Source organism: Cydia splendana, chromosome 18, assembly GCF_910591565.1.
Source record: "Cydia splendana chromosome 18, ilCydSple1.2, whole genome shotgun sequence".
In the NCBI taxonomy this organism is placed as follows: domain Eukaryota; kingdom Metazoa; phylum Arthropoda; class Insecta; order Lepidoptera; family Tortricidae; genus Cydia; species Cydia splendana.
In genome coordinates, this window is record NC_085977.1 from 2,460,746 (window position 1) to 2,749,103 (window position 288,358).

At 37.5% G+C, this 288,358-nt stretch overlaps 2 protein-coding genes and 1 long non-coding RNA gene across 7 annotated transcripts; 1 reads left to right on the plus strand and 2 right to left on the minus strand.

Annotated features, from left to right (window-relative positions):
- Positions 1-1,404: 1,404 nt before the first annotated feature.
- Positions 1,405-191,202, plus strand: LOC134799323 (sodium/calcium exchanger 3). 5 transcript variants are annotated; one of them, XM_063771711.1, is made up of 8 exons: positions 1,405-3,121; positions 133,617-133,708; positions 137,016-137,075; positions 181,543-181,685; positions 186,081-186,180; positions 187,736-187,834; positions 189,509-189,667; positions 190,993-191,202. In XM_063771711.1, exons 1-8 carry the CDS (start codon positions 1,464-1,466, stop codon positions 191,166-191,168), a joined length of 2,487 nt encoding a protein of 828 aa, XP_063627781.1. In that variant the 5' UTR covers positions 1,405-1,463; the 3' UTR covers positions 191,169-191,202. The 5 variants fall into 5 exon arrangements, with proteins under 5 accessions (XP_063627781.1, XP_063627782.1, XP_063627783.1 ...); XM_063771712.1 differs by having other exon boundaries at positions 181,570-181,685; XM_063771713.1 differs by lacking the exon at positions 137,016-137,075.
- Positions 156,021-162,176, minus strand: LOC134799189 (uncharacterized). Its single transcript, XR_010145350.1, has 3 exons — positions 161,869-162,176; positions 161,672-161,695; positions 156,021-156,491 (listed from the first exon to the last, which is right to left on the minus strand). It is a non-coding gene; the product is annotated as an uncharacterized LOC134799189 (long non-coding RNA).
- A 3,927-nt stretch (positions 191,203-195,129) lies between the features above and the next one.
- LOC134799640 (uncharacterized) lies at positions 195,130-196,915 on the minus strand. Its single transcript, XM_063772078.1, has one exon. The coding sequence runs from the start codon at positions 196,894-196,896 to the stop codon at positions 195,130-195,132; it is 1,767 nt and encodes a 588-aa protein (XP_063628148.1). The 5' UTR covers positions 196,897-196,915.
- Between the last annotated feature and the right edge of the window lie 91,443 nt (positions 196,916-288,358).

Sequence of the window (288,358 nt, forward strand, 5' to 3'; positions counted from 1 at the left end):
TGTCTCAGCGGAAAACGTCATATTATCACAACTACATTACTGCCCGTATAGGCCATGTGCATGAACTATAGGGGGCAGCATGGGAGCCGTCAGATTTTTGGCGCGAGGCGTAATGTGTCGTTTATGCTTCCGATGTAGGTACCCCACAAGATGGCAGAACCTACAATGCACAAGGAAACGTACCGACGAGAACGGAAGATGGTAGCACTTGCTTTGGCAATGTACATATGTGCACATATGTTTCCGATTCGGGCCACAAGATGGCGGACCCTCAAACGCGCATGGTCCCTATTTGGCAAAGCCTCTAATATCATATTCTGGAATGTGACCCCAGGACCCATAATTTGTTTAACGTAATGTAATATCACGTATTATGGGATTGCTTCCTGCGTTTATTTATAAACGTCGGACAATGATAATGAGTTAATCACATAGATAATTAATCACTTAGCTATATAATTAAATTAATAAGATACAGCGGTTTATGTACCTACCAGTTGGTATGTAATATATATAAGCGAGACTATTCGGATTCGCCGGGCATCCATCTTCATCCATTTTGTATACAATCACAAAAGCGACGGGCGTTAATTACTTGACTGTTTATTTTCATTATAACTCACGATACTTTAATTATAAATCAGTTTATAGTCTACTGACATACCTGTTCTCATATTAAAACATATTTATTTAAAACCGGAGGGTCTATCGCGATTTAAGTAAAATAATTCGCGATATGTGTTCAAAACGCGAAAGTTTTAAATGTTTTAAGTGTTATATACCTCTGCTCTTAGACAAAAAAGTATGATATTGGTTTGTCACGATAATAAGTGCAATTTTCAACCTTTTCTTTTTGAAAAGAATAACCTAAGACGGTGGATAGATCTATAATCCTAAATTTGACATGTCTCTAACTCGGGAATAATGAAAATGTCTCTGTGAAATATTAAGCTGCATCAATCAGCGAATTCATTAAAGCTGTCAGTCAGCTAAATTATTATCTCCGGGCGCTCCGCAACCGACGAGTCAACTTAAAAGATTAGAACCCCCTTTATTGATACACGTCCTTCCATAAGACAACATAAATAACATAATCTTCCAAACTTCTTAATATTCGCACCCCATCAACCGCAAACGACAATATAACCGCCTACCCCGCAACTTAGCCAAACTTCTGATAACAAGAAGCGAATTTAAACTAAGTTTGATAACTTACCGCGAGCTAATAACCTTTTTACTGAAAACTTTCTAAGCCGCCGCCAAATGAAATTCACAACGCTGTGTACATACTTATATCGAAACGTGTACAAAGCCTAAGTGTTCGCATGTGAGTTTTAGTTACCGCAAGAAGTGGAGGCTTCCACGGTGATGGGCGCGGGGCGGGGCGGCGTCGCGACGCTCAGTCGGGCGCCGGCTACGAGCAGCGCCGGTCGCCGCGCATGGGTGGCGTCAGGTAACGCGGCATGCGGCCCGCGCTCGCCGCGCTCGCGGCCTGCTGCGTGGTGGCACGCGCCGAGCCGCCAGCGCGCCCCGCGCCGCGCAACGCCACCACTCCGCACCGCCTCCAGTGCTCCGACGGGCTCGTCTTGCCCGTTTGGCACCCGCTCGAAGATGTCCCGACCCTCGACATCGCGCTCCGAGGCATCGTCTACTTCTTGGCGCTCATGTACCTCTTCATCGGCGTGTCCATCGTCTCGGACCGTTTCATGGCCGCCATTGAAGTCATCACGTCGCGCGAGAAGGAGGTGCGCGTGCGGCGGAACGGCAGCGACCAGATCGTTGTCGTTCGTGTGTGGAATGAGACTGTTGCCAACTTGACTTTAATGGCTTTAGGGTCTAGTGCACCTGAGATTTTGTTGTCCGTTATAGAAATAGCTGGAAAGAACTTCGAGGCGGGCGATTTGGGGCCGGGGACTATCGTGGGCTCCGCCGCTTATAATTTGTTCGTTATCATGGCGATATGTGTGGGTGTGATTCCTGACGGTGAGGTGCGGAAGATCAAGCATCTCCGAGTGTTTCTTGTGACCGCCACTTGGTCCATATTCGCGTATGTGTGGCTCTACCTCATTCTTGCTGTTATATCACCGAACGAAGTCGAAGTATGGGAGGGCGCTGTCACCTTCCTCTTCTTTCCAACGACAGTTATGACGGCTTACATAGCAGATCGCCGGCTGCTAGTATACAAGTATTTGAAGAAAGGATATCGTGTCAACGAGCGAGGAGTGATCGTGGAAGGTGAAGGCGATGGCTCCGTAGAAATGGCATTAAAGCCGGGCGATGATTTTGCATCCGATGATGACGAAGGTCGGGAAGTGGAGAAATCTCGTCGAGATTATGTTGCAGTTCTCCGAGAATTGAGGAGACAACACCCGGAAGAGGATTTAGAGACCGTAGAAAGGATGGCATTAGAGACTTTGATGTCGAAAGGTCCCAAGTCTCGGGCCTTTTATCGTGTGGCCGCAACGCGGAAGATGACTGGTGGAGGTGACTTCTCGCGGAAAATATCGGAAAGGGCTCAAAGTGATCTTAGTGAGGTTAAGGCTGAGTTGCAGCGACGAGGATCAGGTTCTCCGTCGATTGAACCTCGCGGTCCGAATGTTCGTTTTGAGCCTGACCACTATACGGTCATGGAGAATTGTGGCTCGTTTGAGGTTCGTGTGGTTCGGGCGGGAGACTTGAGCGGAGAAGTGACTGTACAGTATACCACTGAAGACGGGACAGCCGAAGCCGGGTCAGACTACGTAGCCGCTCAGGGAACTCTAGTCTTCAAACCCGGAGAGACGGAGAAAACATTCACGGTCCAAGTAATCGATGATGACGTGTTCGAAGAAGATGAGCACTTTTACGTACGTCTGAGCTCGGCTAAAGGTGCTTGTTTGGCTTCGCCATCGTCAGCCACTGTAGTGATATTGGACGATGACCATTCCGGTGTGTTCTCGTTCCCTCAAAGGGACTTTGAGTTGACAGAGTCGGTTGGGACGTATGATCTTCGAGTGGGACGGACTGCGGGAGCTAGAGGCAAGGTGCGCATCCCGTACTGGACGGAGGATGGGACTGCCAAGAGCGGTGCTCAGTACGAGCCTGCTGAAGGACACATCATCTTTGAAAACAACGAAACTGAGTGAGTACCTAGCCTATTTTGATTATAACACTAAACTCTCGCGTTTTTGTACACCTATTTAGTGATTAGAACGGGTCTAACGCGATATAATTTCATTATCCGAAGATTCAGCTGGGTTACACCAGCTTTGGTCACGGATGACTGACATTCGAGCAAAATTTAATGAAGACATGGATAAACAGTAACGAACTACCCAAAAATAGTTTATAACAATTTTCGAGGGCGGAGATTTTTTATTAGTCAGCTCAACAATTTGAAACATGTGTTTTTAATGAGAATATCTTCAATAGTGTTATCTTGCATATTTAGCCGTTATGTTTTTCATCTACTGATTAATGTAACCTAACCCAACCTAACACTGTTTAAAGCCATTAATAGTAAGTTAATCTGCTACAACCGTTCGAATTCGCTATTTCGTTAAATTCGGTTAGCGAAGGATTACGCAAATGGGATTTTGCTGATGCCCATTGTCCCGCGTTATGTCATCCATGTTAGTGCTATTTGCTAACCACATAGTGGGCGGTGTTCCTGAGGGGCTACCGATAATCGCAAATTGCGGGGATCGTTCTCTTTTACTCCAATGAAGGCGTGATTAGAGTGACAGAGAAAGATGCCCGCAATTTGCGAACTTCGATTTTCGCGGTTATAGCCATGAATGGCGACGTTATCTAATTTAGCTGATTCGACGTTTTGTCGAAACATTGACATATATTTGGGATAGTGAATATAGTGTTTTTTTTTTATTAATATATTTGGGTATTAGTCCATTTTATTTATTACTTTATTACCATATTATTTTATTACCATTATCGATAATAGATAATGTTTTAAAACCAAATTTTAATAACAAAGAACAAGTTCTGCTGAACTTATTTAATATCTTGTTACATTGAGAATTAATTTTTGTAACTTGAATGTCGATGATATTTTGATAAACATAATTTCTGATTCATTCGTTCAAAAGGTGTATGTAACTTAACAAAGTATCGACTATTAAAATAAAAAGGAAACATAATCAAGCATCAATAAACAAAAATATTCTGTTTATTAATTCACGATGACAATTCATTCAGTTCATTCCAATTTGGTTAAACTATAACGTAATTATGTATGTTTCAAATGTATATGGATTTTTTTATTAAGTACTCTAATTTATTATTTATTTATTCTAACTTATTCCTCTAATTATGTTTAATTAATTAATAAAATAAATAAATAGTAAAATTGGTACAGTCGAAAGTTTTAAATTATGACCCATTTGGACCTTGTCACAGTGATAATAAGTAGTTGTTGGTATTAGGTATAAGTATGAGGTCTCTATAGCGACTTTCATATTGATTGTCACTGTGACAAGGTACGAAATGGGTCATAAATTAATACCATGGTATAATAATATACTCCGCCTGGTACTCTATTCCGAGATTCGCGTATGACCTAACTGACACGGGCCTACGTCATCATGCTGTTTACAGGTTCTCAAACTTTAAAATGTGGGAGAATTTTTACCAACGGTGAAAATTATTTTAACGGCATTCATTTTAAGTTATTCATGTAGAAACATAGTAAAATAAAACAAATCTAATGTATTAAATTAAACTTTATTTATCTGTACAAGACAAACGTTTGAAAAACTAATTCACAGTTACACATTAATTACCAAGCTTACGACGTGAAAAGTTTGGAAAACACTGCGACTGCTGACACTGAGCGAGAAGGAAATAACAATTAACACGCGTTCGACAAGGATGACGGTCAGGGCATGAAGTTATCTAGATCGGAATTGTCAAATGTGACAGCGCTATCCTGTGTTGCCAGTAATGTAAACAGAATTACCCGTACGTCTGAAATTTCTTTCGTGAATCGGAAGATATTGCTAACGAATAATTAAAAATGACGTGTTATTGTAAAATTTAAGATAAAATACATATAAATGAAAATTATAAAATTATAAAGAAATATTTTAACTTATTAACCATAGCTATAATGTACCCATGTAACATGTTATGTTGAAATAAAGTGGCAATGTTATTGTGACGTAGGCCCGTGTCACTCTGGGAATAGAAGACCATGTTTTATTAGACCATGATTAATACTTTCGACCGTACCCATCTCCTTTCCCTTTAGGCTATATTTAAATAAACCTCATAAGTCAGTAGTAAGTATCAATATCATTTGAATGGTTATTCATACGGTGTAATTCCCCTGTGCGCTATGTTTATTCGTATCCTTTTCAGACCGCACCAATTTTGTACGGAATTCCCTTCCTGCTTACCTGGAGACTTAACGATGATGTATTTAGGGCAGGAAAACAGTCATTTTATAAATTAAGCGTGATACGGACTATTAAACCTTGTTTGGGGCGAATGGTTTCAGCAGAGTGGCTTTTTTTTGTTGGGGACATCACAAATCTAAGCTATTTCAATAAAAGTTCAAGAATACTGTGTACATTTTAAATTATACGAGTCAAATCGGCCTCCGTGATTAAAAAAACCGGCCAAGTGCGAGTTGGACTTGCGTTTCAAGGGTTCCGTACATTAAGTCTGACTCACGCTTGACTGCTCATTTCTAATAGGTTTTCCTGTCATCTATAGGTAAAGAACTATTTTGTGTATTTTTTTCAAAATTTTAGTCCCAGTAGTTTCGGAAATAAAGGGGCGGAATGGTAATTTTTTGGCTATTTTCTTAAATAACTACGAACCTCTGTATTTTAAAATTCTAAAAAAATATATGTACTTGAAATACTCAAGATCAGCTCTTTCATTTGATATATAACACCAGTGTTGGTCGAACGTTAATTGCAATTGACCATTAACCATTATAAATTGAACCGTAAACGGTACCGGACGGTTACAGTTCGCTGCCCCAATATTACAGGGTTCTATGTTACATTTTCATAAATCATTTATTTTTTTTCAAGATAGTTGAAATTCGACTTAATGTCACTATGACAATGTTCAAATTTCAGTTCGATAAAAGTGAAACATAGAACCCTGTAATATTGGGGCAGCGAGTTGACGGTTCACTTACTGGTTAATGGTCAAGAATGGTCAATTGCATTAACGTTTCGGCCAACACTGTATAACACGATATAGTTTGATAAACCTTATTTTTAAACTTTTTCATTTACCCCCCAAAAGTGGCCTCCATGTTTAAAATTCATTTGTTTACGTTACATGTCCATCTTTGGGTCACTAATTTACATAGAGAAAATAGGCTGTGACAGACGGACAGACGCACGAGTGATCCTATAAAGGTTCAATTTTTTCCTTTTGAGGTACGGAACCCTGAAAAAGCGTAACCACTGTTTTCTGTGGATTTATCCGTCGTATCTTTTTATCTAAAGTTAAAATCTAAAGTTTGCAGGCATTTAAGTAGAGTGCGTTTTGAGGTTTTGACCAGAGATGTGCGAGTATGCGTTGGGATGTGTTTTTATGCACCAATAGAATCCCTGCACGCTGAGCGATGATAACAAATGAAGTGATTCAATTGGTTCCTAACCACATCCCTCGCTACGCATCCTCGCACATCTCTGGTCGAAACGCACCCTTGACGGGATTACCGTGTTATGGTTTAGTTTCCAAACTGAATTTTTTGAGTTAACTCTGGAGTTTTGAGTTAACGTCTGTGTGACAGACGTTAACTCAAACAGACAGACACACACACATACACGCACACACGCACGCACGCACGCACGCACACACGCACACACGCATGCACACACACACGCAAACACACACACACACACACACACACACACATATATCGTACGATTAAAGCCAAAATGATCGACTAGCAACAACTTCATTGTCTTCGGATCTTCAACGGATGTACTCATTTAGCAGCAATTGGTGACTCATGTTGAATTTCAACATGTACTTATTGCTGTTGTGCGGCACAGAAATTAGCAAATATGTTCAAGTGAGAGATAAGATGAGGGAGTGAGACGCAATGCACATTGCACGAAGAATATGGACAGGTGGAATACCACCCTAACTAATTGAATTTTTTTTAAACAGAAAAAGCGATAATAAACAAAAGTATGACGTAATATCCGAAGCTTTTGAAAGAGCATATCATGTTTTTTAATTGGCCGACTAATTGGGCACGCAATTCCTTTTCACGCTATTCATTACCTCTCTTTCTGCTTAGTACGTGTAAGAAGGACAGGTTACACTGGTATGTTATGTGATAATCAAAGTTATGTTAGAATGTTATGCAATGATTCAACTCACTAATTAGTTATAAAATATTCCTACATATTTACGTGCTATTTCCCTAAAATTGCCGCTTAAGATCGCTTTATTGCATCGTTAAGAACGGATTATCGCCAACCGCCCTTAAGCCCTTTTCGTCGGAATGACACATAATGATTATCTGTAAATTTCACAAGAAATGTGTCTGGCTAGGGACAGACCAATATAAATTAAAGTGCCTGGGGTCAAAAGGACTGGCTTTGAATATATAGACTTGGTGCATTTTACTTTGCAATGGAAATAGGAGGCTGATTATTAAGCAAAATGGGACTTCATCGCATATAATTAAGTTTTTAAATTGTACCTCCGACGTTTCGAGGACGACGTTGTCCCCATGGTCTCGGAGAAGACTGGCTAAAGTTTAATTGTATACATAGTTTTAGGTTAAGTTATATCTCCCTGCAATGCTCTATCAATGTTATGTACAGTCGCCATCAGATATATCGGAGCGGCCAAGGTGTTCATAATATCTGAACACGCACCGTAACGCCTTGACAATAGAGGCGTGTTCAGATATTTGTGAGCGCCTTGGCCGTTCTGATATATCTGATGGCGACTGTACTCCATAATTGTCATATGTATCAGTATTTATTACCTTGTAAAATGTTTTTAGCGTAAATTATAATATGTATAGGTGTGGGTGTACTTTAATAAATAAACAATGGCTCTAAAGTTGACATCAACATCTTCTAGATTGCTAAAATAAAAAATAATGAATAAAAATCGTGAAAGTTTGAATCGTGATATGGCTCGGTTTTCTTATATGGTGAAGGTTTACCAAAACTCAACAGTATAGTAATTACAAACTTATATTCCACCCTTCAATACCCGAGGAAAGCCGCAGGGCGAAGTTAACCGTGTTTATAAGTTCCTTCGTGCATTTTTAACAAGCCTAGGCGACAGGATCCGTGCCTCGGCGGGAAGTTATCGGGACAGCTAACTTATACCGGGGCCTATTCGACTTGGCATACTGACAAGGTGTGACGTGGGCTTGCAAATATACGTATACATTTACCACCATACAGTCGTAAAAACTGTAGGGAAACCTTTTCCGCCCAGAATGAAAGTTCTTCAAGCTTATTAAATTTTATCAAAATATCGGTGAAAAAAAAAACTGCTACAAAATAAAAACCAACCCATATAAAGTTTTACGATATGACAATGTCATTTTAAACACAGATACATTGAGTAAGATGCGTAAAATCTAAGACAATTTCGTGTTTCGAATTCGAATTTGACAGGTAAACGAGATGTCGCTGTACAGCTCCATACATTTTGCTGTAACCCTGATGGTCAAAAGTTAATGTTTGACAATTCAGTGACCGCAAAACATATCGCCATCTTGTTTGGATGTCAAACTAAGGGGCACGTTTTTTTCTTAGACTTTACCTTTGTATTACAATCAATTCTCTTTGTTTTAAATATACCTACCTACTTACTTGTAAATTCGATGATTCGTAGTAGTTAGTAACCTTACATCTAAAAGAAGCAAGTTTCCGATATAAAACCATCAAAAGAAAGCACCGCTTGTGTGTGACATGGTTGGTGTAGAGTGGAAAAGTGTTATATTTTTTGGAACACCCGCTAACGATGTGATTACTACAGTCAGATTATTATTTGGCGCTTTTCCGAATCGCTGTAGAGGCCATTTTTTTGTGTAATTGGATAGCGTTTAATTCGGGTAAAAGATTTGAAAATAAATACGTAGATTCTGTGGGGGTCGAGGGTACCGTGAACGTCGAAAATCGAAGTTTCTATCTCTGTCTATTTGCTTCTCTATCAGTCAAATAAATATGAACGATAAAGAGTCATCTATACACGGTGGCTAAAAAAACTGCATTCCCGTTGCCAGGGAGGTTTTGGGATTATACTGAGCAACTTTTACTATGGGACCAACCCCGAAATCGTGAAAAAAAATTACCCTCCCATAGAAAATGGACCAGCCAAAATGCATGAAACAGTCAAATCTTTTTTCGCGATTTCGGGGTTGGGCTCATAGTAAAAGTTGCTCAGTATAATCCTAAAACCTCCCTGGCAACGGGAACGTATTTATTTTTAAACGCACGAAGTTCCTAAGATCCAACATATCTCGCTTGAATTAATCAGAAAATAATGAAAACGTGTTCGAAAATTGCGTTCGTAAATTTTTAACGAGGAGCGTGGCGGGGTCCATGTTTCAACTTGAATTTATTGGAGACCCCTAACTTATATCGGATGGTGTAGGGGTATTTCACGTGAGTGTAAACTTGCGTCAGGCGTCAGGCGGTGTTGCAGCATATCCCAACGCCGTTTGCAAACCCTACTATTTTGATACTTGATACCGCTAATCATATTATAATAATAGTTTAATGTAACTGCTAACTGCTACTATAACATAATGAAACAAAAAAAAAACGAGCGTGGGCTTATGAAATGAGCTGTAGGCCTAGTACAGGAGTTGCGCGACAGTCTTTTTCCTACGAGATAGACTACACTCTAATTAATCATCATTTTCATCATTTCAGCCTATATACGTCCCACTGCTGGGCACAGGCCTCCTCTCATGCGCGAGAGGGCTTGGGCTATAGTCCCCACGCTAGCCCAATGCGGATTGGACTCTAATTAATACAGTAAGAAAAAGACGAGTCCTCTATCTCGCTGTGCTAAGCCGGCTGAAAGAGAATTCCCGTCTTTTTCAGAGATGAATTTTGAATGTCATTATTAAATAGATATTGAAGTTATTATGACGTAATAATAACATTTTCACAAATAAGAAAAGTTTACCGATATAAACCATCATAATAGATCATAGCGGGTTTTTAATTTATGTGTAGATAAAGCCCTTAATGGTTCAATAATTAAATACCGTAACTCCACCCAAAGATAATTATCAGGGGCTAAATTTAAATGATATCTCACAAACATATTATAGTTCTATTTTGATTGCGACCTGATAATTAATTATTTATGTACGTTTTTGTTTATACTTTGTATCTTTAGGTATTCAAATAAAAGTAAACAAAATGTACCCTCAAAAGGCTCCTTAAGGCCGTTCCCGTACCCAAATGAAATCTACAATCGAGCCTCCCCTCACGCCACCCATCCCGCCCCTAGATACAATGACGATACAACAGCGCCACGCAAGAAGTAGCGACTTAAATGAACTAACAGGACACTGATTTGTAAAACGTATTACTAAATACTGAAAAAAAGCATGCTGCATCTCATAGATGGCGTTAAAGTTAAATTGGAAAAATAAATGAAACATAGTGCAAATTAAATATTCATTTTAATGAAGTCAACTCTTATTTCAATAATATTTAATTATAAGGGTAAATACAGTTTATATTTAAACAAATTAATGACTGCAAGTTTTCTATAATATCATTATTTATTAGGTATACTGTGCAGGTATATCATCGATATTTATTAAAAAATTAGGGCATACCGATACAAGTGCGAAAAATAGGTAATTCGCACATGTATCATACAACGTTTTACAGTACATAATATGGCCCTTTAAATTTTCGACATAGTTAAGCCAGTTGAGGGTAGATGAAAACATTACAGCATGATCAAATAATGTAGGTTAAAGTCAGGTCGTTCAGCGACTCCGTCCAGGCGGTTTTGTATTTGGTTGGTTAATCAATAAATGTTATTTAAATTTATTTAAATACTTTACTTTTATTGAAATACCTAAAGATACAGACTATAGATGTAGCTGGTCAATACTCGCCCCTACTATTTATTCTTACCCCTATTATTTTTTCAGAAACAGTTTTATCTACTATTGGCTCTCTATTGGGATGGTATTCCTTTGAAATTTCTTAACTTGCCTCATTATGTACCTATAGCAATGTACAAATTGCAAAACATTCCCAAAAAGCGGAAACGTTCTCGAGAATGATCTCAGAACATTCCTGCAACATGGAAATTATTGATCCGCCATCTTGGATTTTTTCCAAAAAAATTTTTTTTCATAGGAATCTAGAGGCCTCTATCTCCCGCCATGCCAAATCTCAGCGCGCACGGACCAACTTGAAAAAATTAAAAAAAGTGGACCATTTTTTTTTATGCAGTTTGTTTTGTCTCGGGGCCCTCTATGACATTTGGTCGAGCACCCCCACCTATCACGCGCCGTTTAAAAGTTGCCATACAAAATAAAAGTGGCCAGTTTTCCGGCAATTGCAGCATTAAAAAAAATATATTCATAGGTATCTAGGGGATCCGAGATTCCGTGACCAAAATTTTAGCGCGCTAGGACAAAAATGAAAAAAAAAAAGTCGATCATATTGAAAAACAAAATAGCGGCGTCTAAAACTGCCAGGGTCCCTCTATGACATTTGGTCGAGCACCCCCACCTAGGTCTGACCGTTTGGCCGGGACGTCATACAATTTTCTGACCGGAAGCGGGAGACCAAAACACGGAATTCTCTGGGGGTAAGGACTACACCTAAACTATCGTGAATATTCATGGTATAAACTACGATAAATAAATAAATTCTCGTTCTCGTGAACATTCTCAGAAGTTACCGAGAAATTCTTATGTGGAAAATTTCGCAACTTTGGAAAGTTCTCGTGAGTGCATTGCTAATTATGTATAATAACATCAAACAGTTGCCTTTGAAAATGTTTAATGGGAAACTAAAAGCATGGCTTATAATACAAAAGGCATTATATTCCATCGAGGAATGCATGTCATCTTTTGACTGAGGTAGGTAATATGTATAATATTATATCCGCCATATATGGCTTCGTATGCGGTAAAGGGTTAATAATACCTCTCTATTTTAGTCTAAGTAAAATTAACCTAGTTCATAAGTACCTATCTGAATAACAATTGTGGACTGTACTGTATTGTCTAAAGAAATAAATTATTTGTTTATTATTATAATATGTACCTATAGGCCTTGACTAGAGTTAAACCAAGAAAAGTCTTCAGCGATTTTGATAGCCCACGTAGTGCAAGTGTTATTTTTTACGTCATGGCCGTTCCCGTACCCAAATGAAATCTACAATCGAGCCTCCCCTCACGCCACCCATCCCGCCCCTAGATACAATGACGATACAACAGCGCCACGCAAGAAGTAGCGACTTAAATGAACTAACAGGACACTGATTTGTAAAACGTATTACTAAATACTGAAAAAAAGCATGCTGCATCTCATAGATGGCGTTAAAGTTAAATTGGAAAAATAAATGAAATATAGTGCAAATTTAATATTCATTTTAATGAAGTCAACTCTTATTTCAATAATATTTAATTATAAGGGTAAATACAGTTTATATTTAAACAAATTAATGACTGCAAGTTTTCTATAATATCATTATTTATTAGGTATACTGTGCAGGTATATCATCGATATTTATTAAATAAAAACCGGGCAAGTGCGAGTCGGACTCGCGCACGAAGGGTTCCGTGCCATAATGCAAAAAAAAACGAAAAAAAAGCAAAAAAAAAACGGTCACCCATCCAAGTACTGACCACTCTCGACGTTGCTTAACTTTGGTCAAAAATCACGTTTGTTGTATGGGAGCCCCATTTAAATCTTTATTTTATTCTGTTTTTAGTATTTGTTGTTATAGCGGCAACAGAAATACATCATCTGTGAAAATTTCAACTGTCTAGCTATCACGGTTCGTGAGATACAGCCTGGTGACAGACGGACGGACGGACGGACGGACGGACGGACGGACAGCGAAGTCTTAGTAATAGGGTCCCGTTTTACCCTTTGGGTACGGAACCCTAAAAATTAGGGCATACCGATACAAGTGCGAAAAATAGGTAATTCGCACATGTATCATACAACGTTTTACAGTACATAATATGGCCCTTTAAATTTTCGACATAGTTACGTAATGTGCTAATTATCGCACTAATGCGGTAAAGTAGCACCATATTGTAATAGTACTTACCTACATTACGTTTACAAGTGCGGCAAATAGGAAATTCGAAACGAGTGGCGATAAATTCGAACACGACCGAAGGGAGTGTTTTGAATCGACACAAGTTGCGAATTACCTATTGGCACATGTATCGTACAACGTTTTACAGTACCTACAGTCCTTACATACTAGGGTTTGCTCCCGGGAAATACCGGTACCGAAAGTACCGGGAATTGCCGGGATTTAGAGCCAAGCAAAGAACCGGGATTTCAGAATTAAATTCCCGGTACTTTCGGGATTTTCGGGACTAATATTTCCGGTACAATATTTGACTGTTTTCTGTTACTTAGCATGAAATATCATGTTTTTTAAAGAAATACATTATATAAATCCATTGCTGACGCTAATACTTTTACGACTGACCATATATTAAAGCAAAACAAAAATAGTCAATGGGTTTGACAATGCCAACAAAATAAAATAGCTTATTTTGAAACTATACGAGTGTTTTTACGATAAATAATTTTATACGAATAATTAGTTAGTTGTATACTAAATACGAGCAAAAACTAGAGAGAATTGTGTAATTAATAAAATATTTCTTTTAATTCGAATACGGTATAAGAAACTCTTATTGATAATCTGAATGACATTTTAAAATGAATTAAAATATTATAGTGACATGTCCTCTCCTTGGTAAATTCTTAATTCTGGCTGCAACAACTTCTTGATCCTTCCTATTGATAATTTTATTACCACTTTTACCTACTCACATGCAATTTTGCACATTTATTCAAGCCCCTTATCTTGTCTAGAATACAAAATTTCGTAAACGTAGCTCTAACAGTTATTCATAAATTAACGTTTTAAAACCGGCATTTTTGTGACTGACTGACTAATAGATCAAAAACCTAACCCACTTCGAGCTGACCTAGAAACTTGAAATTTGGCACCAAGGTAGACTATTAGGAGTTTATAGAGGAAACAATCTAAAAAATGAAAATTATTGATAATTTGATGAAGAAAAACATATATACTTATCGATAATAGGCTAGATGACTAATTTTCATTTATGGTATCAATCGATCAGGTTTGTCTTTAGGATCAAAAGTCTATATGGGATCCATTGCATTAAAGGAATACAAAAGTCAGAAATGATAGTCAAAGTCCGACAGTCGTACTTCACTCGCGAAACGCCCCGAACAAAACGATATGTGACCGTGACGTCAAGGTCACAAAGAGTCCATCTTGAAGTATGAACAAAACAAGAAAATTGCGATTTTGTCGGTGAAATATTGCGTTTATGTATATAGTTTCCATACAATCTTTTATTGGATAAAATGTGAGGAATCGAATCGAATGGTAACTAACTGCGACAATTCTTCGACCGACGGTTTTGTCAGGAAGCTCTTCTTCCACATTGAACGATATTTGTAACTGAAAATAAAATATATTGTATGTGTTAGCATTTACAATTTGTCACATCATGTACAGTCGACGTCAAAGATATGTACCTATTGCAGCATACTCCTTTGAAATAAGGTGAAAAATGTATACATATATTTGACGTCGACTGTACATATAAAGCACCGGTGGTAAAGAACCAACGAGAGAAATAGAAGTAAGACCCTGTATAATGACTACGAATCGTGTGATAAATCAATTTACGATGGAATTCTGGCACACGAAGTTGAAACAATGTTATTCTAGCTAGGTAGTTAGTACAAAAGGTAAAATTGTTCTCTGCTCTACAATCAATAAGCATAATTAGCATGAATCACCTATAGTCCTGTAGCGCTGGCTATATTTTGAGCCCTAACTTAAAGTAATATTAAAGTCAATTATTTTTTCGCTTACGAATAGTGTTTTAAGATGTTAATCTTACATTTTGTTTTGTGTCACAGATATTATTTGCTTTTTAAGTAATTTAACAATTTGTGGTAATTATTTTTATTTTGTATTATTTTGAAGAAAAGAATATTCTAGAGAAAACATGTAACTGTATCGCATTTAGGATAGTTTTTTGAATGTGAAAACATAGTTTGTGTCAATTACGTCCATTGCAATCGGATACTATGCCATACTATTCAAAATGACTCAAAAAATAATTAAAGTAAAAAAAAATTGCTGACATCGCATTTAATCGTGTCAAAATGTACATTACATGTTTTTGTGTCTTATCAAGGCATAGCTTCATAAGATTTTTGATAATTTTGTTCTAACAGGCTATTACCATAACAAAAGAATATTAAAGTTACTAGAGTTCACATCTTATTAATTTAAAAGGCGGGATAAATAAGAAATATGAATTTGTGTCAGTTTCATCCATTGCATAAACAAATAATACAAAAATAATGTTTACGTTCATACGACGCTAGCGGGTGGCTCAAAACGGGCAACGCGGGCCGTGCAGGGGGGGCGGGCGCGGCGGGCGCGGCGCGACCTTGGCGTGGCGGCGGGTAAGGGCCTCTCTCTAAAAACCACACGTTGCGTACCCAGCGCATGTTTACTTCGCCTGTGCGCCAAATGAATATTACTTCTTGAACTTAATTTATATTAATGTTATTAATATTTTTATTTCTATATCTAATATCTAATCAAGTCTACCTTCAATATGTCTTAATTATATGGACTAATAAATTTTAATATAAACATGTATAATTTTTTTTCCCTTATAAATAGCATAAACCAGTCTTTCCATACTTAAGTAGTACTTAGTCTTGTACCTATTCAATGTACACCATCATCATTGTAATTGACGTTGCTTGCCACGCTTTATACATCACAAAATTAGCAATACATTGCATCTTAAAATAATCTTAAAAAGTGTACTAAATATCGAATATAAGTTATTTTTAAAAGTCGCTGATGTGACATTCTCATTCAAAAGGTAGGGACCACTTTGTTGTTTACCATAAAGACGAAATTTTATTGTATCTTTATACAAATAGCCTGTCAGAGAGTCCTTATGGCAAGGATAAAGTGCTACATTTTGACTGCGAACGTCACGAATGTTGGTCAGTATGAGGAGCCTACATTTTATTTTTAAATATACTTACAAGATACTTACTCCCACACTATGAAAAGATTTAATGTAATTATGCCTCCGAATGAAATAAATACACTGTAATGGCTCTTCTACACAATGGGCCAACGCCGGCCACTCCAAGGGACGCATTTATGCGTTAGAGGGAGCAAGTGATATTGCTATCTCATTCTACCGCATGGTTGCGTCCCTTGGAGTGGCCGGCGTTGGCCCATCGTGTAAAGGGGCCATAATGTTCATCTAACAAGCACCTTACCCGCGTAGGTAGCCTTCTCCGCGTACGCCGTTCATGCAAAGTTTTATTTAGCCAAATAGTAAAAAACCGTTGTTGAAAATGACCCAAATTATGAATGTTGTCTTGATGTGGCATTATAATAATGTAGACGTAAACTTAATAACATGAATTTTTTTTTGTGGCAGATACATGATGTTTATAAGAAAAAAAAATATTAAAAATAAAAGCGGTGGATGAATTTGACACACATTTGATGGAATAACATATTATAATATCCTGTGAAGTACAACACTTCACTTACCGACTATAATTTTATTTTAGGCATTTTAGGGTCACTATTAGGTATTTATTAAATGTCATTATACCCGTGGATAATAATGACACAAAATGCGTGTGTACGTCGGAAGCCACTTTGCTTTTACAGGGAAACAAAGAATTTCATCTCGAATATTTTTTTTACCAAATGCTGTTTAAAAAAAGAAATACCTAAATTTCTACCTAAGCAAATACCTAGGATGACACAAAATATTATTATTAGGTTTGGTATGTGGTCTGGAAACTATATGTAAAAAATAAGCAACATTAATAATCTTATAACTTCAAAAGCTATTGCTACCGGACTACTACCTCATGGGTATCTTCTTCCTCTAATATACTAGGAACCCGATAAGTGTCATCCACCTGTGCAATGCGTGGGTTCAAAATGTTTGAGCCGGTCGCCTCACTGTCAAAACCAAAATTAAATAAATGTATGATGTTTTACAGCACATATGGACTTTACCGCACTAGTGCGATAATGCACACACACATTACGTAACTATGTCAAATATTTAAAGGGCTAGTAGTAGTAGTAAACTCTTTATTGTACAAAAAGACATATTAAAAATAACATACAATTAGCAAGAAGTACAAAGGCGAACTTATCCCTTTGAGGGATCTCTTCCAGTTAACCTATAGGGCTATATGTACTGTAAAACTGTCGGTCGAAGAATTGTAGCAGCCAGTCATTTCTTTACAACATCACTCAATTTATAAATTAGTCCATTACTATTTCATAAATTGATCATGGACCCGCGAAACGCAGCACTCCAGAAATGCAGTTATTTCGAAAAGTGAGACAGACTAATTTCAAAATTTTTATGTAGGTACCTATATTATAACAAGTGATGACAATGGAGAAAACTACTTGAAAGTAAATAAACCATTGTGCTGGTTACAGGTACAGTCGGCGTCAAATACTTTGTAGCAACAAAGTAGCCAAATAGTAACATCTAGCAAGTAACATAATAAAATTGCGGTTTATGACGTAAGTATTAAAAAAACTGCTTACTAGATCTCGTTCAAACCAATTTTCGGTGGAAGTTTGCACGGTAATGTACATCATATATATATTTTTTTGTTTTATCATTCTCTTATTTTAGAAGTTAAAGGACACACATTGTACCACTTTGGAGGTGGTCTCTCGCGCAAACTATTGAGTTTAGAAAAAAATGATATCAAAAACCTCAATATATTTTTTGAAGAATCCATAAATACCCCACACGTATGGGATTGATGCAAAAAAAAAAATTGAGTTTCAGTTCTAAGTATGGGGAACCCCCAAAATGTATTGTTTTTTTCTATTTTTGTTGGAAAATCCAAGTTTCAACAGTACCTATAGTTCTTATAGTTTCAGAAAAAAGTGGCTGTATATACGGACGGACAGACAGACAGACATGACGAATCCTTAAGGGTTCCGTTTTTTGCCATTTGGCTACAGAACCCTAAAAATGCTCTATCACAGGTAAATGAGAAATTGAAAATGGAAATAATTGCCCAAGATTATTAGTTTTATTAAAATAAAAAATCGGTCAACACGCTCAAGAAAAGGAAATCATTTACTATTGTGTAGGGTAGGTATAATATAAAATAACTACCAGTTCATTAAAAAAAACGTAAAAGAATAACGAAAGTACGGACAATCGGTAAATCCCGGGATTTTAATTTCCGGGACTTACTCAGGCAACCCTATTACATTCTATCAGTGTACATTTTTAGGGTTCCGTACCCAAAGGGTAAAAACGGGACCCTATTACTAAGACTTCGCTGTCCGTCCGTCCGTCTGTCCGTCTGTCATCAGGCTGTACATGTATCTCATGAACCGTAGTAGCTAGACAGTTTAAAATTTCACAGATGATTGAATTTCTATCGCCGCTATAACAACAAATACTAAAAACAGAATAAAATAAATAGTTATGCAACAAACGTGATTTTTGCCGTTTTTTGCATAATGGTACGGAACCCTGCGTGTGCGAATCCAACTTGCACTTGGCCGGTTTTTTTAAATTAAGTACCTCTTGGAGAATATCAAATAACTGATGAGGGCAATGTATCTCCTACGATATTATTGATTGGCGACATTTTATTTAGTTTTCGGCGAACATTTGCTAAGTAGGTAGTACTAATAGCCATCTAGGAAAATAAGTACAAAATATGTCCAAATAATTGAGAATATCAATTCAATTCATAAAAAGATATAAGCATCTGCACTGATAGGAAAACAGTAGGTATCTAAATCTAACTAAGGTCTTTTCGTACGCCGCCGCTGTGAGTACTTGAGTAGGTAGGTATTTATCGCAACGCACGAAGTTACGCGCGACATAGGTACCTACATACATATGTGACGTTATCTATGAAAAGGGACCTTATTGTCGATGGCGCTTCCGCCATTATTAACGATGCTCTGATATAAATACCACGCCGTGCGACGCAGTGCGTCGTAAGCGCCATAGACAATAAGGTCCCTTTTCATAGATAATGCCACAATTAGAATTAGAACTTACTCGTTACTTTGAATGTCAGTGGTTGATGAAATCGGAGATTCCATTTCCATATTTTGCAGTCTGTAAATAAAGATAAGTTGTAGTAGTGTATTGTGTTACGTAGGTAGGGCTAAAAAGCACAAGTCAAATAATTATACTCACTCGATGTAGTCTAAAGATATAGTATCATGTTCGGCTGTGAACTTATCCAATTTTCTTCTTTTCCTAGAAAGACAAAAAAGTAAAAAGTTTAGACGCATGACAAATCACGAGCTGAGGTTCGAACCCTCGATAGGTGGATGGATTGCTAAAAGAACGCTTTATGCGTCTAATTGTGTGCGTTACATGTATCACTGTGTGCTCGTATTTATAGGAAGGCCCACTACACCGCAACCGCGTAACTACGACTCACGGCACACATAGACGGCAATGTTTTCTGTCTTTGCCGTGCATTAGGCAGCGGCGCTAGTGCCGCGTGGTGTAAACGTCGCGAATCGCAATATCCTTTTAAGCTATTTAGATGATGAATTGATGACAATGTTTAACCGGTAGATGGAGCGATTATTAAATTCTAGAATGTTTTAAGTTATATGGATTACTAATTAGTACGATCAAGTATATATTAAATTAAGTAATAATTACGTATTTCACTGTGTAATAAATATACATTTTTACTTACGTTAGTTCCATTGTTTGTTGGAATCTTCCGAGTTGTCTTTTTCGAGATGTCTTCTTTTTATTCAATTGCTTGTTACCCATTATAACTTAAAGGTTTTGGTGCACACGGTATATCACTAGGACACACAACACAGCACAGTTTTTATAAGTAAATCTTATATTTGTTTTGGGGACACCTAGTACAGGTCCGTCTGGCACGAGCGCTCAGCCATCACTGTCTCATTTCGAAAGACGGACGGAGATAGAGCATGCAGGCCGGAGTCGATATTTTGTTACGATAGAATTAGTTGATGTTTATTTATTTTAAAAATATTGCCTCTAATTATCGTTTTTCTAAAGCTGTCAAATTACTGTTATAGTTATGATTGATTTTTCTCCTTTTTTTGTTTCATAGTGTCACATAGTAAAGAAACGAGTAAAGTTGGAGTAAAAATTCGAATTGGAGGTTACTTTGGGAATAAATTGTATCGAGCGAAGTGTTATGAATCGTGTATCGAAAGCTGTGTTATTAAAGATAATATAATCAAGAATTATATTTATTTTTCCCACGTCTACAAATATCACCGTTTCTTAGAAAAATAGGATAATTATTGGGGTATTTTTACATTTCTGGCTCAGGGAACGGCCTAAATCGATGCAGACTTTTCCTTGGTCTAACTCTATGATTATTTTAACTTAGTTTTAGTTATGATATTTTTACATGGCAGATGCTGGTGAAATATGACTGTGTTATTTATAATACTGTCTGACAATATTTTGTACCATATTTCAAACAAAATAATAATACTACTATACTATGTGTATAACTTAAAGTACTGAAATGAAAACGTTTCACAACAGTTCAATTTATTCTAGCATAAATGCTTTCATAATAAAATTGATTTGATTCTAGCTTTTATTATAAAGCATACTCTGTTAGCGACAGTTCTATTTCTGTCTAAATTGAATTTTGATGGGAATAAATGAATAGAGCCTTTTTGCCAAGCAATATAAAAGTCAGCTCTAAATCATAATTCAAGTTTCGGAACCCAACGAAATACCTTTTATTAAAATATTATAATAGACTTTATTGAGACAAAAAATACAAACTAAACAATAATAAAACTAAACTACATGGAATATAAAACTTAAAATAATCATATAAATAGACTTTATTAAAATAGATATTGGTTTAATTTAGATATCGAGCTTTAGGTACTTATCATATTTCAGGCCGAAGGCTGTGTTATTTCGGCAGTTTCTGGAATCGGCAATGAAAAAATATGGGTATCTGCTCAATTCTATACTAGAATAGGCCCCTTAGATAACATGCCAATCGCTAACGCTACGTAGCGAACGGAACGTAACTGTCACTGTCACACTAATATGGAAGAGTGATAGAGAGACACAAAGCGATTGGATGGCGAAGCGCAAGCGATCGTCACCATGGCTAGGCCGCTAGGTGACGCAGCAAAAAACTGTTATGTCTCCAAAATTATGTTTAGTTTTTCAGATAATATATTAAACTGTAAGGTCTATTTATGAACCTTTGTTGCCATTGTGAACTTGGCATTTTTCCTTGTAATAATTTAATGTATAAATTACAATTTTGCGTTAGCCCCATCTTTAGAAATGTGTGTCTAGCGATTACGTAAACGCTCGTCTATTTTTACCACTACCGCGATTATATCTGGCTACAAAACGCCCAAACTTACCAGTAAGCGCTTACGACACCCATGGATGATCCCGGCTTACCGCCTGACCCGCCTACTGGAGCGGCAGTGATACGTAGGGCTTCGGAAGCCCGACCGAAAATGTGGGTTATACACATGATTGAGACAAGACACTAATGTTGATCTGGGTCGATTTTCATTAAGAAAAAATAATATTTTGCTATTTATATTATAAGTGTTATTGTCGTTGTTTATTAAATACATAAATCTTATATTAAATTGGTATGCGAATCTAAATAAAAAAAACTGTAGACATGATTATTAAGAAACGTAGTACTCCAAATTTCGAAAAAAAAAACATTGAAAATTTACTACCTCGGAGGTGAAACCTGCTCTACTTATCAACTGAGCTACCTTAATTCATATGCAATAGTTAGCTTCATTAACACGGCTTTTTGAAGACAGTATTATTTGTAGGCAAGTGTTGTTAAATCCTAAAAATGCCTACAAGCGCTGTCCAAGAGTAATCAACCAATATGTATGCACGTATGTTAATACGAGCAAACAATTTAAACTCCTGATGGACAAGTTCGTTAGCTACTGTAATCTGTGGTTATTCTGAAAAGTCGCTATACGGTTCATATTAGTCATATTTAGGGTTCCGTACCCAAAGGGTAATAACGGGACCCTATTACTAAGACTCCACCGTCCGTCTGTCCGTCTGTCTGTCACCTGGCTCTATCATCAACCGTGATAGCTAGACAGTTGAAATTTTCACAGATGATGTATTTCAGTTGCCGCTATAACAATAAATACTAAAAAGTACGGAACCCTCGGTGGGCGAGTCCGACTCGCACTCGGCCGGTTTTTACTAATATATATGTAGAGTTAGGTGTATTGGGGATGGGGTGGGAGGGGGTTACCCAAGGACCCAGGACCGCAGTCAATGTAAGAAAAGATTCGAGCCCTACACCCCAGCAAGGGGTAATAGGATGGAAAGAAGAAGATGTTATAGCTTTGAGATTGTTAAGTCGGAGAATACGAGAGAAGGACGCAGCGCCGAAAGATAACCAGTGGCTTGCTTTTTGTCCTAATATTATAAATGCGAAAGTCACTTGGTCTGTATTTATCTGAATTACTTAACATTTCTACATAGATAAGTTGAGTTCCGTTTGAGCTGCGTTTTTTTAACACCCGATAAAATTTATTTTAACCGAGACTTGCATTAATCTCTGTTGCTCTGTTAAAAAAAGTGATAAAATCTTTATAGAGTCGGACCAAGAAAAGTCTGCAGCGGATTTGATAGCCCACGCAGTGCAAGTGTCATTTATGCGTCATAATTTCATAGAAGTTTGACGTTTAAAATAACACGTGCACTGCGTGGGCTATCAAATCCGCTGCAGACTTTTCATGGACTGACTTTAGCGTATTTATATATTTAATTATAATTGCTTACCTACATGTATGTATAGGTCTTCGGGACTAATAATCGTTTCAATACATGTATACGCGTATACCTAACGATATTTTAAATAAGGCTACAAAGCTCCCTATTCATCCAACCATTACTTTTAATCATCAATTTATTTATAACAAAAGCTGTGCGGAACGGAACTGGCTGGGGTAAATCTATAAACGAGGGTAAATTACCCCATTTTAGAGGAAAATTGTAGCGTGCGAAAAGGGTATTTGTTACTAAAAGTTTGAAGTTTAATTAAGGTGCATTGGGGTAACTTCGACAGCGGAATAATTATGAAAATGGAAAATATCTACTAAACTAGAAGTAAGAACCTTGGTCAGTGTTGCAGTAGCAGTTATTTAAAACTTTCGCGTTTTGAACACATATTAACTCACATTTATAGACGGGTCTATCGCCAGGGTTGGGCAAAATACTGGCTTCCACGTATTTCAAATACAAATTACAAAATACATTTTTAAAAATATTTGAAATACCAAATACAAACTACTTTGGTGACTGGTATTTGAAATACAAAATACAAATTACAGTGTTTAAAATAATGTATTTCAAATACAAAATACAAAATACTATTCATTTTTTTTTGTTTAATCATTTAGTTTTTTTAACGAATATCCTTTCCTAAAAACTTATAGGGTCATTGCGCTTGTTTTCGTACAGCTCTAGTTTTCATCCACTTGACGAAATTTGAATATAAACCTACGTTGCTGCAAATAGTAAATTAAAAATGAAATATATTATTTGCTAATCTGTCAAGTGGTCGAAAACTAGAGCATGGACGGAAACTACTGCAATGACTCTATCCCCTGGCTGTTGACGAAAAGTTCCGCGCAGAATAGCTCGCGCACAGACATAGAATACGCGCTCGCGCTTGACAGACAGCTTAAGTGTGCGAAAGGGAAGCCATCACGTATATGAACATCCCATGAGTGCGAAAGAGTCAGACTACCAATGAGAAAACGTAACCACTTTTGAGTTTGACGACGGCCGCGGACGGCGGAAGAGCGTATCACGGTAATTTTCAAATTATAAAATATACACGGATTAGGTTAGGACGAAAAGTATTAAATAAATAAAGTAATTCAGTGAAGATGGTGTCTTGTAGTGTTCCGGATTGCAGTGTCACAGGGCCAAATAATCCAAGCAAATACTCATTTCAGAGGATTTATGATATTCTGAGCGAAATTTTCTTAACGATATTTTGTCAAATTAACAGCGTACAAAGTGTAAGAAGCCGGTTTATACAGTTCATTATAAGTTTTTCTTCCTTTGTGTGCTAATATTTTATCATATTAGTCTATAATTTAAAATATTTTGTGTAAAAACATAACCTGTTACTTTACGCTAGGGCTTGACAAAATGTTCATATGACAGTATCGATAACTTGTTTCTTCAATTATTTCTTCACAAGACATCATAAAGATATTAGCTTTTATAACCGACTTCAAATAATAACGATTGTTATACCTTTTTGAAGGTGCTCATGTTTAGCGGTAAATTGAAACTTCACTTTCCAACACAGTAAGAAATACATTAAGATAAGTCTGCAACGATTTTGATAGCACACGCAGTGCAAGTGTTATTTATACGTCATAATGTCGTAGAATTTTAACGTTTAGAATAACACATTTGAAAAAGTAGTCGATAAAGCAATCAAACATCGACAGATTATTAATATGTTGTAACATGACATCACTATTTTTGATCTCACATAGACAATTTACGCACACACTTGCATTTCATTTTTGGTCACACTTTTGAAGATTGACAGTTGTTCTTTGTCATAGCTCACGCATTGTACCTATTTGCCCTCGTACAAGTCGTACATTATATAAAAAAAAGCGTTCCATTTTAGGATCATAGAATTTAATAAAATGTATTTTGTAGAAATGTATTTTGAAGCTGATACTTCAGTATTTGAAATACAAAATACAAAATACATGTGAGTGCAGTATTTGAAATACCAAATACAAAATACTTTTCCAGGTAGTATTTGAAATACAAATACAAAATACTAAAATGTATTTCAAATACGTATTTCAAATACATGTAATTGAAATACTGCCCAACCCTGTCTATCGCGAATTTATTTTATTACCTTTATTTACCGACGTTTCCCGACGACGACGTTTCGACGTTTTCGTTTCGATCTATAGACCCGTCTGTATGTGAGTATGTATTGTTACTGCTTTTATAGATATTTACCATTTTTAAATTATTCCTCTCTCGTAGTTATCCTAATAAACTTTACTAGCCTCTGTAGGCCTAGCACAGGAGTGGCGCGACAGTATCTCGCCCGCGAGATAGACTACCCAATCTTTTCTAATTGTATTAATTAAAGTGGGACATGGAGTCTATCTCGCGAGTGAGATAGGTACAGTCGCGCCACTCTTGTGCTAGCCCGGCTGCCCGCGACTTAACCCGCATAGAAGTCGTTAAACTGCCCCAAATCCCTTCCCCCATAGTTTTCTTGGAGTAAATTGCAACCCCTCATTGCATCCCTTTAGTTTAGACCAGCGGTCGGCAACCTTTTAGCAGCCAAGGGCCAATAGTAGTTAACGGAGGTGACGCGGGCCGTACTTTGTTAATATTTATGACTTTATGAGACATTGTCGTTTGTCACTATTACATACAAAATAGCCAAGGTACCTCTCGGGCCGCAAGTGATAGTTTCGCGAGCCGCATGCGGCCCGCGGGCCGCAGGTTGCCGACCGCTGGTTTAGACAATACATAGTTAGTTTCGAGGTATAAAGTATCTGTACAATTTCGCACTGTCTTGAAGGGGAAGTAAGAAACAAGCATCGAGTTTAGTCATAAACAAACGTATACATTCATATTCACACAAATCCTCTCAAAAATACAAAAGCAAATCTTCTGATGGGTTCTACAATGAAATCTCTGTACTATTTATAAGTCTTTCCCATCACGCAACAATGGTGGATGGACATTTGGGAGGCGTGCACGGAGCCGAAGCCAACACGTTCATTAAAGTGTCAAAAGGGTGACACTTTAATGAAAGGTAAGGGGCACACCGAGCGGATGCTGCCCTTGCCCGTGTCTTGGGACGCACACGGAGGCAAAACCCGCCAGGGTGTTAGGAGTTGATGGGATCCAAAATGAACTAGGTTATTGGGTGAAAGCGATGGACTAAGTACTGAGCTATGGGATAAAAAACCGGACGCCTGCCTAATAAAACGGTATGCAATTTTGTTTCCGGCAGACGGTGACTCGCCCTCGCAAGATGGCATTTATAATATTATTAGTATGTTTGAGAGAGCTTAATGCTCTTTTATTTGATGTTATTTTTCTATTAAAAAGGGTGCATAAGCTGATTGCGTTCTTGAATACGACGGATCGCTTAATAGCATGACTGGTCACGTTTCGCCTTGGTTTGCACAATGAGTTTTACTTTTGCTTGGAAAAGAGGGAAACTCTTTTATATTCGAGCAAGTTTTTAGTAGTTTCATAAGTTGATAAGAACTTTACATTCGAGTCTGTTAGATCAATTTATAAAAAAAAATCAGTTCCGATGAAAAATTTATGAAAAGATGATTTTTAAGAGGAAGCAACTTTCACATTTTCTGTAATTTTTTTGGTACGCCGTACAACCCAAAATTTAAGTTGAGCCTTGCTTGTATTGTTTTTTAGAATCATCAAAACTACTCCAAGTTGATTGATACCCTTTTTATTAAGACGAAAATTCATTAATTATAGGAAATTTTTGGCGTACTTTAATGAGTTTCATGCTGTCAAGTTTTGTAATTCAGCTCTCTTGTGCACATATGCACATAACCAAAATGGAGGCAATCAGCGCAACGCGTGACCGAAACGCGTTTAATCGCATCGAGCAGACCGCATGGCTGCAATTACTGCAGCTGAGTGCAGCTGCAGTTTCTATATTATAGGGCTGGGTTACCACAGAGCTCGAATGTCACTGACTTTCACTGATCAATGAAGCGAGGAGATAAATCTGAGATAAGTAGTGACCCCACTTTGCCTTTCCCTCTCCCTTTGTTTGACATAAAGTTTTAAGTCATAATGTAATGTTTGTCATATTATCATTAGCCCTAATCCTGAAACCGTTAACTTTTCAGGATTTTCGTAAGGTTATCCTATAGATAGGTAAGGTTAGGTTTGTTTTATGGCAATCCTGAAAAGTTACGCGTTTCTGAAAAACCCAAATTATGACTAACGAAAATGCGGACAAATAATACACTAATGACTTAAAACTTTAAAACAATTGAGACCCAGTAAAAGTAGGGAAAAACGGACAAAATAAATTAAATGTAGTTCATGAGGTCAAATTTCATACATTGAGTAAAGGAGGTAAAAATTGAACTGGATAACCTTGAATTCAGTCATTTATTGATATCCTAATTTTCCTTAGTGAGCTTAAATGTTTTGAGACATGGAGATTTTTGCCTTTGAAGTGAAGGGATAGCATTTATTTTTCGTGTCAATGAGGATTTCACCTTATAGAACTTTCACTGTAGCTATTTTTGTATGATATAGGTACATTTATAAGGTTTAGTAGGGTCAGGAGGGGTAAATATAAGACACGGGTAAAAATAAGACCAAGTTTTTAACACTCAAAAACTTATTCTATTTCATTCCTATTCAATTTAAAAAGAAGCCTTGTGTATAGACTTCTTTTTAAATGGAATAGGAATGAAATAGAATAAGTTTTTGAGTGTTAAAAACTTGGTCTTATTTTTACCCGTGTCTTATATTTTCCCCATACCTAATTTTCGTTCGTAATTTCGGAGAGCTGTCAAGGAATGTGTAATAGCGATGACAAATCGTCCAAATACCCGTCGCCCATCACTCATCGTGATCTGAAAACGATGACTTTCTCTCAATTTCGAACTTAACCAAAGATATTACCTATGTCAAAAATGACAAATGGGTAACGGTGTAACAACAATACTCCTTTTTTAATGATAAGTTTTTGGCAAAAATATCATTTTTCAAATAGCTTTTATCGCTGACTGTACTTTTCTTACGACAGACAACTAATACTCATCGAGACAATTCTAAAAACCCATAACACAAATAGGTTGCGTTGTTTCATCACAGAGTTCCTATGACCACCTCCTGTCTCCATCATCAGATCAGCTCGATGGTACCCATAATATTGCATTGTCATCCGATTTATAGGTACATGCATGCAAAATTTTAGCTCAATCGGAAAAATTTAAATTTGAACCACGGAAGTGGATCAAATTTAACTTGCAAGATTTGATTACACACAGACAGACAATGGTCGGTGAAACTAAATAAAAGCTTGTAAAAAGTAAAGAATGTCTTTTTTTTCAATAGCGAAACGTAAGTAATTTAAACTCCTTGATGCTTACACGAAAATCTAGTATCAACTGAGTTATTTATAGATATAATAGATGTCGTGACCAAATCTAAAAAAAAATAACATTCCATGACGTGGCAATCATTTCATGAAATGACGGGTTAGCCACATCATGAAAAAGTCAAACCTTATTGAAGTGATCAATTCTAAAATGGCATTTCACGAAATGATCAACATCTATGATCTGCAGGCCTATTATGGATGCCTTTTTCCACGTGATAAAATATCTGACACTTTTTAACACCGCGCGATTGAAAGTGACGGATACCGTTTTATCACGCTGTCACGTAGACAAGAACGGCCATCATATCCGTACTAGCCACGATAGACAAGATACTTTTAACGCGTAGTCTGATCCGCTACTTTTGATGCTGACTGTATTTTCTATGTGTTATACTATGTATCTTTAGGTATTTAAATAAAAGTAAACAAACAATTTTTACATTTTCGGGTAGTTATAACATTTATTAGTTAGCCGACCAATTACAAAACCGCCTGGATCAGTCACTGAACGACCTGACTTTAACCTACATTATTTGATCGTGTAATGTTTTCATCTACCCTCAACTGGCTTAACGACCCATTGGAGGGTAGATTTTGTTTACTTTTATTTAAATTGGTACCTAAAGATACAGAGTATAGATTCGTTGGATACATTTTCTATGGGTACATAATTATGAAAGGAATAATTCGGTACACGGCGGGAAGAAGTTGATAACTCGAGATATAGAATTGAAAAAAATTTAACCTCGTGTAATTTTATATCTCTAGTTATCAATTTCTTATCAGTGCCATGTCCGGAATTATACGAATCAAAATCGTTGCCAGATATTTATAATGTATTAATGACGTAAATCAAATGGAATTGAATTGATTGAATTGTTTACGAGATCAGCAGACTGTTTACTGTAAACATGAGTACATAAATTATTCATTATTCCCTTGTGCGGGAAAGCTCGAGTGTTTATTTTAGCAATTAAGATTTTTGACGACGTTTTCGGAGTTTTCGTCATTAATTTTAATGGTCCAAGTCTCGCACATATTTAAATTAAATTTACATATCAATGCCCTTTTATTGAAAAAAAGATTTTTTCGGTATATTGGCTGCGAATAAATTTGGCAGAAATCGTAAAAAAAAAGGTGTATTCAGTTAATATAATCCGTTGTAATAGAGTGACTTTTCGGAATTATTGGTAACATTTTTAGTGCTACATACTTCTATTCGAAATTAACCAAATAGGGAATATTACTGCAATGTTCTGCCGCCAGAGTGCAGCACTACCGACTCTAGTAAATTCATAGACTAACTTATACATACTGCCTTAAAAGTTTTCACAGACAATAAAATATGACATTGATGCATCACGGCGGTTTGTTAACAAGGGCCTACCGGTAAACGCGAAAATCGAAATTTAGTTATCTGCCTCTTTATCGCTCGAATATGCAAGAGTGATAGAGAGATTAGATAACGAAATTTCGATTTTCTTGTTTCGCGGTAGGCCATGTGATTGACGTGACGTGTGATGTGTCAATGTGGTTTGTTTACTGTATGTGCCACAAAGGTGTCACCTACGCAGAGCTTTGCCTAATATTCCCTGAAACACCTTACATGAAAATTGATATAGAGATTATATAGTCCGTCTACGTTAAGTTTGTATATGTAGTAGGTAGAGACAATTTTTTTAATATGTCGTATCGTCATATCCTAGGTATTTAGGTCTATGGCAAGTAATTTATCAATACTTTAGTGCGTGCTATGTATTTTTCTGCGCAGAAACTATAAATAGTTAATTTATTGTAATATATATCTAGTTTCTATAATATTTTCAATAAAATTAGCTGCGCACACTACAAAATACCAGGACTTTAAAGTTAAGTCTTCAGCTAAAGAAGTTCGTTAGAAATTCAAAATTAATTCAATTCCAAGTCAATTGGTCATTGAATATGTATGGCGTTTTAGGCTTTTGGCGGGAAAATATTACTGTTAAAATTGATACCGGCGTTGACGAGCCTTTTATTACAGATTCCCTCGGTTTTAAGGCTTAAGTTTGTTAATACTGATGAAACATTGCTTGGTATGAATTTATTTTAAGACTGTTTTTAGGGGTACAAAACGATCTACTTTGTCAAGAACGTGGCGCGTTGGTTTAAATTTAACTGAAACTATTAGTTAGACCAAGAAAAGTCTGCAACGATTTTGATAGCACACGCAGTGCAAGTGTTATTGACCGAAGCGAAGCGAAGGTCTACGTTTTGACTCGGGCATTTTGCTTTCGTATGTCCGGATGTTCTCCTCTACAGGTCGCAATTCTTAACCGATTCTCGTGAAATTTTGTGACCGAATTTTATGACTAAATAAAAATTTTTTGTCAATCCGGTTTTTCGAAATTTTAAAAAATGGCGGAGTCGTGATACCTGTCGCCTAAACAAATAGTCGTATCGATATCATAAGAGTTTTTTCTTTTTGATATATGTTTATAGATTAAATGGCCAAAAATTCAGAAAATTTGTATCGCTGGTTTCGGCGGTATTTAGATATTTAGTTTTTACTTGAGAATGAGTAGCTAAATTTCGTCAGCTTTAGTAAGAACTATCATGGCGCATTTTGCAAACGTTCGCTTTTTTGTTTGCATAGGGAGGTCCCTGGTTCCATCCCCAGTAATTGTATGCTGCTACATAACTTTTTGTATTTTTTTTATAGTTAAATTTCGTATCAATTGTTGTTATTTATTTTATTTTTTTATTTTGAAAAAATGAAAAAAATCGTATTTTTTTTTTATCAAGCGCGGGCTAAGCGCATTCGTTTATTTTTTGCAAGAGATGATGGCTTTTTGCGCTTTAAAGAAAATTTGATTCTTGAATATACGGCGCCATACCTTTGTCCTATGCTCGTCTAGATGGCGACACCATTTTATACTTAACAATTTTTCATCATCTCATATCAGTAAAAGAACATGGGTCAAAATCATATGGCGTTCTAAAAATAAAAAAAATCATTTATCCATACATATATACATTTATTGATTTTTTTTTTCATTTTCATTTTAATCCTGTATCGAAAGATGGCAGTAAATTTACTGTGACTACAAAATTTAGTATGACAATAACCCTCTACTACATATAGGGACCGTGCGCGTTGGAGGGTCTGCCATCTTGTGGCCTGAATCGGAAACATGTACATTGCCAAAACAAGTTCTACCATCTACCGTTCTTGTAGGTACGTTTCCTTATGCATAGTAGGTTCTGTCATCTTGTGGGCTACATCGGAATCATAAACTACATATTTACGCTTCGCGCCAAAGATCTGACGGCTCCTGTGCTGCCCCCTATAGTTCATGCACGTCCCCTATACACTTTATTCTCTTTAGATTAGATATTTAAATTCTTACTCGAGAATAAGTAACCAAATTTCGTCAGCTCATCTAAATGCTATCATAGCGCAGTTGGAAAGACGCTTACAAGCAAGGATATGGGATAGGTACCGGGTTCGATCCCCAATAAATGCAATTTTTTTTATTTTTTTTTGCACTTAAACATCGTATTGCTGATTGATCAAGCGAGCGCGAAGCGCGAGGTAAGCGTATTGGTTTGAGTTTTTGTATGAACATTTTTTTAGCGGTTTTAGTTCAAGGGCATGGCTGTTCCAGGAGTCAATTTCCACTTACGTTTATAGCATGGGCGGTCACCATCCATAAATCGCAGGGGTTAACATTGCCTAGGGTAGTGGTCGACCTTGGGCTCAGGGAACTAGCTGTAGGTTGCTCGTACGTTGCGCTTTCCCGGGCTCAAAGTCTAACTAACAATAATGTTAGTTAGACTTTGAGCCTTTTAATTTGGATCGCCTCGCTTAAATGGCCCATAATTTCCGCAAATCATTTTTTCTTCGAGGCAATTACTCCGTTCTCATTTTTTCCCAGTGGAATTTCTTCGCTTTATTTAATTTTTCGTGTACATTTTTTCATAAACTAAATTTTCCTTTTCTCAATTTATTCCCTTTTCTTTTTAATCCTAGTAGTTAAAATAACCAGTAGGTTTTTTTTTCATTAACTAAATATTCACTATCTCCATATTTTCTCTTTTTTTTAATGCTAGTGGTAAAAATAACCAGGTTTTTTTCAAATAGGAAGGTTAGGGTTATTTTTTTTGATGACCCTAAAAACGAAACTGCTCCCAGAGATAGGTAGGTTAGGGTTATTTTTTTTTGATGACCCTAAAAACGAAACTGCTCCCAGAGATAGGTAGGTTAGGGTTATTTTTTTTTGATGACCCTAAAAACGAATCTGCTCCCAGAGATAGGTAGGTTAGAGTTATTGGCTGACAGCGTTTGGTTTTTTACTTGTAGTTTTTTAGATTATGTTTTAATTTTAGTGTTTTTGATATTTGTTGTATGTGAAATACCTACAAGTAACAAATATAATTACTACACTATTAACATACAGTAACAAGAAAATATTATCCTAGATATTTAAAAGAACGAAAACTATAAGGAAAAGATTAATTTAAAAATATTAAAAATAGGCGATTGCGGAAGAAAACCATTGGGAAAATATGGGAACGGAGTAATTGCTACCGAGAATGAATGATTTCGGGAAATTATGGGCAACGCAAAATATGAGAACGGAGTAATTGCCTCGAAGAAAAAATGATTTTCGGAAATTATGGGCCACACTCGCGCACGAAGCTTCTTAGTTGCAGTTTACAGGTTAATTCAAAGGTAATGTTGGTTTCCTAACATAAGTAGAGTTAGACCAAGAAAAGTCTGCAGAGATTTTGACACTGGCACAAATAACATTGGAACTGCGTGTGCTGTCAAAATCTCTGCAGACTTTTCTTGGTCTAACTCTATCCACTTTTCTATACAATTAGTATGGCGACGTGTATACTTAAGGGGCATCGACCGTACACTGACATCGGGATGATATTTTTATCATGTTATTTAGTAGTCATCGTGCGTCTCGCTTGCGCCAATACATGTACGGACAAGAACGAGTGAAATGCACGATAACTAAATGACATCAGTTACTTAGATGTCTTTCTGATATCAGTGTAAGTTTGAATTGGCCTGTTAGCCAAAAATTGTTTCGTATGTCCATATGTTCTACTCTACAGGTCGCATATCTAAACCAATTCCCGAATTTTGTAAGCAATTGATAGTTAAGTTTTTATGGTCAAATTAGATTCTCTAAATTCTTCAAAACAACGGAACCATACATTTATTCAGTTTTAAACTCTGCTCGCGAGGTCTACAGCTCACAGAGCCACTAGTTTTAAACGTTTCTTCTATGAAATTATGACGTATAAATAACACTTGCACTGCGTATGCTATCAAAATCGTTGTAGACTTTTCTTGGTCTAAATCTTAATGTTTTTGATATTAGGGAAACGGGACACTAGAGCTTAAAGTTAACTCTTCAAGGGTCCAGATTAAAAATATACGATTCAAGCCTCATGTCCACTTAAATTCGTTAAAATTTTGCATAAGAAAAAAAAAAGAAATTAAAATTGTTATACCTAGAGTGGTAATTTTTGCCGTATAATATAAAGATTAAAGGGTTAAAAAATAAAAACAAAAACACGGTCGGGCTAAACAAAATTGACCCCGCGCCTAAAATGCGGAACCTTATGAATAGGCCTCTAACGAGCGCATGAGGACCGCTAATGATCTTTTTGTCACCCCGGCTGGGATATTTAGTGATTTTTCACTAAATATCACACAAATAGTGATGACTTTGTGATATTATTGCAGCTCGACAGATCACCAAACCCCATTATCAATGTCGGAGTTCATTGAAAATAAGGTTTGGTAAAATAGTATGTGGTGAGTTATGTATGGTTAGGTATTTCCTGATACCTCAAAACTGGCAGCAAAACCGAGATAGACGTCATAGACGCTAAATTTTCATGCCAAGTGCTGAACAAGCACTCTAACGCCGTGACAATAGAGGCGTGTTTAGATATTTGTGAGCGCCTTGGCCGCTCCGATAAATCTGATGGCGACTGAACATTTGATAGTAGTCTGATAGTAGTTAGTAGTGAGCCCCTGTTATATGTAGATTTTCACATTGTAACCGTCAGTTTCACAGTGTTAAAGTAACCGGCCAACGCCTTTGATGTTTGCGTAAATGCCGACACCGCACAAGAACACAGTGTCACAGACTTAGATAACTGCCTAAGACTTACACTTGACTTACTATCAATCAATCAATCAATCAATCAATCAATCAAATTTATTTCAGGCAAAAAATATACCCATACAAAATATTAACATTAAAATTATTAAAATAAAAATATTATCATATAAAAATTAAAATTAAAAATAAACTTAAAAAACATGTCAACAAAAATTACAATAAACAAAGATTACATTAAAAATTCAATTAAAATCTACATATATATTTACATTAAATTATAAACTATACCTCTGGATCCCATATGAAGGTCATTCCAGTGCCTCCAGAGTGTACCAGCAGGATCTCCAGGAATGAGCTGAAGCAGACTGTTGGAACTGTCACGTACTCGGCGCATGAGGGAGGCAGTGCGTTACGGATTATCGCAATGAACGAGTCCACTCTAGCCTCCGCAAACATCCCCTAACTATAAGACGCGCTAGCCCTGTAAGTAGCACCGAGCCACTAACGACGGCGATTTTTTTTTTTTGGTGACCAAACGAAGGCGATGTATGCAGCTATGTACGTCAAGTATAGAGCTTATATGAATATGTATGCATTCTTACTATCAAGTTTGTGAAAAGTTAGTGTGGTCAGTACCCCTAGTGTAAATTTCATTCAATAGCGCGATGTGACGTACGCGTTTGCGTTAAGTGTACTTTTATATGAGATTTTGAGTTTCCACGCGTCCCGCTTGGCGCGCTGTTCAAAATCCCATACAAAAATAGACAACGCAAACGCGAACGCTCGTCACGCTATCGAATGAAATGTATACTGCCGCCCTAGCCAAGGTTACAATCGCTATCGCTTCGACAACGAAAACCATTATGTCTCTCAATCACTCTTCCATATTAGTGTGACAGTGACAGATGCGTTTCGATCGCTACGGAGCGTAAGCGATTGGCATCTTGGCTACGCGGCCTGAGTCTACGCTGAGAGTAAATACCACATCAATATTAAGTATATATTTTGTAAAGTTTGAATGACGTTCATAGCTATTTTATCCAAGAAAAATGTAAGAATGCAATATCAAGCTGAATAAGATCGACAATGCCTTTATAAAAGGCCGGGACAATGCAGGGCTTTTCTCTTATAAAATATGCAATACAACGAAGCATCCTGTATAGTCTGAGAGCTGCCTCCCGCTCCACCAGTTGGTACCTACATTATGTTTATCGATTGAGAAATACAGTAAAAATAGAGTGCTCACTCCATACATCAGTTTTGGTACCAAAACGACTATTATTTTCGTAGTTGACATTTGACATCTAGCATAGAGTAGCGGAATTATGAGTAGCGACTAGATGTCTCTAGTGTGGCGACTCACGAAAATTGTATTGAACAACAATTTACAACTAATATTAGAAGCAGAAAATAGAGTTCCGGTTAATCCGGTTATACCTATAATATTAGCTGAAAATTGTTGACATTAGACGTTGTTGAAATTAGACTTGTACTGATAATTCCGCTACTCGATGCTTGATGTCGACTACGAAAATAATAGTCACTTTGGTACCAAAACTGATGTATAGAGTGAGCACTCTATGGTTTATGTAACGGAATTTAAAAACGCGGTTGAACCTTCTTTTTCAAAACCTAGATAACCACTTAGATATACCGGGTGTTTTATGTAAGACGAGCAAATAATTAAAACATATATTGTCCTCCTCTAACGATATACTTACCTAACTTTTGCTTAACAACTATTAAAAATTATGAAATCTTTTTATTTTCACTTTTTCATACAAATTAAATATTATATTAAATGTACGCTGTCATCGGTGTCTTTGACGTTGTCTGTTACGCTTTATTATACATAATTTGCAATACATTGCGTCTTAGAATAAACTTTAAAGTGTAATAAAAGTCAAAACTTAAGTTATTTACAAAAATCGCTGAACAAATGTTGGTCAGTTTGAAGATTACAGCCTACAGTTTAATTGATTGCTCCTGTTATAGGCAACATCCTGTATATGTTACGGGTAATGTTAGAAGGATAAGTAATCTTAATTTTACCTGGGTATATTATATACCTTGTCTTACCCAAGCGTTTTGGGTAAAGTCCGTAAATTAAATGAACTTTAATTTGTATTCGGCGTTTACCCGTATGTACCTATACATATGTCTACCCAATACTGGCAGGGTAATGTCAGAACCGATGATACAACACCTAACATTTTCGGACTTTACCCAAACAGCTTGGAAAATACTAGTTACTGTTAAGAAAGAAAACACCATACATCATTAAATAAAGGATTTAATACATAAAACACGGAAAACAGGCGTAGCTTCAAGTAAATCACACTCCGACGCAGTAATGGCGGGCGATCCTCGTCTGACAGTTCGGGCCGCGCCAGTCGTAGTGTCACCATTGACACCAACCGTAGGGCTGCGTTCGAGCAAACCACATAATCGGTTATCATTACCTAAATATATTAACCTTCTAATATTACCCGTACCGTTACGGAATTAACCTAACAAAATGTCCGAATAAGGTGAGATTACACAAAATCTTTTTTAACGGCTTTTTAAGAAACCTCTTTCATCCGAAGTTTCTCTCCAAGTCTTCCAACTAATAAAAGTTTTTTTTAGCTGCGCGTTCAAGTCCGTACCCGCGTAAAACTCGAACGTGTCAGCGACCTCTCGGTTCCTTTTCTCGTAACTCTTGCTTTTGCTCCCATTTTACTGCAAAGTGCAATTCATTTCCTGGGGCGGCTATTTATCCACTCGAATATTCAGGAGTGCTATTTGGTGGAAAAAATAGGTTTCAGCTCGATATAGTACTTAGAAAAAACGGGACGTATACTGTTTTGATGTGAAGGTTGGAGTTGTGATGGTAAAAAAACTCATCCAAGAATGGCTTTATTTTCCCGGCCTTATTTGTGGTGTTGGTTTTATTGCGGTTTTTGCCGTTATTTTGCACTACACTTTAAGTAGGCACTAAAAATCGCAAACCAAGAAAAGTCTGCAGCGATTTTGATAGCCCACGCAGTGCAAGTGTTATTTATACGTCATAATTTCATAGAAGTGACGTTTAAAATAATACTGCCTACCAAAATCGCTACAGACTTTTCTTGGTCTAACTCTAGTTCGAAAGAGTCTAAATAAAAATGACTTTATTATAGGTACATATTATTATCATAATGTTATCACCTGTTTGCCATTCTTAGTGCCTACCTAAACGTGAGCATATTAGTATTCTAGACGGCTGTAAATTGTCATATCATTCGCAGTAGATTATATCCAATACTGTCAGTCTGTCTGTTAGAATTACATACGAGTACGTTACATTTTGTTTCATATCACGATTGTGGAATAATATAATATTGTGGAATTGTGTGAACTTACATAACCACGTATTTCTCTAGAATTATTTACTCTTAACAAATAAAACTCCTCAAATTTCTTTTTTCCAAACAATAAACTGATTTCAAGTTAAGTGCCTACAGTCATGTCGTGGAATGTCGAAATCATAGTCTAATAAAACATGGTCTTCCATTCCCAGAGTGACACGGGCCTACGTCACAACAACATGGCCGCTATATATAGCGCTATCGCATATTATCATATAGCGCTGTCGCATGATGACGTAGGCCCGTGTCAGTTAGGTGACCTAGAAAAGACGGGAATGGAGTACCAGGCGGAGTATATTATTATACCATGGTCGAAATAAGTCAGTCTCAACAGTATTTTCTGCTCACAATTAATCAAATCATGGACATAATTGCTATTTAGCACTAGCGCTCTATTGGAAAACGTGGTTTCGATACATTACACTAATTCTCCCTGTTTTATTCACAATCTTGCATGCTAATTACAGATGTAATGCATAATTATTTTCCATCGTATTTTCTTGGAAACGTTCGTATTTGTCATGCTACTTCAGTCAACCTCAATACTTTTTGTACCGAGACTGGCTGAATAAGCAAGACACGTTCGTACGTTTCCGTGAAAATACGATGGAAAATAATTATGCACTACATCTGTATACGGTTTAACTCACGTACTTTTTAGGGTTCCGTACCCAAAGGGTAAAACGGGACCCTCCGTCCGTTCGTCCGTCCGTCCGTCTGTCACCAGGCTATATCTCGTGATCTGTGATCTAGCTATCACAGATCACGAGATATAGCTGAAATGTTCACAGATGATGTATTTCTGTTGCCGCTATAACAACAAATACTAAAAACAGAATAAAATTGTAACGTAGATATTTATAATAATAAAAGACTACATTGTAAGTTAACGTGGTTTATTAGTGAGCGTGCGAATATATATGACAGGAGACCACAGATAAGACACATTCAATAGTCTATACTTTACAAAAATAAAGATTTAAGTGGAGCTCCCATACAACAAACGTGATTTTTGACCGAAGTTAAGCAACGTCGGGCGGGGTCGGTACTTGGATGGGTGACCGTTTTTATAGATAATGGTACGGAACCCTTCGTGTGCGAGTCCGACTCGCACTTGCCCGGTTTTTGTTTAGACATGTGTCGTTCACGAGTCAGTCTGTATATTTAGGTATTTAAATAAAAGTTAACAAACAATGTATATGTTGCAGTCAAAAGTGTGAACTGGTCAAAAGAACTTTTAACCGACAAAAACAGGCAAAACTGCTTTTGACTGAGCATGTTGGTCAAAAGTAGTTTTACCTGAAAATCATACCTATTTCTGGCAGCAGTTTCGTTTTTAGGGCGTAGCAAAAAAAAAACCCTAACCTACCTATCTCTGGGAACAGTTTCGTTTTTAGGGCGTAGCAAAAAAAAAATAACCCTAACCTACCTATTTCTGGGAGTACTTTTGACTGATAGTAACAGTCACAATTACTATTAACCAATGATTTTCAGGTAAAACTACTTTTGACCAACATGCTCAGTCAAAAGCAGTTTTGCCTGTTTTTGTCGGTTTAAAGTTCTTTTGACCAGTTCACACTTTTGACTGCGACATATACATTTTATTCGGATAGTTATAACATTTATTGGTTAACCAACCAAATACAAAACCTGGATCTGTCAATGAACGACTTGACTTTCACCTACATTATTTGATCATGAAATGTTTTCATCTACTCTCAACTGGCTTAAGGAGCCATTTGAGGGTAGATTTTGTATACTTTTATTTAAATACCTAAAGATCCAGAGAGTATAGTAACACATGTCTGATACTACGCTACGACTCTAATTGAGTTAGTATCACACACGTGATACTAGGGCGCTCCGCGGGTTAATAATAGTTCAATGTTTTAGCTTGAAAAATCAGTTTATTTGTTAAGTTAAGAAATCTTTTACAGTTTTAATAAATGGCGATATTTCTTTTAGACAATTAATTAGCACGAACTGGAAGTAACTTCCCTGGTCCCGATAGGCGGCCTTAATGACAATAGAACTCCCAATAAAGAAAGTTTCTCATTAGTGAACGAAGAAAACTACACAGAAAATAATAAACCAGTAGACGAACTTCGTACCAGTAAACAGATAATTGCAGGTACCTTAAAATAAATAAATATTTCAGCCTATATACGAGCACGTCCCACTTATGGGCACAGGCCTCCTCTCATGCGCGAGAGGGTTTGTGCTATAGTTCCCACACTGGCCACTTCACATATACTTACCTTTGAATTTCTCTGCGGATGTATGCAGGAATCGTAATGACTCATAAATGTTGTTTATAAATATGTAGATAACAATTAAGTACCTACATTTTAAATTAACCCTAACGGCTCGATTCGGAAAATGAATTAGATTTCTACTAGACTTCAACAAGTTACGATACGGATAATTTAAAGATATTTGTAAGATAGATATGTCAAATTTGACGTTTCCGCGATTCTGGAGGTCCTCTTGAACGATTTCGACAAGTTATGACTTAGATATCCAAGTCATATCTAGTCGATATCTAATGTAGATCTAGTTGATCTCTAAATCGTCTCAAGATCTTGTGATTATCTCGAAATCCGAATAGGCCTGTAAGTCTCAATTTTATACTCATAATGCAAGTACAGGTGATAGATTTAAACTTTGAAAAGCGTAGTTATATTTTTTGGTCCGATATTTTTCTATTGCGAGTTAAATACATTATGCTTGCGTGAAATTTATTTATAGTTGGTGTTGGCCTGCTCAGGCGGGCTAGCATATGATTGTCGTGACAAAATCTCGCGGCGAGCTAGACTACCCATCCCTCTTTTATTAACATAGTTAGAAAAAGACGGGTAGTCTATCTTGCCGCGAGATACCATCGCGTCAATCATGTGCTAGGCATACAGCTGGTGTTTCTAGGTTAGAATCTTGGTAAGGGTTACTCTTAGGAATTTGTATAGTTCCTATATCATAAACAAGTGATCCCGTAAGTGCTCCGTCAACAAAGTTTTGTACGGAGCACGAAAAATTAAATTCCTGTTGAATAAATTTAGTATTGTTTAAACCACGACCTAACTACTGCATAGATTCTTCTGTGCCATCTTGAAAAAGAGCTTACACGGCGAGCGGGTTGAACAAAGGTAACTAATTGCTAATTACCGTGTGGGTTTGGAAACTGGCACGTGCCAAATTTATAAAAGTAGGCTGGTAAGAGTTTACAAGTTGGCACGTTGAAAAACTACTCTGGATTGTTTATGTGGAAAACCTTTTTTGCCTGAGAAAAAAGTTTGACTCTGGAATACGTATCCTTATCGGGTGCCTAGGCGAATAGCACAGAATAAATAATAGTACTAAGCACAGAAGGTTCGGAAAGATGCTTCGTATCCCCTGGACAGCATTTCGGACTAACGTCTCCATACTGCGAGAACTCAAGATCTCGTCGCGGCTGTCATCCGAATGTCTACGCAGAGTCCTTGAGTACTTCAGCAAGGAAAGACGGTGGCAGCCTCGAAAAGCTTTTTGTGACCGGCAAAGTGGATGGGAAAAGGCCGGGACGTGGACGCAGTCCAATACGCTGGTCTGACCAGATCCGCACCGCTCTTGACTCCACAGTCCACATGGCTCTCCACACCGCCAAGGACAGAACCAGATGGAGAGAATTTGTGAGAGAGAAGGTGATTCAGAAGGGAGGTCACGACCCTCAGCACTGAGGATAACGACGCAAGGAGGAGGACAGAAGGTTCACTCGGTAGCGGCGGCGTAACTATTACGGCGGCGTCATTTTTCAATTATTTTTCTAGATTCCATATATGATATGATATGATTTATTTATCTCACAATATACAAAGTCACTTAAAATTACACATGGTAAATTTTTAGGAATTGATATTGTGATTGTCAGTTTTTTTACATTATGAATAATGGAATACGAAAAATAACACTGACAATCAAAATTTCATTCACAATAAAATTATTAAATTACAATCGTATGTCAGCAGTTTCACAATAAATAAATTAAAAACAATTATTTAAATAATAAATTCACCAGGAATGGGTCATTATTAAGCTATAAGTAAAATATGTTAACAAAATTGAGCACTTATGTCACAGAAATTAAGGTCACCATGAAAAGGTCGTCATTATACTAAAAAATAAAAATAAATTATAACAACAAACCTTACAATTCAGATGTCAACAAAGTACTATTTAAATAAATCTAATTAGTGATTTCATAAAACTCTTTTATAGAATACAGTGGATTATCCAATAAAAAGTTTCTCAAACGACTCTTAAATTTTTTGTCAGAGGGCTCGTCTCTTAAGTCTTGGGGTAGTCGCTCATTGACCGAAGCGAAGCGAAGGTCTACGTTTTGACTCGGGCATTTTGCTTTCGTATGTCCGGATGTTCTCCTCTACAGGTCGCAATTCTTAACCGATTCTCGTGAAATTTTGTGACCGAATTTTATGACTAAATAAATTTTTTTTGTCAATCCGGTTTTTGGAAATTTTTAAAAATGGCGAAGTCGTGATACCTGGCGCCTAAACAAATAGTCGTATCGATATCATAAGAGTTTTTTCTTTTTGAGACATGTTTACAGAGTTAATAGCAAAAAATGCAGAAAAAAATTATCGCTGGTTTAGGCGGTATTTAGATATTTAGTTTTGTATTTCCGGATGTTCTCCTCTACAGGTCGCAATTCTTAACCGATTCTCATGAAATTTTGTGACCAGATTCTATGACTAAATAAAATTTTTTTGTCAATCCGGTTTTTGGAAATTTTTAAAAATGGCGGAGTCGTGATACCTGTCGCCTAAACAAATAGTCGTATCGATATCATAAGAGTTTTTTCTTTTTGATATATGTTTATAGATTAAATGGCCAAAAATTCAGAAAATTTGTATCACTGGTTTCGGCGGTATTTAGATATTTAGTTTTTACTTGAGAATGAGTAGCTAAATTTCGTCAGCTTTAGTAAGAACTATCATGGCGCATTTTGCAAACGTTCGCTTTTTTGTTTGCATAGGGAGGTCCCTGGTTCCATCCCCAGTAATTGTATGCTGCTACATAACTTTTTGTATTTTTTTATACTTAAATTTCGTATCAATTGTTGTTTTTTATTTTATTTTTTTATTTTGAAAAAATGAAAAAAATCGTATTTTTTATTTATCAAGCGCGGGCTAAGCCCATTCGTTTATTTTTTGCAACAGATGATGGCTTTTTGCGCTTTAAAGAAAATTTGATTCTTGAATATACGGCGCCATACCTTTGGCCTATGCTCGTCTAGATGGCGACACCATTTTATATTTAACAATTTTTACTCATATCAGTAAAAGAACATGGGTCAAAATCATATGGCGTTCTAAAAATAATAAAAATCATTTATCCATACATATATACATTTATTGATATTTTTTTTTCATTTTCATTTTAATCCTGTATCGAAAGATGGCAGTAAATTACTGTGACTACAAAATTTAGTATGACAATAACCCTCTACTACATATAGGGACCGTGCGCGTTGGAGGGTCTGCCATCTTGTGGCCTGAATCGGAAACATGTACATTGCCAAAACAAGTTCTACCATCTACCGTTCTTGTAGGTACGTTTCCTTATGCATAGTAGGTTCTGTCATCTTGTGGGCTACATCGGAAGCATAAACGTCACATTTACGCCTCACGCCAAAAATCTGACGGCTCCTATGCTACCCCCTATAGTTCATGCACGCCGACTATAGGGACCGTGCGCGTTGGAGGGCCTGCCATCTTGTGGCCTGAATCGGAAACATATGTGCACATGTACATTGCCAAAGCAAGTGCTACCATCTACCGTTCTCGTAAGTACGTTTCCTTGTGCATAGTAGGTTCTGCCATCTCGTGGGCTACATCGGAATCATAAACTACACATCTACGCTTCGCGCCAAAGATCTGACGGCTCCTGTGCTGCCCCCTATAGTTCATGCACGTCCCCTATACACTTTATTCTCTTTAGATTAGATATTTAAATTCTTACTCGAGAATAAGTAACCAAATATCGTCAGCTCATCTAAATGCTATCATAGCGCAGTTGGAAAGACGCTTACAAGCAAGGATATGGGAATAGGTACCCGGTTCGATCCCCAATAAATGCAATTTTTTTTAATTATTTTTTGCACTTAAACATCGTATTGCTGATTGATCAAGCGAGCGCGAAGCGCGAGGTAAGCGTATTCGTTTGATTTTTTGTTTGAATATTTTTTTAGCGGTTTTAGTTCAAGGGCATGGCTGTTCCAGGAGTCAATTTCCACTTACGTTTATAGCATGGGCGGTCACCATCCATAAATCGCAAGGGTTAACATTGCCTAGGGTAGTGGTCGACCTTGGGCTCAGGGAACTAGCTGTAGGTTGCTCGTACGTTGCGCTTTCCCGGGCTCAAAGTCTAACTAACAATAATGTTAGTTAGACTTTGAGCCTTTTAATTTGGATCGCCTCGCTAAAATGGCCCATAATTTCCGCAAATAATTTTTTCTTCGAGGCAATTACTCCGTTCTCATTTTTTCCCAGTACAGTGGAATTTCTTCGCTTTATTTAATTTTTCGTGTACATTTTTTCATAAACTAAATTTTCCTTTTCTCAATTTATTCCCTTTTCTTTTTAATCCCAGTAGTTAAAATAACCAGTAGGTTTTTTTTTCACTAACTAAATATTCTCTATCTCCACATTTTCTCTTTTTTTTAATGCTAGTGGTAAAAATAACCAGGTTTTTTTCAAATAGGTAGGTTAGGGTTATTTTTTTTTGATGACCCTATAAACTAAACTGCTCCCAGAGATAGGTAGGTTAGGCTTATTTTTTTTTGATGACCCTAAAAACGAAACTGCTTCCAGAGATAGGTAGGTTTGGGTTATTTTTTTTTTTGATGACCCTAAAAACGAATCTGCTCCCAGAGATAGGTATGGTTAGAGTTATTGGCTGACAGCGTTTGGTTTTTTACTTGTAGTTTTTTAGATTATGTTTTAATTTTAGTGTTTTTGATATTTGTTGTATGTGAAATACCTACAAGTAACAAATATAATTACTACACTATTAACATACAGTAACAAGAAAATATTATCCTAGATATTTAAAAGAACGAAAACTATAAGGAAAAGATTAATTTAAAAATATTAAAAATAGGCGATTGCGGAAGAAAACCATTGGGAAAATATGGGAACGGAGTAATTGCTACCGAGAATGAATGATTTCGGGAAATTATGGGCAACGCAAAATATGAGAACGGAGTAATTGCCTCAAAGAAAAAATGATTTTCGGAAATTATGGGCCACACTCGCGCACGAAGCTTCTTAGTTGCAGTTTACAGGTTAATTCAAAGGTAATGTTGGTTTCCTAACATAGGTAGAGTTAGACCAAGAAAAGTCTGCAGAGATTTTGGCACAAATAACATTGGCACTGCGTGTGCTGTCAAAATCTCTGCAGACTTTTCTTGGTCTAACTCTATCCACTTTTCTATACAATTAGTATGGCGACGTGTATACTTAAGGGGCATCGACCGTACACTGACATCGGGATGATATTTTTATCATGTTATTTAGTAGTCATCGTGCGTCTCGCTTGCGCCAATACATGTACGGACAAGAACGAGTGAAATGCACGATAACTAAATGACATCAGTTAGATGTCTTTCTGATATCAGTGTAAGTTTGAATTGGCCTGTTAGCCAAAAATTGTTTCGTATGTCCATATGTTCTACTCTACAGGTCGCATATCTAAACCAATTCCCGAATTTTGTAAGCAATTGATAGTTAAGTTTTTATGGTCAAATTAGATTCTCTAAATTCTTCAAAACAACGGAACCATACATTTATTCAGTTTTAAACTCTGCTCGCGAGGTCTACAGCTCACAGAGCCACTAGTAGTAAGTAGGGCCGAGTAGGGCATAGTGACTAGAGTTAGAAGAAAAGTCTACAGCGATTTTGACAGCACACGCAGTGCAAGTGTTATTTATACGCCATAATTTCATAAAACTTTCACGTTTAAAATAACACTAGTTTGCACTGCGTGGGCTATCAAAATCTTCGAGACTTTTTTTGGTCTAATACTAATCGTTTTGACAGTTCGAAAAAGAAACTGATTTGATTAAGCTAGTCAAGTTAATTGACTATTTATAGGTAAGAAAGATAGTCTATTAAAAATAAGGGCCAATTTTAATCTAATAGTAATCATAGTCTTGACAAAATAATATAACCATGAAACGCCCTCCAGTGTTAAATTAGAATTATCTATTAAGTACTCTCCACACGCATCGTTATTTACGACGCCTATAATTGCTTCACACGATAAATAACGGGGACATTCTGACCGGAGTGGATTCCTAATTGGAAAATTTAATACTATACTCAGACACACTCACTTTTTCAATAGAAAAAGGCGCGAAATTCAAATGTTCGATGGTAGACCAAACATTCGCGTTTACATTTTTTAATTTGCTGCCTTTTTCTACTGTCAAAAGTGAATCTGCCAGAGTATAATTATCTCTTCTTCTTCCTCGCGTTATCCCGGCATTTTGCCACGGCTCATGCCTGGGGTCCGCTTGACAACTAATCCCAAGAATTGACGGAGGCACTAGTTTTTACGAAAGCGACTGCCATTTGACCTTCCAACCCAGAGGGGAAACTACTAGGCCTTACTGGCCAGAGTATAATTATGTAAAAGGTTTTTTAATTTTTAGTAAGCAGATACGTCTGCGAATGATCCTATTAAGCTAGTAGAGTAAATTTAATAGTGGAAAAATTACTGTCTTGGGTGAGACTTGAACTTACGGCCTCTTGATCGATACTCCAGATGGCAGCGCGCTGGAGTATCGTACAAGACAGTTATTTTTCCACTTTAAAAATTATTCTAAGCTTATGTAAAAGGTGCTAATTGTAGCTTCTTTTACATATAAATCTCAATTTTATCGGAGCACTAACTTCATTTTATCAATTCAGGCTATAAAAAAGTAAAACCGCACACAGCAGTCATTTAGTTGCTCCCTAGAGTAAAAGTAACCCACATATGATATGAGGAAGTGTTTATTTCAATTATGTTGATATTAATATCAGTGCCGTGTCTGAATGTGTCCCGGTAGGCTTAATTCATGGTGGCAGTTTAATGAGTTACGCAATTAAGTACATTATGTATATCATTGTTATTAATTCTCTTTATTCATTGTCAATCTTAGGCTAGGGCAGGTATTTACTATTGGAGACGCCTTGTCTGACATTTTTGTACAAAATAGTCTGCCGATTTTTGTGGGGGAGGGGCATGTCAAAAATAAACGTCAGTCCATACAAAAGTTTGCACAATTGTGTAAGGTTTCCGGCAGAGGGGTAAGCTCTTAAAGGCGACTCCAGTTATTAAATGCTCTAAGGTACTATACAAATATAATATATACTTGGTCAAGCAGATCTTGTCAGTAGAAAAAGGCGGCAAATTTGAAAAATGTAGGCGCGAAGGGATATCGTCCCATAGAAAATTTGAATTTCGCGCCTTTTTTTACTGACAAGATTTGCTTGACCGTCTATACTTATAAGTAATAAAATATGGTACAAATACACCAAACATATTTTCTTGTACTGTTTTTGACATTACCTATACCTATTCGCAATATTTAATATTTGCATCTTTTTAATTGATGTTTATTATTTGTTTCTTTTTGCCGATCATATTAATACATGTATTCATGTAAATTGACAAAGATTAACAATTTATTATGTAATGCCATAATGAAATAGGCATATAGTCTAAATCTAAATCTATCATACACGTTTTCCTGAGGGTCTTTATTATTTTCCTGTAGGTAAATAAGTATTCATTTACAATTCGAGTATTTTAACATTCGCATTTAAACTCCTATACACACGGCTACCACGAGTTGGCATTTGAAATTCACGTTAGCGACTGCGTATATTCGATCGCATTCCCTCTCTATCACACCAATACATCAGTGTGAGCGAGATAGACTGCGATCAAGTTTACGCAGTCGTTAACGTAAACGTTAAGTGTAGGGTTTGCACGACGGATCCGAAATGTATGGGAAGATCCGCGGAACCGGATCCAGATCCGGATAATTTCATACATTTCGGATCCGGATTGCAAACCCTAGTTAAGTGTCAACTCGTGGTACAACTACTTGACTTCCGTGCCCTTAATAGGAAGTAGCCTAATAAAACAACGGAAATACGCCACGATCCGACCGTATCCTTAAAACAAACTTTTATTTGCCATTTCAAAACTGTTAAACTTATCTCAAATGTCCCGTAAAAACTGCTGAGTAACTGCATTAATAAAATTGCACACGCATACGATATGTGTTTTCATTTGAAATTCGACTGTGTTGACTGGTAATAAAGGAGATAGTTGCATGTTTAAGTAGCAATTGTCTTAGATGTCTCGGGAATGTGTAAATGGCGAAGTTCCTATTTAGTGATAAATGCATCCCACTATATAAGGTAAATGTACTGGTGCTCGACGCGGTCCCAGTGCATGTCATCTTAAATCTTAAGTCATTGTGAATAGACGTGACAGAAAGGTGTCATCTATTGGGCATTAGCAATATTAGCATGTCGAATACTATAGTACGTTTACCTTACACTGTGCTCAATTTGGTTCGTAGGAGGTAATAATGTGATGATGCCACATGATACTGATGATGGCTCCATATGGAATATTAAACACTTTAGTGAGCTTAATCTTTGCTAGGAATAGGGATGATGACACATGTTGAATTTTATAACAAAATCTAGTAAAATAGATAGCAATTGAGCAATTTATCACATATTGTGGATATTAAAAAAAATATATGGAAATAATACAAAAATACAGCACCTGAAAGTTTCAAAATTTAAGTTTTTTTTTAACTTCCAAAAACGAAATAAGTAAGGATACCATTCGGTTCCTCACATTTTATCCACAAAAAGATTGTATAGCAACTATATACATAAACGCAATATTTCACCGACAAAAACGCAATTTTCTTGTTTTGTTCATACTCTTCATACTTCAAGATGGACTCAGTGACCTTGACGTCACGGTCACTTATCGTTTTGTTAGGGGCGTTTCGCGAGTGAAATACGACTGTTGGACTTTGACTATCATTTCTGACTTTTGTATTGCTTTAATGCAATCCTAAAACAAACCTGATTGATTGATACCATAAATGAAAATTTGTCATCTAGTCTATTGCAGAGCAGTTATTTTAGAATCAGTTTTTAGGGTTCCGTAGTCCGTACCCAAAGGGTAAAAACGGGACCCTAATTTACTAAGACTCCGCTGTCCATCTGTCCGTCCGTCTGTCTGTGACGGCTGTATCTCATGAACTGTGATAGCAGAGCTAGACAGTTGAAATTTTCACAGACGGTGTATTTCTGTTGCCGCTATAACAACAAATACTAAAAACAAAATAAAATAAATATTTAAGTGGGGCTCCCATACAACAAACGTTTTTTTGCCGTTTTTTGCGTTATGGTACGGAACCGTTCGTGCGCGAGTCCGACTCGCATTTGGCCGGTTTTTTAAATATTTACGCAATGAGTTGGGATAGTCATTTTTACAGCTTATAAAACGTTCGCTAAACGAGCGCCCTCTATCAAAATCTGTGAAAAGAGAACTTTACAGAATACGTCTGTGGGTGGGGCTGCCGTGCGAGATTGCCGTTAGATATCTCGCTTTAATGCATTTTGGAGTGATAAGAGTCACGCGAAGGGAATCTAGCCGTGAGTGCCCGAAAAAGTGTGCTTCCGATGCTTCTAGTCTTGGCTATGACTCGACAAAGTGGACAATTAGCTGAGTTGTTGTCAAAATAAACTTTTCATTAGTAGAAGGAAAATAGTGACGAAAAAACCGGCCAAGTGCGAGTCGGACCCGCGCACGAAGGGTTCCATACCATTGCGCAATAAACGGTAGAAAATATCACGTTTGTTGTATGGGAGCCCCACTTAAATATTTATTTTGTTTTGTTTTTGTTAGAGCGGCATCAAAAATACATCATCTTTGAAAATTTCTACTGTCTAGCTATCACGGTTCATGAGTTACAGCCTTTTTTTTTTTTTGACGGAGTGGGAATGCGTTTACGCACGGTGTGTGGGGCTCGCCACTCCTTTCCCCTCTCCTGACAAGAGAGGGGGAGAATTTGGCCCTACCCACTAAACCCACTCCGGCGTTTCACCCTCTCTGCCGTTCGTGAGGGCGCACTGGGATCGATGACATTCCACCACCGCATGAGTTACAGCCTGGTGACAGACAGACAGACGAACGGACGGACGGACAGCGGAGTCTTAGTAATAGGGTTCCGTTTTTACACTTTTGGTACTTAACCCTAAAAAGACGCTCTTTTGCTTGTATAGTTTTTTGTAAATTTTTCGTATCGTATGAAGATACGAAACAGGCCATAAGACAATGTTGTGGACACTTTGTTAAGTTGTTTTAAATTTTCTGATAAAAATACGTACCAGACAGTTCAGTCAGTTTAACAGTCAGCAAACAAATCCAATTTCCGCAAAAATCAATCAATGGCTTACAAGATTACATCTCCAAATTCTAATTTATTATATTTTTTAAGCTCCGTTCCGCTTGCACCCCACTGTACTGAACCTACAAACAATAAATCAAAATTAATACCCTCAAGTCTCCCGGTATTCGCAAGTTTGTTTATTCACGCCAACGATAAAAGGCCGGAAGAAAAGTAAATTTTGAATAAATTCCATCTCCATCTCTGTCGCTCTAAAAGGCAGAAGTGAGACATGGAAATAAAGTCGATGTGTGAATTCGGGTACGTTTGTTAATACAACTTTTACGTAAGTTTCTGAAGACCTACCGCTAACCCCGTTCGACGTGTTGCCTTTCTGTCGCACTTGCAAATTCGTACGTAAGTGTGACAGGGAGGCAACACGTCAAAAGAGGTTCGATGTAGGCCCTCCCCTCTGTGCTATGCGTAGGTATGTCATTTGTCTCGGATTTCACCATTTCTTTGGTTTGTTTTCTGAGCGAGAAACTTTACATGATTAATTATTTCCTTCGTACTCTTTTTTGGTTTATCTAAAATTGTATTGTATTGAAATCTATTTTTCTCTCTTATTCTCCCTTTGTAGAACCCCTTTTTAGGGTTCCGTACCCAAAAGGTAAAACGGGACCCTATTACTAAGACTTCGCTGTCCATCCGTCCGTCCGTCCGTCCGTCTGTCTGTCACCAGGCTGTATCTCACGAACCGTGATAGCTAGACAGTTGAAATTTTCACAGATGATGTATTTCTGATGCCGCTATAACAACAAATACTAAAATAAAGATTTAAATGGGGCTCCCATACAACAAACGTGATTTTTGACCAAAGTTAAGCAACGTCGGGCGTGGTCAGTACTTGGATGGGTGACCGTTTTTTTTTGCATTTTTTTCTGTTTTTTTTTTTCAATGTGCACGGAACCCTTCGTGCGCGAGTCCGACTCGCACTTGCCCGGTTTTTTATCACATTATTTGGTTACTACGATTATTTATACATATAGATCATCACATCTTATTAAAACAAAGTCCCCCGCCGCGTCTGTCTGTTTGTATGTTCGCGATAAACTCAAAAGGGTTTTCATTCGGTTTTCACTTATCAATAGATTGATTCTTGAGGAAGGTTTGGGTGTATAATTTGTTAAGGTGCGAAATTTGCAAATATATTTAGCAGGTTGGCTTTCACTTTTGGTCTTATCCTTTCCTTGCCATGTCTGGCAATGTTGAATTATCGAGAAGATGGAATTGCATTTGTAGTGGTTGTATGCTGATAGTACAAGAAAATAGAAAATTCAAATATATAATGCCTGTAAACAAACAATACTACTACATATGCAATTCCACGCTCTCGATGATTCAACTATACCCGTGCGAAGGCGGGGCGGGTCTCTAGTATTTATTATAAACAAGGTGACATTATCGCTATGAAATCCCTTCCCAATTCATAATTCGCGATTTTTGCAATTGGGGGCATTTATTTATATAATGGGATTAACGAAAAACATTTTTTTTAACAATTAAAGGATTTTTTAGTATCTCTCAAAGACGTCTTGATACAAATTTTTTTTGTATTAAAAGTATTGTATGTCAGGTTAAGACAGGTTAAGATACAATTAAAAGAAAGTATACAATGTACAAAGGCGAACTTATCCCTATAAGGGATCTCTTCCAGTCAACCTTTGAGCAATTGAGAGTAGACAAATGAAAATGACAGACAAACGAACACATGTAAAGAAAAGTAAATTATGGTTCAATTATTACCCAAGTAAATAATTAAAACCTTTAGCCTGACATTCTAATATAAACTCTATTAAAATTTATTATTATTTATTTTTATTCTACTAAAATTACATCTAAAGAAAATCATTTTCTAAAAATCGTAGATAAAATAAATCCTACAGAAAAGGATCCCTTTCTCGCGTCCATGGCGGCCGTTTCCCTATATTTCCCTAGGGATCCGGCGCGAAGAGGAATATAGCTTTACATACAAATCTGCGCTCTTTTGAGGTATTTAGGAGGTCTTGTTATTTAGGAGCCAATATATTTCTGTTTAGGCTGGTGAGCAATTCTTTTTATGGCGCTGTATGTAATAAAATAATGTTGTACTTCAAGTCCAATAAGATATGTTTTTTTTAAATTTAGGTTTCAAGTTTTGTAGGTTAGTTAGGTAAGTATTTAACCCTGTTAATTTTTATTAAAGTTCTAAATATCACTATATTATTTGTAATAGGTGTAATATTATGTCCAAATGCCTTGTAACGGATAAGAAACTAGTCATAAACTAGCCGTTAGGTCGTAAAGTACCTATGTTACAATAATTTTCATTTTCTTAATTTAAAATCCATTTAATTAATATTATGAACAAACATTAAAAGCACTGGGCCCTATCATGACCCTTGGGGGACACCAGATTCTACATGCAATAGGTACATAATATTTTACGTATACTCCTCAATCCGTGGACTAAATCTAAGAAACAATAATAACAAACTTAATATTTGTAGGCGCATTAAGGAAACGTGGTAAGAAACGAACCAAAAACAATGTTTTCACTTCTCATGCTCAAAAAGTGCACCTTTATGTCGTGCGTAGACGACATAAAATCGCATTTTATGCTCTAGATCATAAAAGTAAAATTTTCTTCTAAGACTAAGGTAATCGGTCTCAACAGCCAAACAGTTAAAACATATTGCACAATTTTACTGAGCAATAAAATTGTGTAGATGACAAAACTTGTTATATTATTTTATTTTTGCTACAATTTGTTAGAAATCCGTATTTTCTGTCATTAAATTTAGTAAATCACATAAAATAGGAGTCGATTATCGTTCCAAAATGCTCCGAAATGTTTGACTTGGCAGAAAACCAAGCGTCTGAAACTCTGATCACATGTTGAAAATTAAAAAAAAAAAATTAAAAAGTTAGTTGGCGGGTATTGGTTATGTATTATGTTCTTTCGCTTTACGACAATTTCGTGGAATTTCGTGTAAATTGCCGTGAAAAATATAATTTTATTTTCCTCGCAATCGAAGTGAAAAGCAGAGTGTACAACAAGGGCATAAATGTCCATTTTTACCCTCGTCTACTATTTTGGTCTTCGCTTCGCTCAGACCAAAAAATTGCCTCGAGTAAAAATGGGTCACTTTATGCCCTTGTTGTACAATCTACTATTATTTGTTTATGCGGTTGCGTCCCATTTTGTAATGAAACGTAATCCACACTCAAATTGGAACCTTATATCAATTTAGTTGAAGTACAAGGTTGATTGGCACGTCTCCGTTGCCATTAGTCCGAAAAGTTGGTTTGCCAATAGTTATAATGGAATTACTTAGTTCCATCGTGCTGGAAAAACAAACTGCCGGCCTAGCCAAGGTTACAATCGCTATCGCTTCGACAACGAAAAGCATTATGTCTCTCTATCACTCTTCCATATTAGTGTGACAGTGACAGTTGCGTTTCGATCGCTACGGAGCGTAAGCGATTGGCATCTTGGCTACGCGGCCTGATATTAGATTTTGAACGCTAGCTACTCTTACGAATATGTTACACCGTTATTATCATTTAGTTACTAGTAACGTTAATATATAATAATATGTATTTTTTGCTTAGCCTATTTGAGTGTCCCACTGCTGGGCAAACGCCTCTCCCCTGGTTGTCAATAACTCCCGATTTTGTGCTTCCTCCGGTCAGATGAATGACTTTATCAAGTTATATATTTTTGAACTTTAACTAGGTATTTAAGAAAATACCTAAAAGGCGCCTTTCTATCTATCTGAAAACAAAACTAAATCTAATTAATATTTTTAAAAAGTATCTAACATTTGTACATGACTTTTTTGAAGGTAATAAATACACATCGGTAACTCGTGGCATTTAGGTAGCACTTAAAAGATTAGTGATGAGCACACATCGGTAACTCGTGGCATTTAGGTAGCAGGCACTGACTAGTGATGTGACAATGTTCTTCCGATACGAGTCGAGAAAAAGAAACCACTAAAAAAAGGAAATTATTTAACTAATCTTTTAAGTGCTACCTAAATGCCTCGAGTTACCGATGTGTAGTAATAAACTTATATATGGTTGGATTGATAAATATTATGTATTATAAGTAAATATTTTTTTATAAGCAAAATAAATGTTTATTTTAATTTTCTTTTTTTTTATATTCTTAGGTTTTAGGCAGATAACCCCATACCCTCAGTCCCTCGAAAAAACCTCCACATAGTAAATATACCCCATAATATATTTATTATACATTTCTTTTTTCCGTTCTCTTATCGAGAACTTCATCAAAGCCTTTGTGTGGTTTAAATTAGCTGTCAATATTCTTTATACGTACTTATTTCAGGACAAACAATACAAAGTGTACAATTCTATCCTACCACTCATACAGTCGTATATGTCGTAACAGCCATTGGAAAAACATTCCATCATTAACCGTATTTCAATGCAATAAAGTCTAATTTCAAACTGGTTTTTCAATCTTTACGGTTGTTATTCGTTGTGAGATAGACTTAATGAACATGCTAGGTTTACTGGTTTATTTCGATGCGGTCTAATATCTGATACAGAAGGGAAACTGATGAGATTTAAAATTGCCGCATAAGGGTACAGTCACCTGCAATAATATGTTACTCTTCGAAGGCCGCAAAAATATGTGACACGCTCTTATGACTCTACAAATAAGATCGTGTCAGATGTTTTTGCGGCCTTCGTTGTGTAACATATTATTGCAGGTGAATGTACATACTGTAAATTAATTACTGAATTGATTGCTAGATGTAGCTTTTTAAAATGCAAACTGTTTGATTAAATGCTTTGTTTCCGCTACCCCAAGGTTGTGTTGAAGAGATCGCTCTTTAGCGATAAGACCGCCTGTTGTCTGCCTCTATCTTTAATAGATTGTTTTTCTTTAAGCTGTATCTTTTACTGAGGTGTGCCAATAAAGAGTATTCTATCTATCTATCTATCTATCTATAGCCTCCTAAGACCCAGCCATACAAATGAAAAATGCAAAATTTGCCACATAAATTTGAACCTACAGTGTAGGAAATAGAGTTGATTTTGCGTTGTTCACAAACTGAACGAAACAAAGCAAAAGCAACTCTGTTCTAATCGAATATGATTTAAATTTCATTGAACTGAATAAGTACTTTAGGTAGGACCTTGGGCCTTAGGAGGATAGACAGAGCCAAACGTCCATATTATCTTACTCCTAAACAAACAGAGGCAACAAGGATCGTATTGATTTTGTTCTTATTTAAACTTGAAGTGATATTTTAGCGACGGTATTCTCACTGTGAGTAACCTTTTGGGTGACGTCAAAAAAAGGTATACTAATTAAAACTTTGCTTAAAAAAAAGTGGTTGTCTGTAAAGTCAGGTTTACGTCATAAGAAAACGTGGCCGTAACGTTACCATGGAGATCCGTCCACAACGTTACCATGGAGATATGTCCACAACGTGACACTTTTTCGTGCATGCTACCGGTGTTCATCGATTTATAAGACGTTATCACGTCAAAAATAATAATTTGTTTTACAAACAAATTATAGGGAATACTGAAATAACCAGTTATTTATTTTATCATTGATTTTTGAAACACTCAAGGGTGGAATTAATTCGTTTTAACTAAAAAGGCTACGAAAGCAAAACTAATGAGTAACAACATAAAATACATGGCAACAAAAAATTGGCTTAATTAACTGTATTGTATTAACTTCTCAAACAACATAATTATATGTGCGGGTCTGAAAGCATATTTTCTTACTCCTATATAAACAACAGTGGCTGAGGGGTTACAGTAAGCGACAATTTTTTTCTACCCTTCTTAAATATAAGCTGGTCAAGCAAATCTTGTCAGTAGAAAAAGGCGCGAAATTCAAATTTTCCATGGGACGATAACCCTTCGCGCCTACATATTTAAAATTTGCCGCCTTTTTCTACTGACAAGATTTGCTTGACCAGCTTATATTTAAGAGCTATATGATTTTATAGCTTTATGATTTTATCATAATAAATAATTAATAATTAAAATGTTATTTATTCAGATATCAACCCATTACATTTCAATATTAATAATTATATGCCAAATATTAAAGTTAAATAGACTAAAATTATAGCTATAAATTAAATAGTAGATTGTACAACAAGGGCATAAAGGGACCCATTGTTATCCGAGGCAATTTTTTGGTCTGAGCGAAGCGAAGACCAAAATAGTAGACGAGGGTAAAAATGGACATTTATGCCCTTGTTGTACACTCTGCTTTTCACTTCGATTGCGAGGAAAATAAAACACATTTTTCACAGCAATTTACACCACGATATTGTCGTAAAGCGAAAGAACATAATACGTAACCAATTCCCGCCAACTCACTTTTTATTTTATTTTTTTAACTTTCAACATGGGATCAGAGTTTCAGACGCTTGGTTTTCTGCCAAGTCAAACATTTCGGAGCATTTTTGAACGATAATCGACTCCTATTTTATGTCATTTACTAAATTTAATGACAGAAAATACGGATTTCTAATAAATTGTAGCAAAAATAAAATAATATAACAAGTTTTGTCATCTACACAATTTTATTGCTCAGTAAAATTGTGCAATATGTTTTAACTGTTTGGCTGTTGAGACCGATTACCTTAGTCTTAGAAGAAAATTTTACTTTTATGCTCTAGAGCATAAAATTTGATTTTATGTCGTCTACGCACGACTTAAAGGTGCACTTTTTGAGCATGAGAAGTGAAAAAGAAATAATAAAGTAATAGTAAAAAAAAAGTATAGTTAACAGTTTCTGTTGAATTAATCATCACAATAATGTTCAACTTTACCAACTAATACAATTCATTAAGGCAGGCATAGGCATAGGTACTTCTTTACAACACATTCAGGGCCAAGAACCCGACTGTCGGGTACACTTTTCGTAGCGACTACGCGCTACATACAGCTAAACCGTAGCTACGCGCTACGAGCGTAACCCGTAGCACTTATAGTGGCAATGAATGTGTTAAAAAAAACTACCAAGAACTATTATGTATGCTGTGTTGATTGAAAACATTTTTTTTTGCATTTAAAAGAAGAATAGGTATCTGGGAGACCGAGCTTTGCTCGGAAAACATATAAAAACTCAAAAATGCGCGTTTGCCCAGAGAAAAGACCTAGCTAGATCGATTTTTCGCCCCCGAAAACCCCCATATAGCAATTTTCATTGAAATCGTTAGAGCTGTTTCCGAGATCCCCGAAATATATATAGAAATAAATAAATAAATATACAAGAATTGCTCGTTTAAAGGTTAAAGGTATAAGATAAGTCTCTATATGTAATGCAATTAGTCTGTGACAGACTTAAAATGCAAAATTTAAAGGTTTGCAAAACTAATACGTAGCAAAAACTTTCGGCGCGTTGTTTTTCAGCTACTATGAATGCTGACTGTACCTACGGGTATTTATTTAGTGGCTGGCTTGTGATTTATGACGTCACAAGTGGATTGCGAGGGAAAATGTCTCCAGGGTTTGGCCTGTGTAAACAATGGGGAGCGCTACGTTACGGTAGAAGTATGATAAATTATATTGACCGTGTGATAGGTTTACTGGTATAGTCAGACCAAGACAAGTCTGCAACGATTTTGATGGCACACGTAGTGCAAGTGTTATTTTAAACGTCAAACTTCCATGAAATTATGACTTCTTACATACTCCGCGCGTGCTATCAAAATCGTTGCAGACTTCTTTTGGTCTAATTCTAACAAGTCTAGAGATGCAACGGATAGTTGTTTTACCGGATACCGGGTACCGGATGTTCGACCTGACCAGCGGCCAAATATTCGGCATCCGGCTGCCGAATATTCGGCCGGGGCGATTATACTTAGGTTCATTTCGGTTTTTCAGGTGCACATTGCGCAGGTTTTGAACTGTTTTGTGAATGTTCGCGCGGTCTCATTTCTAGGTTCGAAAAGAGTGCGCGTACAAGTGAGTGGAATGTTTAAATTGTTTTAAAATAATAAACGAGTACGATTATGACCGTGACTGTTTCTTAAATCCAATTTGTTTACTCCAAAATCAACCAAAGTTAAAATCCGGTATCCGACCGGATAGTAAGTCACTATTCGGTATCCGGCCGGATATTAAAATAAGGGCGGGGTAGGCCGGATACGGGATAGTAACCGAATATCCGGTACATCTCTATAACAACACTATAAGTGTAAATAACATTATTTGCGGTATTTGACGTCTGTCACTCACAACAGCAATACTACGTAAAATGTTTTGCACATCGAAATCACAAAGGAAAACAACTGCACTGCGAACGTTTACGTTCTACGTCTTTTTTTTTTTAATTTTAGGGTTGGCCGGACACCACCGTTATGAATCGGTAGTCGTCTAAGTAAATCGATATGAATTTTTCATTTTTCTTTTAATAAAAATAAGGAAAAGGTGGATAATTAACTGCAAATATGGATATATTTATCGTCACTTAACAGACAACAAATTTGACACAGGAATAACATAAATAAACTTTCAAATAGATCCCCAGTTAGTTTCAATTTTGACAATGGGTGCGACCTACTCGGTCGGTGTATTAAATACACCGGCCGACCGGTAGCTTGCGGGAAAACCATATAATTCTAGCTTTATTTAAATCTCAAATAAAATTTCATTATACGTCACAATTCGATACCTCAGTCTACGTGCCATCCAATCGTAATCGCTTGCTGTGACAATCGATTTGCGTTAGTTACATCTCTATATACGTCAGTCATAATGTGTCAAATACCGCAAATAATGTTATTTACACTATATATGTACGAGTATTAACAATTGACAGTCAGCTCTATGGTCCGATATTCCAAAATGGCGCGTTTGGAAAACGATTACGATCCGTCGACGCCGGCTGCATTGATTATGCATTATCTGTCTGCACTTGCCAATGGAAATACGGTTTGCACTGACCAATGGAAATACGATATACAGGCTGGAAGAAACTAGTAAGAGCGGTTTCGTGATTTAGCGGTAAGTTACGCACTAGATCCGATCTCCGTCATCCGATTACTTTCCGTCATTCAACGTGTGCGGTGCGTAACTTACCATAAAAATAGTTCTATGGCTACTACGGACCATATTTGCACGGGTTCGGATCGGATTCGGATCGGACGTAGTGCGAAACCGCTCTAACACTGTGAGCAAGTGCGCCAAATATTATCATTTTCCTGACGTTGTCAAGCGCAAGTGTGGTTAATTATTTGATGCAAAGAGTTGAATCCTCTTGTTAACTGGTAAGTATAATAAATCTGACTTGTAAGTGATGACTTTGAGTTAGAAGTATTTAATAGCGTTCATTTGGATTTGATTTATATTTAACGTTTACTTGCGTTGGTGTGGTGACAAAATTGTGTTCCAAGCAAAGTTTGCTTAACCCTTGTGCCTTGAAACCCTCGCAACGCTTAAGATTCCACTTTGCGAAACGCTCGCTACGCTCTTGGTTCGATTTTCGAATATTTCGCTTGCTCGGGTGTCAATGTTAGCACGAGGAATTAAACAACAACTTTACCCCCTTGTAAAATAAATAACCATTTTGACTTATACTACTCCTAAACTCGCCGAGACAAATGTTTCGCGTATGTTGCAATCCTTTTCTTTGTTCAAATATTGGAAAGAAAAGAAAAGGATAAGAAGTTTGTAAGATTCTGAATCACCAGTGTCAGCTGCAGTTTACTGCAAAGTTTCTTTTTCGCGCTGGGAACACAAAAAGATTTATCGCGCGCCAAAATGGCTGATGGTTGCAAAAACACCATTCTTTACTGAGTTATCTTTTGAAGTGTTCGAATAGTATGTGCCATTTCTGTAATTATATGTTATTATGTTTATGTTTTTATGTTAAAAGAAATTAAAAATTGTTCATTAATATAAAAAGTTCTGTAATTATAAGGTCAATATGGTTAAGTGCGCCTGCGGGATAAGTGTGGCTGGCAACTCGCTTTTAGCTCGTTTTGTATACACTAGCATTTTAATGCCTTTCATTATGTAGCAGTCACATAAACTACTATATTTTAACCTAACCAAAATACTATTAACTAGTTTAGACAAGTCGGCAACATTGTAGTTTAATTTTAGTGACTAATAAATTTAATTCAAGTTAGTCACTACACCTCATAAAACAAAGTCCCGCGCCACGTCTGTCTGTTTGTATGTTTGTTCGCGATAAACTCAAAAACTGCTGAACGGATTTTCAATCGATTTTCACCTATCAATAGAGTGGTTTTTGGAGAAGGTGTATAATTTGTTAACCCGCGCGAAGCCGGGGCGGGTCGCTAGTTCTATTATATAATCATGTGCATGTTCTAACCAAGTTAAATTAAAATAGTTTCGAGAGCGAGTCACGAACTAGCAAATTGAAACTTGAGTATTAATTAACTGGTTTTCATTAAGACCACCTAATAACTGTTATTAGTTCAAAATACTGAATCACAAAGTAAAGTTAAATGTATTTATGAAGGCTTTTCAACGGCTTGCACAAAACGGGTAAAGTACTCCAAATATTTTAGCCACAAATTTATCAGGTGAAAAAGATGGCACTGTGCAGTGTGTAGTGCACTATGTTTTGTTACAAATTTAATAATATTTCTTTCAACACTATAAAGCATGCAAATATCGCCAAAAAACCCATAGCTTTGTTTAATATTTCAGAATCTTAAAAAAAAAACCGGGCAAGTGCGAGTCGGACTCGCGCACGAAGGGTTCCGTACCATAATGAAAAAAAAAACGAAAAAAAAATGCAAAATAAAAAACCCACCAAGACCCACCCATCCAAGTACTGACCACGCCCGACGTTGCTTAACTTTGGTCAAAAATCACGTTTGTTGTATGGGAGCCCCATTTAAATCTTTATTTTATTCTGTTTTTAGTATTTGTTGTTATAGCGGCAACAGAAATACATCATCTGTGAAAATTTCAACTGTGTAGCTATCACGGTTCGTGAGATACAGCCTGGTGACAGACAGATGGACGGACGGACAGCGAAGTCTCCGTTTTACCTTTTGGGTACGGAACCCTAAAAAGATTTTTTTTGCAGTTTTTCACAAACTACCGTAGAGTTTCGTATCTTCGCCTGGGTTTTGACACTTTTCCCAAAAAATCTCTCAAACTTGAAAGCATTTTAATCCGTTAAGGCATAAAAACGTTTTTTAGTACTCTTAACTATCAGTATACACCACTAAAACTTTGAATTTCATCGGTTAAGTTGGTAAAAAATGGCCCCAAAGGCAATAGGCGATGTTTGGGTATTTTTCCCAATCTTCGCCTATGGCATGCCCTGCCGCTAATACCTACTTATCTGTGACTTACACATGTTAAGCCGTATCTCCTTGGAACATGCTAATATACTGTGAACCTTAACTACACCAGACTAGGCATATATTTAAAAAACGGGGTAGTAGGCGAAGTTTGGTAACAGTTTGAAGTTGTTTTCATACATTTTCTATAATGAAGCTAGGGCTGCCAAAAATTAACCAACATGCCAAATAAAGAGGAGTAATGGTTTCTAAGTAAAAAAAAATATTTTTTGTAACAGAATTGTTTAATGGTTGCAAAATTGTTGTTATTATCGTAATTGACAGCAAATCAACCTTATTTACACAAAGTGAGACATAAAAATACCTATTTGGTACCTACTCAACATCGGTAAGAGTAGAAATAAACATTTGCATATAGCGTAAACTAAAATAACCAAACATAAGAAAATATTTCAATTTGGAAACAAGTAATCTCATCCACCAATTAATGTGGTACAAAAAATTTGTCAACCCTAGGGGTAGGCGAAATTTGGCAACAAGATGGACGCAAAGTACCCTCACCAATGTTTTATCCAATTGTGAATTCTAAACGTAAGCTAGCCATTAAATAATAGTTTCATATGAAAAAGAAATAATTATAGGATATAATCATGTAAAAAGTCTAACATTACCGGGTCCGTATCACCGTTTAAAACTGAAGTTAAAACACTGGTAAAGAAAAACGTGTGGCCGGTGTCACGAAAAAACCTCACTAAAGGTCAACTGTGTGAAGTTAGCCGCAGATTGTTCGAAGAATGTTGACACCCGTAAAAAATACTTTGTATTTAGCAGTTTTATGTAAGGCTTACATTAGAAACATTTTGTTAATGGCAACTTATGTCAAACTAGGCGAACATAGGTAGCGCAGGCAAAGATACGAAACTCTACGGTACTTAGGCCACTTAGGGAGCACAATTTAAAAAAAATTATATTAAAGGAAAAAATTGAAAAATTACGCTTAATTATAAAATTTGGAATATCGCTCACAGACGTATCTGCATGTTTAAAAAATTGATTGAGCACAATTTTTTTTGTTTCCAAATCATAGTTTCACACTCCTCCAGGAGTCTTAATAATATAATTAATATACCAAAAATTTACTACGCTTTGCGTTTTTAGGAGTGTTTTTTGTAAGACTTGAGTGGCTTATATACCAATAATAGGATTATTTTATATAAATGTCTGTTCTATCTGACATTTGTTTATGAATAGCCCCGCGTTGACAGATTCTAGTTTAATCACGATCCACGCTCGTCTCAATGGAATGATTAATAGCTAGACCGTAAATGGGACCTAGGCTGTGGGGCTTAATAGGATCTAACGATAAAGCTTCTGTAATGTGAAGTGACAGCTCTAATTTTGCAGCGTGAATTTCATAATGAAAATTGGGCGATTTTACAACGCCTGAATAATCTATTTTCACAATTCGACGTCAAACGTAATGATTTCTTCACTTTACTTCAAACATAATGATTTTAAGTTAATTTTATTCACTTTATTGACCTGCAAAAATGTATCCATGCGTCGATCTTTAAAAAAATTATGCGGACATAACAACATCCTTAAATTTTATCCTTATTTTTATTAAACCATGATCCACAAATTCAGAGCTTAAAAAAATAAAAATTAAGGCCCAACCTGCACTTGACTGCTCGACCTACCGGTTTACATTAGAGATTTCCATACATAATATATATTAACTAGTGTATATAAGGCTATGTCCACATGAACGCGTGACGTGCGTTCGCCACATCATTGCTTTGTGCACACGCCAGAACGATTGCAAAGGCGAACTGAGGTTGATATAATTATTATAATTCACTTGAGAGATCGCGAGGGTGTTTAATATGAACGCGTTCGTATTTGACGTATTTTACGTCACCTGGGGTTATAACCCTTTATTAGATTCGTTCAAAACAATTGTAGGCGTTGATTGAATTTAATTGTCAATATTAACTCGGTTTATCTTTGCAAATCCCGATTGTACAAATTAAAAGGACTGCAATTAGATACCTACTTACTTTTTATGATATAGGAGGTAAACGAGCAGACGAATCACCTGATGGTTAGCGATTACCATCGCCCATGGATCCCCGCAACACTACAGGGCTTGTAAGTGTGTTACCATAAAAAGACACATCAAGATTGTTAAGTAATCCTTTTTCTAATGCTAAAAAAGCGAAGTATAGCTGACATGAACCAAAAAAAAAACGATTTTCATCTGTTTTTATTTAAGATTAAAGTTCCAGCTTGTATCTAATTTAACAGTATAATTGCCGTGTTAAGGATGACTCACGTTAGACAGGGCCGTGCCCGGGCCTAGGCGTCTGACATGTCATTTTCTATGACGGCTGATGGGCTGATCGGTGATCACGTGGTGCTTTCCAATAGAAAACGAAGCTCCGGATGGGCCCCGGCTCGGTCTAGCGTGAGACATCCTTTAAACTCATTAAGGTTAGATACACATGAACGCGTGACGTGCGTCTGCGCGTCAGAGCTTATTGTGCACACGCATGAATAACCGCGAGGATAGAATATGCGAATAAATACCTAATAGTAATAAAATATTTATTATAATTCATATGGCGACGACATTTTCACTTTTTTCATCATCGTTTTTGCGCAGATCACATTGCACATGGGACTAAATGCGATTAATGCAATTCGTTTAATTTAAATAAAAAATAAAAATAACTCTAGTGTAAAATATTTAAACCAGAAAAGCATTGAACTATTATTAACAGACCAAACATCCTCCAGACTTAGCATAGTCGCGCTACCCCCTCTGCCACGCATACGGTAATTTTACTCCATGTTCGAGTCAAAAGTGTCTTTGTGTGACGTCCGTGAACTCGTTCGTCGTTTGAACGGACCAATCACGGCACGGGACTTCGCTCACCTCGTCCCGCGCACCCCCGCATTTTTAGCATCATCGGTTGCATGAAATAATTGCTCTAAACTCGGTCTAGAGGATTCCTAGTCTATGATTATTACTAACGTATAGATCCAGCACAGAGAACCAGTATTTTGCGCTATGAGTTGCTGTCGTTTTGACAACGAACCACGGAAGCGGAGCGTGAATCTCGCGTCCTAAACACGTAAGCGCCATGAATTTTGCGGCGCTTACGACATTTTGGTCGCGTGGTACAGGTTGCGATTGCGACAATTTCATTGTTTAGTATGGCTTCTCTATAGTAATAATAACTCAATGACCTGACATGTGTTATCGTAAACTAAGCATTTTGTGCAAAATGTATCATTATAAAGTATTTTAAAGGATAGCTTCTGTGTTAACTCCTAACCGACCCGCATCATCTGCCCCACTATTTCATTACTTTATCGCCCGCTCGACTCAGTTCTGACGTTAACAGTAATAATATATGGATATAGCCTCTAGCACCCCACGGTCCTAATATAAGTACTAAATATCTACAATGTGGTTTTACTCTTTATAGGACACAGTCTAATTTTAAGACAAAAATGAGTAACTTATAAGAATAGGCACAGGTCTTAGGAGAAGGTTTGTGTCCTTGTTGTATAGTCCCCACGATGGCCCAATGCGGATTGGAAACTACACATACATAATTTTGTAACTATTATTAATGTAAATTAATGTGAAATTATATTTTGTTTCAGGTAAGTGACATTCTTGTGTCAAAACCATTAGAGGCATAGTAAAAGTAGGGGTAAGTTCCGCTTAGTATAAAAACATACACATTTTGTATTCATATATCCTAAAATAAAACTATTGATCATACTACATTCTGACGTTTCGAACCCTTGATCACGAACGCTGTAAAGGGTTCGAAACGTCGGGGTGTAGTATGAATTCAATATACGCGATATAATCCGTTTCAATAGTTTTATTTCATGAGTAACTATCGCGACAATATTATTAAAATATTAAACTGCCGAATCCGACACAAGAACAGCCGATTCAAAGGAGCCACGCCGTTTTGTCCCATAAATAGTGTATATATAGTTTTTAAAAAGTTTATAAAATACATATGTATGGTACGTAGTCTGTAAGGTATTTGTAATATGGGCCTTGTTGTTTGACTCAAATTTTAAATAAATAAATAAGCAGGTACCCTAATTAATATTCTAAAAGCTACAAACTTAACACAAAATAGTTATTGTTATTTATTGATAAATTTAAATTATTCTTAAAACATATTTTGCGTCATAAGCTGATGTTTTTTTGACAACAAACCATAGAAGCGGAGCGTAAATCTCGCGACATAAACGCGTAAGCGCCATGAATTTTACGGCGCATACGACGTTTTAGTCGCGTGGTACACGTTGTGATTGCGACAATTTCATTGTTTGTAATGGCTTCTATATAGTAATAATAACTCAATGTCTAAAAAAAGCATATTATGATCATAATTCTTATGATACCGAAGTATTTCTCCATAAAGGTGTCTGGATAGACTCTTTTAGGTTTTATCAAGGACCAATAAATAATACGGGTTTTATCAATATTCCCGAGGAAATACAAAAAATAGACGAGATGAAGCACACAATTTTCAATTAAAGCGCAAAACGGTACCTTATAGGTAGTGATGCGCTTTTTCCGGACAATATTGCCGAAGTTAAAATTATTGCCACCATTTTAAGGAATGTTGATTGGAGTGGAAATGTCATCCGGTTGATAGGTTATTCTAAGCTAATACCTATCGGTCGCTAAGGTATGGAAATATCACTTTTAATCTTTTATCCTAGCCGCCACCATACAAAATCGAAGTTACACTCTCAATTTAAAACAACATTCTGAAAAGTGTAAAATGAAATTAAACATTATTCGGTATCGTGCTCTGATTAGGGAAAAGTAGAAGAATTTTTCGAGTCCCATCACCATATCGATATTGTATTTTTTCGCGAATTGAACACGCAGGGCTGGCTCGTTACATTTGAATATTTGATACGAGCCCTTGTGAGCTCGCGCGACAACCCTAATTTACATGGAATGGAAAACCTTGGGACTGTATTCAATTTTCAACATTAACGGTTTGAAATTAGATTTTGGAGAACGTGCTCTTTTAACTGCAGATTGCGAAATACTGCACGTAGGTATTTAAAGTAAATCTAGCTACATAGTCACAATTAGCGTAGATAATACAAAATATTCTGACTTGATTATAAAAAAATATGTCATGATTTTTCTGCCCTGTCTGATTTTTTCTTCGAATGCAGTTTTGTTTCTTTAAAAAAATAAAAGAATGTTTCCTTTTAGTAAAATGAGCTAGCTTAAGGTTTTAAGGCATTTTCCCTCCAGGGCCCATTCATATTTTCAACTCTGTATATGTACCAGAGTCGTAATAACTTTCCTGTCGTCCCGTGGCTAATAAAAGATATTATTTAGCATTTTAACCACGCAGTTAAATAAACAAGGATGCCGACGACGTGTTTAAAATCTTCTTCATTACTTATTCAACTCTTGCACTCGCAAATTGCAACCGCGATACGGAACCATCCGCACAATTATATTTTCCCACTTATCATAAAAGCCGTAACAGCCATTGCGACACCCATTCGATTGTAGACCGTATTCTCGGGCATTAAATCTCAAATTCAAACTTTTATTTAAATGGCTGTTGTTCGTGTTGGGACAGAATTATACTGTCCCAAGTTTTATCTAGAGATATAGTCGTTCCGCATTTTCGTAACAAAAAGGAAGGCACTCAAAGAAGATCCCTGAAATTTGGATTTTATGTCTTAATTGAGCAAAAAGAGCACACTTTATTTCGAGTTCAAAATACAGGGTGAACTTTTAATTACGAGCCATACTCTGCGTAGTGACTTTATAGGTCATACTAACGCTGCGTCTTACGTAAGCGAACAACTCGCGAACGCGACGCGGCGCGGCGCGGCGGGCCCAAGGCGTTCGCGTTCGCAACGAGATCGCCCACGTAGGACACTTCTATAGGTATCAAAGGATTGATTCACCCCGCGCCGCATCGCTTCGCTTCGCGTTCGCGTGTTGTTCGCCTACGTAGTAACTTAATACGCTGCGTAAACAACTTCTATTATCGGACCAATGCCGAAATCGCGAAAAATTTTGGCTATTTGAGCTATTTCATACATTCCGGCTGATGTGATGCTGCTGATTTCTAAGCTCTCCTATCCTCTTAAAGGGGCCCACATTTCCCACAGATTATCAGTTCGCCGGACGATATCAGCCTGTCAGTTAAATGCTAAAAGTGACGGTGCCGAACAACTGACAGGCTGAACTTGTAATCTGTGGGCCCCTTAAGACCTTGTAAGTCTTAATGATGCGACGCCAGAATTATTTACACTTATTACATAAGTTTCTTACAAATGAAACAAGTCTGGGAGTAACCGAATCAGTCTGAATATAATCTCAAGCCGGCGTCGCGCAAGTTTCGGTTCCGGCATCCGAGCCGTGTTTAATTTGGGAGACAGCTTTAAGAGCCAACAGGAGTGGTCATTTCTCCATACAAACGTACTCCTCGTTTTCCTCCGTGGTTTTTGAAGCTAGAGCAATGATTTTTTCAACACAGATTAATATTGTCAATATCTGTGTTGGACCGTTTTGCTTTTTTTGATATTTTTGTTTTTTAAGGCGCTAGAGACCTTCAAAAATGGCCAAAATGGCCTAATTGACTATGCCGCAATGAGAGGCGTGGCATTCAAAACTGATATCAATTAGCCAAAAAAGCAAAACGGTCCGACACAGATAATTTCATAATCATTTAGATTTCCAAATTTGGTTACGATTGGTTAAGTTTTGGAGGAGGAAACAGAGGAGTACGAAACCTCGATTTTTGAGATTTTTACGCAGGATTTTTCGCCTTGTCCTTATCGCACTACTTTTAGGTGCCGCTTCCGTTAGCGAGACGTGTATATTTACCTAAAATATTTAAAACTCAGCTCCTGTTTCGTCTTAACGGCTCGGCCACGACATCGAGCGACTTGCGACGGCGGGAGCGATAACCATAGGTTGGAGCGTGACACAGCAATCGGACCTTTCGCTCCAACGCTCCCGCCGTCGCAGGTCGCTCGATGTCGTGGCCGAGCCTAGGGCGGCGCAGTACTAACGATTTTTGCTGTAGCGATTACGATTCTGCTAGTTTACTTGATACTTGTGGGTCATCATCTTCCTCGCGTTGTAATTTTTCCAAAGGTCAATGGTAGCCTGGGGTCCGCTTGACAACTAATCCCAAGAATTGGCGTAGGCACTACCTACTAGTTTTTACGGAAGCGACTGTCATCTGACCTTCCTACCCGGAGGGTAAACTAGGCCTTATTGGGATTAGTCTGGTTCCCTCACGATGTTTTCCTTCACCAAAAAGCGACTGATAAATATCAAATGATATTTCGTACGTAAGTTCCGATAACTCATTGGTACGAGCTTGGTTTGAACCCGCGACCTCCAGATAAGTCGCACGCTCTTACCGCTAGGCCACCAGCGCTCGATACTTGGTGCCAAGGAATTTATTTCTGTACGATTTGGTATCTTGTCCTAGTAGGGTGGATTTCATCACCAAAAATTTCACCATACAAAAAAATATTTTTTTTAAATGTTTAATTTAACACGATTCTAGCTGGGTAAAGTAATAGGGGGTTGTATATTGAGGATATTTATGGTATTTATACAATCATTTGTGGCTTATATTTGAAGTTATCGCTTTCGGAAAATAAAAACGCAAGATGGTGATGACAATCATGGTATGGTAATGACTCTTTTATAGACGGTAATGACACTGCATGTACGGTAATGACGATTTGGGAACTAATTTATATATGTATTAAAAACGTATTAAAAAAACAAAAACTTTTTTTAATTGTAAGGCTTTAGAACTTTAATAAACATTACAAATAACATGTTTTTGAACATAAGACTAGCTACATAAATTATTTATAGAAAATTATAAAAAATACATTTTATTCATATAAATAAATATATAACAAGTATTTTTATTGTATAATTTTAAATAATTTATATTCCGAAATAGGCAATTTATGTATTCATTTATTTTTTTGGGTTTTTTCAATGTTAAATCATATTAACAATATTGTACTCTTATTATCAGTTTAAACCCGCATCTTCTTTTATCTACTGCATAATTTGGTATTTATATCATATTATAAAATTGCTGGCTTACCAGTGAGCTTAATTTTTATGATATATTACTTTTTTTTGATAATTTGATTCATTGCATAAGTTTGTATTTTTGTTGTTTTATAAATTAACTTAAAAAATAGCTATAATGATTTAAATCCATATATATATTGTTTAATAGCTAAACATTAATATATAATCAGTGTTTTATAAGTTGGAAGACCCCTACTTGTAATGCATGTCATAAGTTACAAAATGTTAGGTATTGGGTCCGTTGACTACCCAATGGTATAATTATTAATTGCTGTAATTATATACATCAATTAATATAATATTATCAAAAAACATAAGGCCATTACGATAGTGAGCCAGTACCGTAGCCTATGGTCGCTTAAAACTTAATGTATGTTGCTTGTTTAAATACTTTGTTTTAACACGACTAACATGCAATTATAGACTCTAAGTTGCACGATTTACATTATTAGATAATAAAAAATAAACATTTGTATGTTCTAAGTTCTAAGTGACCTAAATTTTGCCTACTTCAGTCAAAATGTTATTTAAAACTAACCATCCTCTAGTGTGAAAAAAATAATCATATCTTCTTCTACATTTATTCTACATTTATAAGGTAGACATTATATAGTGTTAGAAGACATAGAGAACGTTTTTCAAACATACAGCTTAATTTCATAATGAATTATAGCAATATAACTAGAAAAGTTTCTGAGAACCGTCATCACCATACACATGAAATCATCACCGGTCGTCATTTTTTCCCGGTGATGATGGGTATGGTGTTGACGATTTGAGAGTTCCTTGTTTTTATTTCTAGAATACGAATAATAGTAGTTAATGTCTATGCTACACAATAAACTTCATGTAGTTTGCGATTCATTTCAATAATTATTTCTAATCTATCATTTGTAACTTTTTTAAACCAAAGCATAACGGTGATGATGCTCTGTTGTGACAAACTACGTTTTACAAATTTGTTCGTAATATTTCTCACGATTCAATGATGTGACTTTATAGTGAAACATTTTTGGCATTCTATATTAAAGTGAAAAATAGGGCAAGGACCTTTAGCGGTATTTCGTTGTTCATACACGGAGATAAGCTCACATTGACATTACCATGACGGTGTTGACGAATATTCGTGACAAAATTTTAAATATTTTTAAATGTACTTTCTCGGTGAAGGAATTATTGCATATTTTCCCATGTGTTAAACAACAACATGGAAAAGATATAAGTAAAAGAAAAATCGCAATCGTACGATAGGTATGCTATAATTTTCACTGCAAACAATAAGGTTCAGATTTTTCCGGTAGACGGTGATGATTTTAGACACATAAAACATTTTATATAAAAAAAACTATTAAGTTATTGGAGATGGTAATTGAAGGAACATGAAGATAATAGTTCTTAAAAACATATTAAAAAGTTGCAACTCGCACAACCTACTAGTTTTTTTTATAAAGACCGAACCATAAGTTTTCGCAGGATTTTGAAATCCACCCAGTAACAGTAATATGATATCCCTAGCGGCTTTTATGTTGATTGTCACTGTGACTAGGTACTAACTGGTACGGAAATCAAATCTGAAGGTCGTTAATACTAAGTAGCTCGTGAGACATATTTACGAGTATAATATTGAATTTTTACCACATAGGAACCTACCTTACTACGATCAACGATACAAGTATTATATGAATTATGTACTTACATTTTAATAAACTATTATATTGGTATTGCTCAGAGTATGATAAAGGGTAATGGCCACTTATCCTTGTTACCCTTATCACATTTGAAAAAACTACATTTATTTATTAAAACAATCATCAATAGAAATTGAACCTTCCTAGCTAAAACAAAAGGCATATATCACAATGACAAATTGGGTCGGATCCTTTTTGATAAACCTATTGAATTGGCCTTTACAATCGCTCGTGCGCGGGATCCCTAACGTAAGGTTTAATACACTTAACCCGAGTTCTTGCGAGATCTTGGAGTGGCAAAAACAAAGACAGGGGTTAGTGGGGTCGTTTAGAACTCTGAAGATGGGTCTTATAGGGTTCTGCATTGTTTAAGGCGATAAAAAGTGTACCGTTTACTTTTTTGGAAACACTCTATTGTGTTATTTCTATTCAGAATAATAGGAATATATATTTCAAAAAGGAAAAAAGTGTCCGAAAATACTGTCAGTGTGACGTATTTTAACACACATTTTGTAGGTACGGACCGTCACAAAAGTGACACTCAACATTTGGTTGAAAAACGGGGGACACTTTTTTCTTTATTTTAATCAGTCAAGTAGCTAATAGTCCTTGTGATTCTGAGTCAAAATAGCCCAAGAGTATGTTAGTTTTTCGAAGAAAAGTTAATGATACCTACACTTTTTTCTGAAAACCAAAATTTCTATAGTCTACTATAGAAATATTTTTCATGGAAATTAAGAGGAGCGGTATTCAATCAATCAATCTTTTATTTGCAGATAAAAACATAATACAATACAGACCTTTTTCTTATCAGTATTCTTTATTATTGAAGGAAATACACATCAAGGAAAGAATTTATAATCCTATTACAAAACCGCATTTGGGCATTTTCACTTAAAAGTGTACCATTTACTTTTTTCGAATATGCATCAACTTATGGGTTATTTCTACTTAGAATCACGAGGACTAACGATTTAAAAAGAAAAAAAATAGGTCCCAAAATAATGTCGGTTTTGTAACGCATTTTCACATACATGTATGGACCGTTACAAATCTGACACCTTAAATTTGTGTGAAAAAATGGAGACACTTTTTTTCTTTGTCTCAATTCAATAATACTCGTTCTTTCTGAGTCTAAATATCCCAAAATTGATGGTTTTTCGAAAAGAAGTAAATGGTACCAATTTTTCTGAAAACCCCCATTTACATTTTACAATTCAAAAACATGAAAACTGCAATGTTGGCGCCACAATTAAAATGGCTTTCAGCTGATATTTCAACGCGCTTTATTACCCGCAAAGCCGCAATCGGACCTGCAAATGTTCCCTACTAAACCTAAGTATAAAATGGTTTTAATGTCACACTGGTTTCTTTTCTATACCTGGGCCATTTTTAGGGTTCCGTACCCAAAGGGTAAAAACGGGACCCTATTACTAAGACTCCATTGTCCATCTGTCTGTCACCAGGCTGTATCCCATGAACCGTGATATCTAGACAGTTGAAATTTTCACAGATGATATATTTCTGTTGCCTTTCTGATTCCTCGGTGAGCGAGTCCGACACGCACGTGTCCGGTTTTTTATTTGCTAGGATTTTCGTTTTTCGTCAGATTTTGATAGATAGTGTTCCCTATTCTCTACAATATAAGCACAATTTTACCGTATGCCTGTAAAATTCCTATCAAAAAAAGACAAGTTCATAGAGGCATTTCCACACTTTGTCACCTATAAAATAACACATTTGAAGTTCTTGGTTCAACAATTACAACCATAGGTACAAATTCTTTTATTGGATAAAGGAAAGCATTTGACTTCAGTCTCACCTGATGGTAACTAAGTGCCGATGTGGTCTAGAATGGAACATGCCTACCTACCTAAGCGCCACTTGTGCCATGCCACTACCCGGGGTTAACCGGTTAAACCGATAACCCAGCGTCAAATTGTACTGGTAACCCCATGGTTACCATGTAAGTAACCGAGTGCCCTCGGTTAGTGTGATGGTGCAAGTGGCTCTAAGAGATTAAATATGTCATCTTTAATTCCAAACTCCTTTGCAACGAAGATTTATTGCTCCTCCCAATGGGCTGTAGAAACAATTATATCAAAAAACAATATCGTTTCCACGTTTCATACCTAATAAAAGCATCGGGTCCCCTGAGGGCAGTCAAAGGCGGTTCCGTTAATCAAAAAGTGGAAAAATTGAGCTATCCCGATTTTCCCCTACGTTTCGTGTAGGTATGTGTTTCGTAGACTACCATATTCAGACTACGCTTCATGAAGTTTTGACGAAGGCCTCAAGGTCATGATATAGTTGGTCCTCTTTACCTAATTTACAGAGAGCCGCTCAGTAAGTCATCATCTTCCTCGCGTTGTCCCGACATTTTGCCACGGCTCATGGGAGCCTGGGGTCCGCTTGGCAACTAATCCCAAGAATTGGCGTAGGCACTAGTTTTTATGAAAGCGACTGCCATCTGACCTTAACCTACCTACATAACCTACCTACCAACCTACATAAGTTCCGAAAAACTCATTGGTACGAGCCGCGTTTGAACCCGCGACCTCCGGATTGCAAGTCGCACGCTCTAACCGCTAGGCCACTAGCGCTTCAGAGCCGCTCAGTAAGTAAATTAAAAAGTTAGGGAGTAAAGTAGGAATCCTAAGCATGAAGAATTTTATACACTGAGTTCAGGCTCAATAGGATAAGTCCTATCCCTATTGCACGCCCATAATACACATATATTGGTGTCTCGCCGATGATACCGGCGGTTAAAGGCCAGCGCAAACTGTCGGAGCGCAGCGCAGATCACCGAGGAGGATTTACGCCGCGCAGCGCACACCGGCGAGGTAAAATCCCCAGCGAGCACTTCTGCGCAGGCCGAGGGATGCCGCGGCATGCCGCCGCGTGTACTCTATCACAAGGGATTAGTGACTAGTGTGCACGAGTTCTCCCCCGTCGTTCCGGCGCTACTCCGGCGCACTCGGGAGGCCTCGGCGCATGCCGGGTGATGCCGCGGCATGCCAGCGCCTACCGCCGCGGTTTCCTCTAGCGTGCTCCTCGATGCCGCGGAGTAACAATCCTCCGTGATGCTCCGAGGTCGGTCTCAAAGCATTTAAATGTATACCTGAAGGTAATTGAAATAGGGAACATAATACATTGATAATTTTAAAGTGATCTGCGCTGCGCTCCGCCGGTTTGCGCAGGCCTTAATGCGAGTGGGACAGCAATATAATTATGCGTTTGCGATAGAGATAGGAAATGGCGGGTCAATATACGAAATTATACGTGCGTAGCGTCTTTATTTTACAGTAATAGGTTACAGGTGCATAGCCTTTCAAAATCGCATATGTTACGGTCTGGTCACGACATTGCGCGACTGGTTTCGGCTAAGGCAAAAACCATTGGTGGGAACTAAAGGTCCAATCGCTGTGTCTCGCTCCAACCTATGGTTGTCGCCTTAGCCGAAGCCAGTCGCGCAATGTCGTGGGCAGGCTGTTAGGCTCGGATGCGATGCCTTTGTCGCTTCGGCTGTTCGGATTTCGATTCAACTCGATCTGAACCGCAGTTTAAAATTGACAAACCAATTTACAGATCAATCAGAGTTACGTGCCGCAAAAAATATTCTTGGAAAAAGTGAAATAGAACATTCAAATAACATGTTTTTTTTCTTTTGAACTGCATGATATTGGTTTTGTCTCTTTTTTCTGGATAACGTAAGTGTCATTCAAAATAAACTCGAATATCTTGGTTAAGGTGTAACTTTTTGTAGTTTCATAAATGGTGGATAACACCCAGAAAACACTAAAAATAACAATGGTATTAATACTTAATTTAAAAAGTTTTATACATGTGGACCATAGTAATAGTTGTATTACTGGGTGTGGGTTTACGGTATTGGCATAAGATTGTAAGAACCCCGTGAAAGTCAGGAAACCGATGTAATTTTTTTTAAAGATGGCTTATAAAAATTTGATTTTTATTTAATATCCTTAAAAGAACTGATTTAATGTCCCGATATTAAAAAAGGCTTTACTAAATTCTTATTCCACCTTTGATTTATACAGCGAAAATGACGAAGTAAAATTTTTCAACTTTTATTTGTTCGCGAAGGTTTTGGGAATAGGTAGACTTTACTTAATAAAAGCTAGGTTTTTACTATGAAAGTTTTGTTTTAAGGTAAAATCAAAATACTGTAAAACTACTTATCCAGAGTTATTACTTGTACTGTCTTATCTTGTGGATTTGCTGAAATAAATAAATAACATGAAAACCCGCAGTCCTCATTTATTTGTCTAGATATGAAATATTTATCTCGAAAATGTCCAAAGTGTAGAAAAACGTAGGAAAACACCTCTTCAGCTGACGGAGGCAACAGGCGTTTCGCAAACGAGGCTAAGAGTCCACTCATAGCTTTCATACATCGCTTAACATAAAGGTGTGTCTCCAATAGAGTAATCTGACTTGTATAGATGGAGACACGGCTTTCATGTACTGCTTAATACATAGACATACAGGGTGATTCATGAGACGTGACCAGGACTAATCCTGCACACTCAGTAACTGATAATTGATCGATCACCATCGTATTTAGATGAAACGACCACATTTTTTCCTATTTTTTAACTTTTTGGTGAGGGTAAATTTAATTCTCTTCAATCATGGTCACCCTACAAGACCTAATTAATAAACATAAAACCTCTTTAACCGCGATGACAGCATTTTGATTACGAAGAAAATAAACTGTCACACTTGAGTGAGATACGAGTTTTCAGAAGTAACCAGATCGTGATGACAGTGATGACATTCAATTTGACACAGAATATCGGTAGTTTAGTATTCTAATTGTAGGGTGACCATGGATGTCGTAAATAAATTAATAACTTTTTTTTTCAACACGTCTAGAAAATTAACGTCAACGTCACTAATACTGATACGAAACAATTGCTTATAATTTACGAAATGCGCAGTGTTAGTATTGCTCACGTCTCCTGAATCACCCTGTATAATTTTTTGTTTAGTCATTAGAGAATGGTAGATGCGAACAAAAATAGTAAGGAACCGTTTAAGTGTATATTCTGTACCGTGTTGTAATCAGGAAAAAGTAGGAGAAAAATTTTTTTACGCAAATTTTTTTTTCTGTGGGACAGGTCGTCCAAGCCGGTCAACATATAAAGGCCAAAATAAATTTCGCGCCAAAAAAATGTTTCTTATAACTACTTTTTCATAACGCGATACCAAATCCTTAAACGGATCCCCACTATTTTTGTAACATCTTGTATAGTGTCAGTAGTGTGACTACCTACTTAATTAAAAAACACAAAATGAAAATACATATTTGAAAAAGTAATTTGATTTGTTCTCATGGTTGTGAATGGATGTTTTTGACGCGTAGTTTATTTTGCGTTAAGACGCCCACTGATTAACAGTCCGCCAGACGGTATCGGCCTGTCAGTTGCTCGGGACTGTCAAAATTTTGTTCTAACTGACGGGCCGATACCGTCCGGCGGACTGTTAATCAGTGGGGGCCCCTTTAGCCACGTTACTTTTTATGCTGACCGTACACCAAAATTTTATAAAAAGGCATGCTTACTAAAAAAAACCGGCCAAGTGCGAGTCGGACTCTCGCACGAAGGGTTCCGTACCATTAGGCATAAAACGGCAAAAAATATGGGTGCCCCTTAAATATTTATTTCATTCTGTTTTTAGTATTTGTTGTTATTAGCGGCAACAGAAATACATCATCTCTGATAATTTCAACTGTCTAGCTATCACGGTTCATGAGTTACAGCCTGTTGACAGACAGACAGACGGACGGACGGACGGACAGCGGAGTCTTAGTAATAGCAAAGACATATGTAACTTCGTATAAGACGAATAAAGTCTAAGGAAAAAACGTGCCTCGGAATTCAAGCAAAAGTCATTCTCGAATAGATGGCGCACACACCTTTAGCCTATCCTCGGCTAGATGGCGTGACGACACCGTTTCATATTTAACAATTTTAACACATAGATATCAGTGAATGAACATGGATCAAAATGATATAAAAATAATAAAATCATTTATCCATATATATACATTTTTGATAACTTTATACGTTTTTATTTTGAGTTTTAGTCGTGTGTTGATAGATGGCAGTAAATTTACAGTGACTACAAAATTTACAATGACAGGACCCCTCTATACTATCTATTCTTTTTGGTAATAGAGTCCCGTTTTTACCCTTTGGGTACGGAACCCTAAAAAGCATGCTTTAGAGTTAGACCAAGAAAAGTCTGTAGGTAGAGATTTTGATAGCCCAAGCAGTGCAAGTGTTATATTACGTCATAATTTCATAGAAGTTTGACGTTTAAAATGACATATTCGCTGCGTGTCAAAATCGCTGTAGATTTTTTTCGGTCCGACTCTACTCAATAAATTATGACGTAATCACTAATCCAATATGGCCGCTTTCACCCACGAATCGCTTAACGCCAAACACTCGACGCGAAAGTACAATTATGATATCATATTCCCACCCCGGTCCCCGAGGCCCTTCCAGTAAATTGTTTACTTTATACATCTTCTGTAATCAGGTCCGGATTCCTAAAGCTTACCGAGCATTAGGTATTGGCCAGTGTAAATGTGGCTTTGACGTAGTAACTTTATCTACTCTGTAGTACCTATAGCGCTCTAAACGCCCATCCAGACGGGATGAGCAGATTGCCAATTTGATCAGAATAAAATTGGCGTCAATCTCAACTAGTGTCCACACGTACACAAACGCGCACACTAGCGTCGAAAATTGGCATACTTCAGTCCGCACTTCCTGATTTGATCGGTCAATCGAATCAACTGAAATCGGCGTGCCAATATCATGTCTGAATCCATAAAATAAACAAAAAAGGTCGTATCTGGACACACTGAAACAGGCTACGTTTCCAGTGTTTCCATCAGAAATGTGCGAGTGCGAGGATGCGTAGCGAGGGATGTTTGTTAAGAACCAATAAAATCACTACATTTACCTAACCTCGCTCAGCGCAGCTCTAGTCGGCAATTTTTTATTGGTTCTTTACAAACACATTCCTCGCTACGCATCCTCGCTCATCTCTGGTGAAAACGCCGTAAAATGAGACCAATGCTACCTATCAAACGAGTTGCATGAAAAAACCAAAAACAAATTGTACAGGCAAGTGTAAAAATATGGGTGCACAAATCATCGCAAAAATAATATTTTTGGGACATATTATGTCCCATAGCTCTTATGTCAGCGAATTAAGAACTATGGGACATATTTTTGAGTAAGTTGTCTACACCCATATTTTTACACCTGACTGTACCATCTGTAGTCCTAAAATGTAACTCAATTCTCACATGCGTTATACCGGTCTTTTAAAAATCTGCACACTCTTTTTTAAGAACTAAAAATTTGATTATTGTAGCCGTGAGTAAAAATCTTACCCAAGAAATTGCTTTTTTTTTTAATTTTGCCTTTAAAACACGGATATTTCACTATAAAACAACAACAAATATTTGAAAACCTCACACGAGAGAATACCTATGATTTTTGTCTGGGTCTGAACTACTTAAGCATTGGGAATATATTAGGCCTGCGGCAAATGATGTCATAATTCCCCTCCCTCCCCTTTTACGCAGTGTTATCCTTTATGCAAATAAATATAGGATGAACATTCTGCCGCGCTTAAACGAAGAAAAACGAGGGAAGAGCGGGGTATAATGTTGCTATGAAATTTAATGCCGGTGTCAGTTTAGTTTGCATGATGCATAGGCATCTGGAGAGCAAAAATAATACCTACTCTTGTTTATGAAAGTGTTACCATTTTTCACCTCTGCAAGACAGTGCGGTTAACGACTTTTTTTACAGGATTTATTCTTAGTGAACTGGTTTACTTAGCCGTTTGATACATGATAATGTATCTTCTTTGAAAAGGGCGAAAGAAATCACACTTCACGTCCTTACCTTACTACATAAAGCGAAGTTTAAACTCAAATACATAAGGACCGTTATAGTTAGTTTTTTTAGGATTTGAAAGAACTCCTCAGAATGCATAAAGTTCTAAATCAGCACTTAATGTGTTTTTAGAAGGTACCTATTAAGTTTTTCACCCCACTAGCTCGTAAATGCTCACTTTGTTCTTAAAAAAACTGATAAGAAAATTATATTTTATCCACAAGAGTGTTGTGAGTTGTTTCTTCATGTTTGCTGAATGAATTGACTTTTGAGTGATGTTTTTGATTAATAAATATATAATGGCACTAATTTAGATTTGATTTGTGATATTTTACAATTAGTATTTTCCCCACGTTGGTCTTGGTGGGATGACAAATTTTGTGTTCTACTCGGCAGTAAAGTTTGTTTCCCCTCGTGCTTTGAAACACTCGCAACGCTCATTTTATCAATATTAGTCCAATGAGTAAAACAAAATCTTTGCGCCCTTGGAAAACAAATAACTATTAAACCATGCTTTCATTATTTCAATATAATTAATTAACCGTTTGCATTCACAATCGTGCTTGATTGAATTGCGAATGTTTCACTATTTACTTACCCTCATTTCCATATATTTTGTCTTGTTTTCCGATTTGTTACCGAGTAAATTAATTTAACTTAAATTTTCTGTAGTCCAACGTAGCACACCTATACATTTAACTAGTTTCCAATTATCATAAAATCCAACCACAGTTTGGCCAAATGAGCTAAATTAAATAGTAAGTATTTACATTTTTAATTGAAATCAAGTCTTGATTGCATGCAAATTTGCAAGATACATGTTGGTAATAGCGGCTTAATCTAGGCAAAGACATATGTAACTCCGTATAAGATGAATAAAGTCTAAGAAAAAAAACGTGCCTCGGAACTCGGAAATCAAGAAAAAGTCATTCTCGGATAGATGGCGCACACACCTTTGGCCTATGGTCGGCTAGATGGCGTTGACACCGTTTCATATTTAACAATTTTAACACATAGGTATCAGTGAATGAACATGGGTCAAAATGATACAAAAATAATAAAATCATTTATCCATTTACTTATATATAATTTTTATCGATAGTTTTATACGTTTTCATTTTGAGTTTTAGTCGTGTGTCGATAGATGGCAGTAAATTTACTGTGACTACAAAATTTACTATGACAGGACCCCTCTATACTATCTATTCTCTTTGATCTAGGCAATTGTTTTTGTCAGGTATTTTAAAATACTGCGTTTATTCAAATAAAATAGGTAATAAATAATTCATTTCATTTATTTTTTTAAAAAGGGAACCGCCCCCGCCTTCAAAAAGCCAACATTGAAAGGCACAAAATATTTTTATATACCCCACCCCAATCCTTGTTCAGTCCCTATCCCGTCGTAAAGCAAATTTCTGCCAAAAAGTAATAAATACCAAGTAATAAGAAAATTCATGACCGTCCGACCGGATAGTTACTTAGTTTTTGAAGCTCTTGTGTCGCATAAGGGATTGATTTATGGACACTGATTTAAACTTTCACGATTTTTAAACATTATTAAATTGCACAACGCAACATGATTAAATTTGCAAAGACGGGATTAAGTCCCGTTGTGCAATTTAATAATGATTTATGGACAATTTCTAATAACTGAGCTAGTACGTCAATAATAATATATTACCTATACTGTATTTAAAATAAATTATTTTACACCATGCATGATATTAAGCACCAGATAATTATTAGAAAAACACAGATAGGAGTTATTTTTAAACACAAGTTTTATTTAATAAATCGGATAGAAATATAAAAAGTAGGCGAGTTGACCGTGACATCATGATGTAATGTTTCATAATAAATTCCATATTAGCAAATCGTTTTGACAGTTCTAAAAAAGTAACTGATTTGACCAGTAGGAAAATACCCTATTATATTGCAAAATCACAGTTTTTTGTTTTATAAAATCTAGGTTTCAATAAAACACCATTTTTTATCTCTCATTTATCATTCCCCGTAATAGTTGAATAATTTTGCAGATGACAGCCCCAGTATGAAAAATAACGCTGAAAGCGATTAAGCTGGACCTTGAACCAATTTTTGCTGTGGTCGTTTATTTGACAGCTTTAATGGCTGCTGTGTTTTTAATAAAAAACCGGACAAGTGCGAGTCGGACTTGCCCACCGAGGGTTCCGTATTTTTTAGTACTGTTTGTTATAGCGGCGACAGAAATACATCATCTGTAAAAATTTCAACTGTCTATCACGTTCACGGTTCATGAGATACAGCCTGGTGACAGACAGACAGACGGACAGACGGACAGAGGGTTAGGGTTCCGTTTTTATGTTTGGGTACGGAACTCTAAAATGGCTTTTATTTCAAAGTTTAGCATACATTTTTAATTTAAAGCTGTGCAACAGCTAAACAAATTTAATAGCTTTGTTGCGAAAATGTAGCGTTTTTTGGAACGCAAATTAAGATTTTTGAAACACAAAGGAAAATCTATTTAGTACCTATTTTTTTGTTATAGCGGGTACAGAAATACATCATCTGTAAAAATTTCAACTATCTATCACGTTCACGGTTCATGAGATACAGCCTGGTGACAGACAGACAGACAGACAGACGGACAGAGGAGTCTAAGTAATAGGGTTCCGTTTTTATGTTTGGGTACGGAACTCTAAAATGGCTTTTATTTCAAAGTTTAGCATACATTTTTAATTTAAAGCTGTGCAACAGCTAAACAAATTTAATAGCTTTGTTGCGAAACGTGCGTTAGTTTCTATCGTGCACTTTTTCCATGTAGCATTTTTTGGAACGCAAATTGAGATGTTTGAAACACAAAGGATTTTACAAACGCATTTAGTCTAAAACACACAGGGGTTTGAAGGTACACAGAATTGATGCTTGCGTAAAAGTAAAAAATATTTTGTCGGATATTTTTTAATAACAAAACTTCCGTGAGACACATACCTACATACTAAATATATTAAGAACGGGTCACTCACGTATTTTAAGTCGAAAAGCGCTCGACATGTTTCACTCCGTACCGAGCAGTATCATCAGGAGCTTGCGTTGAATACGTGAGTGGCCCGTAATATGTCAAAGACCTTACCCAATACCAGACGATACAAGACAGTGATTTTTTCCACTTTTAATGTGGTGTAGTTTCTGAAATAAATATATATTGATTGATTAATTTGTTTCTAAGCTTAAAAAACATCGTGGTTTAAAAAAAGGCATAGCAAGTGTCAGACATATCGCATGATCATATACATAAGCGATTACATAACGATTAATGCAAACCCCGGTAATTGAATTACCGTCGAGGTTGTGCGGAAGTGTGTAAGGCTTCGCAGCCTTCGTACTATTTGTGGTGGGATTAGAGGAAGTAGGTAGTGTAATTGCTTTAGAACATGGTGCCGTCTGGTTTTACATTAGTTACTGTTATTTTAAATCAGTTTTTGACGTAATTTTAAACGCTGCTTATAGGGACCGTGCGATCTTGTGGCCTCCAGATCTGCCATCTTGTGGCCTATACTTAGAAAGTAATATACTTAATAAATATGTAGTAATAATAATGATATAAGTTAACGTTAAGTCTATTTATCTGTACTAAATATTATATTTAGTAAATGTATTTAGTTTTAAGGATAATTGCCATACCCTACCAGGGTGCCATGCGACCCTTTTCCATTGTAACATCTATTGTATTATACCATGGTTTGCAATAAACGATACTATACTATACTAAATCGGAAACATAAACTTGACATTGACACTTCACGTTAAAACAGGTGCTGCCCCTTTGTAGGTAGATCTTGTGGCTAAATTAGAAACTTAAGCTTGACATTAATATTTCGCGCAAATAAACAGTGGGCTCTTGTGTTGCCCCCCACTCTAATAGCTGCATCAATCAACTTTGCGTCAAGGTCATGTCAAGATTAAAACCTTAACAAATCATTTAACCAGCATGGGCCTTCTGTGTTTACTTATTATTTATTTTTATCTCAAACAAGTTAAACTGCATAACAATTAAAATACCAAACCACTGACACAGAATAAATAATAGTACTAGGTTCTGAAGGTTAACTCTCTAACAAAACGCGCCTATTGCGACAGATATGACCGCTAGGTGGCGCAAGCGCGATCAGGCGTCCGTTTCGTAGCGGTGCGCGGCAACTACTATGGCTAGACACCAAAATTGGTGTGGACCGCATGTACTTGTACTTGTACGCGATGAAATCGCGGAGTGAGCCACGCCTGCCACTGATAACTTACACGTTTGTATTAGCTTCATAATTCTAATGACTTGGACGCATTCTACCCCAAATGGTGGGAAAATGCCGATGACAGGGTCGAGTGGAGAAAACGAGGGGAGGCCTTTGCCCAGCAGTGGGACATCAAAGTAGGCTTAATAAAAAAAAATCTAATGTGGAAGTAATAGCTTTTAGCTTTTTATTGACCCATTTGAAGTTCCCATCCTGTATACTGGCTTTTACACCCTTTAGTAAAAAGACCGACGCTAATGGCTAACAAGCTCATTAGGTGCGGTGTTATTTCAGAACGTGACATCTGCCCAGTTTTGGGCGGGTAACACAAGGTCGTGTTTAAAATAAACTGGAAACCGGAAGGTGCGTGACTGAACACAAATATGCTCTGAAATAAGTGGGTCGACATATTTTGACTGGACGAGAGCATAGAAAAAAATATAGTCTGTATCTTTAGGTATTTAAATAAAAGTAAACAAAATCTACCCTCAAATGCTCCTTAAGCCAGTTGAGGGTAGATGAAAACATTACACGATCAAATTTTGTAGGTTAAAGTCAGGTCCTTCAGTGACTGATCCAGCCGGTTTTGAATTTGGTTGGTAAACCAATAAATGTTATAACTACCCGAAAATGTACAAATTATTTGTTTACTTTGATTTAAATTACTAAAGATACTGAGCATAAGTAAGGAAAGAGTGGTTACTGTGGCGGTACTGATAAATTCCGCTACTTGGCGCTAGATGTCGACTACGAAATAACTCGCGTTTTGGTAAGAAAACTGATGAATGGCCAGACTCTTTCCTTACTTATATTTCTCTATTCTTCTATATGGCAAGAGTGAAGTTTCCATTTTCAGGTTGGGCAAAGAGGCTCTGGTATGTCTGTTTGGCTGTTCTCCTCTACAGGTCGCATTTTTCAATCGATTGATAATTGTACCTATAGATTGTTTTGTTAATTCGTCAGCGGTGTTTTTTTTTTCAAAATGGCTGAATATGAGAATACAGAGCCACTGGTTTATGAGTATGAGTTAGCGTTACATAAATCAACATTACAACATAATTTTCATGTTGGACACTCATTCTGAGTCGCATAACCCAAAAATTTACATATAGTTTTTTCGAAAACAGTTAATGATACACTTTTATTCTGTAAATTCCCTGTACAAGTCTCGTAAAAGAGTGTTACCAGGTTTATAGTACACTTGTATATTCTAAGAGCAAGAAACTTAACCTAATGTTGATGAACTTTATGAATGAATGAAAAATCTATTTCAGACGCTGGCTCATTAAGTATTAATACTTCATTTCGCATAAGAATTTCAATAGAAGTGCTTCTAACGATATAGAGTGCATTATTCATTCTGTTAATATATTGTTACACTGGCAGTTAGAATTAATAACTTCAAATAAATTAATTTAATTACATACATGGTTCTTCTCGCACCTCGTAAAATTACAGCATCATATTATCATAAATACATGCATATATTTGTAGCATACATGACACAGGGGGAATAAAATTTGATCACAAAGTAGGACAAGGAAAATAGGTCAGAATTACCATCATTGTACCAACTTCCTTACGTATTCCAATTGCTTACGAGAGCGGGAGCGAATCGAGTTTTGAGGGAACCCTCCTAGAGCCACATTCAAATTTAACAAACTGATATGGATTTGATCTTATTTGATATGACCTTTTTAGAGGAACAGGGTTGGTTGAGTAAAGGACTTAGACTAATTTATTCACCAAATCATTTATACCTACAACACAACTGCTAACAAACGTCTAATCTATCGTTCCTTATCTGAATCAGTGGCTTTGATACGAAGAACGCTGTCACTTTATCGGCACGATTCAGATAAGGTCCGGAATAACCTTGAAGATCGCTCACGCTGGTTGGTGCATGGGAAGTGGAAGTTTTGACGACCCGTCTGGCCTAGTGGGCAGTGACCCTGCCTGTGAAGCCGATGGTCCTGGGTTCGAATCCCAGTAAGGGCATTTATTTGTGTGATGACACAGATATTTGTTCCTGAGTCATGGTTGTTTGCTATGTATATATATCGTTGTCTGAGTACCCACAACACAAGCCTTCTTGAGCTTACTGTGGGACTTGGTCAATCTGTGTAAGAATGTATAATATTTATTTATTAAAAAAAAGATGCGTGCTAATCATCAAGATCGTCAAGCTCGTATCAACACCATAACAAATTGTTAGATTAGAATCGACCTGCTGGTGTATTTTACTTGCTAAGTATCTCATTTTGTCATTTTTCTGCGCATCTCGCTTGCAAAAATTGCTAGTTACGAGCAAAGACATATGTAACTTCGTATAAGATGAATAAAGTCTAAGGAAAAAACGTGCCTCGGAAATCAAGAAAAAGTCATTCTCGGATAGATGGCGCACACACCTTTAGCCTATACTCGGCTAGATGGCGTGACGACACCGTATCATATTCAACAATTTTAACACATAGATATCAGTGAATGAACATGGGTCAAAATGATATAAAAATAATACAATCATTTATCCATATATATACATTTTTTTGATAATTTTATACGTTTTCATTTTGAGTTTTAGTCGTGTGTCGATAGATGGCAGTAAATTTACTGTGACTACAAAATTTACTATGACAGGACCCCTCTATACTATCTATTCTCTATGTTACGAGTGAGATGTAGGTACTGTTTTTGAAGGTCGTATTTTCGTAATATAATTTGAGTTTTATCTTGGTCTGACCCTATAACGGCCTGGGGCCTTACCATGGTGTTCCTATTGCGATTCTGTTTAGGACCTAAACTGAATTGCTAAGGGACGAAGTTATGCGACTTATATAGCTCCGTCCTTGAGCAATTCAGTTAAGGTCCTAAACAGAATCGCAATAAGGACATCATGGTAAGGCCCCTAGCCACGACATTGCGCGACTGGCTTCGGCTAAGGCGACAACCATAGGTTGAGACACAGCGATCGGAACTTTCGTTCCCACCTATGGTTTTGGCCTTAGCCGAAATACGAGTATGTGGCCGTAAGTGTTCGCTCGTGGTTGCTAAGCGACTGGAATGAGCCTTGAGGTTAAAGCTGATATATTACTTCATATTAGTCGGCTTCGGATGAAATATTCTCACGTGGAGATGATACATTGATAAAAACTTATAAGATGACACGTATTTTATGAGCCTATTTCCATGTCAGAGGTCACGTATGGAGTATGGATGGAGGTATGTAGAGCGTGATATGCCAACGAAATTTGAGATTTTATGTTTAAGGTACTTAAATATATATATAATATATATAAAGTACTTATGTATTTATGAATTCCTTTTTATACAGAATACACAAATGTAGAAATATGTAATAGAATGCATGGGCATGCCATGTCATAATGAGTGACGTATTGAAAGTTCTAATCGCAGCAGTAATGTAGCAACGAATGTCACACACAATTAATGAGGTAACTAACTTACTTACCTACTGTTTCTAACTATTACAAAGTGATGCTCCATAGTTACTACACACACATACCTAAGTTAACTGAGGTGTGGATGCACTATTAGAAATGTGTATCTAAGCTTAACTTTTAATGTTTAGCTACAAAAAGGCCTTCCTTCCTTCCTTCTTCCTCGCGTTATCCCGGCATTTTGCCACGGCTCATGGGAGCCTGGGGTCCGCTTAACAACTAATCCCAAGAATTGACGAAGGCACTAGTTTTTACGAAAGCGACTGCCATCTGACCTTTCAACCCAGAGGGGAAACTAAGCCTTATTGGGATTAGTCCGGTTTCCTCACGATGTTTTCCTTCACCGAAAAGCAACTGGTAAATATCAATGATATTTCGTACATAAGTTCCGAAAAACTCATTGGTACGAGCCGGGGTTTGAACCCGCGACCTCCGGATTGAAAGTCGCACGCTCTTACCGCTAGGCCACCAGCGCTACAAAAACGGCCGATATTCGCAATTATGACCTATGTTGTATACTTAAGTATGAGTACTCGGAAGGTCGAGGCCACACACAAATAAAACTGATTTCGCACCTTTTGATAATAGCAAACTTAGAAAACTTATTTTATCACGAGTTTCTACGGAAAATAAGCGTAATTTACGAGTTCACCAGAAATTAGTCAATTGAGAAACTGTTATGGAACACAAATTGCGTTATTGCGTGCTTCTGGCAAGCTTTTTTAACGGTAAAAAAGGTATTATGTTTATGAAAAATTGGTGTTTATACTACCATTTTAGATTACCACTTTAGTAAGGCTGTTGACCGGTGTGTCGATCACTAGTACCTATTAATATATATATCAAAGTACATTGATTACACTTTGATTATTTAATAGTAAATTATAACTATACTCTGTATCTTTAGGTATAAATAAAAGTAAACAAAATCTACCGTGAAATGGCTCCTTAAGCCAGTTAGGTACGTGATCAAATAATGTAGGTTAAAGTCAGATCGTTCAGTGGCTGATCCAGGCGGTTTTGTATTTGGTTCGTTAGCCAATAAATGTTATAACTACCCGAAAACTGACAAATTGTGTGTTTACTTTTATTTAAATACCTAAAGATACAGACTAGGAGTTGGAATAGTTTTTACTACTCAGTTTAATTTATTAATAGTCCAAATATAAGGGTAAATTTAAACTAAGCTTGAGCTGTGATTGTGTAAGTATTCCTATGCTATGGTGTATAAAAATATTATTGGAATCAGAATTAAGATGGGAGTCCGCTCGTTTCTCGAAGGTCCTTCAAGGTTGTATCGGTCCGGAATCCGGAAATACCGCAGCCGACAGTTCATTCTACAGTTTATCTGTGCGAGGAAGCATTTTCCAAAAGCGACCTCTATTAATAATTACTATAAATACATTATATAATAATATACTCCGCCTGGTACTCTCTTCCCGTCTTTTCGTGGTCACGTGACTGACACAAGCCTACGTCATCATGCGACAGCGCTATATGATAATATGCGATAGCGCTATATATAGCGGCCATGTTATTGTGACATAGCCTTGTGTCACTCTGGGAAGAGAAGATTTGTTTGGTTAGACTATGCTATTAATATTACTTCCACCGCCCACTCTTTAATGCTAGTATTAATGCTTAGCCGAATAAAGCCCTTATAGTCATAAAGAGGTTATATTAAGGTATTCTCGTTTTTAATGGCCTTTATTATTACATCGCTAAGTGACTGGTGAAACTTTCTTTAATGGCCGTAATGTAATGTAATACAGTCATAAAAAGTTATTATTGATTGCTTTATTTGTATTTGTATGATATACGAGTTGGTGTGGGGTTTGTAATCATATTATTGTAAAACGCCTACGTTTTATCGAAAAACAACAGCTACGTATTTTGTTTCATGGAATAAGTTCATCATTCAAATGGCCTCCTAGCCATTTGAATGATAATGACATAGAGTCCCCAGCATGCTTGGTTCTCCATACAAACGTGTTTACGCTCTCATTTTAAAACTAGCTAGATTACCTACTTTGTAACTTTGTACTTACAATAGGATAAGGTATAGTATATCTAGATCTGTAATTAGTTTATCATCATCATCGGCCTTCGAGTCTATTACAGACTACACAAGCAGTGTCAGGTAGGGAGACAACGTTTTTCGTGGCTGTGTAAGCCAATACGGGAGCGGCAAACACGACCACAGGCCTGGCAGGTGTAATGTGCCCGTGGCGAACATGTGTCGGGCTTAAGGTTTGCACGACGGATCCGAAATGTATGGGAAGATCCGCGGATCCGGATCCAGATCCGGATAATTTCATACATTTCGGATCCGGATTGCAAACCCTAGTCGGGCTGATGACTCTTGGCTCGCTTACTTGCAAGTGTTTAAACCAAGCGTCATCGTAAATTTTACGCCCGTCAAATACTAGTTTGCGCCACTTGACTCTGTCCTCGGCAAGTTCCTCCCATTTGTGAACCGGGATGTTGAAGGCGAGCATTTCTCGCTTGGCGCAATCCTTATGTCGTAACATTGGCCGACCGAGACTTCTCTTGGCCTCTGCTATGGCACCAAGCAAAACACGCCGCGGTAAACGAGAAGGTTGCATTTGATGCACATGCCCCAGCCAACGTAAGCGTCTCTGCTTTAGCAGCGCAAAGAGGCTGGGCAGCTGAGCAATCTCAAGCACCCTCTCGTTTGTGACCCTATCCTTCCAGTGTATGCCCAAAATGTTCCGGATGCAGCGCATGTGAAAAGCGTTAAGGCGACGTTCGTGCTTGGCATACGAGGTCCAGGTCTCAACCCGTACAAGAGTATGCTCAGGGTGCACGTTTGATAAACAACCATCTTGGTTTTCCTGGTCAGATGTTTATTTTGCCATACTCTTGTACACAACTTCCCAAACATCGTAGCCGCTTTCCCGATCCGAACGTCAATTTCTGCATCCGGCGAGAGATTGTTAGTCACCGTCGACCCGAGGTAGCAAAACTTGTCGACTGACTCGAGCGAGGCGCCATCCAACAGGATTGTCGGTGTTTCCGCACACCCTTGAGCCAATACGATAGTTTTCCGGGGATTTATGGACATAGAGAATAGAGCACAGGCACGCGAAAACTTGTCCACAATGGTCTGAAGCTCAAGCTGCGATGTGGCGATGAAGGATGCGTCGTCGGCAAATAGCAAACAGTCAACGAATAAATAGTCTCGTTTTTGCTTAGACTTTAATAGTGATACATTGTATAGTTTTCCGTCAGCCCTCGTATGAAGATGGATACCCTGTTGGTCGTCACCGAACGCAGTTTTCAGCAGTAACGAGAAGAATATACCAAACAGGGTAGGCGCCAGTACGCAGCCTTGCCGAATACCTCGACGCATAGAGAACGGGTCAGACACGGTACCTTCAAATACCACTGCACCTTGCATACCCTCGTGAAACGACTTCACAAGACTCGATAGTTTTGGTGGGCATCCAATGTGTTCTCGTACGGAGTAAAGCCCTTCCCTGCTGACGGTATTGAAGGCCTTATTCAGGTCAACGAACGCAACAACAAGGGGTGTTCTCTGCTCTCTACACTTTTCTTGAATCTGCCGAAGTGTAAAGATTATATCCGTTGTAGAACGCTGGGCACGGAATCCACACTAGCTTTCGAGATATACGCGATTGGCAAGTTGCTGTAGCCTTGAAAGAACTACCCGACCGAATAACTTGCTAACAATACTAAGGAGGGAAATGCCCCGGTAATTGTTGCAATCACCGCGGTCTCCCTTCCCTTTGTACAATGTGATGATGTTAGCATCGCGCATATCCTGTGGGAATTTTCCTTCCTCCCAGAATTTCCACAACAGACTATGCAGAATTGGACCCATACACTCGAGCTTTATGATGTCTGCTTGAGTACCATCACTACCAGGACTCTTTGCGCGTTTCAGCTGCCTCGCAGCCTTATGAAATTCCTCTATAGTAGGTGGCGCCTCTAGTTCGTCCCACGTTGCTAGTTTTGGCGTGTGTGCTAGGACCTCTGAGTCAATATAGCAATTGGGTTCGAATAAAGTTTGGTGTAATGTTCCACCCATCGTCCGAGTTGGCGGCAGCTATCAGTTATGATAGTACCCTCCACTTCTTTAAGAGGGGCTGTCTTTTTAGGCACAGGACCCAGAACCTGCTTGATACCTGAGTAAACACCGCTGAAGTTACCGACGTCAGCGCACTTTTGAATATTTGTGCACACGTTCGTCCAGTACACATTTGCAAAGTATCGTGCATTTCGCTGTAGAGTTGATGTGGCGTCGTGGTCGCGGCTGACTGATGTCCCAGCAAAATGTCAAAACAGAGATTTGTGCAACTACTCGACGAAAAGTGTATGGAAAAGTTTGGGGTAGACATCACATTTTCAAACCACCCACTACACATAATGTTAACATGTGTTGTGTTTGTTAATTGTTGTTATTGTGTGTCGAAACGTCGGTAAATAAAGGTAAGTAATTTAATAAATTTCGCGTTAGACCCGTCTATAAATGTGAGTTAATATAGGCTCTTATATTCCACGAGCATAGACCTTGTATATGGTGACGAATGAAAGAGGAAAGTTGCGTGCAATTTCAGCAGATTCCGTTTTATTTCCAGCTCGCTGGGACGGAAAGGACATGTTAAGTTGTGTTTACACTGGCGTTGCCACACCACGTGTACAAACTTTATGTTACATTCGTTAACTTATTCAATTGTTTACCGTAAATGACACTTAAGGTTTGCCAGAGAGCCATAGAACTCATTATTGGTGTAAAACTGACTGACAGAATCAGAAACTCCATCTTGCGCTTCAAAACCTAAGTTGCCGAAGTATTTTGATTTGTTTATTTTTTGTGTCAAAGACGCTATTTTCTGGCAAACACGAAATACTGTCATCAATTTAGAATCTCCCTTCAAGCTGTTCCCAAATACCTACTCATAAGTAACGTACCTATTTAAAATTATAAACAAAACAAGGATGTAATTTTGTTTTTGTTAAAAAAATACAGGAGGATAAGCCAGTTTTTACACGTTCGTGCTCAATTTATATTGTGATTCACATTAGTTTATTTCTATGTTTATACTATATAAGTACTTATTTACATTTTCTCTTCTTCTTCGTCGTAACCTCATGACTGAGGGTCGTGACCGCCATAAGTTGCGTTTTCTTGGATTGCTCTCCAACCTGGCCGATCTTCTGCCTTCCGCATAGAGCCCTGGAACTTGACGCGTGTGACTGCCTCAATGGCATCAAACCAGCGTGTGGGTATTCTGCCTCTGCCTCTTCTGCCCTCAACCTGGCCACCGATCATCAACTTCTCTAGACTGTCGGGTTCCCGCCGGGCCATTACATTTACATTGCATTTACATTTTACTACCCAGTTGAATACAAATTAATGACGTAAAATTCCACCTACTAAAACACTCAACCCTCTAGTTCATACGAAGCCATATATGGCAGTTATAACATTGAACTCTATTGAGGTCTGTTAAAGTTCGAATTTAAACAAATATTTTTTATGACATGCACACGAGTGTTAAGAACTAAGTTCAGTGTACAAGGGCCTTTACTTTTGCTTACTTGTATTTGTGGCTATTTCGTCTATATGAAAGCTGGGGTAGGACTTTACGTAACATGGAGTCGTTTTATTTGGCATGTTTCCTTCCGTCACCTTGACCTCTGTATGTAATAATATAAGGTGCTACCTTATTATTTGCAGATATTTATACAGCTGATAGTACTCGGTTCCTGGAGTATATTTAAGTATGAAACATAATAGCTTTTACGATGTTTCTTTGGAGAAAACTGAAAAACAAATTTGCTACGTAAAATCACCCTGTTAAGGTGGTTCTCCTTATGCGAATTTCATACAATTTTATTAGTCAATTTTCTCTTAATACGTAGATTTACAGCACTTACAACCTTGATGTTTAGGTAGTGCATAATCGTCTGTCGTCGCCAAGTTAAAAATAATGACCAATTATTCAATATTTTTAATTAAAAACCATTTGAAAAATGCGAAGATTTTAGTTAAGCGCTTGTTTGTGTGAGTGATCTTTACACTATCCATGTAAAACAAGATGGCGAGATTCAGTTTAATAATAACCAACATAGATGTCACTTTAACACAGGTGACCTAACTAAGTAGTGTCTAATTTACTCAATAGATGGTAATAACGTAAGGGTATATAATTCACAAAATATGTTGTAATAGTTTAGCTTACAAACCATTTCCGTTAAAATTTGATCCCTACATTAGTACATGTAACTACCTAATCGGAGGTCAGGCCAGATTTGCTTTCTAAGGGTTTCTAGGAATTTTCGTTAATCAATTATCAGTTCAAAACTGGGATTGGTAGTAAGGTGATAATTTTTCAATGATTTTAAATAAAAATTATATATTCATAAATTATAAATGAATTTTCATTGATTTTACAAATTTATAAGATCATAACATTTATAATAAATTATTATTAAGTCCGCGAGAGTGTGAAGGGTACTTATTCCATAGATAAGCTGTGCGTTTTTCTGCATACGTTTTTTTAAACTACCTACCTACCGCTCTATTTTTTTCCCGTTCACCGTAAATTAGACTATTGTACGCAAGAGTATTGTGGTTGTGGTTTACTCGCTGGATTTATTTATACGGACGCCTAAACTAAAACTCATTAACAGGCTTTTATTAGGTCGACCTGTATGTAACTAACTATGTACTTAATGGAATCTAAGGTAACTAATTTAACCATCTTCCAAGGATTGTAGCGTCATGAAAATTGGCAGCTGTATGTAGTTCTGATGACAATACAATAATATGGTACTGTCGAACTGATCTGATGATGGAGACAGGAGGTGGCCATAGGAACTCTCGACCTGTATGTAACTAACATTTTTATCGACTATCACTATGCGCGTCCCTTTCGCACTTACATACTTGTTAGAACGTGACAGGCATGGTGACAAGGGATAAAAACACGACCGTGCTAAGCCGCCTGATGACAATACAATAATATGGTACTGTCGAACTGATCTGATGATGGAGACAGGAGGTGGCCATAGGAACTCTGTGATGAAACAACGCAACCTAATTGTGTTAGGGGTTTTTAGAATTTATAATGAGTATTAGTTGTCTGTCGTAAGAAAAGTATAGTCAGCGATAAAAGCTTGTACCAAAAATGAAATTTTTGCCATAAACTTATTTTACATTTTCGGTAAGTACCTAATACATGTCAAGTCATTACGGTAATTAGTTTCTACGTAAGCATTTTTTGTCTTCGGTACCTACCTGCTCTGCTATTATTATTATTATTTTAAAAAGTTTAAGAGAACATGTCGACATTCGTACTTTTTTGGAAAGCTGAGGAACTCATTTCTGTATTTTGTACGCAAAGTGTCATACTTTTTTTTAAAGTAATGCCTTAAAATGTTACAAAGTTTGGGGAAAATTACAAAAACATTGTGACTTCAAATCCTTTTTTTTTGAAAATTTTGGAAAGTTTTGGCAATCTTTTTTTATTTCACGTAATCAGTAGTTTATTGGCTATTAGGTGAATGTTTTTTTACGTCCAAATTTGAGTAGTTTTTTCACAATTACCACTTTTTAGTCGAAAGGCGGGTTTTGTAAACAAAAAACTAAAAACTCATATAACTTGAAAACCAATGAGTTTTGACCCCTGGTTGACTGGACTTAAATCATTGCAAATGACCCATAGAATAACCCCTTTCAAGGAATACGGCGAAGACTAAGACTCCGCTGTCCGTTTGATCGTCCGTCCGTCTTCCGTTGTCGTCCGACAGTTGAAATTTTCATACAAATTATGTATTTAATATTATAGGACATTTATAGGACATTTTTACACAAATTGACTAAGCCCCACGGTAAGCTCAAGAAGGCTTGTGTTGTGGGTACCTAGTCAGACAACGATATATATAATATATAAATACTTAAATACGTAGAAAACAACCATGACTCAGGAACAAATATCTGTATCATCATACAAATAAATGCCCTTACCAGGATTCGAACCCGGGACCATCGGCTTCATAGGCAGGGTCACTACCCACTAGGCCAGACCACACCACCATTCCGGGTATTTCTGTTGCCGTTATAACAACAAATACTAAAAACAGAATATAATAAATACTTAAGTGGGTCCCATACAACAAACGTGATTCTTTTTCCGTTTTTTGCTTAAGGCCGGCGCCCCACTTCTGCGCACGCTACATCCACGGCCCACGTTTTAATACAAACCGTGGGCAAGCCCACGAAATTTTGTATATGGTCTAAGATCCCACATATATGGTCGACCTTCACCAATACGTCTGATGGATGAAACTTATATTTTATGAAAGAAAATATGTTCCAGAACATAAATAAATAGGGTTGCCTAAAGAAATATGGTCATGGCTATTTTTAATAAATTTTTGAAAAAACATTTTTTCGTCAAATTTCACCGATTTGTCTGACGATCGAGATAAGTTTCAATGGAAAGTATACAACTTGTACAACATAAATCAACTAGGTTGCCTATCTTTTTCCGATCACTATTATGTGGTTGCCGTGTTTAAAGAGGTGATTTTATATCGATAATTGCACTCATCTGTCTGAAGCTTGAATTATACATCAAAATGATGGTAATTTTATTGCAAATAGAATGGTATAGGGTTGCCTGCAAAAATCCGGTCAAAAATAAGGGTTGCCAGGCTTTTAAATAAAATAAGAAGGAAGGACTTTTAGCGATAACTCATAAACGGCTTAACTAAGCAAGTTTGTTTTAATTTTATTTGAATGAGTTCTTTAGGCACTATTTTCATGATTTTTTTCATATTTTTTGGACCAATGGTTCAAAAGTTAGAAGGAAAAGCCATTTTTTTTCTTTCTAAACGATTGTTTCCGAAATGATTCACTTTATCAAAAAATGTTGTTTATATACCCCTATTTATTTTGAATGGTCTATCCAACGACACCCCACACTATAAGTTTGAAACGATAAAAAAATTGTCACACACATTTTGTTTCTTTCAAAGCGATTATTTCCGAAAATATTCACTTAATCAAAAAATGTTCTTGCAAAACCCCTATTAATTTTGGAAGACCTATCCAACGACACCCCACACCATAGGGTTGAAACGAAAAAAAAAATCCTCACATACATTTTGTTTCTTTCGAAGCGATTATTTCCAAAAATATTCACTTTAGCAAAAAAAAATTTTTGAAGAACCTTATTCATTTTAAAATTCATATCAAATGACATATCACAACATAGGTATCAACCGAAGAAAAATAAAAAAATGTATGTATCCATTTTTTTCGCTTCAATCCCATAGTGTGACATGTCGTTGGATAAATATGCAAACAATATAATATATATAAACAAAAAATATGAAAAAAATCATGAAAATAGTGCCTAAAAAACTCATTCAAATAAAATTAAAACAAACTTGATCAGTTAAGCCGTTTATGAGTTATCGATAAAGTCTTCCCTTCTTATTTTATTTAAAATCCTGGCAACCCTTATTTGTGACCGGATTTTCGCAGGCAACCCTATACCATTGTATTTGCAATAAAATTGCCATCATTTTGATGTATAATTCAAGCGTCAGATAGATGAGTGCAATTATCGATATAAAATCACCTCTTTAAACACGGCAACCACATAATAGTGACCGGAAAAAGATAGGCAACCTAGTTTATTTATGTTGTACAAGTTGTATACTTTCCATTGAAACTTATTTCGTTCGTCAGACAAATCGGTGAAATTTGACGAAAAAAAGTTTTTTTTCAAAAGTTTATTAAAAATAGCCTTGACCATATTTCTTTAGGCAACCCTATTTACGGGTCATCCATTAATTACGTCACACGAATTTCTAGGTTTTTTACCCCTCCCCCCCTCCTTGTCACACTTGGTCACATTTGGCAAACCCCTCCCCCCTGGTGTGACGTCACATCAACGAAATCGGCAAATATTTATTTAATATTTTATCAAAATATTTTTGACAAAAGAAATATTAGTAATTTTATAACCCAAAACTGATTAAGAAATAAAATTAAACGAATAAAAACGATTATCGTTTCTAAGACTTGTTATTTAAATGTATATTGGCGTATAAAATAATTTAAATAAATTTTCGGTTACTGATGAAGTTAAAGTGACGTCACAAAGTTTGTGACTCCTCCCCCTTGTCACAACATGTCACATTTTCTTGACCCACTCCCTCCTCCTAAACGTGTGATGTAATTAATGGATGACCCCTTATTTATGTTCTGGAACATATTTTCTTTCATATTTTCATAGTTTCATCCGTCAGACAGGTTGGTGAAGGTCGACCATATATGTGGGATCTCCTACTAATAGGAACGTGGGTCGTGTACATAGCGTGCGCAGCAGTGGGGCGGCGGCCTAATGGTACGGAACCCTTCGTGCGCGAGTATAAATATGTATAGGAATATATAATATAATCGATAAACGTTTATGGTTTGTCACGATGTGTGACATTCGTATTTAATTCTTTATATTTTTTTGCACCTGGTCCTATCCTGCAAACTGCATCATGCATATCTACTTCAGATTCTTTTTGACTAGGCTAGGCCGATCATCATTGTTTATTGTGTATTGCATTTCCATGTTGCTACATAAAGGTGTTACAATACAATTTCGAGTACAGTGACATGGACCCTGTAAGGGCACAGCAATTCTTATTCTAAAATAACAAATTAATTCTAGGCATGTCAAACAAATTAAAATAGGTAATAACAAACATTAAAATATATAATAATATGTACATACAGTCGACGTCAAAGATATGTTTACATGTTTGCACCTTACTCCCTTGTAATAAACCGAAAAATGTAAACATATCAAAGACGTCGACTGTACATAGAAAAATTCGCCCTTGCCGCCGTGACCTAGCAGAGGACGCTGGTTCGATTCCACCCCGGGGCACTGGAGGCCTTGGTCACTTTTTCTTAAGCCGCGTCTCGATATCGCGCGGCGGCCGCGCAAGCATTGTTCGACCGAGGCAAATCTGTATTTTGGCTCGCGAGCCATTTTTGGCACCATCTTGAATTATAGCGCGGCCAGCCGCGCGCGGCAAGCAATCCGACGATCGACCAGTTTGTACTCAGGAACCATGGACGTACGTCGTCGTGCAGCTGCCGCTTTAATAATTATTTATCATATTGTTCACAAGAAACCAAAACGGAAAGTTCGATGGTGGTAACAACATGGTGGTAACTAGTGGGAATAACCTCCAAGTTACATAATAATATGAATGTAAAATTTCAGCTCAATCGGAAATCGGGAAGTAACAGGCCTATTCGGATTTCGAGATAATCACAAGATCTTGCAACGATTTAGAGATCAACTAGATCTACATTAGATATCGACTAGATGTGACTTGGATATCTAAGTCATAACTTGTCGAAATCGTTCAAGAGGACCTCCAGAATCGCGGAAACGTCAAAGGTCATTGGGCGTTTTTGACCCGCTTTATGAACTTTCCCGTACAGAGACCAAACTAGTTTTAAAATAGAGAATTTAATCTCACTTTTTTAAATATGTAATTTTTTTTATGTATCAACCGGCAGAAAAAAGTTATTCAACAGTATGTGTACGAGATAGTGTTAGGGTCAGTTGCACCAAACTGTTCGTACCGTTAAAGAGTTCGCTAATTTTTGATGTATGGAAAGTTTCATAGTAAGGCGCCGGGGTGCGCCGGCTGACGTTGATCAGTCTGTCAAACGTGGTGTCAAATGTGGTTGGTGCAACTGGCCCTTAGTGTTGTGTGTTGTTATTGGAAGAAATAGTATTCAAAACTATTACTGCTCGTGTATACAAGGCCATCGCACTACCGTCGGAAGGGTTTAGGCGGAGTATGTCACTTTCTTACGAGGTCACTTTCGAGCTAGGTCACTTTCTGAGGACGTCACTGTCTGAGGACGTCACATTCTGGGTTTGTCACTTTCTGTGGTCGTCACATTCTGAGTACGTCACTTTCTGAGAACGCCACTTTCTGAAGACGTCACATTCGGAGTTCGTCACTTTCTGAGTACGTCACTTTTTTAGCATGCACGTGCACCGTGCGCCTGCACGAACAATGGATACCAGAAATTATATTAGCGGTACGGTATAAGGCCACTTTTATGTATGACATACAGAATGTTTTTTCAGTGACCATTGAAGGGAAATACGAATCTATAGACGATAACAGGAAACTGTCGTTGCCGTTTGGATTCAGACGCCCGTTATCCTCTATAGATTCATATTTTCCTTCAATGGCGACTGAAAAAACAACCTGTATATGTCATACATAAAAGCGGCCGTATGCCGTACAGCTGATTGCTGGTATCCATTGTTCGTGTAAGTATACGCTTAAATCTTAGTATAAAAAAGTGACGTACTCAGAAAGTAACGCCCACGAAAAGTGGCGTTCTCAGAAAGTGACGTGCTCAGAATGTGACGACCTCAGAAAGTGACGAACTCAGAATGTGACGTCCTCAGAAAGTGACGTCCTTAGAACGTGACCTAACTCGAAAGTGCCCTCTTAAGAAAGTGACATACTCCGCCTAAACCGTCGGAAGCTGTGCACATGCTGCAAGCGTAGTCTATTTTTTATCATGGGCCAGGCATCAAGAAGTGATTGACGCGCCTGCTGCTGCCTTTTTAGACGAATTAACAATTGATTTTGATCAAGCAGAATAAAAATATTGTTTTTTTAGAACTGGATTTTATTTTTGTTCCTATTGATATTAAACAATATAACAACAGCAACGTAATCTAACAGCAGCTATTCAAAGTATATTTGAAATAATTCCAATAGTTCTGACTTAATTCATTGCAAAAATGCTATAATGATGAGAAATGATTTTTATTTTTTTCTCAATTCTCCCATGTCTTGCAAGAATGCGACTCATACCAGTGGGTAGCAGATACATTTACCTACATACCTAGCCCTATTTCGTTTGTGTACGCTGTGGGTCATATGTCCGAACAAAACGCCCAATGACCTTTGACATATCTACCTTACAAATATCTTTAAATTATCCGTATTGTAACTTGTTGAAGTCTAGTAGAAATCTAATTCATTTTCCGAATCGAGCCGTAAGCCTAAATTTAGCTTTCAAGATTTGACCTAGATACACTAACTAACATACATAGTAACAGGGCAAATTTAATTAATTGTTTTTTTTTATATAAGTTTTAGTGTTTTGTTATAAAGTTGTATAAATGTTATTAAATAAATAAATAAGCTTATTAATTGTAAATAATATAAAAACTTAAGTATAGTAATTTCATTTTAAGTAACTTTAAAACTATTCCAGTCTCAACTAGATTTTCTTAAAATTTAGTATCCTCATTCCTTATTAGTTAATATTATCTATTTTGATCCTTTTTAGCTGATCATCAAACACAAACATCCGCTACCGATATCCTGCCTACGGGAGTGAACTCCTAAATATCACCTGGCCACAACAGAACCAGTGAAAATGAAAAAAATAAGTACCTATTTGTAAATATACTCAAATTTGGTAAAATCATATGTTGTTTTTTTTTTAATTTAATAGTACAATAAGAAAATACTTTTATTTTCTTTAGTTTACTGTGTTGTAATAGTTATGATTACTTAAACATTACCCAGGGCCTAAAATGAATAAAGTATGGAATAATGTTTCGCCCTGAAAAACTCTGAAATATACTTTGTAGCATGTGGTATGTATAATGAATGATTTATTTATTTGAAACAATATACCCTGTATTGTATTAATCCTTGGCAGTGCTTTTAACAATTTGTTCGAAAATGTGCGGCAATAATGACGTTTATTAAAAGTCAGAATCTTATTAGTGTCATAAATAAGAAAGATAATCAGAAAGGTCGAAGAAGGTTACCTCAGGAGCTACTAACACATACAGGCTGCTCCAAAGTAAAAAATCGTAATTAGTTAATTTCTTCGTAACCACTACCACTACACCGGTTGTTATGATACTGTCTACTGGCTCTAAATACCCTAATGCATGTGTACGTTTCCGTTTTGTCCCATGGCCATACATACAATATTGTCCATGGTATCAGTCAGTATGTGCCCTACATATACATATCCAAACCCAAACAGGCGACGCATGACATAATTATTTAAAAACAAGTATTTCGGTCTTAGCGGCCATTCACGCCATTTTTGAGGCAAATCTCAAGAGCTCGCGGAGTGCACTGAATACGCTTAGCCCGCACTTGATCAATCAACATTACGAAGTTTTTAATTTTTTCAAGATAAGTAAATATTTAAAAAAACTATGAAATTTAAGTGTAAAAAAATACCTAGTCAGCATACTATTATACAATAAATAAGTAGGTAGGTACTTATTTGGCGAAGCTAATGACAATTGTCACAAGAAACATGACAATTGTTACGAAGTTTCGACACAGAACTCATTTCCTGTTAAGAATTACCCAAAATTCTTTTAAATCTTGTGACAATTATATAAAATATATATGAATCAAAAAATATATAACCATTATACCATTGCGGTCGAGCGGAGTATCACATTATTATATTATAGTAGACAGTATTCACAGATTCTGCCCCTTTCCAACTTTCTTCCTCTGCTACACGTAAGGTTGGGCAGGGCCGGAACATGGGGCAGAATCTGTTAATACTGTCTACTATTATTATATAATATCGTAATGTGGTACCCCGGTCGACTACAAGGTACTATCGTTATGGTGCGGCACAAACTCATGCGGTATTATGAAGTAGCTACTAAATAGCACGTAAGAATTATAAATTTGTGCATTGACCAATTATTGAAACTTACTTAATATTAGGTCAGGCAACGAAAAGGTATACATACAGGGTGGATTTTCTTCTTGGGTCAGTGAGAGCAGCTACCATATCCCGTGCTGCTACGCGAAAACGCGGTCTTATTAGAAGACCTTCCCTATCACCCCTATCCTCCCTATTCATCCCGGTTGACGGTATCTTCTCTTTTCCGCCTTTTATGTCTATAACTTTTGATTTTTTTTGTGTTCTAATAAACGCTTCGAATACATTTTTCTATACATCATCCGAATCCAGGTATCACACGTATTTTTAGTAGTATCTCTATTTTTCACCATTTTGAACTTGTCGACTAGACTACACTCTGCATGTATAAGTACTTCTAATATCTATTAGTGATATTAAGCTTTTTGTATCACTTTAGTAATTAACTTGAAATACTTATTCTTTGAAGAAGGAAAGTCGGATCAATCGTTAATTAATAAGCAGGCAGAGTAAAACAAATATCGGGCGAGTACTAGGGAATTGAGTTTCTCTCACCGCTGTCCAACGTAGTGTGAACTGAGTGCCTAGCCAAGATATCAATCGTTTGCGCCATAGCGAACGAAACTCTGACGTCTCTCTGTCGCAAATGATTGGCATCTTGGCTGAACCCTCTAGAGATCTAAGAACTGTGAATAATCGGAAAATACGACCATACTGGTTAGCCCAAGCGGTCATCCCATTCGACGCGCTCGGTAAGCGGATGGAATAGTAGCTTTAAAGCTTGCATTAGGTTAGGTAGGTACTTTCCCCTAAACTAAAACATGAATATTTCAGTTCTGCATTGAAATTTAACTTTGTGTCCATGCACATTTTTGGGCTCATTCTACACCGTCAGCATTCCGTACTACCACTTAAAAAAATGTCCCGAGATGTCCGTTCCATTACGTCACGTTTTAGTACTTCACTTGTACGTGTTTGACGCACGGACGTAGAGAGTAAACTGGATAGTGTACACTGGCCAAAAAGTGTGTCCACATGAGAGGTCAAACCTGAGCCCTCCATCTCTTTCTAATTAGGGTGACCATAAGTCATATGAATGTGGGATATTAGCATAAGATGGAATGTATAGTTTGGCCAGGATCTTTTCTCATTCGTGCATAATCAGAGAGAATCATACTGTATTTACCCTATGCTAGTATAATTGCCCCAGAAAAGAGATGGATATAGTTTTTTTCTCTTCTGTAAAACGCTTCACACAACCTTACTTAATTTAGTCGTTATAAAAGCTGTTACAGATGGGATGGGCGTATTGGATCGCGATCAATGCGATCGTGGTTTATTGTGAGGAAGGTGGTCCGCCGTACGTCCATCGTACGTATTGGGTGAAAACCAGCGTAGTGTCTTACAGACACTGCTTATGCTGAGCGGCATCCTATTTGGTGTATGTTTACTGTATTGTTAACTTTATGGTGTACTTACCGTAATGTAGGTATGTTTTTGTACGCCAAATAAATATTTTCTATTTCTATCAAAGACAGCTATAAGAGAGAGCGAGACAAATATCCAGGGTCGGGTAAAACGTTGTAGTTGTACTTGGTAATTCGCAAATCGTATCGATTAAAAACGCTGCCTTCGGTCGTGTTTTAATTTATCACCACTCGTTGCGAATTTAATTCCTACTTTCAACACTTGCAACGCAAATAAATTTATATTATTACTATGCCCACTGGTTATCGATACTAGTCATTTTGTGAAGCCCTAGCGTAGCATAACAATTTATGTTTTTACACGAAATTATCTTGATTATTGACTAAAATGATAAAATATTAGCACACGACGAAATAAAAACTTACATTTAACTGTGTAAACCGGCATTCTACACTATTTATGCTCTTCATAATTCATAATTTAACAAAATACCTATCACTATCAATATCATACTCATGGTGTGTTCATATACGTGATGACTTCCCTTTTGCATACTTTAGCTATTCTTTAAGCGTTAGCGTCATCGTAGATCTGTAATTGAAACAACATTTTCAAATTTGCCGCTTTTGTATACTGACGGAAATGTCGGCCCAACCTATATAGAATCGATTACATATATATAAATAGTTAGAATTAACGTTCCAGTAATTAAATACTATGTATAAAAATATGAGTCTGTAATGTCCAATCTGTAATGTAAGGACTTCGGATTTAATTTTTGGCAATTATGTAGCTCTCATTACGTGAACCGAATAATTAAACATGCCAAAATAAGTATATCTTTATTTATTTATTAGTATACTATTTAGGTAAAGTTATTTTTACATTAAGTAGGAAATAACAATTTTGTAAGACCGATCCAAATCGTACCGACATCATGGTGACCCTAATCGTCATCAAGTTGGGGATACCAATTAATATTCAAAGTTACTACAATTTCTACCATATTAAATTTACTGTTTTTTTTGTTGCGCACATGCTTGGCTTAATCAGTTAATAATATTAACATCATAATAATTAACAAATTACTTAAAAGATATCAGAACTGTAATTAGAATATAGCACTAAAATAGTATAAGAAGGTAATGAATTTAAGTAGTATATTGATATAATTTCTATCACAATGGTATCTTTTTAACATTGGCAACATGTGCGAGTGAGACACAGGGCTCAGGTTTTTCTATCTCATGTGGACCGTTTTCTCTAGTCTGGTACGAACAACATTCTGTCTCGGTGATAAGGTTCAAATTAGTATGGCAAAAAAACTGACAACTCGCTCCAGTTTAAACAATATAACTTCATGGTTTGACGTACCTACTTAGTGGAATCTACAATTTCCATACAAATGTGGCTTTCCATTCAGACAATGCAATGGTCCTTATGTTTCATGTGCAATAAGAACCTTTTTATAAGAATTTCAGTTGGAAAGGACCTTATTGCACTTGAAGTATAAGGACCCATTTGTAATGGAAAGCCACAAATATTTGGAGGATTTTTTTACTATCAGGATTGAATATGCCAGTGATTTTGAGCTGGAAGAACTAGATAAACAAATTATTATAATATATAGGGTCTGTGAGACTCAGGTCTATTTTTTTTTTGGAAAAAGCTCTTTTGGACCATTTGGAAACACTCATCATTCATTGCGGTGTGAAAACAAACATTGTAGAAAGTATGTAATCGTGACCTTTGAAATTTACAATTTGGAATGTAGGTAGCTTAAAATCGGACCAAGCTAACGCCTCGGCCAGGAGCCACGAAACGTACGCTACGTGCATATAATGTGGGTATTGCTTATGTAGGTAGTATAACAAATGTATGGCAGTCGAAGGCAGCGTCGAGCAAAAAAGAATAATAAAGGTCTGCATACGGTCACGAATTTATTGTATGGACCTCTATATACCTCACCGATAATTGCATGTGATTTCCGTTCCATACCGGTATTTGTAGCAAGGTCTGTCGAGGCCTTACAGAATATACCGTCCGTGACCATAGACAATCCGCCCATTCTGGTGCTAAATTCAGTTCGTCTGGATGCGCCTTTACCTTAAATTAATCTTGCAAAAAAATTCATCTCTTACACCGCGCCATCTAGTTTACACTTTTGTCCCTAGTTAGCTAATGAGAGTAATCAGAAAAGCCATCTTCTGTACTAGCGACCTCTAGTCTGTTTTGGCTTAATGGTCACAAGACTGACACTGGGGGATATGGTAGTGTGCGTGAATGCATGAAATTGCAATATTTTGCAGTTTTGTCAGATTTTGATGAAATGAGACACTGTTGAGTGGAATATATTTCGATTTAGACGTAATATTTTTTATTGTTTGCGCCAATATTAACACATCTTAGAAAATTGTTTGGGTTTTGAAAGAAATAGTGATAATCCGCAATTTGTGCACAATCACGCCATCTTTTGGTGGCTAGTCGGCAGGACAGCCCTACATATCCACCTTAATGTGATTATTCAATGTGAACTCATTGAACAGATTCTAGTACCTCTTTTACCTAACACCTGACTGTCTGGCCACTTCATCCTAATAACCTTTTGCAGTTTTCCCGCCGAATTATAATGAAATTTAATTTTTTGTTCGGTAAATTAGAACAAAAATTTTTCAATTCAATATTATTCATTTCTACTTAAAGTTAATTAGAATATTATTATCACGTGTCAACCTCTAGACAACACGACCCGATTTGGTAAACACTTAATGGAATCCGTTTACTGCGAGTATATCAGCCGATTGTGTTAATTATGCACGAGCTACAAAACTATTGGACGCAGAAGGCCCGTTGCACACAAATATCTACTTACTGTACAATTAGGTATATGAAATGTCAAATCGTGGGCATAAGGAGCAACTGTGCCTAGGTACAGTCACCTGCAATAATATGTCACTCTTCGAAGGCCGCAAAAATATGTGACACGCTCTTATGGCTCTACAAATAAGATCGTGTCAGATATTTTTGCGGCCTTCGTTGTGTATTGCCGGTGACTGTACTGGCCTCTAAACTAACCTATCGGGACTACCTATCAAAAATTACTTTTAAAACGATAGTATTGTGCCTTTAACTACTGTGTATCGTGTTAAATATCACAATGTCATATTTAATATGGAACAGCGGTTGCGGTTTGTTAATAGATGTTGCGCATATAGTATTTAATTAATTCATGTCGCTTAAATAAAGCCATTCGTTCTGATTGCATTAAACCACAATAATGTTTTTGTTTCCTATGTGTACTAAATTAGTTAACTCAGTTATGCATTTATTCAGGCAAGACTTCCATTAAATTTATGATGATTTCGGCAATGTTAACAGTGTGCTCGTAGAACATTTTAACTTCATACATCTGGCGCGACTTCAAAAGTAATGTAATGTAATGAAATGAAATATTTATTGTGTGTTGAGTTAAGGTTACATAATAGTTTGCAGTTCTTGTAGCTTAAATCTAATCCTCCAAACCCTGCCATGTTGGTATACACACATTGGGCACACATGACTCATACTTCTAAATTTTAAATTATTCGTATACACATGTTAGGCACAATAAAAAAAAAATCCACAGATCTCGTGCCTCTCACGACCTTCGGGTACATTGAAAATGAATTAAAATAAATCAGCTTTTCACATTTTTATTTTCTTAAAAATTCTTAACAATTAAAATTATATGATACTCGAAAAGAAAAATATAATAGTAAAGAAGTAACTACCCCGCATGCGCTCCTAAATGACACAAGAAAAATAGTAAAGAAATATACGTTGCACTATAAGTGTACAAATTATTTTAGATAGTAGATGGTAGACGCTAAGCTTAAGTGGGTCTGGGCTGGACATGTCTGCCGCATGCACCCAGAAAGGTGGGCCAAAATGGTTACTGAGTGTGACCCACGGAACACAATAGACGGTGCAGGTCGGGGTTTAGGCAGACCGAAAAGGAGATGGCGGGACGACTTGGACGCATTCTACCCCAAATGGTGGGAAAATGCCGATGACAAGGTCGAGTGGAGAAAACGAGGGCAGGCCTTTGCCCAGCAGTGGGACATCAAAGTAGGCTAAAAAAAAAAAAAGTAGATGGTATAGATACAATAAAAAACAAAAAAACAGAGCCACACAGATGAAACAAAACTACCACACGTGGGCTCCTAAATGACACACTTCAACTTAGTTATATTTTTATTCGAAATCGCTTTTTTATTTATTGAAAAATCTTTACAATTAAAATTATACGATACTCAAAAAAAACCGGGCAAGTGCGAGTCGGACTCGCGCACGAAGGGTTCCGTACCATAATGAAAAAAAAAAACGGAAAAAAATGCGAAAAGTGAGAACGTAAATATTAGACATCCTAAACCTGAAAAATTTAGGTAATCTTTCTTCATCACATAGTAGAACACGAGATCAAAGTTATTTACATCTCGTGCGCTTTTGAGTCCCTTACTACGCTCAAGATTCTATAATAGATTCACTCGCTACGCTCGTGAATCTATAGTGAATAGAATCAGGCGTTACTTTGCGGAAATCCATACTAATTAAAACCAAAATATTACTTTGCTAATCCGCGAAAAGATAACGTGCTAGTCAATCAGTGCTAACCCAGTAAGGGATAATTTGAAATTGCATCTTAAGGTGTTATATTCAGAACTTTCATTTAAGTTGCATAATCTCGAATTCGATATTCTGGACCAGAAGGCGAGATACTTTGCTTCTGAACTTGCACACCAGATGTATACTACCCAGCTGAACAAATTGCATAGGTTAACAGAGTCGAGTTCTGGTTCATTTTTAAGGAGAAGGGATGTGCAAGTAACAACTCACCATGTTTTCCATCCTCGAGTCAAGAATTTAACTAATGTGGAGTTCTCAGAAAATGAAATTGGGCTTTTAGATAAAGGTTTGAAGTATAATTTCCAGTCAAAAATTACTCATAGAACATTAGAAAATTTGGCAGTGGATTCTGAGGTTGCAATAGTGCGGGGCCGTGGTGATGTAGATACAAAGACCATGGTGGCTAATGTTATCAAGAGTACTAGTCCAGCACAGAGTGCGTGTGTTGATTCTGATGTTTTGCTGCTAAGATCTATACAACAGAAAGTGCAAGACAGTGATTTGGTGGTTTCAAAGGCAGATAAAGGCAACTGCATTGTGATTATGGAGAAGGGACAGTATAATCAGAAAGTACTAGACCTTATTCAAGGTGACGGATTTACGAGATTGCAAAGAGACCCAACTCCAGGGTTCCAGAAAGATCTTAGACAAGCAGTTAAGAATTCTTCATTTGTTTTTGAAACCGAACATCAGAAGAGTATGGTTGTGCCTATGAATCCACGAGCTCCTATTCTTTATGGACTTCCCAAAATTCATAAGGATAATATCCCAGTTCGTCCAGTGGTCTCATATTTGGGTGCGCCAACTTATAATCTGGCAAAAAGGTTGAATTCCATTATAAGAGACAAGTCCCAGTTCCAGCCGAAATATTGCTTGAAAAATAGCTTGCAGTTAATAGAAAAGATCCAGGACATTAACATACCAGATAATGCTGTTCTTCTTTCATTGGATGTAGACAGTTTGTTTACAAATGTGCCATATGGAGAGACTTTGGAGATTATTAAGGGTCTTTTTGAAAGGCAACGTTTACATCCAGGGGAAGTAGATGAATTGATAGATCTAACAGCGATTTGTATGAAACAAAATTATTTCAGATTTGGGGGACAGTATTATTTGCAAAGTGATGGTTTGGCTATGGGTTCACCACTAAGTCCTTTAATGGCTGATATTTTTATGGACCATTTTGAGAACCAGCATATTGTGGGCAACAATAATATATTATACTATTTTAGATACGTGGATGATTTGATTATTTGTTGGACGGGTAGTATGAGCCTGCTGGATGCATTTATTGCTGAAATTAATGGTAAGCATCCAAAAATTAAGTTTAAAAAGGAACTAGAGCAAGACAACTCATTGAATTTTCTAGATTTAACAATCACTAAAGTAAACAACAGGCATCAGTTCAAAATTTACCGTAAGCCTACACATACCGATACAGTTATCCCGGCTTCTTCCACGCATCCGTGGCAGCATAAGTTGGCTGCTTTTCATTGTTATGTGCATAGAATGTTGACTGTGCCTCTTTCTGATGAACACTATCAGATTGAATTAAATAATATTTATCACTTAGCAGTTTCGAATGGTTACGATAAGTCTGTTGTGGATGGTATCATCAGGAAAAAGCGGAATAGTATGGTCAACACTATGTTGTATGCGGCACGATCCTCTGAACCGATTAAGAAATATAAAGCGAGCATAACTTATGTTGGCAAGTTGTCTGATGCAATTTACAAAATTTTGAAGTCTAACGACATTCCTGTGGCCTTTAAGACAAATAATACTTTGCACTCGAAGCTTTGCAATGGCAAAGATAAGATCGAGAATGGGAAAAAGTCTGGAGTTTATAAGCTTACCTGTGACGATTGCAATAAAGTGTATGTGGGGCAAACGGGCCGTAGTTTCACTACTAGGTATAAAGAGCATGTTGCGTCATATAGACATAACCATCCAGAGAAGTCCAATTTTGCAAAGCACTTATTAGATACAGGTCACACTTTATCTGAGAATCATTCTTTTGATATTTTACATGTTTGCGAAAAGGGATTGCGTTTGGGTGTTCTGGAACAACTGGAAATAATTAGGTACAACAATAGGGGCATGATTCTTAACGAACAATTGAATGTTGCGTCATCGCCGTTATTACGAATTTTTCCATCTCACTCACACTTGCACGGTAGGGGGAGTGGTCAAGGTATAAATATGGCCGACCATTCTAGACAGGTCATTCCGTTGCCGGGCGTCAGACCGTCAACAACTCCTGAGGATGCCTCGTAGAGAGGCGAAACACGTGTCGAGGTTTATTCTTTTGGTGGTGGTTTTTGTTATATTTATTTGCGTATTTATTTTTGCGGTGGGAGGGTGGGAATATTAATTGCATGTAAAAATACGCAATTAAGTATAACGGGTTAGCACTGATTGACTAGCACGTTATCTTTTCGCGGATTAGCAAAGTAATATTTTGGTTTTAATTCGTGAATCTATTATAGGATCTTTTGTTTGCACGGGACTTAAAATAAGCACTCGAAGAAATATCAAACTTTGGTCTCTTGTTGTACAGATAACTATTTCACATTTTTATTGTGAGTGCAAAATTAGTTACGGACCACGGTCCCTAGGACGCCACACGGGTTAAATCGAATATCGGTTTTTTTCATTAATGAAAGAAAAGATAGTTGTATTAGAAAGATATATCTTTCAACTATACAACTACCTATCTTTTCTTTCATTAATCCTGTAAAAATTAAATCTGCAGGAATTGTTTATACTGAGTTTTACAGAGTAAAGTAACGCAAGTCTTACCGTTTGTTTACATTAGGGAATATTTTGTTGTTATAGTCGGGCAAGAATTCTTATCAGTGGGGTTTCAAGTTACAATTATCAATGACTGTTGTTGTATTTCGAGGTAACTTTAAGTGCTTCATTCATTCACACCCATATCCACTTATAACGGTATGGGCGGTGTGAATATGAAACGTAATAACGCGAGTAATTTTTGAATTTGGCTGAATAAGGTTGAATGTTAAGTGACTTTAGATTTGAAATAAATTTTACCGGATTATATCGCGTATAGTATTTAAGTTGACCACGTATTAATTCTGAGCTGTTGCAATTATTATTAAATTTAGCGCGTTACCTAATCTAAGAATTTGTGACTGTCCTTTTTTTGAGCGATCCTTCGAAGTGATTCGACGTAGTGTGATCAAGTGGTTATTGCCTACACGTGTAGGGGCGCTCGGTCTGCGCTTTTTTTCCCATGCCTGCCCGACAACAAAAAAATCAGTGTTCCTGTGTGTTGCACCAACAATGCTGAGTGAAATAAACTTACAATTTAATTACAGAAGCTATACTAGATTCGTAGATAATCTTTGATTTCGAACATCACTACATTTTAATACTTCCATCAATTGCGAACGGGAATGTTCCTTCCTTCTTTTCCAAGACGATGCTTTTCTCGACGTATGTACCTATAAACTAAATTGTTTTAGACACTAGTCCCACTAAACAGATCTCACACAGAATCGAATCACCACTCTCTAACACCACTAATCACTGTTCACCAACACAGTAAACAAATGTTGAAATCACACTTACCTATAACAAACAATGGCAGTAATTATCTGCACTCACGAGCACACTTAGATATTAAACCATCTAAATATTTTTGGAGAGAAATAAAATTTTTGGAAATTATTTAAAAAAATCACCATTTATATTTATTTCAATAACATATCAAGCTTTAACTATACAATAATCAACAAACTTCAATCATACTTGTATAAGTATCCCGCGCCGCGCACGCCTCCAGCGGTATCCTGACATTTCGCTACATAAAGGATAAGCCACAGCCTAGGCCGTAAGAGAGAGAGAGGTCCGCTTTTTTCAAAATATAGCCTAACTCAATACCCCTAGGGCTTTTATTCATTTTTTCGATATCGCTTTTCTTTTTCGATAAATTGTCGATTTAGTGCGAAAAGACACCGAAAAAATGCGTAATTTTTCTACATTTTTGAGATTTCCGAAAAGAGTTTTTGGATTTTTCAAAATATTTTTTCACCATATTGTAGCCCTTGATAAGACGAATCTTTTGAGATCTGGATCATTCACGTAGCCCTAAAACTCACGAGACCAGGGCGATGTCTCACTTTGGCTGAAATTGGATGGCTATACCGATGCGATCGAAAAAACATTTTCAATGTTAAAAAAAAAAGTATGAGAACGCAACTCATGCAAGACGGTCTCGGTCATGTCTACGGCGTAGCGCTACGGGCGTAGCTTACAATTGAATAGTAGCAAATAGTTCGCTGTAGTCACAATACCATGCTAGTCATAGAGCAATTTAACTATATGTTAATGAGTCGAATATAGATAAAAGATCACGTAAATTAAAATACTCAATGAACGCCATAGCTAAAACGATACAATTCATAAAATTGTAAATTATAGGAATGTAGTGAGGTTGACTGCGACCTTAGAGCATTTAATAACCGGAGTCGCCTTTAAGAGCTTACCCCTCTGCCAAAAACCTTGCACAAATATGCAAACTTTTGTATGGACCGACGTTTATCTGTCATAAAATGACAGCCAAGGCATCTCCAGTTCTAAATGCTCTAAGACTGCGACACTCTCCAATTAAAATCTGACTGACGGTTCCGCTCAGGATGCCAGCCCATTTGAGCTGTCACCAAAATCAGCCAGGAACCAATTCATTAAAACAGCTGTTCGGGTCATTCAAATAAAAGTCACTTTATTTCAGCCAAACACACTCAAGCATAGACTATTTCAATACTTGACATTCCATCAAACGCAGCCGTCAAAAATTCAATAGACGGTCTGCGACATACGTATAGTTTTTACTACTTTAACCTTTTCGACGCCGTGTCAAACACAAAATCTGTCACGCGGACGCCACGTCACCGAAGTGTCAAAACTGAAATTGAACTTTATGCATATGCACGTAGGTCTATGTTGCTCTGTGTTCTGTGACCGATTAATCAGTCTTTGGCGTTGAACCTGCGGTGCGGACATATATCCGGTCATTGGCGTCCAAAAGGTTAATATCAAGTCATATGTGGCTATGGGTATTTCATAGGTAAGTATATTTAATATTCGGGCATGCTACGGCACTTCACAGTACAACTATTTTCACGACGCAAATTTCCCTAATACAACTCTCAAAGCAGAGAGAAGCAAAGTAATAACTCGTGTATACATATAAAACACTGGATATATGCTCAAAAGTTCGCTTGTTAGGTCGAAAATTTGTATTTTACAAGCTAATGTAGCCCGACATGTGTTGGTTTACTTTAGCAAAGGCTGTTAAAGTGACAACACTGGGAATTTCTAATCTGGACTTTATTAGACATGTAATAAAGTTGAAGTTAGGATAGCATGTTTCCACTAATTTCGTGTAAAGAACCGCTGCGTCTTTGTTATATTAAAGCTAGTTGTCAGCGGCTGTTGTTTTGTGATTAGTTGATTACTGTGTTGGTTTTAGGTACTAAGTAAGTAACTTGGATGTTACACGGTTAGTTTCACTAGACATATCGACCGGGATATAGAGAATAGAATAGAGAGCGTTTATTCGAGGCAAAATGAAAGACAAAAACAACACGTAACATGACTTAACATCTTCTTCTTGATCGGGACACTCTTGACAGAGCGGTCGTGGTCATCATTGGAAGTCTCCCTTTGTGACACGTTTGACGGCTCGCCTCCACTCCTCCCTGACGGCTGCGCGTTTAGCGCATTCGTGCAAGGGGCCGTCCATTGCTGCCTTTATTTGGTCCGTCCACCTCATGGGCGACCTTCCTCATGACTTAACATATAAGCCATGAAATGGTCCCGACTCAGCATGATGCTAGCCTTGCTGGACTAGCGCTGGTCTTCCGTCGGGACTGTCAGGGCTATTCGGATTTCGAGATAATCACAAGATCTTGAGACGATTTAGAGATCAACTAAATCTACATTAGATATCGACTAGATGTGACTTGGATATCTAAGTCATAACTTGTCGAAATCGTTCAAGAGGATCTCCAGAATCGCGGAAACGTCAAATTTGACATATCTATCTTACAAATATCTTTAAATTATCCGTATCGTAACTTGTTGAAGTCTAGTAGAAATCTAATTCATTTTCCGAATCGAGCCGTGTGATCTTTATATGGACTGTTATTACTAGGAGCTCGAAAAAAATACAAAATGTAATCACGGTCCATATCCCGGTCGATATAAGTCTAAGAACTTACTTTTTAAATATTTAAAAAGAGTTTCATGGACCCTTCGCCAAAAGCCGCTCCAATACAAACGAAGTTTCGCTGTCATTTTAAAATGACAATCTAAAATGGCATAAAGCTTGGCCTGTTATGGATGGTTTTTATCCACGTGACAAAATATCCCTCGCTTTTTAACAGAGCGCGAATGAAAGTGACGGATACGTTTTATCACGCTGTCACGTAGACAAGAACGACCATCATATCCGTAATGGACATTCTAAGTAACATAGGGCTTACTTTACATTGGACATTTCATACTTACCGTTAGTATTGAATTGATGACCAAATTAGCTTGAAACCTAAATAGGCCAACAATTAAAATCCGTGACTTTACAAAGTAAATTTTGTTGCGAGTAATTGTAATATGGAATCTCGGAGTAATTAACAATGGAGCCGCCATTAACAGCCGTTCCCCTCTGTCGAAAATAGGCGGCCAATGGTCAACCACATGTCAACCATATGTATGGACTGACGTTTATCTGACATGACGTACCTATACATTTGATGTGCCCCTCCCCGGCAAAAAACGGCAGACTATTTTGTACCGAAAATTTTAGACATGGCGTCTCCGTTGGTTATATCCTCTAAGTATGGAATAGTATTACTAGAAATTAATTTGCTAAATATACGCACTAAAGATTAGTAATAAATTCTAAAACAATTCCAATAAAAAGTTCATCCTGAATCAAGATATATTATCTCAACTGGAATCTGACCTGAGGGACGCGACGGTCAGGGCTGTCAGCACCGCTGCTTTCTGGGCATCCACTGTTTAAATTTAAGAGGAACCTCGACACGAGAGAAGAAGAAGATCTCAACTGCATTACATGTCGCTGGCTATATTTGCAATGGCTCTTTAAAGATTAAAGGTTCTATAACTCAGATAAGTGGCTACATTTACGACGTTTCTTTCCTACAAACACTTAAATATTTTATTCAAACATGTGCCTTCTTGCATGGTAACAAGGTACATAATCGTGTGAGCTTTTATATGCACATAAGGTAATGCGAACTCTGTATTCCCTCTCAGATAAATCAGCGAGGAGTTATGCGAAGCGGCAAATTGGCGTTGCTTATCCTTAATTCACGATACATTCACAAAAGACCAACTCGAGCTTACATTCCGGTATCAAAATGATGTCACTTTGCTATCTTTTGCGCGTGCATTTTGCGTATGTATTCGTATGTAAGAAACACTGTATCATCACTACACCTTATAAAACAAAGTCCCGCGCCGCGTCTGTTATTTGTGTGTTTATTCGCGATAAACTCAAAACTGCTGAACGGATTTTCATGCGGTTTTCACCTATCAATAGAGTGATTCTTGAGGAAAGTTCACTTGTATAATTTGTTAACGTAAACTTGTAAAGTTGTATTATAAAACAGCTACCTGTTTACTACGTACCTACTGAAATAAATTGAAGTAAAAATATAATACACAACACTTTCATGTCTTTTATTCAAGCGATTTTCCTGTTGAAATGAAGTGATTTAAACAAGTTCAGGTGATTTTCCTGTTGAAATGAAGTGATTTAAACAAGTTAAAACAAGTGTTTTACCGTTAAATTGTTTGCTCGTGTCACGCCCACAAATCCCAGATAGAAACAAACAGTGACGAATTTTTCCGCAAAGCAAAAACTTTGGCGAAGAGTTAAATTGACGTGAAATTCGTACAAGTTACACGTGTTAAAGCCGTTTCGACAGGGAAAAATCCAATCCGATTAATGGCCTACGAAGAAGTTCCGCAGATGCCAGAATATTTCAGTATGAATGGTATGGAAATTATTGCTAAAAACTGAACTTACTTTAAACCCACAGTCAGCTTAACATAAAGGCGCCACGACTGTAGGTATTTCGATATTAACAAAAATGTGGGTAGCTGAACATGAATAAAGTAATCTATGCTCAGTAATTGTCGTTTATATTATATCCGTACTCGGCGGGAAGAAGATGACAACTGGCGGGAAAAAAATGGAAGAAATTGAACCTTATGTTATTTTATTTTAAGTTCAAATTTCTTCAATAGAATATCTTGAGTTATGAACTTCTTCCCGCCATGTACACTGTACGGATATATCCTGACATGGCGCAGTTGGTAGGTTACGAAGCTACTCGTAGGTACTTACGCTCTCAAAGGTAAACTGATTTCCAGTCTTTTTTAACTGTACTGTGTTAGAGAGGGTCGGGTAGTCTATTTTCTCTATATCTTGAGATATACTTTCACAGTGCCCCTAGTGATTCAGTCGTAGGGCCGAGTTGCATAGGCAATCAACGAACTAATCAACGCAATGTTAAATTATGGCCGCAGTTTCTGTTATTCCTTGAGAAAGCTGCCAAAAGTTTTATACCAGTTTTGACATGTCGAACAGTACCTCTGAAGGTCTTATCTGATAACGCATACAAATCTCGAGGTCATACTATTCATTTATGTAGATCGCCTATACTATGTATCTTTAGGCATTTAAATAAAAGTAAACAAAGTCTACCCTCAAATGGCTCCTTAAGCCAGTTGAGGGTATATGAAAACATTACATGATCAAATAATTTAGGTTAAAGTTAGGTCGTTCAGTGACAGATCCATGCAGGCGGCTTTTTATATGGTTAGTTAACCAATACATTTTACCCGAAATTGTACAAATTGTTTGTTTACTTTTTTTAAATACCTAAACCTATTATTATATAGACTATAGATGTTGCTTAGTAAGATGAAATACTGAAAATATTTTGGATCTTACTGTAGCAAACTATGTGCTAACAGGAATCAATCAATTTGAAGGCAATCGTGTTTCTGAGCACGGTCCCATTGTACGCGCGTCAGTCAAGAGGCTTCACGCGACTTTTATAATCCGGACGAAGGTTCCTATCGTTCCAGTGTCTAACTTGACGTGTATTGTTGTCCCATTTTAAATGCATAAAGGTTTTTGGAATATTTTACAGGTATTTTGAAGCAAGTTTGGTCTTCCTAGCCACGTTACGGCTGGGCCGTGACGGCGGCAACGACAACCATAGGTGGGAACGAAAAGTCCTACCGCTGTGTCTCGTTCCAACCAGTGGTTGTCGCTGCCGCCGTCGCAAGTCGCGCAATGTCGTGGCCGAGCCGTTACGGCTTACAAGAGATGTTCATATTGTTTATTTAGGGTTACCGTCATCGAAAGCGATGAGGGACTAATACCTAATAATATTCCTACTCAATCGAGAAGTGGGTCAAATTTAGCTTCCAAGATTTGACCCACACTAACATACATAATCATAGACAGAGAGAATCATACTATCTTTGTCTTACACTAGTATTACTAGCACCCAAAAGAAAAGGATGAGTATAGTTTTCCTGGTTGTTACTGACTGACAAATTGGTTTGACCAACTATACTTACTAACAGGGCAAGTTGTATAAATTATAATTAAATAATTATTAATTGTCTTTCACCTGTTAGTGTTTCATCCTTTCGCATTTTTAGCTGCGCGCAAGGTTAGCTGGAAGAGATCCCTTTTAGGGATAAGTTCGCCTTTGTACATAACATCTTTATTTTTTTTGTTTGGTCCGTTTTATGTTAACCTGTTTATGTGCGATAAAGTGACATACATACATACATACATACATACATACATACATACATACATACATACATACATACATACATACATACATACATACATACATACATACATACATACATACATACATACATACATACATACATACATACATACATACATACATACATACATACATACATACATACATACATACATACATACATACATACATACATACATACATACATACATACATACATACATACATACATACATACATACATACATACATACATACATGCATACATACATACATATTATTTAGCAGTACGGGATTATCGTGTAAACAAGACCAAGTGCAGGTAGTTCGAAAAACTCGCGCGGCTAGAAGATGTTGATGTCAACTTGAGCCAGTCTTCTCCGAGACCGCGGGGACAACGCTGTCCTCGAAACTAAATTATATAACCTAATTGTACGCGATTAAGTCCCGTTCGGCTAAATAGTAATGAGTAAAAATCTTGAAAGATTAAATAAGTTATTATAAATGTTTGTAAAAAGAACCTGGGTAAAATACTTCCCCTAAATAACCATAATGAGGGCTAAAAAGGTTGTTTCAAATCAACGAAGGGCAGAAAAAATCAGCCAAAATTGCGGATTTAAGATAACCTGAATTATCCCAACGTTTTCCTGAACAATGACTTGGCTGTAACGATAAAAAGACTGGTCATTTACCCAAATCCCTCTCGCTTACAAGCGTTCATGGAATTTTGAATGGTAATCGGATTCGTTTACAATTACATTAAGGGCTTTTCTTATCAGAAGACTTTTCTAATATTGAATAGAATCAGGCGTTACTTTGCGGAAATCCATATTAATTAAAACCAAAATATTACTTTGCTAATCCGCGAAAAAATACCGTGCTAGTCAATCAGTCCTAACCCGTTAAGGGGCCCGCTGATTAACAGTCCGCCGGACGGTATCAGCCTGTCAGCTGTTCGGAACTGTCAACATTTTGTTCTAACTGACAGGCCGATACCGTCCGGCGGACTGTTAATCAGTGGGCCCCTTTATACTTACTTGCGTATTTTTTACATGCAATTAATAAATACTTATGCAAATAAATATAACAAGCTACCACCGCGCCATCGCTCGAAAAGATTGCACCATACCTTTGGCCTATCCTCGAGTATATGGCGATACTTTTTGACATTTGACAAAAACACATATCAGTGAAAAAATTAGGAACAAAGTCAAATGGCGTTCTAAAAGTGTTCATTTGTGTCGAAAGATGGCAGTAAATGAACTAAGTACTTTGACAATATTCCTCTAGTCTAAATTATCTTTGCTATTATACATGAGCCTACATATTCGCCACATGTACCTACTAATCTAACCGTGTGTCTAACCGTAATATTCACGTCTAGCCTGTTGAAATGAACCACATCATACATTACGCAATACGCCCGTTTCCATCCTATTAATCATCTTCATACCACATAAGATCTCACGTATAACTATCTTTATTACAAATCCATTAAGAACTCTTATTATGAGGCACGGGTTGCTATGACAGGGGTGTAACCGGGCGAACTAATCCCTAACAGAAGGATCTTTTCGTCGTGAAGTGCGTGAAAGGGCTTTGCAAACTGCTATGAATGAGGCTTTGTCTATGGCCGGAATAAAGCGCCTTCTAAGTTACGTTGTAGGTTATGATGAGAACTGTTTTGGGTCTAGAAGGCTGCCGTACAAACAATGCCATTATGATTCCACTTAATTATAATTTGTGTCAGTTTGGGTCACATTTTACGACACTAGTAGGTAAGTATATATTACCTACTGAAAAAATGTATGCCGCCTGTATAGCTCTGGTTTCCTAGGATATCGGTTTCGTCATAAAGCGGTTATCTCCATACAACATACTACTTCCTTCATATTTACCCATATTATTTTGTACGGAGACGGCGACTATATGACGGCACCGCTATCCTAGGAAACAGAAGGGGTGCAGCGTAAAAATGAGCAAATCTCTTAACTTTGCGATGTCTACAGAAAAGACACGAAAGTTAAGCATACAACAAAATGTATATGGTCCAATTATCAATCAAGACATGAGAGCAAAGAAAATCGGACACTTGGTAATGGAAAAGTAAAGTTATTTGACAATTTTTGATAGAGTATGTGCGGAGAGACAAAGAATGTATGGGCTCCCTTCCATTCCACGACTCTTCTCTTTCCGCACAGACTCTACAAGCTTTTATCGCTGTCTGTACTTTTGTTTCAACAGACAACAATTATTTATTTTAAACAAATATTGCAAGTTAAATAAAAGCATGTAAAATTAAATTACTTTTATTGCTTTTGGATCTTCTTCTTCTCCCTGCCCTTATCCCACGTTATGTGGGGTCGGCACAACATGTTTTTCTCTTCCATTCTCCTCTGTCTTTCGTCACCTCAGCATTTACTCCTTTCTTTCTCATATCCTCTTTCACACAATCCATCCATCGTTTTTTGGGTCTACCATCCGCTCTCCGTCCATCAACATTCATCCCTAACATTCTTTTGCCTATATGGCATTCATCCCTCCTCATTACATGCCCATACCACGCACCACGCTAACCTACTACTCCTCATCTTTTCCGTTACTGGTGCTACTTTCAAACTTCCCCGTATAATTATTGCATTTGCTTTTGAATGTGGTATACATACGTCAATAGGTGAATTAGGACATAATTACGTTAATAAACGAAGCAGAAATTAATCAGAACAAAAAGGGAATTTTCTCATATCCCGACAATAACGTCGCAAGATAACGAAACGTAACAAATTACACATATTTGGGTGCAGAATCCTTGAAATGTCTAATAAAGCGGGTAGCTTAGAACAACCAAGCCACTAAACTTATTCTTGTGTCAGTGAAATTGTCAGCTATTTTAAAAGGAGGCAAAGTTAGTGACTACCCTTTGTGCTAATACAATAGTATTTTTCAAACCGAAAGTGTGCGATGATAGAGGTAAATTTTGCGACATTTGGCATTTTTAGGTTAAGTAGGTATAAATTGTATGGAGATAACATATATCATCGTACCCTTCCAGTTTGAAAAATACATTAGCGAATGAATTAATAAGTTAATGTGTTTTAAAGTCACAATATTATCACTAAATACTTTGAGGAAACTGCACCAAGGCAGTTGGCTGTAAGAGTTGTGTATCAACCTCACATTATGTAGATTTCTTTTCCATTCGATACACCGTCGACATACAAGGCTGTAAACACAACGATACAAAATCAATTACATCCAATTTTATCTCTTTTCTCCAGCGTTGCCTTCCCTGCTCAGAGATACAGGACTGTCTCGCAAACTTCCAGCTCTCGGGACCCGTGATAAATGATCTCACCCAAGCTGACTTACGCATCTTTTTACTTTAACCAACTTACTTTCACAACATCATATGCCACTTGAGGCATGCATTCGAACTTCAACCTTAAATTCTGATACTTTAGGTATAAATTCGAGTAAGTTTAAGAGTTCAAGATGTTACCTTTTCGTAATAGCGTGTAGGAATGCGTATGCGGCACGCTTATAAGCTAATGTGAGTGTGAATAATTCATTGGGCGTATTTTATGAGATACGTATCGAATTTTTTGGTAGGTTAAGGGGTTCAGTTTATTAATGGATTAAGGGTACGTGAGTTTACTTATCAAGCAGCTTTATGTACAAGAGGATTACCTACAGAACGGTAACGTTTACGAAAATAATAACTTTCTCGTTATATCGTTATACGGTATCGATGAATCAGAAGGTTAGAGATATACATAATAGCGCTGCTACTTATTCTGTAGGTATGTCTATGTAGTGTTGTGTTCCTGAGGATGATTAAGGTTTCCAGTGGTCCCAAACATGAATAATTGTAAGTTTGAATAGTCGGGATGCTTGTAACTCCACTATGTCCATTATTTTTAATTTGATGTAATCATATGTTATGTAAATGAAGTAGTAACTAAACAGGGGTCGTAAGTAGTAGTTTTTGACGTGATAACGTCTTATAAATCGATGAACACCGGTAGCATGCACGAAAAAGTGTCACGTTGTGGACAGATCTCCATGGTAACGTTACGGCCAAAGCATGCAATTTTTCATCAATGTTTTCTTATGACGTTATCACGCAAAATTATCGTCCGTAAACCGACTTTACAGACAACCACATTTTTTGCGATACTACTATAAATGTGAACGAAATATTAATCATCAATAGGTACGGTAGTAGGTATGTTCTAAATTCGTTTGCAAACTCTACCTACGGGTTACCTAAATCATACACTAACAGAACAAAGGGTAAAATATGTCACAAAGTTATAAGAATACATTGCCCTCCCATTTTTCCCTAATAGCCCATAACTGAAAGGTAACATTAGGACTTCGATAGTAGCGATTAGGGAGACAATGTCGCTGAAGTGACAGGCGACAGCGATGAGCGATAAGGGCAAGAGCATCGCCCGACAAGAGCGTCGCAAGCTAATGGGCTGGGAGGGAAAGCGGCATACATTTAGTTACAAGTAAAAAACCGGCTAAGTCCCAGTCGGACTCGTGCACGAACGGTTCCGTACCATTACGCCAAAAATACAGCAAAAAAATCACGTTTGTTGTACGGGAGCCCCATTTAAATATTTATTTTATTCTGTTTTTATTAGTATTTGTTGTTATAGCAGCAACAGACTCATCAGTTACAGCCTGGTGACAGACAGATAGACAGACGGACAGACGGACAGACGGACAGCGGAGTCTTAGTAATTTGAGTCCCGTTTTTACCCTTTGGTTACGAAACCCTGAAAAACAACCTTCTTAACCACAGTAGACCATAGAAGAACGTTATGTCTTTACAGGTTCATGAATTGTCAGTCAACATCGTGTAACATATTATTTGATATTTACCAGTCGTTTTTCGGTAAAGGAAACATCGTGAGGAAACCGCGGGCTATTACCAATAAGACCTAGTCCCCTCTGAAAAATTAGATGGCATTCGCTTTCGTAAACACTAGTGCCTAACGCAAATTCTTAGGATTAGTTGCCAAGCGGGTCACAGGCTCCCATGAGCCGTGGCAAAAAGCCGGGACAACGCGAGGAACTGTCATAAAAAAATGTCATGTACAAAAATGTTCAAGGAAAGGTCTGGTTGACTTTATGGAAGATATAGGGAAAATTACAAAAATTTGGCAGACAATTCTAGACTATTAAATCCTGTCCTATTGTATTCAATCTCGAACACGCCAGATAATATTGAGTAAAGGTAACATTCGGATTGAGAGCATTGAGACTGCAGCAGTGTTACTGCTGGCATCGCTGAGGCGGGCGATGTCACAGTCAATTTCGCCATCCAAATGTTTAAGACGGGTCTCTATTGTTTCCCATAAAGTTTTAAGTCCTAATGTATTGTTTGTCATCATTTTCGTTAGTCATAATTTGGTTTTTCTCAGGAACGCGTAACTCAGGATTGCCATTAAACAAACCTAACCTAACCTAACCTATCTATAGGATAACCTTACGAAAATCCTGAAAGTTAACGGTTTCAGAATTATGACTAATGATAATTTGACAATCTTTACATTATGACTTTCAATAATTATGTCAAACAAAGGGATCCGGTTTAAGACACATTTGACCGAGTCTAAATCTAGGATTTACATAAAACTGACACACAATACACACTTACGCAGACTTTTCCACACTTACACCGTACCGGAACCGATCAGTCGCCATACGTTACCGTTATTGAAGGGCGATAGTCGCACAATGGCTACAAATGTGTCGTAAGTGCTTCACGCTAAGTATGTCGTAAAGGTCCATTGTCACTAAATAATATTCAGGAACTTGGAAGAGACGTGAGGCGATTTCTTATGAAGTTATATGAAAATGTTCTAGTTCTGTAGGTTCAAGTCTAAAAACAAGTTTTAAATATTGACTTTGTTTTAAATATTTAATAAAATTCTGCCTGTAAAGTAGTGTTTAGTAACTTGAAGAGGAAAAAAGCGTTGGTGGCCTAGCGATAAGAGCGTGCGACTTTCAATCCGGAGGTCGTGGGTTCAAACTCCGGCTCGTACCAATGAGTTTTTCGGAAATTATGTACGAAATATCATTTGATATTTACCAGTCGCATTTCGGCGAAGGAAAACATCGTGAGGAAACCGGACAAATCCCAATAAGGTCTAGTTTATCCTCTGGGTTGGAAGGTCAGAGGGCAGTCGCTTTCGTAAACAACTAGTGCCTACGCCAAATCTCGGGATTAGTTGTCAAGCGGACCCCAGGCTCCCATGAGCCGTGGCAGAATGCCGGGATAACGCGAGAAAGAAGAATAAGTAACTTGAAGGCATATATAATGAGACGAATTAAATAGATGACGCTAAGGAAAGTTAACCGGAATTAGTTATTAAAGTTAAATTCCTTTATCTACACACATATCCACTATCATAAACCCTCTAAGATGCGTTCAAAAACCGGAAATTACCGCCAGCACAAAGATAAATTATTAATTTAGCAAATTTCTTATCTGTGAAACCACACTCGTATTTAAATGCCTTTCATTATGTAGCAGTCACATAAACTACTATTAAAGCATAGTCACCTCAATCTTCCTAAATAGTCTTCCGCTCCGCTACTATATCTACTATACCCACAAACCTAACTCACAAACATGTCCTAGCCCAAATCTGGCAGATAGCCAGGCCTATATAATTACTAGCGATAGCGGTACAGCCTGAAATTCGGGAATCAGCTGCAAATGGTGTTAAAGGTATGAAAATCGGCACGATTAATCTTTAGACCATTTGAATCAATTTGACCCGTAGCACCAAAAAAAATAAATAAACGGAAAAGAGTTATGACGTCATCTTTTTTTTGTATGGAAAATTTAAAAAAAATGTTCAGAAACCCATCGTGTGTGGTATTAAATGAAAGTGCATTTTGAACCGGTTCTAAATATATATCACATCATTATATTTCCGTCACTTGCATTCAATTAAAATAAAAAAAAAAATCAAAACATACCAAGTTTGGGCTCCTCCAGATAGGAAACCTTGTATATGTGTATATGGGTATTTATTTGTGTGATGATGATGATGAATACACAATTAAATGCCCTTACCAGGATTTGAACCTGGGACCTCCTGCTTCATAGGCAGGGTCACTATCGACTAGGCTAGGAGGCCGTTTCATCGATAGATTGATAGATCACAATTTGTAATATTATTATTTTTTTTAAATACTAAAACTAAATATTTTCGAAATTAATTTCTTGGGGTTAGATATGGGGATATTGGGTATTACTTGAGGTATACTTTACAAAAAATAATTCAACGGTTTCGTATCTGGAGGAGCCCAAACTTGGTATGTTTTGAAAATTATTTTTATTTTAATTGAATGCAAGTGGCGGAAATATAATAATGTGATACATTTTTAGAACCGGCTCAAAATGCCCTTTCATTTAATACTACACATGATAGGTTTCTGATTTTTTTTTTCAATACAAAAAAAGATGACGTCATAACTCATTTCCGTTTGTTTTCTTTTTTTGGTGCTACGGGTCAAATTGATTCAAATGGCCTAAAGATTAAGCGTACCGATTTTCATACCTTTAACACCATTTGCAGCTGATTTTGGTCAACCGCTAGTACTATACACGCAGTTTAGGCTAGCCTAGCTTTAGTTGTCTAGACTTTACTCGGAAACGACTTAACAACCAAGAAACTCCTGACATTTTTGCTTTTACAAAACTGGAGCACTTAAATGAAACTGAATTATGCGGTTGGATTAAGCAAATTGTAACTTTATTTCCATACCCTTAAAGCTTCTACTAAGTGTACGTACGTACATAAATAACCATACTTATTCGGAATACTTATGCGGACAAATCAGGGAAAATTGAACCTTCTGTTTTTGTGTTAGGTCTTTATCAGTTGTTATTATCTATACTAGGTTGGTTTATACAGAGCATTTTCGGTCTATTGTGTACTAGACGTGCGCGCCGCCGCGGCGCGCCGCCGCCATAGAGAACCAGCGCGCCGCCGCCGCCGCCGGTAGTTTAAAATTCGCGCCGAATATTTTTTTATAAGACAGTATTATGCAGCGTTAAAATATGTAATAGGTCATAGACCGATAAGAAATAGTTAAAAATTAACGCGGGAACCACTTCCTACGTAACTCTCACATTTTTGACGTAAAATACTTACTTACATGGCAATAATTTAGTACGGATTTTTTTTGGTTATTGTATAATTTAATTTCTATTTTATGCCGCACCAACACCATACTAACTATTTCTTATGTGGCAGTATGATTTTCATAAAAATGTGTTGTATGTATGGGGAAATCACATTTACAAAGTATAATTTCCAGTGTTTTAACCGTTGTCGATTACACGGCACTTTTGCTAAGTCCAGTATGTTGGACATTGCCAAGTATGCGAAGAGTAAAATTATCAAATTTTCTGGTAGTGTGGTGGTGGTTTTTATGGTAAATAATTAAACAGAGGGATGTTAGGTGTTTCAAAACGTTTTAAATAGTCATTACTTGTCGGTTTACAACGTAATGAACTAATGAACCAAATAGATAAAAAAATATTTATACGGATTTTTTTTCCTGTGCGTTCATCAAGACATCAAGAGACAGACCCTATTTCATTTCAGAAATTTCTTACAAAATATTGATCAAATTGCATGCATTATTGTAAAAACCATTGCTCAGATGTTGCTGCCTCCTAGTCCTCCTACGATACCCCGCTAAGTTTGATAAATGACGTCAATGACTGCTAAAATTTTACCACCTACGAGCTATAAAGTTTTTGGAAAAATATGAAAATAATAGGTTTGACTTTAATTCATAACATAAGTTGACATTATCAGTGTTTGTAATTTGTAATTAAAAAATGCAATATTGTATATTTATAAAAAAACCATGAATTTGACAAAAAAAACCTTATGCACTGTATGTATTTCATTATGCGGCGTATCTTTTTATTTAACATACGTATGTTTTTTTCGAAACTATTATAAATAGATTTTTTTCATGATTTTTCTACAATAAACAACCATATAATAAGATAATAACACCAAAAAAAAACAACGGGTTGCACTCAGGGAGTGCCGGCAGAAGTGAAAACTCAACGACATTGTAACTAAAAATATTAATAACAGCGCCATTTAGTGCAAAATGTCTGTAGCACTATGTATAATTGAGGTTAACGCCATCTAGCGTTGTATCGTCGCATTACTTGAAACCCCTAAGCACATCACTGTGAGTACTACTGGTACTACAGTTATATTAATACCAGTTTGAGGGAAACTCACTAGATGGCATTTAAATCAAAAAACGATGACATTGTCCGTCACACATAACATAACGTCACGCAAGCGCCCTGCGCCGCCTACATGAAACAGCAGGCTCAGGCATACATTTTCGCCGCGAGGTAGAAAGAGAGGAGAGACGCCTTACGCGTTACGCCTTACGCTGTCTCGAGTTTATAATTTTTTCCCCACCTCAAAAAGTGCACAGCGCCGCTAAAGAAGTTTTCACTTCAAAAATGATACTAACACAGTTCTTTGACATTTTTTTCCCTTTTCGAGGGGCTACCCGAGGTTTTCATCGATTTTTGACAAGTTTTGAATCGTATCTCCTTTTTTTGCACTACAGATAGAATTATAAGACAAACGGTTATCGGTTTTTCAATCTTTTATCTCCGGTTTTGTCCACCGGATTTTGAAACAAAATGAATACTTATTTTTTTATGAATTTTTTAAACATTATCTAAAAAAACATTTTTTTCGTATCTAGTTTACAGTGAAGGATCTTACATGTGCCTACGAAATCTACATATTTGAGTGCGTCTTTGACGTCTCGAAAAGCGTGTGCAGGGTTTTAATTTTAAACTAATTAACACAAAAGTTATGGCCAGAAAACCAGTTTTTTAGCCTAAAATTGTTCAAATTTGATGCCAAATATCTCGAAGACTTTGAAGTAAATATGGGATACTATATTACTTAAAGCCTTGCTGGTAATATAATAAGCTGCAAAAAACATTAGAAAACTAAGGGATACAGATCGAAGGTCATTGGCGTGGGGTAGCCCCTTAAGGGTTAAGCGTAACTTTTCATTATACGTCTTAATATTGAAAAGTTGAAAAATCCCACGCCGCCGCCGTGGATTTTTTCGTGGCGCGCCGCCGCCCGATTTTTTTCGACCGGCGCGCACGTCTATTGTGTACACTTATAAGGATTTTATCTAGTCTGGCTAGTCAATGTAATTTGAACCTTATTGCGCTGATTTAAGGATTAAATTGAGGATAGCTTGCTGATGAAATTAATCGCACCAAATACATAAGCTACCTACCATTTGAATTTCATACAAATAAATACAGGGTGATTTTGTTATGTCTGATTATACCCTGAGGGGAGAATAATATAATCATATGTATACCTAGGTCACATTGAACAGCTTTTACTATGGAACCAAACTCGCGGAAACGCAAAAACGAGATTTAAAAAAAATCACTCCGTATATACCTAAACGTAAACCAATTCCTTACTGACATTATTATAGCAATTGTGTTCTAATTAGAAATGTTTCTGAAACTTAATTAGTAAACATATTATTATGTGATATGTAGTGTTTAGTTTTTTTAAAGTTTAGTTATAAAATATATTTTTATATAATATGTATGCTAGTTTTAAGGTATTTATGTATGGGCCATTAGTTGCCTGAAATAAAGATTTTCATTCATTCATTCATTATTATTTATATTAAAGATGAGGCGTCTAGACTGATAAAAATATTGATTTGCCATCAAATTTAACGTCGGGCAAATAACCATGATGCGCTGAAATTGAAATAAGATTGGTGTGATACCTTTTAAACAAAATTAATTTGTGATGATAAGTTTAGTAGGGCGGAAAACGGGAGGAATTTTTCATTAGGCAGTAAATATAGTCTGTCAAACAACTTTGTCAGTAGAAATAGGCGCGAAATTCAAATTTTCTATTTGAAGATAAGCCTTCGCGCCTAGATTTTTATATTTGCCGCTTTTTTCTACTGACCGAAAACCAAGGCTCGGAACCGGTTTTTTCTTCATACAAAAAATACCGGTATTATTTCGTTCTTTTTCGTTCTTTAGTTTATTATTTCATTTTTAATGGGACAATCTAATAGTACTAAGTTGTCACCTAAATACATGATTCAGTCCTACGTAAAGAGCAAAAAATAATTAAAGATATTGGCCTATTTCGGGTTTTTCAAAAAAACCGGTTTCTGAGCCTTGCCGAAAACCATTTTGTATCGAAAAACGCCTACAAACAGAGAACCCGTCTAACGGGTTTGATGGCAGTGAATGTGTTAAGGTAGTTAACCCAACCGCGAAGATAAGGTAATGTATTTGTTATAATAATGTAAAGATTTTTACCCAGTTATTCGCTTCGTGCCAGCGATACGATCAAAGGAAACAAAATCACTAGTCTTGCATGAATGATTCGCCAAGATTGACCATCAGGGTGACGTAAGACGACGCCCTCGCAGTAAAGTACGTAACAGTAGGTCCATTATTGTTTACCCGACTACAAAAAGGTGGAACTGTTTCAAAATATGCAAAATTATTAAAATATATATATATATATATATATAATCACGCCTATTTCCCGGAGGGGTAGGCAGAGACCACGGATTTCCATCTTGCTACGATCCTGACATACCTCTTTCTTCTTTAATTTTTTTTTTCTAATTAGTTTATAAATGTAAACAATTGGCGTGAATTGGAGCAGATTAAGACAGAATGGCTTTCTCTTGTGTCAGAGGCCAAGATACTTTTGGGGTCACAAAGCCAGTGTATGACATGATTTCAAAAATAATAGTAATTTTAAATTAAGCGTTAAAATGATAAAAATGCAATAGTTTCGTTTACGATTCTGTAAAAACTGATCTGAGACTGACTCTAGTGGATGGCTCCTCTACATTCAGAGATGTATTAATTATATAGAGAAACCTTCTGACCATATGTATTCTTAGGAATAAAACCTTCCCCATTTCGCAGCAATTCGGGACGAAACATTGAGTTGTCTTCGCAATAACAAATAAAAACTAGGAACTTACTTAATTTAATATTTTGCTTTTTAAGGACCATTATTACGTTAGGCAATGTCACTTTGACATTTGCCTTCCCTATTGTTTTGGGATTTTATTGAACTAACTTATTACCGTAAAATGGGGTGAGTAGGGATTACGAGGGCAGTTGGGTTATGAATGGGGTGAGGAGGGATGACAGAGGGGTGAGTTGGTTTTTACAGGCTACTGCTACGTAAATTATATATTCTAATAACAAATCAACCTATTATAATGTTCATAATCCCAAAGTGTCGATCCAACAATTTTCAAAACTCACCTTAATAGGAAATCCCTCGTCACCCCAACTACGGGGTGAGCTGGGATTTCCTACTATTTCATGTTAATCTCTAAAGTTATGAAATGAAACAACAAATTATCATTGACAAACTAAAATTCATACATCCGGAACACTTTTTTTGTATATAAATCAATGTGCTACATATAAAAATAAACTTTTATAAGGGTTTGAACTTCGATTTCGTCCCTACTCACCCCATTTTACGGTATGTCTTGGTGTTTTTTGTTAAAAATTGTAGGCAGTTTTTTAAGTAAAGTAAGCCCGATAAGTTTGTAAAACTGAAAATTGGCTAGTTTTACGAACTAGAAAACATCAAAGTAGTGAGCTAATATGTCTTTCTTATGAGTTTTACGTCTCATTTTAAGCTTAAGTACTTAATCTATGTACTATAAAGTAGGTAGATTACTTATTTAATTAAGGTCATGGTCATTGGTTAACCTACTGGCATTTCGTGTTTTGTCCTATTTGAAGGACATTTATATTCTATAATTCTTGTTTCGAAATATACGACTTAATTGCGGCAACACTATTACGGCCCACAACACAGGCCTTATTAAGCTTAAAGGTTGACTCACGCTAGACCGGGCCGTGCCCGGGCAGAGGCGTCCGACATGTCATTTCTATGACGGCTGCTCGGTGATCACGTGGTACTTTCCATAGAAAACGACGCACCGGAAGCTCCGGCCCGGCCTAGCGTGAGTCAACCTTAACGTGGGGCTTAGTCGATTTTTGAACCTAATGTCTTTATTATAATTTAGTTATTCAAGGGCATTGGTCATTGGTCAAGTTAACCTACTGGCAGTTCGTGTTTTGTCCTACTTGAAGGACGGCTATACTTAGCCCGTACGGTGGCAATAGGATCGATAGCGCCTTACCGATGCAGCGGTCACCGTTGGCTACATTCAAAAATATAGGTACAGTCGACGTCAAAGATATGTTTGCATTTTTCGCCCTATTACAAAGGAGTAAGGTGCAAAAGTGTAAACATATCTTTGACGTCGACTGTACGTGAAAATGTACAGCTTTTACTTGGTATTTTAACACACTGCTCGATTAGAACTTTAAGATACGTCAATTAATAGATCTGGACGTTTTTGTTTGAATAAACGTCACATTTGACACAGCCATATCATTTCTAGATCTATTAACTGACGTATCTTAAAGTTTGAATCGGGTCGACATTCAGTGCCAGCGCGAGCTGCTACGAGCGTAGCCGATAACACGGGAAAACCCGTATGTAGCGGAAAGCGCCTACGATGTGTTAAGAAAAGTCTGACATTAAAGTGATGTTAAAATTAAAAAGCAATAATATCATACTTGTGAGTGAAGTTAAAGTTACGCAACATTTGCTAAGAATTGAAAATTTTGGTTTAATGAATTCTATTCATCTGAAGCTTTTGATTTTGAATACAATTCTGCCCCGTCCTACCACTAGGTTTTTAAGGATTTTATTTCGATCGGTTACTAACCGGTTTTAATTAACCAGTTTTTCCATACAATTAAAAACCGGTTTAGATTCCCTACCTAGCACGCATGAGTAAGAGTAAAGGCTTTGCCGGTAATCGGATGCGATTTGCATTACATTTAGGTACATACCTACTACATGTTTAATTGCGCCTTACAATATTTACAATACAAAATATATTGTGAAATATGAAACCAAAAAACGGTCGCTCTCAGCTAATACTTTGTAAGACAGTACAGTATCTCCCTAATGGGCCTAATATCCTTACAAAGTTATTACTAACCATCGCCTCTCTGGGCCGTTTTCCCAACGTAAATCGGTTTAAGTTCTCCCCGTAAGGGTAACACACGTTTCGTTGTGGGTCATGATTCTGAAATATGTATTGGACGAATCGAAATGATAGCCAAAACGAATTTGCATGTAATAGCTCGCTCCATAGCTTACCCCGGTTTACCAGCATTTCATATCTCTTTGACAATTCCTCATACATGCAATGCTATGATGATATATTTTCCCTCATTTCCTCTTGTACTTGTAAGCGCTATACATATGCATATGCCTGTATGGGGGGCGGGGTGTCTAAAAAAAATTGTGTGATGTAATTAATGGATGACCCCTAATAGCAAATTCGTGGATTCATCTTCTATGTAGACACAACTTCGCATCGTCCAACATTACAATATTGAATCTCATCCACAGATTGCCATTTTCCTACCTCTGCAATAATGTACTAATATCCAGTAATTTTGTCGCCTTTTTAAGAGGGTTGGTTTGCGTCAAATCCGGTAGTTCTAAAATAATAAATCTCAGAAACTATTAGATCCAAAGAGACAAATCTAGTCTCGTATTGTAGCAAATTTAGTCTACTTTAAAAATGTACTGAGAATATAGTATCAAAAACTAGTCCTTTAGGGTTATAATCACCCAAAGCTAAAAAAAAAACGGAATTTTCGCAGTTTTTTCGATTTTTGATAAAGTTGCGTTTGGTGCTCACAAACCTGGATTATTCATTGAGCCAACATCATAAACAAGTTTGCAAAATATCAGAACTATCGGATTTGACGCAAACGCTAAATGTATAAAATTACTGTATTATAATATTCTTATAGCGATCATTAACTACCCCATTACATCCTCAACAGCTATTTATTGTTTACCATATTTTCGCTTAAACAATCCAAATTCTAACTGATTTTCCAATAGCTGTTAACCACGTGTCGTGTCAATTTCACGTGACGTGACAAAGAACTATAAACTTATCAACATGTAAAATTAACTTTGAACAAACTCGGCTGTAAGAATGCGTACATATCCCCAATAAAAAATAGAATCAATGTTTTTTTTAATCTCTTGAAGTAGCAACTTGACGTGAAAATTTTGCGTGGTCCGTGGTCTATTGCTCTTAATATCGTATTTAATTTGTATGAAATAGGCATTAAATTTCCGTATCTGAATGCGCTCCCTGTATAAGGCTAATATTTTCTCACCTAACCGAGTTACCGTTATCGAGTTCCCGTGGGATGTATTTCGTAAACTGTTGTGTAGGTTTTTTCTGTTCCTTTTTTGTTATATTGTGAACTCAGTGAGCGTTTTATGCAGTAATTTTGTTGTGTTTACGTTTAGAACAGTAATACAATAAGTAGGGTACCCCAGCAATGTACAGCCCATACGAGTACCTAGTTTAAATAAGTACATCATTATTATGTTGGTTATTTTTGCTTGTTCCAGAAAGTTCATCCCACTACACATCATAGAAGAGGACAGTTACGAGAAAGATGTTCTTTTTTACGTCAACCTGGGAAACCCGGAGTTGATCGGTGGTATGTAATATAACATTAACATATAACTTAAGATACAAATTAAAAAAAAATTGATCATCATAGTAACATCACTATTTATTACCGTGATGTCCGTTATTAAAAAAAACCTATGCATCCATTAGTAACCTGTTCCGTTTTAGTATAATTCTAAAAATAAATATGTCTACAGTCTATTGCCGCGACCAAGGCTCGGAACCGGTTTTTTTAAATCCCAAAATAGCCCTGAATTATGTATTTCGGTAACAACTTCGTATTATTAGATTGTCCCATTAAAAATGAAATAATAAACCAAAAAACGAAAAAGAACGTAATAATACCGGTGTTTTTTGTATGAAGAAAAAACCGGTTCCGAGCCTTGGCCGCGACCCATACAAAATGTATGCAGAGTCGTGGCAATTAGACGCAAACGCAGATATAATCTCAGACCCTTTATTTTATTTTGTATGGAACTAAAAGTAGCGTGATGCTTTGTCAGCTTTACGAGAAAACAATAAATAATTGATACTAAAATGGGTTTTTGCTAAAATTCTAAAAGGAAGACTTTTTTTTTAATTGGCAGATATATTTTTTTTTAATGCTGTCAACAAGAATGGATTGCAAAATTAGGTAAATTGGTAACAAATTGACTGCCGGAAAATGGAAGAAAGTGATCTAAACTTATGACTGAATATTCGTTTTGTTCTAGTTCATACTGAAATCCCAAGAAAGAAAAGACATCGTGTTTGCGACGAAAAAATCCCTCTTTTTAATTATAATACTTAGAGTTTGTTCGGAAAAAAAAGAGTCGTGGAATGTATCGCCAATACATAAGAAACCATTTATTGCAACACAAAAAGCATACAGGTTACATAATATAATAAGATTAAAAAATAAATTGTGCGGCGAAAGGAACGGGCTCAGCATACGCTGCGTCAGTCATTTCATTACAAATTGCCTGCGCAGCGCTAATTTTCAGTCCACGACTCTTCTCTTTCCGAACAAACTCTAACTTACTTATGTACTTATGATTATTTTTATGATTAAAAACGAATATCAGATATTCTCAACAGGAAACTAAAACGATATCACAGTCATAAGTTTCGAACGCCGCAGTTCCATTTTCAAACTCCGCAAACGGCCCAATACTGACAACTTAACGATAACGGCGCTCGCAAGTTAACCAACACACTCGTGCCAACTCACGAACTGCCAACATACAAAGTTAGACTGTTGGCCCGTGAGACTTAACCAACTAACTTACGGAGGGTCGCATCTTGCTTTTCCGTTTTAAAATCCAGGGTGGTTTAGGAGACGTGAGCAGTAAATATTAATGGATCGTTCGCCAACGTATTTAAGTTAGTAAGGTAAACGTACTAATGCTCGACATGCTAATATATTGGGCATTAGCATGTCGAGCTCTAAAACACCTTGCTGTCACCTCTATTGACAATGACTTAAGTTTCAAGATGACATGTACTGGGACCGCGTCGAGCACCAGTACGTTTACCTTACAACCAAACCTTTATCCTGTTTTTTAACATTTGCTTAAGTAGTATCTACAACCACGGTCATCCTACAACAACTTTAGGAACAAATCAAATTATTTTTTATTAAATATTTTGACTTGTGTTTACCCCACAACACCCGATTAATAATAAAGATAAAACCTCTTTTACCGTTATGACATCATTTTGAATATGAAGAAAATAAACTGTCCCACTTTTAGATATGATTTTTCAGATGTAAACTAGACTCTGGTGAAATTCAATTTGACACTTGTCATTGATAAAGCAAAGATGACGTTGGCGGAAGTGGCCTTACACAGGACTTACTTAAATACTTTTTTATTTTTAATTCCACGATAAAAAATACTAATGTCCATTGACGTATTATATCTATGGACTGGCCTTACGGGCACTAAAAATGGTACTAGTTCAGCGGTGTGACTCACCAATTCGAGCCAATCGCGCAGCCTAACGCAGCTAGTTGCAACCAATCGCGCGTGTGATGCGAACTCATCAACCAATCGCGTGCGTGATGTGAACTCATCAACCAATCGCGTTGTAGCGGTGTCACACCGCTGTACTGGCCCCATTCTTATTGCCCGTAAGGCCAGTCCTGAGATTTTATACGTCAATGCTAATGTCACTATTACTGGACTATAACCGCGAAAATCGAAGTTCGCAAATTGCATACCTACATCTTTCTCTGTCACTCTAATTATGACCTTATTGGAGTAAAGGGAAAGATCCCCGCAACTTGCAAATTTCGGTTTTAACGGTAAGCCCTCTGGTACGAAATTGTAGCTAGGTTAACATTTATTGAATGTGTAGGGTTGATCCAGATCACGTCTCCTGAATCACCCTGTATGCTTTAATGAGCGGAATCAAGGTTGATTTTCCGTTAACATTACGAAATCTAGGAACGTTCAACGGAGTTTTCTGATTATTTTGAATTTATTAATGCATTTTACTAGTTAATGAGTTAATTTTAAGCATGGCAGAGATCCAGTTAGTTCGTGGAGTCGGCAAGTGCATTAACTATGTTTTTGTGTTGCTCGGTGAAAATGATTTTAGGTATCCAGAGTCAGATTAAGCTAATTCTCCCCTGATTTGGTAAGTGACAAAGTGCGAAGTGCCATAAATTTCTAAGTCCTAAGTTTAGGGTCGGCCGTCCATCAGTTAGCCGCTGGTACACAAATAGCCTCGTGAATATCTAGCGGACAGTGGCATTTTCACACTTTGTAACTGCAAAGTCTTCGCAGAGCTTAGACTGATTCATGCATATGCGTATTATAATGAATGTTAGATAATATTATTTGAAATTAAATATTTAAAAGAATTTGAAATTAAAAGCATTGATGTCTGTCGTTCCGATTGGTCAACACTAATGTTTTCGCAACAAAAATAATTGACTAAAAATATTAATTTAGAGCAGGGATCGGATACCGGTATTTTTTGTATGGGAACGAAAACGGTATTTTTTCGTTCTTTGTTAAATATTTCATTTCTAATTGGGCAATCTAATAATACGAAGTCGTTACCTAAATATGTAGGTACATAACCGAGTCCTACATTTCGAGTATAAAATAATTCGAAAATATAGTTATTTCACAGTTTTTGCAAAAAACCGGTTCCGATCCCTGAATTTTAGAGACACACGTATAAGCAAGACTAATCAATCTTACAACTATATTCCAATCATTTTCACCGAGCACTGATTTGAAATTAACTTGTTTTCATAGTTTTAAAACATAGTCGATGCATTTGACCCGCGTTTAAATTGGCTTTATTCTTCGTTTATGCATGAATTAATTTTGTCCCGGCAGAAGTATTTGAAACATTCCTGCCTGATGCATCGGCTACTGTCTCAGTAGCGTTTGAGCCTGGTAAGTTGTGTTGTGGGATGGGTTACGCTTGGTAATAACTATTAGACCAACACGAAATACTGAAATATTAAATACTAGCGACCCGCCCCGGCTTCTAACGGGTTAACAAATTATACACCTAAACCTTCCTCCAGAATCACTCTATTGATAGGTGAAAACCGCGCGAAAATCCGTTCAGTAGTTTTTGAGTTTATCGCGAACAAACATACAGACGCGGCGGGGGACTTTGTTTTATAAGGTGTAGTGTTACTCACGATAAATAATGCCGGAAACGAAAATTTGGGGGAAAAGTACTTAATTAAATTATTACCAATGGTCCAACACATAAAATCCACGTATAGACGCGAAGATAGATTTCAGCTTTAACTTCTAAATCACCAATGTTACATACTGGGGCCTATTGCATAATAAAATACAAGCTAATACTATTATTTACTTTACATACAAAACACAATACACACACAATAAGCCCCAGCACGGATATCATGGTCGCATTTTTATCACTTGTCATGTTATGTGTCACTTTCGCACCTTCATACTTGTTAGAACGTGACAGGCATGGTGACAGATGATAAAAAGGCGACCATATTAGCCTTGCTGATCATTGTTCCAGACATCCTTCCATATCAGAAGTGAATATTTATATATATATATATTAATATATATCAGTGTGGTATTGATAGTATTACCAAGCGTAACCCAATGAGTTTTATTTTCTTGGCTACCGTTTTTTATGGATATTGTAGTTTGCTTTAGAATGTTTCTTGTTTTTGCGTGTGAATTATTTCACCGTTTGGTGTTATATTGACTCTGCACGTGATTTGAACAGTTTCAGTGTTAGCCTATTAATGACTCTCTATGTATAAAATTTTATTTACCTTCTGATCTAGCAAACATATATTACCTATTACCTGGTTCAGTAACTACAACAGTCTTAATTTTTAATTACTTACATAGCCGACCGCTATAATTATATATTGTTTTAATTCTAACCAATTAATAATAGTAGTTTATGTAGTACCCATAGTACAAGCTTAGCTTAGTTTGGGGCTAGGTCGATCTGTGTAAGATTGTCCCCAAAATATTTATTTATTTATTAACTAGGTACTATGTGCAGTCACCTGCACTAATATGTTGCTAATACTAATAATATGTGGCACGGTCTTGGCTCTACAAATAAGATTTTGTCAGATATTTTTTCGGCCTTCGTTGTGCAACATATTATTGCAGGTGACTGTACAAAAATGAAAGGTTTTAAAGTATGACTGTAGATTTATGAAACAAGCTGAATGCGAGTGTTTTAATGCCTAATTATGTTACAATTAGTTGTACATACAGTGCTTTTTCTACACACATTTAATAAGCTTTCTATGATGTGTTCAGAAACTACATGTTACGATAACCATTGTCGTTTGATCACACACTCAATAAAACGTAATTTCGACTGATATTAGAAACGAAGTCATATCAAATTCCTGTGGTTTTCAGAAATGTTGGAAATTTGAATGTCATTATTAAATCGATACCGACGTTATTGTACGCAATAACAACATTTACACAGATAAGAAATTTGTTTATCTTTATGCTGGTCGTAACTTCTGGTTTTTGAACGCATCATAAAGGGTTTATGATATGTGTGTAGGAGTGATTCTCAAAATAGTGGCATCTTAACCTGTCATCGAGTTTTTGAATTGAATGTATGTTTATTTGCTCTTTTTCATATGAAACAAAAATGTATCTAGATAAACTAAAACAATGTTTATCGAGGCCAAGTCATTATTTTTATTTCAATTTAATACTTATATTTATAAAAAATAAAGAGTAGCACTTTTTACTGTAACCTGTCTTGCCCAAAAGCATCGCTCTTCCAGTTTTAGTTCTTTAGATTTTATAAGCACCAATTTATGTAAATAAAATATCATGCTATATAATAACATAAAAAATACATTTAAAAATGTACTTTGCACAGGCCTTATATATATTTTTTTACAACAATATTCACGCACAAAGTTTGTCCAAGGATATTTTCTCTGTTAACCTGTACCAACCTGTACATGCGCGGTATTGCATCTGACTCATACACAGAAAAAAATATTTAGATCATAACTATGGCAAAATATTAGGCAAGTATCAAGCTAACCACCGTAGGGTACCATTATGACCCAAGTGTCGTAGTTTCGTAGAGACAAGTGGTTAAAGGCAGAAATCTGGGGTTTTGTAACGGAATGTTAACTTTAACTTGTCTCGATTATTTTACGAATTTGGTATGGGGCCTAATGTAATAATATAATTTTAATATTGTATGAAGGTTTATTCATCTATGCTAAAAGTGAGACATTCGTATTATTGTCCGTTCAAGGGAAAAAATAAAAATGAATGTATTTTTTACTGTAACCTGCTTATCTTTAACCTGTGTTCAATGTATAGGTTATTGTACGTCTTGAAAATAACTTCTTCATTTTTCATTCCCTTTTGAAAATTTGGGGTACTTGAAGTGGTAAAACATATTTTTCATTATTAAAAGTAAAAAAAACACAAAAAAATTTTTTTCATTTACTTTAACCTGTCGATGCCACTTTTTTAAGAATCACTCGTAGATAAATAAAAGAACCGCACAGCAGAAGGAAACTGCTCAAACAACCATGATTCCAAACACATTTGTGTGTTTCTTTATGGCTGCCTTTGTATTGTTTTCCGAACGGTTATAAACATAAACGCAAACCAATCACACTTTCACACGACAAAAAATACTGCCAACTTATCACTGCTGACGGTAAAGTCATCAAACTATCTCGACTTAGTACGAAATGTTGTCGAGTCTGAAGGAGTGACGACTGTCTCGGCAACATTGTTAAGTTTGTCATGTGTTACCGTAAAAGTTATGTCGTTTTGAGAGCCGGATGTACAACAGTAACACTCCTAACTGTACATTTGTGGACCTTGTTACAAAATGCATAAGGTCCACCTACAGTTAAGAGTTTGGGCGATGTACAAGTTTGGGATGGAAGATAAAAATAAAGTTTGCTCAACGAGAACACACTGAAACTTTGACATTAAAGAGGCTTTCTTGGTTTGATGAGGAAGTTTTCAATTACGGTACCTACTAGACATGTGCGCCGCGCCGCCGCGCCGCCGCCGCCGACGATTTTTCCACGCCGCCGCCGCCGATAAATTTGACCGGCGTATAATCGGCGTGGGCAATTTTGATACCTATCGTGTCTTATTGCATGTTGCGTAGTGAGTAGATAGTGTCAGAGATATAATTTAAAGAACCTTATGCTTTTTCGCTTATTATTTGCCAGTGAACCAAATTAGCATCATTTTTGCCGTTGCGGTGTTAGCTGTGATAACGATTTAGCGTTAATTTAAACAAGATCTAGTTTCTGGATCTCAGGTTATTATTTGATATTTTATCGCACAGCTTTTTTGTTTTACTTCAATAGTCTCTTGATTGTCAATTTAATCAGTGAACTAAAGTCAAGAAAATAGCAGGTTCATATCCTAGGACATATACATGCTATTTTCTTCTTAGAATGTTGCTGGAGAGCAAGCTGTCACCACGATTATAATTGCGTATTTTATGATTTCTCGTATGATGCTGATGACACGCATAAGGGTCATCATTTATGATAGATATGATTTGATTTATTTTAATACTTTATTTGATTTATTAATCACATAATATACAAATTCATTTAAAATTACACACGATCAATTCTTCTTCAGATTATCAGCTTCTTTTACTTAACAATATATTATATTTCAATCAAAATTATAAAAGTCAGGATAAAGCTTCGTAATAAGCTATACCTAAACAATTATACCTACCTATAGGAACTTAAATTACCAAGTATCATCACTAAGCTAGCAGTAAATAAAACAAAGTAGACCTTAATATTCCATAAAACGGGATACTTCAAAGACATTCTGTTGAGCGAATCAACCTGCCAGAGACGTTTACTTTCGAAAACGATGACATCTTTATTCTAACATTAACTTTTTATTTTCATATTTAAACATACCGTTGGTAACCGTTAGGTTGGTATTGGTAATATATGGTTGCCAAGTGACATGATGGGATATAATTTTCGGCAATAATTTAGAAAACACACATAATATGTTTTGGATAGTCTATTAAATATTCAGAAGGCTTTAATGTAGAGTTTCTACAGCCACGTTCTCATGCAGTATCAAAAATTATGCCACGCCGATTTCACGCCGATCACGCCGCCGCCGCCGATCAAAAAATCATCGGACGCCGCCGCCGATGATTTTGCCATCGGCGCACATCTCTAGTACCTACTTTTGTCACAGGGCGGACACGCCATACATCAAAAATCATTTGCGTGTAAATGTGTGCGCGGCACGTCTGTACACGTAGCATTGTGTATGTGGTGTGGGTAAGTCGCTTTACTGAGAGCACGCCAGAAGTCCGCCAGATTCATGTCGCGGCCATTCGCGGGGCGAGGTAATGCGAGTCGGGCGGGATGGTGCGTGGCCGTTCTGTATGATACTACTATTACTTATTCTGTGCTTTTGTATGAAGTTTTGTAATAAAAGTTAATCAAGGTGACTATTAAGTTTATGAAGATTTATTTAACCTTTATTGCACAACACAAGAAAGTACAAATGGCGGACTTAATGCCACAAGGCATTATCTACCAGTCAACCATTGGGCCAAACATAAACTTACAATTCACAGATTGCATTTTGGCCTATTTTTCAGACACTAAAAATGTGTTTTGAATAGTCTTAATACATAATATACCATACTTATTTTTCTGGCAAATAATAGGTTCAATAGATATTTTTCAATTAGGTACCTACTATATTTTATGAAAAATCTCATTAAAATGAAGAAAAACGTTAAAAAAAAAAAATATTCATCTTAAAAGACTTTTGCGCAGATTTTTGCTTTGAGAGTACAATTTCAAAAGAATCTTATATGGGGATAAATTTTATACGGGTTTAATGGAATAAAAATGTGATATCCTTTTAATAACTTCTGGCTGGATACTTCCGAGGCGCGATCACGTAACCAATATTCTAATAAAACTCCTAAACCTTTCGCACAATAAACTCCAAGTATTAAATACCCTAAAGCCCAAATATGCGATGATTTATGACGTGCAAGAACAAGCAATTTTCGACTTTACCCCAATATCCTTCGGTCTACCTAACGCGCCATTTTTCCTTAACGTTCGATATTACATGACATAATACAGTCGGGTCGAGATTTCCTATTGCGAGCCGAGGGTACCGCAAGCAAGCTCAGGTAAAACCAGTTAGTATATGACCCCATATCTGTTATCACAAAATACACTTTTAACAAGTTTTGTTTTACTGTTGAATCGTGACAAAAAATATATCATTTTAGAAATATCCTGCTTATACAAGTTTACACTACACGCGTCCGTGCTCAATCCTCTTAGCTCACCTTGCAAAAAAAACAAAAAAAAAAAAACATTTAATTTTGAAATCAATAATGAAGGATATAAATTATGCTTGAATTTCTTTTATTCTTTTGATCGAACGAAACAAACGAAATACAACTCTGTTCCAATTCAAATGGTTTATACTTTGTATATTTATATAAAAAGTACCTAAACAAATAATTTGTACATTTTCGGGTAGTTATAACATTTATTGCTTAACCAACTAAATACAAAACCGCCTGGCTCTGTCATTGAACATCCTGACTTTAACCTACTTTATTTGATAGTGTAATGTATTCATCTACCCTCAACTGGCTTAAGGAGCCATTTTTAGGTAGATTTTGTTTACTTTTATTTAAATACCTAAAGATACAGAGTATAAATTACATTGAAATAATTAGTACTACGGGTAGGAGCGTAGCTCGTAGGCCCCCTCAACCCGCCACCCTATAGCGATTAGAATACTCTTAATCCGGGGGCGGACCTTGGGAGCACTGACCCAGTTCCCTGATCAACCGATAAGCCCCGAACAAGATTGTGACGTATTTCATTTATTATATTGGACAAATTGATAAGATTCCTTCGCTGTCATTTTCAACGTTTTCCGGGCATATAGAGATAGAGATATCGGGCGCGGCAATGTTCGAAATTCTTCGGTATTAGTGTCGTTATTTTAGAATGTAATAGAAATATAAGCTAGTGAGAATATTTTGTGTAGTTGAGTAATAGCAAAGACATATGTAACTTCGTATAAGACGAATAAAGTCTAAGGAAAAAACGTGCCTCGGAATTCGGAATTCAAGCAAAAGTCATTCTCGAATAGATGGCGCACACACCTTTAGCCTATCCTCGGCTAGATGGCGTGACGACACCGTTTCATATTTAACAATTTTAACACATAGATATTAGTGAATGAACATGGATCAAAATGATATAAAAATAATAAAATCATTTATCCATATATATACATTTTTTGATAACTTTATACGTTTTCATTTTGAGTTTTAGTCGTGTGTCGATAGATGGCAGTAAATTTACAGTGACTACAAAATTTACAATGACAGGACCCCTCTATACTATCTATTCTTTTTGGTAATAGTTATTGTTCAGCGGTGGAGGTGGATTTGGGCTGATTCCAGGGGCCCATTTCTTGAACGATATTAGTCTAATATTATTAGTGTGTTGTCATGACAACCCATACGATTTGACGGTTCGTGAACATTTAATATTAGTCTAATATCGTTCGAGAAATGGGCCCCAGATGGGCGCAGAAGTCAAAAACGTCTTGTAAACACAATAATTATATTTGATCAAAAGCACAATTAGCACATATTTTAGGTGGAAATGTGATGTGTATGTTTTATCCCGTTTACATGGTAACAGCATTCAAGAATAGAACTAGAGCCTATGCTCTATAGCACAGAGAAATGTGAAAAGAAATTATTAGAGTTTCGTTCTGTTGGAAGTGTACACGCAGCCATCGGCAAACTCTAGTAATTATTAAATTAGTAGGCACATACCAATACCTGACATTTGAGTAGAAATCGATTGGCCTTCTAAGGTTGTTCGTATTATTTTACTCAATGCTTAGCGTATTATTTTGATGCACACAATGTTGCAATGTTGCCATTCTTGCTGAATGGGTTAAGTTAAAGAGTCGATTTGTGGATCCCTTCACAATCTTCAAATGTATTTCATGAAACCGCAAAACCCTTAATAAATATAGTACAATTCGTACCCTTAAGAGTCCCCAGCATGCTTGGTTCTCCAGACAAACGTAGTTACGCTCTCATTTTAAAACGACTAGCTAGATTGCTCTGAAACTTTGTACTTAAAATAGGATAAGGTATTATCTAGTTCTGTAATTAAGTTTCGGATATCATAGTACAGCGAATTTAAGTTTTTCATACAAAAGTTTTTTTGAAATGAAATGAATCAAATGAAAAGAATTTATTTGACACAACAATCTTAAGATTAATAGATATTAAATACCTATACGACATAGTTTTGTAACTTGTCTCATAGAGGATACCACTCAGCATGTGTCGGAGCCACTCGGAGCGCAATAGTGCAACGACGCTGATTTTCAGTGGACCCTTAAACTTAATTTTTTTGCTCTATTTCATTTGTTTTTATAAACTGGAGCTATATAAACTAATTAGAGGACTAGATATACCTCATGTCATTGTAAGTACATACATGCAAAGCTTCATTACATTACTATATGTAGTTTTATAATGAGAAGGAAACCCGTTTGTATGGGAAGGTGAAATTCGGCCGAGCTTGCTGGTGACTCTTAATTTCATCAATGAGATACCTCTTAACCACTTGACAGACGAATTGGGGTGTTAACACACATATAATCCGGGTGTAACGTCCCCGCGAGCATTGCCCCAGCTAGTATAAATGGGATTAGGTGCGATATGTGTAAATATCGGCCAATTTGGACCGGCGGCCATTTTGTTTGCTTCAACACCTTACTGTTGGAGATTGATTATTTTAGGGATATTAACTAGTGATTGATTATTTCTATCCATAGAGAATAGGGTAGATAAAAGTTTTTTTTAATGGTAGATACATATTAGTCGATCAGGTTTGTTTTGAGGGTCGATAGTCAAAAATGACAGTCAAAATTCGCTGTCTCAATATTACAGGGTTCTACATATGTTTCACTTTTATCGAACTGAAATTTGAACATTGTCACTGTGACATTAACAGGTTCGATCGACAGGGATTTCGAGATAATTACAAGATCTTGAGACGATTTAGAGATCAACTAGATCTACATTAGATATCGACTAGATGTGACTTGGATATCTAAGGCATAACTTGTCGATATCGTTCAAGAGAATCGCGGAAACGTCAAATTTGACATATCTATTTTACAAATAGATATGTCAAATTTGTAAATTAAATTATCCGTAATAAATTATCCGTATCGTAACTTGTTGAAGTCTAGTAGAAATCTAATTAATTTTCCGAATCGAGCCGTAAGTCGAATTTCAACTATCTTGAAAATGTAACATAGAACCCTGTAATATTGGGCCAGCGAATTGTCATCGTGGGTTCATCACTGCTACACTTAATTTTTTTAGGATTAAAAAACTAACTCACACTTCACAAAACTAAATAAATATTATTTTGCGGTAAAACGTTATATTAGTTGATTGAGTAATAATCATGCTTGTTGATATTATTTCACCGCACCGCATAAAGCTAAACTGAAAAATACATTTTTCACCTCAGCAGCTCGAACAAGGATACTTTGCTTCTTAATAACAGTGAGCAAAATACGATTTTGCTCACTGTGTCATTTTGTCTCACTCAGTGAGCAAAATCGCATTTTGCTCACTGAGTGAGACAAAATGACATTCAACTGACGACTCAATGTAAAAAAACTGACCTTTATAGTCAAATGTAATTTCAACATGCGGGGTCTAATATAAGTTCGATATACTTGGGTTCTATTATCTCTGTCCCTCTAGGTATGTTCTCACTGCTTAGGGTGAAAACTTTTGTGCACTACACGAGATCAAAGTTATTTACATCTCGTGCGCTTTTGAATCCCTTACTACGCTCAAGATTCTAAATTAGATCTATTATAGAATCTTTCGCTTGCACGGGACTCAAAATAAGCACTCGAAGAAATATCAAACTTTGATCTCTTGTTGTACAAATAACTATTATACAGTAGCAAACAAAAAAAAATACTTGGCAAAAACTAGCAAGTTTGCGTGACGGTATTTGCCTTAAAGAATTTCCCGTCTAATTTCTTTCCTATATTATAAAATAATGTTGACGGATCTTAGAAACAATCACGAAGGTCATAAACATAGCCCGGTTTTACGGGGGCAGAAACGTCCGACTGCTAGTGATTAGATATCAACTATTTATTCATATATATGGTAGGTACAAAAAAAAGTCAAAAAACAACAAATAAAAATAACTTAAAATTACAATTAAACTAAATACAAACTATTCTAAAATAAAATAAAACTAAACTAAACTAAATCTAAAAAAGGCCCCTGTGGCAAGGTCCCCAAGATGCTGGCTGCGTTACCCCGCTGAACTGCCAGACTGAAGCGTTGAGCGAGGTAACTGCCAGCTCTTGGGTCCCCAGTTGCGTCCCTGAGTCTCTTTGAAAGGTCTCTAAAGAGACTCAGGGCGCCAGGACCCCACGGACCCAGGGTCTCGACGCCGAAAGGAACAAAACTGTATTCGGCGCCGAGACCGATAGTATACAGGGTGACCTTAGCCATTGGACAAACCCTGAAATCCCACGTAGGGTTACTTCTCAAAAATGCTCTAACGGAAATATTTATTTAATTAGAACAAAAGATAAAAAAAAAATTATCAAACAAAAGTTATTTCCAATAATCGATAACAAAAAGAAACATACTGTATTAATCATTGGCAGTGCTTTTGACAATTTGTTTGAAAATGTGCGGAAATGATGACATTTGTCAAAAGTCAGAATCTTCAACTTAACGGTCGAAGAAGGTTTCATACTATTTATTACCTCAGGAGCTACTAACACATACAGGTTGCTCCAAAGTAAAAAAAAAGTAATTTGTTAATTTCATCGTAACCACTACACCGATTGTTATGATACTTTGTATACTGGTTTTAAATACCCTAATGCATATGTACATTTCGGATTTGTCCGATGGCTAGGGACAGCCTGTATATATCAATATCAACTTAGGTAAATACTTCGATTTACTTAAAACGCACATCTTTCATATCTATATATCAAACTAAACGAGGTAGAAGCCAGTCCTAAAACTACATAACTTATACTCGAAACCATTCGAAACTGTCCGTGATAAATCTCGTAAAGTCGATATAGGAAAGGAGGCAAAAGTTGCGCTCATGCCCGAAAGGTCATATGTGATTCTGCTCTTTACAATTCGTACAACTGAAGTTAAATAAAACAGGATTAAGATAAAATTGGTACATAGTAATCACTTCGCACGGCAAATTCCCACAGCGAGACTTTTTTACTTGAAATATAATTCAACATTATATCAGCCAGAGGACGTCCACTGCTGGACATAGGCCTCTCTCAAAGAGTGCCACAATGACCGGTCTTGCGATCCAGCGGGCTCCCGCGACCTTTACCAGGTCATCAGTCGCATCTTGTGGGGGTCTACCCACACTGCGCTTCCCGGTACGCGTACGTACGTGTCCGCCACTCGTGAACCTTTCCGCCCCAATGGCCATCGGTTCTACGTGCAATGTGCCCCGAAATTTAATTGACAGAAAGTAATTATGTAGTACCAACAACTCTAAAACTGATAGGGACGGAACTGACCTAAGGGTTATTTGTGGTATCAATAAATATAATGGCATTGGCACAATAACCACATCAATCAAAACCTATTTAAGAGTGTGCGGTATAAATAAAAATAAAAATCCGTGTAAGGAAATATTGTTTAGATACAGTACCTATAGTAAAAAATATCTACCAGAATTTGCCGATTTGCACTCAATTTTACAAAAGTTAAAACGGTCATGCTACGTTTCGGTTTTGGTCAATATGGAAATGTTTTATGTATGCCCGAATCTCACCAGGAGCGGCATTTGGATCAAACTAAATATGTATTTGATTGGAAATTACTCGCAGTAACTTTCTTTCTTATACAAAATTATTTTATTGTCTGAGCAAACCAGATACCACCTCAACTAAAAGTCCCTAGTTATGGCACATAAGATATTCGATTTCCCAACAAGCGCTCCCGTATATATTATTTGTGCCAATAAACATTTCTTATTCTTATAAATGTAGTATGACGGGAGTGCGGCCGCTTATTTCATTTGCGCCTAAAAATAAAACCAGTATTCGTGTAAATTAAAATTATTTACAAATAAATGAACTTTCGGGATGGCTTTGGGCTGTTTTATTTAGAATAAAATTTTGTGGAACTCAACTCGTTTTCAAGTAAAATTGTTGGTGACCTAGCCAATATAACAATCGTACATATCGATAAACACCAAAACAAAAAAAGTTAGGTACAGGGGGGCAATTAAGACTGCGGGGTAATTTAAACTAATCGAAATATCTTCCATGTTTTACATTATTAACTAGAATCACACAAAAAATATTTTTTGCTATCTGGTCATATATAGCACTCTAGTTAATAATGAAAAACATGGAAGATATTTAGATTAGTTTAAATTACCCCGCAGTCTAAATTGACCCCCTGCACCTTATCGGGATGGCAGATGCCACGAAAAGTTGCTTCGAATTGCAATATTAATACCGGAGTTTGATAATCACCCTATAAAGGATGACTCACGTTAGACCGGGCCGAGTCCGGGCCGGAGCTTCCGGCCCTTACTTTTCTATGACATGATAGGTGATCACGTGATGGTTTCCATAGAAAACAACGCGCCGGAAGTGTTGTATATATATATATAAGAGCTGGCAACTCAGCAGCAGTCTTAGGCCATTATGGACAGCATCTGTCAATGTCATGTTCTGTTCGTGTGTTCTAAAATAAAGCTTTTGCATATCGAATATTATCTGGTCGTATTAATTAATTACACCAAGTTAATTAGCGATATAACAGGAAGCTCCGGCCCGGACACGGCCCGGTCTAACGATGATGAGATGAGACGCTATGAAAGTAATCAAATCAATGTCGAATCAACTTGAGATTCTAATTTGAAATGCCGCTCCGGTTCAAGCACGGCCGAGTTTATTTACATTTGATCATGGGATGGGCAAGTTTGGCACGCGTCTGAAAGGATTTAAGGCTAGCGCACATCTTAGAGCATTGCATCTCAGAGCCGAAAAACTTGCACAATTGTGCAAACTTTTGTATGGACTGACATGGCTATTTGTACGTTACGTAGAAATCATGTAGAAATAGCAATACATTTGACGTCCCCTCCCCCGCAAAAATCGGCAGACTGTTTCGTACAGAAAATTACAGCCATGACGTCCAGTTACTAAATGTCCAAGGCGCACATCTATCAATTCGACACTCGCTTTGTAAGTTTGAAGAATCGATTTATGTCGGTTATACCCAAGTTTTTAGTATTTTATGCAAAACGCACTGACTAAATTGCCCCGTTAACATAGCTAACTTGTATTAACAAATTGCGTTAAAAAAATAAAATACAAAAATATATTAAGAGAAAACAGAAAATACCTTCAGACGTAGGTATAGGACTCGTCGTGGAGGATGTTGCGTCATATTACTACATGGCGACGTGAAGGAGAATGGATATTTTATTAATTTACTTGTTATTGCTCGCGGCTTCGTCTGGATGAGACGATGATGATAATTAATACTCCTTCCTACTCCTCGGACTATCTCCAAACCAAATTGTATCTACTTAAATAGTTTCAGCGGTTAAAGCGTTCACGTAACTTTGTCTGTCTGTCGGGTAACGTACACTTCAGAGCACGTTACCCGACAGACAGACAGAGTTACTTTCTAATATTATAGTAAATTTTTATAGTATTACCTAAAACAGCAGTTGAATATCGCTCGCAATGAAGTTTACACGCAAGTGACGTAAACATTATGTATTAATACACTCATGGACAAATTTAGAGCAACGCAAAAAAAATTACTAATTTTGTAATAACTTTAGGTGCTGTTAAATCCAGTAATCAAACCTTTTTTGCGTTCCTCTTAACTTGTCCATGAGAATACAAAAAAAGTCAGGAGTGCATTATGTGTGCGATGATCTTTAGCTGGAAGATATACTGAATGTTTTGAAATGTTTCAGTGAATAGGTTTCTTAATGGTATGAAAGCGTGCACCGGAGTGCAGGAATGAGATGTGAGAGATGCAGTTGAAAAAATTTACCGGCTAGTTGTAAGCTGGCTTTGGTAGTAGTTTAATATTTTTCGGTGCCTATCTCAGGGATCGGATACCGGTATTTGTTGTATGGGAACGAAACCGGTATTTTTTCGTTCTTTGTTAATTATTTCATTTCTAGTTAGTTATACTGGGCATCTGCCGCAAGTCGACAACCATTTTGCGTGAAAACGAGGCAGCACTACTCTAGCCACCCCAGCTCCTCCATGAAACCTAGCAGTGTCTTCAGGTTGCTAACTGCCTCCTTCAGTGTGCACGGAGTCCCTAGGTATTGGTTCCTGTATACTTCTACCTGTTTACAGTGCACATGGCACGCTCTGCACATGGGGCTGTCTGTTTTCTAATTGGCCAATCTAATAATACGAAGTTGCTACCTAAAACACAACTGAGCCCTACATTTGCAGTATTAAATAATTCGAAATATATGGTTATTTCTTAAGTTTTTGCCTATCTCGTCGCACAATAACTGATTGTGTTAATGTAATGTTACGCATAAAACTTTATTCGCATAATTTTTCTCCGGCTAAAACGGAAAGTATTATCGAAAATATTTTGCATAGGTTGTGTAGAATAGGGTAGGTTAGATTAGGTTTGTTTTATAATTTTTCGTTAATGTTAATACTTTCAGCACAATAACAATTATGCGAAATGAGTTTTATGCGTAACATTACATTAGTACAATCAATTATCGTGCGACCCAATTTAGACCCAATATTTTTATTATATTATTTGTTTTGCCTAACTAATCAGAATTGAATGGAACTCTGTAGATCATAGTTGATGTATGTGAAAACTTTTATTCGGTCTTTGTGCGATGTTCAGAGTAAATTACAGGAAACAAAGGAAATGTTCATTTTGGAAATGGAAAATTACAAAAATACGTACGAGAAGTTACAAAAAAAATTCCATGTGGAAATTTCACATTTTTGAAACGTTTTATGAAAACAACAGTCAAAATTAAATTTATTGCTGCTCATAAAAAAGCCGGCCTCAAATCTGGTTAAAGTAAACGATATAAAATATTGTAAGCATAGTTAAGTCAGATTGAGAAATGACATCGGAAAAGTCAACCCCAAAATTGATTTTCCTTCTATGTATATAGGAAGAGTCCTATTAAAATACGACATATTGATAAAACCCACCTGCCGGCCTAGCCAAGGTTACAATCGCTATCGCTTCGACAACGAAGAGCATTGTGTCTCTCTTTCACTCTTCCATATTAGTGCGACAATGACAGTTGCGTTTCGATCGTTACGAAGCGTAAGCGAACGGCATCTTGGCTACGCGGCCTGCTTAGGAGGTCGATGCTAGTTCAATCATTTGTTATGATTATGATCTGGTTTTAATACGATCTTGGCAATCGGCTTGGTGATTGGAGCGCATGTCACGCACGAAGTTCACGTTCGTCCGCATGCACCAATCACCATAAGGGCTTGTGCACAAATCACGCGAGATTCGATAGGGGGAGGGGGGTCACGAAAAAATCACGATAGATCACGTTGGGGGAGGGGAGGTACAAGGAAACCTCACGTGTATTTTTCTACAGTGAACGAAACTAAGAAAAAAAAACCTACCACATGACTAGATACTTTTTCTCGGTTCCGTTACACGTAAATCTTCACTCTGCACTTCAAAATAGCGAGTCTATTTAACGAAAATAGAAAAATAAATAAGATTTTATATATACAATACTATTTTTCTTAAAATTAGGTTGAATGAAAAAAATTCAAAAAATACACTTGAGGTTGTGTGGGGGGAGGGGGTAGCCAAAAACCTCACCAAATATCACCAAGGGGGAGGGGGGGGTCAAAAAGTAGCCGAAAACACCTCGCGTGATTTGTGCACAACCCCTAAGCGGTTTCAAGGTCGTATTAAAATAAGACCATAACCATAACGAGTAGCCAAATCTGAATCAGGCTCGTGCTCAAATCGTGGGCCGGAAAATTGATAAATGGAATGCCTTGACAAACGGTATGACATTTCTTTTATTATTGAATTTATATTATTTTTTGTCATCCGTGCTCTGTTATCTCGATACGCCTGATGGACGTTGTTTTGAATGTCGAAATTTTTAATGCTTTTTTATTTTTAGTCTATTGTGTAATTTTTATTGTTAAGGGTTTATGATTTGAATGCTGTTTTTGGAAATATAGCGATAGTATAGATATAAGCCTCTAGAGCAAAACTATTCGTTTTTAAAACTAAACTTAAAGTATTAAATAACGAAAATACGACTGAAGTGGTCTGACCTCCTTTTTTTCAGCTCTTTTTTATTAGGTAGTGTAAATTATAATCATTTTATAATAATAATAATAGTATAATAATATTGTATTCCTATGAAATCCCACCAATTTATTTTTTTATTTGAAATTCTGCATATAAATAAACCAAGAAAAGCCTGCAGTGATTTTGATAGCCAACGCAGTGCAAGTATTATTTTAAACGCCAAAGTTCTATGACATTATGACGTATAAATAACACTCGCACTGCGTGGGCTATCAAAATCACTGCAGGCTTTTCTTGGTCTAACTCTATTAAATCTGCAAAGCAAACAATACCATTATTTGCATTCAGCGAGCCAAATAAACAAAAAATAATCTCACAATTCGCGCTCCAACAATGGCTTTTGAAATGTTTTCTTTCAGAGCTTTACACAAAAAGGTCTTATTTACCTTCACCTCGTCTTATAAATAATTCAACGCGGAGCTTGGACAGAGAATTGACACCAGGAGTTGAATTATAAACGCTTCCCGAGCACAGGTGAGTCGAACGCTCAGGTGAACTCAACGAACTAGATTAGGAACTTTAGAAGTCTGCCTAGAGTTTAAAAACCGGACAAGTGCGAGTCGGACTGGCACACGAAGGGGTCCGTACCATTACGCATAAAACGGCAAAAAAATCACGTTTGTTTTATTATTAAATATTTATTTTATTTTGTTTTTAGTTTTTAGTATTTGTTTTTAGCGGCAACAGAAATACATCATCTGTGAAAATTTTAACTACCTAACTATCACGGTTCATGAGTTACAGCCTGGTGACAGACAGACGGACAGACAGACGGACAGTGGAGTCTTAGTAATAGGGTCCCGTTTTTATCCTTTGGGTACGGAACCCTAAAAATGACCCCACGGAAAACGTGCCGCGAGCGACTTAATTGTATGTACGCGCATGATGATAATATCAAATATTGCAATGCTAGAGCTTTGCCATATAGAATTTTTCTTTTTGCCAATCAAAACTTTTATTTACCAATCATAACTTTTTTCCATAGCAGGAATTAGGTATTTAACATTTTTGATAATTCCTTCCAAAAACCAAGTTTAAGTAGGTAGGTACCTAATATAAGACTAGTTTAGTTCAGTCGAAAAAGTCAATTCAATTTTACGAGATTACGCTTAAAATACTTCAAGTATTCCTTATTTGATTTCTTTGGGTCGGGGCTCCAAAGGACTCGAGTCGAAAAATACTGCATACACGGTGAAATTCATAGTTTATTGAAATTTGTTTTAAAATTGAGCGAGTCCCAACTTACCCGCCCTTACTCAAGCGAGTCGTTACAGATCTTGAGGTCAAGTTACACTAGTTCACCTGAGCCCCAACTTTCCCGCCCTTACTCAAGCGATCAGAATGGAACCAGGAGTTACACAAATTGAGATAAATGTCGGCGGGATTCCCATAACACGATATGGCTGGAGTCGGATATATATTCGGATATATAGTCGGATAAGGTGCCGGTCCATTTCCAACTGCAGCTGCACTACTGCTCCGACATTACCGCAGCGGCCTGAAAGCGTCGGTGTTATTGTCAATTTCCATAGTAAAGTGGATGACCATACCGACTGCACGTAGCATGGTGATTTTAGCGTACTTCCGACCGCAGCTGCACTACTGCTCCGACACGTTGGTGTTATTGTCAATCTCCATAGTAAAGTGAATGACCATACCGACTGCACGTAGCATGGTGATTTTAGCGTACTTCCGACCACAGCTGCACTACTGCTCCGACACGTTGGTGTTATTGTCAATTTCCATAGTAAAGTGGATGACCATACCGACTGCACGTAGCATGGTGATTTTAGCGTATTTGGCGTAGTTTAGCATTACTGCGACTGCAGATGCAGACCGCAAGTCAAATCTGTCACCTGCACCAAAGAGAATAGATAGATAGATAGTATAGAGGGGTCCTGTCATGGTAAATTTTGTAGTCACAGTAAATTTACTGCCATCTATCGACACACGACTAAAACTCAAAATGAAAACGTATAAAATTATCAAAAAAATGTATATACATGGACAAATGATTTTATTATTTTTATATCATTTTGACCCATGTTCATTCACTGATATCTATGTGTTAAAATTGTTAAATATGAAACGTTGTCGTCTCGTCATCTAGCCGAGCATAGGCCAAAGGTGTGTGCGCCATCTATCCGAGGATGACTTTTTCTTGATTTCCGAGGCACGTTTTTTCCTTAGACTTTATTCATCTTATACGAAGTTACATATGTATTTGCCTGCACTGAAATGTCTTTGGTCACAGATATTAGTAGTTCTAAGCAAAGAGGATATAATACCTACATTCTAAAGAGTTTATTACACCCACGTATATTGTGTTAGAATAAAATTGATGTATGCTAACCTTTTGTCTCACTCTTAGATTTAGGAATTAAAGTAGATTGAGTTCTCTACGAAAATGTTTCGAATGAAATAGCCTATTTGTGTTAGGTTACTACGAAACCGATACGATTTTTGTATAGGCCACTCCAATTGTGGAATGAGCTGCCGAGGTTTTCTAGAAGGTCTACTGTATGGGGTTCTGGCGGCAGAACATAGCAGTAATAGGTAATACCCCCTATTCTCGCTGACGATACCGGGGCACAGTGAATTTGCTGTGACAAAATGTGAAAGAGTCCTAATATCATAAATTATATAATGTCGTTTATGGTGACACTTTCTCGCTTTATCATTGCAAAGCTATTCCAAGAAACAATCAGTAGTTTCTACTACAAGGGGCAAACTGGGCAAAGTTGTTGTTTAACACCTCATGCTAACATTGATACCCAGACATACGAAAGGTTACAATATTGAACCAAGAGAGAAACGAATGCATTTAAAAGTAGGATTATTGACAGTTGCAGGGGTTTCAAGGCATGAGGGTTAGACAAACTATGTGCAACACTGAATTTTTCATCACACCAACAGCAGAAAAATATTTATTATTCCAATTTATTTATTAAAAGTTCTTTCTATCGGCCCAGGTGAGTGAAGCTTTCTTCATAAAGGATTTCTTGTCTCCACGTCAAGTTTTAATATATGGTGCGGTCATAATTATCATAAACTGTCACTGCCAAGACTGCCGTCGCCCGTGGACATCTGCAACATAAGAGGGATTATAAGATTTAAAATATTCTTTCAATTTGAAATGGGAAACTGGACAATAAGGAAACTGGAAGTGTAAATTGCACAATTACAGCTCTTGCAAATAAATTTATTCATTATACTTCACTGTATTTCATTATACGCCCTTAAGAAAGTAAAATTGGTTTAATATGGATTCTCAGAAAGATAAATCTTCTTACAGAATTTTTCTTACACGTGTCGCGTATTGCCATCTCCAAAACCTACGAATCACTTTACAGAAATCAATGAAAGACCTGATAAAAGACTACCTGGCCTAAGGTTTTGAGGGGACGGTTATCATAGACCTCTAAATCCAGCCGGCAGGGTCCGCACGTTTCTGATCGCTGAGTAGGTGCGTGATGCAGGTGGATCAAGTGCGCACCCCGGTATACGTCGGGTTACTGCGTGCTGTGGTTACGCATTTAAGGCCGAGCCACATCGGCTGCGTGTGCAGCACACTGTGTGGCGTGCGCTGCGTGACGTGCGCAGCACCCCTTGGAAAGATTCGCAAGATTCTGGTAGGCTTCCGTAGCTCAATTGGCAGAGCTAACGCACGGATTGCGGAGGTTGCGGGTTCAAGTCCTGCCGGAAGCGTAATTTTTCCATTTTTTCCTTTAATATAAAACTCGGGGAGGTCTCTCGCGAGATGTTTTGCCCTGTCACTTCGCTGCATTCCACCGTGACCACGTGAGAAACTGTTTCTTCATTCTCCATGCATCCACGGCATAGTGGACCGTCTGTGACACCTGTTATAAAAAGATGTTTGTTAAATAGTCCATGACCTGTTATTCATGACACTAGTTACCATACTCAGTCGAACCTTTCCTAGTCGAAGGAGCGCGCTTGTGAGCTTACCGTTGATGCCAGGCATGGCTTGTTTGGCCTGTCTGCATCCAGTCTGGTTTAGCCAGTGTTCCGTGTGTAGTTTCCCTGTACGTGCCAGCAGCATTGAGCGTCCTACCTTGCTGAACGGTATCTGGAGAATCGGTTCCGGGCCAATCGCCCCCGCACCCGATCACGTAAGACGTTATTTCTTATTGTAAATTCTAAATTATTATTTTTAGGCGCTTTTTTGTGACATACCTTTTAATTATCTAAGAGCATATGTATATAGGGTGACTGCTATTGTTATTGGCCACTGCATATTAATTGGTCACTCCTACCAAATCAGAGAAACAAGCCAATTGAAGCCTTATAGTTAATAGTGATCAATTACTATGTAGTGGGCAATAACCATAGCATCCCTATCATAGTTTTCTAATTATTTTTTAGACCGTGACATGTGTTACCTACTAGTTCAGTTGAGTTGACTAGAATGAATATTCAAGTGCCTATTAGAATGGTAGCTTGCTACCAATCAAAAACATTGTTGTATTGTATGCTGTTCGGGATGAAAGTATGTTTGAATTGCTTAAAACCCGGGCACATAGCGAAGTATTGTAGGCGTGGTCCGTGCAAGTCGTGTTCATTACGTCATAGCTCGCTTATACATGTGGATAGGTTGCCGTCGAAGGCTCCAGTAGCAATGCCGGCGATACAAGTGACTCCCAGCAGTCCAAGCGAGCACGACGAGTCCGCATCTGAACCTGGCTGCAGTGCTAACCTAGACGTCTTGTTGCCGGCCCATCCTGCTTTACAGGGTCAAGTCATACTGTCTACTGCGCTAGTAGAAGTATATGATCGAGACGGTAAACCACATATGGCACGCGCATTTTTGGACAATGGGTCATCACCTAATTTTATTAGAGCTGACTTTTGCAAAAAACTTAAGTTACCTATTAGGGAGGTAAATGCGTCTTTAATTGGCATTCAAAATATTAAGTCAAACGTACATAAATTATGTGACGCAAGGTTTTCATCGTTGTTTGACAAAAGTTTCAGCATGAAAAGGTCATTTTACGTAGTTCCACAAGCTACATGCGACTTACCTTTACAAAAGGTAAATGTATCAATGCTAGGCATACCTGAACATTTAGTCTTGGCTGATCCTCAGTTCCACTCGCCGGCACCTATCGATATTCTTCTTGGTGCCGAGGTCTTTATGGAATTATTAGGTAGCAATAAAATTAAATTGGGACGAAACAAGCCCATAGTTTATGAGACCAAGCTAGGTTGGGTAGTGTCTGGTCGTAATGCGCATAACCTTAACTCTAAAAGCATTTGTTGTAATTTCGTTCAAATTAATAATCAAGATGATGAATTGACGCGTTTTTGGAAGTTAGACGAAGCAACAATAAAACCCGCGACGGCGTATTATACCAACGATGAACGGGCTTGCGAGGAACACTTTGTTAAAAATACCTCTCGGTTACCGGACGGTAGGTTTATGGTTAGGTACCCTTTAAAGCAGCCTGTATCTTCGTTGGGCGATTCTTACGAGCGGGCAAAACAATGTTTCCTGTCGTTAGAGCGCAGACTAGAACGGCAGCCACAATTGAAGTCTATGTACAAAGATTTTATGAACGAATACGAGACTTTGGGAGACATGTCCAAGGTTACTTCCAATGAGATAGTAGGAAACTTCTTGCCTTTTCACGGCGTGTTACGGCTGTCTAGTCTCACGACAAAGCTCCGGGTCGTGTTCAATGCTAGTGCGCGCACGTCTACCGGAGTCACGCTGAACGACATTCAGTACGTAGGACCTACTATTCAGGACGATCTCATAGCTATCTTGTTACGGTTTAGGCAATACCGTTTTGTGTACACGGCTGACGTGGAAAAAATGTATAGGAGGATAGTCGTGCACCCTGACGATAGGTATTTGCAACAAATCATTTGGCGCAATGATCCATCTGAACCTCTGTGCATATACAAATTAAATACGGTCACTTACGGTACGGCCAGCGCTCCGTTCTTAGCGGTTAGGTGCCTTAAACACTTATCAATGGACTGCTCGGACCCACGACTTACTGAAATCATTGCCCATGACTTTTACATGGATGACTTTTTGTCCGGGGCAGATACGGAGCAAGAAGCCACCAGCATTATAACTCAGGTCAGTGCAGTACTTAAAAGTGCTGGTATGAATTTACGCAAGTGGCGTTCAAATGAACCTAGGCTCATAAATGAACATAGTGACGATTCTAGAAATCTAAATTTAGGCAACTTGGACGAAAGTAAGACGCTAGGGCTAGGTTGGAAAAGTGGAGCCGATGTCTTGTATTTTACTATCGACTTAGGAAAAATCCCTGAAAAATTAACCAAGCGGGTTATCCTCTCCACGATAGCAAAAATATTCGACCCTTTAGGTCTTTTATCGCCGGTTGTCATTCAGGGTAAAATCTTGCTTCAGCTTCTATGGCTTTCACGAGTTTCTTGGGATGATGAAGTGCCTCAAGAGATTTCTCAAAAGTGGCATAGCATAACAATGTCTTTACCGGAATTAAACCATTTATGCATTCCGCGTAGTGTCGTAGGAATCCACGCGTCGCGAGTGGAATTCCACATTTTTACGGATGCGTCTCAATCTGCGTACGGAGCTTGCTTGTACGTACGTACTATCACTAACACAGGAGTAGTTACTCGGTTACTCATGGCAAAAAGTAGGGTAGCTCCACTTCGGCCGGTAACTATTCCCCGAATGGAATTATGCGGAGCTTTGATCGGAGCACAGCTTTACCAAAAAGGAATATCATCACTTCGCATGAAAGCAGACAGTTGTACATTTTGGACCGATTCCATGATCGTGTTAGGATGGCTTAGAATGCTACCAAACCAACTCAAGGTGTTCGTACGAAATCGCGTAGCTGATATACTCGAAATCACTGGCAGTTGGCCTTGGCGACACGTACCTACTAAGGACAATCCAGCGGATCTGGTCTCACGCGGAATTGATGCGGGTTCAATTGCTGCGGCTGATATTTGGTGGAATGGTCCAGCATTCCTACGTAATGACGAAGATGACTGGCCCAAAAATCACCACGCAGGGATAGTGATGAAGTTAAGGCTGAGATAATCACTGCTAATGTAGCGACCGACGCTACAATATCCCCTCTATCAGAATTGAATCTTACGAAGTTTTCCAAGTTTACTAAACTCAAACGAGTCACCGCTTACGTTCTACGGTTTATCAATAACGCACGACCGGGTAGTGTCAGAAATTCGGGATTTCTTAACACTAAAGACCTTCATGCGGCTACGAATATTTTAGTAAAATTATCGCAGATAGAATCATTTTACTCATATGATGATGTTAAAAATAAAACCTTACTCAAAGCCAAAGACCCGCTTACAAAACTGAATCCTTTCGTGGATTCTGAAGGACTTATGCGTGTAGGCGGACGACTTAGAAACGGGCCTTTTAACTTTGATAAAAAGCATCCAGCTATCTTGCCGAAAGGGCATTTTATAACGGTGACATATTTCAATTCCGTTCACCTCATTTTGTTACACGCGGGACCTCAAGCCATGCTAGCATATGTAAAGTCTACCTATTGGCCAATCGGTGGTCGTACACAAGCTAGGTCAACGTATTACAAATGCGTCTTGTGCACTCGTATGCGCGGCGCAACTATAGCGCCACTTATGGGCAACTTACCCTCACCGCGAGTAACGCCAGGCTTTCCATTCGAGGTTGTTGGCGTAGATTATGCCGGTCCTATACTGGCTGCGTCTCGAAAGGGTCGTGGTAGTCAAACCATAAAGGTATACATCGTGATCTTTGTGTGTTTTAAAACGAAGTGTGTACACCTTGAGCTATGTAGTGACTTGTCTGCAGAAGGTTACATGGCATCGTTGAAGCGATTCCTTAGTCGCCGCGGCTTACCTTCTGATATATACTCCGACAATGGAACCCAGTTTGTCGGGGCATACAATGAATTAAAGAGATTCCTTACCAGTCATGCAAGGACGTTATCTGAGTCTGCAGCCAATGATGGCATTAGGTTTCACTTTGTTCCACCATATTCACCACACTTTGGGGGTTTGTGGGAAGCCGGGGTGAAATCCACTAAACACCACTTAATTAGAGTCTTAGGTAACTGTCATCTAACCTTTGAAGAAATTTATTGCGCACTGTGTCAAATAGAGGCAATTTTAAATTCAAGGCCGCTTACTCCTTTAACCAGCGATCCTTCTGATCTGCTACCACTTACTCCAGGCCATTTTTTTAATCGGACGGCCACTCACAGCTCTTCTGACTCCCTGTCTGACAGAGATTCCTCCTTTGAGACTTACACGGTACCAGAGGATCGAACAATTGAGGCAACACTACTGGGTTCGCTGGTATAAAGAATATGTTTCTGAACTTCAGGAGCGAACCAAATGGAGGCAAGCCAAGGGTCAACTTGCAACCGATACCATGGTCGTCGTCAAAGAAGACAACCTCCCTCCAATGAAATGGAAGCTCGGCAGAATCGTTAGCGTCATCCCTGGATCTGATGGCATCAATCGTGTGGCCGACATCCGGACGTCGTCTGGGATCATCCGTCGTGCGTTCAGCAAAATATGTCCACTACCAGTCGAAAAGTAAATCTATGGTTGAAAGACCAACCTTTCAACGTGGGCGGGCATGTTGGAACGAAACGCAAGGCTTCAGCGGGGACTGCGGCGAGACGGAGGCGACCTCTGTCTTAATTTTCGACCTAGCTAACGCTGTGACATTGCAATTTTGAACATGTAACAAGCAACTGATTTTTCTATTTTTTTATATGTACTTGTGTGGCAGAATACAGTACATTTCTATTTTTAAACAATTTTTTTATTCTGCCTGGTCCTTCTACAATCCCGAACATATGCCCTGTGATAACTTAACTATGAATGTGTGAGTTTGGCGGCACTGGTTTTCATACTAAAAAGGCGTTGTTCGTGTTTTGGACTATAGTTGGGTTGTTTTACTAAGTTAGATATCTATTAGCGATCATAAAAAAATTATGGCAAAAATTTGTAGCTCTAAATTTTTCAAGCCAAACTTCTCGTAATTACGTACCTACAGTAGAAGGTACTCCAGAGCCTCTACCATCAGTTTTAACATTGACATAACGCTCACGTCTACGTAATTTACTTTCTGTACATCTCGCTTCCACTATTGCTCGCATATGCGAGTACGAGCGAGATGCATAGAAAGTAAGTTACGTAAACGTGAGCGTTATGTCAATGTCAAAACTGGTGGTAGCCGTACTGTACAGATTACCCCCAACACACCGATAGAAAAATGTTTTCCCGTCCATCCTCCTCTGTTTGTATTTTTACGTAGAATATTTTCGATTCGGATCTCTACGCCAATTTTTCCTGAATTTGTCCACTGTTCTAACTTTTACGTAGTTTTCAGCTTTTTTTACATTTTGCACGGAAGTCAGATGAAAAAAATAAATGGAAAAAGATTTGCCCGAGGTCCGAGATATTGAAACCGAAGCTTTGAAATTGTACTGTCTAGTATAAAAGAACGGCATTTATTTTAGTGAAACAATCAAAAACATTCGGTAGGTACCTAGGTACATCTGGCGTCTTTTCTGTGAACATTACAAAAGTTAATGATTTGTTTAATTATTTGTGCGACAGCTTGTCCTACTAGAGTTAGACCAAGAAAAGTAAACAAAAGTGTTATTTATACGTCATAATTTGACGTTTAAAATAACACTTGCACTGCGTGGGCTATCAAAATCGCTGCAGACTTTTCTTGGTCTAACTCTAACCAACCCCGACACATTAAAAGGGGTTGTGTAAATACCCGTCTGTCTGACTTAACACCATAAAGGCCGTAACACCACATTAGTAAAGGGATGGACCGATTCGAGTGCAGTTGTCGGTGGATAATGGTTTTTAGATGGGTTTTTAGTTTTTAACCCATTAGATTGCATTGGTATAATTTTGACATCTATTTCCGTTTATATTACCTGATATTATATTATAATTTATATAGTGAAACTTCTGGGAAAACACAAAACATGATATTTAATAATAATAAACAACAAAACTTCCGTGAGACACAGACATATTAAATATATTAAGAACGTACCGTACCGTCCGTACCGAGGAGTGTCATCAGGAGCTTGCGTTTACGGTGACGGACCGGCCCTCCTGCTTCCACCGGCGCCTGCGCCGAGTCATCGGGCGCGGAGAGCTGCGGCCTGCAGTCTGCGCCGGTCCGTCACCGTAAACGCAAGCTCCTGATGACACTTCTCGGTACGGAGTGAAACATGTCGAGCGTTTTTCGACTTAAAATACGTGAGTGGCGGCCGTTCTTAATATATTTAATAAACATAAATAATTTATTTTGTTACCTATGTTAAGATAGGTACTTATGTATGTACTTGCATCAGAAGAGAATTTTCGGCAGGAATTTGTTACGTACTATGAAATTTTCTAATCATCGTATTTTACATAAAAAATATACCTATAACATTCTATGTCATTAATGGGCTGACACTAGTTTACATCTTCTATTTATACTTATTAATTGTATTGTTTTTCTTTCTCTATTCCTCTGGCGGCTTTTATTTTCGACAAGTAAGAATTATTTTGTTTTTTGTTTGCTAGATTGTGTATACTTATTTGTGCAAGTTATGTGACGTATTTTTTGAAGGTTGATTTGTGTTGTGTTGTAATGTAGATTTTACTCGTATTTTTACTTTTTATCTTAGTCAAACGATTTTTTTCATGTGAAACAGAATTAATACGGGAGAAATATATGTTTATTTAAGAACAATTAGCCGCAATGGCCAACATTGTCACCTTCGTCCATGACAGGAAAAATTACATCGAATAACACACAACTAGTTACCTAGTCTTATTATACTCGTCCAAGTCACTACGTTAATTTACATCTAACAATGACTTTAATAAGGTTTTTTACCCCATAGCTCAGTACTTAGTCCATCGCTTTCACCCAATAACCTAATTCATTTTAGATACCATCAACTCTCAATAGCCCTTACACCCTGACGGGTGCTGCCTCTGAGTGCGTCCCATGACATGGGCAAGGGCAGCATCCGCTCTCTGTACCCCTTACATTTCATTAAAGTGTCAAAAGGGCCTCTACGTGTTGGCTTCGGGTCCGCGCACGCCTCCAAAAGGTCCGGAACTTTAAAGACTTTAATAACAATAATAACTTCCATCGTCACTATCCTACTGTTATCCCAACTTTTCATCTTGATGCACTTAGAGAGTTGAGGACGCTCTGCACCCTAATCTCAAAAACTGACGCAAGCACTAAATTTTACGAAAGCGTCTACCATCTGACCATCAAACGCAAATAAGAAATTAGGTACCTATTCCGATTTCCAATAACTTTATGTAATAAAATTTCAACAGACGTAAAATTATTCCTGTCACAAGGTACTAAAACGATCGAACATTTGTGGCTGACTCGGACCTAGGCAATCCAAACCACCTGCGCGCATAATGCACATTGCGATGCAGTTTCTGATAGTACATAGCCAACATGCATATGCCGGTTTTGAAAGAGACAGAGATACCGTAGGAACAGAGTTCTTAAACCTATGTAGTTTTAGGAAATAAAAAAAAATCTTCTGCTCCCGAAAATTAGGGATATTAAATTCGCCAACTTTAGTGTAACAGTGTTGAATGATTCACGGCTAGTTTGACGCACCCGCTATCTTCAGTTAGAGCGGTTTCGCACTACGTCCGATCCGAATCCGATCCGAATCCGTGAAAATATGGTCCGTAGTAGCCGTAGAACTATTTCTATGGTAAGTTACGCACCGCACACGTTGAATGACGGTAACAAATCGGATGACGGAGATCGGATCTAGTGCGTAACTTACCATAGAAATAGTTCTACGGCTACTACGGAGCATATTTTCACGGGTTCGGATCGGATTCGGATCGGACGTAGTGCGAAACCGCTCTTACCCGTGAACAAGATGCATGTAACTGCGTCGAAATATCGGGTGCTCGAAAACAATAAGTAGGTACAAAAGGTAATCACGGTCCCTATCCCGGTCGAAATAAGTGTGGTCAATTTTAGTTGTACTTTTAACCTGCATCAAAAGTATAAATTATCCTTAACTTTCGGGAACAACGACACTTTATACAACGACGAAACAATTTGCACTACTTCGAATCCACCTCCCATTAAAGGTTTTTTTAAATAATTGGATGTTACCCAAAAATCACTTGTATCTTGTATATATTTCCGCAATGATTTCATGGCCGGTGTTAAAAAAATATATAGTCTCTCAAGCCATTCCCGTCAGTAGAAAGAAGCGGCAAATTAAAAAAAATTAGGCGCGAAGGGTTATTATTCCATAGAAAATTTGAAGTCCGCGCCTTTTTCTACTGACGAAGTTGTTTGACAGAGTATATTAAACAACCCTATTTGAAAGGTATTTTAATGATGAGCGAACGATAAATAAAAATACTATGAACAATATAATTATTTCACTTAAAGACTTTTTGCCGTTCCTTTGTTTTGCGAAACAGGGTCAAAGTTTAATAGCTACGACTTAAAATGTAACAAAGAACGTTCAAAACGCTTTTAAAGGTCTACAATGGTTCGTGATCCCTTTCATAAAGCCAAAGGTATCATTAATGTTGGTAGCGGAAGCCTTGGCACAGTCACCATTGATGAGACAGTACGAATAATAAATAAATAAGGTAAGGTGGGGTAATGCTGACACCGGGGATAAAACTATCACTTGTATAGAATCCTCATACTGTTTGTCTTGCCCGGAGCAAAATAAACTATGTTAGTCTTACCCAACCTTACCTTAAACATTATGGGACAACCTATACAAATCGATTTAGTCCCACAGTAAGCTCAATAAGGCTTGTATTATGGGTACTAGACGACGATACATATAATACATAGATAAATACCAAAATACCTACATGTAAACACCTAATAGTCGACAAGTTCAAAATGGTGAAAAATAGACATACTGCACCTAAAAATACGTTTGATACCTCATTGGATTCGACATAATGTCTAGAAAAAATGACTTCGAAGCGTTTAGGTTCAAGTTTATCAATTCCTCAGTTAATACCTTAATTCAACAAAGTTTATCTAACACAAAAATCTTAAACAAAATTAAACAAAAACCTAGATCACACATCTACACAAAAGCGTTGAAATTATCTTATTTTGCATTACTGGTTTTAAACTGTTCACTGTGTTAAAGTGTCTGGAACGCTACAATTTGGCGCGTTTACGTTCTGCGAAGAAATCGACGAAATTAAAACGATAAAAACGCTTTTGTTTTACTTCATTATACAATCGTCATTTACATTGGAAATGTTGAGAGTAACTAAATGTTTCTTAAGTAATTTCATGTCTGGGTCATTTTTTATTTTGTTGTGTTTTTTAGGGTTCCGTACCCAAAGGGGAAAAACGGGACCCTATTACTAAGCCTCCGCTGTCTGTCTGTCCGTCTGTCTATCTGTCCGTCCGTCTGTCTGTCTGTCACCAGGCTGTATCTCATGAACCGTGATAGACAGTTGAAATATTCACAGATTATGTACTTCTGTTGCCGCTATAATAACATATATCTACTAAAAACAGAATATAATAAATATTCAAGTGGGGCTCCCATACAACGTGATTTTTGCCATTTTTGCGTAATGGTACGTAACCCTTCGTGCGCGAGTCCGACTCGCACATGGCCGGTTTTTATTTTATTTTGTTGTCGTTTTTCATATTGATACAATTTGGTGAATATATAGAGTGCTCTATTCTGTACAACATAGCACAATTTCACCCTATATCATACTAAATCTTCCACTGAGTTAGGAAAATGTATGGAATTTTCGTAACACAACGGAAATTTACATTAATATTTTTGTTCCATATCGGGGCATAACCCAACCATAACCCAATTTTAACAATGTAGTTTTTTATGTGGAAGGTGAATAAAATGTATTTTAAAAACCCGTAGGGGTCGGATCAAAAACTAAGTAATTAAGTCCGACTCACGCTTGACTGCACTGAGGTTTTCCGGTAAAGAACTATTTTGTGTATTTTTTTTCAAAATTATGACCCAGTAGTTGCGGAGATAAAGGGGGGGGGGGGGGTGGTCAGACAAACAGACGCACGAGTGATCATATAAGGGTTCCGTTTTTTCCTTTTGAGGTACGGCCTCAACGCCAGTAAAACAATATAAAAGGAACATTCTGCAGGCTGTGTGGTTTATAGGTACACTAAAATTTGTGTTATGTTATGTAAATGACTAAGGAAATATTTCAATCGCTTTACGGCTTTTTTTAATAACTTCAGGCACGATATTATTACCTTCAGCTAAATGGATTCGTGTCATGTAGCACTAAACAAATTAAATAATAAGTTTTTTATATCAATATTTCACCTTACCCGTAGTTGTTCAGTTTCAGATCGTTTAATACGGTGTACACGTACATGTCAAAAACATACAAAATAAAATATAAGAATACACACACACCTAAAACTAATTAAACCCAAACTACAGACACGTAATAGAACATAAAATATTATTAAACTAGCGACCCGCCCTGGCTTCGCACGGGTTAACAAATTATACACCTGAAACTTCCCCGAGAATCACTCTATTGATAGGTGAAAATCGAATGAAAATCCGTTCAGTAGTCTTTGAATTTATCGCGAACAAACACACAAACAGACAGACGCGGCGGGGGACTTTGTTTTATAAGGTGTAGTGATATTCAAATTAATAATTACTTATTTGTAATTTTCATAAGAGTATTTAAAATGTTACCTCTCCCTAGAATGTGTTCGAAATAAAGTATACTGATACTGTTTTTGAATTTTAAGTGTTACTGGAGTTTTATAGATCTACAAAAAATCACAACCAAAATACAAAACTAGGTGTAAGTTCCAAACTTAAATCAAAAGGGAAAATATCTCAACGTAACTGTTAGTTCCCGAAGCACCTACATTTCTATTTCAACTCCACATCGGCTATTACAGCCAGAATCCCATCGCAGTTTGCCCGTAAGTCCGCGGCGTGAGGCCCAATTGCCGATTGGCGGACGAACGATGCCTTTAACCGTTAGGGTGCGATATGGAGCTGACAGCGACGAGCGACAGCGATGAGCGGCAAACGGCAAATTATATTGTAGGTGCCTAGTAGTTATTCTATACGTTGGTACATATGTAATACTCGTAGGATGCTAGAAGGCGCCGCGCAGAGAGCGACAAGGGGCTTTTAACCTCAAATGTACATTTAAAGTGTCAAAAATAAAACGATTCCGTGCTTGTACATAAGTAAGAGTGCTCAGTTACATATTTTGATAAGACTGATTGCAAGTCTGATAAGAATAGAAATGCAAGGTTAATTAATGTTTAAATAGATGATATATAGGTTGACTCACACTAGACCGGACCGTGTCCGGGCCGAGGCGTCCGACATCTCATTTTCTATAACTGCTGATTGGTGATCACGTGGTGGTTTCCATAGAAAACGAAGCTCCGGAAGCTCCGGCGCGGCCCCGGCCCGGTCTAGTGTGAGTCATCCTTAACTCAGTATAAAGTCATTTCCCAAACATCTGATATTTATAGTTAACTCCACACGCAACTCCACATCAGCTATTACAGACAGAAATCCCATTTCTATTTGTTCGTAAGTCCGCAGCTTCAAGCAAGTTTCAGCTTTAGATGATATATTAGAATTTATAGTCAACATTTGTAACACTCAAGAAGGTTGCAATTTTTTTTCCTTTGTCACTATCTGCTTTGGTTGCAGATGTTTTCATTTTTGTATTATTATTCGCTTACACTGTGACAGCTTGAAATCGAATGCACAAATAAGCTCCATTATCCTCTCTCTTTGCCGCTAAACGCTTCTCTCCTCGCTAAAACCATAGCCTTACCCGAGCTTATAGCCAGTATTTCCATTCCATACACGTTGTGCGAAGGGAAGCCTCGCAACGATTCCGCTGTCAAATATTTTGGAGATATATCGGGTTTCTTGGCAACATTTCCTTTGTTATCTACAAAGGAAATGTTTGTTGTAAATTCAGGCGATTGCTACTTGGCAAGGAAACGTGTTATCGAGCGAAAATGCTAAAAAGAGTTTTATTATTAATGCATTCTCGGTCGACAGGCTTTTCAATCTAAAATATTGAACGTACCGCATAACAATTTATCTGGAATTAAAAACGATACGATTTTGTGATATCTCCCTGGACCTTCTTGTGGTATCTGTTTAATTTGAGAACGAATTATTAAGAGTCACAGGAAGCCACACTTTTGGCGGCGGCTCCGTGCCTTTGGTATGCTTAGGAGCAGATCTGCTCCATATATATTCAAATTAAACATGAAGTTGTCATGATCGCTATGTAAATGGCAATTTTTCGACAGGAGCATACGAAAGGTTAAGCACTCGTAAATAATGATATCAAAATTCACTGCATCAGTCAATAATAGCCTTCTTCCGCAAGAATGACCACCGCCAAAAGGGCACACCGTCAATTTTCTCTAATAAAGTCCCCACAGTAACGCGGCACGTGAACGTCTTTACAGCCCTTTATTCAAATCAGAGTCCTTCGCACTGACCCGGACTCCGCTTTGAATAAAAAGATTTGTTCTGGTTCGGTAATGGGACACGGAACTTTTCGTGCTTGTCCCTGTTTTATCGATGTATAACAACACGAGTACATACAGAAGTAGTATTTAAGATTTAAGTAGCCCTCAGCTGACGGTCTTTCCACCGCGATGCGACCGGCTAACAATTGTTTTTATTCGCAATAGCGTCTAAACTATCATTTTTTTTAAATAAGGTAAGTACCCCCATTAACGAGGGGGTTAAGCAACTTTTACAAAGACAGCCAAAAATGAAGCATAATCAGGCTCTGTATGAACAAAGACATATTTTTTTATGATAGTTTGTACATCGAAATTTATATTTCAATCGTTTTTGGACTTGTTTTGGCCAGTTATATATAAAAAAATAATTATTAAACCTAAAACGTCGAAATCGCCTATTACCGTGGTAATTGATCATTGCTAGCCAAATACCGCGGATAAGGGTTCCTTTTTACGAGGGTAGATAAACCCATCGCATTTTTAGTTCCTTCTTTATATACCTACTTATATTTATTTGACAATAGTAGTTAAATAAATAGTAGGTATTCTATTTAATTAGATTTCCAATCATAAGATTCAATTAATACTTTTTTTGGTTTTTCTATAAGGAAAAATAAGAGGATTTTTAGTAAAACATAATTATTGAAGTGAATTCCTTTGAGTCTACTTACACCTACTAACTACACTTAGATAATAATATATATGTGGTCGTATCAAAAATACATGCTGTATATAGTGTATACAAGTATCTACATAAAACAACATAAAATAAGTAAATATGAGGGGACATCTTACACAGATCGACATAGCCCCAAACTATGCAAAGCTTCTACTATGGATACTAGGCGACGATATACATACTTACATAGATAAATACAAATTAATAAAATTAAAATAATAATTCAGTCTATATACATTCCATTGCTGGGCATACTTATATACCTACATAGAAAACACCCATGACTTAGGAACAAATAGATGTGTTCATCACACAAATAAATGCCCATCAACATTAAATTGATCCAATGATACAAGATATGTGAAATATTAAAATAAATTAATATTGCATGTACTGCATCTTTTATTAATAACACATAATCCAAACATAATTTTAAATTAATTAAAAGCTAAACATAAATATATATTTACAATAAACAACCTACTGAAACCCGTACCGTGCTGCCCCCGACGCAAAGGTGCCCATCACACTCGCTGCGTTGCCGCGTTGGATTGCGATTGTATGTTGGTGTATTATATGTTCTAATTAAAATAATACAATAGGTTTTATAATAATTATATTATGAACCTATTTATTTCCTACCAAAGTTGTAGGTGGGTCGGTATTGGGTTCCCATACATCTTATTACCGAGTGATGTCTTTTGTAACCATCGCTAAACGGTTTAATTCACATTATTGTAAAACTCATTTACGAGTAATAAAAATAAATAAAGATCACGTATATTTTGAACACAATTAAAATGAAACATACTAAATATTACTAAACATTGTATAAAACAGACTTGACAGCCATGCTTTTGTTTTTATATCAATATTTAAACAAGATTCTCATATAATGGTTTCTAAGGAAACCTCCAGTTAAGTGCTTAAAACTGTAGTCAAAATTAAGAGTTCTTGAATAGATTTCATACCACGTTAATAGTTCTTTAGCTTTATAGATGGTTAAATATTTCAATACCATCAAGAGTTAAGGAAATATGTATTAACATATGAATTTATAACCCTTCGAACAAAATATACTGTTTCCGCTATTACCGAGGTATACCTCGAAATTAGGAACCACACCAAAAAACGGAACCCAACACCGAGGTTTTTAATTTCCTGTTTTTTATTATTGATAAGCAAATATTTACAAATTGAGGATTTGGGAACCATAAATATCATAATTAAGAATTGATATAAAGTCTTAGTCTTTCTGTAATATTCACCATTACTATGAAAATCACTAAATAAAATACGGGTTTGCTTACTTGAGGTGTTGCGCGTTAGTATGGAGCATTCAAATCCTGCGCCCCAGATAAGTTAGTTTACGGTTTTCGAATTGTTTACTTTGTGTTTCTTTAATAGTGCTATACTTATTCGACAGTCAATATAGAAAGCTATATTTGTGTGTACTTAATTTTTAAAAAAGTCAATAGGCTTTCTTATAAAACGCCTTTTGGTACATACCGCGGTAATCAGTGCCGATTTTAATGGGCTCGTTAATAGGGGTACTTACCTTAGGGGATGGGATAATAGCAATGTCGCTGCAGTAATGTCGTAACTGTAATGCAGTTGCAATTGACACCCGAATGTCACCTTTAACACTTTCAGTGCCAAGCGCCCCATTTCCAATACAAAATGAACCCACCTATCGGATTCATGGCAATGCCTGTATAAAGCGAGTTTTACTGATACATCGACTCATCTCACAAAAATATGCACCAAACTTTGGCCCCTTAAAAGAACGGTTTAATTCCGCAGAACACTAAGCGCGGCATCGTTAATAAAAATTCGCGTTAACACTCGGGAAAGCGAGAAAAGCGCCTATAGAATTTCAGAGGAAAACCCGTGGAATTTCCACGTTCCCGGGAATTAAGAGCGCTTTATGCTTTCATTTTTATCTGGTTAAGTGTTTTCGCGGTGTTTATTTCTGCAGAGCGATGCTAGGCTTAAAAGATGGCGAAGATTTTTATCTAGAAATTATATTTGAAATTAGGTTTCTTATGTCGTTTTGAGTTTCGATCATATAAATGCATTTTGATGTTTCATTTTGACAACATTCTGAATAATCAATAGATCACTGATTTAAACTTTCACGATTATTAAACATTATCTACACAACGGGACTTAATCGCGTATTCAAGTTTTAAGATTTACCTCCGACGTTTCGAGGACGGCGTTGTCCCCGTGGTCTCGGAGAAGACTCAAAACTTAAATACGCGATAATCCCGTTGTGCAGTTTGATAATCAATAGATCGATTAAAAAAAAACCGGCCAAGTGCGAGTCGGACTCGCGTTCCAAGGGTTCCGTATATTACACAATTTTTAACAATCAGTGCCGGATTAAGATATGTTGATGCCCTAAGGATTTCTAGGTGCCCCCTCTCCCTCGGGTCATCAAGATTACATTGATTTTTTGGTAAATTGAGAGAAGTTCATTGCCGCGTTACAGCTGAGAATGGAAATCAGTCACATCATTTTATCACGAAAATTGACAGTGCCGCAGCAGTCATGTTGCAACAGAGTACCTAATGCTGTTGCAGTCGCCACCCGAATGTCCCCTTTATCATAGCTTAGAAAGTAATAAAAACGCAATATGATAGACAGTTGTAAATTTTTACTTTTAGTATGGAAATCAGTCACATCATTTTATCACGGAAGTTGACAGTACTGCAGCAGTAACGTTGCAACAGAGTATATAATGTTGCTGCAGTCGCCACCCGAATGTCACCTTTATTATACCTTATAAAGTTATTGAAAACGCGAGCGAAGCGAGCGCGAAAATTTTTCGATATACAAACGCAATTTTACTTTTAGTTCCAACCAGGCGCGAATCCAGGATTTCATACAGAGAAGGGATGGGACAGTTTTCTATCAGCCTAGCTTCGCAGAGGGCTCGATATTTCTTAGGCTTCGATATTCGAGGTTGTTTTCATGCATAAAATATGCAAGAAAGCAGAGCTTGGAATTGAATTGGCGAAGTGTGAGAAAGGCAGTAGGCCTAGCTGCGAAAGAGGAAAGCTTGGATTTGGATCCACGCCCAAGTGTAATTAAGGCAGAAGGCCTCGCATAAGACCTAACGCCGAACCGCAAAAGAGTGGGTTGAAATCGAATCTATGCATGTAATCACGACTCTTCTACTGCTACCGATTGTTTCCCAAAGAATTACGCGCCATTATTTTTGCAAATTAGCTTTTGGACAGCTAAAAAAAATCGTGTGGTAAAAACGATGTGTCTGTCCCTAATTTTAAAATTTGTTCACCTTTTTCAACCTGGCATTTTGGTGCCCCTCCTGAACGTGGTGCCCTAAGCACGTGCTTGTTTTGCTTATTGGTTACAAAGTCTTTATTAATTCAACCATTAAAGTCGACGAGTACAAAAAACTTTAAGCTAGCTCTCAATTTAACATTTTTTTTAAACATTATTTTTAATTTGACCTTACAATTACTCGTAAGTAGGTAAGACCGTTAAATATTTAAAATGATTATCTTATCAGAAAATTATCACCAATTACTCTAAGAAAACTACTACTCTAAGTAATCCGGCACTGTTAACAATGTATTTTTTATGTGAAACGTGAGTGAAATCTCTTTAAAAACTCCGTAGGGGTCGGATTAAAAACTGTAATTAAGTCCGACTCACGCTTGACTGTACATTTCTAATAGGTTTTCCTGTCATCTATAGGTATAGACCTATTTTATGTATTTTTTTTCAAAATTTTAGACCTAGTAGTTTCGGAGATAAGGGGGGGGGAATGGTCATTTTTTGCCTATTTTCTTGAATAACTTCTAAACTGTTGATTCGAAAATTATAAAAAAAAAATATTTGGATTCCTTACAATAAGCTCTTTCATTTGATATGTAACAGTATGTAGTTTGAAAATTTTTTTTTTCACTTTTTCATTTACCCCCCAAAAGTGGCCCCCATGTTTAAAATTCATTTGTTTACGTTACATGTCCGTATTCGGGTCACAAACTTACATATGTGTACCAAATTTCAACTTGATTGGTCCAGTAGTTCCGGAGAAAATCGGCTGTGACAGACGGACAGACAGACAGACAGACAGACAGACAGACAGACAGACAGACAGACGCACGAGTGATCCTATAAGGGTTCCGTTTTTTCCTTTTGAGGTACGGAACCCTAAAAATGAATACAGACCGTATTTTTTTATCAACATTTGGTACATATATTCAATACATTTCATTTCATTTATTATGGTTACATTAAGGTTACATGAAAGAGTCATGGCTCCATATTTGCTACAAACTGTCTATTAATCACATTAAAATTTAACCAGCTATAAAACAAGTTACAATGTATTTTAGTGGCAATAAAGAAACGATAGAGACCGGGAAGTGGTTTATTATTACGTTATTCTGATAGTTTATAGTTTCCTGCTGTACTTCGCTGAATATTGTACCTAGATCTTGCGTTTTAAGAGAAAGCTGATGGAAAAGATTATATGTAAACTAGCGACCCGCCCCGGCTTCGCACGGGTTAACAAATTATACACCTAAACCTTCCTCAAGAATCAGTCTATTGAATAGGTGAAAATCCGTTCAGTAGTTTTTGAGTTTATCGCGAACAAACACACAAACAGCGGCGGGGGACTTTGTTTTATAAGGTGTAGTAATGAATATACACAGACATATGTGAAAAAAGATAAGAAACAAATATGTCATAGTTTCAATTATTTGGGCCATTTTATTTAAAGTTGTCCCCTACACTTTTTTTCAAAATTGGGATTATTTATGTTATTTCTACTCAGAATCACGAGATCCTAATAGGAGAAAAAAAGTGTCCCAAGGTTTTTTTCCCATTCCGTTACCATTTTTCATAGACTTTGTACGGCGGTTTCGGAATGGAAAGATCGAAAAGTGTATGGAAATCTTGGGACACTTTTTTTCAAAAGAGCTCATGATTCTGAGTAGAAATAACATAAATAACACAATTTTGAAAAAAAAGTGTAGGGGACAACTTCAAATAAAATGGCCCATTTACGTGTCTATTGTTTCGGGCGTAGCGTAGTCTCTTCATAGGGATGCAATGCAGTAACTACTTATACTTAGACTAAATAGTGTTTAGTTTTAAGTTAATAAAATACATATGTATGTTAGTCTGTAAGGTATTTGTAATATGAGCCTTGTTGCCTGATTTAAATTTCTAAATAAATAAATAGGTACTCGTACACACACCACATATGGATTATAATCACTTGTGAAAATCGAATCACAATGTCAGTTTATGTGCAACCACTCACTGTAACCAGTCAGATGCATCGCTCCCCGTGCTAGCATACAAACTTCCATGAAATAAGTTTTTGGCAAAAATGACATTTTTGGTACAAGCTTTTATCGTTGACTGTTCTTTTCTTACGACAGACAACTAATACTCATCGAGACAATTCTAAAAACCCCTAACACAATTAGGTTGCGTTGTTTCATCACAGAGTTCCTATGGCCACCTCCTGTCTCCATCATCAGATCAGCTCGATGGTACCATAATATTGCATTGTCATCCAATTTATACATGCATGCAAAATTTCAGCTCAATCGGAAACCGGGAAGTGGGTCAAAATTAACTTGCAAGATTTGATTACAGACCGACAGAAAACGGGACAGGTGAAATTAAATAAAAGCTTGTAATATAAGTCAACTTATGCAGCCGAATGTACAGTCAGCAAAACTATTAGCTTAGCACCTCTGTATGCAAATTTGAACCATAAAATCCTGTCATCCTCTAGTACCCATCACTAGCAATGTACAAATTGCAGAACATTCCCAAAAAGTGGAAACGTTCTCGAGAATGTTCTCAGAACGTTCCTGCAACATGGAAATTATTGTTTAAACAATTGTCCAAAATCGTTGTAGTTACTTGGGAGGAATAGGTAAATATTTTGTTTCGACGACCGGTCTGGCCTAGTGGGTAGTGACCCTGCCTATAAAGCCGATGGTCCCGGGTTCGAATCCTGGTAAGGGCATTTATTTGTATGATGATACAGATATTTGTTCCTGAGTCATGGTTGTTTTCTATGTATTTAAGTATTTATATATTATATATATCGTTGTCTGAGTACCCACAACACAAGCCTTCTTGAGCTTACCGCGGCGGCTTAGTCAATTTGTGTTAAAATGTCCTATAATATATTATTTATAATATTTTTGTCCAAACCATATGCTCAAACAAAATTCTCGTTCTCGAGAACATTCTCAGAAGTTACCGAGAAATTCTCATGTGGAAAGTTTCGCAACTTTGGAAAGTTTTCGTGAGTGCATTGCTACCCATCACTGATATTGTTTCTCCATTAGAAACACGGCTTTAAAGAGATTAGAAACAACCCTATTTTCGTTTTACGGCTTATCCGTGTCTCTTTCATGCTCAACCGGATCCGAGTAATCGTTCGTGAAATATTTCATTTCAGAATTTTATTGGTATCTTGAACGGTATTCTAACAATAAAAATTAATGGAATTCAATTTTAATTTGTATATTTTTTTAATAGGATACAAGTAAACAACTTTTAAGCGCCACTTGCACCATCCCACTAACAGTGTCAAATTGTACTGGTGACCATGCTAACTCATGGTAACTGGAATGGTGCATGTGGCCCTAAATAATACTAGTGGCTCTGTGAGCTGTAGACCTCGCGAGCAGAGTTTAAAACTGAATAAATGTATGGTTCCGTTGTTTTGAAGAATTTAGAGAATCTAATTTGACCATAAAAACTTAACTATCAATTGCTTACAAAATTCGGGAATTGGTTTAGATATGCGACCTGTAGAGTAGAACATATGAACATACGAAACAATTTTTGGCTAACAGGCCAATTCAAACTTACACTGATATCAGAAAGACATCTAACTGATGTCATTTAGTTATCGTGCATTTCACTCGTTCTTGTCCGTACATGTATTGGCGCAAGCGAGACGCACGATGACTACTACATAACATGATAAAAATATCATCCCGATGTCAGTGTACGGTCGATGCCCCTTAAGTATACACGTCGCCATACTAATTGCATAGAAAAGTGGATAGAGTTAGACCAAGAAAAGTCTGCAGATATTTTGACAGCACACGCAGTGCCAATGTTATTTGTGCCAGTGTCAAAATCTCTGCAGACTTTTCTTGGTCTAACTCTACTTATGTCAGGAAATCAACATTACCTTTGAATTAACCTGTAAACTGCAACTAAGAAGCTTCGTGCGCGAGTGTGGCCCATAATTTCCGAAAATCATTTTTTCTTCGAGGCAATTACTCCGTTCTCATATTTTGCGTTGCCCATAATTTCCCGAAATCATTCATTCTCGGTAGCAATTACTCCGTTCCCATATTTTCCCAATGGTTTTCTTCCGCAATCGCCAATTTTTAATATTTTTAAATTAATCTTTTCACATACAACAAATATCAAAAACACTAAAATTAAAGCATAATCTAAAAAACTACAAGTAAAAAACCAAACGCTGTCAGCCAATAACTATAACCTACCTATCTCTGGGAGCAGATTCGTTTTTAGGGTCATCAAAAAAAAATAACCCTAACCTACCTATCTCTGGGAGCAGATTCGTTTTTAGGGTCATCAAAAAAAAATAACCCTAACCTACCTATTGGAAAAAATCCTGGTTATTTTTACCACTAGCATTAAAAAAAAGAGAAAATATGGAGATAGAGAATATTTAGTTAGTCAAAAAAAAAACCTACTGGTTATTTTAACTACTAGGATTAAAAAGAAAAGGGAATAAATTGAGAAAAGGAATATTTAGTTTATGAAAAAATGTACACGAAAAATTAAATAATAGCGAAGAAATTCCACTGGGAAAAAATGAGAACGGAGTAATTGCCTCGAAGAAAAAATGATTTGCGGAAATTATGGGCCATCCAAATTAAAAGGCTCAAAGTTAACATTATTGTTAGTTAGACTTTGAGCCCGGGAAAGCGCAACGTACGAGCAACCTACAGCTAGTTCCCTGAGCCCAAGGTCGACCACTACCCTAGGCAATGTTAACCCCTGCGATTTATGGATGGTGACCGCCCATGCTATAAACGTAAGTGGAAATTGACTCCTGGAACAGCCATGCCCTTGAACTAAAACCGCTAAAAAAATGTTCAAACAAAAACTCAAACGAATACGCTTACCTCGCGCTTCGCGCTCGCTTGATCAATCAGCAATACGATGTTTAAGTGCAAAAAATAAATAAAAAAATTGGCATTTACTGGGGAACGAACCGGGTACCTATCCCATATCCTTGCTTGTAAGCGTCTTTCCAACTGCGCTATGATAGCATTTAGATGAGCTGACGAAATTTGGTTACTTATTCTCGAGTAAGAAATTAAATATCTAATCTAAAGAGAATAAAGTGTATAGGGGACGTGCATGAACTATAGGGGGCAGCACAGGAGCCGTCAGATCTTTGGCGCGAAGCGTAGATGAGTAGTTTATGATTCCGATGTAGCCCACGAGATGGCAGAACCTACTATGCACAAGGAAACGTACTTACGAGAACGGTAGATGGTAGCACTTGCTTTGGCAATGTACATGTGCACATATGTTTCCGATTCAGGCCACAAGATGGCAGGTCCTCCAACGCGCACGGTCCCTATAGTGGGCGTGCGTGAACTATAGGGGGTAGCATAGGAGCCGTCAGATTTTTGGCGTGAGGCGTAAATGTGACGTTTATGCTTCCGATGTAGCCCACAAGATGATAGAACCTACTATGCATAAGGAAACGTACCTACAAGAACGGTAGATGGTAGAACTTGTTTTGGCAATGTACATGTTTCCGATTCAGGCCACAAGATGGCAGACCCTCCAACGCGCACGGTCCCTATATGTAGTAGAGGGTTATTGTCATACTAAATTTTGTAGTCACAGTAAATTTACTGCCATCTTTCGATACAGGATTAAAATGAAAATGAAAAAAAAATATCAATAAATGTATATATGTATGGATAAATGATTTCTTTTATTTTTAGAATGCCATATGATTTTGACCCATGTTCTTTTACTGATATGAGTAAAAATTGTTAAATATTAAATGGTGTCGCCATCTAGACGAGCATAGGCCAAAGGTATGGCGCCGTATATTCAAGAATCAAATTTTCTTTAAAGCGCAGAAAGCCATCATCTCTTGCAGAAAATAAACGAATGCGCTTAGCCCGCGCTTGATAAATAAAAAATACGATTTTTTTAATTTTTTCAAAATAAAAAAATAAAATAAAAAACAACAATTGATACAAAATTTCAGTATAAAAAAATACAAAAAGTTATGTAGCAGCATACAATTACTGGGGATGGAACCAGGGACCTCCCTATGCAAACAAAAAAGCGAACGTTTGCAAAATGCGCCATGATAGTTCTTACTAAAGCTGACGAAATTTAGCTACTCATTCTCAAGTAAAAACTAAATATCTAAATACCGCCGAAACCAGCGATACAAATTTTCTGAATTTTTGGCCATTTAATCTATAAACATATATCAAAAAGAAAAAACTCTTATGATATCGATACGACTATTTGTTTAGGCGCCAGGTATCACGACTTCGCCATTTTTTAAAATTTCCAAAAACCGGAGTGACAAAAAAATTTTATTTAGTCATAGAATCTGGTCACAAAATTTCATGAGAATCGGTTAAGAATTGCGACCTGTAGAGGAGAACATCCGGAAATACAAAACTAAATATCTAAATACCGCCTAAACCAGCGATAATTTTTTTCTGCATTTTTTGCTATTAACTCTGTAAACATGTCTCAAAAAGAAAAAACTCTTATGATATCGATACGACTATTTGTTTAGGCGCCAGGTATCACGACTCCGCCATTTTTAAAAATTTCCAAAAACCGGATTGACAAAAAAATTTTATTTAGTCATAAAATTCGGTCACAAAATTTCACGAGAATCGGTTAAGAATTGCGACCTGTAAAGGAGAACATCCGGACATACGAAAGCAAAATGCCCGAGTCAAAACGTAGACCTTCGCTTCGCTTCGGTCAATAAATAAATAAATTATAATAATATCAATATCCATTCAATAAGACATTTTTCAATCTGAATAGGGAGTATTACTGCAATGTTCTGCCGCCAGAGTGCAGCACTAATTTGTTTAGTAAACCATAGAGTAACTTATACATACAAGGCCTTAAACAGTTTTTTGACAAGTTTTCACTATGACATTGATGCACCAAGGCGCTTTGTTTACAGGTGACCTACCGCGAAAAGCGAAAATCGAAATAATTATCTTTATTTGCCTCTCTATCGATCGAATGCAAGGGTGATAGAGAGGCAGAAACCGAACTTTCGATTGTCGTGTTTCACGGTAGGCCATGTGATTGACCTAGTGACGCATGATGTGTCATTGATGATGTCAATGAGGATTGTTTACTGTATATGCTAGTGGTGCCACCTACGCAGAGTTTTGCCTAATATTCCCTTTTCTACCGCTGAGTTCTTTATTGTCTGCTACAAATAAAAATAATCTGAGTGACATAGACGAGTCTTGCACACAACACACAATCCGGTTAGAATCTTATTTCTGTGGGAAAAATACGACACGTCCTACGTCACTTTCTGACATTACACCTAGAGTTAGACCAAGAAAAGTCTTCGGCGATTCTGATAGCCCACGCAGTGCGAGTGTTACTTTATACGTCATAATTTCATAGACGTTTGACGTTTAAAATAACACTTGCACTGCGTGGGCTATCAATCGCTGCAGACCTTTCTTAGTCCTACCTAAACGATACACCCTGGTCACATCCCTCATAAAAATCTTTAGAAACCGTTGATGTCGTGCTAATAACACGACTGCTGGTTTGTACCTAAATATAGCCTGTCAAACAACTTTGTCAGTAGAAAAAGGCGCGAAATTCAATTATTCTATGGGACGATTGTCCCGCCTACATTTTTTAAATTTGCCGCGGTTTTCTACTGTTGGAAATGGCTTGACAGACTTTATGTGTTCGTTATTTGTTCATCTGTTTTTGTGTTGGAGATACGCTATTTTAGAGATTGAATGTGTGATTGTACTGTCACTGAACGTGTCTTAATATCGAAATTAGGTCCAAATTATTTAGAAGCCTAACAGCAAAACGATTACGACGTTTTTGATTTGTGTAATAAAGCGTAAACTAGCCGCAAAGTTTACGCTATTAGGCTGTCATTTAATGTATAATTTTAGGAACTCAGAATCGTATTTCCCGTGATTAAAATAAATAAATGAGTAATGTCTCTGTGTAAAAAAAAAGGTGTACAGATGTATTATATTCTATCGTATGTTCACGGAAACTTACGAACGTGTCTTGCTATTTCAGTCAGTCTCGGTACAAAAAGTACTGACATTGACTGAATATATAGCATGACAAATACTAACGTTTCCGAGATTCGATCGATCGAGATTCGTGCTTTATAGAGGTGCGTAAACATACCCAAACCTTAAAAAATCCTTAAAGATTATGATGCCTTATTTACTGCACACACTCCCTTAAAAATAAAGCCGTATATAGGCGTACTCTACTACTACTTAACACTTAATTCTCATTACAACTTCCACTCCAACTTTTATGTATCTATCTTCACCCATTAATAGATTTATTTCCTTCACAGATGATGACAAACCCGTCTACAACGAAGCTAACCACCTGGCGACATTGCCTGAGGAGGAAGCGGCAGTCGCCATGATGGGGCTGCCTCGGGCTGGTGACATTACCAGGGCGCAACTGAGGATTAAGGAGAGCAAAGAATTTAAGGTAAATCATTCAAAGGAATACCTATTAATAATTCATAACGGCATTACTTTGAAAAATAAACACTTATCTTACTTAATTGGACGCATACAGAGTTACTGCGTTTCAACTTTGAGTGGCAGTATGAGATACGAGAGTTTTTCAAAGCAGTGACGATTTATTACGTTCTGTTCCGTATGTATTTATCTATATAAGTATGTATATCGTCGCCTAGCACCCATATTACAAGCTTAGCTTAGTTAGGGAATAGGTTGATCTGTGTAAAATTTCCCCTGATATTTATTTATTTATGACGACCGGTCTGGTCTAGTGGATAGTGACCCTGTCTGCTAAGCCGATGGTCCTGGGTTCGAATCCCAGTAAGGGCATTTATTTGTGTGATGAACACTAATATTTGTTCCTGAGTCATGGTTGTTTTCTATGTATATAAGTATGTATTTATCTATACAAGTATGTATATCGTCGCCTAGTACCCATAGTACAAGCTTTGCTTAGTTTGGGGCTAGGTTTGATCTGTGTAAGATGTCCCCTAATATTTATTTATTATTTATTTATTTATTATTTATTTATTTATTATTTATTTATGGCATCCATTGTCACATTAGGTGTTACATTGCAATAGTTAGTTACGCACGGACCCTATTAAGGCACCTAAAGGCCCTGATAGTCTTAAATCAAAATTTGATATTATCACGGAACCCAATTCAGATTTTAATTTCTGGTTCAACAAGTCACTGTTGGCAGCTGACAGATCCATTTCATAACAAGATAGGCTTAAAAACTGGCTTAAAAGCAAGGAGTCCAGAAAAAAGTATAATTATAATTTTGCTTTCACCATTGTATTTTATTTTGTACAAGGTTAGCTCTCCGTCTGTTAGGATTATATCGGCCTGATTCGAACGTTGAGATACGTCAAAAATTTGCTAACGATACGATTTGGATCGGATGTCAGTGTCAAAAGTGACGTTTTTGCAGGAATACGAAGATTGAGATCGTTCGACTCGCACTTTACTCATGATTCTCATGAAATATACCTAACTAAAAACTGTCAATTTCATTGAAACTTACAAATTGTATGTACAGCGAGCTGCCAAATTGCATGGACACATTAATGAATTCATTCATAAAGCGGCCACGCAATTTTGCGGCTGAGTGTTCACACTCTACTCGCAAAAAAAAACGATTAAATTCGTCTCCAATTTGCGTCTGGTCTAAAATTTTCAGCCATTATTATGTCCACTCAGACTGTCATCGGTGAAGAGGAGAATTTTAAATTCCGAATCTCGTCAACTGAAGCTATAAACATTTCCATCATGGCCGACAGTTAAGAGCTCGTTTGTATGGCGCTCGTATTCGATCTTTTCGAATAAACGGATATTGATAAGATTGAAATTCAGCCTGAGTTTTAATGAGAGGTGGGGCATATTGACGAACTTAAAAGCAAAATAGCGAAATAATTCATAACAGGAAAAAAATTTTAATTGAAAAAAAGTTAGGTTCAAAGTTTCGATTTATTGGCTCTGTTTTATGGCCTTGTCGGCTTATTGGAAGATACTTTTCTACAGTTAGCAGCAGAAGTAGCCAAGAGGGCGAGGCGTTCAAATTGATCTGATCCAATTATTATTGGTGCGTGAACAAATGAGAGTGTAGATCATTCTGAACATCTGAGCGGTTCAGATATTTCTGCTGTAACTTAACGCGATTAGACCGCAGATCTTAGTAACGTGACAGTGACAGACGAAGGTGTTTTTCAGAGGGCCACAAAAAAGCTCTGAGCGAATTCGCTCTATGCTGATCCTTGCGGCGTCACTGGAAATGGTTTATTTTCATGGCTGAGCCATTAAATTTATGGTAGCTATAAGTAGTAGTCACGTAGGCTTGTCGCCTTTTTAATCGAGATAAAAAGTCGAAGGCGTAGGTTTTTAATTAATCGGAAACTTATTTGTCTTCATGTACCTAATGTTCCCCGATTTGTCGAAGACACCTGAATGATTTGGGAAATTCACTTTTCGTTTAAAAGAATCCTTTATTGGTAAAATTATCATTAAAAAAGGATCTAATAATAGGATATCGGAAAAAATCGAAGGAATTCTTCAAATATTATAGGGAGACTTATCATAGCCATTTCAACATTTTATAGAGTATACTTGTACATTTTCTCTCGGAAAGCATCGTTTGTTTGATTAATAGAAACTGTTGATAAAGACCATGCAATGACAGCAATTGAAATTGTTTTATGAAGTCAGTTCTTATTTCATTAAAAGTAGTTCATTTTGAAACGGACAATCGTTTTGAAAACCTCACAAACACAAATTTAGTACAAAGACAGTATACTCGAATGCGTGTGGAATCCATTTTGAATTCCTAGTTCGCTTGCTTAGAATACTATGTTTCGCTAGGCTTTAAAAGTCTAGGTTTCGTGACCATGTCCTTAAGGAGTTCTTAAAATACTTAAGTAACTAAGCACGCTAGAGGTTGAGCAGGATTGTCGTTGCGGGACCTATTGCATTTTCCAAACTATTAAACGTGTCTTTGCGGACGTTTTAAAATGAATCCCAAAAGTATTCCCCTTACGATAGTGATTCGAGTGGCTCTAAAAACGTTATGACAATACCTCTGCACTCCGCAGCAACGATTTTGTGGCGCATGTCTGAGCAAGGTTTTAGAATTTTAAAATTTTCCAATGCTATGAATGAGGTTGAGAAACTGATACCTAATAAAAGATTTCAACTGAATTTTTGATTATTTTTTGTACAAATATTATAAAATGTATTTTTCATTTATTAGTAAAAATTTAGTCGATTCTAAACTAAAACACTTGATCAAATTGTTTTTGTTGAAAAAAAAAAGCCGAAAATTAAAAGGAAAGTTTTAAAACTTTCATCAAGTAGGTACCTTCGTTACAAAACTTAATTATACAGCTTTATTAATTGTCCAACGCGAAATAAAAGACTGAAAGGATGGACAGGATTACTATAGAACTTTTGAATGTAGGTACCTAGTACGAAAACGTAATAGTGTCAGGTAATAAGGTAGAGATATTTCAAAAATAATAAAACTGTTTTCTGATCGTTCTCATAATATCCATGCACGAAAGAAAAGGTTCCCAATGTGTCAACGCCTCTGAGAGTTTCTGTTAATTTGTAGACGCTAAATTCACAATTAGGCGTGCAGCAATACATATGTGAGTCAAAATTATTTCGTTGTCGTGTTTCTGACCACTCTGTCACGCTTGTATTTTTGTCTTTTATCAAATAAATAAAAAAAGTCGAGTGCTATTGCATATCTTTCTAGTTAGTTGATTATAACTCACATGAGAAAAAATAAAAACTAAATTTCACCCCATACAAAAATTGGGGACAAAAAACAAGATAACGAAAAAAATTTTGACCCAGGTAGGTATAAAGTAACTGCACCGATCTAGTTAAAATGTGCCTGTGTAATGACTAAAATGTATTATGTAGTACTTAACCGAGTAGTAATTACGTAAATGAAATTATACGAAGAAAGTGCATTAAAGGGACTTCACTCTACTGATTACACAAATCACGCGAACAGCTTATAATAAACTATATAAAGTCGATTAACTATTCTTGTTACCGACACGCGGCTCCTCATCATTCGATTTTCATTCTTCTACACAACACATACGGTTGAAATTGGTATGTATGTGGACATAAATGTTGCTTACATTGTTAGGCACATGGCTACACTTAGTCGATCCTTGGAAAAGTCTGCCATTTCTGTTGATTGCGAATTGACGACCGAAGGTCGGGATATAATATACCTATTCAGTAGGTTTACTAGGGAAAGGGAGGAATAGATTACGTGTGTGTATTGGAAATATTACAGATTATCCTGAAAATGACCTTGGCCTTGCTTTATATTTGTAAGACTACGCTAATGTTTTGTAATAAAATGTAACCTTTGATAGATTATAAAGAAGGAAGAGGGACTACAAATGCCTAAATTTTTAATTTTGTCACTATTAGATTACAATGCCGTGATGAATGTTTTAGTTTATAATTAAAAAAAAATACAATTATGCCCATCCACGCTTAACAATGGGATAATAATAATTCCAATAGTTATAAATTTTTACTTTATTTTTGTGCAATACATTTCAAATCAAAACTGATTATTCAATATTAGGTTTTTCATGCAGAATATCAGATCAAATATCAGGTGATTGTTACATTTATATTTAATAATACGTATTAAGTCGGTAACAGAAATTACTCCAGTCCTTAAAATTAACCGTGCATTCATGACTGCTTCAACTTGTTTTAACAATGTAAGCATTTCTTCGTTATCTTCGTACAGCCAAGAATGCAAGTTTTCTGCACTAGGGCGCATTTGACCTCAACTATTCCTGCAGCCTTTGTTCTTTTGTTTTAGAACACGGTGGACAAGCTCGTACAAAGGGCGAACGCATCAATAATCATAGGCACGTCGTCGTGGAAGGAACAGTTCTCTGAGGCGCTCACCGTCAGCTCCGGTAAGAAAAACTAAGCGTAAGGGCTCATTTAGACGATGCGACCGCATGCGAGTTTCATTACATTGCGGGTTTTGATCGGTCGGTTGAATTGGACGTAGCCAACAGTCCGCAATGTACCTAAAATAGCATGCGAGTTCGCGCGCCGTCTAAATCAGCCCTAAGGGTTGATTAAATGTTTTTTTTAATTATTGAATTTTACTCGGAGAAAAGAAATGCCGACAAAGAAAAGAAAAATAGGTTAAGATTTAGATGATATTTTAATAGTAATTTTTTTGGAGTATCGATCCAGAGGCCGTGTGTTCAAGTCTCACCCAAGACATTAATTTTTCCACTTTTAAATTTATTCTAAGCTTCATATTTACTGTACACTATAAAATTTGCGTCAATGTCAAAAATTTGTTCTCTTTTCATCACAATCGTCCAAATATGACCATCTCGTTTAGCAATCTCCCCCCTCCTCCTTGTTACCTCTATAGTATTGTTCCTCTGAGTGAAAATCATCCGATCCGTACAGATTATTTTTTTTAACCGGCGTTCTAACTTTTATCAGTTTTTAGATAACAAAATAAACTGAAAAATTCAAAAGTTAAAAAGATAATTTTCTTGTTTCTTCTGTTTTCATATGGTTTCATATTTTAATTCGTCATTCAAACGGCCCGATTTGAACCTTAAGATACGTCAGTTAATAGATCTAGAAACGATATAGATTAGATATTATGTCAGTGTCAAATGTGACGTTTCTTCAAGGAAAAACACCACTTTTGACACTGACACATCTAATCCATATCGTTTCTAGATCTATTAATTGACGTATCTTAAAGTTAGAATCGGACAGATACTGACTTGACAACTGGACATTTAGGCAGTAGTAGGCAGTAAGAGTAAACTTATGTCTTTAAAGCACAGTTTTATACTTGAAGTACACAGTTTACGTAATAAAATGTATGTAGATAGCATTGAAACTTCTCAAAACATCCATTAGGCAAAAGCTTTTAACCTAAAAAGGTATGAAAGTTGTAGGCGCGTTCATTTCAAAAGTTTACAGTTATTCTAGAAACATAAATTGGATCTGTTTGTGAATATTTCTTTCCGCCAACTTTGACACCTCTAGTGGAGATTTGATTTCAAAGTTTTGGAGTAGTTTTTCTAGAGAAGTTTTATGAGTAACTAAATAATGCTGCAACTTGTCGGCACTACCTTAAAGATTTTTGTATTAAAGGAAAATATTGAGAAAATCACCGCTTCCGGCGAGACTCGAACATGCGACCTTTGGGAACACCGGTCCGATCGCTCTTAACACATTCAGGGCCAAGAACCCGACTGTCGGGTACACTGTTCGTAGCGACTACGCGTTCCATACGGCGAAACCGTGGCTACGCGCTACGAGCGTAACCCGTAGCACTTAGTGGCAATAAATGTGTTAACCAACTTAGCTACGGAAACTTACGCGTAGCGTGCGAATTTATCCATTCCCCTTTTATTTACACGCCTTAGGTAGTCGCATAGCGACATCTATCGTAAGAAGCTATAAACTAATGGTTTCTCTTTCTTTCAGGATCGGACAACCCTGACGAGCCTCCTTCGGTGTCAGACTACTTAATGCACGTAGTAACTCTGTTCTGGAAGATTATTTTTGCTCTCATCCCCCCCACAGGTAAGTTCTATCTTTTTGTAACAGATATCCATGTCATATCAAAACCATACATCAAATGTTAGGTTTCTAGATATTATTAAAGAGAAAAGAAATATAATAAAGACAATAGCAAATAGAAGAGGAGTACTAATTGGACATCTGCTACGACACGACTTGTTATTGAAGAACATCACAGAAGGAAAAAAAGAGGAAGATCTAGGATAAATTATTTCAACCAAAGTAAAGGTTCAGGTCGTGTCATACCAGAAGGTTAAGGAGTTAGCAGAGGACCAGACGAGTTAGAAATGGCTCCACTGACAAGAGCACAGCTCTTAAATATAAACACTGATAAAAATATATTCTATCGAGTACACATTAAAGTGATTTCATTAAGATTAACGGCTATATACAATATCAACTAATGTCCGTACGTACCGTAACGTACGAACACTAAAATTTACTGCTTGGTTCGATAGGCTCATATGGAACTGTTTAAAGCATTAAATGTTAATGCGATTTCAATTGTTTTAAACGATTTTTTTTCTCAGTGAAGAAGAAGATCAAAACCATTTGAAATCAGAATTGGCCTCCGGTTTAAATTAGGCGGTAATCAGGGCCCGTCCCGGGGGCGCTATAAATGTGTTGTGGTTTCGTTTTTAACTGTGGGATTTCGGTCGATTTGGCGGTTTTGTTTTTGGTCATTTAACGCTGGATTGACTGGCGTAAGTTACTTAAGTTAAGTTATTTATGTATGTATATGTATACTTTATTGTACATAGAAATAAAAACACGAGAAACACAGTTACAAAGTGAATTATACAGAACGATTAAATACAAAAGGTTTTTATGGTATTTATTGCAAGCTTTTGCTCGCGACTGCCTCTGCATAAAATTATTAATTCCATAGTAAATAGTCTCATCCCCCTTGTCACCCCTTTATTGATGATTTCCTTAAAAAAATATTCTGTCTTTTCTTGAAACTCAAGCCGGTCAAGCTCAAATATAATTTAAATCGGTTAAGCGATGTAAGCCTGAACAGATAACAAACAGACAAAGTTACTTTCGTATTTACCTACTTATAATATTAAGGTGGAATTGGAATATTTAATAATAAAAAAATAACAACATTAATAGTAGCCTAATGCCATGCACTTAGGTCTATCTAGAAATGTAATAAGCGTTTTGGTCACAGCCTGTAGCGGTACCTAAATGACCTTCCATTACGAACACACCAGTCAAGAAATATAAGTACAGTATGTCCGGGCATATTGGGGCATATATACCTTATACCTACTAAGGGCCTTTTGCGCGAACTCTACTGAAAATATACAGTGAAAGAGTTTTCGCGCGATTGCGGAAACAAGTGAACGTCGGTATCGTCTTCGGTCGTCCCATTCGTTTTTCGTCAAGTTCTTAAATTAGTCCTATTGTGCTTTCGTCACTCATTCTACATTGAAAGCCACAGACGATTGTGACGACTGTAGAATGAGTGACGAAAGCAGAATAGGACTAATTTAAGAACTTGACGAAAAACGAATGGGACGATCCAAGACGATACCCGAACGTCGTGAGTGAGATGCGTTTCAATTTCAATTACCAAAACCAACGTCAATGTCATACCAAAACCAGTTCAAAACCATAATTTAGAATCGAGCTCCTTGTAATATGAACTTATATTTGATGTTTTTTGACCAGATATCGGTGGGGGCTACGTATGCTTCGTGATCTCCATCATCTGTATCGGCCTCGTCACCGCCGTCATCGGTGACGTGGCCTCGCATTTCGGCTGCACCCTTGGGATTAAGGACTCTGTGACTGCCATAGTTTTCGTGGCACTAGGAACTAGTATACCAGGTAAAATAATTCTTACTTGAACGGCAAGGTTTTCGCTGAAGACTTAGGAATATTTACGTTCTTCATTCAACATTTATATTTTCAGAAAAATAATATAAATGGTTCCCTTTAAATTTTCCTACGTCGCAATGATGCACCAGTACCGCTAAAGCAGTAAAGTTGCTGCAGCTGCTATCTATATATTTCCTTAATACAAGAAATAAATGCATGGGTAAGTACTTCCTGAATTTGAAGATATGTCATGTGAGTTAACCTTGATAAAATAAATACTCAAGAATCGAATATTAACGTGTAAAGGCAAATACGCTATTTAAAAGTTAAACCTTAAAACCCAAAACCACCAAAACAAAAGCTAATAACAATTTTAAAACTTTAAAGTAAAACCTTAAAGTTAATAATAACAATTAGTACATAATGGCTTTAAAAATTGCGCCACACCTTGTCATAGTGGCGTGGGTCCATTACACGAAATAAGTGGTTAAAACGTGACTGGAACATCTTACAGCGGTGTAGTCTTCAGGGAGATAAGGCTTTTAGCTCTCTGGGACGATCTTAGACAACGGTGGATAATGGCGGCAACGTGTACATAGATATACTTATACTCTGGTAAGCCAGCCTTGTCAGTAGAGAAAATGTGGAACATTTTTAAAATGTGGGTGTCAAGGATCAATCTCTCATACAAAATATAAATTTCGCGTTTTTTTCTACTGACCAAGTTGGCTTGCCAGAGTATATTTTAGTAACACGGTTTTTTTTGTAATGTAACCTCAATGATTATGTAATTATTATTATGTTGCTGTAATTCTGATCATCGAAATCGCATTCAATAGCATATTGTGTCACATTTGAAAGTATTATCAATATGACTGTGAGTACGGCACATAAGGTAAAAGTCCTAGTGCTCGACATGCTACTGTGCGATTTTCATTCTGGGCCCAATTATTGACACCTTGTTGTTACGTCATAACATGAACTAGGCCAGTAACGAACACTCATACTGAGACACATAGAGACAAATAAAAAAAGTCCTAAGTCTCTGAGTTTCTTTATTTTTTCGCCACTTCTTCCGGAGCCCGATTCAGATGTTACAATTTGTAACGGTTTTGATCTTACTTTGATATACGACCTTGAAGATCGCTCACGATTATTGGTGCATGCGTAATTAAATGAAAGTCGTGCGTGCCAATCTCAGAGACGATCAAGGGCGTATCAAAATCTGAATTGGGCTCCTGGTCTTATACGCCAGTCTAATTACGAAGATACACCAACAATCGTAAAAGTAGATCTTATTGCAATTAAATTCTAACTCCACTCATTCTCCCCAGACACATTTGCGAGCAAAGTGGCAGCCATTCAGGACAAGTACGCGGACGCGTCGGTTGGCAACGTGACAGGCTCCAACGCTGTCAACGTCTTCCTTGGCATCGGCGTGGCGTGGACTCTGGCTGCCATCGTCCATTGGAGCAAAGACGAGAAGTTCCTTGTTGATCCGGGGAAGTAAGTATCTTAACTCCACTCATTCTCCCCAGACACATTTGCGAGCAACGTGGCAGCCATTCAGGACAAGTACGCGGACGCGTCGGTTGGCAACGTGACAGGCTCCAACGCTGTCAACGTCTTCCTTGGCATCGGCGTGGCGTGGACTCTGGCTGCCATCGTCCATTGGAGCAAAGACGAGAAGTTCCTTGTTGATCCGGGGAAGTAAGTATCTTAACTCCACTCATTCTCCCCAGACACATTTGCGAGCAAAGTGGCAGCCATTCAGGACAAGTACGCGGACGCGTCGGTTGGCAACGTGACAGGCTCCAACGCTGTCAACGTCTTCCTTGGCATCGGCGTGGCGTGGACTCTGGCTGCTATCGTCCATTGGAGCAAAGACGAGAAGTTCCTTGTTGATCCGGGGAAGTAAGTATCTTAACTTCACCTATTCTCCCCAAACACATTTGTGAGCAAAGCGGCAGCCATTCAGGACAAATACGCGGACGCGTCGGTTGGCAATGTAACAGGCTCCAACGCTGTCAATGTCTTCCTTGGCATCGGCGTGGCGTGGACTCTGGCCGCCATCGTCCATTGGAGCAAAGATGAGAAGTTCCTTGATCCGGCTAGAACTTGGATTTTACAGCAAACTATTGTGGACACAGTTAAAAGTAGAGGGGTAGCTATTTATTTAGGACAAACGGGTACAATAACGCAAAAAATTATTTAATTTGTTCTAAAACATAGTATTGGTCGCATAGTCTGTGTATTTGTTGTACATCGGAGCAAACTTTTTTATTTGGTGCCATCGTCTCGTTTTTATCACCGCACCTCCCGCCAAAGGAGCAAAGTTCATCCCCACTTCTTAGATACATGGCACACCAAGAATAAGCGGGCATCTCGCTCGTTTCTTCCCAGAACGTGCAGAATGTGGAATGACTTGCCTCCTGAGGTATTTCCTTTGCGCTACGACATGGGATTCTTCAAGAAGCGGGTATTTAGGGTTCTCAAGGGTCGGCAACGCTTAAGTGGCTCCTGTGATGTTGCTTATGTCCATGGGCGACGATGACTGCTTCCCATCAGGCGGCTCGTCTGCTCGTTTGCTGACTATTACATTAAAAAAAACTATCAGTTTTAGTGATATGTAAGTATAAGTTAGTAACTTGGACTTTCGATTTGGACACCATTTAACCCTTGCACTGGCCAATACGACCACCGATGCGCACAATTACAGTTCAATATTGCCTTCATGCATTGGCCTTTTTTTGTAACGGCATAAAATAAACAGTTAAATAATTAATAATGTGCAAACAATTGGTAAAGGGTGACTCACGTTAAACCGGGCTGGGGCCGGGCCGGAGCTTCCGGCGTTTCATTTTCTATGGAAAGCACCACGTGATCACCGATCAGCCGTCATATAAAATGACATCGCGCCTAGGCCCGGGCACGGCCCGGTCTAGCGTGAGTCAGCCAGCCTTAATGCAAGCAAAGATAAGAGCAACCTAATGTGGTGCAATGGTAACAGATTCATGTTTATTCAAATATTCACTGATTAGTGGTTTGGTTCCTCGTTAATCTGAAGTAGAACTTGCACATCCTTCCGTTTGTCCATTTGATCTCTATTTTTTATCTAGAAACATTTTAAATTACCGTGTAGTCTTTAGAGTGGAAAATTCGCTTCGCGTGGCTTCATCGACTTGTTAACGGGTCAGAAAATAGCGCAAGGAGATTATGACGAATGCTTAAATGCAACCTGCCGTAAATGCTTTAACTGAATCTTGCCTGTCTTAGAAAATAAATTCAAAGCTATGTTATCAAACATTATCATGCTAAATATTGGCTTATTATTTTTGTCAGAAGTGTTAAAAAAACCGGCCAAGTGCGAGTCGGACTCGCGTTCCAAGGGTTCCGTATATTACACAATTTTTAACAATCAGTGCCGGATTAAGATATTTTGACGCCCTAAGCATTTCTAGGTGCCCCCTCTCCCTAGGGTCATCAAGATTACATTGATTTTTTGGTAAATTGAGAGAAGTTCATTGCCGCATTACAGCTGAGAATGGAAATCAGTCACATCATTTTATCACGAAAATTGACAGTGCCGCAGCAGTAATGTTACAACAGAGTACCTAATGCTAAAAACTGTAATTAAGTCCGACTCACGCTTGACTGTACATTTCTAATAGGTTTTCCAGTCATCTATAGGTATAGACCTATTTTATGTATTTTTTTAAAAATTTAAGACTTAGTAGTTTCGGAGATAAGGGGGGGAATGGTCATTTTTTGCCTATTTTCTTGAATAACTTCTAAACTGTTTATTCGAAAATTATAAAAAAAAGTATATTTGAGATCCTTACAATAAGCTCTTTCATTTGATATGTAACATGATATAGTTTGAAAAATTATTTTTTTTCATTTTTTCATTTACCCCCCAAAAGTGGCCCCCATGTTTAAAATTCATTTGTTTACGTTACATGTCCGTATTTGGTCACAAACTTACATATGTGTACCAAATTTCAACTTGATTGGTCCAGTAGTTCCGGAGAAAATCGGCTGTGACAGACGGACAGACAGACAGACAGACAGACAGACGCACGAGTGATCCTATAAGGGTTCCGTTTTTTCCTTTTGAGGTACGGAACCCTAAAAACCCTAAAAAGGGTCTCTTGTTTCCCAAAAAGTTTTACGTCATAATGTATTGTTTGTCCACATTTTCGTTAGTTATAATTTGTTTGGTTGAGAAACGCGGCACTTTTCAGGATTGCCGTAATACAAATCTAACCTAACCTAACATATACCTTTATAGGATACCCTTATGAAAATCCTGAAAAGTTAACGGTTTCAGTTTAAGACTAATGATAATATGACAAACAATACAAAGGGAAAGTGAAACAAATAAGGAACCCCGATTTTTACGCCTAAAAAAGCCAGGATTGCCATAAAACAAACCTGAAAAGGTCGTGAGCTTGATTCGCAATAAAAACGAGGAAATCTTGCAAAATATAGGTGTAATTTATCCGAATGACATTAGTGACAGTAAAGACAGTAAAATATAGAAAAAGGTATAAAAAGTATATCGATATCAAAGGAGGCCGTCATCTACACTCCCCACCCAAGTGCGCAAACTAGCACTAATCAGCTAAGGGTACAGGAGCCACGCGCGCCACAGACCGGCGCAGCACGCCGGTAGCGGTGCTAATGTCGACTACCCTGATGCGACCGTCTTTTCCAGGCAGGACACTTTTTATTAGGCCTCGTGGCCACACGTTTCGAGGCGAGTCAGGGTCAACGACAAGCACTAGGTCACCGACACCCAGTGGCTTCTGCTCCTGTTGCCACTTCTTTCTCGGTAACAGAAGCGGGAGGAACTCCTTCATCCACTGCTTCCAGTACATGTCGGCCAATCGCTGCGCTATTCGCCATTGCTTCCTTAAGGCTAAGTCCGAATCGTCAAATACGCCATGTATTGGCAACCTGGATGAAGAGCCTATAAGAAAGTGGTTGGGCGTAAGCGCGTCAGAGGAGCCCGGCTCTACCGACACGTGTGTTAGTGGTCGACCGTTGACAATACCTTCTACTTCCGCTAGTAGAGTGCTGAGAGTTTCGTCTCGGGGCGCTCGTTCTTTTAAAATAACACGAAGAGATCGCTTTACGGTCCGAATCAAGCGCTCCCACGCCCCACCCCAATGGGGGCTGGCGGGCGGAATAAAAGTCCAGCGAACTTGATTGTTAAGAGCTTCGGCTCTAAGTGATTCTTCGTCGATCTCCTGTATGGATCTTCGCAATTCGACGTCTGCTCCGCGTAGGTTCGTGCCGTTGTCGGAATAAATATGCGACGGCCACCCACGTCGAGACGCCATTCGTCGAAGCGCCATAATCAATGAGTCAGTAGTAAGTGTGTGAACGACTTCTATGTGGACTGCACGAACGGTTAGGCAAGTAAACAAAACGCCGTAACGTTTTTCTCGACGTCTGCCTACTGTGACTTACATGGGCCCAAACAGATCGATCCCGCAAAAGGTGAAGGCACGTTGATGATGCGCCATGCGCGCTTGAGGTAAGTCACCCATCCGAGGCACCTGCGGGGTAGCCTTTCTTAACCTGCAGAGCATGCAACGAGACGCAACATTTTTGACGGTAGGTCGCAAGTGAATTATCCAGAATTCTTGTTTTAAATCATTTACTACCGCTTCTTGGTGTCCGTGGGCAGCCTTCACATGATAGTGCTTAACCAAAAGCTTGGCAGTAGGATGCCGTCCGTCAAGAATAATGGGCCGTTTCGCTTCCTGAGGTAAGTCAAAAACAGCATCAATGCGGCCGCTCACGCGTAATACATTGTTCTCGTCCAAGTAAGGAGATAGATTTCTCAGCCGACTATCGCGTGGCAAGTCTTTTCCTGCCTTTACTGCTTGTATGTCACTGGCAAAGGAATCTTCTTGAGCTTGCCGCAGGATTAACTGCTTTACTTGTTCCACCAGGGCGTAGTCGTCAAGTGCGATACCTCTGCATTTATTTGTAAACTTGAGAACACAAGCGGTAGATCGCATAAATCGTAGCCACGAGGAGAAGCGCTCAGGGTCAGGAACCGGGAAACATGTACGTGAGTTTTGTACTACGGTCATGCAAGCTTCAGCGCCGACTTCATTTTCGGGTTCCAGGACGTTCGCTGGCCAGCAAGTCTCATCGCTGTGCAAAAACTCGGGTCCCTTGAACCACTCATTAAGAAAGGACTGATAGTTGAACGTTTCTCTTGTAGCAATGTCCGCCACGTTCAGTCCTGTTGGCACATATCTCCATTCAGAGGCTTGTGACAGGTCGTCGATCTCGCCTAATCTATTAGCCTCGAAAGTCTTGTATCGACGAGTGTTGTTGCCAATCCAGTGTAGCACCGTACTTGAATCGCACCAAAAGTATCGCCGTGTGACGTGCAAACGATGTGCCTTCGCTATTGAGTCAGCGAGTCGAGCTGCTAGCAACGCAGCTTGAAGTTCCAATCGCGGCACAGTTTGAGGTTTCACCGAAGATACTCGGCTTTTTCTAGCAACAAACGCGACACATATCTGATCTTTACTCTTCCAACGCCAGTACGCAACCGCTGACATTGCCTTTAGTGAGGCGTCACTGAATAAATGCAGTTCTAAGTCACTGTAGCATTGCTCGGTCACGGCATGAAAAGAAGAGCCTGGTAAAGTTGTGGTCAACTCATCTCCCATCTTACACCTGGTAGCGCATGACTGGTACCATCTTGGCAGGCGAATTTCTCCAATAACCTTCAATAATTCCAACCAACTGCACCATTTTTTATACAATTCATCTGGAATAATATCGTCCCAGTCGATATGGAGACGCCAGGTGTCCTGCAGCATAACTTTGCCTTGTGTAGTAAAGGGTGACAAGAACCCAAAAATGTCAAAAATTGACATAATAACACGCAACATAACCCTCTTCGTAGGTCTCAGTTCGCCTTTGATGACGCTGTCGGGAATGCGCTTGAATGACACATCGAACCCCAGTTCATCCTTGGCAGGGTACCAAATCAGTCCAAGAGTGCGCTCACCTTCATCATGTTCGTCCAGTCCAAACCTCACAGCTGTATTACCTAAAATATCCTTAGGTATAGTGTCGAGCACATTTGCGCTATTACACGTCCAGTTGCGGATTTCGAAACCTCCCGCACTGTGAATATCGCGAATATTCTTTACCATACTGATAGCGGTAGCTTCATCCGGCAGACTATCAATATAGTCGTCCATATAGTGCTGGCGGTGTATAGCAGAGACGGCAGCTGGAAGCGTAGGTTCAGGCGGAGTATGTCACTTTCTTAGGACGTCACATTCTGAGGACGTCACATTCTGAGTTCGTCACTTTCTGAGTACGTTACTTTATGAGAACGCCACTTTCTGAGGACGTCACTTTCTGAGTTCGTCACTTTCTGAGTACGTCACTTTCTGAGTTCGTCACTTTCTGAGTACGTCACTTTCTGAGAACGCCACTTTCTGAGTACGTCACTTTCTGAGGACGTCACTTTCTGAGAGCGCCACTTTCTGAGGACGTCACTTTCTGAGTACGTCACGTTTTTTAGCATAGGTACGATATCATCATCATCATCATATTTCCAAGCAGATGAAGTCGCGGGTCGAAGCTAGCGCAACATATTATCTACAGAATGACCTTCGGATTTTAGAAAGATACATCGGGTATCGGCGGTAACACGCGAAGGTGATACTGCTGTTCTGCTTTCTTACTCACTCGCCAAAAGTTAGGGATACCTATTGTCTCAATGTAAAACAAGCCCTAATTTAATGACGTTATGCTTAATATTTGGTTGATGACTATATTGCGATTTGACTTTTTGTCATAATCTAAATAAAATAGAATCAGAATTTGAAAGCAGAACGTCACACCGTCATTTACAACTTCTGGCTGAAATTATACAGAGTGGTAATAATAACAGTCACATATTTTTTTGTAGGTAAGTATATTTTTTATAGTTTGTTGTTTTATTTTATCTCTAGTTTTAATTAAAATTTACTTTAACATAAAAAAAAATAATTAAAACAAAATTTTTAAATTTAATTTGTAAATAATTACACAGTACTTAAAAGTCACATATTTTAATATGAATTTAAATATTTACCTACTAGTTATGGTGGTATTAACTACTCTATACAGGGTGGTACAAACCTCGATGTCCAAAATTTTTAAGTGAAAACTTCTTTAGCGGCGCTGTGCACTTTTTGTGATGGGGAAAAAATGTTAAACTCGCGACAGGTCACGTGACCGTAAGATTCGTAAGACGTAAGACGGACACGTGGCCTGATCGAAAAACTGTTACAATGTCATTGAGTTTTCACTTCTGCCGGCACTCCCGGAGTGCAACCCGTTGTTTTTTTTTTAGATTCTTCACTACGTGGGCTATCAGATTACTAATTTGGGAACTTTCCACCTCGATTCCTTTGACCGGTGACTCTGTCAAATTATGACTATTGTCACTTTTTTTTTACCTTTAAAAAAAACTTAGGAATTAGCAGTTTCTAAAATAACCAAAAGTCGTTGAACTCGCTTGTTTTTTTTTAATTAGGTAAAATCGAAACTTGACCTGCTTGAACGTAAAGCTTTGACTTTTGTCTTTTTTTCCAACTCGCAGCCAAGTGAGGATGCTGATTTTTTTTAGCAACTGCGTCGTTTGTAAAAGATTATGTTATAAAAAGAAACATTCAAAAAAGTTCAATAGTTTTTTAATTAAATTAATTGGTTCGGCCCGGAATTTCTTAACAAACGTTAAAAGTTCAAAAATTCATAACTCGTAAACTACGAAAAACCGGCTAACATACATATTCTATAATTGAATTGAGGAATCTAAAAAAAATTTTGGACGTCGTGGTATAGACCATCCTGTATAGTTTTGAGTGTTGGATTGCAAGTTGCAACTAAATCAGTACGACGCTGTCATTTTCTATTACGCGAATACGTCCGATTTTACCCGAAAAACGAAGTTCATTCTGAGAGTTAACGGACTGTAAGTGGTCAAACAAATTTGTCATTAAATAAGAACAATAAAAACTACACTCATCCTTTTCTTTTGGGTGCTAGTACTAGTGTAAGACAAAGATAGTATGTTTATCTCTGTCTATGTTTGAAATGAGACAGTCCTTTGACAAAATTTTATAACCTTTTTGTAGTTTCGGATTTTAAATTGAAAAAAATCAGCGATGTAAAATCGGCGACATGATAGACAAAGAGTATAATAATATATGTATAGTAAATGATAGATTTTTATTGTCAGGCTAAAAGTATAATGTAATATTAATTTAAAAATTCATCGTGTAACCTATATAGGAAGAAAACAAACAAATAAATTACATTAAATATATGCAGAACATGAGAACTATGAGAGTATGGGAGTGATCCATACGCAGAAGTGATTGATGGCTGAACATATATTCTGAATATGCCGTTGCCGATATGAAGAAAAAATCCTTTGACGCCTATTCTCCACAGGTGACACGAGAAGAAATATTGTCTGAACCAAAACTGCAAGAGCTGATTTTTATACGCAGATATCCAAAATTTACACCATCATCAGAAAAAAAGACGTGAGTTTATGGAGACATGACAGAAGACGCGGTATGTTGAAGAATATGTTGTCACGAAAGGAGCGGCAGTCCGTTTAAATGTAAATATGTGGGAATGACCTTCTACTGGTGTCAGCGAGCTTGCCGTGATACCTTCACCAGCTAATCACAGCGGCGAATGATAAAATCATGGTTCCTACTGTGCAAAACATTTATGTGTATTGAATCGAAGCTGTTGCCGGCCTAACTCCAATCTGTGGCTAAATATTTTGGTGCTTGTAGTTTCTAAGTATTCTGAATTAAATAATGATTTAAACATAATTAGATTGTTTTTTTATTATTTATTTCTCTATTTTCACTTTATTGCACGAAACATAGGATGTTTTGCCAAATGGAATTATCTACCAGTCAGGCGTAAGGCAAACAGAGATTGGTATTGGTATGTAGGATATAATAGCGACCGTATGTCGAACAGCTAATCTGGTTGCTGGCAGTATACATTTTTCGTGCAGGTATATTATACTGTTAAACCGTACCTATGCTAAAAAACGCGACGTACTCAGAAAGTGACGTCCTCAGAAAGTGGCGTTCTCAGAAAGTGACCTCCTCAGAAAGTGACGTACTCAGAAAGTGGCGTTCTCAGAAAGCGACGTACTCAGAAAGTGACGTACTCAGAAAGTGGCGTTCTCAGAAAGTGACGTACTCAGAAAGTGACGAACTCAGAAAGTGACGTCCTCAGAAAGTGGCGTTCTCAGAAAGTGACGTACTCAGAAAGTGACGAACTCAGAATGTGACGTCCTCAGAATGTGACGTCCTAAGAAAGTGACATACTCCGCCTGAACCGAAGCGTAGACTCGAACCTGCTAGCGTTCTTGTTCTTAATGTACTGGGCAATAAAGGGCGAGCAGTTCGCGCCGAAAATAAGCGACGTCATCGCGTACGTCTTCACTGGGCATGTGGGGTTCCTACTTCACAGGAATCTGAGGGCATTCTGGTCTACGGGATTAATTTTAATTCTCAAAAACATATCTTTTATGTCACCGGTTACGGCTACCCTATCCTCTCGAAAACGAACCATAATGCCGAACAAGGAAACGAGTAAAGCCGGACCCGTGAGAAGAAAGTCATTTAGAGACTGGCCTTGACTTTTAGCTGCTGCGTCATAAACCAAACGCAGCTTCTTCTTGTTCGGATTGTCAACTCCGAAATGTGGCAAGTACCATGTATTAGGCGTGAGTGACGTGTCGGCCATTTCCCGTGCGAAATTGTTTTCAAACAAATGGTTGACACGTTCCTCGTACCTGAGTCCATAAGCTTTATCAGCTAGCATTTTCTTTTCTACACCCTGTAGCCGCTTAAATGCGTTAGGGTAACTATCGGGTAAGCTGACGTACGGATCTTTCCACGGAAGACCCACTGACCACCTGCCATTGGTGAGCAATGCAGACTTCTCTAACATTTCCTGCGCTTTCACATCGTCAGCATTCTCTCTAGGCTTACCTGCAACTCCCAAAGAGTCGATCGCAAACGAGCGGCGTACCTCGTCGTGTAGCTCACGCAGTGCGTGCGCGACGGCGTTTTCCTCAGGCACCACGCAGAGGTTGAGCGTGGCGTGCGCTGATCGTGCGGCCCTCGACGCGCGCGGCACATGTACCGGCCCGTGAACACACCAACCTAAGGGGGTGCGTGTAGCTGACGGTTCGTTATCAGGCCCTAAGCATACTTCTAAAGGTACAAGTAAATTATAGTTGTCCTGACCTATTAACAACTCTGGCTTAGAAATCTTAGCAAAAGGAAGTTGAGTTTTAAGTTTTTTCAAATGCTCATACTTGTCGTAGTCTACTAAGTTAACATTTTGTACAGGTATACTTAATTGTTGAACGCTACGTACATTTAAATCATGTGTACTACCACTAGCACTAGAAATACGTAAAGTCAGTACAGTTGCTTCGTGCACAAGCTCGTCGTCTTTCCAGGCGCCACACACGCGCATGGATTCGTTGCGGCCGGTGAGGCCGGCGCGCGCTGCTAACTCGGAGCTGAATAACGAAACTGAAGACCCGTCGTCCAAAAATGCAGTCGTACTAAACACGCCGTTCGGTCCGTGAATGTTGACAGGAACTACTTTCAATAGTACGCGCTTTTCAGTATTTATAGAGCACGTCGCAGCTTCTGTTACAGACGATGACTGTATTGTGGAACTCGATGGTGACTCCGTGACTGAGGTTGATTCGGGCTGCGGCAAGGCGCTGACGTTAACGTCAACCGGGCGCGAAGTTGAAGCTTTGCCATCTTTGTTGATGTCTACGTAGTGCAATAGACTGTGGTGTGCTCCTCCGCATTCATCCTTGTCGCACGCAGGCGCAGAACAAGTCTCACGATCGTGGCGTTGCGATATGCATTTGTAGCAAAGTCCGTACTTCTTAACGTGGCGCCATCTGTCTTTGCGTAAAGCGCGTTTAAACTTCTTACAATCAGGCAACTTGTGACATTGAGTGCGGCAAAAGAGGCACTTATCGTTCTTCCCTTCGTCGTCGCGTTGGTCAGTTTGCAATAAAATTGCTTGCGCTTTCGGTGCAACTTTAGTAGTAGTATCGTGTTGCTTTTGTTTATTCTGCTCAGGGCGATAACTTTGCAGATGAACGTTGGCGGTCGTGGTAATCTTGAGAGCTTCCATGTTGAGAAAGTCGGACATAATATTCAAACGTGACTTTGCTCCGTCCTTGATTAGTGGATAGCTATAATCCGACCACTTTGAAACGAGTACTGGAGGTAGTTTCGATATTAACAAAGGGACAATACTAAGCCCTTGCACGTACTCCTCGCGCCCCACTGCCTTCACAGACTCGACGAAGTTTTGGACTTTGACAGAAAAATTGACAATATCTTTCTGGTACTCTTGGGACATGGTCTGAAGCTTCTTAATGTCATGAATGAGTCTGCTTATAATACATTCGGGGCGCCGTGACGAAGTTCAAGTGTCGCCATAATACGATCAGGAGAGGCGGCGGTCATAAGCAGGGCTGACACGGTTTCTTTGGCTTGTCCTTGCAGACACTTACGTAATTTCCATAAGTTTTCCTTCGGGGTAAATTTACAAACGTTAGTTGACTCCTCAAACGCTTGTTTAAATTGCAGCCATTCGAGCGGATCGCCGGAATATTTCGGTAAATCTCGCGGCGTACATATGCGGCTCAAAATGTTGGCATGTGCCTTATCTTTAGTGGAGGCGATCGTCAAATTCTTTACTGCGGCTGCGAGTAGCTTGATAGTACCATTAGAGTCGGCGAGGGGAGGTGCCGGCTGGTTGCGGTCGCCCAGGTTATCATCATCCTCGGGGGCGGGCTGCAACGGATCAAGATCTCGCGCGCTACGCTCCATCCAGTCTTCAACATTTTGACGAGAGCTATTACTGGCGTCGCTAATGCGGGAACTGTGACGTGAGCTTTTACCACTTTGGTGTGAACTGTATTTTTCTGACTTTAGGTTGGCTAGTTCAGCCTCATACTTCAAATCTAAGAACTCGTTAGCAATCTTGGCCTTTTCTTTAGCGCGCTCATATTCTAACCTTTTCCGTATGGCAGACGAGGATTTAGATACCATGCTGTGCGCTGGCAGCGGGTGCGGCACGTCGGTGTGCGCTGAGGTTTCCATGTGGCTGCTGCCAGCAACGAACGTCGTGTCTGCTGGTCGAATAGTCGTTGAGTGCGAGGGCGAAGACTTGGACATTCTTATTACCTCAGGTTTTGCATCGCGCTCTGCGCGTGTTAGACTTCTTGTTCTTATGGGAGTGCGAAACATCTCGTGGCTCGAAACTTACTTAGTGCGCGGTTCAAACATAACACTAGGACCGGCTCGAAGACCAATGAAAAGGTCGTGAGCTTGATTCGCAATAAAAACGAGGAAATCTTGCAAAATATAGGTGTAATTTTTCCGAATGACATTAGTGACAGTAAAGAGAGTAAAATATAGAAAAAGGTATAAAAAGTATATCGATATCAAAGGAGGCCGTCATCCACAAAACCTAACCTAAATAACCTCACCTATCTATAGGATAACCTTATGAAAATCCTGAAAGTTAACGGTTTAGGATTTTAATATGACAAACGATACATTATGACTTAAAAATGTATGCTAAAAAACGCCCCGTTAAAAAAAATGCGTCACGTTCCCGACTCTTTCCTGGGATGCCCCTGATAAGCCTAATCAAGATACTTATCCTTCTTTTCTCCCTCAGCCTCGCCTTCAGCGTCACCATGTTCTGCTCTGAAGCGGCTCTTGCGGTCCTGGTCCTGGTCCTCAGGAGACGGAAGTCCATCGGAGGAGAACTCGGGGGTCCACGCGGCATCAAGATATGCACATCCATCTTCTTCTTCTCTCTCTGGCTCATTTACCTTACCATGTCTAGCTTAGAGGCATATGACATCATACCAGGATTTTAATTTTAAGTACTAACTGTTTTTGGCAGAATATTGTTGGTATTGCGAGTTTGACATTAAAGGGAAATTTATGAATTTTATTTTACTAATATGCTTGATGCATTATTGATTAATTATTTAACTTCAGTAGCTGCATACGTATAATGCTCTTTATGTACACACTGGGGATACCTAATATTTTGAACTATTGTTTTCATATGTAGGTGCTCAATGCTGTCAGTTTGCATCACAGCTCTGTGAGTCTTGTCGTTATTAAAATAATATTTAAAGTAAATTATTGTCATTAAAAGGGTGATTTAATATACTCTTGGACAAATTTAGAGGAACCCAAAAAATAGGCTTGGTTACTGGATTACAGCACCTAAAGTAATTTCAAAATTAATAATTAAACTTTTTTTTGCATTCCTCGAAATTTGTCCATTAGTGTATATGAAAGCAAAAAGCCCTTTCAAATTGTATACGCTAACGATCTAATCAAAGATGACGAATATATTTTATGACTTTTAGCGATACGGAGGCCAATTCTATTACGCGTACATTTCGCTTGTACTTGTTCATATATGTATTGATGCGAGCGAGACGCACGGGTGAAAGATATCAAAAGTGCATCATTTTGACGTTAAAATATAAATTCCAATTGCCCTCCAGTTTAATGTGTGAGTGACATATCTACATAACCTATTGTTTTTCTGACAACGCGCTTTGCTGACTTTTTCAAGGCTTGCGACATTAACTGCTACTAAAGATGTTTAAAACTTAATTTAACAAGTAATGAATTTTGACGAGCACCTTCAAATCTATCAAACTGAAAAATTACAACACGTTGTATGCGTGTGAGACAATTCATTAATGAATTTAAAACAAACTGTGTTAAAAACCTGCAAAGGAACTTAATGACGGAAAAATGAGTACTAAAATCCTCTCAAATTTTTCAAAATTTCTCTGTCCTAAATATTTTCCTCTATTTAAAATTTCTAAACTGGTCACAAGAAAACTCAGAAAACAAGTAAAATAAGTAATTAATAAATATGTAATAGCATATGATGATTCCATATTGGCATAATTTAATGTAAACCTATTTATTTATTTAAGGTTAGATGGGGTAAGAGAAACATTAGGACAAAAGAAACGCTCGTAGGGAATCCTAATACGGTTTATCTTCAATCGATCACTGCCTCTTGCCCGCAGCAAAATAAACTATGTATCTCTTACATGACCTAACTTAGGTAATACTTTACTTTGTAATATATCGAATTGTTGAATAAATCTTTTTTTTATTGGATTCCCGTTTAATTAACTTTATTATCTCAGTTTTTATAAATGGTGTTAATATAATAACAATATTCAACATAGAATAAAAGTTCAAATTATTACTCACTTATCTCTCCTAATTACAACTAGATGTTGTGATCTCTTGAATAAATAATCGTTTTATTATTATAAATAAGTTTAAATAAATGGTAATTAACATCTAAATACAATAATGTGCCATAATGGCCTACAAATTTAAAACATCTATGCAAATACGACATATATTACATAAATTGCTATTCATATAAATACCTACGAATAATTATTTTTCACATTAGTTATGATTTAGTTTGTAATAGTGAATAACTCTTATTAACCTGAAGGTATTTGACAATATGTATGTTGCTAAAAAAAAAAAGGTGGAAGAGAAGAACATTGAAGAAAAGTTTGTTTTATGGCACTAAGTACTCGTTATCATTATCAAGTAAAGTCAAATTAAGCCAAGATCAGATGTTAAAAGCTCGATTTACATTTTCGATGAAAAACACATATATCTAATCTTACTGGTTTTTTGCAGTTTAAGATTCTTAAGAGTTGTTTAAGATTACAAGCAAACATTTATAAAAAAATAAGGAGCCGCGACTTATTTTTTAGAAAGTTTATTGTAGATAATGCCAACTCAGCATCGTTAGTTATTTAATTTTAATTAGTGTTCTGTAAATAAATTAAGTAGGCATAAATAATTATGTTCAAGTAACAAGTGTTCAATAGCGTACCGTGAAAAAGAGGATTGGTTATTTTGACTATGAAATAATTTTGTTCATAATCAGAATAATCGGTCAAATATCTAGAATTATCAGGAAAACACGTGAGTTGCAAATGTATATAGCAGTATGCAATTATTATTAGTTTTTAAGCCAAGAGTCAGCAGGTTAAATAGTAAACATACTATATAAACTGATGTAAAAAAGAATTTGATGCAAAAGGAGGTGCACGGAGCCAGCGCACAAGCGCGGGTTACATTTTAGGTAAAAATCCGCCGCGCGAGCCCGCGTCAGTTAGCGGTGCTCAGGCGCTCATACTATTTTTCATTAACCCGCTCGCCCGCTCCGTGCACACGCGTTTTTAATAACACATTTCGTTAATCGAGGTAGACATTAAAAATGACAATTTGCCTGTATTGTTTTTTGTTGAAACTAGATTTAAGGTGCTTACGCATATTTGTTTACTCGTTGGCACCATCTATTATTTTTCCTTAGATATACTGCCATTTTTATGAGTAGCTTTAGGTTAGTTTTTGTCTTACTTAAGTAATTAATTTAGCAAATAAGCAATTTTATAATTATTTGTTTTATTTTCGTTTTATATTTCTTACTTAGAATCTTAAACATTTCGAATTTTGCAATTTTTCATAAACGTCTATGAAATTTTCTTACGAATTACTTTTTTCAAAACCAAATCAAATCCAGATTGATAATGTGAACGATATGAATAGGTTGGAAAAAAGGAAAAGTAATTTTGTTTTGTCGAAATCTTTTTAGGAATAGCTAAATAAATTGTAATATGTTCTACTTAGATGACAGCAGCAGGCATGTGTTAATAAAAAATCATGCATGTAGAGTAAGTACTTTACAGTGTTACGAGGAATTGGAAACTTGACGAATATTTAGTGAAGTGTGAATTTGAATGAAAATTAAATTGTTTTTCCGTCATGTGCTTCTTGTATTCTTCAAAATATCTTATTAATTTGCGTGCGAAAATGTGAATATTCCATCAATTTTCAGTCAAAGTAGCATCTACTCACACTTATAGTAATTTCAACCTACTCTTACTCTTTCTGACTTAAAATGTAACAATTTTCTGCCTGAATTCGGACCAAATTAATTTCGAATTTATTTAAATTAGGATTTTTCTATGCTGCTCTCAGTGAAATTTTTAGATTTTCTAAATTTTCAATATGTAGAATTATGCTTGGAAATATAGAAATTTTATAACGATTTAATTTTAAATTTTAGACTATCATAAATGCTATTCGAGGATTTTAAAGCTATCGATTTAATCTTTCCCTAGACCTAAATAATCTTAAATGGAATCAAACTTCACTTACTCGCTTATTACTATTCCGAATAACGTTCGCATTTTCTTATTAAATACGTGACTACGCCACGAGAAACGCCTCTCTACTTAAAATCATTTGCATTATCATAATAAGAAATGGAATAGCGATCAAAGTTGACGACTTTGAATAAATTAAGTAAAAAAAATCTCCATAGCAAAATTGGCGTACCTAATAATAATTTTAACCTAGTAGATTATGATAACTCGTGCAAGATAAATCTTTGCACGAGGCCATTGAATCAAATTTATATTTACATAAATCCTGGAAAATTACTAAAAAAATTGCTCAATAGATATTGCGATTCAGGCTACAATGTCTTTGTAAGTTACATACGTTTTGGATTTTCTAAGCTCTATATCGGGTTTATCGATTTGAATTTTTGTTCGGTGACTAATTATTTAATTAGACACCGAACCACTTATTTATTAGTTTTTCTCTATAACAAACTGATGATAGACTTTGAATTTTTTTGCCTTAAAAAATTATCGAGTAATAATTCCGAATTGATGAAGAACTTAAAAATAATTATTCTAATCGATAAACCTATCTATCTAATTGTCGTGAATGTTTAGATTTCTGTGTATTATTGTAAAGTTATCGTACGCAAATTCGAATGTAGATATTACGAACTGATAGTGTAAATAGAGATATAGTTCCAAATGTGCATGATATGGCTTACTCAAGAAAAATAACACCAAAAAACAAAAATAATTAATTTATTATTTATATTTTGCGATGATTTCTGAAAACGTGATACGTATTTCAATACAACAAAATATTTAATTACCGTCCGTTGTTAGGCATAATATTTTTATATTTACTTACTCACCCTCAAATATATATGAATTTAATTATTTCAAAGTTCAAAAACTAATATTTTACTCATGTACAAATACAACGAATTATGTTCAGCTGATTAAAGCATGTATTTTGTTTAAAAGATTTTATGAGTGTTTAAAATAATGAAATATTGGCAGGTACGGTTTGATTGCAATATGAAAATGTTTATACTACCATTAAAAAAAAATACTTGTTACACCCGTCAAACGGTTGGTTGCAGTCGCTGTCATTTACAATATTTTTGAAAATTTTTGGTAAAAATTTGCAAATGACTGTGTACTAGCCTTAACAACAAAGGCGTGATCATAATTTATTTAGCATCAAAAGTAAAAAAAAAATATGGAAAAAGAGAATCAATAAGCTTTATGTAGGATATTAAAAATGGAAGATAATGCCATGTATATTTAACTAAATGTAGTATAGTAAGTAATAATAATTGCCAGAAAATATGTGTTGTCGAAAATCTTCTGAAAATACTAAAGAGTATTTCTATTATAAGGTAGATGTCTTAAACTCTTTAAATCTATACAATGTTGTGTGAAAAGTTGCTGTTACAAACCATATTAAAAAAATACTAATTATCTACCCCATTAAAAAAAAAATCGTGGGTTTAGAAATAAAATAATATTATTTAATAATTCTTTAATAAAACATTTGTTAGGTTGGGTTAAACTAATTTGCATTTTTTTTATTTGAGTTACTTTTGAAAAGTTTTCACATTATTCATATTAACGTGCTTGTAACAGCAATTCTCAAACAATATTATAATTGTACGTTTCTCTTAGAATAAAATAGGTACCTACTCGTACATACATTTATTTTAAATCTTGTGGTTCCTATTCAAACTCTACAGTTTCGGGCCTATGCTTTAACTAAATGGTTTATGTAATAAATTTATTTTCTAATGTACTCGTACTCATCCAAAGCTCTATGTATTTGTTAATTATTATAATAGGTTTAGTAGTCATTATAGTATTTATTTTGTATATAGATTAGTGTCACAGTTTTTCAGTACTAAACTATTTAGTCGCGTGGTTTTAATAATTAGAAATTTGATATATAACCAGAGAGAAAACGCTTAACATTACCAGTCAAATCAGGTACTTTTTATAAAACAGCATTATTATGATTTTGAACAATCCATACTAATATTATAAAGGCAAAAGTGTGCCTATCTGTCTGTTACCTCTTCACGCTTAAGCTGCTGAACCGATTTAGTTGAAATTTGGTATAGAGATAGTTTGAGTCCCGGGGAAGGACATAAGATAGTTTTTATCGGAAATCATCCCTGAAGAGAGTGCAAAGGGGGGTGGAATTGAAAGAGTTAATTGCCTAATAATTGAAGTAAGCAATGCGCGAATTGAATGATTGCTATTAGCATTATCCAGGCGCTATACCTACTCTAGATGCTGTCACTAATTCCACGCAGACGAAGTAGCGGGCAAAAGCTAGTAGATTCAATAATTGAGACATGAGAATCACACAAGGTCAAATAGCACCCACTATCGCCATTTAGGATGACTCACGATAGAACGGTCTGGGTCCGGGCCGAGGCATCCTACACTTCAGTTTTCTATAGAAATCATCGCGTGATCACCGGTCATAGAAAAAGAAGTGTCTGAAGCCTCGGCCCGGACCCAGACCGTTCTAACGGAGTCATCCTTTTTTTGGAAGTGATGTTTGGCCTGAAGTTTTGTTTGCCATTTAATGCTAAATCCTAAAAATTCTATAAGGTGTATTTTCGGAAATTGGGTACTTAATCCCGCAATTCATAAATTACTCATTTTCAATCGTAATTGGAATTATCCGTCACTTTCTTAGTGTTTTTTCTTTCGGAAATACCCGAATACACCTTATTATCCGAATATAATCATTGGTATGATTATTATAGTTATGATCAGTTAAAATGTATTGTGTTCAGTCTTTTCGTCACATTCATATTTTTAAAAATATTGGCTAGTTTTGATGTATGATACTATTACCTACTCCCTTTGCGCGTTCATATATACTGAATACTGAATAACAGATTTCAATTATACTGAAATATTGTGACACTATCCAACTTAACATTAGTTTTATATCGACAGCACGCCGGAAGATAGATTGATTGTGTTATTTTGATAAATTATTGTTATATTATTAAAGTGTTTGTTAAGTAATAAATAATGTGTTTCATTAATCATCAATACAGCCATAATAATAACCTAAAAGTTCAATGTAAGGCGCGGCACGTGACACCGGCTCTTATAGTCATTTTTCCAGCCCAGGTCAACAATGTTCAACGAAAACTCATTGCTGTCGCACCTTGATATAACGCAATGTATTCATATATTTCCACGCACGTTTGAGAAAACAGATACACGCTCTTATTTATCTTATAACAAGGTAAAACCACAATTGTCGGAGTAAGTAAGAAGTCAATTTTGACAAAGCTATGAATTGACCCTTATATGTATAACACTTCTCTTCTCTTTTTAATCGCTCCCACATTGCTGAGGATCGTGACTCCACTTGCGCTTTATGAATTGCCTCCAACTGTTTCGGTCTGTGGCTTGATGGAGGGCGGTGGTAACAGGTAGCTCCAGCTGTTCGGAGATATGGTCCGACCATCTCTTTGGACTTCGTCCTCTAGGTCTTTTACCCTCGACCTTTCCCGTCACCACTAGTTTTTCTAAATTGTTGGCCCCTCTTCGTGCGATATGGCCAAAGTAGGTAACAACACGGTGTAGACATATAGAGGACAGACGTTGGGTGTTCTCCATTCGGAGTTCTTTGAGGACCGAGGCGTTTGTGCGGTGGGCCGTCCACGGAATCCTTAACATACGGCGCCAGCACCACATTTCGGCCCCATAGAGAAATATGGAGAAGACAAGTGTGCGGACGGGATGTATTTTGGTGCGGTTCGAAATGTTCCTGTCTCTCCATATTTTGCCGAGTTGGGTCATTGCTGTCTTAGCCATGCCGATACGTCTGCGTATCTCCGGTCCACAGGTCCCTTTATTCGTGATCACCGAGCTACTGAAAATGATCCACGGTTTCGAAAACGTTTAGTGCATCTGTAATCTGTACGCTGCTCAACACCAAAACGGTCCACTATCATCAGTTTCGTCTTTCTTGCATTTATCTCGAGCCCCATTCTGCGGCTGGTTTCTTCAAGCCGTTTGAGAATTTCCGCCATTTCCATTTCGAACGATGCAAGGAGGGCGGTGTAGTCTGTGTAGCGAAGGTTTGAAATAAGTTTTCCTCCGACTTTCACATCGCCTTCCCAACCTTCAAGGATGTGTCGCATTATATACTCCCCATATATATTAAATAGTATGGGAGATATAATGCATCCCTGTCGTACCCCCTTCTGGAAATCGCCTCCAATGGTCACCGTCCCATAACCAGAACCATGGAGACTTTGCAGTAGGGCTATAAGGTGGTTTGGGACTCCAAGTTCAGCTAGTATCTCCCACAGTTTTTTCCACCTTACGCAGTCGAAAGCTTTCTGATAGTCGACAAAGCACATGTACATTGGGATGTTGAATTCATAGCATTTTTCTATTATGAGCCGAAGGTTTAGAATTTGCTCGCGAGTCCCTTTCCCGTTAACGAAACTTTCTTGTTCTTGCGGTATTTGCCAGTCAAGATATGATCTTAGCCTTGCATTAATGACGTGAAGGAGAATTTTACTGGCATGAGAAATTAATGCTCTTCTACGATAGTTGTTGCAGTCGCGTACCGGTCCCTTTTTATGTAGGGTAAATATAGAGGAGTGTATCCAGTCAGAGGGCCAGGGATGTATAAATTGTATAACACTTAGGCTATCCTTTAAACGGTAGGTTTTAGCTTCGTAAATATAAGGGTCAATTCATAGCCAACATAATTTCAGAACACTTAGATAGAGGGACACAGGTTGATGTCCTCTATTTTGACTTCAAGAAAGCCTTTGATCAAGTCGATAATGACATTTTACTTGGAAAGTTGTGTGCCATTGGTTTTTCACCTCGATTGTTAAAATTGTTTGCCAGTTACATGCGCGGCAGGCAACAATTCGTAAAACATGGTTGTTTTGTTTCATCCACGTACTCTACGCAATCCGGAGTCAGTCAAGGATCTATTCTTGGCCCTCTGCTATTTGGCATCATGATCAATGATCTCGAGTCAGGTTTGAAACAGAATACTACGTGCCTTTTGTACGCAGACGACTTAAAGCTCATGCATGGTGTCAAACAAATGGCGGATTGTGATGCGATGCAAAGAGACATCAATGCGGTTTTGCAATGGAGTATTTCGAATAAACTGCAATTCAACGTATCCAAATGTTGTGCGATGTCCTTCACTCGCTCCCCAAAGCCTTTAATTGCACAGTATGTACTTGGATCAGAAGTCATAGCCCGCGTAACAACTGTCAAAGACCTGGGTGTTACCTTTGATGTCTCTCTTACCTTTCATGAACACATAAAAGGATTAGCTGCCGATTGTTATAAGCGACTTGGTTTCGTTATCAGAAATGCGCGCGAATTTAATGATCCTAGAGCTATCAAACTGCTCTACACGGCTCTTGTGAGAAGTAAGCTTGAAACGGCAAGTATTGTTTGGAACCCAGCTGAAAGCACATACGCCCTTCTCGTAGAAAAAGTACAAAAAACATTCCTTAGGTTCTTATATAAAAAGTTGTACACTTATTATCCATTTTTATATCCGACCAAGTGCTTATTAGGATCCCTAGGTTTTAACTCCTTAGCAGTAAGGCGGAATAACAATCTCCTAGTGACAGCATGCGGAATTTTACGTGGCGATACAGACTGTCCTGAGCTGATAGGAAGAGTTGTTAGACTCGCTGTTCCATTTGTGCCCAAAAATCTCCTTAGACCGCGAATTCACAACCTTTTGGCAGTACCAACTACACGCACTGTAGCTCATAAAAACTCACCAGCTGTGCGGGCTCTAAGGCTGTTGAACTCGCTTCTGTCATGGGCACCAGAATGTGATATGTTTGCAAGTCGATGGATGGTTGTGTGTCAGATGTGTCTGCGGTACTGTGAGATGATGGACGAAAGTTGATTGTGATATTTGTGATCTGATTTTCCTAAATTGTGTAAATACATTATGTATTCTGTAATCTGATGTGTAGAGTGATTTGGTCTCGACTGTAATGCTGTATATTATGTTTTCAAATAAATAAATAAATAAATAGCTGTCAAAATTGACTTCTTACTTACACAAACTATATAGTCCGATATTGACTCGAATATCTTCGTTCAGGGGCCCATTTCTCGAACAGTATGTTATTAACCCTTAAACAGGCCTGACGCATTTTTTACTTTTGTTTACTGATTCGGGTAGGTAATAGCTTAAAAAGAAAAGTAATTTCTTGATTTTTTTTTATTACCCCTAATTCAATAAAAAAAACCCGGTGGTTTTTATATGCCCACTGCTCGTTACCAATGGTGCTACGTGGTCCTTATATGGCCACTACCTTGTTAGCCATACAGAGTAGTTTTAAGGGTAAGTCATGTGACATCACATTTACACTTGCGTCACAAAATGCACTAACTGCCAGCACTTTCTTGGCTCGCATGGACGTCGTGGCTCGTAAGATTGACCGTTGAATAAATATTTAATTTAAAAACCAAAGGAAAATATATTACTTTTGTACTATGAGAGTTCATTCATAGTAATGAAATGAATCTTACCCTTAAATGTCATGTAAACTCCCTGCAGGGCAGAGGCCACTTATAAACCACTCGAACGTGCCCCAGTCGGGCAGAGGGTTCATACTTCATACGAACCACAAACTTTTAGATCGAATATTTTATCAGAAAACAATAACTAAGGTAAGTTATGACTTACTACTTACTACACATACATTATCTAATAATCTACCATAAAAATACAAAACAAAATACTTACAGTACTTTTTTTCGGCGTAGCGAACTTATACAGTGGGAGAAACGTACTAAAACTGCCATTTGTTGTCGATTTGAACTTGACAACTAAATTGTCAAAGAAATTTGTTTTGACACCTGACATTTTTTTTACGTTCCGATATCACCCACTTAATAGACTCTACAGCAATGACATTTTGCGGTAGTTGTATTTACTCAGCTCGCCAAAAAAAAATCATTTGCTATGTGGTACTTATAGATAAACTTGGTCAAGCAGATCTTGTCAGTAGAAAAAGGCGGCAAATTTGAAAAATGTAGGCGCGAAGGGATCTCGTCCCATAGAAAATTTGAATTTCGCGCCTTTTTTTACTGTCAAGATTTGCTTGACCAGCTATACACAACCTGTTTAAGGGTTAAGTCCAAAAACTGTCAAATGGTATGCCACTAATAATATTAGACTAATATCAAATCGTCGAATCATCGTTCGAGAAATGGGCCCCTGGCGTGATTATTCTTTGAATGTCGCAGTTTTAAGGCAAAATGTTTATGGAAGAAGAAACCCCACCAACACTAAAAAGAAGATTGGTATTGATACTTAATTACGGATTGAACTTGTGGACCGTATGATAGTTCTAGTACTGGACTATACCTATAGTTGGCTGGTTTTGCGGTCTACCGTCAAGGCGTCAGAGTGCGTGTTCAGATATTTGTGAGCAGCTTGGCCGCTCCGATGTATCTGAGGGCTGTACATTAGTAGTTTTTAGGTACAACGAAATCAAGTACCAGTCTCTAAAACTCTCAAGGCACTTTAGGCAAGCTGTTCTGCAAACAATCCGAGCGGTGTGCCGTATCTCTGCAGAAGTTTGGTGGCAAGTGGCCAGCTTATGCTGCCACTAATTAAGAGGGGGAGGGGGGAGGATTCATTTGAACACAACTATCCTTAGCGATGGTAGACGCTCAATTAATACCATTATAGTTTGGCAATTTACTAATATCGTGTTAATATCTTGCACCGTTTCTATCGTGTACGGTGTATTCGGGGTTATGAAAATATGAATAGGGTAGACTAAGGCGAATCGGGTCATATTTTGTTTGACGGTCAATAAATACAATTTTCAAGGTGATACTGTTTTTATTAATATTCAGTTGGATAAATTATTTATTAATGAACAGAATCCAAGGTTCAGACATAAAATCAAACTTAAATATGATTTACGAAAAATAAAATACAAAACCTCTTAAAAAATCCGATTCGCCCCATTTTAAGGGGTAAAACGGATCAAAAAAACTCTGTCATAAAATCTTAATTAATAATGGTTAACAATGTTAATCATATGATTAAGAATCACAAAGGTCAAATAATTGACATCAACTATCATTGGTAGGTATCTTTAATGTTGCATTTGAGCATTATTTTTATTCCTCCTTTTTAGTTCAATTTTTTATCACGCCACCTACAGAAAGCGCAACATAATATCACTCCTATATGCTACTATATATTTTAACAATAAATCCAAAACATGCTAATGGCCATTTAGCAACAAAATCGAATAACTTAAATGAAAATAAACAGAAACTGTAAACTTTTGCAAACCAAAACATGAAAAATCACACATATCCGATATTCACCCCATATGAGAAAATTTGTTGTTGGTAACAAAAGACTCTACGTAGGGACAGCGGTTTCGTTAAAACCTCTGTAGTCATGTTTTCTCCCGACTATTCCCCCTGATACCTCTTCTTTTTATATGTACGCACCATCTAAAACATGCGAACATAAAATAAGCCAACAAAAAACGTCCGAAAATCTTGTTTTATAATGTGATCCTAATCGCCCCCAATCAGATGATCCGAATAACCGCATATTATATGTTTGAATTATTTTCGCGTAACGGAAATATACCTTTAAATACAATAAAAACAAAAACAAATCAGGAAACACTATGCGCCATTAACAATAAGTAACAACAATTACAAACCTTTAGCCTTTTGCGTTTACTTTTATCACGGACTGTATTTGCACATTTTTTACATCAGCGGTAAAATCACAATACGAGCGACTCATCGGGAAGTCTCACCGTGACCGACGCGTGACGCGTGAGTCTTTTCCAATGGCAGTAACTGTGGCGACATGCGTTAGGAACAGAGCGAACGCGGGACGCTGATTGACTGGCTGTAACTAACCGCGATCTTTCAAATTTTACAGAAATGCTTATTTTGATCCGATTTCCCCAGTGATCCGAATCGGCTCGGTCTACCCTAATTCTACTGAATTACAGCAAAAAAAAACTTGAGTAAAGAAGAAAAACATTATAAAATTACGTACGAAACCCTCAAAAGTAAGAGAGTAACGGATGACTCACGCTAGACCGGGCCGGGCCAGGGCGTCCGACATGTCATTTTCTATGACGGCTGATCGGTGTACATGTGGTGTTTTTCATAGAAAACGAAGCGCCGGAAGCTCCGGCCCGGCCCCGGCCCGGTCTTGCGTGAGTCATCCTTAAAATATACAAAAATTGACACAAATAGTCCCACAGTAAGCTCAATAAGGTTTGTGTTATAGTTATTAGGACAACGATATACATATATACTTACCCCCTTATACATAAACGCGCTACAAACCTCAATTAGCTAATAATCGTTTGTGCTTATCTGTCATTTTGACTTATGTAATGTATTTATAAGAAAGTGATAAAACATAATTTAACTAAATCAGGCCCGTAAAGTTTTAGGAATAAGGGGGTTATACTATAAGTACTTAGAAAACGTCCATAACTCTGGAACAAATATCTGATATAAACAACACAAATAAATACCCTTATCGGGATTTGATAGATTTAATGACGAATTATTCGAATCCTGGTAAGGGCATTTATTTGTGTGTTCATCACAAATATTTGTTCCTGAGTCATGGATGTTTTCTATGTATATAATCATTTATATATTATATATATCGTCGTCTAGTACCCACAACACAAGCCTTATTGAGCTTACTGTGGGAGTAGGTGTCCATCTGTGTAAAAATTGTCCTATAATATTTATTTCTTTATTATTGTACATATATTGTATATATTTCCAATCACAACAGCAATAACGGCAACTTAGTTTATCAATTAGTCTGACAGCATCCTGCAACGCTTTCATAACGTGAATTAAACCTTAATTCAGGATACGAGTATAGGACGTCACGTCAAAGCTTCCGAAGTCTGAACTGCATTCGTCTCAGGCCAGCGAGCGCAACACTAATGGAGTCTAGTCTAGCGCAGATAGTGTTGTACCCACGGAAAATTTCCGAATAGGGTATTTGACTGTATTTAAAATAAATTATTTTACACCATGCATGAAATAAAGCACCAGAAGATTGATAGAGAGACGTAGACAGAAGTTATTTTTAGACAAAATTTCTATTTTAAAACCTGTATAAAACTATAAAGAGTAGGTAATTTTATTGTGACGTCACAGGCTAGTGTTTCATATAAATTCCATATCGTTTTGACAGTTCGAAAAAAGAAACTGATTTGACTAGTAGTAAAATACCCTATTTCCGAGTTCCACAACCAAATGGAAAACTCATACAAAAGAGTGTAGGTAAACCTGCTTAAATCCATTTTTGAATATGGAGAATATTGTACAGTCAGCACCAACGGTACATTCTCTAATGACTTAACAAAAGCCGGACAAGTGCGAGTCGGACTCGCCCACCGTGGGTTCCGTACTTTTTAGTATTTGTTGTTATAGTGGCAACAGAAATACATCATCTGTGAAAATTTCAACTGTCTAGCTATCACGGTTCATGAGATACAGCCTGGTGACAGACGGACGGACGGACAGCGGAGCCTTAGTAATAGGGTCCCGTTTTACCCTTTGGGTACGGAACCCTAAAAAGGGATATGTCTCTATGTATTACAATAATTAGACTTACACAGGACAATAATTGAGTGAGTAAGCACGCTTGCACTGCATTTACAGACAAAATATTAAACAATCTATTTATATGCCTTACTAAAGTGTCATTCTATGGAACTTAAACCGCCATACTGAAATCATCATTCAGTGACAATTTCAATATGGCGGTTTGTCTACATAAGTAGTTAGCAAGTTCTATAGAATGACACTTTACTGTCCTTCTGGGTAGACGCGAAAAGCGAATGTAACTAACAGCATTATTCCTCGTAATGTAACTAATGTAAGCAATGTCACAGCACTACGTTCGAACAATAATTGAGTAAGCACGCTTGCACTACAGCACAGAAAGGATTAGACAATCGATTTCTGTCCTGAGTGTAGAAAATATTTTCTCTTTGGTCCTGTATGGCAAGGATAGCGACAAGTCGTAATGGGATGCAATACTTAGTATATAATATAATAACCTACAGATATATTGTTTTTTTTAAGACTTTGGTGGCCTAAAATTAAGCCTGCCATTAAGAACCTCATTATTATTTAAAATAAAAAAACATATTTGTATTAGATTACAGATCCTCACTTTGTTATTAAATATTTTTACAGACATAATATATAAGTAGGTACCTAATCACTCAAAAATATCAATAGCTTAGTTAAAACATTACCTTAATTGGATAACACATAATTACTACGCTCAATACGAATTCGTCGCATTTGGCGTCGAGACGCTTGGTTCGTGGGGCAGAGGTGCACAGATGCTCCATAAGGCGCTCGGGAAACGGCTGAGGGAGGCAACGGGCGACCCCCGCGCGGGCAGCTTTCTCGCGCAGAGAATTGCCATCGCAATCCAGCGCGGGAACGCTGCCTGCGTGTTGGGCACCCTCCCGAGGGCACCAAATTTTGATAGGTATTTTTAATTTTTAGTTTTAGTTAATTTAATTGTAGTTAGTTTTAGTTTTATATTCGTGTTTATGTCTTTTAGTAATTTTTGATAAAATATAATAATTGTGTTTAAATGTAATTAAACCTAAAAATAATTACTTTCCTTATACATACATACATGCGAAATAGTGGTACCTACTTTCTGTAGGTACGTATGTTGACCCACAAAAGTATGGCATTCTGAGTACTCATTATAAAATATGATACTAAAATAAAGGTGTTCCTTGGAACTTGGGACGGTTGTTAGTGTGGGATGCTAGGTACCTGCGTAGACACACTGGCACCGTCCCACCTCCAACGGACTAATGTAAAAACAGGCGGAGCGGCGGAAAGCGTCGAAATTACGAAACGTAATAAATATAAAAGCCTCGTAATCCAGTAACTTAGTCAAATTTTGTAACCTGGCTCTTTTGCGTCAAATCCGGTAGTTCTGATTTTTTGCAGACTTATTTATGATGTTGGCCCAATGAATAATACAAGTTTGTGACTTCGAGCGCCGAACGCAACTTTGTCAAATATCGAAAAAACCCGCGAAAATTTCGGTTTTCTTTTAGATTTGGGCGATTATAACCCTAAAGGACTAGTTTTTGGTAGTGCCTTATCAGGGCGTTTTTAAAGTGGACTAATTGGCTACAGTACCTACGGGACTAGAATTTGTCTCTGTACACTTAATAGTTTTCGAGATAAGGCCTTTCAAAGTTTAATTTTTTTCGAACTTGTATTCGTAGGCTAAGTATGTATGTGCAGTGAGTATGCACTTTTGTCTCAGGCGATGCCGCTTGGCACAGTTGTTTCTAAGGTCAAACAAAGCTGATTTGAGCCGGTAGAGACGAGATCGTACCGTGCCTACCCCCCAAAAAAGGGGCGGAAATAGTCGGCTCCCCAGGTGCAATCTATGCTATATTTCTTCCTGCTCTTAGCAACTAGGGCAAGTTATATATCATATTCATATAATTTAAGGACGAGCATATTATATTCATACTTTTAAAACGCCAAGTTAAGTGTTTTTTTTTACATTTTTAACCTTTGTCTTTGGCCATAATTACATTTCTATGGAAATCGTCACTCAATCCGCTACATATTTAAAAAAAAAATGTATGACTGCCTGCTTTGAACTGATACTTTATAGAATAAGGAAACCCTTAATTATATGAAAATGATATATTACTTGCCCTAGTTGCTAAGAGCAGGAAGAAATATAGCATAGATTAGACCGGGTGATCCGACCCTTGTGCCTCCCTTTTTGGGGGGCAGGCACGGTACGATCTCAAGCTACCTGGCCAAATCAGCTTTGTTTGACCTTAGGAACAATCGTGCCAAGCTGCATCGCCTGAGACAAAAGTGCATACTCACTGCACTTACTTACCATACGAATACAATTTCAAAAAATTATAAATTTTGAAAGGTTTTATTTCGGAAACTACTAGATGTACAGAGACAATTCTAGTCTCGTATTGTAGCAAATTTAGTCCACTTTAAAAACGTCCTGAGAAGGCACTATCAAAAACTGGTCCTTTGGGGTTATAACCGCCCAAATCTTAAAAATCTCCGAAAATTTCGCGGTTATTTCGATTTTTGACAATGTTGCGTTCGGACCTTGAAGTCACAAACTTGTATTATTCATTGGGCCAACATCATAAATAAGTCTGCAAAAAATCACAACTACCGGATTTATCGCAAACGCGAAATGTATAAAATTACTGTATTATCGGTAGAGAGTACCATTTTGTACCATTTGGAGTTGAATCTTTAGGCCCATGGGGCCCCAGTGCGCAAATTTTTTTTGCAGAAATCGCTAAGCGTCTGGTTAACGTAATTGGTGACCGAAGAGCTGGCGGCTTCCTCGTACAACGTATTGTCAGCATTGCGATACAACGAGGAAATGCCGCCAGCGTCCTTGGTACAATGCCTCAAGGGCCTATTTTAGATCTAAGCTGGTTATTAATTTATTTTCGTATTTGTATTGTAGTACCTATGTATATTTAATTATGCATATAAATGGTATTTACAAAACAAGAGTTGTGTGAAATCAATTTATTATAATTGTATTAAATTACGAATTTCATGCATCAAAATAATTGGAAAATGAAGTCCAATTTATGCGACTCTATTGTTCCAAGTCGCTTTTATAATTGTTTTGAGGTATCATTCTCTCAAATGATATTGATATTATGAACTTTATTAAAGAACAGTAAGGTTCATTTTTAATGTGCTTTGTCACGAACGTGCAGATGGGGTAAATTGAATGTGTTAACACCGTCGCGTTGGAAACAATGTAATAATGTTCGGTAAATTATACCGAGATTGAAATGTATTGTTTGGCAGTGAATTGTTGTGTATTTCTGTAAAATTAAACGTGAAACAATTAATTTTAACAATGTATTATAACCATTTTCACGGCCAACTTTTGATAGAACCAATATGACGTGGAAGTAACACCCCTGGAGTTGCAGGCATCCATATGCTACGGTGATCGCTAACCATCAGGCGTCTCGTATGCTCGTATGTCCCTAAATTATAAAAAAACTACGTCGGTGGTAAAGAAGCGTACCTACGGTTTATGGTAAACGGTTACAGTGGTCTGCGACTCCAAAGGTTGTGCGTGTTGTTACGACAAAACCTCTGCGGGTAACTAACTAGTAGTATAGAAATGTAATTAAATTAAAAGCAACATACAGTATATACACGAATAGCAAAATTTTAAATAAAAGAGAAGTGGGCGACATATCTCCTGTAATAACTTACCGCAGGAGCCACCGCCGCTGGCATATCTCCGAGTGCAGTATATTTGAGTTCTTTGCTCTGCAAGCTTGTTCAGAAACGTGATACCAAATACTTATTAACATCATGATATCAAATGAAATGTTTAATGCAATGACTGTGTTACAGAATTTACCGGTAGGTGAGGTATACCTTCCGGTAGATTCTGTTCATAAGTCTTCAGACTTCAGACTCAAATAGTTCGATTATTGAAATGTTATACGATTATATGAATATTTGTATTTAACAACTACACTATAATTTATAAAATTAAATTGAGTTTAATGACCTTCTTTGTTTTTTATTATAAGTAGTCATTTAATATGTTCACATTTAAGGGGTTACGGCACGATCCCTAAAATGGTATGTTTACTAATTTTCATTTTTAATAAGCAGAGGCCGACGATTCCTATATCCCAAAAGACCGGGATTTCTAGGCCCGTGAAATCCAAGGAGATACAAATATTACACATTTCGAAAAATAATTTAAGTTGAAGAGTAGTAACTTTCGTAGGACTGAAAAGGTTTATACCGACAAGTGGTATCGTTGGTATCAGCATGGTCTACTGATTATCAAAATGCATGTTGTCACATTCTAAAGTGGTGGAATGAGTTTTTATGACGTCACAAAGTCGGCAGTACAAAGTTTTTAACTTTTTCTTTTAAACATATGGGGGTACCAAATGAAAGGGCTTTGTGAGTAGATTACAAATATATAACATAGTCTAACATTTGCACTATGTAGGGGACAATCTATTTCCACGGATTATTTAAGTTTCGATTTTCGTTTTCTATCAATGATTGTCATTGCTACTCTTGGTAGTTACATATTAGGTACATTTAGATCAGATTTTGAGATGGGTTTGTGGTAACCCTAAGTGTGTCGAGTACTTTCCTGGTATTAAAATTGGCATCGCATCTTCATTTCCGAATGCGGCCTTGTTCTGAAGATCTTATGCAACGAAACGACGCGCGACGGCCATTTGTAATTTCGTTTCAGATCCATTGACTCGGCGATTCCTAGTATATCTTAATTTTAAACTATCAAATGCAATTGTATGAACAGTATTGTTTGTTTAATTTCTAGAATAAGTCTCGACAAAAGGAAAACAGTTGCATTTTCGATGTAATATTTTCTAATATTCAAATATTAAATTGATTATTTAATTTTAGCTGCTCGATAGCACGAGTATAGAAAGTTTTGCAAGATATTATAGCATACAAACTGCACGTTTTATATCATTACGATAAGAGTATATCATTAAAGTCAGTTACAGGCAGTCACAGGCAACACCGGGAAGGAAGACGGCATTCGTACTATTTCCCCTCTGCCGAAACATAGGTACAACTGTACCTATGGCGATGCGTGTAGTGACTCATCCGTACACAAAAAGAGAGGCTGGCAAGATTCATCTTTGACGTGTGTCATTTTCTACGTATTTGTGTCATCAGATGTATGGTGTTTGTATGTAGATTGGATTTTGCATGTAGTGAGTGAAAAGTGCGACGGTGTGCACGTTTCTCCCCGCAAAAAATGGCCGAATGATTTGTACAGTAAGATATCGCTTGGGTTCCTCCCTTCCGACATGTCGGAAGCCGGCGTTGCTCGAAGGTATGCACCAAGTTACAATGGTAATGAAAACAGAGACTGAAAGCAGCTGAAAAAGAAGAAAATTATAATTTCCCGTCAATGGTTGCCCTCGTAGTAATCTAAAATTTTGTACGTTGCCAAACCCAATGACGTGAAAAACGCCATTACGAAAATTTTGTTCAATAACTTAATGAATGACCTGAATAATGTAATTATGTGATTTTCCCGACCAGCCGATTTTGTTCCATAATTTATAATATTTTTGGTTGGAATTTACATGAACAGAAAACCGTTTATCCGTTTTGGAGATATGATATAGGTAGGTACACAACTAAACTGTAGACTGGACTCCTCATACTGACCAACATATGTTCAGCAACTTTTAAAAATAACTTGTATTTTGGTTTTAAGTCCACTTTAAAGTTTATTCTTAGTCGCAATGTATTGCGAATTTTGTTACGTTTAAAGCGTGACAAGCAACGTCAATTACGCGATGATAGTGTACATTAAAAACAATATTTAATTTGTATGAAAAAGAGATACCTAATCTAACTTCACTTCTTCTTTTTTATTGTCTTCATATTTTTAAATGTTTTTGAACAAACGTTTCATCGTTTGAGGATTACAATCTATGTTTTAATGATTTGTAGCTGAAGTGGCGCTGTATGTAGAAGGTTTTTTTTACAATAAATGTTCTTCTTCGATATACCTAGGTGTACCTATCGAAACTCGATAAATTGAGAAGTCCGTAATGACAATTCAAACTGCCACGCGAATTCCGGCCTCTCCTAATGTGTTTTTCACACAAACCTAAGGGAGGTTTGTCAAGAATATTTCGTCTACAACTGTAACATCGAACACAAAAGAAAACGACCAACAGGTAACGAGACCTAACAAAAGGAACAAGGAAATGCGGGAACCGTGAAGAATGTAATCAAATTACGACAATAGACTGTTTTGTGGCGTGCAAGAGGCTAATTTAACAGGTCTTAATGACGCCTCGTGACATACCTAAATGACATAGATATTGAATGCTGCAAGCGCTATCATGGCCGCGTTTTTATCACCTGTCATGTCATGCGTCACTTTCGCACTTGCATTCTTGTTAGAACGTGACAGGCCCACCTATCCTATATAAGCTTATATAGGTGTAAGGCATCTTAGCCCTACAGAAGGGCTACTGGCCGGCTCTTTATCATTTTTTCACCATGCCTGTAACGTACTAATAAATATGTAAGTGCGAAAGTGACGCATGGCATGACAGGTGATAAAAATGCAACCACACTGAGAGAAAAACCAACAAAAATACACTTATAATTACAAATATAAAACTTAATCCGGGGACAAGGAGAGTCAACTAATAGGAACAAATTGACTTTTGCAATTTCTATTAGTAGGATATACAACTTCTATATTTGTAATTTGAAGTATGCTAGAGTAATATCAGAAACTATGAAATTGTAATCAAAAGTATGCATTTGTGATACCCGCAACTGCTGGTTTTGTTATTCCGAGAGGTGCTTTAGCAATATCGGAGGTGATGACGTCATGGGTGAAAACTAACCGTTTTGTAATTCTAAGAGTGCTTTAGCAATATCGGAGGCGATGACGTCACAGGTTTTACTAAACTGTACTGCGATTCCAAGCTAGCTGTTGTTATTCTAGAGATAATGACATCACAGGCAAAAACTAAACTGTTTGCAATTCCACCACCCCTAGCACAGGTGCGCCGCGAGAGCATGTCGCGCGCGTGGTAGCTACCCGTCTTTATTTCTGTCTGTATGAATAAAAAAGCAATTGGTAGTATATCTCTGTGCTAAAGAGGCACTATAAAACCCTGTCGAGATATTCTACCCATTCCTTTCTTATTCATACAGTCAGAAAGAGACTAGTAGTTATTACGCGCGCAACATGCTCTCGCCTCGCACCTGTGCTAGGGAGGTTGGAATTGCAAACAGTTTAGATTTACCTATGATGTCACTATCACTAGAATAACAACAGCTAAGCTCGAAATAGCAGAACAATATATTCCTGTAGATCCCAACTACACAGTAGGTCGAGGGTTAATATGTTCATGGCCCACAATATATCCTAAATTTATTATTGAACTTAAGTATAATTTAAACAAAGAAGACACGAGACACGCCCGCCCGACATCCGACACAGTACTAACTCTAACCAAATGAACGTAACAATTCAGTTGTTTAAATAACGAATGTTAGTGATTTTAGTAAAATTTTCTAACCTCATTTAGCAATTGCAGTCAAAATAAATGTAAACACAACAATTTTGTTTTGTATGAATCAAAACGTTCGTTGTGTTGGTATTACAAAACTCGTTTGGTGATTGGTACAACAATGAACATAAACACAACAAATCTATCTACTAAATACCAGTAAACTTTGTAATGTCGCTATAGTAACAACTGAATTGTTATTTTAAATGGGGTAATGTTATTCCCGCGAACTCGTTTTTGAAATATTACAAAACTATGTAATTGAGACATTTACTAAAATCATAACTTGAAATCACAGATGCTTTTTCCAAAAATCGAAATCTTAATTCGTAAAATTCGGAGAACTTTAGTAGTGATGAAAATGGATTGTAACAAATACTGAACTTTGTTTAATGCTCCATTTACTAAAGTCTGTTTGTTGAAATTAGATTTAGGATTACTGAGCTGTTTGTAGAAATAAATAAATTATACAGAAACAGTGAAACTTCCATAATTATTACTAAAACTTCATTTTTTCCCGCAGTACAGAACTGTTTTTTAATTCCTGGTGATGATTTTTCTCTCAGTGCATGATACCGCTTTTGAAAACCAAATCGTTACATCAATTCTAAATTAAACTATAGAGGTACTACTGGAGATGAAAGCCATTAAAAAATCGAAGCTACTTTAAATACCTTTAAAACTAGAAACAACACTAATTACTAGCCATATCATTTATCTTAATACTTTCTCACATTTGGTTATTAATTTCAACGTCCCTGAAAAAATAATGCTCAAATAATAGGTAGGATTTTCCATTGTTTTAAATAATGGTTCGAATTGTTCCACATCACTTCCTCAAAACATTAGCCAGAAAAATGGGTCAGGATGAAAAAACTCGCTAATTAAAAACACCCGTAGCTCAAATACACCTCTAAAATTGATATTGAACAATTCAATTTTCGTTCTCGGACGTCACTTTTTGCATTTGACGTGAAATTAACTCAGTGAACAGGAACAGAATTTAGATATTACAATTTGTTAAAATTTTGATATTGTTATGATATACGCCTATACGAATTAACCTCCTGAGACCCAGAAGCAATTGTTTTGTTCTTGTAATTGGATTGGAACCATTAGTTACACAATAAAAGTTCAAAATAAATTTAAGAATATGTACAAAAAATTGTACGCAGGGTCTTAGGAGGTTAAGGCCAGAGCACACCGGTTGCGAATCCGTAGAGGTGCAAGTGCGAGTGCGCTAATATGTTGGAGCCGTGCACGCAAACGTCACACAAGCTTTTTGCCGTCTCTCATATGACTTTGCAACGCGTGCATGCACATAGGTAAGTACCTACACGACTCTCTCACGCACATCCGATGTTCCCAGGCCTTTACACTTGAAAATTTCGCGCGCACCACTTTATCAATCAATCTATCAAACAAAGTATTTATTTTCAGGCTACTAAGGCCCATAGATACACACCTTACAAACTAGTAATATTATATGCCTCGCTAATAACACAACACATACACATGACACATATTTATCATATGAGCATATGATATGCCTCGCTGTGCTATTTACCTACGCACGCCTATAAGAGCGAGCGATCATATCAAATCAATATCAAAATCATAACAGATTTAATAATCTGAATACAGCTCCATATGCCGATTGAATTAATGGAAACAAATGGACCCCATTTCATTTGCACTCCGAATGAAATAATCCGGATGGAAAAGTCATTACTTTCACTGCAATTAGACTTCGACGCTATTGCCTACATTTATCTTCACAATTAGAATTACCTAACCTTTTATGTGTGTGTGGTCAAAAATAGTGGACTCAAACCTCGGTCATAGTTGACTCTCGCTAGACCGTGCCGGGGCCGGGCCGGAGCTTCCGGCGCGTCGTTTTCTATGGAAAGCACCACCGATCAGCCGTCATTGAAAATTACATGTCGGACGCCTCGGTCTAGCGTGAGTCATCCTTTATGGTGTATAGAGCAGAAAGAGTCATTCTCGAAAAAATGGAAAAATATGACTAAAAATTCAGTCAGGATCCTCATACACAGACATGAGGTTAAGGAACATACCTGTACCTATCTGCGTAAACAAGTTAGTAAGGCTACCACCTGCTTGAGTAGTTGAGTACCTAACTGCCTTCGCAGATTTGGACTTCATCAATTTCATTCAAAAGTTCTATCAAACATAGAATTGGGTAAAGAAAGTGTAATGCTCTTACTAGAGCACTGGTCTGTGTACTAGAGATATCCCAAGGCACGTATGAAGGATAATGTGGAAATATTCGATGTCAACGGGTAAGTCTCGGTAGCTTAACTGGCAGAGCAATGGGCTGACTGGTATCTCAGAGTCTCAAGTTCGAATCCGCCCGAGACAGTGAGATTTTACACTTTTCCTAACATTGGGGTATCGTTTGCAGATAATACAAAATTAATTATCAATCAATCAATCAAACCAATCAACCAAAGCATTTATTTTCAGGCTACTAAGGCCCATAGATACATACCTTACAAACTAACATATATATACAATAATAAAAATCTTAAATACAAAAAATCATTATCGTGACGCAGTTATCCCCTACCTACTTAGGTTACAGTGCCATCCGGGCCGTAGCCGGTCCTAATATCCCCATGATACTGGCAGCCAGTGGCGGATTTGCAGTCTTGGTCGCCCTAGGCCCCAGGCCCTGTATTAAACTCTAGCCGCCATTTCTCTTAGCACCCACCATAGGTATAGACTGCCGCCCCTAAAATCTGGCCGCCCTAGGCCCGGGCCTACTGTGCCTTAGGGCACATCCGTCATTGCTGGCAGCGTTGCCCTGTCAAAGAATACACGGATTTATAAGCTTACACGTATTTATTCATATTCAGAAATACTTACTTATTTATTTGAAAAGGAAAATCAGTGACTTAATCGCTTGTTGTTATACACTTTACACAAGTACATTTTAAAGTATCTACAACATATTACTTCATATGATTAATTAATTGTATCGTTATGTAAAATATTCTGTATATATGGCCTTAATTATAAGTTATAACAAAAGCGTATAAATTATACATTTCGTTCACTTGTACTCTGAAGCTCTCTGATTACCGCCGCCTTGTCCGCCAAAGGCTTTTTCAACTGGTTGAATTTTTCAATTTCTTCATCAAGGTATTTTCCCAAAAGTTGAGTCTTATACACCATCACTGGCGGCGTTTCTATTACTGGCCTTATTTTACATATGGGGTCCACAGTGGCCCCAGGGTCAGGATTTGTGTGGAACGAAGTATATGCATAGTCGGACATGTATTTCGGAGGAGCTTTAGCAGGTCTGCAAGACAGTCTCAAATTAAACTGCTTGTCAGGGCACGGGAGGTTTACTATGTGGTTTGATTCCATTCGTCTATAACATAGCTTTGTCTCAGATATTAACAGCCGCGGCTCTATTCCATGGAACCAGTATTCGACTTCGAAATAAATTTCCATTTGAGACACCAGATCATTCCTAAACGGCTTCCAATGGAAAAATAACACCGTTTCATCATACGCGCCTGTAAAGTAACGCATTCGTAAGTCTGTCGGGGCAGCAAGTTTCGTGATCTCCAATAGTTCAACGTCATACGTTTGATTCACACATCCAAAATAGTTGCAAATTTCTAACTGAAAATTCATGTGTGGATTTTTGGGGTCTGTATCATCCAGGTTGCTCAAGTCAAACACACAAGTAAAAGAATGGTCATACCATATACCTTTTCTGCAAAGTTGTAATATTATAGTCCCATCTGGCCGTATATAGGACAAGGAATAGTTACCTTTATCATTAGGTGAAGACCATGTACAATGTAGAAGGTCAAAATTTTCGGAATAACAATTGAAGTCTGCAATTTTAGGGTAATAGTCGCCCACAACTGCTGTAAAATCAGATTGAAAGCGAGAAGGACAAGTGTTACGGCACTCTAGGAGTCCACGATAATCTCTCGAGACTTTGATGACTGTTCTAATCGTAGTTGAGTTAATGATCTCTGAATACAGCTTCCTAAAGTTGAATATCTCAAGTTGGTTTGGGGAGTCGCTCGAACAGAACACATCGACAGAGTATCCGTCACGTACATAATGTGTTTTCTCGTTGTCACTATAAACTCCTCCAATCACAGTCATTTTTGTATCGCTACTACAGGCCTCAGCACCGAACGTTAAGGCAATAAGTAGGACCAATGCAAACACGTAATGCATATTTCTTCCAGTATGATATCACAACCGGTTTGAACGTAATCCAACAACGATATAGCAAGAAACTTTATTTTAATGCTAATTAGTATACAAAATAGCTGATGAAGTCAGTAGGTTATATTGTTATAATTAATCTCATTAAGGTTATGGTAGCAGTGATATAATGTCCTTTTATTCTACTAGGAATTATGCAATTGCAAGAATAAGTATGTTACTTGTATGTTCCATAATGGTATGTTTATTCACATTAATATAAGCCATTTTTGCTCTTGGATTTCTTATTGCACGTGCATTATTAATACTTATCAGTATTTTATCAATTAAATTGTTATTTACCTTATGCGCATTTAATTTAATGGAAGAGCATTTACTTAATTCTATACCAAAGGTTGTAAATTAACTTTTATTAACAAATCTACCAGCATTTGGTTTAGTAGATACACGAGACCACTATAATATTAGGAGTCATTTACCATGTCAAAAGTTCAAAACTGATATATACGCTAACGTCTACGTAACTTACTTTCTATACATCTCGCTCGCACTAATATGCGAGTATGAGCGAGATGCATAGAGAGTAAGTTACGTTCTCGATAGCGTTTATGTCAGTGCCAAACTGGTGGCTACCACCAGGAAGAAAAGATGTGTACATATATATAAACGTCAAAATTCAAAAATGAATTCTGCAAGTAGGCCTCAATATCATAGGACAGGTGGGTTGTAACCCAGTACTTGAGACTGAAATAAGAAAAAGACCCATTTAAAAGAGTCGATAATTTTATTGGATTATCCACAGAAGTGACTGTTTCTAAAAATGTGTTTGACCACAACTCGCTAGAACTCAACATAATTATCTACCTTTTTTTAAACCTGTCACTCGTTTTATGAACAATGTCTTTTAGACCCAGTAGTCCAACTTCGAACAATTTATAATTCTCGTTCTAAATTCAAAATCTCGAACATTATTCTTGCGCTCGACGACAGTTTCTGGTTTTGCCAGTATGGATCATCAAATTCTCTACTAAGTTTTGTCTCATTTTATACACCAGTCTATTTTTCCCCCGTTCGACTTCGTATAAGATGAATAAAGTCTAAGGAAAAAACGTGCCTGGAAATCAAGAAAATGTCATTCTCGGATAGATGGCGCACTCACCTTTAGCCTATACTCGGCTAGATGGCGTGACGACACCGTTTCATATTTAACAATTTTAACACATAGATATCAGTGAATGAACATGGGTCAAAATGATATAAAAGTAATAAAATATTTATCCATATACACGATGATTTTTAATCGGTGACCAGGAACCGATTTTGCTGATTCAGTCATCGATGGCGATCACATTTAACTATGGGACCAACCTCGAAATCACAAAAAAAAATTGCCTGTTTCATACATTTGGGTTGGTCCGATGTTGATAATTTCTATGAGAGAGTTAATTTTTTTTTCGCGATTTCGCGGTTGGTTTCATAGTTAAATGTGATCGCCATCGCTGACTGAATTAGAAAAATTGGTTCCTGATCACCGATTAAAAATCATCGAGTATATAATTTTTTTTGATAATTCTATACGTTTTCATTTTGAGTTTTAGTCGTGTGTCGATAGATGGCAGTAAATTTACTGCGACTACAAAATTTACTATGACAGGACCCCTCTATACTATCTATTCTCTTTGACGGTAGCCTTTTGACAAATCTAAGCTAGAAGCCTACTTCCATACATTATATTTAAGCGAGTGTTTGCACCAAGAAATGTCTCCTGATAGCGTACAGTGAAGCAGTGGCAGATTTGCAGTGTTGGCCGCCCTTGGCCCCAGGCCCTTTAGTAACTACTAGCCGCGCCCCTTTCTCAGCACCCATCTATAGACTGCCGCCTTGATCTCTCTCTCTTTGGTCGGTCCCTCATGTTTGAGGATCGTGGTCAGTATCAGGGTTGCATCTGGAGCGGATGATCTGTCTCCACCGGTTTCTATCCAACGCGTCTCTGACGACCGTGTAGAAAGCAGAGGATGACGAGTCTTTAACTTGATCGGTCCATCTTAGTTATTGGTGAACGACCGCGTGATCTCCTGCCTTTCGGCCGCCTTGATGCCGCCCCTAATATCACGCCGCTCTAGGCCCGGGCCTATTGGGCCTTAGGGCATATCTGCCACTGCAGTGAAGGTCCAATTACACGGTTCAAGAACTTGCATGCCTTCTTTGATACAAACAAAATAATGTGCATTTAATGTAATTAACTGCACATAAGGTAAATAAATTTTTAATTGATATAATACTGATAAAGTACTAGTGCACGTGCAATAAGAAATCCAAGAGCAAAAATGGCTTAAATGCATGTGAATAAACATGCCAATATAGAACATACAAGTACTATATTTAATGTTGAAATTGCATAGTTCGTAATGGAATGAAAGGACTTTCGATCACTGCTACCATGAACCTTAGTACTGAGATTAATTAAAACAATATCTATGTACCTACTGACTTCATTAGCTATGAGTAGGTAAGGTATACATACTAATTAGCATGGGACTTACAAATTATAAAAAAGTTTCCAATTCGTTACTGGATTACGTTGAAACCGGTTGTGATACCTACTGGAATAAATATGTATTACGCGTTTCAACTATCGGCCCTGATTGCCCTAACTTTCAGCGCTGAAGCTTGTAGCGATACAAAACTTACTGTGACTGGAGGAGTTTATAATGACTACGAGAAAACACATTATGTGCGTGACGGATACTCTGTCGAAGTGTTCTGTTCGAGCGACTCCCCAAACCGACTTGAGATATCCGACTCCAAGAAGCTGTATTCAGAGATCATTAATTCAACTACGATTAGAACAGTTATTAAAGTCTCGAGAGATTATTATGGATTCCTAGAGTGCCGTAACACTTGTCCTTCTGATTTTCAATCTGATTATATAGCAGTTCAGGGCGACTATTACCCTAAAATTATACACTTCAATTGCTATTGCGAAAATTTTGACCTTCTACATTGTACATGGTCTTCACCTAATGATATAGGTAACTATTCCTTGTCCTATATACGGCCAGATGGGACTATAATATTACAACTTTGCAGAAAACGTATTTGGTATGACTATTCATTTATTTGTGTGTTTGACTTAAGCAACCTGGATGATACAGATCCCGAAAATCCACACGTGAATTTGCAGGTAGAAATTTGCAATTATTTTGGTTGTGTGAATCAAACGTATGACGTTGACCTATTGGAGATCACGAAACTTGCTGCCCCGACAGACTTACGAATGCGTTACTTTACAGACGCTTATGATGAAACGGTGCTATTTTTCCATTGGAAGCCGTTTAGGAATGATCTGGTGTCTGAAATGGAAGTTTATTTCGAAGTTGAATACTGGTTTCATGGAATAGAGCCACGGCTGTTAATATCTGAGACAAAGCTATGTTATAGACGAATGGAAACAAACCACATAGTAAACCTCCCGTGCCCTGACAAGCAGTTTAATTTGAGAGTGTCTTGCAGACCTGCTAAAGCTCCTCCGAAATACATGTCCGACTATGCTTATACTTCGTTCCACACAAATCCTGACCCTGGGGCCACTGTGGACCCCATATGTAAAATAAGGCCAGTAATAGAAACGCCGCCAGTGATGGTGTATAAGACTCAACTTTTGGGAAAATTCCTTGATGAAGAAATTGAAAAATTCATCCAATTGAAAAAGCCTTTGGCGGACAAGGCGGCGGTAATCAGAGTGCTTCAGAGTACCTACAACTAAAATAAATGTAGGTACCTATAATGTATATGCGTCAGAACCAGAACGTATTATAATAGTGTCAAGTTCTTGTTTTTATTTTATGACCTGGATGCCAGTCTTTTAAGCCGAATTTGTTGTTCTACAAAACTAGTGAAAGGGGCAAGCTATAATGGCGCCATCTATGCAAACCTTTGACAGATGCCAACCCCATTAAGGAAGCAGTCCACTTTTATAAGCTTAGAAAATATAAAAAAGCAATAAAGTTAAAATCACCAGAAAACACTATTTGCAGAGCCAGGTAATAAAACAAATATTTATTGAAATCCTAATACGTATACCATTTTGACTAGCTTTCCTCAATCGCATGAGGTTTGCTAGAATAAACCTTGGTTCCTTAAGATAAAGTTTGATTTCGTACAATAGAAATATTGCGATACGTCTTCTTTAAAATTACATCCCAAATGTCTCTAATCTAAAATCGCTCTTTCACTCCTCTTTCACTTTGAAAAGAAGTATCTTCATAAACTATGATTAGGGAAAAGCAACTCTATGGTGTAAGTATATAAAGTTACTTATTGAATGGTTTTATATAACAGCAGTGTTCCCGTCGATTTTTAAGGATCCTCTATTTATTTAAAAGACGTGACCTCATTTTGGGTTTCATTTGAAAAATGGCGTGTTTAATTTGCATTTTAAATTAATTTGAAAATAAGAGCTAGTCAGTACGCGGATTAAGGAATTAAAAAACCTGTCAAGTGCGAGTAGGACTAGCGGACGAAGGGTTCCGTACCAATACGCAAAAAACAGCAATAAAATCACGTTTGTTGTATGGGAGCCCCACTTAAATATTTATTTTATTTTGTTTTTAGTATTTGTTGTTATAGCGGCAACAGAAGTACATTATCTGTGAAAAATTCAACTGTCTAGCTATCACGGTTCATGAGTTACAGCCTGGTGACAGACGGACAGCAGAGTCTTAGTAATAGGGTCCCGTTTTTACCCTTTGGGTACGGAACCCTAAAAAAAAGCATTTACCTGATTTGCAAGACCGAAGTCCGCAGATCCCATAAGTGTTCCGTGAACAAAGTTTTGTACGGAACACTAAAAATCACACTTATTATTAATTTTAGTATAAGAAGTTTTTTCGATTCAAGCTTTTATTGCTGATAAAAGGATAACTCACGGTAAAGCAGCCTGAATTCAGACCGAGGCGACCTAACTTCGTTTTCTATGATTGGTGATGATTTCTATTAAAAAAGAAGTTTAGTAGAGGTGTCCGAACAACTCAGCCCGGACCCGAGCCGTTCTAATGTGAATCATCCTTAAGATAGTCCGGGGCGAGGCGTCCGTTTTCTATAGAAAGCATCACGTGATCGACGATCACCCGTTATAGAAAACGAGGTGTGGAAAGCCTCAGTACCTTCGAGCAACACCGAGAAGGGAGACGGCATTCCTACTATTTCTCCTCTGCCGAAGCATAGGTACAACTGTACCTATGGCGATGCGTGTACTCATCCGTACACAAAAAGAGATCGAGGTTCGTAAGATTTGTCTTTGACGTGTGCCAGTTTCTATGTATTCGTGTCGTCATTACAGATTGTATTTTGTATGTAGTGAGTGAAAAGTGCGACTGTGTGCACGTTTCCACCCGCAAAAAACGGCAGAATGATTTGTGCGGTAAGATATCGCTTGGGCTCCTCCCTTCCGAAATGTCGGAAGCCGGCGTTGCTCGAAGCTCAGTCTATGAAAATAAATAAGATATTTTTAACTTTCCACAACGTCTTAATTTCCCAATAAATAAGATATTTTTAACTTTCTACGTCTTAGTTTCCCAAAGTACCTAAATATTTATTTTCTTTACAAATACGCACCTCCACACAAATTGGAGGTGACAAAAGACCCAAAGAGACAAAACACAAACAAAGAAATCGTCCCTTTATGGAAATGACGCGAAATAGAGACATTTCTTGAATTTTTAAGAGCGACCGAAGAAAAGTCGTTGGTTTCGATGGCTGTCGTAATATTCTGAAGTGGCACGCATTATTTTGATTTACAACCCCTAAGCGTCGGGAGTAGGGTTTGCAATCCGGATCCGAAATGTATGAAATTATCCGGATCTGGATCCGGATCCGCGGATATTCCCATACATTTCGGATCCGTCGTGCAAACCCTAGTCGGGCGGGAATTTGGGGTGACACGTATATTTTGTTCAGTAACCAGTCAATTTTGTAGGTATCGTTTGAGGCTTAACACTACCTAATACTTACTATACTCTTTGCTTAACACGTTCGCGGACAGTAAGTGACGTCATCTCGTGGCCGCGAATGTGTTAATTGTTTGTCAAATTCCAATTTATTTCAATTTAGGTATTACCGGTGACCAGAGAGCTGGCAGCTTTCTCTCGCAGCGCATTAGTATTGCCATTCAGCGAGGGAATGCTGCCAGCATCTTTGGCACAATGCCGCGGGGCTTTATTTAGATGTACATATTTTAATTTAGATTAGTTTAGTTTTTAATTTAATTTGTAATTTTATACATTTATTTCACATGCTGAAGCTTTGATTAATCTACTTTGGCCCACTTGCACCATCCCACTAACCCGGGGTTAAGCGGTTAAACCGTTAACTCAGTGTCAAATTGTACTGGTAACCATGGTAACTCCAGGTTTAACCGGTTAGCCCCGGGTTATTGGAATGATGCAAATGGGCCTTATTCGATATGCTTAAACGAGGCAAATTGTTACACGATGAGGTGTAAACGATATAGCGGGTGGTAGCTGGTCAAATCATGAAATTGCGTTTTATATGCCTAGGAATTTCATGGTCTGCCGGATTTTACGATCGACATATACCCAGCAGATTTTGCAGCAAGGGGCATCTTGGCAAGTTATCTGACAAACAATGAACTTAGGTGGAGTGGACCCGCATGGCTAAACCTCAAAGACACTAAAACGCTTTATAGGCACTAAAACCTTTAGAAAATATCACTGTTATTTATATAACAAGTGACAAAATACTTGGTTTTCTCAAGCCTGCAAAAATATCGCCGACGGGAGTGTGAAGTTTTTCATTGTGAATAAATAAGGGACACACAACGTGTCATAAACAAGTACGGAAAACCACAATGTGGCAAACATCGGCGTTTGATGGCACCTGTTATTCTTTTTTAGGGTTCCGTACCCAAAGGGTAAATACACTCTTTTTGTTTGGGCAGTCGTGTAAAAACAGGACCCTATTACTAAGACTCCGCTGTCCGCCGCCGTCTGTCTGTCACCAGGCTGTATCTCATGAACCGTGATAGCTAGGCAGTTGAAATTTTCACAGATGATGTATTTCTGTTGCCGCTATAACAACAAATACTAAAAACAGAATATAATAAATATTTAAGTGGGGATCCCATACAACAAATGTGATTTTTTGCCGTTTTTTGCGTAATGGCACGGAACCCTTCGTGCGGGAGTTCGACTCGCACTGCGCCGGTTTTTTTATTTGCTTTCTGTCACGGCTGAGGCATTTTAAATAAAGAATACCGATTGAATACGATTGTTCATTTGTCATATCATATAAGTGCTTTGTGGGTTGATTTTTATTTCTTTATATTTGGATATTATGTGGTTTGAAGAGCTCCTTATTCTAGACGGAATAAATAAGAAATCAAAACGTTAAGTTACGAAAATCATACCTACGTTTCGAACCTTTAAGACCAAAAATTTCATAAATTTAAAACATTATATACCTGTCAAGCACAAATTAAAATTGAAATACCAGGCCCCAATTTCACATCGGTGACAGGTGCGACGAATTGTAAAATCACTGTTGCTGACGTCACAGGCATCCATGGGCTACGATTACCACTTACCATCGGGCGGGCCGTACTCCTGTTTGCCACCATCATTGTATTATTTAAAAAAACTTTATTATATCGGATAAAAACAGATATTTCTCTTGCGAGGTTTCTGACAATTGTCAAAGATTTAGAAGAATTGTAGGTAATTCTTGACAGGTAATGAGTTATATGTCGGAATTTCGTGACAATTGTAGTGTTTCTTGTGACAATTGTCAGAAACCTCGCAGGAGAAATATCTGTTTTTATCCGATATAATAAAGTTTTTTTTAATAATACAATGATGGTGGCAAACAGGAATACGGCCCGCCCGATGGTAAGCGGTAACCGTAGCCCATGGATGCCTGTGACGTCAGCAACAGTGATTTTACAATTCGTCGCACCTGTCACGTTGGTGAAACAGGGGCCAGGGTGCCTACCCAAGGTAACAATCGCTTGCGCTACTATAAGTAAACGCTTTGTGTCTCTAGTACGACAATGATAGTTGCGTATGCGTTTCATTCGCTAAGGAACGTAAACGATTGGGATATTGGTAACGCACCCAGTTAAGTTGGATATACCTATATATTTTCTCCGACAACAAAGCTTCAAAAGTGTGAACATTTTTATGCCACGCTAAAAATTACTCAAATAAAACTCCCAGCAGATAAGAGGGAAATTTCAATAGCATCCAGCTGGAAAGATAAGCCCGAAAAGGCTCAGATTACGTGACTAGGCCGCAAATGTACTGAAAATGTATTTTTCCTGACGTATTTCTGAGTGACGTGGCGCTCAACTATCAGGCCGATTCGAACTGACACTGACATAAGAATGATATCTGGATGATGTTATATATTTAGTTTATCGTGCGGCTGGCTCGCGCCAATTCATATATCGATAATTTAGAGTTAAATGCACGATAAATGAATGATATCATTTTTAACCCCCGACGCAAAAAGGAGGGGTGCCATATGTTTGACGCTAATGTCTGTCTATGGCATCGTAGCTCTCTAACGGATGGGTCGATTTCGATGCGGTTTTTTTACGTGACAGCGAGTTTTCTTGGGTTGGTTCTTAGCTATGTTTCATAGAAACCTGTCTCGCAGTTTGAAGAGTATCAGCTCTTTTCCAAAATGACGTAAGGCATTTTTGGCATAAAATGGATTTTGTTGATATATAGCGTGGGGATACTTTTATAGGTAACACGGGACTTAATCGCGTAAAACTTTAACTAAAACGTTTATTTAAGGCCTGACGTTTCGAACGTGACGTTACGTTCGTGGTCACAGGCAGACTGGCGAGAAATTGTATCGACATCTTCTTGCTGCGCGGGTTTTGGGTTGAGTGAAAATCGTGTTAATTTAAATCAATATAGCCTAGGGATTTTTTAAAAATTTTAATTTAATTGTTATGATGTCAGTGTCCGTTCGAATTGGCCTGTACTAGTTTACTTCGTTTGTTAGGTATCCGTGTCACGGAATAAGTTGTAAATCTTCATGCGAAGGTGTATTGAACATCGTATACTGCGGACGTGCTTTAGTTCTTATCTAAATAAACTAGACTCAGATCAAGACAAGTTTGCAAAGATTTTGATATGCATTAGGTACACACGTGTTATTTTTAACGTCAAACCTCTATCAAATTATGACGTATAAATAACACTTGCACTGCGTGTGCTATCAAAATCATTGCAGACTTTTCTTGGTCTAACTCTAGTGGCCTTGTGAGCTGTGTCTATTATATAGATATTAAAAAAACCATAAACCAAATCGACAAAACAGTCCCGTAGGTATAATTATTTAAATTTCTCACAAAAAATCGTGAGATTTGAGAAATACAGATATTGACAGTCAATAAATAGCCTAAACCGTAATGGGTCCTTGAAATTTGAAATACATTTAGTTAGTAATACTTATTGTGAAGCTCCACTAAAAAAAAAACCCCACTTCAAAAAGGGTAAAATAAAATAGGTAGCTCCCTCAATTCCTCATATAATTCATCATGAGAACTGGACTTTGACACATAATGTTCTTAAATAACCTTACTTGATGAACACACTTAAAACTTACGAACGAAGAAACAGATCACCAAATGTGAAATACGCATCGTTGAAGAGATCACTAAATGGCACTTTTTTCAATGCAAACAAATGCTTGTTTTATTTTATTGAAAAGTAAGTATAAGAATGAATAGTCCTTTTTACATCAAGCGTGCAAAAAAGTCCAAAATAAATGCCAAGTTAGCACCGGTTGGTACAAATCTCTAAGGGCAGATTAAGGCCGTTACACATAATCACAGTTCCCGCTTGAAATGGCTACTGTGAATGTTTTAGTTCTGTCTGCTTCTTTCATACCTCCCGAAGGGAGGTATGAGATGCCTTCCCATCCCTTTTGGGGATTTTTGGCGGTTTCGAATCGCCGCCCGTAACTACGGGCGGGTCTATTTAGTGCCCTTTTTCTAAGGGCGGGGGCTTCATGGCCATAGCTAGCCATGCGAGTGGCCTGTCATGGCGTTTATGTCCCTCGGTGGCCTGTCAGTGGCTTAGTGGACTGCGGGATCCTCAACCACTGTCCGGCGTTTCTTCTTCATGCGCCAGGGCTCTGGGGAGCTGGCGCAGTCTGCGGCAGATCCGGCGGGCGTGTGTGCAGCGGCGCGATGCCTTGAAGGTGATGGTGTCTTGAGTGGTCGGCGCGCTCGAACATGTTTGTTGAGAGGTGGCTCACGAAGGCGTCCAGGCTCTGCCATTTCAGGCCTCGTTGGATGTCTACGTTTCGCACGTAGCGGGGGGCATTTACTATGGTGCGCAGGGCCGCATTCTCCTGCGCACGCAGTCTCTTCTTGTTTGTTTCAGCCACCAGGGCGTACCATGCTGGAGCTGCGTACGTCAGGCGGGACCGTATGTAGGTTTTGTAGACCCCCAGCTTCGTGCGACGGGGGAGGCTGCTGCAGAGCACTGGACGGAGCAGGGTTCGAGCGCATTTCGCGCGCCGGACCACTTCGTCCACGTGAGGCTTCATGGTGAGTCGCCGGTCAAGTGTTACGCCCAGGTACTTGACCTGGGGTAGCCACGCGATCTGTTCGCCGTGCAGGCGAAGCGGCGGAGGGAGCTGGTTGGTGTAGCCGAAGATCAGCGCCTGCGTCTTGCCGACGTTTACTGACAACCTCCACCTGGAGAGCCAGTCGGGGAGTGCGTCAAGGGACCTCTGGAGTTTCTTGGCAGCGTGCTTGAGGTTGATGGACGCGGCGAAGAGTGCCGCGTCGTCCGCGTAGAGGCCCAGCTTGACGTCTCCGACGACTGGGAGGTCGTCAGTGTAGAGAGCGTAGCAGGCAGGCGAGAGGACACTGCCCTGGGGGACGCCCGCGTGGATCGGGTGTTCCTCTGAGACGGCGTTCTCCACTGCAACTCTGAAGCGGCGGTCAGTCAGGAAGAAGGCCACCACCCTGACTATTCGCCTGGGTGCTTCGGTCTTCGACAGCTTGTAGATAAGTCCCTCGTGCCACACTCTGTCGAAGGCCTTCTCCATGTCGAGGCAAACGGTTGCTGTGTACTCCTTCTTGTTCATGGCCGCCGTCATGAAGTGGAGTACTCTGGTGAGCTGCAGTGTCGTTGAATGGCCGTCTCGGAATGATGTTGTGTTGAATGTTTTAGTTCGTGGGGAATAGGTGTAATATATAGGTGTTTTATTTTATTGAAAAGTAAGTATAGGAATGAATAGTCCTTTTTACATCAAGCGTGCAAAAAAGTTCAAAATAAATGCCAAGTTAGCACCGGTTTGTACAAATCTCTAAGGGCAGATTAAGGCCGTTACACATAATCACAGTTCCCGCTTGAAATGGCTACTGTGAATGTTTTAGTTCGTGGGGAATAGGTGGAATCTCCTTTTTGTCTTTTAGTCTGGCCTTTAGTTAAATTACGAATCTCTTCTAGTTAATTTAAAGCATTTAGGCATATTTATGGTCATATTTATTAGCTTACATCACCTTTTTTTTACGAATATGAACTAAATATAACTAACTAAGGGCTAGACTAAAATGAGATTTCCTAGTATGAACATAAAATATCATTTCATAGTATGAAATGTCATTATAGTCTACCGAATAAAAAAATAGACTTTAAGGGCGTCCGCTAGCTGGCGCGATTGCACGGAGCGGGTTAACGAAAAATAGTATAGAATAGTAGTAGTAGTATGAGCAACGCTAAAGGCCCCTGTACACAATGGGCCAGCGTGGGCCAGTCTGGGGGACGCATTTATGCGTTAGAGGGAGCAAGTGATATTGCTATCTCATTGTACCGCATGGCTGCGTCCCTTGGACTGCCCGGCGATGGCCGGTGTTACAGTGTCGAACGAAAAATTTTAATTTGGGGCTCCGTCAAATATTTCGCTTTCCAGAAGGGTTCTGTCACTACAAAAGTTTGAGAACCGCTGGTTTAGAGAACTCCGCCGCCTCCAAAGGAAACTTTTCAATCGATGGGCAACTTTTCCGCCCTACTTAGCATGCTTGGGGCGAGTGTTTGTTTACCTTTGTGAGCCCGGCCTATAAGAGTGCCAATGAGGAAAATTGAGAGCCGGAAAGCATTCGTTTTGCGTACCGAAAGTTGTCGATTTCCGGCCGGAGGGCAGAAAAAGTATTTTCAATACACCAGCTCGGAAAGGCTTAATTTGCACTTCACAAACTGATAGCAAAGTTGCATTTTATTCACATGTGAGGCAAAGTAATCAAATGCAAATTTTGAGTTGTTTTCTTATATTTGCTGGTAGAGTTGACTTTTAAATGATGATTTTGGATGATAAATATTTAATAACATTCATTTGGATTTGATTTGGTTTGATTTTGTTTGATATTTTACATTTAATATTTGCTTCGGGTTGGTGTGGTGAATAATTTTGTGTTTCACTCGGGGGCAAATTTTGTTTAACCCTCGTGCTTTGAAACCCTCGCAACGCTCAAGATTCCATTTTTCGAATTTTGGGATCTTTCGCTTGCTCGGGTAATCAATATTAGCACGAGCGGTTAAACAACAACTTTGCTCCCTTGTGAAACAAATAACTATTAATGCGCCAATATATGTACAAAGCATTACAGAACGATTCCACATACAAGGATGGGTCGGTTACGACACTGTTCCAATTTGCTGTTGATGAATGACAACGATTCGGACTCAAGCGGTATACAAACGGGATGATCAAATCGACCGATTTGATCAGAAATGAAATTGGCGTCAATCTCCAATTTAATCACCAAAAATTTATGGTGATATTACAGCCCTCTAAATTTTCATTTCACAAATTGGTATTCTTGCGTCCGCACCTCACTTTTATCGGTAATTATCGGCGGTTGATTTCGGCGAGCCAAATTGGCGTCCTGGTTCGTTCGGGCAATTTAATCAGATTGGCGAAAAATTTACTAGTCAGGATACGCCTTGAAACTTCGAATAGGTAATCGGAAAGCCTTGCATATTCGCTCTGACGAATATATCATATTCATTTTCATTTTTATGGCTTAATTAAGTAGGTCACACGAGTCGCGACAAATTGTTAAATTAACGATATATTTGTCTACATCGTAAATACACTCCAGTTAGGTAATTAACAAATACTCGTATTGCAACCAACCAACGAACAATCAACGTCTTAATTTCATTGTGTATTGAGCGCCATAATTAATTCAAATAATAATTACACACGAATTAAACCACCATTCTCCACCTATCGACCATATGCCAACAGCGCATACTGTCATATTTCGGACACACATAGTGCGCAGAGGCGACGAAAGTTTGGAAAAACTGTTTGTGATTGGACACACCGAAAGCAGGAGATCACGCGGTCGTTCACCAATAAGATGGACCGATCAAGTTAAAGACTCGTCATCCTCTGCTTTCTACACGGTCGTCGGAGACGCGTTGGACAGAAACCGGTGGAGACAGATCATCCGCTCCAGATGCAACCCTGATACTGACCACGATCCTCAGACATGAGGGACCGACCAAAGAGAGAGAGAAACCACCATTAAGGTAAGTACATGTCAGGTAAGTACACTCACCATTACGATACTGTGTAGGTACAGTCAACTGTAAAAATATGGGTGTAGACAACTTACTCAAAAATATGTCCCGTAGTTCTTAATTCACTGACATAAGAGTTATGGGACATATTTTTGAGATGATTTGTACACCCATATTTTTACAGTTGACTGTACATATTAATCATATTATGAAACTTTGTCTTCGTTGATATTTAATACCTTGACTGATGTACCTAACTAGGTTTAATTGTTAAAAAAATTACCTCAATATCTCATTTAGTATTAGCCTACAGAAAGCAACAATATATCAGGCAAAGGTAAATAGTAGTCGACAAATTCTTATTTTACATATCCAGAAAATATACATATTTTAATACGGGCCTAAGCCGATCTGTGTAAAGTTGTCCTATAATATTTATTTACTTAATCTTCTTGTATAAAAATTATCTCAATGCTAATTTCAGCTAATTAGGTATATTCTGCCTTTATTTCGTCATTCAGAAGCAAATATAATATATCCAAGTGAGTCGAATTAATCTAAAAGAAACCAATTTATTTCTTCCACCATTAGCCACAGTTACAAAAACTATGTCATCGCTTGGTTGGGCCCTAATACTATTTCTTCGCGTGGCTCGGAAGCCATCATTAGCGTGATGGACGACTGCCCTAACACGAAACGCGGGCCTTATCAGCTGTTCACGGATTATTACAATTTATATTTCTTCGTTTTATTTATTTCTGTGCCCACTTTGAAAGTTGTGCCTTTCTACACAACTCGGTCGCACTAATATGCCATTACGAGCGAGATGCACAGAAAGTAAGTTACGCACACGCTAGCGAATATGTCAGTGTCAAGCTCGTGGTAAGGATACTGTTAGATTTCTATAACCGCTTTCCATCGCTTCGACTACCTATTAACGGTTGCCTTATAAAATCTCTGCAGAAAAAACATAAAAGTTAAATATTTTTCGAAAACTAGAGTTAGACCAAGAAAAGTCTGCAGCGATTTTGATAGCCCACGCAGTGCAAGTGTTATTTATACGTCGTAATTTCATAGAAGTTTGACGTTTAATTGCACTTGCACTGCGTGGGCTATTAATATATCTGCAGACTTTGCCTGGTCTAACTCTACCTATTAACAGTTGCCCCTTATAAAATCTTTGCAGAAAAAACATGAAAGTTAAATATTCTTCAAAAACTAACTAGGTCAAAACATTTTAGAAAAATATTACATCTGTGTACAATGCAATAAAAGTTGACGACTCTTTATATCCCTTTTTTTATTGTTTGAGTCTCAAGTACTAATAAAACGTATATCGCCTGTAAGAGTACAGTGTAAAAATTTGCTTTAAGGTCTGTGCCCACTACACCGTATCATACCATGACCGTGCTGTGAACGTATCAGGCACGGAATGTAACGCGATACGGACTACTATGCCCACTACACCGTGTCCATATTGTTTCATATCCGTACATAACGGGTTTAGTGCCCGTAGTAACCGCGTATCATCCCCATAGCATCCGCCTATAATCCCCGTAGCATCCGCGTTTCATCCCCTTAGTACCTGCGTTTTATCCGCGAGAGCATGACTGGTCAGAAAGAGCGAATAGTTAGCACACTGGTAAGAGCGAGCAAGAAATATAGCAACGCGTTTATAACGGGCTTAGAACGGTCACCATACGCGGTTATAACCCGTATGCCCACCGTTTCGCCGCCTGCACGTACCGTTCTGGCAACGTTGCGTGCCGTGCACGGAGCGTTTCGGCACCGGCAAAATATCCTCGCCGACAATTTTTGAAGGTCCGTGCATGGCACGCGACGGGTATGGTCGGTGACGGAACGGGCTAGTAGGCATAGTCTTATTACTTTTTAATTAATACAAAGAATATTTTTTTTGCCTGGCACGTTCATAGCACGGTCATGGTATGATACGGTGTAGTGGGCAGAGACCTTTAGATTCCCCTAACTTTGCGATGTCTACACGAAAGATGCGAGCAAGTTAAACATAATTAGGTATCTATACATCTTATAAAACAAAGTCCCCCGCCACGTCTGTCTGTCTGTATGTATGTATGTTCGCGATAAACTAAAAAACTACTGAACGCATTTTCATGCGTTTTCACATATCAAGAGAGTGATTCTTGAGGAAGGTTTAGGTAGGTATATTATTTGTATAGTTTACTATAAAAGTACAGTTTGGCAAAAAAGAGTAGAAAATAAAAAGTGGCAACACTGTAGTGTCCTCCCGTTTTCTTATATAAATTGGTTTGAAAGGGACGACACTACAGTGTTGCCACTTTTTAATTTCTACTCTTTTTTGCCAAGCTGTATGATCTAACGTCCCTCACAAAACTACCACACACTTAAATAAAAGTCAGGTGCCCCAAACGACAACAATATAAACATGTCACAAAAAGCAATCTAATTGGTAACCACAAAACCGCTCTTTCAGCCCGAGTGGATAAAAGATATAATAAAATAAAGCCTCCGTGATGGAAAGGCATCTTTTTCATTCGCTCTCCAGCTGACCTGGAATGTTGCAAGTTAAAAAAGACTGGCTTACTTCTATTTACATAAATAAAAAAACAACGGGTTGCACTCCGGAAGTGCCGGCAGAAGTGAAAACTCAATGACATTGTAACAGTTTTTCGATCAGGTCACGTGTCCGTCTTACGAATCTCACGGTCACGTGACCTGTCGCGAGTTTAACATTTTTTCCCCATCACAAAAAGTGCACAGCGCCGCTAAAAAAGTTTTCACTTCAATAAACTGAAATAGATGTCAGATATGAAAGAAGAAGTGACCGAGGCCTCCAGTGCCCAGGGCTGGGATCGAACCTGCCTCCCCTGCATTCGTGGCAGATGCCTCAACCCCTCGGCCATCCGGTAGCATTTTCTCGAGTATATGCAATCTCTTAAAGGCCCCTTTGGCTAATTTGCTCCTATTAATATATAAACTAATGTTTAAATAAATATTTGAGGACAATCTTACACAACCTTGCCTCAAACTAAGCAAAGCTTGTACTATGGGTACTAGACGACGATATAAATACATATTTATAGACAAATATATTCTTTGATGCATAGTTAACATTCGTAACTCGGAAACATATTCGTTCTAAGCGTTCATTCCGTGGCCTTCGAATTGATAATCTGCCACTTTGGGCATCGGTTCGTAATACATTTCGGGTTCAACTCATATAAATAAAATAAAAGAAACCTCAACACAATGAAACTAATTGATTAAAAATATTTTAAATCGACACATACGGTTTAACTTATACTTAACAAAATGCAAAAAGTAATTCAATTACTCCGCTCATCTCTTCATACAAAAACCGCCATGGTCCGAATTCAATACAATCATGTTCCCGTCAAACAAGTGATGAACGATGTTCACGCGTCGCTGCCAGGCGATTGTGGGCCTTATTTACACGAGTCAAACAACTGATAACTTCTTTTCTATGTTGACTAAGGCTCAAGGTTCCTTATTTTTTGTTAACAATTTTAGCCATGTCACCTTTATTGTATAACCTACAGTCAAGTTGCAAATATACATTTTTTCACCTTATATTAATAAACCTTTATTTCTTCCAAAATATTACATGCATTTAAAACTTTGCTTCAATTATATGATATATTAAGTGAGGTCCCCCAAGTCAAAAGGTATGGCACCCCGCGTAAACCTTGCGACGGAAGAAATGTTACTTATTAAAAAAAAACTTAAATAAATACATACTACATTTACTTTTCGATAAACGAGTAAAGTACAATAGTAGATTGTTAACCAAGGGATGAAAGGCAATAGTCCCAGGCAGAAATGATGCCTTTCACCCGAGTTAAAATACTCTACTTTTCATTTCGAATACGAGGAAAGTAAAATGTATGTGTTTTTTAAACATGAGAAAGTAGACATTTTTTATAGTAGGTAAATCTTGAGAGTACATTCAATTAATAATTTAGGCAAAAGTATCGTTATTTATGGAATGGGGAGATAAATATCACAATGGAAATTGTATTACAAATCCATTTAAACCCACATTTCAATTGCTTATCGTAAAAAGTAATATAGTCGTACTTGGAACGTAAAATGCTCTAGTGCAGAAACGTATCATTTTCTGCACACCTTTTAGAACAACAATGACCCTCTTTCAGAGAATGAGAAATGAAAAATATAAGGTTGCCCTGAACCAAACTTTAACCACACTGTGATTTTAGTGCGACCGGAGACTGAGACGTGATAGGTTTAGCCACTCTGGATGTTTTCACTGGATAATGCACTAGAGTGCTTCAAGGATAATCTGGACAATATTATGTAAGATGCTAAAATATTAAGGTGATATTCGGATTCGGACTGATATTTTTATCAGTTATTATTATTATGTAGATGTACACATTATTTATGGATTTATCCATGATTTTCTGAAGAACAAATTTACGTATAGTAGAGTGGCAATAAAATTAATTTATTAATAAATACACTTATTCAATCAAAGATATTTATTTGTTAGGTAGATATTACCTGACTAATACTATACAAACAATCATGCTTCGATTTATCCGAAATAAACTTATCTCTATTTTTAGTTAAATCACAATAAAAAAGTAAACGAACTTAAATTCTATTAGGACAAAGAACCAAGAACGAGATACATATTTAGACCCAAATATCAACATTAAATGAATCCAAGAAATAAGACGGTATAAACACGTCTCGTAGTCTTTTCGTAAAAAATGGGAGCTAGCTGGGCGCCGGATGCTAGGGTGCCCAGAAGACTGGTGGCATTGCCGCGCTAAATGGCGATACCTATTCGCTGGGCAAGGAAGTAACCAGCCCTCTGGTTACCTGTAGCATCAGTGAGACGCTTCGCTAGCTCCCTAAATATACAGTGTGCTCCGGTCCCCACGGACCGAGGGTCTCCCGAGTTTTATTAATTGTAATTTTGAAACTTAATTACTTTAGAGTTTCGTGTTTTGAACAAACTTAGCCACATACATATTTCTTCAACGTTGGTCCACATCTTTTTCCACGTAGATTTTTGACCAAAAATGATCATCATTCGAGTACCTGAACTGTGGTTAGGTACCTACTTAAATGTTTAGTTTTCTTTTCTGTAAATTGAGTCAATTCTCCGTTTCTTTTACAAACTTTTCATATTTTGTAAAACTAAAGTGATAAGTTATAACGGGAACCCATAGGGTTACCGTTAAAACTCATAATAGGTTCGTCATCTATATCGTCATAATCTTCATCTGAATCATTTAGATCTATTAAATTGTCACCAGTTATCGGTTTTCTAATTTTCGGTTCAGTACTTTTCCATCTATCTGGCAGTTCTTTATCCATTTGCTGTAGAAAATCAGGTGCGTCTGAAATAGGTCTTGGCCCACTTACTTGCCACTTACTTAGGACAACATCTGAAAAATGACTCATGATGTCATAAGCCAATTCTTCGTCGGGGATTTTCCTTGTAAGCAATTTCGCTTGAGCTACCATACAATTAAAGTGCTCTGCCATAGTCTCTTGTTTACTATCCCAAATACCGCAAACAATTTCTCTCCTCAGCAAACTCTGTTCGGCGTGGCCCCAGTATTGTTCAAGAAAATCTTTCTTAAAATCTTCAACATTTGACCAACGTTCTTTAAATATTATTGCCCAACTGTAAGCGTCTCCTTGTAAACAATCAACTATGTTTTCAACTGTGCGATATTCACTGGGTATCTCTTCTAAGTAATCGGTTAGATCTTCAAGGAAATTTAGCGGATGACGAAATTTGGGCGACGAAAATTCTGGCCTTTTAATATTATTCAAGTCCGCCTTCATTTGTTCTTCTAGCTCATTTAATTTTGTGTGAATGTTATCTATTTTCACGATCGCCGAAAGCACTTTTTCATTCTGTACATTAGTCGCGCATTGTTTTTCTTGTGGCGATAAACACATTTTAGATAATGTGGTTTCGGCAACTTTCACACCTTCTCTCACGTATTTGGTTCTTTCGAGGGCAGTCCGTAATTCTTCTATTTTCTTTTTCATCGCCATTGTGATAAAATCTGAAACAAAATAGTTATTTATGATACAAATGCGGAAAAGAGGAAATTCGAAACGAGTGGCGATAAATTAAAACACGACCGAAGGGAGTGTTTTAAATCGACACGAGTTGCGAATTACCTATTCGCACGTGTATCATACAACGTTTTACAGTACATATGGCCCTTTAAACTTTTGACATACGCACGAAAAGTGCTATTTTACGCACAAGTGTGGGAAAATAGGACCATATGTACTGTAAAATAATTATAAGGGTTTTAATGCGTATTCCTGTAAATATTTTCACCCTTCGCGAGGCATATTTCAGCAGGGCAGGGATTAGATTTTTTAATTAATAGACAGAAAGTAATACATATGTAATTTATAATGGGTACTTAAACAGGATCAAATTTTGAAAATCTCTTAAAACCAAAATTAAATAATAAAACTCACCTATAAATTCGTAAGAAGGCGATGAATGTAGACCGTAAACAAATTTAATAACAATTAAATTTTAAATTTACTCAATTATATGTTGTTGTTTTGAGTTAGTGTTCTCATAACCAGCACTATTATGACACTGGTAAAAATTACTCGTACCTGCCCTTTTAAGCCCATCTCTTCATTTTTTTAAAGAAGGGTATTTTTAATGGCCGATTTATTGTTGTCTCTTTCTATCATTTATGTAGGAGTGATAAGGAGAAACTATTTCACGGCGATAACATAAACAATATGATTATCCTTTTACCGAACCCGTGTAACTCGTGGTATTTTACTAGATTACAAGTTACAACATTATTAAATTACCTATTTAAGTTTTAAGATTTACCTCCGACGTTTCGAGGACGGCCCCGTGAGGAGTCATCATCGTCATCATCTCAGCCATAAGACGTCCACTGCTGAACATAGGCCTCCCCCTTGAACCACAATCGTACCGGTTGGAAGCGACCCGCATCCAGCGTCCTCCGGCGACCTTAACAAGGTCGTCTGACCATCTTGTGGGTGGACGTCCTACGCTGCGCTTGCTAGTCCGTGGTCTCCACTCGAGCACTTTTCGACCCCATCGGCCAATTTCTCTGCGTGCAATGTGGCCCGCCCATTCCGTGAGGAGTCCCGTTGTACAATTTAATAATGTATACAAATCGTGAAAGTTTAAATCAAGTTACAACGTTAGATCAAGAACTTTTATATGACCCATCACTGTGTTCATCTTCAATATATAGCTGTTATTTGTGCTTACTTGAAACTGTTGTACAGTCACCTGCAATAATATGTTACACAACGAAGGCCGCAAAAATATCTGACACGATTTTATTTGCAGCGCAATAAGAGCGTGACACATATTTTTGCGGCGTTCGGAGAGTAAGATATTATTGCAGGTGACTGTACAGTTTAAAAAAGAGAAATATAGTGAAAAGAGATAGCATGTACAAATAAGGAACATAAAGAAGAAGGATAGATAGATAGGTTCGTCGGTATTGTTGTAGATAAGGCCGCGGCACTAATCTGTTCTCTACTTCTCTGGCACCTGAGACAATGGGCTGGTGGCAACACGGATTAACCATCGTTTTATACTCAGCAATATCGGCATGGATGCCTGGGGTTTTTAATTTATAGATTAGATTAGATTAGATTCATTTATTTCTTGTTGTAAATATACATTAAATTTCACACGTCAAAATAGAATGCATTTCACAAAAAGATCGTCACAACAAAAAATATCAATAATAATAATCTAAAAACAATAAAATAACAGTAATACAATATAAAACGACTTTCTATAAAATAGAAAAGAGTAGGTAAAATGTAAAAATCAGTCAAATTATAAAGAATATAAAAAATAAAAATGTCCAAAAATAATAATAAAAATATATTATGGGTTTACCACGTGTATATTGAAGCTTCTGTTGCCCTTGAAATCGCGAAATAAGTTATTTGGTACCTACAACATAAAGCAAGAATCAGTGCAAGGACATGTCATAACGAACCTCAAACGTAGGTATATCATAATGAATGAATGAAAATATTTATATTCAGGCAACTATTGGCCCATAGATAAATACCTTAAAACTAGCATACATATTATTATAAAATAATCAAAATAAATCTTAAAACTAAAAACACACAATTATGGCTGCGATGCAGTCTCATTCAGATATGATGGCAGTCTTTTTTACTTACCTATGTTGAAACCAATTGTTATGTTTTATTAGTTTTTAATTTTAGTTTTTAATATTTTTGATGTTACTCATTATACAAAAATAATACATCACATTGATTGTTATGTAACAATGTCTAGATCTAGATCTTCAAAAGTAAATGATTATGAATAATTTTAAATTTGATTATATCATTTTCCTTTTTTATTGACCACAAAATACTTTTAACCCTTAAATGCATGATTTTTTCTTTTTGCCCGAAATTACTATATGTATCACATAATTGTTTGCCGATTCTAGGAAAAATAGTAAAAAAAATATAACTTCGATTTTCACTGCGAAATCAATGTTAGAAGTTGAATTGGCTAAATCATATTTATGTAAATATGTAATTTTCAGTAATAGATATATGATATTTTTTACCACCATTAGAAAGGTACACTATTTGTGATATACCTATGATAAAGTTTTTAAATATAAAATAATTACAAACCCCGAAAACACCGTTCAAAATAACATACTAAAAATGATTTTTCCATGCTTTCCGACTTTTCGTCTTAAAACGAATGTAATTTTTATAAATTAAAAATATTGCGTAAATTTAACCCTTAAATCATCACCCTACTACTTGACGTTTGGTATAAAGGGGCGTTCAAGAACGTAAGCCTTTTATTTTTTAATCTATGAGCTGTCTAATGCTTTGTAGACATTTGGCAACACTATGCATTTAAGGGTTAATGTAATTTCCTATTAATTACAGTTTTTCTTTGTTGTAAGTGTATTTATATAGTTAGTATAGTTAATATAAAAATATAATAAAACCTCACGAGTATTTAAAATGAATTGTTTATTTCTTAAATATTCGGCACATGGTGATGGTAAAAACAAGACTTAAAGTACCTATACCTATCAGTTATCACTACAAGGTCAGTCTTTTCTTTTAACGTTCACAATGGAAACAAAAGAATTTCAATAATCATTATCAGGGAAAGAGTGTTATTTTGCCACGTTTGGGATTGTTTTATAGGTTACAGATATTGGAAACAAAAGTGCAGCATTAATCCAACAAAAGCCTCTTTTAAGATAGGTAACAAGATTGTTATTATTGTTCGTGTGGTATTTTGATAGTCGTTTGTTTAACACTCAAATTTAAATCCATTTGATTAGGTACGTCGTTGTCGACCGATAGTTAACTAACAGTTATTGGATTGTATAACCGGGCTGGATCAGCTTATTATACACAGGAGTGGCCTGATTCCGTAAAAATTACCCCCGGAATGGGATGCAACTTATCATCCACTAAATTGCAAGAAGCGACCATCAGAAAAATAGATATAGGGGCCTTAATATCATTCCAGATTTTTTTTATTATTTTGAGTTTAAAGTTTTATTCTATTACACCTCCGAAACATGTTAAAAAACACACTACATACTTAAATTCTAACTGCGTTGTATTTATCGGCACCAAAACAGCTATTTCACCCACCATACTTTTTCCATTTACCAACTTTTTCCCGTATCAAATGACTAAACAAAAACTACGTCCCGAAGCCTATGCCGTTCAAACAGCGCTAATTGTGTTTGCTCCGTCTGTTTGTTTGTTTGATAAAAACGCGCCATTTCCCGTTTCTGTGAAACAGAAGTTCACTTTATACTTTGGAGTTGGGCGGATGATGATAGCCGAGTGTTTATCCACTGATTACTCTTATTTTAATTTATAATTAGGTAACTATGTAATGGTGCTCGACTACGCCTGGTTTTATCAGTTTAATTACATGTATTATCTAATCAAATTAAGAGAAAGTTTATAGTGTACGTTAATAGATGTTTTTTATTCATTCACGCAAACACGACGACCGGTCTGGTCTATTGGGTAGTAGCCTATGAAGCCGATGGTCTCGGGTTCGAATCCCGGTAAGGCTATTTATTTGTGTGATGACACAGATATTTATCCTGAGTCATGGTTGTTTTCTATGTAGGTATTTATAAATGTTATATTATCGTTGTACCCACAACACCAGCCTTCTTGAATTTACCGCGGAACTTAGTCAATTTGTGTAAAAATGCCCTACAATATTTATTATTATTTATTAAACTACCAATGTACAAGTTGCAGAACTCAAAGAACATTCTCAAAATTTCCGAGAATTTCTGGAAACTTTCATAAGAAAATTCTCATGCCGGTCTCCATTTAGTAAGATCCCGTTCAGATTAAGGATTATTTACAATGTCCTTAACTATTGACGACTGATTCGTTTAATATTTACGTCACTCGTTGGTGTCTATTTCAAGTCTCATACATAGAAATAGAAACAGTCCGACACAGATAATTTCATTGTTATTTAGATTTCAAAATTTCGTTGCGATTGGTTAAGTTTTATAGGAGGAAACAGTCGAGCACTAAACCTCGATTTATGAGATTTTTACTCCAGATTTTTCGCCTAAGTTGCAGTTGTCCTTATCGCACTAATTTTAGGAGCCACCCCCGTTAGCGCGACGGATATATTCACCTAAAATTCTCAGAAGCTCAGCTCACATATCCTCTTACGCTAGTCAGCAAAATCCTTTAATATATTTTATAATTATTCGAAATTAACTGTAAGAAAGCTTGGCAACAAACGTGCAGAAAAAAATACCGAGTATATTTCATTGGAACTTTGCAATTTTTATTGGCACATTGCTACGCAAAATAGGATGAGTCAATTTAGACGAAATTGGACAATATTGAAACACATTTTGGCAATTAACTGAAGTTCATTGTAGTGTTAAAAAAATCGGGTTATCCAAAGTTAGCCTTTGCGTATTTTAAATTGGGTTAAAACAAAATATGCGTTTTGTATTTCCCAACGAAACGAAACTTTTCATTTACCCGGTCTCAATCAAAGTCGGCCGTGTTGCGTGAACGCGAGATGAATATACGAAATACATAAGTACGTAAGTGCGGTACGAGTATGTAGATAGATTTTTTGTTATTTTTGTGTCTATACATTGGGAATGTAGCCAGCCTTATGGGCACTCTTCCGCAGGGGACAGATCTGGGGGACCTAAGGTAGGTGGGTAAGTTTTATTTATTTATTTTATTAGTTTTAGTTTTAATTTATTTAGTTTATACATAATTTTAATAATAGTTTGTATAAGTTTTGTTATTTAATAAATTATTCTTTCATAAATGATATTTAATTTTAAAATGTTCCATATTCGTGTTGCTCTATTTAATTTGAAAACTTATTTTATTGGGGAATAAAACAATATACAGTTAGTTAAACAAAGGCTCTGTTTAAAAAAATACGAGCGCCCAGTGTGAGTGTAGGTAATTAGGTTCTTCAAGCAATTTATCATTTGCCCCTTGATTTTGCATAAAACTGTTCCAAAACCGTTAATTTTTGTTAAAGTTCATAATCGATATCGAAGGCCCTCACACTTTCCCTTTCAAAAGCACTTTATTAATTACCATCGTAATTTATTATGGGAGGTATTTTCAAGTTTCGTAGTTAAATTAAAGAAGTAAGCAAGCAAGTTTTAATTTATGACCTACGAAGAAGTTGCTAAGACTTTTTAAGCCCGACCTTCAGTCTGTTTAGGGACAAAACAAAAAAATTCATCATGACTAAAATACCTATTTTATGGTTCCGTACCCAAAGGGTAAAACGGGATCCTATTACTAAGACTCCGCTGTCCGTCCGTCCGTCTGTCACCAGGCTGTATCTCACGAACCGTGATAGCTAGACCAGTGGTGGGCAAACTTTCTTCATGAGGGGCCAAAACTTGAAGGAATTTCAGAGGAGGGCCAGATTTACAGCAAAAATGTATTTTTATTATATTGCTGGCCATATTATACATTTTTTTAAATGACCGGCAGCGCGCCAGATAAATCCTTTCGAAGGCCGCACTTGGCCCGCGGGCCGTACTTTGCCCACCACTGAGCTAGATAGTTGAAATTTTCACAGATGATGTATTTCTGTTGCCGCTATAACAACAAATACTAAAAACAGAATAAAATAAAGATTTAAGTGGGGCTCCCATACAACAAACGTGATTTTTGACCGAAGTTAAGCAACGTCGGGCGGGGTCGGGGTCAGTACTTGGATGGGTGACCGTTTTTTTTGCCGTTTTTTGCATTATGGTACGGAACCCTTCGTGCGCGAGTCCGACTCGCACTTGCCCGGTTTTTTAATCAGTTTTTCAGTGGTTGGTAGTTTAAAGTCCAAGGGACAAGGTCAGATGGGGTAAGAGGAACATCATTTATTTTCCGACGGACAAGACACACTTTTCAACAATGTCAAACAAGTAGTTAGAGTTAGCCCAAGAAAAGGTGCAGCGATTTTGATAGCGTACGCAGTGCAAGTGTTATTTAATACGTCATAATTTCATAGAATTTTGACGTTTAAAATTTTTCATGCATACCTATATTATGCATGAAAAATATCATTGTGCATAAAGGTAGGATAATTTGTATCACGACGGTGGCAAACAAGCATACGAACCACTTAGCAAGCAAACATCGAAGCATCAGGGACACTCGCTTTGACATCCAAAATATACAAAGATTCACTCAAAAATTTCACTAGAATTATGTACTTACTTTTCTATATTTACTCTGTTTTAGGCGAAAATTATGAGGGTAGAGTGATACGAAGAAACGTAGGGAAAGCAAATGGAGTGGACGTAACGTTCAAGGTGACTGGATTTCTTGTTAAAACACAGAATAAGTAATAATACTACCGTACAGAAAGGAAACTTCCTACAAAACCGAAGTTTGACAGCGGTTCAGGGTCAAATCATGCTATCCCTTTCTAATATATGGCACTATCCCTTTCGGTTATTAAGGGTTGTCAAAATTCAAGCCATTATCTTATCTGTGGTCGTGCACGCAAAGGGACGTCAAGTTGTGCCAACCCTAATAATTGCTCGGAGCAATGCTGAGCCGAACGGAGCCGAGTTTGCCCGAAATGAGAAGTTTCGCATAAATACTGGTCTTTTCATGCTTTATTTTTTGTTATAAAGAAAAAAAAATGTGTAAAAAATTTGCTGACCCGTAAAATTGTGATAATAATATTACTCTAAGGTAAAGCTAACTCTGTACAGACTCTGCAATAACAATGTGTGGAAATGTCACCATCAATGTCAGATTTCTATAAAAATATAACGTTTAATGTGGCACTGCTAATTAATTACACTAATAATTAGTTACTAAAGACATTAAAAAAAAACAAATTAAAAGCGGTATCATGGTCGCATTTTTATCACCTGTCATACCAAACGTCACTTTCGCACTTACATATTTGTTAGAACGTGACAGGCAAGGCGACAAATGATTAAAAGCCGACCATCTTAGCCCTACAGCACGGATGTGATGGTCGTTCTTGTCTACGTGACAGCGTGATAAAACAGTATCCGTCACTTTCTATTCCGCGGTGTCAAAAAGTGACAGTTATTTTATCACGTGCCTAAAGGCATCCATAATACGCCTGCAATTTCTGCGCATCAACCCAAAATAAAACCAATGATTGCATTCAAACGAAGACTGAAAATACTCACTCATAAAAATGAGGCAAAAAGTAATTTAATTCCCCTTTTATTCTAAAAGAATCGTAAAATTTGATTAATCATGGTTGCCATTTGGGAAGGACGAAGTAAAGTCCAAACCGAAATGTCTGGCTTCGTTGCAGGAATTAAAACTCTTCAAGCTAGTTAATCAGATATGGCAGAGCTCACAGAGTTATAAAGATAGTCAGAGGTAAAATTGCTGAAACGAAACTGTGATTTCACAACACGTCGATTTCCTCGCTTTTATTAAATTGTACAACGGGACTTAATTGTCGGAGGTATATCTTAAATTTTAAATGGGTCAAACAGATCACTGTGTTATGTCTTTCCTGTAGACATACACAAGAGTTAAGGGCTATAAAGGTTAATTTTCTTATTTAACCCTTATCCACGTGAAAAGATCCTCCTTTTATTTAAAGAACTATGATAAAATCATTACTTACATGCCCACAAGCTGTTAACTATTGCCCACAGGAGAGAAAACTAGGGTGTTATCGCGAACAGCACATTTTTCTCTCCTGTGGGCAATAGTTAACAGCTTGTGGGCATGTAAGCAATGATTTTATCATAGTTCTCTAAATAAAAGGAGGACCTTTTCACGTGGATAAGGGTTAAATAAGAAAATTAACCTTTATAGCCCTTAACTCTTGTGTATGTCTACAGGAAAGACATAGCACAGTGATCTGTTTGACCCAAATACGCGATTAAGTCCTGTTGTACAATTTAATAATGTGCAAAAATCGTGAAAGTTTAAATCAGTGTTTCCTCCCATACAACCATTTCCAGTCGCCGTTACGACGCGGTGTTGACACATCTTGTGTCGACACCGTCTGTTTCGGTCACAATTCCAGTCGCAGAGTCGTCGCCGTGTCGACACAGTTACCAGAAATGGGGAAGGGTCGACACATGACACAAAGTGACATAAAGTGTGGTCGCCGTGTGCACACATTGTTTCGGGTTTGCGACTACTTTATGCCAAAATCATTCGTTCATTCGTTCATTTTGTTCCTGTCAAATGGAAACTGTCAGATGGAAAAATACTTTAATAAAACTAAGTGACATTAATACGCCATCTCTAAAACGGATTACAAGACGTAATTATATATTGTTTGCATTTATATTACAATATGACTTAAATTATTATGGGGAATTAAACTGCTCGAGTGATTTGATAAACTAAGTGTAATATAATCAACGCGCCACCACATTGTTTTAGTTTAGCCGGAAATGAAATTGTTTACTTCTCAGTGCCTGTGTTCATAACTATATTATTTGAAGCATTTTTAGTACTTCGATGCGTATACTATACTTAAATAACAGAAATAACGCTTTACATACTACGAAACTTGTTAATTATGATGTATAAATATGGTTTAAGGCTGAGAAATATTGCAGTCACAAAGTAGTTGCAATGTTTCGACTTTGTGTCGACTCTGTGTTGACACATGACACGCGCTGTCAAAAGTAATAACAAAGTTACTGGTATGTTACTGGATTTGCAAAATGGCTCCTTGTGTTGATTTGTTTTCAGATATTCTCAAAGTGTAAAAATGCCGTGGCCAGAGATGGGCATTAATCGATTAACTGTTTATTCGACTAATTAATGGAATAAAAAAAGTTAATTCTCAAATTTTAATCGCGATTAGTTTAGTCGACCTAACATAGATTGAAATTGAATTAATCTGAATATTAATCGAATAAATTATCGATTAAATCTCGATTGAAAGTTGACAGGGGGCCATTTTTGTACGTAAAAATAATAGAAATGTCTTGCATGCAGATGGTAGCAAAACACTTTGTCATAAAAGTCGAGATGGGTGTCGATATATATGTTTTAGGGAGTGCCGATTTCGAAAATAATGACCATTTTGGAATCCGAAATGGCGGCCATGCACTGTGTCATAAAAGTCGTCATGGATGTCGTTTTATACGTTTTAGGGGGCCCCAATTTTGAAAATGATGACCATTTTGGAATCCAAAATGGCGGCCATGCACTATGCCATAAAAGTCGTCATGGGTATCGTTTTATAGGTTTTAGGGGGCGCAGATTTCGAAAATGATAACCATTTTAGATTCCAAGATGGCGGCCATGCACTATGTCATAAAAGTCGTCATGGATGTCGTTTTATAGGTTTTAGGGGGCCCCGATTTAGAAAATGATGACCATTTTGAAATCCAAAATGGCGGCCATGCACTATGTCATAAAAGTCGTCATGGGTGTCGTTTTATAGGTTTTGGGGGGCGCAGATTTAGAAAATGATAACCATTTTGGATTCCAAAATGGCAGCCATGCATTATGTCATAAAAGTCGTCATGGGTGTCGTTTTATAGGTTTTAGGGGGCGCAGATTTCGAAAATGATGACCATTTTGAAATCCAAAATGGCGGCCATGCACTATGTCATAAAAGTCGTCATGGGTGTCGTTTTATAGGTTTTGGGGGGCGCAGATTTAGAAAATGATAACCATTTTGGATTCCAAAATGGCGGCCATGCACTATGTCATAAAAGTCGTCATGGGTGTCGTTTTATAGGTTTTAGGGGGCGCAGATTTCGAAAATGATGACCATTTTGGATTCCAAGATGGCGGCCATGCACTATGTCATAAAAGTCGTCATGTATGTCGTTTTATAGGTTTTAGGGGGCGCAGATTTCGAAAATGATAACATTTTCAATTTAAAAATGGCGGCAATGCACTATGTCATAAAAGTCGTCATGGATATCGTTTTATAGGTTTTAGGGGGCGCAGATTTCGAAAATGATGACTATTTTGGATTCCAAGATGGCGGCCATGCACTATGTCATAAAAGTCGTCATGGATGTCGTTTTATAGGTTTTAGGGGGCGCAGATTTCGAAAATGATGACTATTTTGGATTCCACTTTTATGACAAAATACGTAGCCGCCATCTTGGATTATAAAATGATCATCGTTTTCGAATTCTGCACTCCCTAAAACCTATAAATCGACATCCGTGACGACGCAAGTTATCTTTATTTTCAGATCTAACAAATTGCTACAGAATACAAAGGACAAAAAAGAAGCGAGGAGGTAATGAAACAAGCAAAAATACAGATGATTCCTCGACGCAATTGGGTGATTCTTAAATTGTGTCCAGATTTTTTTTGTCATAAAAGTTTATATTTTTCACATATTACTAAATCTATGGCAAAAGTTATAATATTGCAATGGATTCCATCGCATGTAGGTATAAGTGGCAATGAGACAGCTGATGCATTAGCAAAACAGGCATGCAGCGATGGCATTGAATTTCACTTGAAACATTATATGGGGGCAATAATGACTGTTTACATTTAGTCAAATTAAAGTGTCGCGAATTGTGGAAGGAATATTTCGACGAGAGATCTAGGGACAAAGGTATTTGGTATAAGACAATACAGCCACAACCCTTTAATTCTCCTTGGATTGATAATAGTGTGTTGTGTAGGCAGGATCTAGTTTTATTATTGAGATTGCGCTCTGGACACATTCCATTGAATAAGTTCGCCTACCTCATGCGTAAAGTGAATTCGGAATTATGCACCTTATGTAATCGCGTCGAGGATGTGTATCATATTTTAATGGAGTGTGTCCGAAATGAGCGACTTAGAAGACAGATATTTCATGACAATGACAGTTCCATTGGGTTATGTAATACCTACCTTTCGAACCCCATGTCTGAGGTTGTTGAAAAGGTACTAAATATTGTTAAGTGCGGTCTGAGGGACAGAAATGTGTGATGTAATTAAACTAGATGTACCGTAAACCGGGGTTACTTTGATCAATTTTAGAGTTTGGCGCCATTTTTTGACAATCCAAATATACGTAAAAATATGAAATAAAAATATAATAATCGGTTTTTTCTCTTCTTTCTGCCTGCCAAATAAAAAAAAATTAGGACTTATATTTTTTTCGGAAATAAATAAAAACAACGCGATCAAAGTTATATTGAGAATGGGGTTACTTTGAAACCACTAATTTTTTTGCTGACAATCTAAAGTAGACCCGCTAAAAAGCCCGTAAAAAATAAAATAATAAAATCGGTCAAGTACTTTTTAAGTTATTTATATTTTTAAGGTGTGGGGTTACTTTGATATCATACTAATTGATACAAATTAAGCGCTTATTAGATTATTTACTATAAATAACGTAGGAATTTAACTTATCATCGCATAAGTGCGATAACAAATCGCTAAGACAACACATTTTTGAATTGCAAGCTTTTCCGTTCAGTAAATTTGGTAATCAACTCCTACCTACACACAAACTTACAATTCTACAACCTCTACCTCTTCCACTGACTCAAACGATACCTATTTATTATATAACTATTTAAAAAATACGTAAAAAAATCGTAAGCTGTCAAAATAATTCATGGTGTTGCTTTAATCTTTTGATCAATCTCACCACGTATAAGTGATCAAAGACACCCCGACCCATGGATTCCCTGGCTACGTGCGCATGTGGAGTTTGTCGATTTCGGGTATTTGTTTATAAACTCGCGAATAAACACGGATTAACCTAAGACACTATAAAATTACATGTATTTATTATTGACACAAATACAGTCAAAGTTTTTCAACCAATAAAACCAGGAAGAAAAGCGTACTCGCCATCAATATTTTTTTTCTAGACGAAATAATAATATTACACTCGCATCCGCTTACTGCGCGGTGAAACAACTATCAGTGTTGCCAATAAAGAAAAAATAGCTGCGAAGTTATTTTTCAACTCGTTAAAACAAGGACTTTAGTAGCGGAGAGAAGTTGCTATCAAAGTCGACCCGCAAATCAAAGTAACCCCGGTTTACGGTAGCTATTTACTTTCTTTTAACTTTGTTAATTAAGTCTGTTTTTTATGGGGTGACATATTCGTTCAATCGAAAAAGCCCCTTAATAAAGGAAAAAAAAAAAGTTCCGTGACATTTCGACCTTGTAATTTTTTAAGTAAATGTTTTTGTTTATCTATGAGGATCTCACTAGAATAGTATAATCAAGGTATGTTTATATTTGATGAATGAAATAGTAACGCAAAAAAAAATATATTTGTGTCTTATATTCCTGCCGAAGACTTTTATTTTACCTTTTCCTTCTACACAAGTTTGGCCAAGTAATAAGAATTTAGGGCACTCAATTTTATTTTGACTTCTACAACAGTAAAGCTACGAGGCCATGTTTTGGTATCGTTTTCGTATAAATTCGCAGTACCAAATTTAGTTAAGGTATCACATTGACACCATTCCGAAGTAAAAACATATAAACTTATTAAAATACTTTCTTTTAAACTCCTCTTCACGCTTAAACTGCTGAACAGTTTTAATTTAAATTTGGTACACATATATTTTGAGTCCCGAGACAGGATATAATAAGTTATCTCAAAAATCACCCTTTAAAGGTGTGAAATGAGGTGTAGGGGGGAATTCACTATTTGACTTCTTGAAGTTAATACTGTTTAAGTTTAGGTTTGAAGTCATGTTTTTTCATCATTTTTAGGGTGCCGTACCCAAAGGGTGAAACGGGACCCTATTACTAAGACTCCGCTGTCCGTCCGTCCGTCCGTCCGTCCGTCCGTCCGTCCGTCCGTCTGTCACCAGGCTGTATCTCGCAATCTGTGATAGCTAGACAGCTGAAATTTTCACAGATGATGTATTTCTGTTGCCGCTATAACAACAAATACTAAAAACAGAATAAAATAAAGATTTAAGTGGAGCACCCATACAACAAACGTAATTTTTGACCGAAGTTAAGCAACGTCGGGCGGGGTCAGTACTTGGATGGGTGACCGTTTTTATAGATAATGGTACGGAACCCTTCGTGTGTGTGCGAGTCCGACTCGCACTTGGCCGGTTTTTTTAACTAAATCAAAGATGTAGACCATCCCAAATTTCATATAAATCGGTTCAGCGGTTATTGATTTCCCGTACAAATTTCCACGCCACTTTTCACACCTTCAAAAGACGATTTTGGTTATAAGATCTATCCGATGTCCTGTTCCGGGACGCAAACTATTTCTATACCAAATTTCAACGAAATCGGTTCAGCGGTTAAGCGTCAAGAAGAGTTTCAAAAAAACCGGCCAAGTGCGAGTCGGACTCGCGTATTAAGGGTTCCGTGCATTAAGTCCGACTCGCGCTTGACTGCACATTTCTAATAGGTTTTCCTGTCATCTATAGGTAAAGAACTATTTTGTGTATTCAGACGGACATACATACAGACGCACGAGTGATCCTATAAGGGTTCCGTTTTTTTCCTTTTGAGGTACGGAACCCTAAAAAGATTTATTTTTATTTTGTGGAATGGTGTCAATGTGATATCTTAAATGGATTCAGCACCCCAGATTTATACGAAAACGATACCAAACACGGCCTAATAGCACCTTCACTGATATAGATATATCAAGATAAAATTGAGAGCCCTAAATAAACTTTCAAGAGCGGATATCTCAAAAACTATTCAACATATCGAAAAAATTGACGGAATAAACTTGTAACAAATTAAATTAACTTTCATTTTGTATAAGTGGCCATGTCGCTGAGATGCATAGTTTCCGAGATATAATATAATGATATAATATAGATATAATGGAAAAAATGGAATGGATGGAAAATGGGACCTTCAAAGCCCCCTCTCTCCCCCCCGCTCAAGGGCTACGGCCGGGGACTTTTGATATGTTCACCTCCTAACTTGTCAAACCGAGTTACGGAGTCAAAAATTGTGTTCCGAGCATTTCCCTCTACAACTTTTGGAGCATTCGTTGCCTGACCTAAGTAGCTTATTGAATTTCTTTAAAAACTTTTCTGTAAAAGGTTGACGGGTGTTGGGTGTTTATATGGTTTCGGTCGATTATTATCATTTGCATTGCCCATGATGACTTACTAGAATTACGAGCACACGAGACACTAATAGTAGTTTGACAAACCTTGGTTTTCAAGAGGTATTTTATATTGACATTTGCTGTCACAAATTTGCTGTCAGATTTAGTCGCAAACCGCACGCAAAGTGCACACAAATGTGTCGACACCTTGTTACGGAAAAGTGTAGACACGGCGACGACACTTTGTTTCGAAACAATTCTAGACACATTGTGTGGACTCTGTTACGACACATCTGACATTTAGTTACCACTTTGTGATTCTGCGACTGGAATGGTTATATGGGCTGGCTTTTATTCAACACTTGAAGGTGAGCGGCAAACGACTCAAATCCTCTTATTTATAGTTCGTTTTTTTAGCATTAGAAAAAACTACGCGATCTTGACGTGTATTTTAATTGAAAAACGCTTTTTAAAAATCAGTAACTATTACAAAAGCAAAAAAAAGTATAATCGTATATGATTCATAATAGCTACATATTTGCCGTGACTTATTTTTCAAAAGTGATTTACAATAAAAAGACACGTCAAGAACGTTTACCTTTTTTCTAATGCTAAAAAAACGAACTATAGTGAGGTATATTGTCAGATTATAAATAATACGTAGGGCAAATATTATTATGGTCGGCTCTTTATCATATGTCACCATGCCTGTCACATTCTACCAAATGTCAGTTGTTCCGAACTGTCAACATTTTGTTCTAACTGACAGGCCGATACCGTCCGGCTGACTGTTAATCAGTGAGTCCCTTTAGTGCGAAAGTGACGCATGGCATGACAGGTGATAAAAATGCGACCATGATACCGCTGCTGATCTGGGATTGTTATGGATACTATCTGTCAGTGTAAGAAGTGATATTTGTGGTTGAATAAACGTCACTTTTGACGCTGATAGATCATATCCATAACAAATTGAAATGAATCGGACGAGCCCTCTGTTTATGTTTAACTCTGTGACGTAGCCAGGGTTCTTTGGGGGATGGAAATGTTTTGAAACTTACTTTTAGTGGAGGTTCGTATGGAATTTCATGTTGTGCAATAAAATAGCTGTATATTTTAAAAATCATTTATTTACGTACAAGATATATACAGTGGTACTACTAAACGAAATAATAACTAGCTTAAATCTAAAATAGGCCCTTGGCATTGTACCAAGGATGCTGGCGACATTTCCTCGCTGTATCGCAATGCTGATACGTTGTGCGAGGTAGCCGTCAGCTCTTCGGTCACCAGTTACGTCAACCAGATGCTTCGCGATTTCCCATGGACCTAGAGTTTCAACTACAAATGGTACAAAATGGTACTCTCTACCGAGGCTCTTATATTTATTACGTTTTAAAATTTCGGCGCTTTCCGCCGCCCCGCCCGCTTTTACATTAGTCCGTTGGAGGTGGGACGGTGCCAGTGTGTCTACGCAGGTAGCACCCCACACTAACATCCATCCCAAGCTCCAAGGAAGTAAGGACATCCCATTGAAATATGCTTTATTTTTATTAAAATACATACCCTGAGGAGTCAGATACCTACTGAAAAGTACTGCATTACCTCGTATGTATGGATGTCTGGTACCTACCGCTGAGCCGCTAGCCGGGCTTGCGGATTACTACACTGAGTGGCACTGTATGTGTCGGGCTTGCATTATACTGCCACGACTGCTGAAGTGGTCGAATATGTACACTAGATAAAAGTGAATGTATGTGTGTGTGGTTTAGATATATATTTGTTGACAGATATGTGTCCAGGTTTGTTCTTAAAAAGTGCGTAAGGGCGTGCCCAAAAATGCATGTATTTGTTTATATTTGTTACAATTTTTGTTTATTGTTTAACACCAAAATTATTAGAACCTCCAGAAAAAATATTCTAAAATCCGTCCCCCAGGACAGTAAAAACTAGCGCTCAGCGCTGCAAATCTAGCCGGCTAATCTAATTTATTACTTACGCCAATTACTGGGATTCATAACACCAGCGGGAACTCGGAAATGAATTCGCTTGTGTTATAAAATCGCTAGTAAAGGCGACGTTTGGATGGCAACTACAGCTGCATTAAGGATGACTCACGTTAGACCGGGCCGTGCCCGGGCCGAGGCGTCCGACATTTTCTATGACGGCTGATCGGTGATCACGTGGTACTTTCCATAGAAAACGAAGCGGAAACTCCAGCTCGGCCCCGGCCCGGCCTAGCGTGAATCATCCTTAACGCTACAAATCGCGCTGCGATATGCGTCATGCAATTTTTAAACGGCTCCCGTGCCTGTTTCTCTAAGTAGCTTTTGTTAGGCAGCATGGATTTCTAAATTATATTACATACATGTTAAAAGGGTAATATGGGGTAATATAATTATAGGATAATATATACCAATAGCCATGGCACCCAGCCCCTATAAGTTTGTAATCCGCACAAAGCCGATATGATATCTGAGCTTTACCTTTCCCAAACACGAAACCGAGGAAAGGAACAATTTCCACGTGTTTAGTGATATCTTGTGACATTCGTTTTCGTTCTTCTTTTGTATCAAGATTCCTTAGAAAATGGATTCCCAGAAAACAACGGGGCTGTCGACCATAACCGCTGCGTCCCTCCAACTCGTTCGAATGGACATTACAAATCCTCTTAATTATTCTATCACACTACTTATATAAGTAAATTTAATATTTTTTATAGGGAATTGATAAGGTACACCTAAAATCTTGATGCTTGCCTGGTAGGTGTGGTGTTAGCCTGGACTGACTGTATTATTATTGTAGGTAAGTGTATGTTTTTTTCTAGGAAGTTTAACTTAGTTCGTTTATACTAAATTTTGTATAATTATGTAATTAAATAAAGCAATAACTTAGCAAAAACACTGAAATAGATAATTGTGACAAAATTAGTCTCAGAATATCCATATCGCGATCTGATATTTAATCATGTAGAATAGAGTCCTGGGACTAGTAGTCGCTAGTATTGGGTGTCGCGGTTACAGCATCCATCAGTAGCGACACCGATTTATCTGCCCCGACACAAATTGAGTTCTGTCGTCCGACACTACTCCAGAGATCTGAACGCAGTAGGCTCAGTGAAATAAACATAATAAAAAAAACCGGCCAAGAGCGAGTCGGACTCGCGCAGGTAGGGTTCCGTACTTAAGCAAAAAACGGTCACCCATCCAAGTACTGACCCCGCCCGACGTTGCTTAACTTCGGTCAAAAATCACGTTTGTAGTATGAGAGCCCCACTTAAATCTTTATTTTATTCTATTTTTAGTATTTGTTGTTGTAGCGGCAACAGAAATACATCATCTGTGAAAATTTAAACTGTCTAGCTATCACGGTTCGTGAGATACAGCCTGGTGACAGACGGACGGACGGACGGACGGACGGACGGACGGACAGCGGAGTCTTAGTAATAGGGTCCTGTTTTACCCTTTGGGTACGGAACCCTAATGATGACTAAAGTTGATACTATTAGAAGTATTCAACATCATCATCATCATCTCAGCCATATGACGTCCACTGCTGAACATAGGCCTCCCCCTTTGGGGGGTGAATGCCATAATCGCCACGCTTGGCAGGCGGGTTGGCGATCGCAGTCGAGTACACCGAATTTGAGCGACGCTGCTGCCCGTCCACCGGTGGTCTTGGACGTAGTTTAAGGACATACCCGGGTCCAGTTAGAAGCATTAGAACAAATAAATATCACGTCGTTCCAATTCTAAATTCAAATAAAAATGTAAAATAGATTGCGCCATGAAACGAGGTTATTCAAATTCGGAGTTCAAAACAAATGAGATTTAAATGTCGAATTTGGCCGAACAGCGCCATCTATCTTCGTGCAAATAAAACTGTCACTCTCGGTTAGAAATAATGTACCGTAAAATGGGGTGAGTAGGTGCAGAACTGACATTCAAACCTCGATAACATTTTATTTTTACATATGCAAACTGAATGGTGTATATAATATGTGTTCCGGACGTTTGTATTTTAGTTTTTATTTTATTTTGGGTAGTTTCTTTTCATAACTTTGACGATAAACAGGAAATCCCACCTCACCCCGTAGTCCCTCGTATTTGGGGTGAGTTGGGTTTTCATACAAAGGTGATTTTGGAAGATTGTTGGATCGTTTTTTTTTATTATGAGCATTACTATAGCTCCTTTTTAAATTGAAATACATTATTTTTGTAGCAGTAGCCTTAAAATCCCATCTCACCCCCCTTTCATTCCTTCTCTTCCCATTCATAACCCAACTCTCCCCATTTTACGGTATATGACATTTATTTCAGTTTATGACTATAGTTCAACCAAGAGAAGTCTGCAACGATTTTGATAGCACACATACGTTTTAAACGTCAAACTCCTGTAAAACTATGACGTACTTATAAATTAAATTACACTTGCACTGCGTGTGCTATCAAAATCGTTGCAGACTTCTCTTAGTTTAACTCTTTTGTGTAGGATTTTTATGAAAATATCTTTTCACCACACCAGCTGGTAAAGGCTCTCTTGATTCTTCAAGAACTGATGAGAAAGTTGCATTTTAACCACATGTGGGGCAAAGTAATCAGACGCAAACATACTATGAAAATATGACGTTTATATTAACATCCCTGCCATGTAATTTTGAAGTAGGTGATAAGTTAGCTTAGGTGGACTATTATTTTGTAGAGTTTGTTGTTTTTTGTTTGTATTTTGTTAACCTACTGTACTGTATCAGCTATGAAACAAACTTGAGAACGTAAATTGATGTTGTTAACGAAGCTGAGATTAACGAGCCCCCGATTCTGCACCGATCCGACTCAGCGCTATCCGCTTAAACTGGAAGGCCCTGGCAATAGCAAACTACCCAACAAACTAGAATAACTGTAAAAGTAAAGATTTATATTATACTAGCGACCCGCCCCGGTTTCGAACGGGTTAACAAATTATACACAATATCCTCAAAAATCACTCTATCGATAGGTGAAAACCGCATGAAAATCCGTTCAGTAGTTTTTGAGTTCGATTCTGCACCGATCCGACTCACCGCTATCCGCTTAAACAGGAAGGCCCTGGGACCTGGCAATAGCAAATTACCCAAAGAACTAGAATAATTACACAAGTAAAGATTTTTTTACTAGAGATCCGCCCCGGTTTCGAACGGGTTAACAAATTAGAGTCAGACCGTGAATAGTCTGCAGCGATTTTGATAGCCCACGCAGTGCAAGTCAAACTTCTATGAAATTATGACGTATAAATAACACTTACACTGCGTGGACTATCAAATCCGCTGCAGACTTTTCTTGGTGCGACTTTATACACAAACCTTCCTCAAGAATCACTATCGACCGGTGAAAATCGCTTGAAAATCCGTTCAGTAGTTTTTGAGTTTATCGCGAACATACAAACACACAAACAGACAGACGCGGCGGGGAACTTTGTTTTTATAAGGTGTAGTGATTATAAGCCTATACGATGCCCAACTGCTGGGCAAAGGCCTCCCTCGATTTCCATTCGTCTCGGTTATGAGCAATCTCCGGCCAGTCGTTAAGATATGCGTCCTGGTCATCCCGCCACCTCCGTCTGGGCCTACCAGTAAGTACTGTACCTCGCCCGTCTTGCGGCACCCACACCGTGGTTATTTTGGCCCACTTCTGTGGGTGCATGCGGCAGACATGGCCGGCCGCTACTCCCATTTCAGCTTGGATAAGGATAAAAGGAGCAAAGATAAAAGACATTTATTTGTGACAATCACGAAACATGTAGGTACCCAGCAAGAAAAGAACAGAGCGGCGGTATGCGACCGTGCGCATTTTTATTACTTGTCATCATTCCTGTCACGTTCTAACAAGTATGTAAGTGCGAAAGTGACGGGCATAGTGACAGGCGACAAAAATGGAACCATGCTACGCCCGCGAAGAGAAACTTTGCCCCCTTGTAAAACAAATATTGTTCCATGGTTGCGTGTTATCTTCACCCGCAGTTAAACCAATAGAAATCTAATCAATCAACTTATCAATCATCGTCCTAGCGCTGTTTGGGGGTTTTATCCACAACTCATTTAGGGAGAGGGGTCGGTCTGTCTATTTTATTTCTGTTACAATTATTAGCATCGAAAAGTAGCAGACGTAGATATTACGTTATGATATATATGTTACGTAAATGTTCATACGTTCATACCAAGTTTCATGTAATTTACGGAATGCAAGTTGACTACATACCTACTCAACTTAAAAGACTTTTTCATATCTCATGCTCTGAAAGTGGGTCGTTGTTGTTCTAAAAGGTGCGCAGAAAGTGATACGTTTATGCTCTAGCGCAGAAAAGTGGTGTACTCCTCTGCGTCCCCGTCCCACGAACAACTGGGTGGAAACAAAATGGAAAAATAGTCTTTATTTCCTCGCCTGAAACAATTGGTAATTGTTTATTTTACTAATCCCACGTTGATCCTGGTTTTATAAAAAATTATGTAAGTAAATTGTTAAAAACATATTATTCTTGATTTCTTTCGTTGAATTTTCTATTTACTTATAGGTAAACCAGAACTTTGGGAGTATTGTCAAGAGGGCGCTCGTTTTGAATTTTATATAGCAACAATTTGTATAGTGGGGACAATGGAAATTGGCAGATGATTTTTGTTTTATTCCGACAACTTTAATAAGTGCGAAGTTTGATGTTTGGATATTTCTTCGGTTTTTACGCTATAAAATTCGTGAATTTTACGACGTATGACACATAAATCAAAATCATCCAAATCTATTTTCTTTTTTTTGTTGTCTTTTTTTTAGGTTTGGTCGTTTAATTCCGCCCTTACGCCCTTCGCTAGCAATCCGTGATACCGATGCATGCGATACACCTAATACACAAATCAAATTATTACAAGACATCAACCAAATCGTGACGACCTGACTATAGTGACATTTGTCCATAAGTTTGAAACTTACCCGTCAATTCAGGTGGTAATTTCGTTATGTTTTCTAATGGAAGAAATTTCTCTCCCGCACGTTTTTTTTCCAATAAATAACTATATACACTATTTACAACTTTTTCTCTGTAAAATCTAAAACTTTCGGCATGATTATTGCAGTCTAATAATAATTCACACGAAACTAGACAAAGCAATGTTTACATTGTCAATATTGACAACTATCATAAAGGGTAGATGTTGTCTATTATTAAAGTTGTTGCCATTGCTAGAAATTAGTACCAACAAATTTCCGTAACATGGCGCACCCTCAATAGATCCTGGTTCACCTATACTCGATTTCATAAGGCGGGAACCAAAAGGAATACACCAAATATATTTTTTTAAACCTTACACTTGCGTAAATGAGCAAAGGCAGAATCTTATACAGCCACAGTTAAACGTTTGTACGATATTAAATTGGTTTTTAAAGTTATTTAGCACTATATTCATGAAATAAAATAAAATACAACATAAAATGTTCTTATATTATTAATTAAATTGTTATTTAATATACTTTTATTATGTTATTATGTGGTGCGGCGCACCAAGGTCGCGGTGCGGTCCGGTAGTGTGTTGCGGCTTTTAGAACGAAAAAGTATAAAATTAAAAAGTAAGAGGCAATCCCGCTGATTTTCATACTATAATGAACAAATCATTTTAAAATGACTGCAGTTTGTTAAAAAATGTGTGTTTTCCTAAATATTGCAATCTAAATGATTTTCGCTAGGGGTTATTAATCTTCACACATGTAAAGTCTCCGATTGCAAGTAAGTCCTAAGGAAAAAAATCATGGCCGTTGGTCTAATTTCCATCTGTTAGGGTTATGGGTGTGATTCCCGAATACGCCTCCGAGAAGATCGAGGAGGCAATCAAGAAACAAAACCAAAGAATTCTCGCAGACGTTAACGATGCAGACATGCATGTGAAGTTCATGCGCTGCGTCAATGGTCGCAATAGTGCCGTTAAAAATGTGATAGTTGAAGTCAGCCCACAAGTCTGGTCCAAAATAGTTAACCAGAAGGTCAGAATTGGTTACCAAAACGTTCCAGTCGCAGATCAATCCCCAATTCTGCAGTGTTATAACTGTATGGAGTTCGGACACAGGGCTGCGGAATGCTCAAAGGAAGCCACATGCGGGCTCTGCGCCGAGAAACACAGCACAAGGAGCTGCCCCAGAGACAGAACACTGACATGTTGCTCTAACTGCCACAAAGTAGGACAACCCGACAAGCACCCGGCCTTTAGCCAATCGTGCTCTGAATGGCAAAAGTGGGATCGCATAGCCCGCATGGCAATTCGGTATTGCTAAGGGCCTGCCACTGGGAAACAACAACAGACACAAAAATAATAACGGATTCAAGTGCCTCCAGATAAACCAAGGCCATGGTAGGAATGCTTACCACGAAACCGCTGTAGCACTCAGTAACACAACAAACAAAATAGACTTTGCATTTATCACAGAGCCCTATATCAGGCCAAAAACCAACCATATGAGATCCCCATCTGGCTTTACTACTTATCAATTTCCTCTTCCCGACCGTCCGGCCAGGGCGACACTATGCATCGGAAACCACTTCCTCTCCACCCTCGGGATGGCTAAGTACTCGACTCCCAATTTATGCATAGTGCAGCTCACGGAAAGGTCGGGAAAGAAAATATTCCTTACCTCAATCTACATAGAACCCAGACAAGATGCGCATGAAACCCTCCGTACACTGGAGGTATTTCTCAATGACACAAAGGATGACACGCACATCATAGCCGGTGACCTAAATGGATGGCATAGTTTGTGGGGGAGCCCCAAAAATAACCAAAGGGGAAACTTAATTGCAGACATAATTATAACTTATGACCTGACTCTCTGCAATACGGGGAAAACACCAACCTTTGAGGTCGTCACAAACGGGCAGCCACGTGTATCGATCGTAGACTTAACCCTGACTGGGGGACCACCGAGACGTGGCCAAAATCAGCTCAGGATACATGACTGGAAGGTGGATACGGAGATTTGCCCTTCTTCCGACCACCATGCCATAACATTCAAAATTACAACATCACCACAAAAGGAAGCTAGATTGCGCAATAAAGTTAAACTATCCACCTTCCGATATGACACTTCTAAGATAAAGTGGGGCGAGATCTCGGAAGAAATTAGGGAATCTCTCCATTCCAAAATGCCCTCCTCAAATTTTTTGGCAATGTGCACCGAGGATCAACTTGACACGGAATTTTTTTATATGACTACCGATATCACTGAAACTTGTGATGAGCTAGTCCCTAGATCCAAAGGACCTCCCACGCGAGCGCCATGGTGGAATGATGACCTAGAAGACAAAAAGAAAGCGGTCGTACAAAACCACCACAGACTATGCAAAGCTGTACGTAGAAATACACCTTTGGAAGAAATCCTAAAAGAGAGAGACGAACTACGCAAATCCTATTCTGATTCCTGCTGTCAGGCATCGACCACGGCTTTTAGAGACTTCTGCCAAAGACAGGGTAAGGAGGATGTATGGGCGGTCACCAATCGACTTATAGGAACACGACCCTTAACCCAACCGCCTGCTACACTGCAATTACCAGACGGAATGTACACTGTCAACAGTGAGGATACGGCAAATGCACTACTTAACACCTTTTATCCAGACGATGATAAGAACACTGACACTACTTATCAGCTTAACATAAGAAGTCAGATGCGTGATCCTCCTGACACCCCGGATGAACCACCGTTCACAGTGACCGAAGTCTTAGAAACGCTAAAGACAATAAGCCATAAGAAAGCGCCCGGATCCGATCACCTGACAGCTGATATCTGCCTGGAGGTCACTAAATTGTTTCCTGAGTCAATTACTGCCATAATGAATAGGTGCCTAGCTCTGAAGTACTTCCCTGACTGCTGGAAAGTTACCACCACAAAAATCATCCCTAAGCCCGGCAAAGATGATTATACAAAGACTTCGGCATACCGCCCTATTGGCTTGGTAAAGGTGTTCGGCAAGCTCTTAGAGAAATTAATTATAAATAGACTTGTTTTCTATATGCATGAAAATAACTTTGTCATCCAGAGACAATTCGGGTTCAGACTGCAGACATCTACCACCAATGCAATCCATCATGCATTGAATGTCGTCGACAAAGCTAAAAAGGACAAGAAACTGGTGATTGCTGTTTCCTTAGACATCAAGGCTGCGTTCGACAATGCATGGTGGCCAGCCATCTTCAAACGTCTCAAGCACCTAAGATGCCCCAAAAATATATATGAAATCCTCCTTAGCTACCTGACTGACAGAGGGGTACAACTTGCATTTGCGGACTGCCTCGTGGAAAAAGCAACCACCAGAGGGTGCATACAGGGGTCTGTCGTTGGCCCGGTTTTGTGGAATCTAATCCTGGACGACCTATTGGTAATTAATTGGCCAGCTGGCTGCCATATACAAGCATACGCCGACGACATACTCCTTGTGTGCACCTCCAAAACGATCCCTGAACTAGAGCGTGTTACTAATTCCGCACTACAGATGGTTGAGGACTGGGGGAACAGCGTCAAGCTTAACTTCGGCCATGAAAAAACTCGGATGATAGGATTTACTCAAAGGGCAAAACTCGCCAAAATAGTTATGGGAACACACCAAGTGACTTTTACTTCCTCTATGAAATTGTTAGGGATAACTATTGATGAGAAGCTAAGATTTACATCTCACGCTCTAACCACGATGGAGAAAGTCAAAAAGCTCTTCTACAAACTGCAGACTTTCATCAGACCAACATGGGGCGTGCATCCAGAAAACATTCGCACCATTTATGAGCACGTTGTAGAGCCTATTATGACCTACGCGGCTTCGGTATGGAAAACGGCACTCAAGTACAAATATGTAAACGGGAAACTATTATCCCTACAGAGGCTCTTTGCAATCAAGTGCATACGTGGGTTCAGGACACTGAGCATGCCTCTCTCCATAACCTTAGCTAAATTAACACCACTACCCGCCAAGGTCACATATGTGGCAGAAATAGAACTCACTAGAATCTACGGCCACGCATCATTTCTGCCGGATGACCTACGAATAGAATCGCCCGTAACACCTGGGGCCCTTCTTCACCCTGTGCATAGGCAAAGAATAGAGTACCAATTACTCAACACACAGGAAGAGCTTGTTGAGGCGATTAGTAGCCACAGTGATCCATCTACCTCATCTCGAATCTGGCATATTTACACCGACGGCAGTCAGACTGATGACAAGGTTGGGTCAGCCTTTGTCATCATAAAACCTAATACCCCAAACAACCCGATTGTCAAAAAGCTGAAGCTTCATAACTGCTGCTCTGTCTTTCAGGCAGAACTGCTAGCCATCAAGGAAGGCCTCCGATTTGCACTCGAGGGACCGGCACACCCCCACAAAATTCTCGTGTTTAGTGACAGCAGAGCGGGGTTGACCGAACTAGCAAACCCCAACAGCTACAATAACCTTGTAAACCACATACATAAACTGATCGAAAGACACAAAGAACACACCACAGTACAGTTTTTCTGGGTCAAAGCTCACTGTGGTATCCTGGGCAATGAGCTAGCCGATACCGCAGCCAAGTCCGCAACCAAACTGCACCGTACACCTGATTACTCCAATGTCCCTATCAGCTATATTAAACTAAAACTTAAAACTAAACTCGCGGAAGAGAAGGCACTGTTGTACAATAACCCAAACCACTGTAAATACACAAAAACATTATTTCCCACTCACGAACAGCTAATAGACTACGTCAACAAAAATTCACCTACCTTTGCAACAACGCAATATCTCAGCAACCACGGGTTTCATAAGGTTTACCTCTTAAGATTTAAAATCGTAAATAACGACCACTGTCCCTGCGACCCTCCAGAACAAATCAAACAAACATTGGAACACTTATTAAATGAATGCCCAAGGTTTGCAGCTAAACGAATTAATCACGTTATAACATGTCAAAACTTACACATAGACCCTAGCAATATACAAGAAATCCTCAGTAAAGAATCAACAACCGAAAGCTTTCACGAGTTCCTTGAGTATATAGTTAAAAATCTGAAAAAATTCAACGGTACCTAATCATAATCACCAAATAGACAATACTGCAAACCTTGATATACCTTACCTTTTCCTTGCTTATCCAAATTACTCTTCGCAGTGCATAGAGTTGATCACACGATCGCTTCTTGCACTCATGCACTGTAAACACATAGGTACACTCAACACACACATAACACTTCACAACTCATCACGTACTCTACACTAAAATCTTTCCCGGATCACACAACTACACACCCAGAAACAACGCGTATACCGATAGCGCCGAGTTTCTGGGAACAAACACTTTACAGGGTGGAGGGGTTTAGTCCGTAGGCGGCTGGGAGGAAAATCTCCAAGGCAGCCGAGTCGGGCATGCTGCCGGATACCGGGCGGGCAGTATCCAATGAGGATTACCTCCACCTCTGACAAATAAAAAAAAAAAAAAAAAAAATAAAAAAAAAAAATAAAAAATGGGTACTTCAATTACTGATTTTGCGAAATTGCCTTGTCTTGTTTGGTTTCCTCGCATTCGATATGAAAAGTAGAGTGTTTAACTCGGGTGAAAGGCACCATTTCCGTCTCGGACTATTGGCGCTCTCACTGCGTTCGAGCGCCAAACTACCTCGACAGAAATGGGTGCCTTTCAACCCTTGGAACCCTTTAGCGCTCAAAAAAATTTTTCAAATGTTTTCTGCTTTTAAGCACATAAATGAGTTCTTAGGGGTAATATAAAGTACAGAAAAATAATAAAAAAAATATTTTGTATATGATCTTCTAGAAAACATATGTTAAGAATACTCAACATTGCCCAACTTTCACAATATCACCATTGGCAACCAATGTTGAGTACTCTCAACATTGCGCATGATTTAGAGATAATGAAGAAATAAAAAATTTATAGTTTTTAATAAAAAGTTTCTATTGAGCGTCATGAAAAGAGTAGAAACCATTTGTTTTTGCTACTAGGCGAGACATAATATCAATTTTGAATATGTTCGTATATCCTATTTTGCAATACGTTCAAGGTGTACACTGATTTTATATACTGAACTACAAGATGTGGAGGTCTTGGAACTTGAAGCTTCTAAAAAAAACAGCGCCCAGCCCTGTTTTTAGGTTTCCATACCCAAAGGGTAAAAACGGAACCCTATTACTAAGACTCCACCACAGTCTGTCACCAGGCTGTATCTCATGAAAGTCATGAACCGTGGTAGCTACAGCTACACAGTTGAAAATTTCGCAGATGATGTATTTCTGTTGCCGCTGTAACAACAAATACTAAAAAGTACGGAACCCTCGGTGGGCGAGTCCGCCTCGCACTTTTCTAGTTTCTTTTTAGCAGCTCCATTGCTAGTTGTGTTGTAGTCTTAATTTATTCAGTAGCATAGTCTTATCAGTAGCTCCTGCTTGTCGCCGATACAACAACCAGACATTATTTAGGTACTTTTATCTATAAAATCTGGATATCCAAAGAAGTTCGTAAAGCTCATTCGCCACTTCCACGATGGTATGAAAGCGCAGGTTCAACATGAAAACGAACTCTCTGAGGAGATCCAGGTTACAAGCGGAGTGAAGCAGGGATGTGTCATGGCACCCACACTATTTGCCATATACATGCTTCTCAGTGGAGACAACTAAATGTGAGGGGCCTGAGAAAGGTGTCTTAAAGGTTCAGGGCGAAGTCTAAAGTGCGACGAGTCTCCATATTAGAGATACTCTACGCTGACGACGTATGCCTTATGTCTGGCAGTATGGCGCATCTCCAAAGCTACGTTGATGCATTAAACCGCTCTTGCCAACAATTCGGGCTGGTAATAAGTATTTCTAAGACACAAATCCTCAACAACCACCCTGTGGAGTTGAATCTGATTCAAAACCACTGAATCTAGATGGGACCACTAGATGAAGTCTTATTTTAAATATCTTGGGATCCCTATACGACATGACAACACCCTGGCTTCAGAAATACCATCTCGCATCGCCAAAGCCGCTCCCATGATATCAATTTTGAGACTAAGATAAGCATCTATAAGGCCGTAATAATCCCAGTCCTATATGGCGCAGAGACACGATACCTGTACAAGCCAGATATCAAAAGACTAGACACGCACCACCTAAGATGTCTAATGTTTAGGTACTCAGAATTAAATGGCAGGACCGTATTCCAAACTCTGAGGTTCTGCGTCGTTCCGGGATGTACGGCATGGAGGCACTATTGATGCAGCGTCAGCTCAGGTGGTGTGGGCATGTTCTTCGGATGGACGATCGCCGCCTGCCTAAAGCTATATTCTACTCAGAATTAGCAGAGGGCAAGCGGAAGCACGGCGGACATGCTCAAGCGTCACCTAAACGTGTGTGATATCGATCCTGCACGTTGGGATGGGAAGAGCTCGCTGCAAAACGGTCATCTTGACGGTCCACCATCTTTGAATTCATCAAGTCGTGGATGTTGCATCGTCCCTTATATTAACCTTATCTTCGCACTGTTAAAATTACTTAACAGCCTAACAAGAATGTACTTTATTCATAGCGTCGCAGTGTTAAGAATGCTCAACATGCGTTACACTAAGTATATTTCTACGAATCTCGCAATGTTGAGCATTCTCAACACGCATAATGGTAACCCAGTCCTGTGTTAGTTAGGCTTCTATTGTGTTATAAAAGCATAAAAACACAAAGCACACACCCTCAAGAACACATTGTAATAGTATTTCAATCGACATTATCGGTATAAATATTTTTTAATTAACTTGCGTCCTGAGGTCAATTGCTGTCGTGGCATGATTTTGCCATTAACTGTCAAAATACGTGCGCCTGGGCAATAATCTCACTCGTCGAAGATGCGTTAGGTTTTAAACTATCATTTTATTAAAAAAAGTACTGAGTTTAAGTGAAAATTACGTTGCAATATTTTTTTGATTCTAATGTTAAGCATACTTAACATTGCGAATTAAAGGGTTAACAATCTACTATTAACTACGACATAAAAAGCAAAGTTACAAAAACACTGGTACCATCACCCACACTGTTAACTGTACATCGGTAGACTTTATGCCTTTTGTAATAAGGTCCACCGATGTACCTACAGTTAGGAATGTTGCTGTTGAACCTATGTTTCTTTTTAAATTAGCACTCAAGCTGCCAAATGAACAAGTGTTCTTAAAAACGTTTCCTAATAAAAATATTTTTCTACTCATTCCTAATTTCGACTTTATTTCAACGTCAAAAGGATTCAATTTGCTTTAAATGGATTCGTTCGTGTTTTGTGATGTTTTTATTTGCATAAAAATTACTGGAACCGTGTAAGTGGTCAAGTCAACATGTTTGTTTAGGCTAGGCTAATAGAATTGTATTTTGGTTTAAAAAGTAAAATATAATTTGCAATAATAATTAATTTGGGTACGTAATCTCTATATGTATGTACAATTGTAGTGTCCAGTGGCAATAATTTTAGTTTCAGTTTCGGTTTCAGTTTATTTATTCAAGAACAATTTACATCGTGTTTGAATATTCAATATACATATATATAGTTTAGACAGACGGCAGTCGCTTTCGCATAAAACCAGTGCTTGCACCATTTCTTGTAGAAACCACTCTTTATCTCAACTTCCTAATGGAATGTGTTCGGACTCGAGACAAGAGGGCGCAACTATTCGAAGCTAGGGGTTATGCAGTACTTGCAGTAGTAGGGGTTTTTCTCGATATTGGTGGAACTCCTGTCTAAAACTGCGAAATTCGTGTACAGTTTTCTTTATATCTAGTAACACTTATTGAAACTGTAATGTAGAGGACCAACGGAGCCGACATATCTCATTGATAAAGGCTTCTTTTAAATATGTAGATAGAGAAAAACTTATAGTTTTTAACATGATAAAAATATAATTCGCATCTCCGTCAGAAAAACTCAATTTGGTTCCTAACGACGGTGGAGAGTGGCACTCCATTAATCCTGCGAGAATTTCCGTGAAAAATGATGCCGGGCTTACGTTCGCCAAAATATCTTAATTACGCTCCTTAATTAAGATATTGTTGGACAAGTATACAGGATGGCTCAAACTCAAAATACGTTGACAAAAAATAATAAGGCTTATTTTTTGCGTCTTGTGTTTTCAAGCTTAAGAAGAATATTTTGAAGATATGTTGCGTTTTAGTTAGTTAAATGATTGTATCTTTATTTTTTATGACATTTTGTAAAAGATTTGTAAGTGTAAGTAAATGTTCCAAAAACTCTTTTGTGAACGTATTTTTGGGCCATCCTGTATTAGGTAAGGTACTGAAGTAAAACCTTTTAGAGGTCGAAAACAATTTTTGGTACAATATCGATTTTTTTTTGCCGATTAACAGAAAAATGTACTTATATGATATAGTCCGTTAACGTCCTTGCTAAACTTTAGCCAGAAGTGACATTAACGAGCCACCCTGCAATCTTTATGTTCCTTTTTGGCCGTTTACCTAATAGAAGATCGGTCCGATTTGAATTTTAAGATACCCACGTCAAAATATATTACGTTTAAATACGATATGGATTGTCACGCTACGTCTTACGTAGGCGAACAACGCGCGAACGCGGCGCGGCGCGGCGCGGCGCGGCTAAATCAATCCTTTGATGTCCATAGAAGTGTCCTACGTAAGCGATCTCGTTGCGAACGCGGCGCGGCGCGATTTGCACGCGAATGTCGGGCGGCGAGGCGCGGCGCGGCGGCGGCGCGGCGAGACGCGGCACGGAAAAAACAAACCGTTGTTGCATATGGAAGTGTCCTAGGTGAGCGATTTTGACGCGATGGCGAAGCGGCGCGGCGGCGGCGCGGCGCGGCGCGGAACGGGCGCGATCAATCCATTTGATTTTTAGACGCGAATATGACGCGGCTAGAGGCGTTGCGTATATAGAATTACCGGCTATGATTTGATTAGTCGACTCCCGTTTGATTTCTTTATAGGTTTTCCTGTAATCTATAGGCACAAAACTAAAAAATATTCAAATTCGCGGAAATTGGCATAAAAGACTTAACTCCAGTAGCGTCTATGGCACTTACGACTATTCTGAGTTCGCTGTAATAAAGATTCGGCAAAGTAATTTATGTCATTATTTTAATTTTTTTAAGCTAATTGCGAAGTTACAGCTCACAGAAAAGAGCAACTACTTTGGTTTTTAACCGCCTTAAAAAAAAGGAGGTTCTCAGTTTGACCGGTATGTATTTATGTATGTATGTTTGTCCGTGATTTTGATGCGGTTTTCAGTGGGATTGAGAGTGCGAGTGCGAGTGCGAGTGGGAGAGGGAGTGGGTCCCTGTATTACGTGCGCGCAGCAAGATCAATCGATCGTCATAATGAGACAAAAATAAATAAAACGAAATAAAAAAGTAAAAATATAAATAAATCAATTAAAAAAAACAAACATAAAAGCAAAATAACTTAATATAATTTCTTTAAAAAAACCGGCCAATTGCGAGTCAGACTCGCGTTTCTAGGGTTCCGTACATAATTCCGACTCCCGCTTGACTTCACATTTCTAATAGGTTTTCCTGTCATCTATAGGTAAAGAACTATTTTGTATATTTTTTTTCAAAATTTTAGACCCAGTAGTTTTGGAGATAAATGGTCATTTTTTGGCTATTTTCTTAAATAACTTCGAACCTATGTATTTTAAAATTATAAAAAAAACATGTCCATCTTTAAGTTACTAATGTACATATGTGTACCAAATTTCAACTTAATTGGTCCAGTAGTTTCCGAGAAAATAGGCTGTGACAGACGGACAGACAGACAGACGCACGAGTGATCCTATAAGGAGTATAAGGGTTCCGTTGTTTCCTTTTGAGGTCCTTCCAACCCACTGAAAAGCACAAAATATTTTTTTATATACCAGACCCACAGACCAACCCCTATAGACCGAGCTTATAGGACGACTCGCGGTCACCGCCCGTATGGTGTATAGGTCAAATATAAGATTGTTCGCGCGCCGCTCCGATCAGTTGCGCCCAAGGTTACGACCTGTTAGCAGTGTGCACGAGTCTAAGAAAATAAATCGTAAACTATTGAATTCATTGGGAAATCATGGGATATTGCAGCGTAAAATGGTGTGGCAAGTCATCTAAGACTTCTACTTACAAAACAGATGGAATAACATCCCACAGGAAAGCGAAATTCATTATTTCATTGAATAATGTTTCTTGTCCGCGGGGTTCATTTTATACTGGTCAGTAAGCAGAGGCGAAGTATGTCCGTCCCTTTTCGTCAACTTGAAAATGCAATGCGCTATCCCTTTCCCTTTCGACTAGTGATGTGACGATGATGGTTTTTCAGTTGCGGAAACTTCGTGCTTCCTCATACCGTATTGTACCATTTTAGACATAATATATAGGTAACATGTTGTGTAAGTTTTTTTAGAATCCTCTAGGCCAGCGGAGCAGTTAGGCCGCATGTCACGAGATGGACCTGATGCTGAACTTCAAAGAAGTGCGAGGGAACTCGGTGTTGGTTTGTGATAGAAATATGTTGTATTGGTTATTTAGAATCCTCTAGGTGCGCAGTTAGGTCTCATGTCACGAGATGGACCTGATGATGAACTTCAAAGAAGTGCGAGAGAACTCGGAGTTGATTTGTAATAGGCATATGTTATTGGTCCATTTGAATATGTTTTCAATACAACCTTCTATGACCTTAATAAAACGGACAAAAGAAAATAATTGTATGAGATTTTGGCGACACTTTTTTCTCGTATCGAAAGAAATTGCGATTCTGAGTGGAAATAATATAAAAATTCTAAACTTTAAAATTCAAGTTCTGGGTACTTTAAACATAAATGCCCTAATATGTTAAGTAAAAATTTCAGGTACATTGTTAAATTACTTAATGAAATATTAAATTAATCAATAAGTATACTTATTAAGTAAGTTTACTCTAAGTATACTAAATTGGTAACAATTTTACCACAATAAATTTCGATGTCACTGGTAGCAGTACCCACTACCTGTAATGAACATGTCCCATCCCTACATTTACACGTGTCAGCGCGCCATGTTTAAAACGACCAATCGCAACGCCGTGGGCACCCCTCCCGCACCTCACAGTTTGGTGATTTGCGTCGGGAACAAAATGGCCAATATTAGGTTTCTAGAGTTCTGTGACCAGACCCCACCCCTATCCTTGTCCAGTCCCTATCCCGTCGTAAAGCCAATTTCTGCCAAAACGTAATTAATCCATACTATCCATACTATATTAATACTAATATTATAAATATATATAATATTATAAAGGCGAAAGTGTGTCTGTCTGTCTGTTACCTCTTCACGCTTAAGCCGCTGAACCGATTTAGTTGAAATTTGGTATAGGGATAGTTTGAGTCCCGGGGAAGGACATAGGATAGTTTTTATGTCGGTAATCATCCCTGAAGAGAGTGCAAGGGGGGGTGGAATTGAAAGAGTTAATGAATTGCCTAATAATTGAAGCAAGCAATGCGCGAATTGAATCATTGCTATTAGAATTATCCAGGCGCCATACCTACTTTAGCTGCTGTCACTAATTCCACGCAGACGAAGTCGCGGGCAAAAGCTAGTAATATTATAAATGCGAAAGTGTGTCCGTCTGTCTGTCTGTCTGTCTGTCTGTCTGTTACCTCTTCACGCTTAAACCGCTGAACCGATTTTCATGAAATTTGGTATAGAGATAGTTTGAGTCCCAGGGAAGGACATAGGGTAGTTTTTATCCCAGAAATCCCTCTTTAAGGGGGTGAAAAAGGGGGTGGAAGTTTGTATGGGGAATCAACAACCTTTTCTTCAACAATTCTTCAACTTCTACTTCTCTAACTTCAACTTCTCCAACTCGAACTTTTCCAACCTTTTCAACGTCGTCAACTTCAACTTCTTCAACTTCTTCAACCTTTTCAACTTCAACTTTAACTTCTCCTACTTTAACTTCTCTAACTTCAACTTCTCCTACTTCTTTAACTTCTTCAACTTCATCAACTTCTCTAACTTCAACTTCTCCTACTTCTTCAACCTTTTCAACGTCTTCAACTTTAACTTCTCCTACTTATTCAACTACTTCAACCTTTTCAACTTCAACTTCAACTTCTCCTACTTCTTCAACTATTTCAACCTTTTCAACGTCTTCAACTTTAACTTCTCCTACTTATTCAACTACTTCAACTTCAACTTCTCCTACTTCTTCAACTATTTCAACCTTTTCAACTTCTTCAACTTCAACTTCTCCTACTTCAACTTCAACTTCTCCAACCTTTTCAACTTCTACTTCTCTAACTTCAACTTCTTCAACTTCAACTCCTACTTCTTCAACTCGTCCTTCAACTTCTCTAACTTCATCTTCTCCAACTCGAACTTCTTCAACTTCTCCAACTTCTTCATTTTCTACTTCTATAACTTCAACATCTCCTACTTCTTGAACTTCAAGTTCTCCAACCTTTTCAACTTCTTCAAGTTCTCCAACCTTTTCAACTTCTTCAAGTTCTCCAACCTTTTCAACTTCTTCAAGTTCTCCAACCTTTTCAACTTCTTCAACTTCAACTTCTTCAAATTCGACTACTCCAACCTTTTCAACTTCAACTTCTCCAACTTCCTCAAATTCAACTTCAACTTCTCCAACTCTAACTCTTCCACTTTTGCACCTTCTTCAACTTCTCCAACTTTTATTAACTTCTCCAACTTTTTCAACTTCCTCAATTTCTCCAACTTATTTATCTTCCTACTTCTTCAATTTATCCAACTCCTTCAAATTCTCCAACTTTTTCAACTTCTTCAACTTCGACTTCTCCAACTTCTTTAACTTCAACTTCACCAACTTCTTCAACTTCAACTTCTCCCACTTCTTCAACTTCAACATCTCCTACTTCTTCAACTTCAACTTCTCCAACCTTTTCAACTTCTTCAAATTCAACTTTAACTTTTCTAACTCAAACTTAGTCAACTTTTTCAACTTCTCAAACTTCTTCAACTTCTCCAACTTTAAATTGTCCAACTTCAACTTCTCAAACTCCAACTTCAACTTCTCCAACCTTTTCAATTTCTTCAACTTCTCTAACTTCAACTTCTATTTCTTCAACTTCAACTTCTTCAACTTCGACTTCTCCAACTTCTTTAACTTCAACTTCTTCCACTTCTTCAACTTCAACATCTCCTACTTCAACTTCTCCAACCTTTCAACTTCTTCAAATTCTCCAACCTTTTCAACTTCTTCAACTTCAACTTCTTCAAATTCAACTTCAACTTCTTCAACTTCTCCAACTTCAACTTCTCCAACCTTTTTAATTTCTTCAACTTCTCTAACTTCAACTTCTCCTACTTCAACTTCAACTTCGACTTCTCCAACTTCTTCTACTTCAACTTCTCCAACCTTTTCAATTTCTTCAACTTCTCTAACTTCAACTTCTACTTCTTCAACATCAACTTCTTCAACTTCGACTTCTCCAACTTCTTTAACTTCAACTTCTTCAACTTCAACTTCTCCCACTTCTTCAACTTCAACATCTACTTCTTCAAGTTATCCAACCTTTTCAACTTCTTCAACTTCAAATTCAACTTCAACTTCTCCGACTTCTTCAACTTCTCCAACTCCAACTTCAACTTCTCCAACCTTTTCAATTTCTTCAACTTCTCTAACTTCAACTTTTTTTACTTCTTCAACTTCAACTTCGACTTCTCCAACTTCTTCTACTTCAACTTCTCCAACCTTTTCAATTTCTTTCAGCTTCTACTTCTTCAACATCAACTTCTTCAACTTCGACTTCGCCAACTTCCTTAACTTCAACTTCTTCAACTTCAACTTCTCCCACTTCTTCAACTTCAACATCTACTTCTTCTAGTTATCCAATCTTTTCAACTTCAACTTCTCCAAAATCTTCAAATTCAACTTCAACTTCTCCAACTCGAACTGTTTCAACTTTTTCAACTCCTCCAACTTATCCTACTTCTTCATCTTCAACTTCTTCAACTTCGACTTCTCCAACTTCTTTAACTTCAACTTCTTCAACTTCAACTTCTCCCACTTCTTCAACTTCAACATCTTCTACTTCTTCAACTTCAACTTCTCCAACCTTTTCAATTTCTTCAACTTCTCTAACTTCAACTTCTCCTACTTCTTCAACTTCAACTTCTTCAACTTCGACTTCTCCCACTTCTTCAACTTCAACATCTACTTCTTCAACTTCAACTTCTCCAACCTTTTCAATTTCTTCAACTTCTCTAACTTCAACTTCTCCTACTTCTTCAACTTCAACTTCTTCAACTTCGACTTCTCCAATTTCTTTAACTTCAACTTCTTCAACTTCAACTTCTCCAACTTCTTCAAATTCAACTTCAACTTCTCCAACTCTAACTGCTTCAACTTTTTCAACTTCTCCAACTTCTTCAACTTCTCCAACTTCAACTTCAACTTCTCCAACCTTTTCAATTTCTTCAACTTCTCTAACTTCAACTTCAACTTCGACTTCTCCAATTTCTTCTACTTCAACTTCTCCAACCTTTTCAATTTCTTCAACTTCTCTAACTTCAACTTCTCCTACTTCTTCAACTTCAACTTCTTCAACTTCGACTTCTCCAATTTCTTTAACTTCAACTTCTTCAACTTCAACTTCTCCCACTTCTTCAACTTCAACATTTACTTCTTAGACTTCAACTTCTCCAACCTTACAACTTCTTCAAGTTCTCCAACCTTTTCAATTTCTTCAACTTCAACTTCTCCAGCTCGAAATTCTTCAACTTCTTCAACTTCGACATCTCCAACTTCTTTAACTTCAACTTCTCGTACTTCTTGAACTTATACTACTCCAACCTTTTCAACTTCTTCAACTTCAACTTTTCCAACTTCTTCAAATTCGACTACTCCAACCTTTTCAACTTCTTCAACTACAACTTCAACTTCTCCAACTTCTTCAAATTCAACTTCAACTTCTCCAACTCGAACTTCTTCAACTTTTTCAAATTGTCCAACTTCTCCAACTTTAAATTGTCCAACTTCAACTTCTCCAACTTATTCAACTTTATCAACTTCTCCAACTTCTACAGCTTCTCCAACTTCTTCAACTTCTCGAACCTCCAAGTTGGAGTGGAGGTGGAAGTGATGTTAAGATAGAAAAATATGGTTGTCTGTAAAGTCGGTTTACGGACGATAATTTTGCGTGATAACGTCATAAGAAAACATTACCATTACATTACGTAACGTTACCATGGAGATCTGTCCCCAACGTTACCATGGAGATTTGTCCACAACGTGACACTTTTTCGTGCATGCTACCGGTGTTCATCGATTTATAAGACGTTATTACGTCAAAATTAATAAATAAATAAAAGAAAATAATATCTTAATTTCGTTACAAATAAAGAAAGTTCGCATTTTTGACTAATTGTAATTAGTCATCCATTTTGGGGGCGAAAAGAAGGATGTAATAAAAAGCAGATTTGTTTAAAAATTATGGTACCCAAATTACTAATTCCACGCAGACGAAGTCGCGGGCAAAAGCTAGTACCTAATAAGCAAATTAATAACCACCCGGGTAATTGTGTACTTAGTTTTTGATGGCGGTGCCAATTCAAAATCCCAGTAAACCAAAATTTTAGACAACGAAGAACGCTGCACTTACTTGCATAACCACATAAAGACATAGTTTACTCATAATTTAAATACGAATTTACTAAAAACCGTGTCTGCGTGCGGCCATGGCGATCGTGGAGTGTCTCCCTAGTCGGACAAGGCCGCCGCGCCGCGCCGCGCCTTCGCCGCGTTCATGTGTGAGTAGGATACACCTATACGTATCGACGTTTTGTTTCACCTCGCCGCGCCGCGCCGCGCCGCGCCGCTTCGCGTCTAAATCGCTCATGTGTGAGTAGGACACACCTATACGTATCAACGTTTTGTTTCTTCCTCGCCGCGCCGCGCCGCGCCGCCGTCGCGAGTTGTTCGCTTACGTAAGACGTAGCGTTAGTGTCAAAAGCCATGGTATAATAATATACTCCGCCTGGTACTCTATTCCGAGATTCGCGTATGACCTAACTGACACGGGCCTACGTCATCATGCTGTTTACAGGTTCTCAATCTTTAAAATGTGGGAGAATTTTAACCAACGGTGAAAATTATTTTAACGGCATTAATTTTAAGTTATTCATGTAGAAACATAGTAAAATAAAACAAATCTAATGTATTAAATTAAACTTTATTTATCTATACAAGACAAACGTTTAAAAAACTAATTCACAGTTACACATTAATTACCAAGCTTACGACGTGAAAAGTTTGGAAAACACTGCGACTGCTGACACTGAGCGAGAAGGAAATAACAATTAACACGCGTTCGACAAGGATGACGGTCAGGGCATGAAGTTATCTAGATCCGAATTGTCAAATGTGACAGCGCTATCCTGTGTTGCCAGTAATGTAAACAGAATTACCCGAACGTCTGAAATTTCTTTCGTGAATCGGAAGATATTGCTAACGAATAATTAAAATTGACGTGTTATTGTAAAATTTAAGATAAAATACATTATAAATGAAAATTATAAAATTATAAAGAAATATTTTAACTTATTAACAATAGCTATAATGTACCCATGTAACATGTTATGTTGAAATAAAGTGGCAATGTTATTGTGACGTAGGCCCGTGTCACTCTGGGAATAGAAGACCATGTTTTATTAGACCATGTCAAAAGCGATGTTTCTTCAAAGAAAAACGTCACTTTTGACACAAGATTAGTGAATTTTGCTTGTCACCTGACGATATTTAATCCCTTTCGTATTTAGACGTAATATTTGACGTATTTTATGTTCGTATCGGGCAGTATAAGTGAATAAAAAC

Bases quoted from the DNA above. Each gene is read 5' to 3' on its own strand.
- LOC134799323 (XM_063771711.1), top strand. From the start codon at position 1,464: ATGCGGCCCGCGCTCGCCGCGCTCGCGGCCTGCTGCGTGGTGGCACGC. The intron at 3,122-133,616 runs GTGAGTACCTAG...TGCTTGTTCCAG, and splicing joins TTTGAAAACAACGAAACTGA to AAAGTTCATCCCACTACACA. The intron at 133,709-137,015 runs GTATGTAATATA...TTGTCCCGGCAG, and splicing joins AAACCCGGAGTTGATCGGTG to AAGTATTTGAAACATTCCTG.
- LOC134799640 (XM_063772078.1), bottom strand. From the start codon at position 196,896: ATGGACGACTATATTGATAGTCTGCCGGATGAAGCTACCGCTATCAGT.